The sequence below is a fragment of the Mastigoproctus giganteus genome, chromosome 12, assembly GCF_048544385.1.
Source record: "Mastigoproctus giganteus isolate SK-2022 chromosome 12, ASM4854438v1, whole genome shotgun sequence".
NCBI classification, from domain to species: Eukaryota; Metazoa; Arthropoda; class Arachnida; order Uropygi; family Thelyphonidae; genus Mastigoproctus; species Mastigoproctus giganteus.
The window spans coordinates 106,478,768-106,767,125 of NC_143586.1; the positions used below are offsets into that span (position 1 = coordinate 106,478,768).

Consider the following 288,358-nt stretch of genomic DNA (forward strand, 5'->3'; position numbering starts at 1 on the left):
CAGCAATAATTTCTACAATTTTATAAGACTCAATCATTGCATCATCATTTGCATGTATTCTTCTTAAATAAAGAAGTAAGAGTGTTACATTGCTAAAAATTCTGTTTTAAATTTTTAAAATATTCAATATGTTTACCAACTTTATCAGGATGTTTCCTTTTTAAGTGATCTAAAAGTCTTGATGGTTTCATAGCCTGATTGAAAACAAACTATTACAGATAAGACACATTGGGCTGTCCTGAGTCAAATGGACTTTCAATAAAACCATTAGCTAGATATTCATCCAGATACCGTCAACACTTTTTGTTTTCTGCACTTGACAATCTCTGATTGATGATGGGTTGAGTTAACTACAAAGAATTAAACAATAAAATATAAACTATTTTTATTTAACTCTCATAGCCCATGTTAGAGCACTGTGGATCAAAAACAAGTAAATACATGGGTTGTGTTAGGGTAGCTACGAATAGAAACAGGTGCAGGTATACTTGCGTGTACACCAATGCTAGGAGGTATTGAGGTATTGCTCAAAACATCAAAGGCAGATATTGTTGGGATATCAGAGACGTGGTGTCACACAGATATAAGGGATGCAGAACTGCAATTTGGGGAGTACAACGTCTACAGAAAGGATAGACAGGATAGGAAGGGGGGAGGGGTTATGCTATTAGTTAAGAAACACATAAAAACCAAGGAAGTGAAGCCAGTCGACATCGCCGGACAGTGCAGTGTTGAGTCAGTTTGGTGTGACATAAGCATTGGGAGATCAAAATTGAGAGTAGGAGTGTGCTATAGGCCTAATGACTCTGATGAGTATAATAAGGAACTGTACAGGGAAATAGAGTGGGCCAGTAAATCAGAGAGTCTTATAATGGGAGATTTTAATTTCCCAGATATTGACTGGAATTTGGGGGCTGGTTACTCACACACTAGCAGGGCTTTTGTGGATTTATTGGATGATTGTTTTCTACATCAGCATGTTCGGGAGGCAACTAGAGGGAGTAATACTCTTGATTTGATTATCAGCAGTGATTCTTCATGCATTAAGAATCTGCAGATAAATGAACCACTAGGTGGCAGTGATCAGTGTGCTGAAGTGGGATTTACTCAAAGAGGTAGCTACCATTAGGGGTAAAGGGAAGGGTTATTGCTTCCGTAAAGGCGACTACGATGGACTGAGACAGTATTTAAATTCTATACAGTGGGACCAACTGATGATGTTACCAACAGCAAATTCAAAATGGGAAGCATTCAAAGAACTTATCTTGGAAGCTACTAGGCTTTACATACCAACTAAGAAATATTGTTCAAGGTGTAGGCCAAAATGGATGTCAGATGAACTAATGAGGCATATGGCAGAGAAGAAAAATGCATGGGATACATACAAATTAACACATGACACAGAAGCCAATGATAGATACAAGTTGATATGCAACCAAGTTACAAAGGAGGTTAGGCAGGCGAAGGCAGATTACAAGAAATCCTTGGCAAGGGATGCAAAGAAAAACAGCAAAGAGTTCTTTACTTATGTAAACTCTAGAAGGAAAGGGATGAATCAGATTGGTCCACTTGATATTGATGGGTCAACTGTTGATGATCCTGCTCAGGTAGCTAACAAAACTAAATGAATATTTTGCATCGACATTCACACGAGGAGTTATTCAGCAAGGGGAATGCCAGAGGTGTATTCAACTCTAGCAGTAAGCTACAGAATCTTGAAATAACTGGGAGTAAAGTGGAGGAGAAACTGTTGAAGATAAACACAAGAAAGGCACCCGGGGTGGATGGGATCTATCCAGTTATATTAAAGGAGGCAGCAAAGGAAGTAAGCAAACCCTTAGCCATAATTATGAGAGCTTCCTTGGACTCAGGGGAGGTACCCATAGACTGGAAATGTGCAAATGTGACCCCAATTCACAAAGGAGGATCAAAGGCTGACACAAGTAATTATAGACCTGTGAGCTTAACTTCTGTTCCAGGAAAATTAATGGAAGCACTGGTTAAAGAAGCACTGCAGGATCATTTAGACAAGACTTCAGTTATAGCTCAGACACAGCGTGGTTTTGTTAAGGGGAAGTCTTGCCTGACCAACTTGATTGGATACTATGATGCAGTCACAAAAGAACTGGATGCAGGGAATAACTTTGATATTATATACTTGGATCTTAGAAAGGCTTTTGATACTGTTGCACATGGAAGACTGCTACACAAATTGGAGCAGTGTGACATTGGAGGCAAATTGCTGCTATGGATAAAGGGGTGGTTGAGGGGGAGAAGACAGAGTGGTAATCAATGGACACTGCTCATCGTGGACTAATGTTATTAGTGGAGTCCCTCAGGGCTCAGTGTTGGGTCCATTATTGTTTTCTGTATTTATAAATGATATTGATGATGGTATATTAAGCTTAATGTCCAAGTTTGTTTATATCAAGCTTAATGTCCAAGTGTTGTATAGGTCATATATATATATATATATATATATATATATATATATATCCTTTTCAACATATACAGAATAACTCCAATAATATTTCACTCTCTCTCATACATACTTTAAGGAGATTTCTAACAAATACAATTAACTCTTTACGAATACAATTAACAATTAACTCTTACAATTAACTTGCTGCTGTGGGTAAAGGGGTGGCTGAGGGGGAGAAGACAGAGAGTGGTAATCAATGACACTGCTCGTCGTGGACTAATGTTATTAGTGGAGTCCCTCAGGGCTCAGTATTACGTCCATTATTGTTTTCTGTATTCATAAATGATATTGATGATGGTATATCAAGCTTAATGTCGAAGTTTGCAGACTATACAAAGGTAGGTAGGGTTGTCAAGGACACTACTGACACTATGCTGCTGCAACAGGATCTGGAAAGGTTGAGCAGATGGGCTGAGAGGTGGCAAATGAAGTTTAACATTGACAAATGTAAAGTACTACACATGGGAAACAGCAACCCCAGAGCAACGTATCAACTGTGTGGTACTACACTGACAGTGGTAGAGAATGAAAGGGACCTGGGGGTGGTTGTGCAGGCAGATATGAAGTTCTCTGAGCAGTGTAGACGGGCTGCAAGAGTAGCTCATGGTGTATTGTCAATGATATATAGGAATTTTTCTAGCAGGGATAAGGAGGTGATTATTCCCTTGTATAAGGCAATGGTCAGGCCACACCTAGAGTACTGTATACAGGCCTGGAGGCCTCATTTCAAGAAGGATGTAGAGCTGCTGGAACGAGTACAGAGAAGGGCAACAAGATTAGTGAATGGAACAAAGGGGTGCTCTTACGAAGAAAGGCTTAAGTTTTGCAAATTACAGTGTCTGGAGACTAGGCACCAGCGAGGTGATCTGATAGAGGTGTATAAAGCCTTGAATGGTTTAAGCATGCTCAATCTGGTGGGATTCTTCCTCTAGCTCAGAAAAATCACCTGAGAGGGCATAAATTCAAATTGAGGAAAGACAGATGTAGGATAGACGTGTGGAAATTTGCCTTTAGTCAGCGGGTGGTTGGTTGGTGGAACAGACTTCCATCCCTTGTGGTGGAGGTTGATAGCCTAAATAAGTTTAAGGCTCAGCTGGACAGGTATTTTGAACGAACAGAGGGGTGAAGTGGAAGTGGGTTTTTTTTTTTTTTGGCTGATGCTGCATAAGCTTGCTTTCTTGCATCAAATGCCTCTACTAATGCTAATGCTAATAAACAACTTCCACAAGGAAACAATAAATCAATACTAATTGTCACTTAGAAAGTAGAAACAATAGACTGAAACATTTCCACATTCCATCCATGCCTCATATATTGACCAATGAAACAAAAGAATAAATAAATAAATTATGCTCACCATGGCACCGCCAAGGTCGCAGCTGTTGGAAAGGCACACAAATGGCAAGGATTGCGGAGACATTACCTCTGAAAGCACTTAGGCATTTAATGCCTATGAAAAACAAATGTGGTTGAATTAAATCACTCCGATTATCTTCCTTTTATCAAAATTTCTCACTCACTCCTAATATAATATACCTATATATTAAAAATCAGTTGTCTCAGGGGAAAATAAAACCCAATGAGAGAAACTAAATATTAAGTAATAAGATGTCATCGGGTAGGGTTGAACTTTGGAGGCCACAAACCATTGTAATATCCATGATTTTTTTTGCCCCTGTTAAAATTTCTGAGCGTACTTGGCTGTTGGAATAAACTTCCATTGGTGTTGTGGAGGTGGGTAGTTTGAATAAATTCAAAGAAGAAGTAGATAAACTATTATAGGGGTTGGAAAGGTGAAATAGGAACTATTGGCTTTTTTTTTTTTTTTTTTTGGCTATATAAGCTTGCATCATTTGCCATTTTATAGTAATGTAATTTTTTATCGAACACTAATAGATCCATAGAAATATCTCAGAAATAGCTCCATAGCATGACAGAAAAGCAGCAAAAAGCAAATTGATAGTGTCTAGAGTTTACTGTAATTTGGAGAAATATTTTTATTCATTCTGATGGAAAACTAAATTTCTTTTCAGGTATACAGGGGCAGACTCGCTGCATTGGCCATGGTATCTGGCAACAATCCCTTCCCCGCCTCCCTTTTTGCAGCAGCAAAACACTACAAATACTATTGTCCCTTGTGGCAATCACTGCCTATCTGCCTAGCTAAGTCCACCCCTGCAGATATACAAGATGGGATCAACAAGTTTGGGGACTGACTTTGTATCTTAAAATTATAGCATTGTAGAATTATGTCACAATACATTCAGTGACTCAGCTTACACAGTAATGTGTTAATCACACATTTATCTGCAGTCAGTATGAATTAGCAGTGTAAAATAGGTGTTTTATGTGTTCTATCACATTTTAAAAATGGGTGTTTCTAATGAACAGTGAATTAAACCCAATGCCGTTTCAAATTAGGGAAAAGTGCAACAACAACAACAACTCACGTTAAAAATAGCATTCAGAGATGTGTTTTTCAGAAGAAATTTTTCAGTGGTTTGGAAAATTTAAAGAGGTCTGAATCTGTCAAAGATGGACCTTTCTTCGTCAATCCTTTACTTCAAAACCCAATGATCCAATCACATGTGTTCTTCTGAACAAGAGTTACTGATATCTAACATTAAATTAAGATAAAGAAAGAATAAGTGACGTAAGTGTTCAGTTAACCTATAGTTAACCATAATTCAATAGCATTAATCACTCTTCTATTATATGAAATTTTTGCTAAAACTAAAGTACATATTTTGCAGGTAACTATTACTAAAAAAACTGTGATCCAAGTGGATCACAAAATGTAACTCTGTGGCATTTTGCAATCAACCAGTGAATTGGATCAGCTAATAAGTTGATCCTAAGGATTAAAAACAGGGTTTAACGTTCAGTAGCTAGTTCATTTAATCAAATTTCCTCCTGGGAGGAAATTTACTGATTTACATTTATTTATATCTCTAATTTTTTTTTTTTTTTTTTTTTTATGAAAACCCCAAACACGAAAGGTATCAAAACCTATAGTACTTCGTACCGTGCAAGGGTTGAAGGAGAAGTATGGGGGGAGGGGGGATGCCGGAAACTTTGCTCTAGAGACTAAACATGGGTTTCACCACTTCAAGCCTCCAATAAGCAAAGTGGTGGTATTTCACTGGTTGATGAAAGTCATCTACCACCTACTGAATTTTACATCACACTGTAATTGCCTTTATTTAGTTGATAACATTACATTAAGATATTACTTAGAACTTAATGGCTGGGTTGGCATTCTTCAGAATTTGTTTCCTGTTCTTTCCATGAAGGCTTCACAAACAACTTACATCAAGTTGTTTTCAGAGCTGGTATGGGCAAGGGCATGTTCCCCATGCAAAGTCAGTCTAGACTTAAAATGAATTTTAGAAAGAGAAATGACTTTCCGACAGACAAACTTATCAGTTTGTCTGTCGGAAAGTTACATAAGGCCCTACTATGTTTCAAATAGTAGGGCCTTATGTAACTTATATGGATAATCAGGTCTAGTTTTTCTTTTAAACATGCTTTGGTTTCTTCCAAGGAGATAGTAGCAAAAAGCTTACATTAAAAAAAAAATTATTGCATCTATAAGTTGTACTTGCACATCCTCTAATCTTGTAAGGGCATAGTACTCTTTATGGCTAGATAGAACAATATAAGACAGAAGCTTAACCAGCCAACTAGAGATTTTAATTCCTGGGTGGAATCTTCCATTGATGATTGGCCATACTGGAGCAATTTCTTTGTGGATTTTTAGGTTTTCAAGGGTATATGGAGTTTTTGAATTGTCAAGATTATGTTGTTTGAGTTCTGAATTATTGTGATGTTGTTTGAGTTCTTTGTTTTAGTTTCAATCATTTTTACTTTTTCTTTTTTCTCTGACTTGGTAGAATCTTTGTTTAATTCATTTATGATTAAGTCCTGAAGTAGGTTTCTGATTTTTTTGCTATAGATTTTCCTGTTCAAGATTTGTTTTTGTAATAATAATTTTTTTTCCCTTTTTTTTCTTAAATATATTAATGGCTTTTTGTTGACAATTTCTGTGTTTTGGATTCTGTTAAGGCTGTTGTATAAATTGGTAAGAAAGTGTTGAGTAATGGGATTTTTTTTTTGTGTGTATCATGATAGTTTACATATTTCTTGATAATCAACATTTGTTTTATGGTTTTGTGTTGTACAGGGGGGGGGTTAAAATTTCCATACTTAATGTGAAACAATTCAAATAGTAACATTACTGAAACTGCAAATTTCATGCAGATTCAGTAATGTCTTTTTTTAATTACAGATTCCGAGGTCAACAAATGTGTATGAATAAGGAAGGATGGACATAAGTCATCATACAGTCATCCAATATTTGTGAAATATGGGAATATGAACAAAGGCAATTCATGAGGATACAGTTACAACATTAGGGGAGGATGCCCTTTCCTATTCCATGATTAAGAAGTGGGCAGCAGAATTTAAATGAGGGAGAGAGAGCCTGGAAGATGACCCACATTGTTGAAGATCTGCAATGTTTATTACTCTAGAAGTTCTTGACAAAATGCACAATCTGGTACTGAATAATTGACAAGTGAGAGTTTGGTACATTGCCAGTGTCTTTGGGTATCTCATCTGATTTGTGTACCACATAATAACAGAGATTCTCACTATGAGAAAGGCATCAGGACAATGGGGCCCAAAGTTGTTCACAGCAGATCCAAAATGCACATGGGTTGTCAAGTCAAGGGAACACTTGCATCATTTTCAAGCAGATCCAGCAAATTTCCCCGAAAGGCCAGACAGTCACAGGGGCATATTATGCAGACCTTGTGGGACATTTGTGTGAAAACATCAAAGACAAATGCCAAGGAAAACTCAGTAAAGGAGTCTTTTTTTTCCACAAGGACAACAAACCTGCTCACAAGTCCATCATTACCATGGCTACACCGTATGAGTACAGTTTTGAAATCTTGGACCATCCCCCATATTCATCAGATCTAGTACCATCAGACTTTCACCTATTTCCTGTGCAGGGAATGATGCCCAAATAGTTTCAGAGAGAAAGGCATCTTAAAGGGTGCTTGTGCAGATGGATTTAGACATTGTTGCCTACTTTGAATAGATATATCTTTCTCTGTGTGATACCATGAATTGTATTTATTATACCAGGAACTGCCTGGTACAATAAATAAAAAAAATACCTGGCTGGCATCATTTTCCCACTGATGTTGCTGCAGCAATGTCACTTATGGTGAACATCAGTGCAGTATTATGCATTCCTGGAGGCCCAAAAGAAAACTTTCTTTGCAGCTGGAATCAGCATACTGCAGCACTGATGGCAAAATTGTATTGACTCCAAAGGGGATTATGTTAAAAAGTAACATGTTACCATGCTGTTCAAATAAACCCTTCATACTCAGGATGCAAACTTTTCAAATGTTTCTTATGGTAGATAAAGAGGTCCAATGCTTGACAGCTTATTTATGAATTTTATTACTTTCATTTAACTAAATTTTATCAATTTTTACCTGATTTTATCATGTATATGGCTATATATAATATATACATATGATTTATGAATATAAATCATTCTTTGTTCCTGCAACAATTATTACAAAAATAATTATTGCAAGAATAATTTTTAATACACTTCCCAAATGTCAGGGTCTTTTCTTTAAAATGTCAGAATGGCCTTTTGGCAATGTCATTTGTGTAAAAGCAGTGTAGTGCCTACCAGAAAGACAGATTTTGTTCGACTGTAAGACAAGACTGTAGGTTTTTCTTAGCAGTTCAAAGAGGTCCTCTGTGAAATGCAGCACAAGGAAAAGTCCTGTGCTTTCTAAATAAATGTGTTAGTGTTCTTACTACTTTTTACTCATATCAAAGGATTTCAGCCAGTCAACACACTAAGTATATTATCATTAAAGATACCAATAAATAAATATCAGTTTATTGACCATAAGAACTATTACAAGGATTGCTCAGTGTATTTACCCTTTATGCTAGAGGCCAAAAGGATAAAATGAAAGAAACAAAATACAAAAATGCTAGCATCATTTTTCCACCGATGTAACCTGTCAGTGACATCATTGTTACAGTATATGCATTCCTTTCCACCATAGGAAATAATCATTTATACAATGGGAAACAACACATATAGCATTAGGATATATTAATTAAATATAACATAAATTATGGGAATTAAGCAATTAAAACATTAATTGCTTAATTCCCAATGCTTTAGTATTTTCTTTATTTTATAGATTTCTGTATGCTTTATCACCTGTTAAAGCAATTAATTATTCAGAGTGAAGGGAAAGGGAGAGGGAAACCTATCTACATAAAGACAAGCAGGTTTTCTTGTACTTTTTCTTTGGGGAGGGTACCACCCCCAACATTATGCCAAATAGATTAGTATTAGTAGTGGAATACGATGAAAGAAAGCAAGCTTATAAAAAAAAAAACAGCCAGAAAAAAAACACAAAAAAAAAAAAAAAACACTACCCGCATCACCTGTTCGCCCTTTCAATAATTTGTCTAGTTCTTCCTTGAATTTATTCAAGCTACCCACTTCCACAACAACAAATGATGGAGGTTTGTTCCAACAATCAAACACGGTGTAAGTTGAAGACAAACCTCCACACGTTTATCATGCAACCATCTCCCCAAATTTGAATTTATTGTCGCCTCGTAGAGCTTGAATAAGAGGAAGAATGTCATCAGCATTCAGCTTGTCCAATCCATTCAAAGTCTTAAAAATCTCAACCATATCACTTTGCAAGTGCCTAGACTCCAGATGCTTCAATTTGCAGAACTCAAGCCTTCTTCGGTAAGACCACCCTTTAGTTCACTTCACCAACCTTGTTTGCCCTTCTCTACACCCATTCCAACAGATCTACATCCTTCCAAAAATGAGGCCTCCAAACCTGCATGCAGTACTTAAGATGCAGCCCAATCATTTCCTTGTACAATGGGATAATCACCTCCTAACCCCTGCTGGCAAGATTCATATATGTCATTGACAAAACCCCATCGGCTGTCCAGGCAGCCTGCATGCACTGCTCAGAAAATTTCATATCTGACTGCACAATTACGCTGAGGTCTTTTCATTACCTTGAGTTTTCCCACTACCCTGAGTGTAACTGTGTGGTACACGGTTAGTACATTAACCGGGATTACTGCTACTATATGCAGTACCTTGCATTTGTTAATGTTAAACTTCAACTGGCATTTCTCAGCCCACTTCCTAATTTTTCTAGATCTGGCTGCAGTACCATACCTTGATTACTGTTATTAACCACCATGCCAAACCTTTATATCATCTGAAAACTTAGACAATATTCCTTCATATATATAATTAATAAGAGTAGAAATACAGGGAAAAATGTAAGTTGTAATAAATCTGGACAAAGAGAAACTACATTTTATGTTAGCCCACTTTAATTTAAAAAAATTCAAACAATTTTGGACTTTTCAAATTGGGAGGAGCAATGGAGTAGTGGAACTGTTTTAAACCTTTCCACACTTCTCTCCTGTAACATGCTCTGACAAAGTGTTTGACAGATGGGTGGCAGGCTTATATCAAGTGACACTTTCCCATCAATATTTACATGAAATTTGATCTAGAGGTTTCATATTCAGAGCATAGCCAATATGCTCTGAATTTGAAAATTTTCTCAGCATGGTAAGCATGCTGAGAAAATTACTTTCTCAGCAGAGAAAGTAAGTTTCTCTTTTTTACTTTCTTTACTCTCTTATAGCAAATGTAGAGGAGAAACCTTCATGAGGGAATGATATGTGAAGCCTCTAAATATGGAATGAATGATGTTACAAAAAAAAAAAAAAAAACACCACTATTGCCACTATGAATATATTTAATTTTTGCAATGCTTATGTCCTTGTGGTAATACTGTAGATTGCCTTGTCATGCATTTCAGAATACAAAATGAACTCATGGAGGAAGACAACTGAAGAGGCTACTGATATAGGCTCTTCAATTGATGCTGCAGTTGCTGATCTCAGGCAGAGAGCGCAGGGCTCTCCACATTAGCTATTCTGGGGTTTTTTCAGCCTGCAAAACAAGACTGTAATCCAATTAGTCTGTGAACACCACATATACAGATAATACACTGCAACAATATGGATTAAGATGCTGACACACTGTAAAATGAACAACAAATCTATTTTCAACAATAAGCTACAGTTTGGTCTGCACTTTAATCTGGACAAATTAGTAGTAATGACTAGACTTTGGATTACAGTGGCAGACAAAAAACTGCATCACTAGTGAATTTTGCAAATAATGTGTTTTTCACTGCATTGCGGGTTGCAGAAATGTTCAAAATGCATTTGTGAGATGGGATATATATCTCTATGAATGAAATCCAATAAAAAAAGACTCCACCTGATATGTCTAATTGCCATAAATATCTTCCCAAAGGATAAAATGCATAATTAATAGAAATATGAGAAATCATGCAAATGGCAATCAGACAACCAAACATACATTTTATTGCATCTACATGTACAAACTGAAATAACAATTTAACATAATAGTATTATGTACTGTAAATCAGCAAAATAAGTCCTCAATATTTTGTTGTTCCTCCTCGAGCTGCAAAAAATTACAGCAACCAGTACCGGCGCTAGGCTGGACGTCGCCCACCTGCAAAGCGGAAATGGGCACTCCCAAACAAATGGCAATTTATTTATTTTTATGCAGAATATGTAAATTTGCAGCAATTATATTGACTTACCTAATTATTATTACTTAATTTGTTTACAAAAATTTAAAGAAAGAATGAAACTTCATACTAACACTTTGAAATGGCACCCACCTTGTAGTGGTGCCCGCCTGCAATGCAGGCCCTGCTTGCAACGATCTGGCATAGAGTTAATCAACTTCTGGATATATATGGTTGCCCGTTTCATGCTACCACACCCTTAACAATGCTCTCCTGTAGCCGAATCTTACTTGTTGGCTTCTTCTGAGCAATTTTAGACAACATTATATACCAGCAATTTTCAATAGGGTTCAAATCTAAACTGTTACCGAGCTAGTCCAACACTATAATACCAGTATTTCTGAGGTATGACTGCACCTTAAGGGAGAAAAACAAGGGAAAACATTGGTGTAAGTATGTTTTAAGCCTTGTGAGACAAGAAGACAAACTCATTATTAAATCTAAATAGCATAAAACTTACCAATTTTGGTGTGGCAAGATGCTAAGTCCTGTTGAAAACTGCAGTTTTGGATGTCCGTGTAGTGATCCCTAATAATGGGTTTCAGGCACTCCTCCAAGGTAACAGTGTACGTTTCTGCATTAACCATTCCGTTAATAAACTTAATTTGCCCCACCCCTTTGCTTGTTATGCATCCCAAGACAATCTGACCGGTGGCAAACTTTACAGTCAGTGTTATGCAGTCAGGCTAGTGTGCCTCTGATTTTTGTCTTCTGACATACTGCTTCCCATCCGAGCCATATAGGTTGAATTTCAATTCGTCCGAAAAGGTGGTGTCCCATTGCTCTTCTGTCCATGAAACATGCATTTTGGCCCAAGCAAGTCCTTTTCTTCCATATTTGTTGGGTCAAAAAAGGCTTCTTCTTGGGCCGATAGGCATACAGACCACATTCCGAAAGACACATTTTGGATAGTTCGTGCACTTGTTTCAATAACTTCTTGCACCTTCACGATGGTGGGACTGTTAGTAATCCTGGGTATAATCTCTATGCACAAGCACACTGTGGGTGACCACCCAGGTATGAACCAACGTAAGCAGGGGTCGAGGTGTGGCACCCACACCACATGGAGGAATGCCGCCCCTCTGTGTTATCAGGCAATACTAGGTGGTAGATGACTCTCATCAATGGGTGCAATACCAACCACTTTGCTTATTGGAGGCTTGAAGTGGTGGAACCCATGTTTAGTCTCCAGAGCTAAGTTCCGGTCAACCCTTCCCCATTTCTTCCATCATGCAGTATGACTGATGACTTTTGAGGTTATGATGAACATCGTGGAGAGATCCACTCTTCCTTACATTTTGAGGGAACAGCTCTAAAATGGTGTTTGCAGGCCAGCCACTAGTTAGTACACCGGACCGAACCTATTGGTAACTCTCTAGGAGGCTTCCGGATCAGCTAGTGTATAATCTTACTACCTCTACTCTGCCAGATAGTGACTGGAGAGAGTCTGATTAGTGTGTATGCGGGGGAGGGGGGACATTGTTGAGGCTATGTTATGTCAAGGATCTGGGTATATTCTTACCTTGTTTATGCCATATCCAAAAATTTCATTACTTCATACAGAATGCCCCCCTACTTTTTTTTTTACTATTGAATACATCATGAATTGTCAAACTAATAGAGTAAGCTTATCTGTGAAAAGATCTAAACCTCCCAAACACTTCCTAATTCTTCTCGCAAATATACGTGGTCTCAATTCTAATCTCAAAGAAGTCCATTTCCACTTGCAGTCTGCCAAATCCTATGTACTTTTTCTGACAGAATCTGTTATCGGTTGATTCAACTGCTGCTCATCTCAGTTCCCCAGATTATTCACTGTATGATTCCTTCCGCCTCAAAAGTGTACTTGTACAAAGGTGATATATGTCTGTTCCGATATTCCCTGTCAGAGATTTGGTATCTCCTCTTTTTGATCTTCTCTGGCTTAAAATCTCTCTACCCCATTGTGTCAAATTCATCTATTGTCTCTACTGTTCCCCCAACTCCACTAATCACTTGGAGCTCTTTGACTTCCTCTCTTTGCAACTTGACTTTCTCCAGTCCAACTTTCTTAACAGTGAGGTAATTTTCCATGGTGATTTTAATGTTCACAACTCCAGCTGGCTTCCGTTTTCTAGTCACACCGACCCAGCTAGTCGAGATGCTGAGGCTTTTGCAATTACTAATGATCTTGCACAGATTGTTCATTTACCTACAAGAATAGCGGACAATCCTAACCATACAGCCAACACACTTGATCTTTTACTCACAAACAGCCCTTCTAAGTACACAGTCGAAGTGACTGGTACTTTAGGCACCTCAGATCACAACTTTGTGATCGTCTCTTCTCCAATGGAGCCTTTATCTCATGGCTATTCCCAACCTCGTATTGTTTGGCATTACAAGAATGCAAAATGGGATGACCTGCGAGATTTCTTTTCTTCTTTTCCTTGGTCGGATTACTGTTTCAAAACTTCTGATGTTAACGTTTACTCAGATCGTGTCAGTGAAATTATTCTTGTAGGAATGGAATCCTTTATTCCACACTCCACTTTAAAATCTCGTCCTTTATCTAAACCTTGGTTTTCGAATAAATGTGCTAAGGCTGTTCAAGAGAAGAATGTTCCATATCGTAACTGGCTTGTTTCCAATTGTTCAGTTTCATTTTCTGCCTATAACAAAGCTCGCAACAATTTTAAAGCAGTTATTAATCAGTCCAAACTAGATTTTGAACAGGCTATGAGTAGAAAATTTGCTTCTTGCCCTAATGGTAGCCGAGCATTCTGGTCTCTTGCCAAAGCTATTGGCCGCAACTTTTCCCATCTCTGCTCCCACCTCTGTCAAAACCAGATGGTTCTGTTGTCACTTCAGCCAAGGATAAAGCTGACCTGCTAGCACATCACATTTTTCTTCCAACTCATGTATTAATGATCTTGGTAAAACACTTCCCAACCATTCCCAGCACGCTCCATTCGATGCTTCCTGTGGTCTTCTGTCAGAAGGATTTTGAAGAATCTTGATGCTTAGAAAGCTCCAATTCCTGATGGTATTTCTCCACTTGTTCTCAAAACCTGTGCTCCTGAACTTACTCCTGTTCTTGGCTGCCTTTTTCACTTTCTTATTCCAAAGGTGTTTTTCCTTCTGCTTGGAAATTTGCTCATATCCAGCCAGTTCCTAAAAAGGATGACAAATCCCTCCCATCCAATTATTGTCCCATTGCAATTATTTCTACTATTTCTAAAGCAATGGAGAAATCAATTAACCACCAACTCTTTAAACTACCTAGAAACCTTCTGTCTGATCAACGATCGCCAGTATGGATGCCGTCAGTGTCGATCCACTGTGATATTCTGGCTTATGTTATCCATTATGAACATATTCAATGGAAAAGTTTGGTGAAACACAAGCAGTTGCTCTTGACATCTCAAAGGCTTTCGATCATGTTTGGCATAAAGGTCTTCTAAACAAGCTTCCATCTTATGGTTTCCCAACTGTTTTTTGTACTTGGTTATCCAGTTTTCTGTCTGATTGCTCACTGAGGGTGATGGTAGGTGGCTCTCTGTATTATAACTTTTCCACTAATGCTGGTGTCCCCCAACATTCAGTTCTTTCCCCCACTCTTTTTTTTTTTTTTTTTGTTAGGGCATTGGCTTCTGTGACCATAATGCACTTCCCAAAATGTTTCCATTTTACTCTTATCCAAGCCCGAGGCGGGATTTGAACCTGCAACCTTTGGGTTGACAGGCAGACACTTTACTCACCTGGTTAGCCCGGTCGGCAATCTTTTCCTCTTGTATATTAATGACCTTTTTCCATTGATTGGAAATCCTATCCATAGTTTTGCCAATGACAGCACATTGCATTCCATTATCCATTTTGAGAAACCTTACCCTGCCCAATCAGCTTCAACTTCTCAAATATCCGCTACCAATCCCTTAAATGCCGATCTCCAGGTAATTCTCCAGTGGGGCAAAGACAACTTAGTTGATTTCAATCCTTCTAAAACTTAGTCCTGCTTTATATCTCGCGAAAAGGATTCTTCTGCTCCTATGCTTATCTTTGGTGACACTCCGATTTCTAGGTAAAACGATATCTCTCTTTTGGGGATTACCCTGACTTCTAATCATCTTTCTTAGCACAAGCACATTACAAATATTGCTTCCTCTGCATCTAAAAAACTTGGTTTTTTCTGTCACTCTCAGTGTTACTTTTCTTCCAAACAGCTGTTCACTCTGTACAAATCACAAATCCGCCCTACCATGGAATATTGTTCCCACATCTGGGGCAGTGCTCCCAAAACCTCTCTCAGGCTTCTAGATTCCATTCACAAGAGGGCAGTTTGGTTAATTAATGTCTCATCTCTACAGAGTCTCTCCACTCGCTCTCTTTAACATACCATTTCTGCTGCATGCCTTTTCTACAGATACTTCCATGGGCATTGTTCTTCTGAATTGGCTTCTATAATTCCCGCTCTCTCTTTCAAAACAGTCCGAACACGTGCCACCACCAGCCAACATCCATTTACTGTCCAACTTCAAACTCACAGAACCAACTTTTCATCTTCCTCATTTATTCATTCAACTGCTGTTTTCTGGAACAACCCTCCTTCATACTTATTTCCTGAAAATTAGTTTACGGAAGTTCAAGTGTAATGTCAACAAATATCTTCTTTTGTCTTCTAAACCTCCAACCTGAGCACAGTTCCAAATACTATAGGTTCTAATACCTTTCGTGTTTGGGTGTTTCATAAAAGAAAAAAAAAAAAAAAAAAAAACACCACCACCACCATCTCAAAGTCCAGTTTCAGATCAAGAGCAGTAACTTGTTGATTAAGAAGGCATAGCTATTTCAAATATTGATCTTGGGAAGGCATAGTCACTCTCTTATGGCCTGATCCAGGCCTTCTCTTCACATCACCGGTTTCACGCTTTAATTTCAGTACCCGTGATACTGTTGACTGGTGGAAGATTATTTTATTAGCGATAGCTAGCGTAGAAAGCCCTGACAGAGCAACAACTACACTTTTTTCCTTGGTGTCAACTGAATATATGGAGCTATGCTTACACCGCCACAAAACAGGATACTAATGAGCTTATATATATCCTTCCAATGCCGTATTTATAGAAATGGCTGATGCAATACCATGCAATTACTGGTTGATGCAATAGAAGCGTTATCTGATGCAATACTTTTGCTTTGCAACAAACAAAATGACTGTAATCAAACAATATCTTATACCATTCACTAGAAATGTTACTTTTTTTTTAAGATGATGTAGTTTTTTTGTCTGCCACTGTATATCCAAATGCATATTGTGGGCATTGTAGTTGTTAGTGCATATAAATGCATATATTACAAGCATAACTCAATCTTGGAACTATGTAACAAATCGCTGTATTGCAATTAAATTAGCATGGGGTAATATTTCACTGAGCATGGGAAAATTTCTCAAATCGGCAAAGGATACATTTTGTAAGATTCACATCTTACATAAAGTTGATGTTATTTTTATATATGTATATTTTTATTGTTTTAGAAAGGAAGAATATGGTAGAAGAAAATAAGTTTATTTCCAGTTGTTGAGGGGATGCTGCTGGTAGAGAGTAGGTAATATAGGTACATTAAAGTGGAAAGGAAATAAGTGCTTTGAAAATAAACAATGCCATTTTGGGAGGACAGTGATGATGCATCAAAAATGATGGATAAAAGGGGATGCCAACAAGTGTTGCCCATCAGATGGAAAAGATAAAAAAACAACCAGTAATTCCATGGAAAAAGAGTCCTGGAAAGAGAGGGTAATGTGCAAATTGAGAAAACAGTGCTAGCAAATGAAAGGAACGAAAAATAAATAAAATAAACACGTAAATACCCCACATTTTTAATGCTATTTTGCTATTCATTCTCATGCTATTGACTACATAGATAAAATGTTATCGTTAAACATGCCAAAAATTAAATCTGTATGGAATCGTGGATTACCAATCATGGAAGAGATTTTACTACAGATAGCATTATTGTGTTCTGTGTTGTTTGTGATGAGAACGTTCCATGCAAGGAAAAATTCCAGATCGACCAACATGTAAAAACAACATTGCACACTATGGCCAAGCAAAGGAAAAATTTCCAGAGCAATCACTTTTAACCAAGCCATGTACTTGGTTAAAAGAAGAGAAAAGTGGTTTTCAAAGGATTTGTGTCTTGGGCCCAGTAAGCAGCAATATCCCTTTCAATAAGTTAAACAATCGAGTTTTCAAGCAATTTCTGAAAAAATATTGTGTAAATCAAAATATTCCAGACAAATCTGCCTTGAGAAAGAATTACCTTCATGCTATTTATGACATTATTTGCAAAATTTGTCAAGATTTTAGAGAAAACTATATTTGGGTATCCGTTGATGAAATGACAGACATTTGTAGCTGCTATATTGAACATTTTATATATGGAAAATTGATGCAGAACCATTGCGTTCATATTTATTTACAAAGCCCTCAAAAAAGGTGAATTACTCTACAACAGCAATTTGTAACAATTCTTTGCAGTTATTATGGCTAGAATTGACCCATAGTGAAAGAATTCACATTTTCGTTGTGGCACTTCTTTGTACATGATAAAAGCAGCTTCTGTGTTACAAGTTTTCTATCCAAATCTGATCCATGTTACTTACTTAGCACATGGCTTACATAGGTTGGCAGAGGCAATTCAGGAGAATTGCCTCTGCCAACTATTGCCTCTATGAAATTAAAAAAACTTATTTCTATTATAAAAAAGGATTTTGTCAACAGTGCCTTCAAGAATAGCAACTTGCTTACTCTTTTTCTCCCACCTGACCCTGTTCTCGCAAGATGGAGAACATGGTTAAAAGCAGCATCGTTTTATGCTAAAAATTTTGATTCTATAAAAGAATATGTTGATTCCTTGGAAAGCAAGCATTCAGCATCTATTGTAGTGCTCCTAAGGCAGTGTTTTGTGATTCTTTGGCTAGAAAACATTTATTGTGCATTCAGACCCATTTCAGCTGGTTACTTAGTTATATAACTGAACTTGAAATGTTGGGACTTTCTTTGAGCAGTGCAACTGGGGAGATGGAAAAAGTTGAATTACAAATTTTAACTGTGCCTGGAGGCACAGGAGAAGAAATAAGAAGAAAATACAATAACATTTTAGAAAAGATGTCAGGATTTCACTTTAAGGAAAATAGATAAATTTATATATGGGAAAGGAAATGAACTACCATTTCAAGCAGAGGCTTCAAAAGCTCAGTCACTTCCATAGAAGTAGAAAGGCCATTCTCTGCGCATAAAATGATCTTGGATGATAAATGCCACAAATTTACAATAGATGACTTTGAGAAATATATTATTGTGTATTGTAACAAAAATTATTCCAGATGCGAGTTTGATAGGGAAAACTTTTTAAAAAGATGTTAAAACTTTTAACATCTTTTTTATTGGTTTTATTTTTTTAACATGTTGAATAAAAGAAACTGTGGTTCAATTAATTGTAATCAACAAGAAATAAATGTAAAAATTGCAGTGCATAGTGTTTTGGTCATATTTTAGTGTATAATCTGATGTCTAGTAATGTGACCAATGAAAAATTTTCTCATTTAAGCAAGCATTCACAACCATACAAACCTTGCTCTGTGGAATAGTTATTCAAGCTGTCAAAAGCACCAAACTTGGAGGTAACTTTAATCCAAAGCTAAGGCTTGATGACTACATTGAGATGGTGCTAAAAAAAAATTAAGCTTACTCCACAGTGATGTACACCTCTAAAATATGGGTTTCCACTATACACACACATACACATAAAGAAACATTTTTTTAAATGGAATACTGGATACACAGCTGGGTAGTGTATAAACATTGTCTATCCCCACTACATGCACAACTGAAACAGAACCAAGCACTGATTTTGACTGTAGTATTAGATTAACTGGAGGTACCTCATGCCAGTTTGCTTGGAAACATTTGAAATAAACTAGTCATTAAATCTATTTATAATTACAAATGTACAAGGGTAACTGTCAAATAGCTTTCTATTAAAGATCAGCATTTTGTGTCACATTTGAAAACAGTTTTATTTTCCAAGTTAGAAAGATATGTCATTACTTCTTACAGTCTGGCATATTTCTTCTAATATTGATGTTGTTCTTAAAGTTTCTGGGTTCACCTCTGTTCCTTGCCATATACCAGTTTCCACAGTGTTATTCTGAAGGTATCTGTTCATTTCCTGAGCCAAAAAAAAAAAAAAAAATTAGGTTATTTGTAAATCTGTAATACCAAACTAGCTTTAATTATTCTAAGATAATCATATATTTTAATTTATTTTTATTATAAATATAAGTCTGAAATATTACTGCATTTTTTGGATTTTTTTTTTTTTTTTTTAAGCACATTCTTGTAACTTACAATCTGATGCCATTTTATCATCTCTATTCTGTGGTTCTTACAGTCTCAGCATGCTGATGGTATATTCTTTTTGCTAACAATGACATTTACAATTTTCTCTAAATTCCAACTTTAGGGGAAAAACATTACACAAGTGAAGTGCACAACACATCACACTCCTATTCCAATTACCTTACATCTTATTTAGGGTACATACTTGCTGGGGACATATTTATTTGGTCATTCCACTTGCCAGGGCAAGAGGCACCAACACTTTATCCTATACATAATACATTATTTAGAGGTACAGAAAGATCACGATTTCTACAGTAAAAATACAGGCCAATTTTTCAGGGAAAAACTAGACCCTGGGGTAAGCCGTGTAGGAGGGGGAACATTTTTGTAGGGAAAAACTGGAGACCCAGAGATAAGCCCTGCTGCTTATATCTAGGGTCTTATAAAATTGGAAGAACATCACTTCCTTGGTGCTGACCAGGCTAGCCGGGTGGGTAAAGTGCCTGCCTGACAACCCAAATGTTGCGGGTTTGATTCCCGCCTTGGGCTTGGATTAGAGTAGAAAATGCAAAAACCTTAAAAGAGGTGCATTATGGCCACAGAAGACGATGCGCCAACTAACAAAAAAAAAAAAAAAAAAAAAAAAACTTCCTTGGTGGGGAGGAGAACAACCACCACGTGATCCTACTGATGAAGTATGAAACCCATAACAATACACTCAATACTTATTGTCTGGTAGAGGGTACTTAAATAAAAAATCTCAAACAGGAATGAGCATTCTCTTCTCTACAGAAGTTTTGTTAACCTTTTTATTTTTTTCCAAGGAAAAACACTGAGAATTTTGTTAATCTTTTTTCATGGAAAAACATAAAATGCAACAAAAAGGAATGAGCACTCCTCCTTACAGAAAGTTTTAAACTATCAAGGGAAAACAAAAATAAACCCACCTTGGATGTCCACTGAGGCAGATTTCACTGCATCTCATAGTCAGTGTTGAATCCAGGGGGGGTGAGTTTCATCCCCGGTGGAATAAAATTCCCCCCAGCCAAAAAATAGTAATTTTTATTTAAATATTCGTTCAAAGACCTCTGACATTGAAAGTTTCACCACATTTGTTGTTTAATTTTAATTGTAATTTTCTTTTTACTGTGCTCTTTAGGGGCCATATTATCAATTTACATGATGTTGTAATTATAAAACATGAATTTAATAAATTTATGTGAAATAAACACAAAATTTCTTCATCATCTTCTTCATCAACTAAGTTCAGTACTCGTTAGTTGGTACACAGCAAAAATAAATCACTAAAATTCAAAAGACAAAATTTTTAAAAATAATTAAATGGGCAAAATTGCTGACTGCACAAATCGTAACTAAAAGTTCCTATTTCAAGTGTCGGCATTTTCGTTTTATGGTTTTCAGGTTCCCTTTATTTTCACACAAAGGGTCTACTTGTGACTAATTCTACATTTGTATATTGCAAACAAGATGACTGGATCGCAGGCTGTGAATAGGTTTGCCTATTAACGTTCTAATTACAACAGCATCCGTCACTGTGGGACCAATTCGGTCCCACAGTGATGAATGTTGTTGTAATTAGAAAGTGTACTGCAACTTTCAGGGGAAGGGCTAAACAATGTTTGGCAGAGAGGAGAGTCTACTGCAGCCAATATTTCAATCATTGGCAGTTTTGCTTTATGGTTTTCAGATTCCTTTTATATAGAGTCTACTTGTGGCTAATCCTTCCTTTGTACTGCAAGACAGTTTGGGTTGCAGCCTATAAAGAATACATTTTATACTCTTTTTTATTATATATATATTATATATATATGTTTTTTTTGTAAAAAAATAGGTGCTGGTACTCATTTTTGCTATCAGGAAAAATTGAAAATTAAAAGGATATGAAAAGTACTCTAAAAATTTTTTTTCTGATTTGGTTACTTTATTAGTAATGTTTTTAGAATAAGAACGACAAATTAAGTATATTAACACAGTTTATTAAGCATAAATTTATTATTCAAGTATATAAAAAAATAAGTAAAATGTGAGTAAAATAAGTAAAAAATAACAAAAAGTAAAAATAATTTCATAATAAAGTTTTTGTAGACTATTCCAAATTTTTATTAAGTTCTCATCCGACACCCATGTCAGGGGTCGGCAACCTTTTTTGAGTGAAGAGCCATTTTTGATCTAATTAAAAAAGAGAGAGAGAATCTGAAGAGCTGCACCTTAGCTCAAGCTGGGAGGAGGGGGAGAAGGCAAGAGTTTTTTAAGAAATAGAATAGTGGGAAGATGTTTATTAAAAAAATATATATTTTTTGAAATAGTATTTATTAATACTGAAAAAACGTAACAAACATCCAATTAGGTACAAATTAACATGACTTTTGCTGATGAACTTCTTGAGCGAGTCTCTCAACATCATGTGAGTATGTCGTAATTAAACATGCTCACATTGTTCAGATGACGGTTTCTTGATTTATTTTTAATATAGTTCATGTTCAAAAATATTTGCTCGCAGAAATACGATGAACCAAAAACTGAGAGAAGTACAAACGTAAATATTTTCAAATTTATATATGGGTCTGGTAAGCTCTCAACATCATGCGAGTATGTCGTAATTAAACATGCTCACATTGTTCAGACGACGGTTTCTTGATTTATTTTTAATATAGTTCATGTTCAAAAATATTTGCTCGCAGAAATACGTTGAACCAAAAACTGAGAGAAGTCCAAACGCAAATATTTTCAAATTTATATATGGGTCTGGTAAGCTACTCCATGCACTGAACAAAATTTAGTCTGCATTTTAAACTCATCTATTGCCGTCCATTTGTGTACAATTGCAAGGGCAGCCTTTTGTCTCTCCAAATCCTCAATTTCAGTTTTAAGGCATTTTAGCCTTGCACTCCACATGTCCTTGATTTTTAAGTCCTCAACTTCATTTCAAATTGAGCTTCATATGAGCTGTAAAGTTAAAGAACTGCAGTTATGTGTTAAAAGAGCTGCATGTGGCTCATGAGCCACAGGTTGTCAACCCCTGTCCTATGCCGACTTCTTTTCTTCCTCTTTGTGTCGGTTGCTAAATGACATTTCTGAAGCAGCCATGAATCAACATATTTTGCTGGATTGAAGTGTGTCAGCGGTGGGATCACCTCAGCGATGCCTAGTCTCCAAACACTGTAATTTGCAAAACTTAAGCCTTTGTTCGTAAGAGCAACCCTTTGTTCATTCACTAATCTTGTTGCCCTTCTCTGTACTGGTTCCAGCAGCTCTACATCCTTCTTGAAATGAGGCCTCCAGACCTGTATACAGTAGTCAAGGTGTGGGCTGACCATTGCCTTATACAAGGGAATAATCACCTCCTTATCTCTGCTAGAAAAATTCCTGTATATCATTCACAAGACACCATGAGCTACTCTTGCAGCCCATCTGCACTGCTCAGAAAACTTCATATCTGCCTGCACAATTACCCCCAGGTCCTTTTCATTCTCTACCACTGTCAGTGTAGTACCACAGAGTTGATACTTTAATCTGGGGTTCCTGTTTCCCATATGTAGTACTTTACATTTGTCAATGTTAAACTTCATTTGCCACCTCTCAGCCCATCTGCTCAACCTTTCCAGATCGTGTTACAGCAGCATACTGTCAGTAATGTCCTTAACAACCCTGCCAATCTTTGTATTGTCTGCAAACTTGGACATCAAGCTTGATATACCATCATCAATATCATTTATAAATACAGAAAACAACAATGGACCCAACAGTGAACACTGAGGGACTCCACTAATAACATTAGTCCACGATGAGCAGTGTCCATTGATTACCAGTCTCTGTCTTCTCCCACCTCAACCATCCCTTTATTCATAGCAGCAATTTGCCTCCATTGCCACACTGCTCCAATTTGTGCAGTAGCCTGTGCAACAGTATCAAAAGCCTTTCTAAGATCGAAATATATAATATCAAAATTATTCCCTGCAAACAGTTCTTTTGTGACTGCATCATAGTATCCCATCAAATTGGTCAGGCAAGACTTTCCCTTAACAAAACCATGCTGTGTCCAAGCTATAACCGAAGCCTTGTCTAGATGATCCTGCAGTGCTTCTTTAGCCAGTGCCTCCATTAATTTTCCTGGAACAGAAGTTAAACTCACAGGACTATAATTACTTGTGTCAGCCTTTGATCCTCCTTTGTGAATTGGGTTCACATTTGCACATCTACAGTCTATGGGTACCTCGCCTGAGTCCAAAGAAGCTCTCATAATTATGGCTAAGGGTTTGCCTACTTCCTTTGCTGGCTCCTTTAATATAACTGGATAAATCCCATCCACCCCGGGTGCCTTTTTAATGTTTATCCTCAACAATTTCTCCCCCACTTTCCTCTTAGTTATTACAAAATCATCTAGCTCACTGCCAGAGTTTACTTCAACTCTGGCATTCCCCTTCCTAAGTAACTCCTCATGTGTGAATGTAGACATAAAATACTCATTTAGTTTGTTAGCCACCTGAGCAGGATCATCAACCGTTGAACCATCAATATCCAGTGGACCAATCTGATTCATCCCTTTCCTTCTAGAGTTTACATAGGTAAAGAGCTCTTTTCTGTTTTTCTTTGCATCCTTTGCCAAGGATTTCTCATAATCTGCCTTTGCCTGCCTAATCTCCTTTGTGACTTGGTTACAGACCAGCTTATATCTATCATAGGCTTCCATGTCACCCATTAATTTATATGTATCCCATGCATTTTTGTTCTCTGCCATATGTCTCATTAGTTCATCCGACATCTATTTAGGCCTAAACCTTGAACAATATTTCTTAGTTGGTATGTAAAGCCTAGTAGCTTCCAAGATAAATTCTTTGAATGCTTCCCATTTTGAATTTGCTGTTGGTAACATTATCTGTTGGTCCCACTATATAGAATTTAAATACTGTCTCAGACCATCGTAGTCGCCTTTATCCTTAAGGTAGTTACCTCTTTGAGTAAATCCACTTCAGTACACTGTGATCACTGCCAACTAGTGGTTCCTTTATCTGCAGATTCTTAATGCATGAAGAATCCCTACTGATAATCAGATCAAGAGTATTACTCCTTCTAGTTGCCTCCCGAAAATGCTGATGTATAAAACAATCATCCAATAAATCCACAATAGTCTTGCTAGTGTGTGAGTGACCAACCCACAAATTCCAGTCAATCTCTGGGAAATTAAAATCCCCAATTATAAGACTCTCTGATTTACTGGCCCACTCTATTTCCCTGTACAGTTTCTTATTATACTCATCAGAGTCATTAGGCCTATAGCACACTCCTACTCTCAATTTTGATCTTCCTATGCTTATGTCATACCAAACTAACTCGATACGGCACTGTCCAGCAATGTCAAGTGGCTTCACTTCCTTGGATTTTATGTGTTTCCTAACTAATAGCATAGCCCCTCCTCCTCCCTTCCTATCCTTTCTATCATTTCTATACACATTGTACTCCTCAAATTCCAGTTCTGCATTCCTTACATCTGTGTGACACCACGTCTCTGATATGACAACAATATGTGCCTTTGATGTTTTGAGCAATACCTCAAATTCATCAAATTTATTTACCAAACTCCTAGCATTGGTGTACATGCAAGTATACATGCACCTGTTCCTATACTGTGTTAGTTACCCTAACACAACCCATGTGTTTACTAGTAACTCAGACTCCCGTCTCGGAAGTACCCTGCATCTTGTTTTCCAGGCTGCTGCTCATTCCAATAGAAGCAGTGCAAGAATCACTTTCACCTCTGCCAGTGGCTACTGTTAATCTATTAGTCCTTGTATCCCCCCAAGCTAGCAGTGTTCTGACCCACCTAATTCTGCCTCGATAGCATCAGCAAATATTCTTGCACCCTTTCTATTTAAGTGTATCTGATCCCTGTAGAAGCAGTCTCTCCTGTTAACAAGTACAGATCAGGCTGAAAAAAATTGTACCCCTTGAGCCTTGCACAATCTTTCCAGGGCTGAATTGATCGACAAGGCTCTCATCATATAATCCCTCCTATCGTGTCTGGGCAGAATTGCAGACACTTTCAAATTCAACTCTAATTCACGGCTTTTTTTCAACAGTGACCTGTACTTGTTAAGTAATTCCGCCGGTCTCCTACTCTTAATATCATTAGCATTACATATTACAAATTACATATTATAAATGCACTGCATCCAAATGTCACACATCACCTGTTAATAAAGGTGCCAGTATGCCGTACTGCTGTGTACCGTCCCAGAAAAAAAGCACTGTATCTGTACTGTAATATTGCAATGTTGCATGAAGATAAGCTTAGAAGGCCCAAATGAGTTATCGGAAAAATTAATATACGAAGTGACTGATACATGTGCAAAGAGGAATAAGTTTATTATAACACTTGCATGTTTGATTATAATTTATGATTTTTTTTGCAAATTTTAATCTGTGATTTTCACATTATTAAACTGATTATTGTGAGTAATGTGGTTTTTGTGAGCTGACTATTAGAATATTTCCTTTTGTTTTCTCACATTCTCTTATTACAACATTTATAAATATACAGATTTTTTTGTAACATATATGTTGTATATTTTAAATAATAAACAAAATATACACATATATTACATGTACCTCCCAAAGTTTACCTCCCCACCACCAGGTGCAAACACTCTGGATTCAATACTATTCACAATCCTCTGTGGTAGGATTTGGGAGAGTTCTGATAGTTCTCTCCAACTGTGGAGCTTCATTTCAGGAAATCAATTGGATCATGAATGCTCAGCTAGCAACCAAATGATGCATCATTTGGCTTCCAGAAAGTTATGTCCCTCCTACAACATACTGGAAATGGAGAGTTTGCATATCTTACTGGCATAATTTTCTTTTTCTTTTTTCGTTTTCTTTTTTTTTTTTTTTTGGATTGTAAATTTTAAAACATTAAAAAAGGGTAGGAAATGATTAACAATGACGAACATGGCATGCACAAATTGCACAAGTGAGATACAGAGTAATAAGTTTATGAAGCTTAAAAATTAGGAATGAAGTAAAGATTCTGAAATTTTATTTATGTTTTTTATATAATTGGAGATTTCATGGAAGGGGAAACACTTTTCACTATAATAATGTAAAAACCCACAGAATTCTAGCTATCTGTATTATCGCAAATGCAATAAGATCGAGTTTACTACCTGTTTATAATTACATTGCACTAACAGAAAAAAATCAAACCAAACTATTATTTTTAGGCCACCTGAATAATTAAATTCATCTGCCATGCATTGTGTATTATGTCCGCAAATTGCGTGTGTTCTATGGTTGATTAGCCTGTTTTGCTGGAAGAAAAACCTGAGTTGTCAGGAGAAAAAACCTTGCTATCTATGCCTGAGACCGACTAACTTAGCCACGGAGTGAAAAAACCCCATTAAAGTTCCTCATGTCATCGACAGGATTCGAACCCAGTGTGGGGAGGACAGTGACAATATCACTGTGCTACCCGTGCAGACACACACTAACAGAAAAGCCCAAATTGATTATGGTAGTGACCTCCAGAAATGTGTTCCTCCACTCGTTCTATCCAGCCTCATGAAATTTCTGTTCGAACAGAAAAATGTGAGCTCCTGAAAACTGAGTCGGTCTACAATATCACCTATTATCTTGTGAATACAGTGAATGACAACAGTGTGTCTCTAACAAATACAACTACAGTAAATGGGAAATATAGCTCTCACTCATTTGGCATTCAATATTTTTAAAACTTTGTAAACTTGTATGTATTGCTGCGCAGGTTGCTACATTAAGCTTGGTGAAGAGTTTTGCATTCACCTGGTGTTACTTGCAGACGAATTCACACATGAGCCAACAAGAAAATCGCATTATACTCGCATTGTTCCCTAATATATCAGTCATGTTGGAGCAAATTCGTGTTGAAAAAATGCGCATTATATAGAACTGACTGTACATTAATTAGGAAAGATAAAAACTAATAATATATAATGAACTATGCATAAACTGTATATAGTAATTATTAAACTGGAAGTTTTGTATATATAATATTAATTTTAACATAATCATAGTTTGGTTTATTCTTTTTACCTTTCTGCCCATAACAAAACAGCCTATTTATGGTTTGAGGATGGGTTCTGGCAAGGGGTTCCTGAAACATTACCTTAATGTATAGGGATTTAGTTAATGGCAAAATAAACTATCTTACTATTCATGTAGTATAACAGTGGTCATTATAGAATTCTAGATTTCATAAATGAATACTGTTAAAATATGATGGAAAGAAGGAGTACAGCCACTCCATGATTAACGTAAGGGTTTCATTCCGCGGAACTTTATGTAAGTCGGAATTTCCCCATGCTTGTGCAGCACTCGCAACTGTGCTCGCAGAATTGATTGAATCAAAAAAGATGTTTGACGAACATGTGAATAGAATTATTTATTGCATTTATTCAATTTTATATCTCATGCACAGGAAGAATTACAAAAGCGTGCAATTTAAAAAATTTAAAAATTATAAAATCACAAAAAAAGAGAGGAGAGACACGCATAATGTCAGTAAGTTTTACCCCTCGAGCATCGTTGCCAGAATCGATGCCTTCAGCTGAGAAGTACACCTCTGCAGAGGTTGTACTTCTCAGCTGAAGTATAACCTCGGCCGCTCAACCTTACGAAAGAACATATTAATGGATGACTGGATGGTGGCTTTTTTCTTTTCATAGTAGATTTCTTTGTGGCAAGCATATCACTCACCCCTCCCCGTTAACTTTTAAGAATCGTTCGTTGTCAGGATTCAGCTTCTCAAACCTCGCCATCACTGATACAATTTCATGAAATGCTTGCCACACATTTGGTTCATCTTGAGCTTCGTCAGAATTTTCTTTTTTCACTATCACTGCCTGCAAGTCAATAAGTTCTTCATTAGATAATTCCTTGTCTTATTCCTCTATTAACTCCTCCACATCTTTGGCAACAACCTCCAACTGAAGTAGCTCTGCAACCTTTATCATTTTATCTGTAACCTCTTCATATGATTCGTCTTTTCAAATTCTTTGAAGCCTTTTATGTGCCATGAGCATATTTTCTTCCATGCTTCATTTAAACAACTTTTAGTAATTTCCGCCAGGTCTTATTAATGTTTAAGATGGCATGGTAAATATTGTAAGATTTCCAAAAGTCTCTTAATGTAAAATTTTTCTAGCCATCTACTGCAGACAATGCCTGAGAAAATGTTGTGCATAAATAGTATGCTTTTAAATTTGAAATAACACCCTGATCCATAGGTTGGATGAGTAAAATCATGTTTGGCGGTAGACATATGACTCACGTTCGAATTGAAATCATCTAGATGCGTAGGATGTCCAGGAGCATTATTGAATAGAAGCAAACCTTCAAAGGAATGTTGTTGTATTTACAATATTTTTTAACCTCGGGAATGAAGCAGCATCTAAACCAATCCTCAAAGAGAAATATTGTTATCCATGTTCTCTGATTCGATCGGAAATGCACGGGTAGGGTTGCTTTATAGATGCCCTTACATGCAGGAGGATTTCCAGAATGGTACACAAGCAGTGGTATTAATCTGCAATTTCACGCTGAATTAGCCCCAAGTAAGAGTAATTACCCCCATGGCCCTATCTTTTGAAGCCTTGAAACCTGACATTATCTTTTCCTCTTTGGCAATGTATGTTCGATCCTAAGTTTTTTTCCAATACAGAGCAGTTTCGTCAACGCCTTCATCAATAATTTTTCTAACACGTCACAAAATTTCTCTGCAGCTGCAGAATCGGCATTGGTGACTTAGCATTAGTAGAGACATATGATGCAAGAAAGCAAGCTTATGCAGCATCAATCAAAAAAAAAAACACGTTCCCATTTCACCCCTCCGTTCGTTCCAAGTACCTGTCCAGCTCAGCCTTAAATTTATTTAGGCTATCAACTTCCACAACAAAGGATGGAAGTCTGTTCCACCAACGAACCACCCACTGGCTAAAGGCAAACTTCCGCACATCTATCCTAACATCTGTCTTTTCTCAATTTGAATTTATGCCCTCTCAAATGATTATTCTGAGCAAGAGGAAGAATTCTATCAGCATTGAGCATGCTCAAACCATTCAAGGCTTTATACACCTGAATCAGGTCACCTCGCAGGTGTCTAGTCTCCAGACACTGTAATTTGCAAAATTTAAGCCTTTCTTCGTAAGAGCAACCCTTCGTTCCATTCATTAATCTTGTTGCTCTTCTCTGTACTCATTCCAACAGCTCTACATCCTTCTTAAAATGAGGCCTCCAGACCTGTATACAGTACTCAAGGTGTGGCCTGACCATTGCTTTATATAAGGGGATAATCACTTCCTTATCCCTGCTAGAAAAATTCCTGTAAAATTTCTGACTTCACAGCATACTTTAAAGTTTTGGAAACCAGCACGATCCTTGAACCTATTAAGCCACCCGTTGCTTGCCATGAACTTGGGTTGGGGTTTGCCGTACTTATCCTTTAATATCTTCATAAATACTTGTTGCTTATGTATAAATATAGTACAAATGCATCAGGAATACATAGCATATTGTTGCTTTTGCTTGAATGGCCATTGGACTCAAGAGCACTTGCTTCTGAATCTGATTTTCCATCCATATTATTATTGATAGCTGTTCCGTCTTCGACATAGCACTCGAACACTGTTGATCTTAAGTGCGCTGATCCTTTGACGTGTTCTTTTATACATGCACTGTCCTTTAAAATAGTATTTACTGTTGAAGCAGTGAGACCTAATTCCCTTGCAATAGATGACAAACTTTGTCATGCTTCGTACTTAGTCATTTTCATCTTCATTTCTAAATCAATTTTGTTCTGTTTCCTGGCACTGCCAGCACTTGCACTTTCCCTTCACCACTGTAATATGTAAATAGGAATGAAGAGAAGTTTCTGTTTATTTATTTAGGTTTTTTGTATGATTGAAGATTTCAGCGAAGGGGATCTCATTTCACCATAATACCGTAACTTAAAAACCCACACAATTCCAGTTATTGAGATTATCACAAATGCAATAAGATCAGGTTTACTACCCATTTATAATAGATTGTGCTAACAGAAAAGCCCAACAAACTGGAAAGTGCAAATTGTTTTTATTGTTTTTTGGTCGTGACCTCCAGAAACATGCTTTAGAAAAATATCACAAAGGCGTTCAAAATTGATTCTTATAACGGAACATATGATAATGAAAGTGTAGTGAAATTTCCATTTATAAATATGACCTTTTAGAGAGATAAAAGAGATAAATAGCTTTGTAATATAGCGAAATTTTCAACTTCCGAGGACTTAGAATGAATCACAAAAAAAAAAAAAAAAATCTATGTTATTGGGTTCACATTACGATATTTTCACAATACCTCCATTTATCCCTACAGATGTTCCCATATTTTTTTCAGTTTGCACCAGCCAGCAAAAATGTAAAATAAAATTGGCAATTGGCATGAGTCGAGTATTATCCAAGTTGGGGAGTTCCCGTATTTCATCTGCAAAGACCCCATCTTGCCAGGAATCACAAACCATCATTGTCAAAAACAACCATAGCATTTCAATTTCAATAACCTCTAAACCTGACAAAGGCTGAAAGGCTATAACCTTTTTAGAGGTTATTGATGCTCCTTGTGCTTTGTGGTTTCTGACAGGATGGGGCGCCCCAGCAGAATATCTTTTTTCTCATCACATTTTAATATATTTTAATTGTACTCCATCATTTATCTTTTGGAATTTTGGTTTCACAAACTCATCTTAGCAAGCTAGTATATGTTTGTATAATTCCAAAAAAAAAAAATAAAAAACATTTCTATTTTAACACACACACACACACACACACACACACACACACACACACACACACACACACACACACACAGTATATGTTTGAATTGTAATAATTAAGTATTTTGAAGGGTTTAATTACCTCTTGGACATATGTGTTGTATTTTTTGATTAGTTAACGTATTAATTTGTGTTTTACAAATAGATTAACACACACACACACACACACACACACACACACACACACACACACACACACACACACACACACACACACACTGCATCATTTATCTTTTGGTATTTTAGTTCACATTAGGACCTGAAAAGAATTCATTCTGGTTATTATTCCACATAGTTAAAGGTTTCTCTTTTCAATTCTATCATTTGCAGCTTTCTAGAAAGGTGACAATAGGCAAAACTTCATGCATATGAAAGTGGTTTTTCCACGGAGTCAATAATATCCAGACAGACCACTAGACATTTCACAAATTGCTACACAGTGGTCTTCCATGATCAGTTCCTCTGCCTGACATTCTCCTTAGTTATAGCAGTTTTTTTTTTTTGGGCCACCAGGTGTCGCTTGGTGAAGGCTAGACTTCTGTAGCTGCTGCTGCAAGCCGATAAGTTTTCATTGATTAATATTTTCATTGATTAATATTTATATTTCGTATTTTTGATTAATAGAAAACCATCATATTTTCATATTTTTCTGAACAAATTCAGAAAACTTCATATCTGACTGCACAATGGAATGTTGAGTATGTTTCGTGTGACATACACACTGGGAAAAGGAAAATGAGAAGAGAGGGAGTGCAAAAAGGCTGCAAGAGTAGCTCATGGTGTCTTACAGTGTTGCCATTTTAGCGGTTTTCCCGCTAGATTTAGCGGAATTGCTCAAGGTTTAGCGGATAAAAATATGAAATAGCGGATAGCGGATTTTTTAGCGGGAAGAGTATAAATGTTTAGCATTTTATGTATTTTGGCAATGTAACATTTATATTAAGAAATATTAAATTAATTGTTCAATTAATTAACAATAAAAATAATTCATAATTGAAATAGTAGGGATATCATATTTCATAGTTTTTTTTTTTTTATAAGGCGAAGAATCGGTTTTATATTATTCTGGATTTCCCTGAGGAGAACCCCAACAATTTTACGTAGTTACGCTCGCGGTCAAACGACCTGATCATTGGGTCATGGCTTTAAATTGTTGAATCAAATCTAAAAATGTGGAAAAAAAATTCTAATGACGCCTTTTTTTGAAACAGCGAAGGAATGGCATTGGATAATTTTTCTTCGTCGTATTTGTTTGGCTTCCAAGAAATGCGATCCGAATTACCGACATCTCTTTCAACGTTTCTAATAACCACAGAGCAATAAGTAATAAGAGTAATAAGTAATAATTATTTCTAATAACCACTGTGTAATAATATCTTAGTATAGTCAGTCCACGTATAGCACGATAGTTGTATTCCTAGAAACCCTCGTGCAATGCAAAATCGTGCGTTTAGTAAATCCACCAGCCGACAAAATCAATTCAAATATTTATAGTGCCATAAACGATGGTGCAGATCCGAAAAAGATAGTGCATTCGTGTCAAACAAGGTGGTTATCCATTGAAGTTGCTATAACAAGAATTTTAGAACAGTATATTGAATTAAAAGCCCATTTTGAAATAACTCGTTTGACCGACAAATGTTATACTGCAGAACTTCTTTATTCAATGTTCAAAGATGAAAGTAATTTAGCGTATCTTTTATTTTAAAACCTATCCTATCTGAAGTACAAAGAGTAAACAAATCTTTTGAATCAAATACTGCCGATCCTACATTATTACTACATCAAATTGGTCTTGCCTGACCAATTTGATTGGATACTATGATGTAGTCACAAAAGAACTGGATGCAGGGAATAACTTTGATATTATATATTTGGATCTTAGAAAGGCTTTTGATACTGTTGCACATGGAAGACTGCTGCACAAATTGGAGCAGTGTGGCATTGGAGGCAAATTGCTGCTATGGATAAGGGGATGGTTGAGTGACAGAAGACAGAGAGTGGTAATCAATGGACACTGCTCAACGTGGACTAATGTTATTAGTGGAGTTCCTCAAGGTTCAGTGTTGGGTCCGTTGTTGTTTTCGGTGTTTATGAATGATATTGATGATGGGATATCAAGTTTAATGTCCAAGTTTGCAGATGATACAAAGGTTGGCAGGGTCGTTAAGGACAATACTGACGCTATGCTGCTGCAACAGGATCTGGACAGGTTGAACAGATGGGCTGAGAGGTGGCAAATGAGGTTTAACATCGACAAATGTAAAGTGCTGCATATGGGAAACAGTAACCCCAGAGCAACGTATCAACTCTGCGGTACTACACTGACAGTGGTGGAGAATGAAAAGGACCTGGGGGTAATTGTGCAGGCAGATATGAAGTTCTCTGAGCAGTGCAGACGAGCTGCAAGAGTAGCTCATGGTGTCTTATCAATGATATACAGGAATTTTTCTAGCAGGGATAAGGAGGTGATTATTCCCTTGTATAAGGCAATGGTAAGGCCACATCTTGAGTACTGTATACAGGTCTGGAGGCCTCATTTCAAGAAGGATGTAGAGCTGCTGGAACGGGTACAGAGAAGGGCAACAAGATTAGTAAATGGAACAAAGGGTTGCTCTTACGAAGAAAGGCTTAAGTTTTGCAAATTACAGAGTCTGGAGACTAGGCACCGGCGAGGTGATCTGATAGAGGTGTATAAGGCTTTGAATGGTTTGAGCATGCTCAATGCCAATGGGATTCTTCATCTTTCTCAGAATAATCACCTCAGAGGGCATAAATTCAAATTGAGGAAGGACGGATGTCGGATAGATGTGCGGAAATTTGCCTTTGGCCAGCGGGTGGTTGGTTGGTGGAACCGACTTCCATCACTGGTTGTTGAAGTTGATAGCCTAAACAAATTTAAAGCTCAACTGGACAGGTATTTCGAACGAACGGAGGGGTGAAATGGGAGTGGGTTTTTTTTTTTTTTTTGTTTTTTTTGGCTGATGCTGAATAAGCTTGCTTTCTTGCATCATATGCCTCTGCTAATGCTAATGCTAATGCTAATACTACATGATTTAAACATGCTATTGTCGATGATTGCCAATCAAATGTTTTTACCAAATACACATATTGAAAAGATAGAAGAGGACATTAATAATTATTTAGACCCTAAGCCATATTTAGGTTACCAATTTGAAAGAAAAATAAATGAATTAATAATGAATAAACTTATCACAACAACAACGGATGAAATGGCAATAAGAGAGAGATGCCGTAATTTCTTGATTGATTTGTATCAACAATTAAAACAACGCCTTCCGGACAACATAAAAGAATTAGAAAAAATGTCATTAATCTCAGTTAACAATATGTTAAAGCAACAAAAAGAAACACTGATAAATTTATTACAAAATTTAAAATTGTCTGAAGTAGAAATTGAAAAAAAATGAGCAACAGTATATAAACATTACTCTCGTTAAATGGGAAAACATCAACAATACAATGAAGTTTTGGTCAGAAGTTTCGAAATATCGAGATGCAAGCGGTAAAAATCCATTTAAAGAAATTAGCGAATTTGCATTGGGTATTTTAATTTTGCCATTATCCAATGCAGATGTGGAAAGAATATTCAGCAACTTAAATCTAGTAAAAAACAAAACACGCAACAGAATGAGTGTTGGCACGGTTAATGCAATCTTATCAGTACGATACGGGCTCAAAAGAGTTGAAAAGTGTTGTAAAAATTATGTTTTACCTGAAGAAGTGCTTCGCAAAATAGGTACACAAGAAGCATATGATGAGGAGGTATTGAATTTCGAAATTAATTTAGATGTTTAGATATTGATTTTATATTAAAAACAGAAAAATAAATAACTATTTATATATACTATTTGTTTGTTTGTTTTTATTCACTACAAAGTACAAACAAATGAAAATTTAAAAAATTTGGCGGGTCAAGTGCTAAAAATAGCGGATTTTGAGTATGCGGCTAGCGGGAAATATTATTAAGAGTTGGCAACACTGGTGTCTTATCAATGATATACAGGAATTTTGCTATCATGGATAATGGGGTGATTGTACCCTTGTATAAAGCAATGGTCAGGCCACACCTTGAGTACTGTATACAGGTCTAGAGGCCTCATTTTAGGAAGGATGTAGAGCTGCTGGAATGAGTACAGAGAAAGGCAACAAGATTGGTGAGTGAATCAAAAGGTTGGTGTTACAAAGAAAGGCTTAAATTCTGAAAATTGCAGCTTTTGGAGACTAGAACATGATTTGTTCTCCCTGCCCTGAAGAAACCACTTTTCCTTATTCACACTTCAATCCATTGTAGACTAACAAAATGAATATAACTGTGGTGTTATCATTATCTGAATGACTATTACATTATTACAAACTAGCTGAAAAAAACAGAGAAACATATTTCTGCAGTTCTTCTTTAGGCAAATGTATCTTTCCTAAAAGACCCTCATACATGTTTTTTAAGAATGTTAAATCAGTTTTTGCAGAGACTAGAACTGTGTAAATACTATAAAATATTTTAATTGATATTACAGTTGTTTTTTGTTCTCTCAAAATAAAATTCATATTGTTATCAAGAACAAACAATATTTTTCATGGGAATTTAAAGTAATAACATAATATAATCAGTATTTTCAAACTTACCTTGTCTTTTTTAGCAAATCTGTCAAACATATTTTGATAAGTTTTTTTATCTTTTTCTAACTGTTCTTTGATCTTTATATTACAAAGCAGCAGCTGATTTTTAGCAGCTTTATTGCTACTGTCCAGTTTTAATAATGATAACAGGTCATCCTTAGCTAATTCATAATCATTGATGGCCATTCTCGCCTAGAATAAAACAGATGTTTTCTTTAATATATTTTAAATAATTTTAATATTATCCATATGAACTCTAGTTAGATGTAAAATTTTACAATGAACCAACATTTCCACATTTGCTTTTGTCCTCAATTCACATAAAAATATTTTCATTCTTTCTACCTGTACCATTTGTTTCCAGCTATATCATTACTATTGATTTTTAAGTGACATATTTTTTGTTGGTGTAGCGTATTCATAATAATAACATCACAGCCTAAAAAAATGGGCGAAATGTGAAATGTTTGCAGACCTGTCTAGAACAGGACATGATTTAGCCAAGGAGGATGTCTTTGTGTGCTAGGTGCAGAGACTGAAGAAAATATGATATCTGTAGGGCAGATATTAGCATTAGCATTAGCATTAGTAGAGGCATATGATGCAAGAAAGCAAGCTTATTCAGCATCAGCCAAAAAAAAAAAAAAAAAAACCACTCCCATTTCACCCCTCCGTTCGTTCAAAATACCTGTCCAGTTGAGCTTTAAATTTGTTTAGGCTATCAACTTCAACAACAAGTGATGGAAGTCGGTTCCACCAACCAACCACCCGCTGGCCAAAGGCAAATTTCCGCACATCTATCCGACATCCGTCCTTCCTCAATTTGAATTTATGCCCTCTGAGGTGATTATTCTGAGCAAGATGAAGAATCCCATTGGCATTGAGCATGCTCAAACCATTCAAAGCCTTATACACTTCTATCAGATCACCTCGCCGGTGCCTAGTCTCCAGACTCTGTAATTTGCAAAACTTAAGCCTTTCTTCGTAAGAGCAAACCTTTGTTCCATTCACTAATCTTGTTGCCCTTCTCTGTACCCGTTCCGGCAGCTCTACATCCTTCTTGAAATGAGGCCTCCAGACCTGTATACAGTACTCAAGATGTGGCCTAACCATTGCCTTATACAAGGGAATAATCACCTCCTTATCCCTGCTAGAAAAATTCCTGTATATCATTGACAAGACACCATGAGCTACTCTTGCAGCTCGTCTGCACTGCTCAGAGAACTTCATTGCCTGCACAATTACCCCCAGGTCCTTTTCATTCTCCACCACTGTCAGTGTAGTACCGCAGAGTTGATACGTTGCTCTGGGGTTACTGTTTCCCATATGTAGTACTTTACATTTGTCAATGTTAAACTTCATTTGCCACCTCTCAGCCCATCTGTTCAACCTATCCAGATCCTGTTGCAGCAGCATAGCATCAGTAGTGTCCTTAACGACCCTGCCAACCTTTGTATCATCTGCAAACTTGGACATTAAACTTGATATACCATCATGAATATCATTCATAAACACCGAAAACAACAACGGACCCAACACTGAACCTTGAGGAACTCCACTAATAACATTAGTCCACGTTGAGCAGTGTCCATTGATTACCACTCTCTGTCTTCTGCCACTCAACCATCCCCTTATCCATAGCAGCAATTTGCCTCCAATACCACACTGCTCCAATTTGTGCAGCAGTCTTCCATGTGCAACAGTATCAAAAGCCTTTCTAAGATCCAAATATATAATATCAAAGTTATTCCTTGCATCCAGTTCTTTTGTGACTACATCATAGTATCCAATCAAATTGGTCAGGCAAGACCTGCCCTTAACAAAACCATGCTGTGTCTGAGCTATAATTGAATTCTTGTCTAGATGATCCTGCAGTGCTTCTTTAACCAGTGCCTCCATTAATTTACCTGGAACAGAAGTTAAACTAATAGGTCTATAATTACTTGTGTCAGCCTTTGATCCTCCTTTGTGAATTGGGGTTACATTTGCACATCTCCAGTCTATGGGTACCTCCCCTGAGTCCAAAGAAGCTCTCATAATTATGGCTAGGGGTTTGCATACTTCCTTTGCTGCCTCCTTTAATATAACTGGATAGATCCCATCCACCCCCAGGTGCCTTTTTTATGTTTATCCTCAACAATCTCTCCTCCACTTTCCTCTCAGTTATTACAAAATCATCCAGCTCACTGCCAATGTTTACTTTACCTACATCATTCTCCTTCCTGAATAACTCCTCATGCGTGAATGTAGATGCAAAATACTTGTTTAGATTGTTAGCCACCTGAGCAGGATCCTCAACTGTTGAACCATCAATATCCAGTGGACCAATCTGATTCATTCCTTTCCTTCTCGAGTTCAAATATGTAAAGAACTCTTTTCTGTTTTTCTTTGCATCCTTTGCCAAGGATTTTTCGTAGTCTGCCTTTGCCTGCCTAATCTCCTTTGTGACTTGGTTACAGACCAACTTATATCTATCATAGGCTTCCATGTCCTCCATTAATTTGTATGTATCCCATGCATTTTTCTTCTCTGCCACATGTCTCATTAGTTCATCTGACAACCATTTAGGCCTAAACCTTGAACAATATTTCTTAGTTGGTATGTAAAGCCTGGTAGCCTCCAAGATTAGTTCCTTGAATGCTTCCCATTTTGAGTTTGCTGTTGGTAACATCATCAGTTGGTCCCACTGTATAGAATTTAAATACTGTCTCAGACCATCATAGTCGCCTTTACGAAAACAAAAACCCTTCCCTTTACCTCTGATGGTAGTTACCTCCTTGAGTAAATCCCACTTCAACACACTGTGATCACTGCCACCTAGTGGTTCATTTATCTGCAGATTCTTAATGCATGAAGAATCACTACTGATAATCAGATCAAGAGTATTGCTCCCTCTTGTTGCCTCACGAACATGCTGATGTAGAAAACAATCATCCAATAAATCCACAAAAGCCTTGCTAGTGTGCGAGTGACCAACCCACAAATTCCAGTCAATATCTGGGAAATTAAAATCCCCCATTATAAGACTCTCTGATTTACTGGCCCACTCTATTTCCCTGTACAATATCTTATTATACTCATCAGAGTCATTAGGCCTATAGCACACTCCTACTCTCAATTTTGATTTCCCTATGCTTATGTCACACCAAACTGACTCGACACTGCCCTGTCCATCGATGTTGACTGGCTTCACTTCCTTGGACTTTATGTGTTTCTTAATTAATAGCATAACCCCTCCTCCCCTCCTGTCCTGTCTATCTTTTCTATACACATTGTATTCCCCAAATTCCAGTTCCGCATTACTTATATCTGTGTGACACCACGTCTCTGATATCCCAACAATATCTGCCTTTGATGTTTTGAGCAATACCTCAAATTCATCAAATTTATTTACCAAACTCCTAGCATTGGTGTACACGCAGGTATACATGCACCTGTTTCTATTCTTAGCTACCCTAACACAACCCATGTGTTTACTTGTACCGCAATGACTACCAGCAGTCTCTGAAATATCCTGCATCTTGTTTTTCAGGCTTCTGCTCATTTCAATAGAAGCAGTGCAAGAATCACTTCCACCTCTGCCAGTGGCTACTGTTAATCTATTAGTCCTTGTATCCCCCCCAACTAGCAGTTTTCCGACCCACCTAACACTGCCTCGACAGCATCAGCAAAAATTCTTGCACCCTTTCTATTTAAGTGTATCCCATCCCTGTAGAAGCAATCTCTCCTGTTAACAAGTACAGTCCAGGCTGAAAAAAATTTTACCCCTTGAGCCTTGCACAATCCCTCCAGGGCCGAATTGATCGACAAGGCTCTCATCATATACTGCCTCCTATCGTGTCTGGGCAGAATTGCAGACACTCTCAAGTTCAACCCTAATTCACGGCTTTTTTTCAACAGTGACCTGTACTTGCTAAGTAGTTCCGCTGGTCTCCTACTCTTAATATCATTAGTGCCAACGTGTACAACTATATCACCTTTTGTGCCCTTAAAAGATGATATCCGCTCTACAACGTCATCAACCTTTGCCCCTGGCAGACATACCCTGGTCCTATTCCACCTATCCTTTTTACAAAGCATGTTCCCCGTTTCCCTGACAATAGAGTCACCAACAACTACTAGTTCCTGTGGGACCAGCGCATTCTGCCTAGGGGGCTGCCTCTGTGTTGCCTGATGACCAAGTGCAAGCTCTGGCGTTGATGTGGGCAGCTGAGAGCTTGATGGGCCCCTCAATTTATTTCCTTCGAGGGCATCCACCCTGTCCTTCAAGCTCTCATAAAGGCCCATAACAACGCTGAGTTGTCGCCTGATTTCCTTGCACTCCTTACATCGTGCACACACAAAGACATCCCCCTTGGCAGTATCATGTCCCGTACCCGACTGCTCCGCAAACATCAAGCAAACAGTGCATTTTAAAAGACTTTTAAGGTGATACTATTTTATCTTTTATATATCATCTTTTAAGGTGATACTATTTTAAGGTGGTAGCACAAAAGGTGATACTATTGTACACACACGTCAGCACTAATTACCTTAAGAGTAAGAGATCTGCAGACTTACTTAACAAGTACAGGTTAATGCTGAAAAAAAGTTGAGTTAGTTTTAAATTTTAAAGTGTCTGCAATTCTGCCCAGACACGATAGAAGGGAGTATATGGTGAGAGTCTTGTCAATCAATTCGGCTCTGGAGAGACTGTGCAAGGCTCACAGGGTAGAATTTTTTTCAGTGTGGTCTGTGCTTGATAACAGGAGAGACTGCTTCTACAGGGATGGAATACACTTAAATAGAAAGGGTGCAATAATATCTGCTGATGCTATTGAGGCAGTGTTAGGTGGGTCAGAAAACTGCTAGCTTGGGGAGGATTCACAGACTAAAAGATTAACAGTAGCCAAAGGCAGTGGCGCCTCCGTAGCCAGGTGGGAAGGAGCAGCAGTGCGTAGCACACGCTTCTTGATTAGACCGGGGTTCGAGCCCGTCACCACCAAATACAGAGGATGCGGAAAGGTCAAGGAATGACCACCGCATTTCCCTGAGCAATATGGCCTTAGTTGCTAATGCTCCTAAAAACCAAAACAACAACAACCAAAGGCAGAGGCAAAAGTGATTCTTGCACTGCTGCTATTGTAATCAGCAGCAGCCTAGAGAGCAAGTTGCTGGGGATTTCAAGAGTTGCTGGGCGTCATCATGGAACAAGTAAATACATGGGCTGTGTTAGAGTAACTAAGAGTAAGAACAAGTGCATGTATACTTGCATGTACACCAATGCTAGAAGTACAGTAAATAATTTTGATGAATTTGAAGTGCTGATCAAGGCATCAAAAGCAGATATCAGAGACATGGTGTCACACAGATATGAACAGTGCAGAATTGGAATTTGGGCAGTACAATGGTTACAGAAAGGATAGACAGAAAGGAAGGTAGGTGGGACTATGCTGCTAGTTAAGAAACACAAAATCTAAGGAAGTGCAACCAGTTGACATAGGTGGACAGTGGAATGTTGAGTATGTTTCGTGTGACATAAACACTGGAAAAGGGAAAATGAGAATAGGAGTGTGTTATAGGCCTAATGATTCTGATGAGTACAACAAGAAGTTGTGCAGAGAAATATAGTGGGCCAGGAAATCAGTCAATGTCTTGTAATGGGGGATTATCAGCAGTGATTATTCATGCATTAAGAATCTGCAGATAAAGGAACCACTAGGTGACAGTGATCACAGTGTACTGATGTGAGATTTAATTAAAGATGTAATTACCATCAAAGGTAAATGGAAGGATTTTTGCTTCCGTTAAGGTGACTGCAGTGGTCTCAGATGGTTTTAAATACTATACAGTGGGATCAACTGATGATGTCACCAAAGGTGAATTCTAAATGGGAAGCCTTCAGGGACTTAATCTTGGAGGATACTAGGCTTTTCATACCAACTAAGAAATTCTGTTCAAGGTTCAGACCTAAATTGGTGTCATGTGACTTAATGAGGTTCGTGGCAGAGAAGAAAAGTGCATGGGATGCATATAAATTCTTAGGATATGCCGATGCCTATGGTAGATATAAGCCAGTTTGTAATCAACTCACAAAGGAGGTTAGGCAGGCAAAGGCAGGTCATGAGAAATCTTTGGCAAAGGATGCAAAGAAAAACAGCAAAGAATTCTTTACTTATGTAAACTCTAGAAAGAAGGGGATGAATCAGATGGACACACTTACACAGATGGTTCGACTATTAATGATCCTGCTCAAGTACCTGATAAACTGAATGAGTATTTTGTATCTACATTCACACGATATGTTATTCAAGGAAGGGAATGCCAGACGTTTGTCAAACTCGAATAGGGAGCTAAGTGATTTTGTAATAACTAAGGCCAAAGTGGAGGAGACATTGTTGAAGTTAAACGTAAGAAAGGCACCTGGGGTGTGGGTGGGATCTATTCAGTTATATTAAAGGAGGCAGCAAAGGATATAAGCAAACACTTAGCCATAATTATGAGGGCATCCTTGGACTCAGGAGACGTCTCTACAGACTGCAGATGTGCAAATGTATCTCCAATTCACAAAGGGTAACACGATTAATTACAGACCTGTTAGTTTGACTTCTGTTCCATGGGAAATAAAGGAGTCACTGGTTAAAGAAGCATTGCAGGATTATCTAGACAAGACTGCAGTTATAATTCAGACACAGCATGGGTTTGTTGATAGGAAGTCTTGTCTGACCTTTTTGATTGGATACTATGATGTGGTCACAACAGAACTGGATGCAAAAAATAATTTTGATATCATATACTTGGATTTCAGGAAGGCTTTTGATATATTATTGCACATGGAAGACTGCTGTACAGATTGGAGCGGTATGGCATTAAGGGCAAGTTGCTGCAATGGATTAAGGGATGGTTGAATGGGGAAACAGCAGAAAGTGGTAATAAATGGACACTGCTCTATGTGGACTAATGTTATTAGTGGAGTCCCGCAGGGTTTGGTGCTAGGGCCATTGTTGTTTTGCGTATTTATCAATGATATTGATGAAGGTATATTAGGCTTAATGTCCAAGTTTGCAGATGATACAAAGGTTGGCAGGGTTGTTAATGACACTAAAGACAGTGTGCTACTGCAACCGGATCTAGAAAAGTTGGGCAGATGGGCTGAGAAGTGGCAACTGAAGTTTAACATTGACAAATGCAAAGTACTGCAATGGGTAGCAGTAACCTAAAAGAAATGTACCAACTGTGTGGTATTACACTCAAGGAGGTGGAGAATCAAAAAGACCTGGGGGTAATTGTATAGTCAGATATGAAGTTCTCTGAGCAATGCAGACAAGCTCCCAGAGCAGGTCATGGAGTTTTGTCAATAATATATAGGAATTTTGCTAGCAGAGAGAAGAAGATAAATATCCCTTTGTATAAAGCAATGGTCAGGCCATACCATGTGTACTGACAGGTCTGGAGGCCTCGTTTTAGGAAGGATATAGAGTTGTTAGAATGAATACAGAGAAAGACAACAAGAACGGTGAGAGGAACAAAAGGGTGTGCTTACAAAGAAAGGCTTAAGTTCTGCAATTTGCAGCACCTGGAGACTCGGCACCTGCGAAGTGATCTGACCAAGGTGTACAAGGCCTTGAATGGTTTGAGCAGGCTCAATGCTGACAGGATACTGCCACTTGCTCAGACTAAGAACCTGAGTGGACATAGATTCAAATTGAGGAAAGACAGTTGTAGAATAGATGTGCAGAAGTTTGCCTTTAGCCAGCGAGTAGTTGATTGCTGGAACAGACTTCCATCTGTTGTTGTGAAAATTGATAGCTTAAATAAATTTAAGGCTGAACTAGAGAAACATTTGGAATGACCGGATGTGCAAAAATAAACTGCCAGGTTTTGGGGCCAAAATCTGCCAGTCCAACCCTGTGTCTTTTTTTTTTTTTTTTTTTATGTGAACCCCAAACACGAGAGGTATTAGAACCTATAGTACTTAGTACCGTGCTTGAGTTGGAGGTTGAGAAGACGAAAGAAGATATTTGTTGACATTGGACTTGAACTTCTGTAGATTGTAATTTTCAGGAAATACGTATGAAGGAAGGTTGTTCCCGAAAACGGCAGTTGAAGGAATAAATGAGGAAGATGAAAAGTTGGTTCTGTGGGTTTGAAGTTGGACAGTAAATGGATGTTGGCTGGTGGCAGCACATGTTCGGACTGTTTTGAAAGAGAGAGCAGGAATTATAGAAGCCAATTCAGAAGAACAGTGCCCAAGGAAGTATCTGTAGAAGAGGCATGCAGCAGAAACAGTACATCTATGAGAAAGCGAGTGGAGAGACTCTGTTAGAGATGAATCATTAATTAACCTAACTGCCCTTTTCTGAATGGAATCAAGAAGCCTGAGAGAGGTTTTGGGGGCACCACCCCAGATGTGGGAACAAAATTCCATGGCAGGGCGGATTTGCGATTTATACAGAGTGAGCAGCTGTTTGGAAGAAAAGTAACGCTGAGAGCGAAAGAGAAAACCAAGTTTTCTAGATGCAAAGGAAGCAATATTTGTAATGTGCTTGTGCCAAGAGAGATTAGAAGTCAGGGTAATCCCCAAAAGAGATATATCATTTTGCCTAGAAATCGGAGTGTCACTAAAGATAAGCATAGGAGCAGAAGAATCCTTTTTGCGAGATATAAAACAAGACTGAGTTTTAGAAGGGTTGAAATCAACTAAGTTGTCTTTGCCCCACTGGAGAATTACTGAAAATCGGCATTTAAGGAATTGGTAGCAGATTTTCGAGAAGTTGAAGCTGATTGAGCAGGACAAGGTTTCTCAAAATGGAAAGTGGAATGCAATGTGCTCTCATCGGCAAAACTATGGATAGGATTTACAGTCAATGGAAGAAGGTCATTAATATACAAGAGGAAAAGAGTGGGGGAAAGAACTGAACCTTTGGGGACACCGGCATTAGTGGAGAAGTTAGAAGACAGAGAGCCATCTACCATCACCCTCAGTGAGCGATCAGAGAGAAAACTGGATAACCAATTACTAAAAACAGTTGGCAAACCATAAGATGGAAGCTTGTTTAGAAGACCTTTATGCCAAACACGATCAAAAGCCTTTGAGATGTCAAGCGCAACTACTTGTGTTTCACCGAACCTTTCCATTGAATTAGTCCATAAATGGGTAAGATAAGCCAGAATATCACCAGTGGATTGACACTGACGGAATCCATACTGGCGATCGTTGATCAGATGGAAGGTTTCTAGGTAGTTTAAGAGTTGGCAGTTAATTGATTTCTCCATTACTTTAGAAAGAGTAGAAGTAATTGCAATGGGACGATAATTGGATGGGAAGGATTTATCACCCTTTTTAGGAACTGGCTGGATATGGGCAAATTTGCAAGCAGAAGGAAAAACACCTTTGGAATAAGAAAGTGAAAAAAGGCGGCAAAGAATTGGAGTAAGTTCAGGAGCACAGGTTTTGAGAACAAGTGGAGAAATACCATCAGGACCTGGAGCTTTCTTAGCATCAAGATTCATCAAAATCCTTCTGATATCCTTTTGACGGAAGACCACAGGAGGCAGTGTGCTGGGAATGGTGGGAGGTGTTTTACCAAGATCATTAATACATGAGCTGGAAGAAAAATGGGATGCTAGCAGGTCAGCTTTATCCTTGGCTGAAGTGACAACAGAACCATCTAGTTTGGACAGAGGTGGGAGCAGAGATGGGCAAAAGTTGCGGCCAATAGCTTTGGCAAGAGACCAGAATGCTCGGCTACCATTAGAGCAAGAAACAAGTTTTCTACTCTTAGCCTGTTCAAACTCTAGTTTGGACTGATTAATAACTGCTTTACAATTGTTGTGAGCTTTGGTGTAGGCAGAAAATGACACTGAAGAATTAGAAACAAGCCAATTACGATATGCAACATTCTTCTCTTGGACAGCCTTAGCACATTTATTGGAAAACCAAGGTTTAGATAAAGGACGAGATTTTAAAGTGGAGTGTGATAAGGGATTCCATTCCTGCAAGAATAATTTCACTGACACGATCTGAGCAAACGTTGACATCAGAAGTTTTGAAACAGTAATCCGACCAAGGAAAAGAAGAAAAGAAATCTCGCAGGTTATCCCATTTTGCATTCTTGTAATGCCAAACAACACGAGGTTGGGAATAGCCATGAGATAAAGGTTCCATTGGAGAAGAGACAATCACCAAGTTGTGATCTGAAGTGCCTAAAGGACCTCTCACTTCGACCGTGTACTTAGAAGGGTTGTTTGTGAGGAAAAGATCAAGCGTATTGGCTGTATGATTAGGATTGTCCGGTATTCTTAGGTAAATGAACAATCTGTGCTAGGTCATTAGTAATTGCAAAAGCCTCAGCATCTCGACCTGCTGGGTCGGTGTGACTAGAAAATGGAAGCCAGCTGGAGTTGTGAACATTAAAATCGCCAAGGAAAATTACCTCACTGTTAGGAAAGTTGGACTGGAGAAAGTCAAGTTGCAAAGAGAGGAAGTCAAAGAGCTCCCAGTGATTAGTGGAGTTAGGAGAACGGTAGAGACAACAGATGAATTTGACACAATGAGGTAGAGAGATTTTAAGCCAGAGAAGATCAAAGAGAGGAGATTCCAAATTGCCAAGTCACTGACAGGGAATACCAGAACGGACATATGCACAAGGACCACCTTTGAGGCGAAACGAATCATACAGTGAATAATTTGGGCATCTGAGATGAATCTCAGCTATCAACCGATAGCTGAGATTCTCTCAGAAAAAATACATGGGGTTTGGCAGACTGCAAGTGGAAATGGACATTGTTGAGATTAAAATTGAGACCACGTATATTTGTGAAATGAATTAGGAAGCTTGGGAGGTTTAGGTCTTTTCGCAGATAAGCTTGCTCTATTAGTTTGACAATTCATAGTGTATTCAATAGTAAGAAAAGGTGGGTGGGACATGCAGTATGAAGTAATGAAATTTTTGGATATGGCGTACACACGGTAAGAATATACCCAGATCCTTGACATAACTCTAGGAGACTTCTGGATCAGCTAGTGTATAATCCTGCTACCTCTACTCTACTCTGCCAGATAGTGACTGGAGGGAGTCTGAGGTGTGTATGCGGGGAGCATTGTCGAGTAGGAGACTGGCGGAATTATTTAGCAAGTACAGGTCACTGTTGAAAAAAAGCCGTGAATTAGGGTTGAATTTGAAAGTGTCTGCAATTCTGCCCAGACACGATAGGAGGGAGTATATGATCAGAGCCTTGTCGATCAAGTCGGCCCTGGAGGGATTGTGCAAGGCTCAAGGGGTAGAATTTTTTTCAGCCTGGACTGTACTTGTTAACAGGAGAGATTGCTTCTACAGGGATGGGATACACTTAAATAGAAAGGGTGCAAGAATTTTTGCTGATCGTGTTGAGGCAGTGTTAGGTGTGTCGGAAAACTGCTAGTTGGGGGGATACAAGGACTAATAGATTAACAGTAGCCACTGGCAGAGGTGGAAGTGATTCTTGCACTGCTTCTATTGAAATGAGCAGAAGCCTGAAAAACAAGATGCAGGATATTTCAGAGACTGCTGGGAGTCATTGCGGTACAAGTAAACACATGGGTTGTGTTAGGGTAGCTAAGAATAGAAACAGGTGCATGTATACCTGCGTGTACACCAATGCTAGGAGTTTGGTAAATAAATTTGATGAATTTGAGGTATTGCTCAAAACATCAAAGGCAGATATTGTTGGGATATCAGAGACGTGGTGTCACACAGATATAAGTAATGCGGAACTGGAATTTGGGGAATACAATGTGTATAGAAAGGATAGACAGGACAGGAGGGGAGGGGAGGAGGGGTTATGCTATTAATTAAGAAACACAAAGTCCAAGGAAGTGAAGCCAGTCGACATCGATGGACAGGGCAGTGTCGAGTCAGTTTGGTGTGACATAAGCATAGGGAAATCAAAATTGAGAGTAGGAGTGTGCTATAGGCCTAATGACTCTGATGAGTATAATAAGATATTGTACAGGGAAATAGAGTGGGCCAGTAAATCAGAGAGTCTTATAATGGGGGATATCAATTTCCCAGATATTGACTGGAATTTGTGGGTTGGTCACTCGCACACTAGCAAGGCTTTTGTGAATTTATTGGATGATTGTTTTCTACATCAGCATGTTCGTGAGGCAACAAGAGGGAGCAATACTCTTGATCTGATTATCAGTAGTGATTCTTCATGCATTAAGAATCTGCAGATAAATAAACCACTAGGTGGCAGTGATCACAGTGTGTTGAAGTGGGATTTACTCAAGGAGGTAACTACCATCAGAGGTAAAGGGAAGGGTTTTTGTTTTCGTAAAGGCGACTATGATGGTCTGAGACAGTATTTAAATTCTATACAGTGGGACCAACTGATGATGTTACCAACAGCAAACTCAAAATGGGAAGCATTCAAGGAACTAATCTTGGAAGCTACCAGGCTTTACATACCAACTAAGAAATATTGTTCAAGGTTTAGGCCTAAATGGTTGTCAGATGAACTAATGAGACATGTGGCAGAGAAGGAAAATGCATGGGATACATACAAATTAATGGGTGACATGGAAGCCTATGGTAGATATAAGTTGGTCTGTAACCAAGTCACAAAGGAGATTAGGCAGGCAAAGGCAGACTACGAAAAATCCTTGGCAAAGGATGCAAAGAAAAACAGAAAAGAGTTCTTTACATATTTAAACTCGAGAAGGAAAGGGATGAATCAGATTGGTCCACTGGATATTGATGGTTCCAGTTGAGGATCCTGCTCAGGTGGCTAACAATCTAAACGAGTATTTTGCATCTACATTCACGCATGAGGAATTATTCAGGAAGGAGAATGATGTAGGTAAAGTAAACATTGGCAGCGAGCTGGATGATTTTGTAATAACTGAGAGGAAAGTGGAGGAGAGATTGTTGAGGATAAACATAAAAAAGGCACCTGGGGTGGATGGGATCTATCCAGTTATATTAGAGGAGGCAGCAAAGGAAGTAAGCAAACCCCTAGCCATAATTATGAGAGCTTCTTTGGACTCAGGGGAGGTACCCATAGACTGGAGATGTGCAAATGTAACCCCAATTCACAAAGGAGGATCAAAGGCTGACACAAGTAATTATAGACCTGTTAGTGTAACTTCTGTTCAGGTAAATTAATGGAGGCACTGGTTAAAGAAGCACTGCAGGATCATCTAGACAAGAATTCAGTTATAGCTCAGACGCAGCATGGTTTTGTTAAGGGCAGGTCTTGCCTGACCAATTTGATTGGATACTATGATGTAGTCACAAAAGAACTGGATGCAGGGAATAACTTTAATATTATATATTTGGATCTTAGAAAGGCTTTTGATACTGTTGCACATGGAAGACTGCTGCACAAATTGGAACAGTGTGGCATTGGAGGCAAATTGCTGCTATGGATAAGGGGATGGTTGAGTGGCAGAAGACAGAGAGTGGTAATCAATGGACACTGCTCAACGTGGACTAATGTTATTAGTGGAGTTCCTCAGGGTTCAGTGTTGGGTCCGTTGTTGTTTTCGGTGTTTATGAATGATATTGATGATTGGATATCAAGTTTAATGTCCAAGTTTGCAGATGATACAAAGGTTGGCAGAGTTGTTAAGGACACTACTGATGCTATGCTGCTGCAACAGGATCTGGAAAGGTTGAACAGATGGGCTGAGAGGTGGCAAATGAAGTTTAACATTGACAAATGTTAAGTACTACATATGGGAAACAGTAACCCCGGAGCAACGTATCAACTCTGCGGTACTACACTGACAGTGGTGGAGAATGAAAAGGACCTGGGGGTAATTGTGCAGGCAGATATGAAGTTCTCTGAGCAGTGCAGACGAGCTGCAAGAGTAGCTCATGGTGTCTTGTCAATGATATACAGGAATTTTTCTAGCAGGGATAAGGAAGTGATTATTCCCTTGTATAAGGCAATGGTTAGGCCACATCTTGAGTACTGTATACAGGTCTGGAGGCCTAATTTCAAGAAGGATGTAGAGCTGCTGGAACGGGTACAGAGAAGGGCAACAAGATTAGTGAATGGAACAAAGGGTTGCTCTTACGAAGAAAGGCTTAAGTTTTGCAAATTACAGAGTCTGGAGACTAGGCACCGGCGAGGTGATCTGATAGAGGTGTATAAGGCTTTGAATGGTTTGAGCATGCTCAATGCCAATGGGATTCTTCATCTTGCTCAGAATAATCACCTCAGAGGGCATAAATTCAAATTGAGGAAGGACGGATGTCGGATAGATGTGCGGAAATTTGCCTTTGGCCAGCGGGTGGTTGGTTGGTGGAACCGACTTCCATCACTTGTTGTTGAAGTTGATAGCCTAAACAAATTTAAAGCTCAACTGGACAGGTATTTCGAACGAACGGAGGGGTGAAATGGGAGTTTTTTTTTTTTTTTTTTTTTGGCTGATGCTGAATAAGCTTGCTTTCTTGCATCATATGCCTCTACTAATGCTAATGCTAAATAACGTGGCCTCGACAATGCTCCCCGCATACACACTACTCGGACTCCCTCCAGTCACTATCTGGCAGAGTAGAGTAGAGGTAGCAGGATTATACACTAGCTGATACAGAAGTCTCCTAGAGTTACCAATAGGTTAGGTCCAGTGTACTAACTAGCGGACCATTTTAGAGCTGTTCCCTCGAAATGTAAGGAATATTGGATCTCGCCATGATGTTCATCATAACCTCAAAAGTCATCAATCATACTGCATGATGAAAGAGATAGTGAAGGGTTGACTGGAATTTAGCTCTATAGACTAAACATGGGTTCCACCACTTCAAGCCTCCAATAAGCAAAGTGGTGGTTTTGCACCGGTTGATGAGAGTCATCTACCACGTAGTACTGCCTCGTAGTAACAAAGAGGGGCGGCGTTCATCCATGTGGTGTGGGCACCACACCTCAACCCCTGCTTACGTTGGTTCACACCTGGGTGGTCACCCACCATGTACTTGTGCATGGAGGTTATACCTAGGATTACTACCAGTTCCACCATCATGAAGGTGCAAGCAGAGGATTTGGCTGTCACAGACCGTCTGGACTTCGCCAAAATTGGGTCCAGTTGACTTGAGTGTCACCCGAATATCAGTTCCATCAGCGTTTTAGACTCCCAGGTAGCAAGTACAGCATGTCTGGCATATTTTACTTCTGTTCCGGGTAAAATAATGGAGTCACTGGTTAAAGATGCATTGCAGGATCATCTAGACAAGACTGCAGCAATAATTCAAACACAGCATGGGTTTGTTAAGGGAAAGTCTTGTCTGACAAATTTGATTGGTTATTATGATGTGGTCACAAAGGAACTGGATGCAAAAAATAATTTTGATATCATATACTTGGATTTCAGGAAAGCTTTTGACCCTGTTGCACATGGAAGACTACTGTACAAATTGGAGCAGAATGGTATTAAGGGTAAGTTGCTACAATGGATAAAAGGATGGTTAAGTGGGAGAAGACAGAGGGTGGTAATCAATGGGTGCTGCTCTTCGTGGACTAATGTTATTAGTGGAGTCTCACAGGATTCGGTGTTGGGTCCACTGTTGTTTTGTGTATTTATCAATGATATTGATGAAGGTATATCAGGCTTAATGTCGAAGTTTGCAGATGACACAAAGGTTGGCAGGGTTGTTAATGACAGTAATGGCAGTGTGCTACTGCAACAGGATCTAGATAATTTGGGCAGATGGGCTAAGAAGTGGCAACTGAAGTTCAACCTTGATAAATGCAAAGTACTGCATATGGGTAGAAGTAACCCCAGAGAAATGTACCAACTGTGTGGTACTACACTTAAGGTGGTAGAAAATGAAAAAGACCTGGGAGTAATTGTGCAGTCAGATATGAAGTTTTCTGAGCAGTGCAGACAGGCTGCTAGGGCGGGTCATGGGGTTTTGTCAATGATATATAGGAATTTTGCTAGCAGGGAAAAGGAGGTGATTGTCCCTCTGTATAAGGCAATGGTCAGGCCACGCCTTGAGTACTGCGTACAGGTCTGGAGGCCTCATTTTAGGAAGGATGTAGATTTGCTTGAGCGTGTACAGAGAAGAGCAACACGACTGGTGAGGGGAATGAAGGGATTCTCTTACCAAGAGAGGCTTAAGTTCTGCAAATTGCAGTGGCTGGAGACTAGGCACCTGCGCGGTGATCTGATTGAAGTCTATAAGGCCTTGAATGGGTTGAGCACGCTGAATTCTGATGGGATCCTTCCACTTGTTCAGATTACGAACCTACGGGGACATAAGTTCAAATTAAGAAAGGACAGATGTAGAATAGATGTGCGGAAATTTGCCTTTAGCCAGCGGGTGGTTAATTGCTGGAACAAACTTCCATCTGTCGTTGTGGAAGTTGATAGGTTAAATAAATTTAAGGAGGAACTGGACAGGCATTTGGAGGGAATGGTGTGATTTTTTTTTTTTTTTTTTTTGGCTGATGCTGCATAAGCTCATACACTTGCTTTCTTGTATCATGTGCCACTACTACTACTACTACTACTACTACCACCACCACCATATAGTGCTTTCCAAACTTTTTTTAAAGTTAATAATAATAATAACTAGGGGGCTTCACCCCCTGCTTGCTGCACTCGCTTCTTTTGATAAAAGAAAATAAAATACTTACAGAAGCTTTCGACACTATGCGTGTCTCTTCCTTGGCTACAAATACATAAATACGTTACATATGAAAATCAAGAATGGTATCACATGGTCATGCTAGACAAAAAGTGAGTGCACGAGGTTTATTGAGCATGATCACGCTAAAACAGAAGCTTGTTTTACCACAGTAAAATAAGCTTCTGTTATATATTTTAGTATTTGTTATGTATTACCACGTAACCCACATCCCTCTTCTCCCATTGGTTGAATAAATATCACTAGGAGGAAAATTATTTTAATGCATAGAAAGATAATAATAATAAGATTCTTTATTAATAAATCGTATACATTAGTGATTCCTTATATGGAAAGCCAGAGAAGTCTTACAATACACTGTCTATACAAGTGAACAAACACAGAGATACAGAGTTAAGCTACCTTGAGAAGTTACATAAAATAACGAATAAAGATTTTAAAAAAAGCAATAGTAATTAAAAAAAAGGAGTATAAGTTGAGGAGAACATAAAATCACATCGGCTAACTAGGACTGGCACTTACACAATTGTCCTTTACAAACAAGCAGGCCAAGATGTCATTGCGATATGCCTTGTCAATAGACCACAGGTCGATGTCGAGCGAATTGAGTGTCCAGAATCACATCTGGGAAATGTCTCTTGAAATTCTGTAACTTCTGGAGCCTTGAGCACAAGGAGGGGGTACTGCAGAGATGTCTTCCTGACAAATGCCAACCAACTGTGTTCCAGATGTTGATGTGATCATGCTTAGATGAAGGAATGCCTTTATTTTTAGCACATGGGCTCCGTGAACTGAGGGCGTGTATTGCAGTTTTGAGCAGAATGCAGATTGATGCTGTGTAGATCTGGTGAGACCAGTTGGCCCACTTCAGCACCCAGAATTTAAGGCCCCATAGTTTCCTGAGGCTGGTGGGTGGTATGGCAGACCAAACTTCTGTGGCATGGGAAAGCACACTACCGAAGTAAGTTGAGAGGTACTTACTGATTATTTGTTTATTGTGAGTTTTGCACAGGTCTATTTTCATTCCCCAGAAGGTTCTTAAGGCTTTGGAATACTGAGCTTGGATTTGTTGTTTATAGGTAAGGTTCGCATCAAAGATTATTCCTAGGAATTTGATGCTGTCTGTGGGAGTCAGAACATTTCCTACAAGTTCTGAAAGTAGAGCAGATGCAGTATCAGCAGAAGTCATCCGACTTGGAGTAAAGGTAAGATAGCTTGACTTCTCTAGATTAACTGACAGGCCAAAAAACTTGGCATACTTATAGAATGTATTTAGGTAGCTGTTTACACTTTCAGAGGAGGTTTGCCTTGCTTGTGAATCATGAACAGGGCATTTTCCTATCATATGTGGATGATACTGTATGCTACTTGCATGGCAAGTAGCATACAATATCATCTGCAGATTTCATGTCCAGAAAAATGGTATGAATATCTTAGTTGTTATTCCAAATATGAAGTATTTTCTGTGACAAGGACTGTCAAGTTACAGTATATCCATTAGGCATGACATTATTATTATTATTAGCCATATGGGGCAAGGAAGCCTGAGGCTTTTTCTTTTTTTTTTTTTTTGGCTGATGTCATTAACTCCAGCCAAAAACAAATTTGAGTTACCCTGTGATATTTTATGCTACTTGCCATGAGTGGCAGAGTGGCAGATATTGTTGGGATATCAGTGACATGGTGTCACACAGATAGAAGGAATGCAGAACTGGAATTTGGGGCAATGTGCACAGAAAAGATAGACAGGATAGGAAGGGAGGAGGCGTTATGCTGTTAGGTAACATCATCCAGTTGACATTGGTGGAGAGTGTAAGGTTGAGTCAGTTTGGTGTGACATAAGCACACAAAATATGAGAATAGGAGTAGGAGCGTGTTATAGGCCTAATGACTCTGATGAGTACAATGAACAACTATACAGAGAAATAGTGTGGGGAAGTAAATCAGAATGTCTTATAATGGGGTATTTTAACTTCCAAGATATCAACTGGTCACTCGCACACAAGCAAGACTTTTGTGGATTTATTAGATGATTGTTTTCTACAGCATGTTCGAGAGACAATTAGAGGGAGTAATACTCTTCATCTGATTATCAGCAGTGATTATTCATGCATTAAGAATTTGCAAATAAAGAAACCACAAAGTGGCAGTGATCACAGTGTACTGATGTAGTATTTACTTAAAGATGTAACTACCATCAAGGGTAAAGGGAAGGGTGCTTGCTTTCATAAAGGTGACTACAGTGGTCTCAGACAGTTTTTAAATTCTACAGAGTGGGACCAACTGATGATATTACCTACAGCAAATTCTAAATAGCAAGGAAGTAATCTTAGAAGCTACTAAGCTTTTTGTTCCAACTAAGAAATACAGTTCAAGTTTTAGGCCTAACTGGATATCAGATGAACTAATCAGACTTGTGGCAGAGAAAAAAAACACTGGGATGGATACAAATTATCAGGCACCACAAAAGCCTATGGTAGATATAAGTTAGTCTGTAATTAAGTCACATAGGAGGTTAGGCAACAAAGGCAGATTACGAGAAACCTTTGTCGAAGGATGTTAAGAAAAACAGCAAGGACCTCTTTACTTATATAAACTCTACAAGGAAGGGGATGAAGCAGATTGGTCCACTTGATATCAATGGTTCAACTGTTGATGATCCTGCCTAGATAGCTGACAAACTGAATGAGTATTTTGCATCTACATTCACACATGAAGAATTCTGTAGGGAAGCAAAGGACAGAAGCTTATTAACCTGTAACACAGAGCTAAATGATTTTGTAATAACTGAGAGCAAAGTGAAAGAGAAATTGTTGAAGTTAAACATAAGGAAGGCAGGGGTGGATGGGATCAATCCAGTTATATTAAAGGAGTCAGCAAAGGAAGTAAGCAAACCCTTAGCCATAATTATGAGAGTCTCCTTCGAAAAATTACAGACCTGTTAGTTTAACTTCTGTTTCGGAGAAAATAATGGAGTCACTGGTTAAAGAAGCATTGCAAGATCATGTAGCCAAGACTGCAGTAATAATTCAGACACACCATTGGTTTGATAAGGGGAAGTCTTGTCTAACCAGTCTGATTGGATACTATGATGTGGACACAAAGGAACTGGAAGCAAAAAATAATTTTGACATCATATACTTGGATTTCAGGAAAGCTTTTGATACTGTTGTATACAGAAGACTATTTGTAAAATAATAAGAGGAGTATACCTCAATATAGTACGTAGAACACTTCCGTATGATACTCTCCAGAAATAATTTCTGGAGAGTATCATACGGAAGTGTTCTATGGAAGTGAATAGACACTGCTCTACATGGACTAACATTATTAGTGGAGTCCCCCAGGTTTCAGTGCTGGGCCCATTGTTGTTTTGTGTATTTCTCAATGATACTGATGAAGGTGTATCAGACTTAATGTCCAAGTTTGCAGATGATACAAAGGTTGGCAGGGTTGTTAAAAGATAGTAATGACAGTATGCTACTGCAAAAGGGTCTAGAGAGGTTGGGCAGATGGGAAAAAAAGTATCAACTGAAGTTTGACAAATGCAAAGTACTGCTTATGGATAGCAGTAAGCCCAGAAAAATGTATCAACTGTGTGGTATACTACACTCAGGGTAGTGGACAATGAAAACACCTGGGGGTAACTGTGCAGTCAGATATGAAGTTTTCTGAATAGTGCAGACAGGCTGCCAAAGCAGGTCATGGGGACTTGTCAATGATATACAGGAATTTTACTAGTATGGATAAGGAGGTGATTATCCCTTTGTATAAGGCAATGGTTAGGCCACACCTTGATTACTACTTACAGGTCTGCAGGTTTCATTTTAGGAAGGATGTAGATGTTTGTTGTTTGGTTTTTAGGAGCATTAGCAACTAAGGCCATATTGCTCCGGGATATGCGGTGGTCATTCCCTGAATGACCTTTCCGCATCCTCCGTATTTGGTGGTGACGGGCTCGAACCCCGGTCTAATCAAGAAGCGTGTGCTACGCACGGCTGCTCCTTCCCACCTGGCTACGGAGGCGCCGGAAGGATGTAGAGTTGCGAGAGTGACTATAGAGAATTGCAACAAGATTGGTGAGGGGAAACAAAGGAGTGCTCTTACCTAGAAAGACTTAAGTTCTGCAGACTGCAGTATCTGGAGACTAGGCACCTGCGAGGTGATTTGACTGAGGTGTATAAGGCCTTGAATGGCTCGAGCAGGCTCAATGCTGATGGGGCTCTTCCTCTTGGTCAGATTATGAACCTGAGGGGGCATAAACTCAAATCAAGGAAAGACAGTTGTAGAATAGATGTGTGGGAGTTTGCCTTTAGACAGCAGGTAGTTTGCTGGAACAGGCTTCCATTTGTCACTTTGGAAGTTGATGGGTTAAGTAAAATCAGCAAAGAACTGGACAAACGTTTGGAGAAATGAATGGGTGAAATGAGAAGTGTTATTTTTATTTTATTTTATTTTTTTGGATTCACACTGTATAAGCTTGCTTTCTTGCATCCTAAGCCTCTATTAATATTGATATGACATTTAAGTTATGTATTCCACATATGCGGGAATAGATAATTTAAATCTCTATGGGAGAGATTTATCAATATCTGTTATAGGAAATACTTGCCTGTGATCTTCTAAAGAAAGCTTTCTCATTTTCTGGTTCAAGTTTCAAAGATTCATCACAGGATCTGATGGATTCCAAGTAATTTTGAAGTCTCAGATGGCACAGTGCTACATTAAGATGGCCAGCTAAAATCAACACTTTTCGCATTTTTCTTTCCTCTTCTGAAAGACCAGGTTCATTCTGAAGATAACTAACAACTTTTTTATATTGTTTCAAGGCCATCTTATATTTGCCAGCCTGAAAAGAACAGAAGGAACAAAGAACATGTAATTATCTATTTTAGACAAAAAGTTAATCACATCTGTTTTTATAAAAGCATAGTATTATCTGTATTAATATTTATCATTAACTGAAGGCTATTTAAAAAGTCCAACAAAACTTGATTTTCAGCTCCAAGTAATGGATAAGTTTTTGAAGGATTTTGCTGTTTTATTGATATAACTGCCGTATTAAATCGTACTCTATAAGTAGCTTTATAGTCCATGTCACGCTCGTTATTTTTAAATTTAGCTAGAGATTTTGGAGGGTACTACTTAATATACAGGTAAATAGGTGGCTCTAAAGTTCGAATCACTTAGGTTGGCATTAGTTGGAAAATTTTTTTATCTAATATAATTAACTTTCAAGCCTAACAGTATAGCATATAATGCAAACTTGGTAGCATTATTGCTGCATAACTGGTATATCAATAAGAACATTTGAATTTTAATTATATATAATTAATAATGTAAACTTCATAGCATAACGGGTGCACAGTGTGATTTCTGCATTAGGGGTCAATGGTCAGACCACTCAAGGTGTGACCTTATCCCCTTGTATAAGGCGATGGTCAGTCCACACCTTGAGTACTGTATACAGGTCTGGAGGCCTCATTTTAAGAAGGATGTAGCGCTGTTGGAACGAGTACAGAGAAGGGCAACAAGATTAGTGAATGAAATGAAGGTTGCTCTTACGAAGAAAGGCTTAAGTTTTGCAGATTACAGTGTCTGGAGACTAGGCACCTGTGAGGTGATCTGATTGAGGTGTATAAAGCCTTGAATGGTTTGAGCATGCTCAATGCTGATGGGATTCTTACTCTTGCTCAGAATAATCACCTGAGGGTGCACGACCTGAGAGGGCATAAATTCAAATTGAGGAAAGGCAATTGTAGGATAGATGTGCAGAAGTTTGCCTTTAGCTAGCCGGTAGTTGACTGGTGGAACAGATTTCCATCTTTTGTTGTGGAAGTTGATAGCCTAAATAAATTTAAGGCTGAGCTGGACAGGTATTTGGAATAAGCAGAGGGGTGAAATGGGAGCAGTTTTTTTTTTTTTTTTTTTTTGGCTGATGCTGCATAAGCTTGCTTTCTTGCATCATATGCCTCTACTAATGCTAATGTTAAATGCTATTTTTAATTATACTGAATTTGAACAAAAATCATCCCTCACACCAGAGCAGCAAAGCAAAGGGCTCAATCTGTGTGCCGTGGCTCTAAAACAAAAAAAAAATCCTCTTAAAGTTAGGAGGGAACACCTGATGACAGGAAGACTGTTCACCAAGAAAGAGGAAGTTAGAGGGGGCAAAGGGGTGTCCCTGTGGAAGGAACCCATCCTCCAGGCTGTCAAGAACAGAAAACGTTTTGTGGCAGTTGAGTCTACCAGATGCAATGTTTGGGTTGGGAGGTGGGGGAAGAGATATTGCATTGGTTAGGGGTAAAGTCATAGGGTTAATGTGCTCTATGTGGGGGGAGGATGAGATTGCATTGTGGATATCTTTTAAGGGAACAAAATGTGATATTGTTATACATGGTGGCACTAATGACATTACATGTAAGAGAACTGAGGACTTGACAAAAACAGAGCAATTCTGAGAAAGTTGTATGTTAGGGTTAAATTTGAAAGTTTTTACAATTCTGCCCAGAAACGATAGGAAAGAGTATATGATGCCTTGTCAATCAATTTGGCACTGGAGAGATTGTGCAAGGCTTATGGGGTGAAATTTTTCTCAGCATGGTGTGTGTGTGTGTTTGATAACAGGAGAGACTACTTTTACAGGAATGGGATACACTTAAATAGAAAGGGTGCAAGAATATTTGCTAATGCTTTCGCGGCAGTTAGGTGGGTCAGAAAACTGTTAGCTTGGGGTATACACAGACTAATAGATTAACAATAGTCATAGGCAGAAGTCTTAGTTAAAGTTAGTCTTAGTTAAAGTAAAAGTGATTTTTGCACTGCTTCTGTTGGAATGAGTAGCAAGCAGCCTTGAAAGCAATGTGCTGGGGATTTCAAGAACTGCAGGGAGCTACTAAGAGTAACAACAGGTGCGTCTATAATTGCATGTATAACAATGCTAAGAATATAGTAAATAAATTTGATGAATTTGAAGTGCTGGTCAAGACATCAATGCAGACGTTGGAATTTCAGAGATGTTTCATGGTGTCACTCAGATATAAATGTTGCAGAATTTGAATATGAGCAGTACAATATATACAGAAAGGATAGTATGGGGAGGAGGGATTACGCTCTTAGTTAAGCATATAAAATATAAGGCAGTGCATCCAATTGATATGGGTGTCCAATGCAATGTTGAGTCAATTTAGTGTGATGTGACATAAGCATTGGGACAGCAAAAATGAGAGGAGTGCATTATAAGCCTAATGACTCTGATGAGTAAAATGAACAGTTGTACAGAGAAATAGAGTGGGCCAGTAAATCAGAATGTCTTATAATGGGGGATTTTAACTTCCCAGATATTGACCAAACCATAAGGAACTTGTGGTTTGGTCACTCACACTATTACAAAGACTTTGTGGATTTATTGGATGACTGTTTTCTACAGTAGTATGTCAGAGAGGCAACAAGAGGAATAATGCTCTTGATCTGATTATCAGCAGTGATTATTCATACACTAAAAATCTGCAGATAAAAGAACCACTAGGTGGCAGTGATCACAGTGTATTGAGTTGGAATTCACTTAAAGACATAACTACTATCAGGAGTAAAGTGAAGGGTTTTTGTTTTTTTTAAGGTGACTAGAGTGGTTTCAGACATTTTTTAAATTCTGTACAGTGAGATCAACTGATGATCAGCAAATTCTAAATGGGAACCACTCAATAAATTAATCATAGAAGCTACTAGGATTTTTATACCAACTAAGAAATACTCTTCAAGGTGTAGGCCTAAATTGATGTCAGATGAACTGATGAAACTTGTGGCAGAGAAGAAAAGTGCATGGAATAAATATAAATTATCGGGGAACACAGAAGCCATGATACATATAAACTAGTCTGTAATCAATTCACAAAAGGCGATCAGGCAAGCGAAGGCAGATTTGGAGAAATCTTTGGTGAAAGATGCAAAGACTTTTTTACTATATAAACGCTAGAAAGGGTGATTTGCACTCTTTCTAGGGGATGAATCAAATCAGCCCAATTGATATCGATGGTTTGACTTTTGATGAATCTGCTCAGGTTGGTGACAAACTGAATGAGTATTTTGCATCTAAAGTCACGCACGAGGAATTCTCTGGTTTGATAAACTCCATGCTGGGAGTTTATCAAACTCTTAACAGGGAGCTAAGTGATTTTGTAATATTTGAGAGGAAAGAAATTGAAAAAAAATTGTTGAAGTTAAACATAAGAAAGGCACCTGAGGTAGATGTGTTCTACCCAATTATATTAATGGAGGCAGCAAAGGAAGTAAGCAAACCCTTAGCCATAATTATGAGAGCCTCTTTGGATTCAGGTAAGGTCCCCGTGGGCTGGAGATGTGTGAATGTATCCCGAATTCGCAAAGAGGGATCAAAGGGTGACATGAGTAATTACAAACCGGTTAGTTTGACTTCTGTTCCTTGGAAAATAATGGAATCATTGGTAAAAGATGTAAGGTAGAATCATCTAGACAAGATTGCAATTGTGATGCAGATGCAGTATGGGTTTCTTAAGGGGAAATCTTGTTTGACCAACTTGATTGGCTACTACGATGTGGTCACAAAGGAATTGGATGCAAAAACTAATTCTGATATCACATACTTGGATTTTGGGAAAGCTTTTGATACTTGCATATAAAAGACTGCTGTACAAATTGGAGAAGTGTGACATTAAGCAAGTTGCTGCTATGGATAAAAGGATCATTAAGTGGGAGAACACAGTAGAAGAGTAATGTTCCCAATGGACATTACTCTTCCTGGACCAAAGTTATTAGGGGAGCCTCCCCAGCTTTGGTATTGGGCCCATTGCTGTTTTCTATATTTATCAATGATATTGATAAAAGCATATGAGGTTTAATGTCCACATTTGCAGATGATATTAAGGTTGGCAGGATGGTTAATGCCAGTAATGACAGTTGCTATGGCAATAGGATCTAGAAATGTTAGGCACATAGGCTGAGAAATGGCAATTGAAGTTTATCATTGATAAATGCAAAGTACAATATATAGGTAGCAGTAACTCCAGAGTAACGTACCAACTGTGTGTTAGGTTAGTGGAAAATGAAGAAGATTCGGAGATAAATGTGCAGTCAGATATGAAGTTCTCTTAGCAATGCAGACAGCTCAAGGGATTTTGTCAATGATATACAGGAATTTTTCTAGCAGGGATAAGGAGGTAATTATTCTCATTACATAAGGTGGGGGGGTCCCCAAAGTGGTCAATATTGATCCCCATGGGTCAATAATAGAATCTACAGGGGTCAATAAACTTCAAGAAGTCGATTGGGGGTCGATTAATCATTTTACTCGTATTCATAAATTTCAGGCCAAGTCCAGAAACAGAAGAAATAGCCAAAATTTTAATACTATAATACAAAATATAAATTATCTATAGCCTATGTTGAGAAAATTTAGTCATTTTTGAATAACCCAAAATTATATATTTTTTTGATATTTAAATTAATTTATTTACTGATCTAATATAGTTCCCAGCGAGCCTGAATCCTGTCCCTCAGACCATGAAGGTGGGGGCATAGCATTAGCATGGTGTATTGAAGCTAGTCCCCTCAACTACCAGGATACTCCTTTCTGAATTTCCATGTCTTATAATGGGGGATTGCAGCACATGGCAAACAAGCTGGATTCCATTGATGCTAGTCTGGAACTTAGGTTGTGGGAGTTGGATCCCAGTGATGCTAATCTGGAGAACTAGCAATGTTGCTGGAAAGTCCCCTCACCATGTATAGGTGCCCATGTCAAGGGGCAACATTAAGAAATAACAGTTTCTTAAACTTATTAAAAGTCCTAATCTATCAACTGAACCCTTCTATTTCGAGAAATAGTAGAAATATTATTTTTTTAAATTAACATTAACCACAAATAAAACTCCTCTAAGCTGTGTCTCTTGGGTTCCCAACATGTCAACACTGGTTAGAGTATACCTCTCCTTTAATATCCCAGTCTAAGTGTCTTGTGTGCAATATCAAGAATAAACAAAATAATACATTTTAATATTAATTCACATTATTTAATATAAAAGTTTTACAGTTTAAGTTCGGATACAAATTCCTTTAATATGTAATAGCTTTTATAATAAAAGGAGGTAACTACTGGTATTTAAATCTAGACTACTATGACTAACATTGCATAAGAAAAGTGTTGCACTCAATAAAATATAGTTTAAATCACATATGGGCAACCTTGGGCCTGCAGGCCAGATGTGGCCTGCAACCAATACAGACAATATATTTAATATACTGTAAAGTGTAAATTCTGCTATGAAAGATAATTTTATCATTTTGTAGAAGTATAAGTGTTTGGTTAAATAAAATAAATATATGATAATGTTAATTCATATATATGCCTAAAATGAAATAAAATTAAATTAACTATTTAGGCAACATTGACTCCGTTATACTTGATGCAATTTTAACATGTATAAGTCCAAATCGTTGTTTTAGATAAGTTTACCCTCATATCATTTCCCTAGGTTATTTTCTCTTATTTCCATTAAACAGCTAACACATTTTCTACTTTTTTGCCTGACAACTCAATCAATTGGGCTGGAAAAATCTTATTTTGTTCATATTTTCGCCTTTTTTTTTTTACCTAAAATTTTTGTGGAACACAAAGGTCATTGCTCTGAACTATTTTTAAGTGTAATTAACTTAATTAAATAGTGTTACAGGAACATAATTCACTTTTGCAGATGGTAGCTTTTGGCATTTCATGTTTTCTTGCTAACTTGAAATAATTGGCAACTTGGGTAAATGAGCTACATGTTTAGACTGGCAACTGCAGTCCTGTTGACACTTGCAGTCAAAATATTTTCATTTGTAGTACATAATCCTTACTGTGTTTGTGTGTTTACTTCATAAGTTCGATCATTGATTTTTGATGAACAATAACCCTTACAATGTCTTTGTCAAACAAAAGAATGCTATCCTACAAGAGTGTTTCAAGACTGATGGGCAAATGATTATTTTTTTATTGAATCAAAAAACAAACTCGTGTGCTTAATCTGTTCTGAAACTGTGAAACTGTGAAAAGTGAATTATGTTACAGGAACATAATTCACTTTTGCAGATGGTAGCTTTTGGCATTTCATGTTTTCTTGCTAACTTGAAATAATTGGCAACTTGGGTAAATGAGCTACATGTTTAGACTGGCAACTGCAGTCCTGTTGACACTTGCAGTCAAAATATTTTCATTTGTAGTACATAATCCTTACTGTGTTTGTGTGTTTACTTCATAAGTTCGATCATTGATTTTTGATGAACAATAACCCTTACAATGTCTTTGTCAAACAAAAGAATGCTATCCTACAAGAGTGTTTCAAGACTGATGGGCAAATGATTATTTTTTTATTGAATCAAAAAACAAACTCGTGTGCTTAATCTGTTCTGAAACTGTTTCTGTCTTCAAAGAATAAAATATTAAGTGTCATTACAACACGAAACACAGCGAATATCATAAACTTTAAGGAGAAATCAGAAAGATGAAACTCGAAAAATTGATGAAATAGACCAAGAGTCTGACTATCTTTAAAAAGCAGAAATTTTCTGACAACATTTTGCATTTAAGTTATAATGTATCAGAGGAAACTGCCAAGAACTCAAAAAGTTACTCTGATGGTGAATTTGTCAAGGGGTGCTTAACCTCTGTTGTTAATATTTTGTATCCAGAGAAGAATGAAGAGTTCAATGCCATTAGCTTGTCCCGAAGAATGGTTACGGGACACATTGAGGAAATTTCTGCAGATATAGAAAAAAGCTTAGCAATGCTGGCTTCTAAATTTGAGTCTTTTTTGTTGGCTCTCAATGAAAGCACTGATATATTGGATACAGTCCAGCTGGCAATTTTTATTCATGGGATTGATAGTGCTTTTTCTATTACTGAAGAAATGTTTTGCCTTCGAAGTATGAATGATACTACCAAAGGTGATATTTTCATTGAACTTAAAGTATCCATGAAGAAATTTAACCTTTCTTTTGATAAGCTTGAAAGTGTGACAACAGATGGGGCTCCAGCAATGATTGGAAATAAGGCAGGTCTAATTTCCAAAATAAAATCAGAAATACATTTCCTCAACTTGGAAGAAAAAGATTTTACTTCTTTTCACTGTTTGATATTTGATACACCAGGAGCACTTTTGTGCTAAATCTCTTAAATCTGCAAATGTGATGAAAGTTGTGGTCTCAACCATTAATTTTATAAAATCAAAGAGGCTCAACCATCACCAGTTCAAGCTATATTCCTTGAAGAACTTGAGAATGAATACAGAACATTGGTCTATTGATATGAAGTTTTTTGGTTAAGCAAAGGAAAAATGCTTCAGCACTTTTATAACCTTAGAGAAGAAGTCTGTATCTTTATGGAGATGAAAGGCAAATCTGTTCCAGAACTAGAAAGTATTGAATGGACACTTGATCTTGAATTTCTTGTTGATATCGCGTCTCATTTAAACGAGCTAAATCAGAAAATAAGTACAAAATCAGTTATTTCATGAACTTTGTGTTCATATAAAAGCTTTTCAAACCAAACTTCAACTTTGGGAAAGACAACGTAGAGATGGTGACACTTACCACTTTCCAAGTTTAGCCAATCACAATAGTTCTGAGTATATTTCATATGTTGAAGAGTTAGTAGCCATTAACAAAGAATTCGGTGTTAGATTTCAAGATTTCAAATCAAAAGATGCAGATTTCACACTATTTTCTAATCCTTTTAATGCAGATATTTATCAGGTGAGAAAAGAGCTGCAAATGGAACTAATTGAACTTAAAAGCAGTGATCTTCTTCAACAGAAATTTCAACATGTTTCTCTATTGGAATTCTATGCCTCTTTTTCGTTAGATTGCTTTCCACAAATGATAAAATCTGCTAGAAAACAATGTCTCAATTTTTGGCAGTACCTATAAATGTGAACAGCTATTTTAAAGAATGAAATTCACCAAGTCTAAAACGAGATCAAGATTGGCAAATGCATTTAGAAAGAAACTTGAGGGTAGCAACAACTTCTATTCCCTAATCTTGAAAATTTGCAAGTATCTCACTAATTGTAAGTACATTTGTTAAATTTTTTTTTCTAATAAATTTTATTTCTATAATTACACAATTATTAAAATATATATTTTTGGAATTTGATGAATGCCGATTGGATATATGAAAATATTATTGCTTCAACTATATCATTTCTTAATTCATAATTTTTATGATTTATTTATATTAAAATAGTTTTTTTTTTAAGTTGCAATTTTATTATTTGATGTTACAAGTTACGATTAGGTAAATTTGCAATTCTTTTAGTAGTGTGGCCTGAATCAGGATGGACTTAAGTCTCGTGTGGCCCACTGAACAAAAAATTTGCCCATGCCTGGTTTAAATAATCCAGTTCAATATAGAATATTTCCAAAACACTGTTAGAGATGTTTTTGCCATTTTAAACTTTATTGTGGACCTCCACTCTATATTTCCTTAACGTTCAGAGAATGTATTCCAAACATCATTCAAAATTAGAAAAATTTGGTCGTTTACCTTCATCTTCTGTTTACATTTAATAAACGAAGTTGCATGAAGAATCTAATTTTATTTCACTTAAAATATCCTTCACAATCTAAAAGTAAAAAACTTTACTTTTAGTGTGTTCAGATGATCATGTTCTAATTTTGAATTATTAAAGGAAGTTACTTTTGGATTTATGTTCTGCTCATGCACTGAAATACTACACTAAATTGCTCACTTTTGGTACTACATATGAAAATGAAATGAAATGAAAATACAAAATGAAACTAATTCATTTTTGTATACGCTTTCAATTTCTAATTCCACACAACTGTGAAACAATCTCTAAAGTCTCTTGGAAGTTACAATCGTAAATTCTGCACAGATACTAATGAAACCTTAACGTTGTTACAGGTTTACAAATTTTCTATATATTTCAAAATATTACCATAATAATTAAACGTTTCTATATAATATTACATTAACATGGTCTTCAGTCCCTAAAGACTCATTAAAACACATTAGACTCATTAGACCTACACACATGACTATAACAATATCGATCGCTGAATACAGACATTTATCTGCAAACAAATAGTTCTTTTGCAGCAGTCCCAAATGTTAGTCCAAAAAAAATTTATAATACAAACAAAAGTAGCCACAATTTTCTAGAACTTCCTTTAATTTTTAAGATGCGACTTATATCTAAATCAAACATATTTTAAAATAACCTATAAATACACGAATTTTGCAGCTGTTCTAATACATCCAACACTTTAAAACATGCCCCCTTTTTTGTAAATAAAACTAGAAAAACAGTCTAGAACCCATCTCCTTTAAACATCAAATACAAAAGCAAAGGTGTGTAATTTACTTTGAATCAGCTATGATGAGCTACAAAAGGACAAGTCTAATGGAATAATTGTATTGCCAAGCTTGAAGTCTGAAAACTTTTCAGCATCGCATGGGTTGAAGGAGAAGTATGGGGGGAGGGGGATGCCGGAAACTTTGCTCTAGAGACTAAACATGGGTTTCACCACTTCAAGCCTCCAATAAGCAAAGTGGTGGTATTTCATTGGTTGATGAAAGTCATCTACCACCTGTTACTCCAAATGTTTGTATAGTTCAGCTTAAATTTATTTAAGCTATCAACTTCCACAACAACAGATGTAAAGCCTGTTCCAGCAATCAAATACCTGCTCGCTAAAGACAAACTTCCACACATCTATTCTACTCTCTTTCCTCAATTTGAATCCATGCCCCCTCAGGTTCGAAATCACCTTGCCGGTGCCTAGTCTCCAGACACTGCAATTTGCAGCACTTAGCCTTTCTTGGTAAGAGCACCCCTTTGTTCCCCTCACCAATCTTGCTGCAATTCTCTGTACTCACTCTTGCAAATTTACATCCTTCCTAAAATGAGGCCTCCAGACCTTAACCCAGTACTCAAGGTGTGGCCTCATCATTGCCTTATAAAGGGAGATAACCACCACCTCCTCTCTGCTAGCAAAATTCCTAGATATCATTGACAAGACTGCATGACTTGCTCTGGCAGTCATGCAGTCTGCCAGAGACCTGTCAGAGAACTTAATAACTGACTGTACAATTACCCACAGGTCTTTTCTTTCTCCACTTCCTTGAGTACTACACAGTTGCTATGTTTCTCTCAGATTACTGCTGCCCAAGTGTAGGGTTTTGCATTTGTCAATGTTAAACTTCAGTTGCCACTTCTCAGCCCATCTGCCTAACTTTTCTAGATCCAGTTGCAGTAGCATACTGTCTTAAGTGTCATTAACAACCCTGCCAACCTTTGTATCATCTGCAAACTTGGACAATAAGCCTGATATACCTTCATCAATATCATTGATATATATACAAAACAACAATGGACCCAGCACAGAACCTGAGGTTCCATGAAGAGCAGTGTCCATTTATTACCACTCTCTGTCGTCTCCCACTCAATCATCCCTTTATCCATTGTAGCAAGTTGCCCTTAATGCCATAACACTCCAATTTGTACAGCAGTCCTCAATGTGCAACAGTATCAAAAGCGTTACTTCCTGAAATCTAAGTATATGATATCAAAATTATTTTTTGCATCCAGTTCCTTTGTGACTACATCGTAGTATCCAATCAAATTGGTCATACAAGACCTGACTTAACAAGTTAACCCATGCTGTGTCCGAATTAGAATTGCGACCTTGTCTAGATGATTCTGCATTACATCTTTTACCAGTGACTCCCTTTTCCATGGAACAGAATTCAAACTAACCGGTCTGTAATTATTCGTGTCACTCTTTGATCCCCATTTGCGAATTGGGTACACATATGCACATCGCCCGTCCATGGGGACTTCCCCAGAATCTAAGGATGCTCTCATAATTATGGCTAAGAGTTTGCTTACTTCCCTCACTGCCTCCTTCACATAGATATCATCCACTCCAGATGCGTATTTTAGTTTTAACTTCAACAATTTCTCCTCCACTTTGCTCTCCGTTATTACAAAATCAATTAGCTCTCTGTTACAGTTTAGTAAACTTCTGTCATCCCCTTCCTTACAGAACACCTCACGTGTGAATGTAGATGCAAAGTACTCATTCAGTATGTCAGCTATCTGAGCAAGATCATCAACAATTGAACCATCAATATCAAGTGGACCAATCTGATTCATCCCCTCCCTTCTAGAGTTTACGTAAGTAAAGAACTCTTTGCTGTTTTTCTTCGCATCCCTTGCCAAGGATTTCTCGTAATCTGCCTTCGCCTGCCTAACCTCCTTTGTAACTTGGTTACAGATCAACTTGTATCTATCATAGGCTTCTGTGTCACGTGTTAATTTGTATGTATCCCATGCATTTTTCTTCTCTGGCGCCTCCGTAGCCAGGTGGGAAGGAGCAGCAGTGCGTAGCACATGTTTCTTGATTAGACCGGGGTTCGAGCCCATCACCACCAAATACGGAGGATGCGGAAAGGTCAGGAAATGACCACCGCATATCCCGGAGCAATATGGCCTTAGTTGCTAATGCTCCTAAAAACCAAATAACAACAACAACATTCTCTGCCATATGCCTCATTAGTTCATCTGACATCCATTTAGGCCCTAAACCTTGAACAATATTTCTTAGTTGGTATGTGAAGCCTAGTAGCTTCCAAGATAAGTTCTTTGAATGCTTCCAATTTAGAATTCACTGTTTTTAATTGTTCCATCATCAATTGATCCAACTGTACTGAATTTAAAAACTGTCTGAGATCACTGTAGTCACTTTTACAAAAGCAAAAACCCTTCCATTTGTCCTTGTTGATAGTTACATCTTTAAGTAAATTCCACATCAGTACACTGTGATCACTGTCACCTAGTGGTTCCTTTATCTGCAAATTCTTAATGCATCAATAATCACTGCTGATAATCAGATCAAGAGTATTACTTCCGCTGGTTGCCTCTCGAACATGTTGCTGTAGAAAACAATCCTCCAATAAATCCACAAAAATCTTGCTAATGTGTGAATGACCAACCCACAAGTTTCAGTTAGGCGCCTCCGTAGCCAGGTGGGAAGGAGCAGCAGTGCATAGCACACGCTTCTTGATTAGACCGGGGTTCGAGCCTGTCACCACCAAATATGGAGGATGCGGAAAAGTCAGGGAATGACCACCGCATATCCCGGAGCAATATGGCCTTAGTTGCTAATGCTCCTAAAAACCAAACAACAAACAAGTTTCAGTCAATATCTGGAAAGTTAAAATCCCCCAATTACAAGACATTCTGATTTACTGGCCCACTTTATTTCTCTGCACAACTGTTAGTTGTATTCATCAGAGTCATTAGGCCTATAACACTCCTACTCTCATTTTTGCTTTCCCAGTGCTTGTCACACCAAACTTACTCAACATTGCACTGTCCCACCAATGTCAACTGGATGCACTTCCTCAGATTTTGTGTTTCTTAACTAACAGCATAATCTCTCCCTTCCTACCGTTATGTATCCTTTCTGTACACATTTTACTCCCCAAATTCCAATTCTGCCCTGCTTATATCTGTGTGACACTGTTTCTGATATCCCAGTATATGCCTTTGATGTTTTGACTCACACTTCAAATTCATCAAATTTATTTTTAAAAAAAAGTCTGTTTGTATTTAACTGTTTATTATCTATATTTTGTGTTCTGAATTATAATAGTCATTGGTTTTTTCTCTATTATCAATATTTTGGCAGCCATTGATGGTTTTTGATGTTTTTATGACATTTATATGCATAACATAAGACTGTACCAATACTATGTTATAGAAGAGCCTGTAATATAAAGTTTTTTAGTTTGTGATGGCTACTAAACAAAAGTAGGCATCAGATACTGTTCTGCCATGTTTGCAGATATTATATATATAGGTCTGAAACAGGTGGCACATAAGTTTGTCAGCAGCACCAAGTTTTTACAATGTTTATGAAGCTTATTTGTGGATTCCTGTGGGCGATCAAGGCAAGTTGCGAGTACCTCATTTGTGAAGTGGCAGTCACAGGTAGTGGTGAGCTATAGTAGGCTCGTGAGAGCCCACTGTTATTTTTTTTTTGAAAATTTGCAAGCCCCGTTGTTGACACAATCATTTGTTTTATAAATGAAATCCTGAATTCAATTACTGAATATCCAGAGCCAGAACTATGGTGGGGAGAAGTGGGGGCTCCATCCTCGGCATTTCAATGGCACAATCAACCAGTTATGTCCTTTAAAATTGCTTCATTTTTGATTTAATTACAGTCAGATCTCTGTTTAACTAACTTCTTTATAGCAAATTTTTTTGAATTAATTTTGGTAATTACATTTAAAATAGTTTCTGCCATAACGAAGAAAATTTCCATATAACGAACGGATTATGAGAGACTTAACTTTTTACGCATTGTTCCCACCTAATGGCCTTTTAGGCAGTTAGAAAGTGCAAATTAAGGGCACCACTAACATGCAAATTGCATGTTAGTGGTGCCCGTAAAACCTATACAGCCACCTATTCCAGCTATCACCAAGAAGTCGCACTAGTCAATATGCTTTCCATAGCCAGTCAGAAGATTAAAGCATATTCTCGACACAGATAATAGCCTCTGGTCAACCTGTGTTGTGGTTCCCCTTTACTCCGGAAAGTAGTTATCTGTTTTTCGGAGAATTCAGTGATCCACACCTTTCAGTAAATTTCTCCTGTCTAAGTTTACATGGTCAGGAAGCTGAATATCCAAGTGATTCAGACAGTCTGGACAGTATTCAAAGTACTAATGACAATAGCGTCGGGGGGGGGGGGGGGGGGGGGGGTAACTAAGATATTAAATAAACTTTTTGAAGATGAAATGTTACAGATTTTGAAACTGCATCAAGACCTTCACTGTGAAGAAAATGTTCCAAAACATAATGTCATACAGGCAATAATTAAAAAAAAAAAAAAAAAAAAAAAAAAAAAAACTGTATGCATTATATCACCAATCTCCAAAAAACCAGTGCAATTTAAGGAAGATTGCTAAAAACTTGAAGTGGAAATTATAAAGGTCGGTCGTGTGCTCGGGCCACAATGGCAGCTTGTAGCTTGCAGACGACAATTGAGGTGTGGAGGAATTATCCCAATTTGTGTAAACATTTTGAATGAGAAGTTAAATATTTGGGATTATTAAACCGACTTTTAAATTTGGAATTTCTTAACAATTTAGCACTAATGATCGACATCCTACAGGAACTCTCTTACCTTTCAGAAGCTTTACATTGTTGCAGCATTACTGCAGTAACAGCAAATAAATTAATTATTCAATCTATCAATGCTATTAATAATTTGAAAAATTCTGAAGGAAATTATGAAGCTAAAATTGAGAGCATGTTGAAGTGGAAAGGATTTGAAAGAATCAAAATCGAAAGTAAGAACACATTTAAAAAATTACCTCATGACAAGTTATTAAACTGCATTGTTTTATCCTTAAAGGATCGGTTATTAATGCAACAGAGTAACTTTAAATTACATAAAGAAAATAATGTTATCATTGATGAGAGGAATTGAAAGAAATTTTAAACATATGCTACCCGGAAACGAGGACTATGAAAGAACTTTCATCTCCATGGGAGAAAAATGAATAAGAAATTTAAGTTTGCTAATAAAATACGAAATAAAAATTAATGATTTTAGAGATTTGCCGAAGACAGTTTTATCTTTAAAATCGAGTGAAATTCCCTTTTTAATTAAAAAATCCAGAAATATCCTTGAAACCACTGTGATTAGCAGTGCTGAAGCCAGGGGTGTTCCTAGGGTATATGGCGCTCAGGTGCCAATCACATTTTGATGCCCAGGTGCCAATTAAAATTTGCCGCCCTCTTTAAAATTTTCTTCATACGTGTATGTAATTCGATCATTAGTGTTTCAGGTTTTCAGGTGCCCCTTGAACGTTGACATCTGGGTTCAGTGCATCCCTTGCATCCTTGGAATGGCCTGCCCCTGGCTGAAGCTGAGTGAGCTTTCAGCTTAATGAATAATAGTGTAACAATAAAAATAACATCTTTGACAATTAAACACATTGCATAATCATAAATCTAAATGGAAAACCACTGCTTCAATTTGATCCAGATCGTTATGTCAAATCTTTCCTCCATAATCATCACTCAGCTATTGAGTAAAGACAAAGCGGAAGATCAACAACAAATATTAATAAAGCAAATTCTATATGGCAATTTTTAGAATAAGTTTTTCTTGAATATTTGTATAATAATGTTTTTTGTGTAATCTGTGATTTTTGTGTACCTTTTCTAGAATAGGTTTTCTATGTAATATTTGTTTTATATTGTTGAATGTTTTGTGATCGTTTCTATGTTATTTGTGATATGTGAAATATTTCATGTTATTTTTTATTAGCAATATTAAAATTTTATCATAAAAAAAATGTATTCATTATATTTCCCTATTTTTGTAAAAAAAAGAAGAATAAAAAAATGGCATGTATGCAGAGCACACATGGTAGATGGTTTTATGTGAAACATCCTTCGCATTTCTTTTAGGCATTTTGATTTGTATTTTTTTTATGTGAACCCCAAACACGAGAGGTATTAGAACCTATAGTACTTAGTACCATGCTTGGGTTGGAGGTTGAGAAGACGAAAGAAGATATTTGTTGACACTGGACTTGAACTTCTGTAGATTGTAATTTTCAGGAAATACGTATGAAGGAAGGTTGTTCCAGAAAACGGCAGTTGAATGAATAAATGAGGAAGATGAAAAGTTGGTTCTGTGGGTTTGAAGTTGGACACTAAATGGATGTTGGCTGGTGGCGGCACATGTTTGGACTGTTTCGAAAGAGAGAGTGGGAATTATAGAAGCCAATTAGGAAGAACAGTGCCCATGGAAATATCTATAGAAGAGGCATGCAGCAGAAACAGTGCGTCTATGAGAAAGCGAGTGGAGAGACTCTGTTAGAGATGAATCATTAATTAACCTAACTGCCCTCTTCTGAATGGAATCAAGAAGCCTGAGAGAGGTTTTGGGGCACCACCCCAGATGTGGGAACAATATTCCATGGCAGGGCAGATTTGCGATTTATACAGAGTGAGCAGCTGTTTGGAATAAAAGTAACGCAGAAAGCGAAAGAGAAAACCAAGTTTTTTAGATGAAGAGGAAACAATATTTGTAATGTGCTTGTGCCAAGAGAGATTAGAAGTCAGGGTAATCCCCAAAAGAGATATATCATTTTGCCTAGAAATCGGAGTGTCACTAAAGATAAGCATAGGAGCAGAAGAATCCTTTTTGTGAGATATAAGACAAGACTGAGTTTTAGAAGAGTTGAAATCAACTAAGTTGTCTTTGCCCCACTGGAGAATTACCTGAAGATCGGCATTTAAGGAATTGGTAGCAGATTTTCGAGACGTTGAAGCTGATTGAGCAGGACAAGGTTTCTCAAAATGGAAAGTTGAATGCAATGTGCTATCATCGGCAAAACTATGGATAGGATTTCCAGTGAATGGAAATCCTATCCATAGGGGAAAGAACTGAACCTTGGGGGACACCGGCATTAGTGGAGAAGTTAGAAGACAGACAGCCATCTACCATCACCCTCAGTGAGCGATCAGAGAGAAAACTGGATAACCAATTACTAAAAACAGTTGGCAAACCATAAGATGGAAGCTTGTTTAGAAGACCTTTATGCCAAACATGATCAAAAGCCTTTGAGATGTCAAGAGCAACTACTTGTGTTTCACCGAACCTTTCCATTGAATTAGTCCATAACTGGGTAACATAAGCCAGAATATCACCAGTGGATCGACACTGACGGAATCCATACTGGCGATCGTTGATCAGACGGAAGGTTTCTAGGTAGTTTAAGAGTTGGCGGTTAATTGATTTCTCCATTACTTTAGAAAGAGTAGAAGTAATTGCAATGGGACGATAATTGGATGGGAGGGATTTGTCACCCTTTTTAGGAACTGGCTGGATATGAGCAAATTTCCAAGCAGAAGGAAAAACACCTTTGGAATAAGAAAATGAAAAAAGGCGGCAAAGAATAGGAGTAAGTTCAGGAGCACAGGTTTTGAGAACAAGTGGAGAAATACCATCAGGACCTGGGGCTTTCTTAGCATCAAGATTCATCAAAATTCTTCTGATAGCCTTTTGACGGAAGACCATAGGAGGCATTGAATGGAGCGTGTTGGGAATGGTGGGAGGTGTTTTACCAAGATCATTAATACATGAGCTGGAAGAAAAATGGGATGCTAGCAGGTCAGCTTTATCCTTGGCTGAAGTGAAAACAGAACCATCTGGTTTGGACAGAGGTGGGAGCAGAGATGGGCAAAAGTTGCAGCTATTAGCTTTGGCAAGGGACCAGAATGCTCGGCTACCATTAGGGCAAGAGCAAGTTTTCTACTCTTGGCCTGTTCAAACTCTAGTTTGGACTGATTAATAACTGCTTTACAATTGTTGCGACCTTTGGTGTAGGCAGAAAATGAGACTGAAGAATTAGAAACAAGCCAATTACGATATGCAACATTCCTCTCTTGGCAGCCTTAGCACATTTATTGGAAAATCAATGTTTAGATAAAGGACGGAATTTTAAATATGAGTGTGGTATAAAGGATTCAATTCCTGCAAGAATAATTTCACTGACACGATCTGAGCAAACATTGACATCGGAAGTTTTGAAACAGTAATCCGACCAAGGAAAAGAAGTCTCACAGGTCATCCCATTTTGCATTCTTGTAATGCCAAACAACAAGAGGTTGGGAATAGCCATGAGATAAAGGTTCCATTGGAGAAGAGACAATCACCAAGTTGTGATCTGAAGTGCCTAAAGGAGCTCTCACTTCGACCGTGTACTTAGAAGGGTTGTTTGTGAGAAAAAGATCAAGCGTATTGGCTGTATGATTAGGATTGTCCGGTATTCTTGTAGGTAAATGAACAATCTTGCTAGGTCATTAGTAACTGCAAAAGCCTCAGTATCTCGACCTGCCGAGTCAGTATGACTAGAAAACAGAAGCCAACTGGAGTTGTGAACATTAAAATCACCAAGGAAAATTACGTCACTGTTAGGAAAGTTGGACTGGAGAAAGTCAAGTTGCAAAGAGAGGAAGTCAAAGAGCTCCAAGTGATTAGTGGAGTTGGGAGAATGGCAGAGACAACAGATGAATTTGAAACAACGAGATAGAGAGATTTTAAGCCAGAGAAGATCAAAGAGAGGAGATTCCAAATTGCCAAGTCTCTGACAGGGAATATCAGAATGGACATATGCACAAGTACCACCTTTCAGGCAAAAGGAATCATACAGCAAATAATTTGGGCATCTGAGATGAGCAGTAGTTGAATCAACCAATAACTGAGATTCTGTCAGAAAAAGTACATGGGGTTTGGCAGACTGCAAGTGGAAATGGACATCGTTGAGATTAGAAATGAGACCATGTATATTTGTGAAATGAATTAGGAAGTCCTTGGGAGGTTTAGATCTTTTCGCAGATAAGCTTGCTCTATTAGTTTGACAATTAATGGTGTATTCAATAGTAGGAAAAAGTGGGTGGGACATGCTGTATGAAGTAATGAAATTTTTGGATATGGCGTACATGTGGTAAGAATATACCCAGATCCTTGACATAACGTAGCCTCGACAATGCTCCCCGCATACACACTACTCGGACTCCCTCCAGTCACTATCTGGCAGAGTAGAGGTAGCAAGATTATACACTAGCTGATCCGGAAGCCTCCTAGAGAGTTACCAATAGGTTCGGTCCGGTGTACTAACTAGTGGCCGGCCTGCGAACACCATTTTAGAGCTGTACCCTCGAAATGTAAGGAATATTGGATCTCACCACGACGTTCATCATAATCTCAAAAGTCATCAATCATAATGTATGATGGAAGAGATAGGGAAGGGTTGACCGGAACTTAGCTCTAGAGACTAAACATGGGTTCCACCACTTCAAGCCTCCAATAAGCAAAGTGGTGGTATTTCACCGGTTGATGAGAGTCATCTACCACCTAGTACTGCCTGGTAACATAGAGGGGCAGCATTCCTCCATGTGGTGTGGGCGCCACACCTCGACCCCTGCTTATGTTGGTTCACACCTGGGTGGTCACCCACCATGTACTTGTGCATGGATGTTGTACCCAGGTACAACATCCATTACTAACAGTCCCACCATTGTGAAGGTGCAAGCAGAGGATTTTGCTGTCACAGACCGTCCAGACTTTGCCGAAATTGGGTCCACTTGACTTGAGTGTCACCGGAATATCAGTTCCATCAGCGTTTTAGACTCCCAGGTAGCAAGTACAGCTTGTCTGGCATATCTGAGAGAATGTCTGTGACAACCTCAAGGACCAAATATATATTGATTATGAAATAAAAGCGCCTTTGTAATGTAAATATTTTATTAATCATTCATAAATTTCCATAATTTCAGCTGTAAGACAAGATACAATAAATTTATGATAACTAAAGTAAGAGATGTATACTTGCGCCTGCAACATATCTAAATGTCTCTGGAAGACAGCGTCAATTCAGATACCTGATCTTGTAGTTGAAACGACATATGCAGCTGTTGGGGGCACCTAACAATGGCATTTAATGAAAATCCGAGACAAAAAAAGAAATTGACAAATACTTGTATTGTTACGATCATACTTTCATACTTGTATTGTTGTAATCATACCTACTGCAGTAGTAACTGCAGGAAGCATGATTGTGATTTCATATTATTCAAAAATTCTAAAAATTTAGAACTCGAGATATCGTACCAGTCACAAAAAATGCTCACATGTTCTAATCACACGAGTAGTGAGCAAGTCCTTAGCACAGACTAGTGGTGTGAGTGTGGGAAGTGCCCCTGGAAGATGATGTCACTTCCATGACTGATCAGATTTACTCGGCAGAAACCCCCAAGGATGTTTCACATCAAAAAGTCGGCAAAACTGCGAGCCCATTGTTAAAATATTCAGAGCTCACCACTGGTCACAGGTCAACATTAGAAGGATAGTTTTGTGGAAGTCTTAAGAGTATAGTAAGTTCTTGACTTACGCAATTAATTCGTTCCAGCGATTTCTGCACATGTTAAAAAACAGTGCAAGTTGAATAGTGCTTAAATATGATCTATTTTTAATTGTATATTTGTTTGAAAGGAAAATTTAAGCAAATCGACTTCTATTTATGAAAACGTTGTGGAAATAAAACTTTATTCAATATCCTATCAGGTACATACTCATACATAAATATAAAAACATATCTAATTTAGCTGAAAATACCCATTCTATACTAATCGTTTAATATGATTAAATGGTGGTCTTGAAGTACTTGTCCAATGATATCTGCACTCAGCTCTTTTTTTCTCATCGTAAATTAGTTTGTAGCATGCACCGCTCCAATCACTTTTTCAAACCATTCGGTGTCTGGATCCTTTGCTTTTAAGCCAGCTAGTCCTTCATTGATCATTTTAAAGCATTTTGCCATTTCTTTAGTATCAAATCGTTTTGATGGTTCAACTTCTTGTACATCCTCCGAAACATCGTCTTCATTTTTACAGTCATCAAGCTCCATTAAATCTTCATCGCTTTCTATGACTTTTCTTTTCCTTTATATGACTCTGCAACAATTCAATAAAGTAATTTTTCTCTAAATTTAATTCCAATGTTCTGGTCATTTCCACAAGATCTCTAATTACATCTTCATTTGCTTCACTTCCTGAAGCATTTTGAACAAACTGGGGGATGAGTTTCTTCCAGATGGCATTCATGGTTGATACTGTAATTTCACTACAGGCAGCATCAGTGTTTTTAACAGCTTTGTAAATGCAAAATTCTTTCCAGAACTGCTTCAATGATCTGGCATTCTGTCCTTCGGTGGCCTTTACTGCCTGTTGTTCATAGATAATACTTTTTGAATGTCTGTATTAGACCCTGATCCATGGGTTGAATGAAGGAAGTTGTATTTGCAGGCAAAAATATAACTTTTATGTTTTCGTGATAGTCACACATAGTTGTTGGGTGACCAGGTGTATTGTGAACCAGCAGTAATATCTTAAATGGTAGGTTGTTTTCTTGGCAATATTTTTTAACTTCTTGCACAAAATGATGGAGAAACCAGTCCCGAAAAATTTCTTGTATCACCCATGCTTTTCGATTGGACTTCCACACAACAGGTAACAATGCCTTTGAAATATTTTTGAAGGCCCTTGGATTTTCACTATGGTAAACTAACAGCAGTTTTATTTTGCAACCTCCAGCAGCATTTCCACCAAAAAGAAGGGTTAATCTGTCCTTTAATACCTTAAATCCTGGCATAGTTTTTTCTTCTCACAATATGTAATAACAATCTGGCATTTTTTTTTCCAATATAAACTATCTCGTCTACATTGAAGACCTGTTTTGTGGTAGGTAATCCTCATTTTTGATGATTTCTGCCAAAGTCCCCAAGACTTTGGCAGAAATAACCTAACAGCTTCACCTATAACTTTGATGTTGTGTAGTTTAGCACAGCCCTTAAATCTTTGAAACCATCCGTGGCTTGCAATGAATGTTTCACTAGCAACATTCTCACCACATTCACACTTTAGTTCTTCAAAAAGTCTGAAGGCTTTTTCTTGTATGAGCATAAGACTTATCGGCATTCGTTATTGTTTCATGTCTTCTATCCAAATCATCAACAATTTTTCCATTTCTTCTATTAATAAGCCTCTTCTTTTGGATATGATCGTAGATTGCATTGGCATGGAACTTTTTACATGCTGCATAATCCGAACTTTGTTTTATAATGGTTCTAACAGTCCATTCATTCATTTCATAAACACATGCAATGTCTACAAATTTCTTGCCGTTTTCACATTGTTTATTGATTTCCACTTTAGTCTCCATAGTTATAATGCATAGTTATAATTAGCAAAAATTGGATGACAGTGAGGGACTGGAGTCTAACCAAATCCAATGCAAAGTTCCTGGCACCTTATTTAAAAGCATGGCTTCTGCTAGATCCCAGCTGTTGGCCTTCCACAAACTGAAAGTGATGTATCACTAATGCACATTTTTACAATATTGCAGAATCTCTGTGCAGCTATTGTTTTAGTTTGATTTGTCTTTATGAAGAAATTGGTATCAGCCACATTCCAGAAGAGTGGAGCTTTTCACACACAGTTTAAGTAAAAGTTTGAAAGTAATTGCTTCATAATGGAAATATACACCCATTGATTCCTGTTGTGCATTCTGCTCATATTAAAGAAGATTAAAAGAAATGAAAATCATGTGTTAGAGAAGGTCAAGAATGGCTAGTTTAAATGGGATGTCTGTGGGGACTTCAAGATGCTGGGATTCCTTCTGGGTTTGCAAGGTGGTTTCACTAAGCTCCTCTGCTTCCAAGACATCAGGGCAGTAGATCAATTCTACAGGAGAAGAGATTGGTCCAGAAATGAGTTACAGCCTCGTACACACAATGTAGTAAAAGATCCCTTGGCTCCAAGAAAGAGTCTTGCTTCTACAATTCCAATGCTTTCTCACTTGCTTCCACACATATGAAGATCAGACTGGTCAAAAAAAACTGTTAAAGCATTGGATCCTCAAGGTAATACCATCAAGCATATACAGTCTATATTTCAAAAATTGTCTGATGCAAAAATGAAAGGTGGCATATTTATTGGTTCACAAGTTAAAGAAGATGTTGGCTTCACAGGAACTGGAAGATAAAATGACTGATGCTGAGTTAAAATTACAAAGAACTACAGTAGAACCCTGTTAATCCGGACCCCGATAATCCGGACTTTCTGTTAATTCAGACTGGATTTTCAGTCAGGGGAAAAATTCTAACTACCGAAAAAAAAAAAAAATTTCTGTTCACTGACATTTGGGAGGTGGGTTAAAATTTAAAAAAAGATAAGCAATCAATAACAAAGAACAACACATGCACAAATTGCAACTAACATGATACATGCAAGTGAGAACGGAGTAACAAGTTATGAAACTTAAAAAATAGGAATGAAGAGAACATTCCGAAAATTTTTGTTTTTGATATGATTGATGATTTCATGAAAGGGGAAACACATTTCACCATAATAATGTAAAAACCCACAGAATTACATATGTCAGTATTATCGCAAATTCAATAAGATCATGTTTACTATCTATTTATAATAGATTGCATTAACAAAAAAGCCTAATAAACAGGGGACTACTAATTGTTATTGTATTATGGTTGTGATCTTCAGAAGTCTGACCGGACCATGTGGTATGGTCGGAGACAATTGTAGGGTAATCTTGAGTGCTGGCCTATTCAGTTGACAGCTGCAGCTAGCATTGTCCATGCATACACGCGTTAATTTTGAAATGAATTTAAAAATTAAAGCAAAAAAATATTGAGGACTATTTCAAGCAAACTTCTTGAAAATAGTTATTTGTTTTGTGCTGTAATATATATATATATATTTTTTTTTTTTTTGTGTAATATAATGTTCTACATTAAAACTTTATTGCTTTGTACAGTATTTTCTTTACTTACCATGTTCTTTTAATTTTGATAATTTTTACTTTAAAATATTGTTTTATTAATTTAATATAAAACCAATTTAGTTAAAATTTTGTCATTTAGTAACTTTAAATAAAAACTGGTATGTTAAAGATAGCTTCTGGTTAATTTGGACTTTCACTAATCCGGACTGAGTGTGGTCCTGTCAAGTCCGGATTAATGGGGTTATACTGCAGTTGACAAGTTGATAGAAATTTATAGGAAAAATGGGATGCAGAACGTCAGTCAAGCTCCATTATTTGCACTCTCACCTGGGGAAAGATTCTGCCAGGACATACCAGCCAATGGAGGAGAAGTACCAAGGAAGATACTATGGATGACTATATCTGGTTCTTGGTTTGAAATGATCACACTGGCCACAAGAGACGGTCATTCAAATACACACATTTAAGAAATTTATTTATTTTTAATAAAACCAAGGAGGGGTTCTACTTTTTAATTTCTTTTTTTAGCTTGTTGTTTACCTGTATAAAATATATTCAGCATTAACTTTTTTTTTCATTTCTGAGCAAATCTTAGTTCAGCAGTGGCTAAACTAAGGTTTGCCATAGAAATAGAAATAGATTGGACAGCATTGATAAAAGGGTGGAAGAACATTGAAGCAATTGTGTGAAATGAGCAGTAACAAATTTTTTTTTCCAATGGCAAATGTTGGCTAAGGGTAAACAGTGGGCAACTTACTTTAATCCCAATCTTCACTGGACATGGTTTGTTTTTTTTCAAAGTTAAGGGAATTGGAATCATTGAGTGTACTCTATGTACTTGTGGCCTCCCGGAAGATTGGAACAATCTTTTCTATGAATGTACTGAGTATTGTGACTTGAGGGGACAGTTAATTGAAGAAGTTCCTAATCTCCACTCCCTTACTCTTGGATGTGTACAACTGTTAGTCAGTACAAAAGAAAATTTTTACACACTTCGAAATTCAAAAGAAGGAAAATCTTGTTGCAGTTGGAGGAGCAGCATGAGCCAGATACTGAATGACAGTTAAAAAGGGCTTGAAAAGGGCATTATGTGCTATATTAAAACGGAATATTATTATGGTAGACAGGGTGGATGCAGGATGAGTGGTACCATTCTGATTATAGGTGGGAGTCTACCCTGTGAACACTACAGCTTCTATAAAAACTCACGATATACCCATCAGATGCCTCTTCCACTAACAGGTGATTCAGAACAGTTGTTGAGGAGATCACTGATGCTTTTCAAGCAGACTTGTATCAGAGAAATTGAGACTCCAGTGGAGGGTTAGACCACAATGACAAGCCTATTGGATTGCATTGCATTGTAGTTGCTTCTTCAGTGGATGACCTGTGACGCTGTAGTGTTACTGTGGTTCCAGGGACTGTACGTGGAAACTGATTGAGGCATTGCCCTTTAACTGTTAAATGCTGGACCATTCAGGTTTGAGGAAAAGTTGATCTCTTCACTGTGACCACAATTCCTGGTTTGGATTTTTACTCATTTAGAATCTTCATTGTGGACCTACATGTATCAATTGGATCCTGATCATACCTTATATGTTGGGACTTTATAGTGTCAGATACCTTCATGGTACTGTATTGTGATATGGACATTACATTGAGAATGAATTGACCCTCTATGAGGGAGTCTGAGATAATTGTACGTCTACATTTTTTTAGTGGTGCAGCATTGTAAATAGGTTCTATGGTTGCCAGAAAAGCTGGCTGGGGCTGCATAGTAAAAAAAAAAAAAAAAAAAAAAAAACATTACTAGGTGGCTCTGATCTTTCTATTAATTATTAATTGGCAGGTTTTCTTAGGGTAATGCTGAAATGTCAGACACACACACAGGATAGTGAGAGTGAACTGAATCTTGTAAACAATGTGAACATCTGCACTTCTGACAAAGCATCCTCTCCAAAAGCTGTTCACAACAGATAAGTATTTCTGAAATTTTTTTACCAAGCTTGTAACAACACTTGTTGAAAATTCTTTTCTTTTGAATTGTTTTTGAATGTATTTTTAATTGAATCAGAGCCCACCATAAATGTATTCACATACATGATTAATACAACACAGAATGGTGTAAAATAAAGAAAACCACCGTGGCTACGCACACGCATTCTATCTGGCCAGAAAACTTCATATTGTTAATACTGTGACTATTTTCATAACTTTTGGATAGCACACCCAGTATATGTTAATGAATGTTGTTTCAGAAGCAGTTGAAGCCCTCAACTGCTAAATAATAAATCTACCATAAATATGAACACCTACTTACTATACATACTACAGCTATTTATTATATATTTATTTATTATATTTTATTTATTTACATAATAAATAAAACAAATTTGAAAGCATTTATTATTGAAGAATGCAAAAAGAGGATATTCACACAGATCATGGGCAGGATACTTGAGTTTCATATGATACATGCAAACATAACATCTGGGTACATTAGGATATGTAATGTGATGTCTGTGATGGTTCAACATCAGACATTCAATATGTATATCATTCGCAGCATGGATTAAGTCACAATGGTATTCAGTTTCCCTCCACACACACACACACTGTCTAACATATTAGGAGATACAGGTGGCTGCCAGACAACCGGATGAATAGAGATGAACTCATTCTTTAGCTACTGAGGTTGTCTGACCTTATCCTGCTCTATTTTTTTCTTTGAGGTTACATTAAAGGCAAAGTTTACTTCACAAAGTTACAAGATTTTGTTCAGATGAGAGTGCATGACATCAGCTGTAACCTGTGTATTCCCTGATATATTAGACAATGTGTGGAGGGAAACTGAATACCACTTGACTTAGTCTTTGCTACAAATGGTGCTACTGACATATTAAGCATATTGAACATCAGAATGCTGAACCATCACAGACATCATTTACATACCTAATGTAGCCAGATATTCTGTTCCCACATATCATATGAAACTCAAGTATACTGAGCATGAACTGTGTGAATATTCCACTTTTTGAATTTTTCAATAAAAAGTTATAAGCCTTTAAATTTATTTAATTTGTATATAGAACACCCAGTAAATTTTATACCAACTTTGAAGTAGGATGTCCCTTTTGCTCTTGCAATTTCCGCATACTCTAATTTCTCATCACTGTTCATTTCCCAGACCTCTTTAGCCTGTAATTTAAAGAAAAAGAACATAATAAAGGAACACTGTAGTTCTCTTTACATGACATAAATTTTAATCCTAACAGCTGTCAATATTTTGGTGACAGTTCATTTTTTAATGATAAGCTCTCAAAACACATGCTGATCTAGCATCAATGCTCATTATTAAGCAGGAATTCTTTGCATTAGCAATTTCTTAGTTGTGTGTGTGTGTGTGTGTGTGTGTGTGTGTGTGTGTGTGTGTGTGTGTAAATAAGTGTGTCCGGGGATATATGCGGTGGTCATTCCCTGACCTTTCCGCATCCTCCATATTTGGTGGTCACGGGCTCGAACCCTGGTCTAATCAAGAAGCATGTGCTACGCACTGCTCCTCATGCCCACCTGGCTACGGAGGTGCCGTTCTGGTCAGTGTCTATGATTTAGACACTGACCAAAATAGAATATTAAGGCACATTACAAGTAATGTAAGATTGAAAATATTTAAAACTATGTTGAGAGTGAAGTTGTCATCAACTAGAAATGAAAGTCATTTCAATTTAATGGATGCAAAGTGTGGAGAAGGAGAGAGAGAGATCTAAAATCAACCAATGGCAATGTTATCATTGCCATTCAGCGATGATAAAAAACAGACAAGACTTTCCCTTAACAAACCCATGATGTGTGTGAATTATTGCTGCAGTCTTGTCTAGATGATGATCCTGCAATGCATCTTTAACCAGTGACTCCATTATTTTACCAGTTAGTTTAACTTGGAATAGAAGTTAAACTAACTGGTCTTTACTAACTGGTAATTAGTTTAACTTGGAATAGAAGTTAAACTAACTGGTCTTTACTAACTGGTAAAATAATGGAGTCACTGGTTAAAGATGCATTGCAGGGTCATCATCTAGACAAGACTGCAGCAATAATTCACACACACACACATCATGGGTTTGTTAAGGAAAAGTCTTGTCTGACAAATTTGATTCAATACTATGATGTGGTTACAAAAGGAACTGGATGCAAAAAATGATTCTGATATCATATACCGTACTTGGATTTCAGGAAAGCTTTTGACACTGTTGCACACTGAAGACTACTGTACAAATTGTCGCAGAATGGTACTAAGGGTAACTTGCTACAATGGATAAAAGGGTGGTTGAGTGCGAGAGGGGTGGTAATCAATGGACACTGCTCTTCATGGACTAATGTTATTACTGGAGTCCCCAAAATTTGGTGTTGGACCCACTGCTGTTTTGTATATTTATCAATGATGTTGATGAAGGTATATCAGGTTTAGTGTCAAAGTTAGCAGATGATACAAAGGTTGGCAGGGTTGTTAATGACAGTAATGGCAGTTCACTACTGCAACGGGATCTAGAAAATCTTAGCAGATGGGCTGAGAAGTGGTAACTGAAGTAAGTTTAACATTTACAAATGCAAAGTACTGCATATGGATAGAAGTAACCCCAGAGGAATGTACCAACTGTGCGGTACTACACTTAGGGTGGTAGAAAATGAAAAAGACATGGGAGTAATTGTGCAGTCAGATATGAAGTTTTGTGAGCAATGCAGACAGGCTGCAAGAGCAGGTCATGGGGTTTTGTCAATGATATACAGGAATTTTGCTAGCAGGGAAAAGGAGGTGATTATCCCTTTGTATAAGGCAATGGTCAGGTCACGCCTTGAGTACTGCATACAAGTCTGGAGGCCTCATTTTAGGAAGGATGTAGATTTGCTTGAATGTGTACAGAGAAGGGCAACAAGATTGGTGAAGGGAATGAAAGGATCCTCTTACCAAATGAGACTTAAGTTCTGCAAATTGCAGTGGCTGGAGACTAGGCACCTGCAAAGTGATCTGTTATTGTTGTTATTTGGTTTTTAGGAGCATTAGCAACTAAGGCCATATTGCTCCGGGATATGCGGTGGTCATTCCCTGAATGACCTTTCTGCATCCTCCGTATTTGGTGGTGACGGGCTCGAACCCCGGTCTAATCAAGAGGCGTGTGCTACGCACTGCTGCTCCTTCCCACCTGGCTACGGAGGCACCCTGCAAAGTGATCTGGTTGAGATGTATAAGGCCTTGAACAGGTTGAGCACCCTGAATTCTGATGGGATTCATCCACTTGCTAAGATTACGAACCTAAGGGGGTATAAATTCAAATTGAGGAAAGACAGTTGTAGAATAGATTGTTGTTGTTATTTCGTTTTTAGGAGCATTAGCAACTAAGGCCATATTGCTCCGGTGCGGTGGTCATTCCCTGACCTTTCCGCATGCTCTGTATTTGGTGGTGACGGGCTCGAACCCCGGTCTAATCAAGAAGCGTGTGCTACGCACTGCTGCTCCTTCCCACCTGGCTACGGAGGCGCCTTGTAGAATAGATGTGCGGAAACTTGCCTTTAGCCCACTGGTGGCTACTGTCAATATCACTAGTACCAATGTTTACTTCATACAACTTGGCACAAATGATATTAAGAATAGGAGATCTAAGAATTTAATTAACAAGTATAGACAACGATGAGAAAAAGTTGCAAGTTAGGATTGAAAATGAAAGTGTCTGCAATCCTGCCCAGACACGATGGAGGGAGTGCATGATAAAAACCTTATCAATCAATTCAGCCCTGAAGAGACTGTGCAAGGCATGGTATGGTACACAATTTTATTGGCGCATTAGTAGCAAGGGCTATTATGCACCATGACAAGGTTATAGCAATTAAAAATTGGTAATATATATATATATTTATATAAAAAAAAATATATATATATATAATATATAAAATGTTGGGTTTTTGGTTTTGATTTTCCTTCTCTACAAGCCTATGGTATTAACACCCAGTTTTACTAATGCTTGCTTATACCAGAACCCTTTCTTTAAGATTGGGCCTTCCACACCCAGTAAGTTCAGTACTTTTAATGATTTTTTCCTACACTTTTTCTTTATACTGTCTTTTTCTATTTTTTTCCACGTTCGTAAAACTATTAGTGCAATACGAATGCTCCATCTATCCTAAATCCTATCACTATTTTCGCCTTCTTTTGAACATACCTTTTTTTTATACCTTTTTTTCCCCCTCAGTCCCAGTTCATTTTTGCACTAGGATTTTCAAATTCTTTCACCTGTTTAACCACTACTTCACTTCCACTTTCTACTATCCCTTAAACGTCTCTTAGTTTTGGCACCTTGTGGACTGTTCATTTCCACAGACACTATTTATTCTACAAACCACACATTATTTATTTATATATATATATATATATATATATATACACACACACACACACACCGAGTTCAGTCACAATATTATGTCCCCCCCCCCAATGCAGACATCACACGTCTAGTGAATCATACAGCACACATGTCAAGTTCACACACCACAAGCATATAAGGCTTGATGTTCGGTATCCGTGAACACAGTAACAGCTTCTGTCATGGGCAAAGTACGTGACCTATCAGACCTGAAAAAAGGCATGATCATCAGCTATCGGGCCAGGGGTGCCAGCATTTCCAAAACTCCACTGCAGCATGTGAGAAATGCTCACATGCTGCAGTGGTGAAAGTGTTTCAAGACTGGATGAATGGGACAGTTTTGATGACTTGGCGTGCCAATTATGGAGCCCCATGCACCATTCATCCCAGAGGTGAATGTAGGCTGAAACAGTTGGTCAGGACCAATCAGTGCACTACTGTTGCTCAACTGGCCATCCAAATGAACCATGGGGCCACCAGAAAGGTCTCCAACACGACAGTGCAGCAAACCAAGTTGTGCATTGGGCTCTGGAGCAGACGCTTGGTGACAGCACCAATTCTGACGGCCATTCATCGCAAACAACGCCATCAGTTTGCACAGCAATACCGACACTGAACCCTGGCTGAGTGGCAATGGGTGGTCTTCTCTGATGAGTCACAGTTCCTGCTCCACCGAGTAGATGGATGGTGGCGTATTAGGCATGAAACCTCCGAGAACAGACATCCAGACAGGATTGTTGGCAGATGGAAGGCTGGTGGGGGGACTGCGTTATGGTCCGGGGAATGTTTTCATGGCATGGCTTGGGTGCACTGATACCTCTGGAGGGCACCCTGAATGCAAATGGTTACCTATCGATCATTGCCAGTCAGTTACACCCATACATGTTGACCTTGTTCTCTGGGGACAATGGTATCTATCAGCAAGACAATGCACCATGCCATGTTGCCAGAATTGTCCGTGAGTGGTTTGAGGAGCACAACAAAGACTTCAAGCTACTCCCTTGGCTACCGAAAACCCTGGATCTTAACCCAATTGAAAATCTATGGGACCACCTAGATCAACACATCAGACAGATGGATCCTCCACCAAGGAACCTACAGGAACTACGGGGTGCATTGCAGTCTGCATGGTCACAGATACCTGTAACAACCTTCCGCAGACTTATTGAGTCCCTCCCACGGTGGCTGGCTGCGGTGCATGCTGTGAAAGGCACATATTCTGGATACTAGGTAGGTGGTCATAATAATGTGACTGGACCCTGTATATATATATATATATATGTTTATAAATTAATAAGTCTTAAAAAATAAGGCTCAGTCAGATGGTTAAAAGCAGTAAAATGTGTGTCATTAAAATCAGGGCACCCAATTAAAATATGTCTAATGGATAAAACCATGTCACAGGACTCACACACAGGAAGGTCATCAGCCCTCAGTAAACATGAATGTTTCAGATGACTGTGTCCTGTGCAAGTCCGACCTCCTCTTTATGATTCCTGTACAGACTAGAAGCCACGGTTCAATTAAAGGCTTTATCTGATGTAATTTATTTGTATTCTGTCTATTCCACGAATCTGCCACTGAGAGTGTATCTTTTAGTGTATTATTTGCCTGTAGTCTGTATATGGGACTAGAAGGCAGCAATTATTAGTAGGAGTTGCTGCTTTGGCTGATACTGCAGCAACTGCAGCGAAGTAAAAATGTTTGGCTTTGTGTGCTGAATAGAACTGCAGGTAGACAGACAATGGAGTGTAAGACTTCATCCAGTTTTTTAAGGAAAAGTCACATGCCGGAACATGAGTGTGCCAGAATGGAAGGGGGCTGCTTTGGTGATTGGACAACTTTGTCTCTCTTGATGTTAAGTTCTCTGAGTAGCTTTTGGAGACAAATACTGAAAGGATGATTGGCAGGCTGACAGATGTACAAATTTTCCCATCGTGGCTCAAAAACAGATGGCCACGTAGAATGGTCTGGCAGGGATTTCAGTTTTAGAGCATACATTAGAGACCATTATTGCTTATTTTGAAGCAATAATGGTGGTTCACTTGTTTCTACATGCTTTGGACAGGAGACATTTAAAATGCTCTAGTAGCAATATGGATAGGGTCCAGCCACTGACGTACACTGTTTCTGGCTGATGCACATACCTGGGAATCAATCAAATTTAGAATGCACATGATGGTAAATGCAAAGTAAGGTGCATCGGTCTGCAACCCAAGATGTAGAAGACAGAGCATGGAGAATGTTCAAACTTCTTGTGCACTTTGTACAGAGTTGACAGATTTGCTCTAAAAACTTCAACTTTTTATCAAATATGAGTCCCTAGAATTTTGCATCTATCACTACTGGAATGGCATTATGTCCAGGATGAAGACAAAAATGTACGTAAACGGTATTCTGTGGAGAGAACCTGAATCCATTAAGTGCTCAGGAATTAAGGCTATCAATGGTTTGTTGCAGTTGTCTTTCAATAAACCTTATGTTGCATGGCTGAGAAAATATGGTAAAGTCATTGACGCAGATTGCACTGTTTACAGTTGGAAGAAGTTGTTCCATGATGGAATTTACTTCGGTAGCAAAAAAAATAACACTTAACACTGATCCTAGCAGTACTCCCTCCTCTTGGCTAAATCTTTTAAGATGCCAAGCCTCGAAGCCTCCATATATACACCTTTTCCATATCAAAGAATATAGACACAAGATGTTCCTGTTTTAGGAAAGCATCTCGAATGGATGTTTGGAAACCGATCTACTCTGGACCATCTTATTAGACTGGAGTCTAATAAGATGGTCCAGAGTAGATCAGTTCCATTGGAAGCTGCACTGGATTTTGGAGAGAAGGAAATTTTAGCATTGGCATATGAGGCAAGAAAGCAAGCTTATACAGCATCAGCCAAAAAATTCCCAATTAACCCATTCATTTGCTCCAAACAATTGTCCACTTCTTCCTTGAATTTATTTTAGCTATCAACTTCCACAACTACAGATGGAAGTTTGTTCCAGCAATCAACTACCCACTGTCTAAAGGAAAATTTCCACACATCTATTCGACAACTGTCTTACCTCGATTTCAGTTATGCTCCCTCAGGTTTGTAATCTGAGCAAGAGGAAGAATCCCACCAGCATTGAGCCTGCTCAATCCTTATACACTTCAATCAGATCACCTCGCAGGTGCCTAGTCTCAAGCGGCTAGTCTCAAGAACTTAAGCCTTTCTTGGTAAGAGTTTTCTACATCATTGTTTTCGTAGAATTGTTTGTAGGTTTGTTTGTTTGTTTTTGTAGAATTGTTTTCTACATCAGCATGTTCGGGAGGCAACTAGAGGGAGTAATACTCTTGATTTGATTATCAGTAGTGATTCTTCATGCATTAAGAATCTGCAGATAAATGAACCACTTGGTGGCAGTGATCACAGTGTGCTGAAGTGGGAGTTACTCAAAGAGGTAACTACCATTAGGGGTAAAGGGAAGGGGTATTGCTTTCGTAAAGGCGACTACAATGGACTGAGACAGTATTTAAATTCTATACAGTGGGATCAACTGATGATATTGCCAACAGCAAATTCAAAATGGGAAGCATTCAAAGAACTTATCGTGGAAGCTACTAGGCTTTACATACCAACTAAGAAATATTGTTCAAGGTTTAGGCCTAAATGGTTGTCAGATGAACTAATGAGGCATATGGCAGAGAAGAAAAATGCATGGGATACATACAAATTAACACGTGACACGGATGCCTATGATAGATACAAGTTGATCTGTAACCAAGTTACAAAGGAGGTTAGGCAGGCGAAGGCAGATTACGAGAGATCCTTGGCAAGGGATGCGAAGAAAAACAGCAAAGAGTTCTTTACTTATGTAAACTCTAGAAGGAAGGGGATGAATCAGATTGGTCCACTTGAGATCGATGGGTCAACTGTTGATGACCCTGCTCGGGTAGCTAACAAACTAAATGAATATTTTGCATCGACATTCACACATGAGGAGTTATTCAGCGAGGGGAATGCCAGAGGTGTATTCAACTCTAGCAGTAAGCTAGAGAATCTTGTAATAACTGAGAGCAAAGTGGAGGAGAAATTGTTGAAGATAAACACAAGAAAGGCACCTGGGGTGGATGGGATCTATCCAGTTATATTAAAGGAGGCAGCAAAGGAGGTAAGCAAACCCTTAGCCATAATTATGAGAGCTTCCTTGGACTCAGGGGAGGTACCCATTGACTGGAGATGTGCAAATGTGACCCCAATTCACAAAGGGGGATCAAAGGCTGACACAAGTAATTATAGACCTGTGAGTTTAACTTCTGTTCCCGGAAAATTAATGGAGGCACTGGTGAAAGAAGCACTGCAGGATCATCTAGACAAGACTTCAGTTATAGCTAGGACACAGCATGGTTTTGTTAAGGGGAAGTCTTGCCTGACCAATTTGATTGGATACTATGATGCAGTCACAAAAGAACTGGATGCAGGGAATAACTTTGATATTATATACTTGGATCTTAGAAAGGCTTTTGATACTGTTGCACATGGAAGACTGCTGCACAAATTGGAGCAGTGTGGCATTGGAGGCAAGTTGCTGCTATGGATAAAGGGGTGGTTGAGGGGGAGAAGACAGAGAGTGGTAATCAATGGACACTGCTCATCGTGGACTAATGTTATTAGTGGAGTCCCTCAGGGTTCAGTATTGGGGCCTTTATTGTTTTCTGTATTTATAAATGATATTGATGATGGTATATCAGGCTTAATGTCCAAGTTTGCAGACGATACGAAGGTTGGCAGGGTTGTCAAGGACACTACTGACACTATGCTGCTGCAACAGGATTTGGAAAGGTTGAGCAGATGGGCTTCGAGGTGGCAAATGAAGTTTAACATTGACAAATGTAAAGTACTACATATGGGAAACAGCAACCCCAGAGCAACGTATCAACTCTGTGGTACTACACTGACAGTGGTAGAGAATGAAAGGGACCTGGGGGTGGTGGTGCAGGCAGATATGAAGTTCTCTGAGCAGTGCAGACGAGCTGCAAGAGTAGCTCATGGTGTATTGTCAATGATATATAGGAATTTTTCTAGCAGGGATAAGGAGGTGATTATTCCCTTGTATAAGGCAATGGTCAGGCCACACCTAGAGTACTGTATACAGGCCTGGAGGCCTCATTTCAGGAAGGATGTAGAGCTGCTGGAACGAGTACAGAGAAGGGCAACTAGATTGGTGAATGGGACAAAGGGGTTCTCTTACGAAGAAAGGCTTAAGTTTTGCAAATTACAGTGTCTGGAAACTAGGCACCAGCGGGGTGATCTGATAGAGGTGTACAAAGCCTTGAATGGTTTGAGCATGCTCAATGCTGATGGGATTCTTCCTCTAGCTCAGAAAAATCACCTGAGAGGGCATAAATTCAAATTGAGGAAAGACAGATGTAGGATAGATGTGCGGAAATTTGCCTTTAGCCAGCGGGTGGTTGGTGGGTGGAACAGACTTCCATCCCTTGTCGTGGAAGTTGATAGCCTAAATAAGTTTAAGGCTCAGCTGGACAGGTATTTCGAACGAACAGAGGGGTGAAGTGGAAGTGGTTATTTTTATTTATTTATGTTACTTTTTTTTTTTTTTTTTTTTTTTGGCTGATGCTGCATAAGCTTGCTTTCTTGCATCAAATGCCTCTACTAATGCTAATGCTAATGCTAAAAGAGAACCCCTTCATTCCCTGCACCAATCTTGTTGCCCTTCTTTGTACTTGCTCAAGCAAGTCTACATCCTTCCTAAAATGAGGACTCCAGACCTGTACGCAGTACTCAAGGCGTGATCTGACCATTGCCATATACAAAGGGATAATCACCTTTTCACTACTAGCAAAATTCCAGTATATCACTGAAAATACCCCAGGACCTGCTTTGGTAGCCTGTCTGCATGCTTCATATCTGAATGCATAAATACTCCCATTTCTTTTTCATTTTCTACAACCCTAACACACAGTTGGTATGTTTCTCTGGGGTTACTTCTACCCATATGCAGTACAGGTAGTTCTTGACTTTACGAGTTAATTCGTTCCTAGCGAGCGCTCGTAAAGCGAAAACTCGTAAAGCGGGAATTTGTTTCCCATAGACAATGTTAAAAATAGGGGTTACGTTCTCAACAATGAAATTAGTTAGCTAATTAGTTTATGTTTAAACAATGATTGATTTATTGAAAAAAATGAAAACAGCCTGCAAAATCAAGCAAATTATAATAATAGAGAAATTATTTATGACTTACAAATGTTAAAGAATGTTTATTCTTCATCATCATCGACTAAATGCACACTCGTTGATCACTCATTATTGGCTCGGCACTCATTGGTTTGTTGCACAAGGGGTCGTCTTCTTCAGAAATGTTTCAAGAGGCATTTGTTTCCAAGATAATCTTCTCTTTTAATTATAAATTTCATGATTGCATGCATAAGCATTTTTTAACGGCACACACAAATTGCAACTAACACGATCTGTGAGGAGTAACAAGTTTACGAAACTTAAAAAAAAAAAAAAAAAAGGAATGAAGAGAAGATTCCAAAAATTTATTTGTTTTTTTTTTACGATTGAAGATTTCAGTAAAGGGGAAACACATTTCAACATAATAATGTCCAAAACAACACAATTCTAGCTACCGGTATTTTCGCAAATGTAAGAAGATAGAGTTTACTACCAGTTTATAATTTCTTGCAGTAACAGAAAAGCCCACTAAACCGGAAAGTGCAAATTGTTTTTACTGTTTTATGATCATGACCTCCAGAATGTGCTTTAGAAAAATATCACAAAGGTGTTCAAAATTGATTCCTATATGGAACATATGATAACTATAAAAGTGTAGTGCATTTGATTTGAATTGGTAACTAATACAATTTTAAACCACGCTCACGGCCTTTTATATGTCCTTAAGGTCATGCTTGTGACCTTAAAAATGACATTTTAGACAGATAAATAGCTTTGTTATACAGCGAAAATTTCAACTTCCAAGATCTTGAAACGAATTACCAAAAAACAATGTGTTATTGGATTCACATTACGATATTTTAAATACGATGGTGTCTCTGGAATTGATTAATATCGTAAAGCGGGGTACACCGTATTGATTTTGTAATAACTTTGTAATAATAACACCGTATTGATTTTGTAATAACTGTAATAACTGCATTCGAAACCACACGTGGTTTCGAATGCAGTATTTATGAATGTTTAACATTCATTTTTTGCAATTATTGTACATATTTTCGATTTTGTTGATACTTAGGGAAAAAAACTCAAACTCGTAAAAGCGAGAACTGCCTGTACTTCGCATTTGCCAATGTTAAAATTCAGTTGGCACTTTTCCAACTTTTCTAGATCCTTGCAGTAGCACACTGCCATTATTTAACTTCATCAATATCATTGATAAATATACAAAACAACAGCTGGCAAAACACTGAAACCTGGGAGATTCCATTAGTAACAATTAGTCCAAAGAGAGCAACATCCATTGATTACCATTCTCTATTTTTTCCCACCAAACACCCTTTTTTCCATTGCAACAACTTGCCCATAATATCACACTGCTCCAATTTGTACAGTAGTCTTCCATGCACAATAGTATCAAAAGCTTTCCTGAAATCCAAGTATATATCAGAATTATTTTTAGCATCCAGTTCCCTAGTAACTACATCTTAGTATACAATCAAATTGGTCAAAGAAAACCTCCCCTTAACAAACCTATGTTGTGTCTGAATTATTACTGCAGTCTTGTCTAGACGATCCTGCAATACCTCTTTAACCATTGACTCCATTATTTTCCCCGGAACAGAAATTAAAAACCTAACAGGGCTGTACTCATGTCACTTTTTGTTCCCTCGTCTGTGAATTGGGAATACATTTGCACATCTCCAGTCGGTGCAGACTTCCCCCAAGTCCAAGAATGCTCTCATAATTATGGCTAAGGGTTTGCTTACCTCCTTTGCTGCCTCCTTTAATATAACTGGATAGATCCTATCCACCCCAGGTGCCTTTCTTCAACAATTTCTCCTCCACTTTGCCCTCAGTTATTACAAAATCATTAAGCTCCCCGTTAGAGTTTAAAAAGGTTTTTCTTCACTTCCTTAAAGAATTCCTCATGTGTAAATGTAGATGCAAAATACTCATTCAGTTTGTCAGCTATCTGAGCAGGATCATCAACAGTCTAACCAAAGATATTAAGTGGACCAATCTGATTCATCCCCTTCCTTCAAGAGTTTATATAAGTAAAGAAGTCCTTGCTGTTTTTCTTAGTATCCTTTGCCAAAGATTTCTCATAATCTGCCTTCATTTGCATAATCTCCTTTCTGACTTGATTATGGACTATCTTATATCTACCATAGGCATCTGTGTCACCTTATAATTTATAAGCATCCCATGAATTTTTCTTGTCTGCCGAGAGTCTCATTAGTTCATCTGACATCCATTTAGGCCTAAACCTTAAACAGTATTTTTTTTTAATTGGTATTAAAAGCCTTGTAGCTTCCGCAATTAATTTCTTGAGTGTTTCCCATTTAGAATTTACTGTTGGTAACATCATCTGTTGATCCCACTGTAAAGAATTTAAAAACTCTGAGACCACAATAGTCAAGTTTACAAAAGCAAAAACCCTTCCCTTTACCCCTAATGGTAATTATATCTCAGCATCTAGATCTCTGCATTATATTTGGTCAAGATGCCAAGGTTATGATGGACATCATGGCGAGATTCAATCTTCCTTACATTTCGAAGGTACATCTCTAAAACAGTGTTCGCAGGCCAGCTACTAGTTACTACACTAGAATGAACCTATTGGTAACTCCTAGGAGGCTTTGGGATTAAACTAGGGTATAATCGCACTGCCTCTATTCTGCTATATGGTGACTGGAGGGAGTCCGAGTAGTGTGTATGTGGGGGGGAAGCATTGTTGACACCTCATTAAGTCAAGAAGCTGGGTATATCCTTACCTTGTGTATGCCATATTAAAAATTTCATTCTTCATACCCTACATCTGTTTGCCCCCTACATTTTCTTACTACCGAAGGCACCATGAAATTAGTATTAACATTAGTAGAGCATATAATGCAAGAGAGCAAGCTTATGTAGCATCAGCCAAAAAAAAAAAAAAAAAAAAAAAAAACTCTTCCCATTTCACTCATCCATTCACTCCAAATGTTTGTCTAGTTCTGCCTTGAACTTATTTAAGTTGCTGACCTCCATTACGACAGATAGAAATTTGTTCCAACTATCAACCTGGCTAAAGGCAAATTTCTGCACATCTATTCTACAACTGTCTTTCCTCAATTTGAATAGATGCCCCCTCAGGTGAGTAATCTGAGCAAGAGGAAGAATCCCATTAGCATTGAGATTGCTCAATGCATTGCCCAACCTCAATGCGATTACCTCGCAAGTGCCTAGTCTTCAGAAGCTGCAATTTGCAGAACTTAAGCCTTTCTTGGTAACACCAACCCTTTGTTACACTCACAAATCTCACTGCCCTTCTCTGTACTTGTTTCAGCAGTTCTACATCTTTCCTAAAATGAGGCCTCCAGACCTGTATACAGTACTCAAGGTGCGGCCTGACCATTGCCTTATACAAGGGGACAATCATCTCCTTATACCTGCTAGCAAAGTTCCTGTATATATCATTGCCAAGACACCATGACACCACCTCTTGCAGCCTTTTTGCACTGTTCAGAAAACTTCATATCTGACTGCACAATTACCCCCGGATCCTTTTCATTCTCCAATACCCTGAGTGTAGTACCACCCAGTTGATACAATACTCTGGGGTTACTGCTACCATATGCAGTATTTTATGATCAATATGGCGTTATGTTGGCCCACATGTAAAATTTCAAATCAATTAGGTTGAGCGTTTCCAGAGATACAATGCTGTGACACATGGATGGGCAGACAGACAACCGAGTGACATTATAAGGGTCCTTCATTAGACTACGGATCTTAAAAATAATGAGTAAAAATAAATAACACAAGTAAAAATAATTTCATAATAAAGTTTTTGTAGAATATCCCAAATTTTTATTAAGTTCTCATCCAACACCCTATGCCGACTTGTTTTCTTCCTTAGGTTCAATTAGGTTGAGCGTTTCCAGAGATACAATGCTGTGACACATGGATGGGCAGACAGACAACCGAGTGACATTATAAGGGTCCTTCATTAGACTACGGATCTTAAAAATAATGAGTAAAAATAAATAACACAAGTAAAAATAATTTCATAATAAAGTTTTTGTAGAATATCCCAAATTTTTATTAAGTTCTCATCCAACACCCTATGCCGACTTGTTTTCTTCCTCTGTGTGTCGGTTGCTGAATGACATTTCCGAAGTAGCCATGAATCGACATATTTTTCTGGATCGAAGCGGGTCAGCAGTGGGCCTACAATTTTAAGAAACAGTAGTGAAGAAACTGTTTCTGTCATCAACGAAGCGCTGGCTGGCAATTAGATTCATTTGTGAAAATCCTCGTTCACATTCACTCGATGAAATTGGTATCGTACTCAGAGCATTCATCAAATTCTTCAATTCTTCCGAATCCTTCTTATCAATTAGGTATCCCCGAAATCCAACAATTGCATCTCTTTCATTTAACTGTAACCTAATTGACAATTTACTTTCACCAAATGCCAACAATTCATGTTTAGAAGGATTAATCGTTTTCCGTCTCTCGTCATCAGTATTGTAACTAGTCCTTAGGCGCCTCTGTAGCCAGGTGGGAAGGAGCAGCAGTGCGTAGCACACGCTTCTTGATTAGACCGGGGTTCGAACCCGTTACCACCAAATGCGGAGGATGTGGAAAGGTCAAGGGAATGACCACCACATATTCCCGGAGCAATATGGCCTTAGTTGCTAATGCTCCTAAAAACCAAATAACAAACAAACAAACAAACAAACTAGTCCTTAAATTTGAACTCTTTCCTTTCTTTTCTTTTGAAACTGTCCAAAATGTCGGTGTCATTTGGATATTCAAGTACTGTGACCATGTAAACAGAGATAGGGAAAATTTACAGAAAATGTGGATAACGCACTTCCATGAAACAACAGATGATTTGTCGGGGTAAGAGAAAAATCGCTTTTCTAATTCTCGAACAGGGCACTTACAGTTGATTCACAGAGGTGTCCAACCCTGGAAAGTGAACTAAAACAGCATTTTAAATTTTGTTAATTATCAAAAAAAATTTCTCATTAAATGTTTTGTTCAATAAATGTAATTGTGTATTGTACTTAATAAAATTTTCACATATTTTCAATTTTACTTTTACATGCTGTTGTCATATTGCTCCGGGGATATGCGGTGGTCATTCCCTGACCTTTCTGCATCCTCCGTATTTGGTGGTGGCTCACGGGCTCGAATCCCGGTCTAATCAAGAAGGGTGTGCTACGCACTGCTGCTCCTGCCCACCTGGCTACGGAGGCGCCCCTTTTACATGCAACAAGATATGGAAACTGTAACACATTAAAGAAATCTAACTGAATTTTTTTTTTAATATGGCCCCTGTACGAGAAAAGATTGGACATCACTGCAGTAGAAGATGGACCAGAGCCCCTTGATCTGCTCATTGTTGACTAGCGCGACTTCTCCATATGTGTTGTACAGGTGGTCGGATAGGTTTTACCAGGTACCCTAAGTTGTAGAATGATAATCCCTATAGCTCTCTTAATTCATGCAGCAGCACTAATTGCCTAAATTGTCAGAAGGCCAGAAATGCGAATAGTGCATAATAAGTTAATTCTCTCCTAATCCGTTCACTAGATGAAAATTTTCTTCACACAACGGAAAGTATTTTAAATGAAACTTCTAAGGGGAATTCAAAATAATTCACTATAAAAGGACTTCATTAAACAGAGGTCCGACTGAGTAATTTAGAATTATAAAAATGGTTATACAATTTTATATAGAAATTATCTTAATAATAGACAGTGAAAAATGCAAATTAATTAAATAATTTTAAGCTTATTTGTAATATTCCATAAATTTCGAGTGCACTGCTTCAAAATGTCGCACATCACTGTTAATAAAAGTGCTGGTACGCTGTACCATTTGAAATGGTATGGTGTACTGTCCCAAAAAAGCACTGCTTTTATCCATTGTAGCAACTTGCCCTTAATTCCATGCTGCTCCAATTTGTAGAGTAGTCTTGTGCCACGGTATCAAAAGCTTTCCTAAAATAGAAGTATATGATATCAAAATTATTCTTTGCATCCAATTCCTTTGTCACCACATAGTATTCAATCAATTTTGTCAGACAAGGCTTTCCCTTAACAAACCCATGCTGTGCCTGAACTATTACTGAAGCCTTGTCTAAATGATCTTGCTTTGCTTCCTTAACCAGTGACTCCATTATTTTCCTTGGAACAGAAGTCAAACTAATAGGTCTGTAATTACTCGTATCAAGCTTTGTCCCCCTTTGTGAATTGGGGGACACATTTGCAAATCTCCAGTGCATGTGGACCTCCCCAGAATCCAAGGAAGCTTTCATAAGGGTTTGCTAACTTCCTTTGCTGCCTCCTTTAATATAACTGGAGAGATCCCATCTGTCCCAGGTGCCTTTCTTATGTTTAACTTCAACAATTTCTCCTCCACTTTGCTCTCAGTATTTTCCAAAAAACATGTAGCTCCCTTTTGGAGTTTGATAAACTTCTGGCATTCCCCTCCTTGAATAACTTCTCGTGTGTCAATGTAGATGCAAAATACTCATTCAGTTTATCGGCTAGCTGAGTATGATTATCAATAGTCAAACCATCTATTTAAGTGGACCAATCTGATTCATCCCTTTCCTTCTAGAGTTTACATAAGTAAAGAACTTTTTGCTGTTTTTCTTTGCATCTTTTGCCAAAGATTTCTCGTAATCTGCCTTTGCTGGCCTATATCTGCTTATATCTGCCATAGGCTTCTGTTTCGCCTGACAATTTATATGCATCCCATGCAATTTTCTTTTCTGCCATGAGCCGCATCAATTCATCTGATATATATTTATGCCTAAACCGTAAACAGTATTTCTTGGTTACTATGAAAAGCCTAGTACCCTCCAAGATTAATTCCCCGAAGGTCTCCCCATTTAGAATTCACTGACAGTAACATCATCAGTTGATCCCGCTGTATAGAATTTAAAAACTGTCTGAGACCACTGTAGTCACCTTTAACGCATGAAGAATCATTGCTGATAATCAGATCAAGAGTATTACTTCCTCTGGTTGCCTCTCGGACATGTTGCTGAAGAAAACAGTCATCTAATAAATCCACAAAAGTCTTGCTAGTGTGCGAGTGAACAACCCACAAGTTCCAGTCAATATCTGGGAAGTTAAAATCCCCTATTATAACACAATCTGGTTTACTGGCCCACTTTATTTCTCTGCACAATTGCTCATTATACTCATAATGATTCATTAGGCCTATAACACACACCTACTCTCATTTTACCTTTCCCAGTGCTTATGTCACACCACACTGACTCAACATTACATTGTCCACCAATGTCAATTGAATGCACTTCCTTAGATATTATGTTTCTTAACTAACAGCATAACCCCTCCTCGCTTCCTGTCATGTCATGTCAGTTCTTTCTGTACATATTGTACTCCCCAAATTCTAATTCTGCACTGCTTATATCCGTGTGGTACCACGTCTCTGATATCCCAACAATATCCACTTTTGATGTCTTGAAATTCACTTCAAATTCATCAAATTTATTTACTATACTCCTACCATTGGTGTACATGCAAGTATACATACACCTATTCTTACTCTTAGTTACCCTAACATAAGCCATGTATTTACTTGTTCCATGATGACTCCCAGCACTTCTTGAAATCCCCATTACATTGCTTTCCAGGCTGCTGCTCATTCCAATAGAAGCAGTGCAAGAATCACTTTTACCTCTGTTTGTGGCTACTGTTAATCTATTAGTCTGTGAATCCCCCAAGCTAGCAGTTTTCTGACCCACCTAACACTGCCTCGAAATGTCAAACTAATAGAGCAAACTTATCTGCAAAAAGATCTAAACCTGGCAAACACTTGTTTGTTCAATTCACAAAAACATGTTGTCACAGTTCTAATCTCAATGATGTCCATTTCCACTTACAATCTGTTGAACCCCATGTTCTTTTTCTGACAGAATCTCAGTTACTGGTTGATTCAACCGCTGCTCATCTCAGTTGTCTGAATTATACAATGTATGATTCCTTTTGCTTCAAAGGAGATAATTGTGCATATGTCTGTTCTGATATTCCCTGTCAGAGACTTAGTAATTTGGAATCTCCTCTGGCTTAAAATCTCTCTACCACATTCTGTAAAATTCATCTGTTGCCTCTATATCATTCTTACAACTCTACTAATCACTTGGAAATCTTTGACTTCCTCTCTTTAAAATTCTTTCTCCACTCCAACTTTCCTAATACTGAAGTAATTTTCGTTGGCGATTTTAATATTTATAACTCCAGCTGGCTTCTGTTTTCTTGTCACATGGAACAAACCAGTCGAGATGCCAAGGCTTTTGAAATTACTAATAACCTCGCACAGATTGTTCATTTACATACCAGAATACCGGACAATCCTAACCACACAGCCAACGCACTTGATCTTTTTCTCACAAACTACCCGTCTAAGCATATGGTGGAGGTGAGTGGTCCTCTAAGAACCTCAGATCACAACTTGGTGGTGGTCCCTTCTCCAATTGAGCATTTCTCTCATGGCAATTCCCAACTGTTATTTTGTTTGGCATTACAAGAATGCAAAATGGGATGATCTGAGAGATTTCTTTTGTTCTTTTCCTTGGTTAGATTACTGTTTTAAAACTTCTGATGTGAACGATTGCTCTGATCGCATCAGCGAAATTATTCTTGAAGGGATGGAATCCTTTATTCTGCACTCCATCTTAAAACCTTGTCCTTTATCAAAACCTTGGTTTTCCAATAAATGTGCTAAGGCTGTTCAAGAGAAGAATGTTGCATATCGTAATTAGCTTGTTTAAAATTTTCTAGTATCATTTTCACCCTACACCAAAGCTCACAACAACCGTAAAGCAATTATTAATCAGTCCAAACTAGATTTCAAACAGGCTAAGAATAGAAAACTTGCTTATTGTCCAAATAGTGGCCAAGCATTCTGGTCCCTTCCCAAAGTTATTGGCTGCAACAGGCGCCTCTGTAGCCAGGTGGGAAGGGGCAGCAGTGCGTAGCACATGCTTCTTGATTAGACTGGGGTTCGAGCCCGTCACCACCAAATACAGAGGATGTGGAAAGATCAGGGAATGACCATCGCATTTCCCGGAGCAATATGGCCTTAGCTGCTAATGCTCCTAAAAACCAAAATAACATAACATCATAACAATTGGCTCCAACTTTTGCCCATCTCTGTTAAAACCAGATGGTTGTATTGCCACATCAGCCAAGGATAAAGCTGACCTGCTAGTATCCTATTTTCCTTACAAACTTGTATTTTTTTTTTTTTTTTGTTTTAGTTAGTTGTTGGCGCATTGGCTTCTATGGCCATAATGCACCTCCCAAGATTTTTGCAGTACTCTGATCCAAGCCTGAGGCAGGATTCAAACCTGCGACCATTGGGTTGCCAGGCAGGCACTTTACCCACCCGGCTAGCCGGGTCGGCTCCAACTTGTGTATTAATTAACTTGGTAAACCACCTCCCATCATTCCCAGTATGCTCCATTCAATGCCTCCTGTGGTCTTCCATCAAAAGGATTTTGACGAACCTTGATGCTAAGAAAGATCCAGGTCCTGATGGTATTTTTACACTTTTTCTCAAAACTTGCGCTCCTTAACTTACCCCTGTTCTGTGTCACCTTTTCCCCACTTTCTTATTCCAAAGGCATTTTTCCTTCTGCTGAGAAATTTGCTCACATCCAGCCAGTTCCTAAAAAGGGTGACAAATTTCTTCCATCCAATTATCATCCCATTACAATTATTTCTACTCTTCCTCAAGTAATGGAGAAATCAATTAACAGCCAACTCTTAAACTATCTAGAAACCTTCCAACTGATCAATGATTACCAGTATGGATTCAGTCAGTGTTGATCCACTGGTGATATTCTACCTTATGTTAACCATCTATGGACAAATTTAATGGAAAAATTTGATAAATCTGAAGCAGTTGTGTAACCTTCCTTTGAAATTTCAAAGGCTTTTGATTGTGTTTAGCATAAAGGTCATCTAAATAAGCTTCCATCTTATGGTTTGCCAACTGTTTTTTGTCTGTCCAATTACTGCAGGTGATTGCAGATGGCTCTCTGTCTTCTAACTTCTCCACTAATGCTGGTCTTCCCCAATGTTCAGTTCTTTCTCCCACACTTTTCCTCTTGTATAATAATAACCGTTTTCCACTGACCGGAAATCCTATCCATAGTTTTGCTGATGAAGGCACATTACATTCCACCTTCCAGTTTGAGAAACCTCGCCTCCTCAAACAGCTTCAACTTCTCTAATGACACTATCAATTCCTTAAATGCTGATCTCCATGTAATTCTCCAGTGGGGCAAAGATAACTTATTTGATATCAATACTTCTAAAACTCAGACTTCTCTTATATCTCACAAAAAGGATTTTTGTGCTCCTATGCTTATCTTTGATGACACTTTGATTTCTAGGCAAGATCATATATCTCTATTGGAGATTACCCTGACTTCTAATGTCTCTTGTCATAAGCACATTACAAATATTGCTTCCTCTGCATCAAAAATACAATTTAATTGTCAATTAAATTGTATTTTTAACTATTTTTTTTAGCATTAGCAAAGGCATTTGATGCAACAAAGCAAGCTTATGCAGCATCAGCCAAAAAAAAAAAAAAAATAATAATAATAATAAATAAATAATTAAAAAATAACCACTTCCACTTCACCCCTCTGTTCGTTCGAAATACCTGTCCAGCTGAGCCTTAAACTTATTTAGGCTATCAACTTCCACGACAAGGGATGGAAGTCTGTTCCACCAACCAACCACCCTAATAGAAGCAGTGCAAGAATCTCTTTCACCTCTGCCAGTGGCTACTGTCAATCTATTGGTCTTTGTCTCCCCCCAAGCTAGCAGTTTTCCAACCCACCTAACACTGCCTCGATAGCATCAGCAAATATTCTTGCACCCTTTCTATTTAAGTGTATCCCATCCCTGTAGAAGCAATCTCTCCTGTTAACAAGTACAGTCCAGGCTGAAAAAAATTCTACCCCTTGAGCCTTGCACAATCTTTCCAGGGCCGAATTGATCGACAAGGCTCTCATCATATACTCCCTCCTATCGTGTCTGGGCAAAATTGCAGACACTTTCAAATTCAACCCTAATTCTCGGCTTTTGTTCAACAGTGACCTGTACTTGTTAAGTAATTCTACCGGTCTCCTACTCTTAATATTATTAGTGCCAACGTACAACTATATCACCTTTTGTGCCCTTAAAAGATGATATTCGCTCTACAACGTCATCAACCTTTGCCCCTGGCAGACATACCCTGGTCCTATTCCACCTATCTTTTTTACAAAGCATGTTCCCCGTTTCCCTGACAATAGAGTCACCAACAACTACTAGTTCCTTTGGGACCAACGCATTCTGCCTTGGGGGCTGCCGCTGTGTTGACCAAGTGCAAGCTCTGGCATTGGTGTGGGCAGCTGAGAGCTTGATGGGCCCCTCACTTTTAATCCTTCGAGGGCATCCACCCTGTCCTTCACGCTCTCATATAGGCCCATAACAATGCTGAGTTGTCGCCTGATTTCCTTACACTCCTTGCATCGCGCATACACAAAGACATCCCCCATGGCAGTATCATGTCCCGTACCTGATTGCCCACAAACATCAAGCAAGTAGTGCATTTTAATAGGCTGTGATTCAGAGGACAACCCCCTCAGTTCTCCCCTGAGCCACAGCACTCCCAGCCTTTTGCTTTGCTGCTCTGGTCAGAGTCTTGATTTCGATTTAATTTCAATAAAATTTCAATTTCAGTACAAAATTAAAACCCTAAACTTATATCTCAACACAGTTATAACGCTATATTTATGTTTCAGTATCAAGTGTTATCTACGAAATCCCTTTATATAACTTCCGTATCAAGTTAAGTATTAATTATTTATTTTTTACTAATTATTTATGTTACGTAACCCAAGTCGTTATATGTATAGTTAAAAGTACAATTTAATTGACAATGAAGTTCAACAAGATTATCTGATTAATTAATACATATAACGACTAGATATATGTATAACTAAATACATATAATGACTTAGATTACAAACGTAACATAATTAATTAATACATATCTAGTCTATATATATAAATGGAACTCGTAGATAATACTCAATACTGAAAAATATATATAGCATTATAACTGTTTTGGGATACAAGTTTAGGGTTATAATTTTGTACTGAAATTGAAATTTTATTGAAATTAAATCGAAATCATGATTCAGACCAGAGCAGCAAAGCAAAAGGCTCAAGCTAATGGCAGTGCTGTGGCTCAGGGAAGAATTGAGGGGGGGGGGGGAGTTGTCCGCTGAATCACAGCCTTTTAAAATGAACTGCTTGCATGATGTTTGTGGACCAATCGGGTACGGGACATGATATTGCCACGGGGGTCTTTGTGTGTGTGCACGCGATGCAAGGAGTGTAACGAAATCAGGCGACAACTCAGCGTTGTTATGAGCCTATATGAGAGCTTGAAGGACAGGGTGGATGCCCTCGAAGGATCTAAATTGAAGGATCAATGATATACAGGAATTTTTCTAGCAGGGATAAGGAGGTGATTATTCCCTTGTATAAGGCAATGGTCAGCCCACACCTTGAATACTGTATACAGATCTGGAGGCCTCATTTCAAGAAGGATGTAGAGCTGCTGGAATGAGTACAGAGAAGGGCAACAAGATTAGTGAATGGAACAAAGGGTTGCTCTTACGAAGAAATGCTTAAGTTTTGCAAATTACAGTGTCTGGAGACTAGGCACTGGCGACGTTTTTTTTTTTTTTTTTTTTGGTAGTTGTTGGCACATCGGCTTCTGTAACCATAATGCACCTCCCAAGGCTTTTGCGGTACTTTGATCCAAGCCCGAGGCAGGATTTGAACCCACAACCTTTGGGTTGCCAGGCAGGCAACAGCAAAGTGATCTGATAGAGGTGTATAAAGCCTTGAATGATTTGAGCATGCTCAATGCTGCTGGGATTCTTCCTCTTGCTCAGAATAATCACCCGAGAGGGCATAAATTCAAATTGAGGAAAGACAGATGTAGGATAAATGTGCAGAAATTTGCCTTTAGCCAGCGGGTAGTTGGTTGGTGGAACAGAGTGGAAGTTGATAGCCTAAATAAATTTAAGGCTCAGCTGGACAGGTATTTCGAATGAACGGAGGGGTGAAGTGGAAGTGTTTTTTTGTTTTTTTTTTTAATTTGGCTGATGCTGCATAAGCTTGCTTTCTTGCATCATAAGCCTCTACTAATGCTAATATAAAATAAAAAATTAAAGACTAAGAACTGTATAAATAAAAGTGCCAAACACTGTACACAATAGGTTAAAATAAACAAAGCAAATATAAAACCTTATGAGAAGCTTTCAAAACATTGTTCCTCTTTATCATCTCAAAATAAGAAACACGATAGTAAGTCAATATATTGGCAGAAGCCTTGCACATGTGCAGACATTTTCCAGCAAGGATCATGGTTGGCAGAAGGAAAAAAAAAAGGTGAGAAACAGAGAGGGGTGGTGGGATGTAAAAGAGGAGGACATTACTTGCCAGACCCCGAAAACCTAGTGTGGCAGGAATTGCTGAGGCGATTAGGCCACCATTTTTTGTCACACTGAAAAATAATGACCTCCATAACAGGATGCATACTAGTTCCACCCCAACAATTAACGGTTGAACCCACTGCAGCTATATGGAGGACTTCCATCATACCATGAGATGAAGGTAGTCATGAATGCAGTCTAACACCTCAACACAGGAACGTGATTATAATTAAGACGTTGTTCATTCCAAAAGTGCTCTGCCATGGCCGAGCTAGTAACATCGCTCCCCCAGATAGCCCTCATGCTCCGAGATACGATCACAGTCTATGTTTAGTTTTCCCGACGTAATACATCCTACGCTCCAGGAACATCTATATATATACAAGGTGATTCCAAACTCTACCGACAAACTTTAAGGGGGTGTTCGGAGGAAGTATCTGAATATTTTGAGATAGGGAACTAATGGGAGCTGAAGCCGCCTTACTACGTAATCGGATCGGATAAAACATGCTGGTCCATATACAACTCAATAAGACATGATGATTACATGATGATTGCATTTAATTATTATAATAAACATGCTTTACAGTATTTGTTCAAAATGTCGACCATAAAGATTGTGACAAAGTGTACATTGCTGCACCATCAACTGACATACTCGCTCTAACATCCCAGGTGTTGTGCACACCTCCTTGCAGGTTGCAATAATATGAGGAACAAGGTCCATCTCAGTTTGAACAGGAGTCTCATACACCAAACATTTGATATGCTCTCATAAAAAAAAAGTCCAGCGGTGTTAGGTCAGGGTGATCTTGCTGGCCATGCGACAGGACCAACATGACCGATCCCCTGGGGTCCAAACTTTTCATTGAGGTGATTGCTAACATTGACGGCAAAGTGTGGTGGCACTCCATCATGCTGAAACCAAATATGCCTTCGGATCATCAGAGGCACAAACTCTAGGAGCTCGGGAAGGACTTCTTCCAGAAAAACTACGTACACATTACCATTCAATCTGCAGAGAAGCACATAAGGTCCTATCACATAGTCATGTACGATACCTGCCCAGATGTTAACAGCAAATGTATGCTGGTAGAACTGACACAGAACTGCATGTGGGTTTTCCTCATCCCAGATGTGGCTGTTTCAACTATTGAACATTCCCTCTCTTGGGGAGACTGCTTTGTCTGTGTACAATACATAAGCTGGAAACTGTACATCTACTGCATAGCACTGAAGAAACCAATTCGCAAACTCCATTCTGTGCGGAAAATCTTCCGGTAGGAGTGCTTGCACATTCTGAGGATGGTAAGGGTGCAACTATTGCTCATGTACAATCCTCAAAACAGTTGATTGACTTACATCTAAGGCACGTCCAACATGGCAAGTACTTGTAGAGGGGATGTCAGCAAATGTATGCAGAATAATCTCTTCCAAATAGTGTTCAAAGTGCCGCAGACAACCAGTATGAGGATGCTGTTGCAATGGATATTTCACTTCATAGTGTCATCTAGCAGATCTCCCATTGCAATAAGCTCTACCATAAACAAGGTGCATATCAGCCAGCTCTGCATATGTAAAACGTTCCATCATACCATGAGATGAAGGTAGTCATGAATGCAGTCTAACACCTCAACACAGGAATGTGATAAACAACTCTTAAAGTAACGAGCAGGGCGGTGTGTGACACAATGAAGCAACATGAAAGTAGCGGAGTGGAAAGAGGGGCGGTAGTAATGACACTGGTATAAGACAAAGTTGTATACCTTAAGGGGTATACTATTAAACAAACTCCTATTACTCAAAATCATGGCTCTGGTGACCACTGGAATCAACGGTCACCAGAATCCAAATTTTTCAACTGATAAATGTTGCCAGCACCCATTCACTTGGTTCACCTCGCAATAACCACCATACCGAGCATTCTTTATTAATTTCTGTACTAACGTTTTTCGACTGAAGAAAGGCAACTTATGCCTGAAAGCTATCGATGTATGTTTATTTTATCTGTCTTCAATTTTAATAAACCGTTCTAAGTTTTAAGAAGTGTGAAAATGGCTGAACAGTGTGTAAGAACTTTGAGAAACTGTGGAATAAATGCTAATGAAACATTAGAGGAGAGATCTAATAGACTAAGAGACCGAAATGAGACTATGACTACAAAGATGGACAGAAAACATTGAAGAAAGAGAAGATTGGAATTTTTTTTTTTTTTTTTTTTTTGGTAGTTGTTGGCGCATAGGCTTCTGTGGCCATAATGCACCTCCCAAGGTTTTTGCAGTACTTTGATCCAAGCCCGAGGCGGGAATCGAACCCGCGACCTTTGGGTTGCCAGGCAAGCACTTTACCCACCCGGCTAGCTCGGTCGGCGGAGAAGATTGGAAATGAGAAGACAGGCGAAACACTGTAGGACTTATCAAATAGAAGTGTGTGTGTGGTATGGTTGTTTATTGGCGCATTAGCTGCTATGGCTATAGTGCGCCTATTCGTAGTTATATCAGAAAATAATTAAGAATGTAGCAATTCAAATTCATTTCAGTTCTGAAAGCTATTCATAAAAGATTATACACTCTAATTTGTTTCAGAAAGCAAAAAAGTTCCTTAATATTGGCCTCCTCTCCTATGATATGATGTAGTGTTCAACAGTTCTTGAAGATTAGCCAGATTTTGAAGTGTTGAAGTACAATGTGGTTGACAGTGTGGACAGTCAATCAAAATATGTTTGACTGTTAGATATTCAGAACAGTGTGAACACTGAGGAGGATCATTGCCGGTGAGTAAATGGAGGTGAGTCAGATGGGTATGCCCTATTCTTATCTGAGCGAGTACCACTTCTTCTCACCGAACTGTCTGAGTGCACGAGTGCCATAATTTTGGGTCCTGTTTCAATTGAAAAAGTTTGTTATTTGTTTCTTTATGCCATAGCTCTCTCCACTGTGCATGGAATGCTGTTTGAATTATGATATTATAATCAGATGCTGAAATGAAGACAGAGGTTAAGTCTAAGGTTGATGGATTTTTAGCAGATATATCAGCTAATTCATTTCCTTTTATGCCTGAATGTGCTGGAATCCAGCAAAACTTCACTAGTTGTTGACGGTGATCAATTTGCAATAGCAAACTCCTGATTTTCATTAAAATATGGTGATTCTTTTGAGAGGGATTCTGCATTGCTCTAATTAAGCTGAGAGAGTCAGTGTAAACTATATATTTTGCAGATGGGTGTAGAGTCAAATTTTCTAGAGCTAATTGTATTGCATACAGTTCTGCTGAAAAGTTGCTATACTCAGGTAGAAGAGAAGCTGATATGATAGCAGAGGAAAACACTGCTGTTGCTCCAACAGTTGAAAGAGATTTGGAACCATCCGTATATACCGGCAAGAAGTCAGCACAGCTTTGAAGATGGCTAGCATGGAGTTGTTGCACATTCAGTGTCAGTAGGCGATTCTTTCCCCATTGTAGAAAATAAGTGTCACAAGTCAGTTGAGGAAAGGGGGTCCACGGAGGATGAGAGTAATTCTCTATCTGTTGCCTATTGTGGAGAGGAACATTCCAGTTCTGTGATATTTCAAGGAGCCGTAGGACAGCTGGTCGGATTTTACTTGGTTTATTTCTATAGAGATTAACTAGTGGTTGATTAAAAAGGTATGGCTGAATAGGATGCAAAGATCAAGTCTGTATTTTGGCTGCATATTTAAGTAACAACATTTTTCTGCGGAGATGTAGAGGGGGCTCATGAGCTTCAATGTATAGACTATGAGTTGGAGATGTTCTACACGCACCAATTGCAATCCGAAGTGCAGTATGTTGAATAGGATCCAGCCAGCATAGTACACTCCTTCGGGCAGAATCATAAACTGGAGCACCATAATCTAAATGGGATCTTATCAATGCTCTATATAAGAGCAGCAAAGTGTATGGTCTGCTCCCCAAGAATGGGCAGATAAAGCTCTTAGCATGTTGATCTTTTTTAGACAGGTAGTATGTAATAATTTAACATGCTCAAAGAAGTTCAGCTTACTGTCCAGTATTAGTCCCAAGAATCTGATATTGCTGGCAATCGGAATGGTGGTATTTGATATCCGAAGTTCAGGATCCGTATGCAGTTTGCGCTGATTGCAAAAGTGGATTGCAACTGTTTTCTGTTGGGAAAGACAATATCCATTGGAGCTTAGTACACTTTTGTACTTTATTAAGAGACATCTGCAATTGCCTTTCAATATATCTCATATTCTGTGAATGGCAAGAAATAGAGAGATCGTCAGCGTAAAGGTACGCCTCTACAGTATTTGGGAGTTCTTTTGTGATAGAATCAATTCTGAGGGCAAACAGGGTTGTGCTCAAAACTGACCCTTGTGGTACTCCTTCTTCTTGAAAGAATGTAGTAGAAAGGGAATTTTTATATCACACCTGGAAAAATCTACTCTTGAGGAAGTTCCTAATAAATATAGGCAGGTTGCCACGGAGACCATGATTATGGAGGTCACGGAGAATCCCATAACGCCAAGTAGTATCGAATGCCTTCTCTGTATCTATGGAAACCATAACTAGGTGTTCATTTTTAACAAAGGCATTGCAAATTTCGGATTCAGCCTTGATCATCAGATCAAAGGAGGACCTGTTTTGGCGAAAGCCATGCTGACTATTACTTAGTAGATGTTTGCTTTCAATGATCCAAGTGAGTCGACTGTGGATCATTTTTTCAAGAATTTTACCAAGGCAACTGGACAGAGATATTGGTCTGTAACTATTAGGATTGGAGGGGTCTTTTCCAGGTTTCAAAGAGGCCAGAACTGTAGCATAGTGCCAAGAAGTGGGATAAACATTTCCCAGGAAGATTCGGTTAAAGAAGGCTAGCAGCATTTGTAAGTTTTTCTCATCAAGGTGCTGTAACATAACATAATATATCTCATCTGGCCCAGCGGCACTGTTGCGTGTTGTTCTGATGGCTTGCATAAGTTCACAGTATTGGAGCGGCTGGTTATATGGAAGTAGCAGTGAAGTTCGAAAGTTGATGTGTCTCTGTTCTGTGGTGGTCTTAGTTTTCTGAAATTCCGGAGTGTAAGGCATTTGCTATATCCAGAGGAGCAGAGACGTCTAGACTATTGCAGGAGAGAATTGGGGAAGGAACAGTTGGAAACTTCCCGGAAAGCTGCCTAATTTTCTTCCATATTAATCGTGGGTTCGTGTTTCTATTGATAGTCGATGCAAACCGAGTCCAAGAATCTTTCTTGGCTTGTCTTTGAATGAGACGAGCTTTTGCCTTTAGTTTCTTGTAGTTAATAAGATTAACTGTAATTGGAGTTCAATGAAATAAATTCGATGCTTTATTTTGTTCTTTCTTCGCTTTTGTGCATTCCTCATTCCACCAACAGTTGAAATGGCGTTGAGTCTTGGAATTTGATATTGGAATTGAGCTTTTAGCTGCAAATAAAAGGCAGGAAGTGATATAATCGGTAACTTCATCTATGGGATGTAGTTGTATAATTTTTTTGTCCAGTGTGATTGCTGACTGACATTTGTCCCAATTAGCTTTAGAGAATTTCCATTTCCTGCAGGGTTCATCTAATGGTGGTTGTGTAGTCATCAGATTACAAACAATTGGGAAATCATCGCTGCCCATGGGATTATCCAGAGCGGACCATTGCATGACTGAAAACAGTATCGGGGAGCAAATCGATCAATGGCAGAAGTCTGTCCATTAGGTAACTATACATGGGTGTGCGAACCACTGTTAAGAAGAGTGAGGTTTTGTTTTTCCAGTAAAGTTTCAATCAGTCGGCCGCATCTGTCTAATTTAGATGATCCCCATAAAGGGTGGTGGCCATTGAAATCCCCTAGCAGGCAGATAGGGGAGGGTAGCTGTAATAAAAGTTCCTTAAGATCATTATAAGAGTAAGTATGATTTGGTGGGAGATAAACTGAGACTAGAGTTAAAGCAGTCTGAGTAATCAGACGCACAGCGACAGGTTCGATTTGGGTTTGGAGAGTGATTTGCCTAGCTGGAATCCTTGTGTTAATTAAAATAGCTACACCACCACGAGCAGAATTGGATGTATTCCGATCTAGTCGATAGACTGAGTAGTTTTTTATGGAGATGGAAATTTGAGGAGTTAAGTAGGTTTCTTGCAGGCAGAAACCAACTGGAGAGTAGCGGTTAATTAAGTAATGAATGTCGTCGATGTTGCCACGAAAGCCTCTGCAATTCCATTGCAAGATGTTAGGCATTACTTGAATTTAGAAGAAGAAGCTGTACCTGACGTGGCTGTCTTATGGCTTTCTGGCTTTTGTTTGTCTCTTTTTGGAAATGTAGGGCGACCTGTGTCCATATCTTCTTCTTCTACAAATATTTCCAGAATCGGATCTTCCTGTTTGGATGAATACTCTGAATGCATCGATGTGTCCTGAATAATCTTTTTTGAAGATGAACTAGGATTATTTGATGTAGTAGCAATCACTGGTGGAGGAGGAGATTTTACTGGAACCTTAAGAGGCATATTACTTGCTTGGTCTGAGTGCTTCTGGGTGGATTCTTGCTGAGAGAGGACAGCTTGAGCCCAATCGGAGATTGATATGTTATGTGGAATGGTAACATCAGTTTGTGTGGCTATTGTCTGATATTTTTTGCGATACTGGCATAGGTGTGGTTATGTATACTGGGTGCAATTAATTTTCTTGCTTCCTGATAACTAACTTTATTTTCAACTTTATATTTCACAATTTGTTTCTCTGTTTTCCATCTCTCACATGTCTTAGAGTAGGCCAGATGGTTGCCTTTGCAGTTGAGACAGATCATTTCTTTCACCAAACAATCACTTTGAATGTGATCAGAGGATCCACAGTTGGGACAAACTGGGTTGCTTCTGCATGTCGTTTGAGAGTGGCCATACTTTTGGCATTTATAACATCTCAACGAATTGGGTATGACAGGACGAGTGCGGCAAAGAAGATATCCTGCTTTTACAGATGAGGGCAGATTTGGACTGTTAAAGGTGAGAATTATATTTCTGGTAGGTATGAGTATATTGTCTCTTTTGACCATAATTCTTTTTACAGCAATTACATTTTGTTCCTTAAGCTCTTCTTTAATTTCTTCCTCCGTCACATTCATCAGGTCCCAACTAGATATTACACCCTTTGATGTATTTAGGGTTGCATGTGGAGTTACGTTAACTGGAATACCAGCAGAATTTGCGATTTTTAGTAGTTTTTCAGAATGCCTGTGGTTTAGAGTTTCAACAAGTAAGTCCCCTGATTGCAGTCTCTTAACCGTCTTGGGAGACCCTGCAATACTTTCCAGATGTTTTTGGATTAGAAAAGGGGATAGCTTACTGAGAGGCTGTTCTGATAGTGAGTGAATTATTAAAAATGCTGGTAAGTCTGTCACCAAGGGATTGGTTTTCAACCTCTTTGCTTGTGATGAATCATGTTTATGTTCGGTATCTGGCCGACAGCTTGTCAAATCTATAGAGGGAAACATTTTTTTCCATGTTGGCTCCTCTTAGCCCCTGGCAGATGAACTTTTCTGACAAGGTTACTGGCCCCGCCACGGGGAGGCAGGAGCAGTGCCTGGTGTGACCAAGCGAAGTTAGTAGGGGTTAGTCTATTAAATATGAAAAAAGAAAGGTTACTTTCCTTTCTTGCTCTTGATCAGTACTTTTGAAAAAAGAGCTGCTATTAAATAATAGGATTTATTAAGGAGAAGAACGTAAAAGAGAACTAGAATTCACCTTTTGAGAATCGCAGTGAAAGCACAGAGAAATCACTCAGTCACAATCGCTTGGCACCCGGGGCCATCAAATAGAAGTACCGGATGCAAATAATCAACAAGCTGTAGTTAATGTGGAAGAGCATGACATAGGAAATAAGTGTTATAACTGTGAGTATTGCGCAAGATATTGGGGACATGAGTTAAACACATCGAATAAATACACTAAATGCTGTCATGATGAAAGGTTTCACTCGACCCACTGTCTGAGACACCTACTCTATTACGAGAGCTGCTTACAATTTTGTCTGTATGCTACAGAGAAATAACTACAGAGAACATATACAAGAGTACAACTCAGCAATGCCGTTTGCATCAATGGGCACAGAGATTAAATCACTGCCTGGAAATGGTCCATACTGTTTTAGAATACACAGCCAGATTTACCATTTGGTCTCACCACTATATCCAAACGAGGCAAATAAGCCAGGATATGGACAACTTTATATTTTCGATTCTGCTGAAGCAACAACAAAATGGCTTGAAAAACAATCAAACCGAAGGTGTGTGGCTGAAGTAATACAACAATTGAATGATATGGTTAAGAGACAATATAATGCACCTACATCCAAAATGGAAGTTGCTGCAATATTTGTTGGAGAAGACAGGGAACCACCTGCAAATAGAGGCATATGCATATATCCCACAGGTGACTGCTGTAGAATTATATCACTGCTAAACAAGAATGGTGAAGACTGAAGGATCTAGATTAAACTATTTATGCATAATCAGAAAGATGCTGTATGTTATGCTGGATACATCTAGTTATACACTAAACCACGTTGGCATGATGTAATAAAGGGATCATTGGTTAAATTTAGAAAGCACTGGTTGCAATTTTCTACCAGGGAGTTGCACACAGCCAATATGGTACTGATGCAATATGTGGCAAGACATGCTGACACACCTGAATATCGGGGATATAGACTGTGGCAATGCATCCATCATCCCAACCAGAATGGGAATCAGATTCATCATATAACTAAAACTTATCTAGAACATAAGAGGGGTATATGCACATCTGCTAAATCCGATGTAATCCTAAGAATCTCAGCCTCTACTCTCTATCAACAACATTAGTAAAATGTGACCAAGCACGGTTAAACAATGCTCTAATCACACTAGAAAGATAAAGATGTCCTGGAACATGCACTGACTTATGTTTGGTAAATTTCTCTGACACATGGGCTTCCTATAGACTGAAGTGACCAAACGGTGATTGTTAAAGCAAACCAAGATATCAAAAAATGGAAGAGCACCATTGACTTCCAATTTCATAGTAAATGAAATATATGGTGATAAAGAGTTGAGATAGCAAAGGATTCTGATTGAAGTGTCTAACTCCTTAAATGGATTGATTAAACTCAATCCCGATGAAATCACTCTTCTTTCTCAGACTACACACACAAGGGGGCATAAATTCGAATTGAGGAGGGATGGTTGCAGATTAGATGTATGGAAATTTGCTTTCAGCCAGAGGGTGGTTGATTGTTGGGACAAACTTTGATCTAGTTTTAGATGATGGACAAGTGAAATGGAAATGTTTGCTTTTTATTTTTTCCTTTGCTTTATTGTATCATTCACCACTGCTAAAAATAATAACAAATTCTCACTACATGCAATGAGATCTCCCCTCAAATAGTACTGTTCTCTTTGCATAGCAAAAACATTTGGATTATCGTGCAAACGTTTTGCCATTATGCATCATCGTTGTGGCCATAGTACACATATTGAATATATAATTTGCAATAGTGCCCTATGGTTCCAGACTTATGGGACAACCTGTATTAGAAAAAAAGATAAGTCATCAAAAATAATTTTTCCTTTGTTGTAGAAATTTAAAACTACAGTAGACTCTTGATTATCTGGGGACAGTTTAACAGGGAAAGAAAAAAACTTGTATATAAATTAATCAAGCAAAGTAATTTGTTGCCATTTTGGAAAGATATTATTATTATTATTAGCCATATAATTAGCCATCAGGTGCAAGGAAGCCAAAAAAAATTCCCGAGTTACCGTAAGAGAGAGAGAGAGAGAGAGAAGTAGAAAGGAATAACCAAGAAGAGAAGAATGATGATATCCAGCTCAGGACCCTGATTGTGTGCCAAGCCCATACTCACCAGATATGAGTCTCTGATAGTACTGGATGTAATTTATGAAATTTCAATATCACAGACATCGATCAAATGCACAATATTATAAAAACCTTTTTGAAAAATATTACACGTAGTTGCAAAATACGAAGAAGTTCTTAGTGAAGAGACTAATAATGATGTATTATATGATTTAAGATTGACTGAAAGTGTTAAAATTTTAGATGAAGAAGCAGTTGTTGAGTGGTTTAATTCAGATAAAAGTTTAATCTGCCATGAAATGTTATGTGATGATATCAAAATAGTATGTAGGGTTATTGAATGAAGAAGAGCCAAATAGAGACAAAGACTCAGAATGCTGAAGAAAATCTTCTGCCAACAAATAAAATCTTGCATAGTACTGCTTTGTCTTAAGTGGAGGCTTTGACTGATTAGATAGAGCAAGAAGACATTCTTCTTGCTGATAAGATGATGTTACATAATTTACATTATGCCATTTGTAAGAAGGTCAGTGATGCAAAGAAACAAAAACTTCTTTATACGTTCCTTTTCAAGAACATATGATATATGCAAGTATACATTTTTTTTTTTTTTTTTTTATATATATACAGTACGCTCCCGTATCCATGGAGGATACGTTCCAAGACCTACCTCGGATGGCTGAAACCGCGGATATAAGCGAACACCTGCTGACCCCATATATAACGTGATTTTCTTGTACATACATGCATATAATAAAGTTTAATTAATAAATTAAACACAATAAGACATTACCAACATTAAATACGGTAATAATAAAGTAGCAGAATCTTGATTTACTGGGAAGCAGATTAACCGGGACACTTCAAGACTCCAAAAAAAAAAAAAAAAAAAAAAAATCATAAAACTGAAGTAATAACTAGAATAGGTATAAACAGATATTTTGCAAGTCGTAAATAAGTGACAAGAACCGGCATTATAAATCATCATTGGAAGATTAGTGTAACTATTATCTTGTAACCCCCGCTGTCTTCACATCTACTGCTCAAAACAAAAAAAAAAAAAAAAAAAAGAGAGACCAAATGTTTAGTTTGATTTAGTGCGTCGATTGTTGTGTTCTGTTGCACCGCAAAAGGACAAATTTTGTTTTGTGATTCATGTAAATGATGTCGGAATTTTATTTATTTTTTGTTTAGAAATCGCAAAATGATGGGCTAACGCAAGAGTTGTGCTTTCAAATTACACAAAAACTTGAAATTATTCAAAAGTTTGAAAATTGTGCATCCGTTAAATCTCTCAAGGAAATAATAATTGATATTTCTGTATAATGTTGGTGACCAAATAATACGTGACATTGTAAAAAATAAAGGGAAGCTATTTGATTTAAAATCGACATCATAAAAAATAAAGGGAAGCATCATATTGGACACGTGGGTAGAATGTGTTAAGTTTTTTCGTTTTTTTTTCTGTGGTTAACCGCGGGTAACTGAATCAGCAGATACAGAGGTCACAACTGTATTATTGTATATACTGTACATACTGTTCATAAATCCAATTTTTTGCTTATTTTGCAGATTATATGGGGAAATTAATTTCCCGACCATTCTGGTTATTTGGGAGTCCACTGTAGATAGTTTGCATTTCTATAAGAAGATAAAAAAAAAAAAAAGAAAAAAAAAAGGAAAAAAAAAATTTTTGATAATTTCATAACATTTGATAAAAGTACATAAATATTAGTAAGTTAACCTTTTAGCATTAGCAAAGGCACATGATGCAAGAAAGCTAGCTTATAGATAGCATTAGCCAAAAAAAAAAAAAAAAAAAATCTAATTTCACCCATCCTCTTTGAATGCTTCCCATTTTGAATTTGCTGCTGGTAACATCACCAGTTGGTCCCACCATATAGAATTTAAACACTGTCTCAGACCTCCGTAGTTGCCTTTACGAAAGCAAAAACCCTTCCCTTTACCCCTGATGGTAGTTATCTCTGAGTAAATCCGACTTCAGCACACTGTGATCACTACTACCACCTCTAAGAATCACTACCGATAATCAGATCAAGAGTATTACTCCCTCTAGTTGCCTCCTGAACATGCTACTGTAGAAAACAATCATCCAATAAATCCACAAAAGCCTTGCTAGTGTGTGAATGAACACCAACGAATTCCAATCAATATCTGGGAAATTAAAATCTCCCATTATAAGACTCTCTGATTTACTGGCCCACTCTATTTCCATGTACAGTTGTTTATTATACTCATCAGAGTCATTAGGCCTATAACACACTCCTACTCTCAATTTTGATTTCCCAGTGCTTCTGTCACAAAAAACTGACTCGATGCTGCACTTATCTAGCCATGTCAACTGGCAGGTTCTTCCTTAGATTTTGTGTTTCCTAACTAATAGCATAACCCATCCTCCCTTCTTATCCTGTCTATCCTTCCTGTACATATTGTGCTCGCCACCACATTCCATTTCTGAATTCCTTATATCTGTGTGACACCACGTCTGATATCCCAACAATATCTGCTTTTGATGTTTTGACCAACACCTCAAATTCATCAAATTTATTTACCAAACTCCTAGCATTGGTGTACAAGCAAGTATACATGCACCTGTTCCTATTCTTAGCTACGCTAACACAGCCCATGTGTTTACTTGTACTACAATGACTCCCAGCAGTCTCTGAAATCCCCTGCATCTTTTTTTCCAGACTGCTGCTCATTCCAATAGAAGCAGTGCAAGAATCACTTTCACCTCTCCCCCCCAAGCTAGCAGTTTTCCGACTCTCCTAACACTGCCTCGATAGCATCAGCAAATATTCCTGCACCCTTTCTATTTAAGTGGATGTCTCTTCTGTTAACAAGTACAGACCAGGCTGAGAAAAATTCTGCCCCTTGAGCCTTGCACAATCTCTCCAGTGCCAAATTGATCAACAAGGCTCTCATCATATACTCCCTCCTATCGTGTCTGGGCAGAATTGCAGACACTTTCAAATTCAATCCTAACTCACAACTTTTTTTCAGGATTGACTTGTACTTGTTAAGTAATTCCGCCGGTCTCCTACTCTTAATATCATTAGTGTCAACCTTTGCCTCTGGTCCTGTTCCGCCTATCCTTTTTGCATAATATGTTCCCCGTTTCCCTGACAATAGAGTCACTAACAACTACTATTTCCTGTGGGGACAGTGCATTCTGCCTTGGGGGTTGCTGCTGTGTTGATGGGCCCCTCAATTTAGATCCAACGAGGGCATCCACCCTGTCCTTCAAGCTCTCATATAGACACAATGCTGAGTAGTTTTTCGCCTGACATCATGCATACACAAAGACATTCCCCTTGGCAATATCATGTTCCCTCCCTTATTGCTTCACAAATATCAAACAAGCAGTACATTTTAAAAGGCTGTGATTCAGAAGACAACTGCCCCCTCAGTTCTCCCCTGAACCACAGCATTCCCATTACCTTGAGCCTTTTGCTTTGCTGCTCTGGTCTGAGTCATGTCGATTCAATTTCAATACAAAATTATAACCCTAAACTTATATCCCAATGCAGTTATATCACTATATATATATATATATATATATATATATATATATTTTTTTTTTTTTCAGTATCAAGTATTATCTCCGAGTTTCATTATATAACTTCCATATCTCCTATCAAGTTATATGTATTAATTAATAATGTTACGTTTGTAAAATCTAAGTCGTTTGTATTTAGTTAAAAAAGTACAATTTAATTGACAATGAAGTTTAACAAGATTAATAAATTTTACTGTTTAATTGATAATATTATACTGTATATGCTAACAGATTTCTAATACCATTCTATATGTTTCACTATCTAGTTTTACCTTTTAAACCTTACACTATTTAGTTTGGGATATACGCTGTATCGTATAACAATGGCGGCAAAGTATGACTGGTAAATCTACGGACACTAAGTATAATTAACTTTCAAAATCGCGCTATCGAAATTAAAAATAAACCAAGGAGCTTGACTCGGTCTATAAGCTACTTATAGAAAATAATTTAATATAACAATTAAGTCAATAAAACAACTAAATTGCATTTCTAAACAACTAAAACAAACACTTGTAAAATATGCGGATTGGATACCTTTACCAATACTAAGTAATAACCTAACAAAATCTCTATCGAAGTTCAAATTAAACTAAGTATCGTAACTAGGAATATAAAGCTTTTCTAGAAAATAAATTAATATGCCAATTTAAGTCAATAAAACAGCAAAAATTTAAGAAAACTTCTATATTAGCAGGGAGCCGTAAAAACTTCGCCTACACAAGACTACTCTCGTTCCCTTTTTGAATTCAAAGAATATTTTTTCATTTCATCAAAAATAAAAAAAATAATACACTTTGCAATAAACAGTTAACAATTATCAACTGAAATCTATTAGTATATAGCAAAAAGTTTTAAAATGAACACTGTTTTTTAATTGCTATACTATGCAATATAGTAAATATGTTTGCCAGGGGCAAAGGTTGATGACGTTGTAGAGCAATTATCTTTTAAGGGCACAGAGGCTGATATTGTCGTAAACGTTGGCACTAATGATATTAAGAGTAGGAGACCGGCGGAATTACTTAACAAGTACAGGTCACTGTTGAAAAAAAACCATGAGTTAGGGCTGAATTTGAAAGTGTCTGCAATTCTGCCATTACACAATAGGAGGGAGTATATGATGAGAGCCTTGGTGATCACTTCGGCACTGGAGAGATTGTGCAAGGCTCAAGGGGTAGAATTTTTCTCAGCCTGGTCTGTGATTGTTACCAGGAGAGACTGCTTCTATAGGGATGGGATACACTTAAATAGAAAGGGTGCAAGAATATTTGCTGATGCTATCAAGGCAGAGTTAGGTGGGTCGGAAAACTGCTAGCTTTGGGGGGGATACATGGACTAATAGATTAATAGAAGCCGCTGGCAGAGGTGAAAGTGATTCTTGCACTGCTTCTATTGAAATGCAATTGAGCAGCAGCCTGGAAAGCAAGGCAAAGGAGATTTCCAGGACTGCTGGGAGTCATAGTGGAAAAGTAAATACATGGGCTGTGTTAGGGTAGCTAAGAGTAGAAACAGATGCATGTACACCAATGCTAGGAGTATAATTAATAAATTTGATGAGCTTGAAGTGCTAGTCAAGACATTAAATGCAGATATTGTTGGGATATCAGAAACGTGGCATCACAGAGACATAAGCAGTGCAGAAGTGGAATTTGGAGAGCACAATGTGTACAGAAAGGATAGACAGGACAGGAAGTGAGGAGGGGTTATGCTGTTAGTTAAGAAACACAAAATCTAAGGAGGTGCATCCAATTGATGTTGGTGGACAATGTTGAGTCTGTTTGGTGTGACATAAGCACTGGGAAAGAAAAAATGAGAGTAGGTGTGTGTTATAGGCCTAACGAAACTGATGAATATAATGAGCAATTGTGCAGAGAAATAGAGTGGGCCACAAAATCAGAGTGTCTTATCATGGGGGATTTTAATTTCCGAGACATTAACTGGAATTTGTGGGTTGATCACTCACACACTAGCAAGGCTTTTGTGGATTTATTGGATGATTGTTTTCTACAGCAGCAGCAGCATGTTCGGGAGGCAACGAGAGGGAGTAATACTCTTGATCTGATTATCAGTAGTGATCCTTCATACACTAAGAATCTGCAGATAAAGGAACCACTAGGTGGCAGTGATCACAGTGTGCTGAAGTGGGATTTACTCAAAGAGGTAATTACCATCAGGGGTAAAGGGAAGGGTTTTTTCTTTCGTAAAGTTGAATATGGTGGTCTGAGACAGTGTTTAAATTCTATACGGTGGGATCAACTGATGATGTTACCAACAGCAAATTCAAAATGGGAAGCATTTAAAGAATTAATCTTGGAAGCTACTAGGCTTTTCATACCAACAAAGAAATATTGTTCAAGGTTTAGGCCTAAAAGGATGTCAGATGAACTAATTAGACATGTAGTAGAGAAGAAAAATGCATGGGATACATATAAATTAACAAGTGATACAGAAACCTATGATAGATATAAACTGCTCTGTAACCATATCACAAAGGAGGTTAGGCAGGAAAAAGCAGATTACGAGAAATCTTTGGCAAAGGATGCAAAGAAAAACAGCAAAGAGTTCTTTACTTATGTAAACTCTAGAAGGAAGCGGGTGAATCAGAATGGTCCACCTGATATCGATGGTTCAACTGTTGACGATCCTGCTCAGGTAGCTAACAAACTAAATGAATATTTTGCATCTACATTAACACATGAGGAGTTATTCAGGGCGGGTAATGCCAGAGGTGTATTAAACTCCATCAGTAATCTAGATAATCTTGTAATAAATGAGAGTAAAGTGGACGAGAAATTGTTGAAGATAAACATAAGAAATGCACCTAGGGTGGATGGAATCTATCCAGTTATATTAAAGGAGGCAGCAAAGGAAGTAACCAAACCCTTAGCCATAATTTAGAGATTCAGGGGAGGTGCCCATGGACTGGAGATGTGCAAATGTGACCTCAATCTGCAAAGGGAGACACAGGTAATTACAGACCTGTTAGTTTAACTTCTATTCCAGGGAAATTAATAGAGGCATTGGTTAAAGAAGCATTGCTGGATCATCTAGACAAGACTTCAGTTATAGCTCGGACACAGCATGGGTTTGTTAAGGGGAAGTCTTGTCTGACCAATTTGAGTGGATACTATGATGTAGTCACAAAGGAACTGGATGCAAAGAATAATTTTGATATCATATATTTGGATCTTAGAAAGGCTTTTGATACTGTTGCACATGGAAGACTGCTGCACAAATTGGAGCAGTGTGGCATTGGAGGCAAATTGCTTCCATGGATAAAGGAATGGTTGAGTGGGAGAAGACATATAGTGGTAATCAATGGACACTGCTCTTTATGGACTATTATTAGTGGAGTCCCCCCAGGGTTCAGTGTTGGGTCCATTGTTGTTTTCTGTATTCATCAATGATATTGATGATGATATATCAGGCTTAAAGTCAAAGTTTGCAGACGATAGTCGGCAGGGTTGGTAATGACACTAATGACAGTATGCTTGCTGCAACAAGATCTAGAAAAGTTGAGCAGATGGGCTGAGAGGTGGCAACTGAAGTTTAACATTGACAAATGTGAAGTACTGTATATGGGAAGAAATAACCCCAGAATAACGTATCAACTGTGTGGTACTACACTGACAGTGGTAGAGAGTGAAAAGGACCTGGGGGTAATTGTGCAGGCAGATATGAAGTTTTCTGAGCAGTGCAGACAGTCTGCAAGAGTAGCTCATGGTGTCTTGTCAATGATATACAGGAATGTTTCTATCAGGAATAAGGAGGTGATTATCCCCCTTGTATAAGGCAATGGTCAGGCCACACCTTGGGTACTATATACAGGTCTGGAAGCCTCATTTTAAGAAGGATGTAGAGCTTTTGGAACAAGTACAGAGATGGGCAACAAGATTAGTGGACAGAACAAAGGGTTGCTCTTACGAAGAAAGGCTTAAGTTTTGCAAATTACAGTGTCTGGAGACTAGGCATCTGCGAGGTGATCTGATTGAGGTGTATAAAGCCTTGAATAGTTTGAGCATGCTCGATGCTGATGGGATTCTTCCTCTTGCTCAGAATAATCGCCTGAGAGGGCATAAATTCAAATTGAGGAAAGACAGTTTGAGGATAGATGTATGGAAATTTGCGTTTTGTCAGCGTGTGGTTGATTGCTGGAACAGACTTCTATCTGTCATTGTAGAAGTTGATAGCTTAAACAGATTCAAGGCAGAACTAGACAAACATTTGGAGTGAGTAGATGGCTGAAATGAGAAGGGTGTGTGTGTGTTTTTTTTTTTTTTTGTTTTTTTTTGGCTGATGCTATATAAGCTTGCTTTCTTTCAATATGTGCCCTTGCTCATGCTAAATCACTGAATATGAAAAATGTTACAGGCCATCAAATGACTTTATTTCTGCAAGAATATGCATTTAAAAGCTAATCTCTTTATCAATCTATATAAATGTAAATACCATGTAACTTTTCTTCAAAAAATAAGAATGTATTCTGCTTTTTAACAAAAATATTTTTTAGTTGAGAACTTGATACTTACCTGATGAATATGTATTAACTAATATTATTTCATACTTCTTGGGTAAAAGAAACTGACCTTTTCAAAATCAATTAGTGTAACATCATATTCAAGATCTGCATCTGAAGGGATATTAAACTCTGGTCTACCTTCAATTCCAAAAGCATATTTTGACTTCATTTTAAGTAGAGATTTTTCTCCTTTTTTGAATTTTAACAGAGAAATTTCCACTCCTTCAGCAACATCAAACTGACCACCCTCTCCAATTGGAAACAATACATTTCGTTCTTCGAATACAGAACCATTATGCTTTCCAACAAGATGAACTGAAAGTTAAACATACATATTATTTTGTAAATTATCAATAATTTCAATGTTTCCAAAACAAAATGTTTATAAATATTATTTGGAAAATGCACATATTACTCAAATATGTGATCCTGGAGTAACATATGCAAACAGTATTATTATTAGCCATATAATGCAAGGAAGCCTGAGGCTTATGCTGCACCAGCCAAAAAAAAAAAAATTTCTGAATTACCCTAAGAGAGAGAGAGAGAGAGAGAGAGAGAGAGAGAGAGAGAGAGAGAGAGAGAGAGAGAGAGAGAGAGAGAGACAGAAGTAGAAGGGAATCACCAAGGAAAAGAAGAATGGTAATATCCAGCTGAGGACCCTGGGTGTGCCAAGCCCATACTCACCAGATGTGAGTCCCCGGGGTTGTACTGTACATTGCTTTGTTAGCTGTTACAGTGAAAAACTATATACAATAAAACACTTACAGTTAAGTTGTAACCTCTTCTGGCCTTGGTTGTCCAGAATATAAATGGAAATTTGTGTCTTAGCAAAGTTGATTCTTTCTCATTTTTCTCAGTTATTTATAGCTGATATGTTTGCACCTATCTTGAGTGTAAAAACAAAAAAAAATCATAAAGCACATGCAACAGCTATGCAACATTCTCCATTCTCCATGCAACAACACATGGAGAATGACAAAGAGCCAAAAACATGCAAGCACAGTATGAGCAAATATAATTCATAGTGTAACCTTAGGTCTCCTACAGAAATCTTTTATATTTTTGATTTCATTTTGTAATCATCACTATTTTGTATGAATAAACTATTTCAAAAATATTGCATCAATTATTTCTGAAGAAAAAGTGAGAACTCCTGGAACCCTTTGAATGTGGACGTCAAGCTGTCACACAGTAGACCACCTTCAAGTAATAAGAATTCTGTTAATGATCTGCTGATACACTGCTTCAAGATAAACAGTTTTAAACTGGATCATTACTGGGTTCACTTTCAGGAATGACCATCCCAGGAAGATAAGTGTCCCCACAATGCCCATACCACTCTGGTACTGATGAGAGAACAACCAAACATTAGAATATACTTTCAGTGCAACTCTAAACTGATGAACATCCTTAAAGCTGGACCTCTGATTTTTTGCCCTGTCCACACTACCTAGTATACTGTTTACCAGATTATCTGCAAGTGCAGTAGGTCATATTTTGGTCAATCCTAATGGAGGATGTTTTTACATCTGGGGATTGACAGTCCCACAATACCAGAAAAGAAAAGGTACCGTCTCTGTGATGGCATGGAGACTACATTGCCTACAGTGGTGTAGAATTCTATGCCAGAAGCATAGCAGTAGATATATCTTAGCAGTAGATCAAAACCTAAAAAGGACACAGTTACTGCTATGGATGAAGGGATGGTTGAATGGGAGAAGACAGAGTGGTTATTGATGGACACTGCTCTTTGTGGACTAATGTGATTAGTGAAGTCCCGCAGGGTTTAGTGTTGGTCCATTGTTGTTTTCTGTATTTATTAATGATATTGATATCATTAATAAATACAGAAGTACTTTCTGTATATACAAAAATATATATACAGAATGTCCGATACAGTATATTAGACTTAATGCCTAAGTTTGCAGATGATGCAAAGGTTAGCAGAGTAGTTAATGACAGTAATGAAGGTATGCTGCTTCAACAAGTTCTAGAAAACTAAGGCAGGTGGACCGAGAAATGACAGTTTAAGTTTAATATTGGAAAATGCAAGGTACTGCATATGGGTAGCAGTAATTCTAGAGTAACATATCTATTATATGGTATTAGAATAATGGTAGTGGAAAATGAAAAGAAAATATCCCCAGGGGCTCATATCTGGTGAGTATGGGCTTGGCACTCCCAGTGTAGCACTTCAAGATCTTCAAGTTTCCTGAGCTGGATATCATCATTCTTCGCTTTTTTGGTGATTCCTCTCTCCCTCTCAGGGTAACTCAGAAAATTTTTTTATCTGGTATTGCATGAGCCTGAGGCTTCCTTGTACCATATGGCTAATAATAAAAAAAAAAAAAAAAAAAATTGAGGGTAATGTGCAGTGCACATTACCCTCAACATGAGTTCTCTGAGCAGTGCAGACAGGTAGCCAGGACAGATCAGGGAGTTTTGTCAATGATATACAGGAATTTTACTAGAAGGGATAGGGAGGTAATTATCCCATTGTATAACGCAATGGTCAAGCCATATCTTTGAGTACTGCTTACAGGTCTGGAAGCCTTATTTTAGGAAAGATGTAGAGCAGCTGCAGCAGGTACAGAAGAGGGCAATAAGATTAGTGAGGGAAACAAAAGGGTACTCTCACCAAGAAAGGCTTCAGTTCTGCAAATTGCAGTCTGGAGACTAAGCACCTGTGAGGTGATGGTGGCTTTGAATGGATTAAGCAGCTCAATGCTGATGGGATCTTCGTCTTGCTCAGACTATACACAGGGGCATAAATTCAAATGGAGGAAGGAGGATAGATGCAACTATCCTAGCATAGGGTGGAAGTTTGCCTTTAGCCAGCAGGTGGTTAATTGGTGGAATAAACTTCATTCTGATGTTGTGGAAGTGGACAGCTTGAATAAATTCAAGGAAGAACTAGACAAACTGTTGGAAGGAATGGATAGGTGAAATGAGAAGGGTAGGGTTTTTTTTTTTTTTTTTTGGCTGTATTTTTTAAGCTGGCATTCTTGCCACTATTAATACTTACTACATTCTCAATGAATTCTTCAAAAAAATGTTGACCTTTTATATCGTAGTAGTAGCAGTAGCATGTGATGCAAGAAAGCAAATGTATGAGCTTATGCAGCATCAGCCAAAAAAAAAAAAAATCACACCATTCCCTCCAAATGCCTGTCCAGTTCCTCCTTAAATTTATTTAACTTATCAACTTCCACAACGACAGATAGAAGTTTGTTCCAGCAATTACCACCCGCTGGCTAAAGGCAAATTTCTGCACATCTATTCTACATCTGTCTTTTCTTAATTTGAATTTATGTCCCCTTAGATTCGTAATCTGAACAAGTGGAAGGATCCCATCGGAATTCAGCGTGCTCAACCCATTCAAGGCCTTATACACCTCAATCAGTTCACCGCAAAGGTGCCTAGTCTCCAGCCACTGCAATTTGTGAACTTAAGCCTCTCTTGGTAAGAGGATCCCTTCATTCCCCTCACCAATCTTGTTGCCCTTCTCTGTACACGCTCAAGCAAATCTACATCCTTCCTAAAATGAGGCCTCCAGACCTGTACGCAGTACTCAAGGCGTGGCCTGACCATTGCCTTATACAGAGGGACAATCACCCGCTTTTCCCCGCTAGCAAAATTCCTATATATCATTGAGAAAACCCCATGACCTACCCTGGCAGCCTGTCTGCATTGCTCAGAAAACTTCATATCTGACTGCACAATTACTCCCAGGTCTTTTTCGTTTTCTACCACCTTAAGTGTAGTACCACACAGTTGGTACGTTTTTCTGGGGTTACTTCTACCCATATGCAGTACTTTGCATTTGTCAAGGTTAAACTTCAGTTGCCACTTCTTAGCCCATCTGCCCAAATTATCTAGATCCTGTTGCAGTAGCACACTGCCATTACTGTCATTAACAACCCTGCCAACTTTTGTATCATCTGCAAACTTCGACACTAAGCCTGATATACCTTCATCAATATCATTGATAAATATACAAAACAACAGAGGACCCAACACCGAACCCTGCGGGAGTCCGCTAATAACATTAGTCCACGAAGAGCAGCACCCATTAATTACCACCCTCTGTCTTCTCCCACTCAACCATCCTTTTATCCATTGTAGCAACTTACCCTTAATACCATTCTGCTCCAATTTGTACAATAGTCTTCCATGCGCAACAGTGTCAAACGTTTTCCTGAAATCCAAATATATGATATCAAAATTATTTTTTGCATCCAGTTTCTTTGTAACCACGTCCTTTCCTCTCCCTCCTTATTATATTGCCTTTACCTGTTCAATGTTAATAAATTTCATCCAAAAACAACCCACTCACATTGGATTGGGGAAATGCTTAATATTTGGTCTCTATAAATATAAAAGAGCAGCAAATAAATTCATAACTATTTTTTTATAGTTTTTACGTAAACTTACAATAAAAAAATCATTATAGCAGGAAATTAATGATACTCACCAATTTTGTTTATAATGCCTCAAAACTTGTTAATGCAAAATATATATAATTATATCTGAATAAATCAGAATATTAGTAAAATGGCATCGTTTTAAGTTATATCTCATATTGTGAATACCTTCACAACGAGTTGCCATGATATTGCACTACTTCGAATAAGTAACGCTTCACCTAAGGAGAAGACTAATGTTACTTATTCTCAGATGGATACCACCATCCAGACAGCACCATTTTGAAATATGGTATGGGATAAAGTTCTCGGTTATCCTCATACTATCCCTATTAGACTTAGAAAAGAGATAAAGATGTAGGAAGGTGATAGTAAGAGAGGAAGGAAATGCCGTAGAAGGAAGAAAGGGACAGTTGCTCCTTCAACTCACACTCAAAGCTCATATATTCTTCGAATAGGCAACGCTTCCCCAGTAGAGAAGACTGTTGTTACTTATTTAAGGAAACTCAGCTCCTTCGACTCGCACACAAAGCTCATATATTCCTCGAATAGGCAACGCTTCCCCAGTAGAGAAGATTGTTGTTACCTATTCAAGGAAACTCAGTGGCCAACAGGCCCCCCAGACGGCACTGTTTCAGGCTATTTGGCCCTTCTTTGGTGGGTGGGTAAGTACCCAAGTCACCGTTTCAGGGCTATTTTGTATTTGTGTGGGATAATAACTTGACTATCCAGTTAGCATTAGCATTACAGTTAGACCTCTGTTTAACAAACTTCTTTATAGCGAATTTTTTTGAATTCCCCTTGGTAATTACATTTAAGATAGTTTCCATAGAATGAACGGATTACAAGAGAACTTTGTATGCATTGTTCTCACCTCTGGCCTTTAAGAAATTTAGGTAATTAGACAGCACAAATTAAGGGTGAAAGGGATTACCATTCCACAATGTTAGTAGGGTTCATAAAACCTATGGAGCCACATTCCGAGAAGTTACATTAGTTTTCCATATCCAGTCAGAGGATTAAGAAGATTCCCAACACGAATAATAGCCTCTGGTCAACCTGTGTTGTGATTCCCCTTTACTCCAACAAGAAGTCATATGGTTTTCAGAGAAGTGAGTGATCCACACGTTTCAATAAATTTATGTTTACATGGTCACAGTAGCTGAATATTCAATATTTTGCACAGTATTCAAAGAACTGTGACAGTAGCAACGTCAGGGGGGGAAGATGAGGCAACTAAGAATTTAAGTAACCTTTCCAAAGATGAAATGTTGGCAGATTTGGAAACCATGTTGAGGTTTTCACTGTGAGGAAAATGTTCCAAAATATAATGGCATACAGGCAGGGGCACATTTACATATAAGCTAAACAAGCTACAGCTTAGGGCTTTGCATTACATGGGCCTCGCTCCATCTTAAAAAAATCCTTTTTTAATATTGTCACAGGTGAACTGTAAGAGAGTAGGGCCTCATACATGTTACAGCTTAGGGCTGCATGATGTTTAAATCTGGCCCTGCATACAGGCAATAATTAAAAAAAAAACTCTATGCATTATATCACCAATCTTCAAATAACCAGCACAAATTAAGGATTATTGCTAAAGAACTTGATGTGGCAGAACTTCCCAGAAAAAGGGCTAAGGTAAAGAAAGCCAACATGAGAAGCATGCAAAAGTTCGATGAAATTCACCGGCAAAAGCACCCTGCCACAACGGCACTTGTACCGTTGCTCGCTCAGCAAACAGACTGTGGGTGTCATCAGTCTGGAGCAGAAGTTGAATCCCATGGGAGCTTGAAACTCTCCCGAAGCGGAGGGGGGGGGGGTAACCTGACCTTTTTTTTTAGAATCACTAATTGAATCATGAACAGAGTCATACTGAAAGTTCTAGCATCGTAAAAAATGTTCGTAACGTAGTTTCACTGGTAAACTTTTTCTTTTTTTCTTTCTTCTTTGTGGCCTTTTTTTTCTTTATCCACTAGTCCACCAGTGATTCTAAAGAAAAAAGGTCAAGTTACCCCCTCCACTTCGGGAGGGTCTCAATCTCCCATGGGACTCAACCTCCACTCCTGACCAATAACACCCACTGTATGATTACTGAGCGAGCAACAACACAAATGCCGCCACGGCAAAGCACCTCCACCGGTAAATCTATTGAACCCCTGTGTGCTTCTCATGTGGGCTTTCTTTACCTTCACCGAAAAAAGTTTGGGAAAGATATGGGGAAATAGTTATGAAGAGGATGGAAAAATGTTTTGCAATTTAGATAACAATCTCAGAAGGTGGTGGGGGATAAACCCATAACTCAGGTAATCATAAATGAAAAGAATGAAGTAAAACAGAAGAGAAGGATATTTTAGAAGTATGGAGTAAATACTCTGATAGTTTGCTAAGTAAATGAGCTGAAGATATTACTGAAAAAGAAGAAAAGAATGAAATTGAGAAATTTTGGATGATATCTCTATTATTGAGGTAGAAAAGATATTAGCATTAGCATTAGTAGAGGCATTTGATGCAAGAAAGCAAGCTTATGCAGCATCAGCCAAAAAAAAAAAAAAAAAACACCCACTTCCACTTCACCCCTCTGTTCTTTCAAAATACCTGTCCAGCTGAGCCTTAAACTTATTTAGGCTATCAACCTCCACCACAAGGGATGGAAGTCTGTTCCACCAACCAACCACCCGCTGGCTAAAGGCAAATTTCCGCACGTCTATCCTACATCTGTCTTTCCTCAATTTGAATTTATGCCCTCTCAGGTGATTTTTCTGAGCTAGAGGAAGCATCCCATCAGCATTGAGCATGCTCAAACCATCAAGGCTTTATACACCTCTATCAGATCACCTCGCTGGTGCCTAGTCTCCAGACACTGTAATTTGCAAAACTTAAGCCTTTCTTCGTAAGAGCACCCCTTTGTTCCATTCACTAATCTTGTTGCCCTTCTCTGTACTCGTTCCAGCAGCTCTACATCCTTCTTGAAATGAGGCCTCCAGACCTGTATACAGTACTCTAGGTGTGGCCTGACCATCGCCTTATACAATGGAATAATCACCTCCTTAATCACCTGCTGGAAAAATTCCTGTATATCATTGACAATACTCCATGAGCTACTCTTGCAGCCCGTCTGCACTGCTCAGAGAACTTCATATCTGCCTGCACAACCACCCCCAAGTCCCTTTCATTCTCTACCACTGTCAGTGTAGTACCACAGAGTTGATACGTTGCTCTGGGGTTGCTGTTTCCCATGTGTAGTACTTTACATTTGTCAATGTTAAACTTCATTTGCCACCTCTCAGCCCATCTGCTCAACCTTTCCAGATCCTGTTGCAGCAGCATAGTGTCAGTAGTGTCCTTGACAACCCTGCCAACCTTTGTATCGTCTGCAAACTTGGACATTAAGCCCGATATACCATCATCAATATCATTTATAAATACAGAAAACAATAATGGACCCAACACTGAGCCCTGAGGGACTCCACTAATAACATCAGTCCACGATGAGCAGTGTCCATTGATTACCACTCTCTGTCTTCTCCCCCTCAACCACCCCTTTATCCATAGCAGCAATTTGCCTCCAATATCACACTGCTCCAATTTGTGTAGCAGTCTTCCATGTGCAACAGTATCAAAAGCCTTTCTAAGATCCAAGTATATAATATCAAAGTTATTCCCTGCATCCAGTTCTTTTGTGACTGCATCATAGTATCCAATCAAGTTGGTCAGGCAAGACCTCCCCTTAACAAAACCATGCTGTGTCTGAGCTATAACTGAAGTCTTGTCTAAATGATCCTGCAGTGCTTCTTTAACCAGTGCCTCCATTAATTTTCCTGGAACAGAAGTTAAGCTCACAGGTCTATAATTACTTGTGTCAGCCTTTGATCCTCCTTTGTGAATTGGGGTCACATTTGCACATTTCCAGTCTATGGGTACCTCCCCTGAGTCCAAGGAAGCTCTCATAATTATGGCTAAGGGTTTGCTTACTTCCTTTGCTGCCTCCTTTAATATAACTGGATAGATCCCATCCACCCCGGGTGCCTTTCTTGTGTTTATCTTCAACAGTTTCTCCTCCACTTTACTCCCAGTTATTTCAAGATTCTGTAGCTTACTGCTAGAGTTGAATACACCTCTGGCATTCCCCTCGCTGAATAACTCCTCATGTGTGAATGTCGATGCAAAATATTCATTTAGTTTGTTAGCTACCTGAGCAGGATCATCAACACTTGACCCATCAATATCAAGTGGACCAATCTGATTCATCCCCTTCCTTCTAGAGTTTACATAAGTAAAGAACTCTTTGCTGTTTTTCTTTGCATCCCTTGCCAAGGATTTCTCGTAATCTGCCTTCGCCTGCCTAACCTCCTTTGTAACTTGGTTGCATATCAACTTGTATCTATCATAGGCTTCTCTGTCATGTGTTAATTTGTATGTATCCCATGCATTTTTCTTCTCTGCCATATGCCTCATTAGTTCATCTGACATCCATTTTGGCCTAAACCTTGAACAATATTTCTTAGTTGGTATGTAAAGCCTAGTAGCTTCCAAGATAAGTTCTTTGAATGCTTCCCATTTTGAATTTGCTGTTGGTAACATCATCAGTTGGTCCCACTGTATAGAATTTAAATACTGTCTCAGTCCATCGTAGTCGCCTTTACGGAAGCAATAACCCTTCCCTTTACCCCTAATGGTAGTTACCTCTTTGAGTAAATCCCACTTCAGCACACTGTGATCACTGCCACTTAGTGGTTCATTTATCTGCAGATTCTTAATGCATGAAGAATCACTGCTGATAATCAAATCAAGAGTATTACTCCCTCTAGTTGCCTCCCGAACATGCTGATGTAGAAAACAATCATCCAATAAATCCACAAAAGTCCTGCTAGTGTGTGAGTAACCAGCCCCCAAATTCCAGTGAATATCTGGGAAATTAAAATCTCCCATTATAAGACACTCTGATTTACTGGCCCACTCTATTTCCCTGTACAGTTCCTTATTATACTCATCAGAGTCATTAGGCCTATAGCACACTCCTACTCTCAATTTTGATCTCCCAATGTTTATGTCACACCAAACTGACTCCACACTGCACTGTCCAGCGATGTCGACTGGCTTCACTTCCTTGGTTTTTATGTGTTTCTTAACTAATAGCATAACCCCTCCTCCCTTCCTATCCTGTCTATCCTTTCTGTAGACGTTGTACTCCCCAAATTGCAGTTCTGCATCCCTTATATCTGTGTGACACCAAGTCTCTGATATCCCAATAATATCTGCCTTCGATGTTTTGAGCAATACCTCAAATTCATCAAATTTATTTACTAAACTCCTAGCATTGGTGTACACGCAAGTATACCTGCACCTGTTTCTATTCTTAGCTACCCTAACACAACCCATGTGTTTACTTGTACCGCAATGGCTCCCAGCAGTCTCTGAAATACCATGCATCTTGTTTTTCAGGCTTCTGCTCATTCTAATAGAAGCAGTGCAAGAATCTCTTTCACCTCTGCCAGTGGCTACTGTCAATCTACTGGTCTTTGTCTCCCCCCAAGCTAGCAGTTTTCCGACCCACCTAACACTGCCTCGATAGCATCAGCAAATATTCTTGCACCCTTTCTATTTAAGTGTATCCCATCCCTGTAGAAGCAATCTCTCCTGTTAACAAGTACAGTCCAGGCTGAAAAAAATTCTACCCCTTGAGCCTTGCACAATCTTTCCAGGGCCGAATTGATCGACAAGGCTCTCATCATATACTCCCTCCTATCGTGTCTGGGCAGAATTGCAGACACTTTCAAATTCAACCCTAATTCGCGGCTTTTGTTCAACAGTGACCTGTACTTGTTAAGTAATTCTGCCGGTCTCCTACTCTTAATTGTCTCTAGTTGTCCCTATTAGACTTAGAAAAGCAAAAAGGTAGAGGGAAAGTAATAGTAGGAGTGGAAGAGGAAAAGAAACGGTGTAGAAGAATGAAAGGGACAGTAACTTCTTCAACTCACACCACTCAAACTCCTAGAATAGGCAATGCTTCCCCAGTGGAGAAGGCTGTTGTTACCTATTCTTGGAAACTCCGGACATCATCAGGCTCCCCTGGTGCCGTTTCAGGGCTATTTGGCCCTTCTTCGGTGGGTGGGTAGGTACCCAAGTGATGCAATGATGGCAAAACAGTTATGACGTATAACTCCACAATATGAGAGATGCCTGATGGTGTATCATGTATTTAGACTCTAAAGTGTTTAGGGCATAAGCCTCAAGCTATGGGAGAGTCTAGACTATGTATAAATATAGTGCACGCGCATCAGAGATACATAGCTATATCTGAATAAATCAGAATATTAGTAAAACGGCATTGTTTTAAGTTATATCTCATATTGTGGAGTTATAGTTCATAACTGTTTTTCCAACATTGCATCACTCGGGTACCTACCCACTCGCTGAAGAAGGTCCAAATAGCCCTGAAATGGTGCCTTCTGGGTGGTGGTATCCATCTGAGAATAAGTAACATTAGTCTTCTCCTTAGGTGAAGCGTTACTTATTCGAAATAATGCAATATCATAGCAACTCATTGTGAAGGTATTCACAATATGACATATAACTTAAAATGATGCCGTTTTACTAATATTCTGATTTATTGAGATATAGCTATGTATTTCTGATGCACTTGCACTATATTTATACATAGTCTAGACTCTCCCATAGCTTGAGGCTTATGCCCTAAAAGCTTTAGAGTGCAAAATATATATTATTTTGAAATGACCAATTCTGAAAATTTTTAACATTGCATAAACCAATTCTACTGTAATTTTTTTAAAAATTAATATAAAATAAAAAATTTATAACAGTAAAGCATATCCACAAGAAATTTTAATACACATCTATGTACAGGTAAACACAAATTATCTTACCAGTAACAGTTCCTCCATCATTTGGTGACGTTCCTTCTCCTTTCTCAAGAACCTTTCTCAGAATTCCACCATCTTTGGCAGGTGACAGATCTTCAAGTTTCCAGTCTAACAATTCAATTTCAAAAAATAATGTTGAACAAGGTGGGATTTTTGGAGGATGACCAAGATCCCCATATGCATAGTTGGGAGTACAAATAAACATGGCTATTTCTCCTTTTTTCATAGTAGCTACTCCTAAATCCCAGCCTTTGATCACCAAGCCTAAAAAAAAGCATTTTTACAAATAAACATAAGATTAAAATTAAAATTAAAATATCCCTAATAAAATTAAAATATCCCTAACTAATCCCAATAAGTGACTCTATACAAGAATATAAATAAATGGATTTATTTAGTATATAAATATAAATACATAACAAATAAATAAATTTAATTCATCCAGTAAAAGCAGTAGCTAAGTATATTTAATGACAGTAGCTTTTGAGATAACGAATCTCTTCACTGGCTGAGAAGTACATATATACATGAATATATAAATTTTTTTTTTTTTTTTTTGTCCATGCCTTTTTCCCATTATATATTTTTTACTGTTTTGGCATGAAATTTTTATGGCTGGATGCCCTTCCTGACGCCAACCCTCACCCTTTATCCGGGCTGGAGACATGCGGTGGTCATTCCATGACCTTCTGCATCCTCTGTATTTGGCGGTCACGGGCTCGAACCCCGGTCTAATCAGGAAGTGTGTGCTACGCACTGCTGCTCCTGCCCACCTGGCTATGGAGGTGCCTTACATGAATATATAAATATAACATAAAAAATGTTAGAAAAAGAATGAGCAGTGCATGCTCATGTTGAGTGAAAGGGCATGCACACAGATGCACGAATGCTGAATCACTTACTACGTAGAATTAGGTGATTGTTGTTGGTACAGGGTCCATATATGGGCTGACTGCCAGCATTTGTCATGTTGTAATGCTACAGACTCCAAAATTGGGTGTAGTCATACACCTCTAACCACAGACGGTGACAGCAGTGATGGGGTTGGTCAACCACCTGACTGTCGCAACTGGGATTGAGGTTATGTTGCATCGACCAAAAATGCTCTGTGACTGCACAGTGTGTAGAGTCACTTTGGCGAATGGCTCTATCATGTTCTGTGACGTGGTCCTTGAGCCTCCTCCCACATATCAGCTACCACAATTGTGGCATGTGATCCGGTATATCACAAGCCACAGTCCTCTTCTATTTTATAAATGCATACATATAAATAAATGGAAAAATGTACATAGCTTTTACAAAACAAAACTTTAGTTTTAACTGTGTATTCAAATTGACTAAGAATAAAGTAATCCAAAAGGTGGTAGCACATATCTCAATGTGATTAATATTACATACTTAGATATGGCAAAATTACAGTTAAGTACTTGCGTTGAGATGTATGAAGAAATAGACATGCTAGTAGACCTAATAATAAAGCAGCTAGGATGGTGCACAAAAATGAATTTCAGAATCAACTTCAATCAAAATGTATGGTACAAATAGTAGGTTTAAGTCCTGTTTAACTGACAGTAACCACAGCGCACAGGCCAATTGGGTGTGAAATGGTTACCTACAAAGAATTTGTGAAAGTGGCCTTTGACAAATTTCTGCAGTCTACAAAGAAAAATCAGTGATGTATGAATGTCACATGCAACTCTTAGGATACATTAATAAATGAACGTTGTTTTAAGGATTCCAATGGCCAAATGAACTTACTGAGATGCCCTTGCATAACAGATGGTAATATGCTATTTTCAGTTCCAGAATCAATGATAAATACTAAAATGAGCATAGTGTTTACTATCAACCAGGGGCATTCATTATCACAACAGCATTGTGACCAGATTCATCAATGAACTGAAATCATTTTGTCATCATTCCAGGAACCAAAGTTTCAAAACAATAATTTCAATAGGAGAGCACAACATCCCACATGGCAAGATTGATCCTGGATTTGTTATGGTACCACTTTAGGAGGCATCTAATTTTAAAAAGAACTTATTAGTATTAGTTGTTGTTGTTGTTATTTGGTTTTTAGGAGCATTAGCAACTAAGGCCATATTGCTCCGGGGATGTGCGGTGGTCATTCCCTGACCTTTCCGCATCCTCCATATTTGATGGTGACGGGCTCGAACCCCGGTCTAATCAAGAAGCGTGTGCTACACACTGGTGCTCCTTCCCACCTGGCTACGGAGGCACCTATATTAGCATTAGTAGTGACAAATGAAAGAAGAAACCAAGCTTATATAGGATAAGCCAAAAAAAACTTCCCAAATAATCTGTCCATGCCCTCCAATAATTTATCTAGTTCTTTTGATTTATTCAAACTACCCACTTCCACAGCAAAGAAGTTTATTCCAACACTCAATCACCCAATGGCTGAAGGAAAACTACTGTATATCTATCCTGCAACCAACCTTCCTCAATTTGAATGGATTACTCCAAATAAAGCTTTCTCAATCCATTCAAAGCCTTAAACACCTCAATCAGATCACCTGGCAGGTTCCTAGTTTTCATATGTTGCAGAACTGAAGCCCTTTTTTGGTAAGACATTCCTTTTATTCCCTTCATCAATTTCGTTGCCCTTCTCTGCACCTGTCCCAGAAGTTCTACATTTTTTCTAAAATGAGGCCTCCAGACCTGTATGCAGTACTCAAGATGAAGCTTAACCATTGTCTTGTACAATGGGATAATAAATAAATAATCTTTATTGTGAAAAGAGAAACCATATGAATCCCTTTATAGTATCAGAATACCAAGGGTTAGCAATTTTATTGAGCCACTAAAAATGACAATAGGATGACAATACACAATGGGATGATATGTAAATAAAATATGAGCAAAAAAAAAAAAAAAAACACATCACATATAAGGAAAAATAAGACTAAATGCAAACATGTAAATATCCTCAGACAAGCTGTAACTTTATCACAGAGAGAGAGGTCCCTATGGTAAGGAGAATGTTCTATCTGTACTTTTTCATCAATTTGTGCATGTCAGCATCATCAATTTTGCTAAGAGCGTCTCAAGCATTCGGTTGGGAAAGAATCACAGAAGGGATCGGGTTAAAAACTATCGCATGTTGTTCAACACAGTTGAACAAGATATTAAAGTTTTAACTCTCTCTCTCTCTCTCTCTCTCTCTCTCTCATAACTGTGAGATTTATCACCCTATATTTCTGAGAACTGTTTATATTTACCATGTAGCGTAAGTGTGCGTGGTATCCCTGAAGTACTCTAACTCAAATTAAACTGGCAGTCATAATAATAATTTCTTTACAAACCTGGATTAATTATGAAAATAAATAATTTAATAGTCAGATTACTTCACTATCCAATTGCTATCTATAAGAAAAGCTAATGTAAATTAATAAGTAAGCTCTTCTCATCTAATTATATAAAAATTAATTAGAATGGGTACAGTTATCTTGTACTTGTATAATATTCTTTACATATTAGCATTAGTTGAGGCATATGATGCAAGAAAGCAAGCTTATATAGCATCAGCCAAAAAAAAAACGTTCCTATTTCACTCATCCATTCACTCAAAATGTTTGTCTAGGTCTGCCTTGAACTTATTTAAGTTGTTGGCCTCCGCTACAACAGATGGAAGTTTGTTCCAACTATCAACCACCCACTGGCTAAAGGTAAATTTCCACACATCTATTCTACAACTGTCTTTCCTCAATTTGAATTTATGTCTCCACAGGTGAGTAATCTGGGCAAGAGGTAGAATCCCATCAGCAATGGGCTTGCTCAAACCATTCAAGGCCTTAAAAACCTCAATTAGTTCACCTTGCCAGTGCCTAAGTCTCCAGATGCTGCAATTTGCATAACTTAAGCCTTTCTTGATAACAGCAACCCTTTGTTCCACTCACCAATCTCATTGTCCTTCTATGTACTCATGCAGCAGCGCTACATTATCTTAAAATGAGCCCTCCAGACCTGTATGCAGTACTCAAGGTGTGGCCTGACCATTGCCTTATACATGGGGACAACACCTCCTTATCCCTGCTAGAAAAATTTCTGTATATCATTGACAAGACACATTGAGCTACTCTTGCAGTCTGTCTGCACTGCTCAGAAAACTTCATATCTGACTGCACGATTACCCCCAAGTCCTTTTCATTCTCCACTACCCTGAGTGTAATACCACACAGTTGGTCGTTACTCTGTGGTTACTGCTACTCATAAGCAGTACTTTACATTTGTCAATGTTAAACTTCAGTTGCCACCTCTCAAGCCGAGCTCCTCAACTTTTCCAGAGCCTGTTGCATTAGTGAACTATCATTACTGTCATTAACAACCCTGCCAACCTTCATATCATCTGCAAACTTGGACATTAACCCTGATATACCTTCATCAATATCATTGATGAATACAGAAAACAACAATGGATCCAACACCGAATCCTAAGGGACTCCACTAATAATATTCGTCCACAATGTCGTTGTTGTGGTGTTTTCTGGTGCAAGGGCAACTTAGGCCATATTGCACCTCCCAAATCAATTGACTTTACATACAGGAACTGCTTGTACAGCAGTTAGAAACGATCATACATTTGAATTTGTTTTAAATAGAGAAATAATTCAGAGAGATTTGCTTCTTTACCTATGATGCTATTGAGAGACAGAGGTTGTTGCAGATCTGAGATGAAACTAAAAGCCATTTGTCGGGCGTTGTTAAACAAGCGACATTCGAGAAGTATATGTTTTACTGTAAGTGGTTGTGAGCAGTTTGCACACCGAAGAGGATCATTCCCTGTAAGCAGATATAGATGGGGGAGGTGAGTGTGACCTATTCGGATTCTGGCTAAGATTACTTCTTCTTTTCTATTTTTACGAAGGCTAGAAGTCCATAATTGTGGTTCAGGTTTTATTTGAAATAGCTTGTTATTTGTTTACATTTTCCACAGAAAGGTCCATTGTTCCATGCATGGTCTCTGTATTTTGTGTCTATAATCAGGATATGGGACTAGATCATTTGTTGAGGCTATATTGAAAGGATGCTTTGCAGCATCATCTGCACATTCATTTCCTGGAATACCACTGTGGCCAAGGATCCAAGAAAAGATAACAGTTTGTTGATGCTCGTGAAGCTGCATCAGCTTATGTCTTATGAGTTTTAATAAAAGACTGTTAGGTGAGGAAATGCCTTTCAAAGCTAAAATAGCACTTTGTGAATCAGTATATATTATACTTTTATTTATTAACAGCAGTGAGATATTTTTCAGAGCAAGCATAATGGCATGAAATCAGTGGTATAACTGCTACATTCGACTGGAAGTGAAAATGAGATAGTTGAATTAGGGAAGACAGCAGCTGCACCCACTTGATTGTCAGACTTTGAACTATCAGTATAGATCTTGGTGAATTCGAGGTACTTTTGTGTGTGAGCATAATGTAGTTGTTGGATGTTAATCTTTGCTATGGAACTTTTACCCCATTGCTCAAGGTATTCATGAGAAGAAAGTGTGAAGGTAGACCGCGGGGAAGCTGGATCTTTTGATTCTCTGAGGATATTATCAAATTGGATGTTCCAGCTTTCTGCTAGAATCTGCAGTCTGATACTAGCAGGCTGAATTGTTCTGGGTTTATTTGTATAGTGGGTTTTTCATAGAGGATCATGCAGGAGGACCAAACAGGATGAGTAGGCAGGCTTTTAATTTTAGCTGAGTAATTCATCAGCAACTTTTTTCTTCTGATGCTAAGTGGAGGTTCGTGAGCCTCAACATAGACTTTGAACTAGTGATGTTCTGTATGCACCTAGGGCTATCCTAAGAGACGAATGTTGGATGGGCACAAGATGCGCTAAGGTGCTTTCCCTAGCTGAGTCATAAACATATAAGTGACTTATATAAGTGGAGCAGAGTATAGCAATCTGCACCCCAAGATGTACTGGAGATTACCCGGAGTATATTCATTTTCTTTGAGCAAGTGGTTCTTAGATATTTTATGTACTCCTAGAAATTTAATTTCTTATCAAAAATTAGCCCTAGGAGACGAATACTGTTTACGATTGGTATAGGGTGATTGGCCAAGTGCAACTCAGGTTCAGGATGCATTCTGTGCTTTGTGCAGAAATGTATGGCTGTAGATTTGTGGCTTGATAGTCTGTATCCATTTTGTGCCATCCATAATTCAATGTTGTTTATGGATATTTGTAGACACCTCTCGATACAGTTCATATTCTGGGAATGGCAGGATATGGTAAGGTCATCCGCATAGAGATACGAGCCAACGGTGTTTGGAATGCAGTTTGTGATATTGTTTATTCGTAGTGAGAACAGAGTGTCACTAAGAACAGAGCCCTGTGGGACTCCTTCTTCTTGTATATATGTTTGAGATAAAACCTGCCGGTACTTAACTTGGAAAGACCTGTGTCGAAGAAAGCTTTGAATAAAATATGGTAAGTGCCCTCTCATATGAATAGGATGGAGATTTCTTAGGATGCCGTATCGCCATGTGATATCAAAAGCCTTCTCTATATCAAGGCATATCATGACGAGATGTTGATTTCTAATGAATGCATTTCTTATGATTGATTCAGATTTTTCATGAGGTCTAGGGAAGATCTATTCTTTCGAAAACCAAACTGATTATGTTTCGGGATTCAAGATACCATGTGAGACGATGGTGAACCATTTTTTCCAGTCTTACTCAAGCAGCTGGTAAGAAAAACTGGTCTATAATTGTGTGGAATCGAGTGATCTTTTCCAGGTTTCGGTATAGCTATTATATAACAATGTTGCCAGGAGGTCGGGAATATATGTTCTGAGAATATCCGATTGTAAAGTTTAAGCAATAAAGATAGTGATTTCTGATTGAGATGTTGAAGTTCAGTTTCCTTTTCTCAGTTTCGGCTTTGGAAAGACTGTTGATATGTGCTTGAGGCAGATAATTCACAGAACACAGTTCCTAAGACATTGGCAATCTCTCCAGTAGAGGAGATCTCCTTCCCATTCCAGTTAATAATAGGAGAAGGTGATACATGATATTTTCAACTTAACTTCTTTATTTTTTCCCAGATTATTCGGGTATCAGTATCTTTGTTGACTGAGGAGGTGAATTTTACCCACAAATCTTTTTTGGCCTTTCGCCGGATGAAACGAGCTTTGGCTATCAGTCTCTTGAAGTTAATAAGGTTGGCAGTGGTGGGATATTTGTGGAAGGTATTCCATGCTGCATTTTTTTCCTTTTTTGCTTTATTGCAATCACCATTCCACCAGTGACTGATATGCCGATGGTTTCTTATTTGAGACTGTGGGATGGCGGCTGTTGCAGCTGTTGGTATCTGCTTTTTAATATATACAGTGGCAGCATCAATAGCAGAAGACAATGATATCCTCATCAAAAGATACATAATTGGTAAATTTTGTCCAGTTTGCTTTGGAAAATTTCCATTGAGTTTTTGTTTGTGTTTGTTTGGAATGGGTGGTTTGAATGCTAAAAATCAGCAGAAAATGATCGCTGTTTAGAGGATTGTCGTGTACTGTCCACTTTATGGTTGGGAACAGAATCGGAGAGCAGATTGAGAGATCGATAGCAGTGCTTGACCCAGTAGGAAAATGGATGTAGGTGGGTAAGCTAGTGTTCAATAGTGTCAGATTCTCTCTATCAAGTAGCATTTCAATAAGTTCACCACGTCCATCTGAGACCAGTGAACAGACAGATCGGAGATGGTAACTGAGAAATAAGGTTTTCCAGATCCTGAAATGTGCATGGATGGTTTGGCAGAAGATATATCGAGACCACTGTCAATGTGATACCGATAACTATACGTGTAGCAACAACTTCTAATGGTGTTTTCAAAGGAATGTGCCTGGAAGGGACTCATGATTCCACAAGTACAGCTACTCCTCCATGAAGGCTGTTAGTTTCAGATCGATCTTTTCTGAAGATGGTATAATTTTTGACTGAAACGGAGATTTTTGGTGTTAAATTCGTTTCTTGTAGGCACATAGCAGGTTTGAAATGGTGAATTAATTCATAGATATTGTCAATACTGCTGTGAAAACCTTTGCAATTCCACTGTATGATTTGTTCCATTATTTAGTTAGTTCTGTGGGTGGAAGTTGAGTCTGTCTGTTTTTTGTGGGTGGCTTGTTTATATCTTTCTAGTTTTGATTTTTCTTTTCTTGAAAAATTAGGGCATTCTGAGTCATTGCTTTCTTCCATACTGCCATATGCACATATTTCAAGCAGATATTGGTTAGATATGTCATCTGTGTCCATGCTTGATAGATGAGATTGCTTTGCCTCAACAGGATCTGATTTCTGAAAATTATCCACTGCTTGACAACGGGGAGGTCTCTCGGATGGAACTGTTAGTGGTGTATTACTGCATTGTATGTTCGACCGAGAGGACTAACTGAGCCCAGTTGGAGATCGATGTGTCTGGAGGAATGGTCACTTCCATCTGACATGCTACTGATTGGTGACTGTGAGTAGCAGAAGCATAGGTGTGTTTTGGCATACTTAATTTTACTTGTTTTCTTGCCTCTTGATAGGAAACCTTATTTTCAATTTCATATTTTTGTATTTTTTCCCCAACTTCCAGAGGTCGCAGTCTTTGGAATAAGCGGGATGGTTGCCTTTGCAATTTGGACACTGTGGAGTTGTTGCCCTACATTCTGTTTGTGTATGAGTTTTACACCCACAGTTTGCACAAGTTGCATCTCCACGGCATGCTGTCTGGGAATGGCCAAATTTCTGGCATTTAAAACATCTTAGAGGGTTCAGGATATAGGGCCGAATGCAACAGTTTAAATATACTGCCTTGACTGAAGACAGGTTTGGAGAACTGAAAGTTAAAATTATACTCCAGGTAGGGACTAAATTGCTATCTTTTCGGATCATGATCCTTTTTGCTTGAGTGACGTTTTGTTCTTTAAGTTCTTGAACTATTTCATCTTCGGGGACGTTCAGTAAATCCCATTCAGTGATCACTCCCTTTGAAGAATTGAGGGTGGTGTGATTTGAACTGGGATTCCACTCAAGGATGTCAAACGTAGTAGTAGCTCAGAGTGTGTAGAATTGGTGGTCTCTATTAACAAATCTCCGTATTGAAGACATTTCACCATTTTTGGTGAACCTGCAGCATGTTCGGGGCATCTCTGAATGATGAAGGGGGAGAGCTTGCTGACAGGTTGCACTGACAGAGAATGTATAATCAGGAAGGCTGGTAATTCCTGTCTGCCAGTGTCTTTTTTCATTCTCTTTGAGATAAAGAAGTCATGGTCAGTGTCGTGTGTGTCATTTAGTTGAGAGCTCTTCAGCTCTAAGTGTGGAAATTCACTTGTTTCCATCTCTGCTCCTTTTAGCCCTGGAGGGTTCTCTTATCCCCCGCGTTACTGGCCCCGCCACGTGGAGGCAGGAGTGGTGCCACCAGTGACCAAGCAGCTGTTTAAATTAGTAGAGTTTGTTAGTAATAAATATAAAGACTAAGAAAAGAAAGGTGGATTTCCTTTCTTGGTTCTTACTTTTGATCTCTAAAGTGCAGAACCACTTCAAGTAAACAAAAGAATCAGCACACTAGAAAGAAACAAAGCTATAACACTTTAGAGAGCACTATTATCGCAGTAAGAAAAATCGCTTGGCACTCGGGGCCATTAGTCCACGAAGAACAGTGTCCATTGATCACCAATCTCTGTCTTCTTCCACTCAACCATACTTTTATCCATTGTAGCAACTTGCCCTTAATGCCATACTGCTCCAATTCGTACAGCAGTCTTCCATGTTATTATTATTAGCCATATGGTGCAAGGAAGCCTGAGGCTTATGCTGCACCAGACAAAAAAAATTTCTGAGTTACCCTGAGAGAGAGAAAAGTAGAAGGAAATCACCAAGAAAGAGAAGAATGATGATATCCAGCTGAGGACCCTGGGTGTGCCAAGCCCATACTCACCAGAATTGAGCCACTGGGGCTGTGTATGTGCAACAGTATCAAAAGCTTTCCTGAAATCCAAGTATATGATATCAAAATTAATTTTTGCATCCATTTCCTTTGTAACCACATCAGAGTATCCAATCAAATTTGTCAGACAAGACTTAGTCTTTAACAAACTCATGCTGTGTCTGAATTATTACTGCAGCCTTGTCTCGTTGATCAAGCATTGCTTCCTTAACTAATGACTCCATTATTTTCCCCTGGAACAGAAGTTAAACTAACAGGTCTGTAATTACTTGTGTCACCCTTTGATCCCACTTTATGAACTAGGGACACATTTGCACATCTCCAGTCCATGGGGTCTCCCCTGAATCCCAGAAAATTTTCATATTTATGGTTTGCTTACTTCCTTTAATATAACTGGATAGATCCCATCCACCCCAGGTGCCTTTCTTATGTTCAACTTCAACAATGTCTCCTCCATTTTACTCTTAGTTATTCCAAAATCATTTAGTTCCCTGCCAGAGTTTAAGTTTCTGGCCTCCGCTTCCCTAAGGACTTCCTCATTTGTGAATATAGATTCAAAATACTCTTTCTGTTTATCAGCTACCTCAGCAGTTTCATCAACAGTCGAACCATCAATGTGAAGTGGACAAATCTGATCCACCTCCTTCCTTCTAGAGTTTACATAAGTAAAGTAGTCTTCACTGTTTTTCTTTGCATCCTTTGCCAAAGATTTCTCATAATCTGCCATTGCTTGCCTAACGTCTTTTATGATTTGATTACAGCCTACCACAGGATTCAGCATCTCCTGATAATTTATATGCATCCCATGCATTTTTCTTCTCTGCCACGAGTCTCATCAATTCATCTGACATCTGTTTAGGCCTAAACCTTGAACAGTATTTCTTAGTTGGTATGAAAAGCCTAAGATTAATTTCTTAGATGCTTCCCATTTACAATTTGCTGTTGGTAACATCATCACCACTGTACACCGTTTAAAAAATCTGAGACCACTGTAGTCACCTTTATGAAAGAAAAAATCATCTCTTTACTCCTGACGGTAGTTACATCTTTAAGTAAATTCCACATAAGTACACTATTACTGCCACCTAATGGTTCCTTTATCTGCAGATTCTTAATGCATGAAGAATCACCACTGATAATCAGATAAAAAGTATTACTGCCTCTGGTTGCCTCTCGAACATGCTGTTGTAGAAAACAATCATCCAATAAATCCACAAAGTCTCGATAGTGTGTAAGTGACCAACCCACAAGTTACAAACTATATCTGGGAAGTTAAAATCCCCCATTATAAGACAATCTGATTTACTGGTCCACTATTTCTCTGTACAGTTGTTCGTTGTACTCATCGGAGTCATTAGGCCTATAGCACACTCGTACTCTCCACTTGGTTTTTCCAGTGCTTATGTCACACCAAACTAATTCAACACTGCACTGTATACCCATGTCAACTAGATGCACTTCCTTAGATTTTGTGTGTGCCTTAACTAACAGCATCTCCCCTTCTATCCTGTCTGTATGCATTGCACTCCCCAATTCCAATTCTGCATTCCTTATCTCTGCATGACAACATGTCTTTGATATCCAAACAACATCAGTCTTTGTTGTCTTCACCAGCACCTCAAATTAATCAAATTTATTTACTATACTCCCAGCATTGGTGTACATGCAAGTATTCATTCATCTGTTCTTGCTCTTAGTTATCCTAACACATCCCATGTATTTACATGTTCTACGATGACTCCCAGGAGTCCTTGAAATCCCCAATACCTCGCTTTCCAGGTGTCTGCTCATTCCAACAGAAGCAGTGCAAGAATCACTTTCACCTCTGCCTGAGGCTACTGTTAATCTATTATTATGTGAATCCCCCCCCCAAGCTAGCAGTTATCCAACCCACCTAACCCTGCCTCGATAGCATCAGAAAATATTCTTGCATCCTTTCTATTTAATAGTATCCCATCCCTGTAGAAACCTCACTCATGTTAATAAGCACAGATCACGCTGAGTAAAATTCTATACCACAAGCCTGAGCCTTGCACAATCTCTCTCGGGCCAAATTGATTGATAAGGCATATTACATACACAAAACCAAAATTTCTTGGATATCTGCCATCACTTTCTTAAATGTTTATCAATCTTGCTCTATAATGAGGGAAAAATGGATAGTGTAGTCAATCAGTCCTTTTCAAATACAATTCTGTATCATTCCTTGCAAAAATACATTTTATTTTGAGACAATATTAGCCTGGAATAACCTTACCCTTAAATCCATGTCACAAACATATCATATTTATGTTTTCTTAGCATCCTAGGTTTCCTTTTTCACCCCTAGTGTTACTTTCTTTTGAACAGCTATTAATCTTGTATAAATCCAAAATATGCTCAACTATAGTCTAATTTTGCATATTTGGAGAAGCACTCTAACACCGCTCATAAATTCAACTTATATTGCAAAATTCACTATTTCTTTTGAACTTTTTCACTTTCTTTTGCATGCCTTTCTAAAGGTAAATTCCTGTGGATTTTATATCAGAAACATCTATAATTCTGACATTTTTACTAAGATGCATTTAGGGCTAAAGCCTCAAGCTGCAAGCAAATTTAGACTATGTATATATTAAGTGCAACAGCATCATTAATACACAGCCATTTCTGAATAAACAGAATATTTATAAAGTGGCATCGTTTTAGGTTATATATCATATTGTGAATACCTTCACAACAAGTTGCCATGACATTGCACTACTTCAAATAAGTAACGCTTCACCTATGGAGAAGACTAATGTTACTTATTCTCGAGAGAATAAGTAACACTTAATATATACATAGTCTAAATTTGCTCGCAGCTTGAGGCTTTAGCCCTAAATGCATCTTAGTTTAAATACATCATACACCATCAGGCATCTCTCATATTGTGGAGTTATACTTCATAACTGTTTTTCCATCATTGCATCACTCGGGTACCTACCCACCCACCGAAGAAGGGCCAAATAGCCCCGAAACAGCACCAGGGGGAGCCTGATGATGTCCGGAGTTTCCATGAATAGGTAACAACAGTCTTCTCCACTGGAGAAGCGTTGCCTATTCAAGGAGTTTGAGTTTTTGAGTGGTGTGAGTTGAAGGAGTTACTGTCCCTTTCATTCTTCTACACTGTTTCTTTTCCTCTTGCACTCCTACTATTACATTCCCTCTACCTTTCTGCTTTTCTAAATCTAATAGGGACAAGTGGATTGTCGAGTTATTATCCCACACATATAAAAATATGCCCTGAAACGGTGCCGTCTGGGGGGCCTGATGTCCAGTGAGTTTCCTCGAATAGGTAACAACAATCTTCTCTACTAGGGAAGTGTTGCCTATTCAAAGAATATATGAGCTTTCAGTGTGAGTTGAAGGAGCAACTGTCCCTTTCTTCCTTCTATGGCATTTCCTTCCTTTACCTCTCCTACTATCACCTTCCTATATCTTTATCTCTTTTCTAAGTCTAATAGGGATAGTATGAGGATAATCGAGAACTTTATCCCATACCATATTTCAAAACGGTGCCGTCTGGGTGGTGTGGTACCTATCTGAGAATAAGTAACATTAGTCTTCTCCTTAGGTGAAGCATTACTTATTCGAAGTAGTGCAATATCATGGCAACTCATTGTGAAGGTATTCACAATATGAGATATAACTTAAAATGATGCCGCTTTATAAATATTCTGTTTATTCAGAAATGGCTGTGTATTAATGATGCTATTGCACTTAATATATACATGTTCTGACATTTTTATAAACTAGTTTATTTAATAGTGCAATACCACATTAACACATGGTGAAGATGCTTCTGCAATAAGAGATGAGGGCACTTAGTAGCAAACTTCGTTTTCTCAATGCTACATAAGAAAAGTCAACTTTGGTCATTTACAATAATATTTTTTATAGCCCTCATAGCACCAGCTTTTGCCATTCAGTTAAATTAATTTTATTTTTATGCAATGTTTTTCATCTCATATATTGTGGATACTTCTTGTTTATTTTATTAGGTTGGTAAGGTTTTCACATTGCCTACCTACTCACTGATGAGACCCCAAACAGAGTTGAAACTTGAGTGAGTTTGAGTGGGCATGCAACTCTGAGATGAACTGAGGTTGTGAGTTTGTAGTAGCCTCTTCTGTTTGGCTTGGGTGGTTCATGTCTGTCTGTCTTTTCTATCAACTTTTTGCTTTTGTCTAATGTCCGTCAGAGGCCTTTTTTGAGATTTGCAGTTCTTTTTATTTTAAAATTAAAATGAGCCCATGGCAAACACTTTAAATAAAATAGCAATATGCTTCTCCATTTGAGCAGTGCAATACTACTAACTCAGAGGTGTCTTGGAAATACAAGAGTGGTGCACTTAGTAGGAAGCTTAATTTGCTCAATACTATGTAAGAAAAAAAGCTTTGGCCAGCACTTACTATAAGCTAGAATAAATATAAAATTATTGAAATGAAAAATTTATAATTCCTCCGAGCGGTTTAATACTAGAACATACATACAAAGAATGGTTAATATACAAAAGAGCTTTCGGCTGAGTAGACAGCCTTCTTCAGTTAAACAGAAAATATATATTAATATATTTTCTGTTTAACTGAAAATATATTAATATATATTCGGCTGAGTAGACAGCCTTCTTCAGTTAAACATAAAATATATATTAATATATTTTCTGTTTAACTGAAGAAGGCTGTCTACTCAGCCGAAAGCTCTTTTGTATATTAAGCATTCTTTGTATGTATGTTCTAGTATTAAACCGCTCTGATATTTTCTGTTTTTTTATTTCAATAATATGAATCCGGAGCGCATAGGCCTCTTTCACCATAAATATAAATACAACCAGTTGCCATTATATTTCACCTTCATGTTGAAAGAACTAAATTATCTTATTCCCTCTTCTGCTATTTTTTCCATTTACAAAAAAAAAAAAAAAAAACACGCCACAGATTTCAACAAAATTACTTTTGGGTTGGTGGGTGCAAGCAAAATTCTCCAGGATTCGGGTTATCAGCAGGGGGGGGGGGGAGATATATACACATTCACGCAGCATTAATGAACTTTTAGCAAAGAAAGCTGCTAGATGTAAGAGGCACAAAACTAAACACTAATAAAATGTACACTTTCACTAACCTTTTCCTAAAGCAAATTCTAAGCATTTTTCTCGCTTTCTGCTGCTATCAAAGACTGCTCCTGTCGGTAACCAGCCTGTGTAGTGTACGAAAACTTTATCACCAAAACCAGGCAGAGCTTCTCCTTCTCCTGTTTTCATAATTTCCTTCAACACGCCCCTATTTTTTTCGGGAGTTATATCAATTGCGTTTTCACCTATTATTGTTTCGCTAACGGAATGGGTTTCCATTACTGTTTCTCGATTGTGGTCTATCGTTTCAACAAATGTCTCATTCATTTCGGTCTTTAAGACTCCATCCGAATCAGGATTGTTGTTTAATTCTTTTTCGATCTTAGTCATATTATGAAAACAAAAATCAGTTGAAAGACCAACTTAAAAATAATAAAAATTACGGAAATATGTTTGCAAGTATTAAGTAATTACACGCTCAATTATATGAATTAAAATTCTTATAACAAATGTACTTGTAGCTAACACACGGTTGAACACAAAAATTAAACTACCCTCCAGCTGATATCAACACAAGAACAAACCCACAAAAGTTTTGTGACTGGCCATAGAGTAGAGCGCACTCTATAGTTTCATCTTTTCACATCAACAACAAAGTTGTAAATAAAATGATTTCCTTCAGAGGAAATCTATTTTTATCGGGGCGACAAATCGCTATATATATTTTATACATCCTTTATAAACACATGGAAGTATTTAGAAAAAAGACGATTGTGTACTTCTAGGAAGAAAGGTTCAGCTCTTAGTAAGATAAACCCCAGGGGCTCACATCTAGTGAGTATGGGCTTGGCACACCCAGGGTGCTGAGCTGGATATCATCATTCTTCTTTTTCTTGGTGATTCCCTTTTACTTCTCTCTTTCTCTCTGAGTAATTCAGAATTTTTTTTTTTTTTTTTTTCTTTTGGCTAGTGCAGCATAAGCTTCAGGCTTCCTTGAACCATATGGCTAATAATAATAATAATAATAATAATAATAATAATAATAATAATAATAATAATAATAATAATAATAGTGTAGTTATAACATTGAGCCACAAGATCAATGGAACGAAGTCCACCCGCGCCTCCTTCCACTTCCAGCCCTGTTAATGGCAGCAACTTGTGAGACACCACTCAATATCAGGAATGAGGAGAGAAACCTAGATTGCCAACCAACGCTGTAATAACAACGCTGTATTTTTGCAACTGGTGAAGAATAATAAATACTGTATGCAGCACCTCCATAGTTACAGAATGCCTGTTGTGCCCCGAACTTTGTTTGCTTCGACATTGTTCCGAAAATAATCTGACTTGTAAGTTACTGCAAGTGCATCATTTCCACACGTCTTCTGGAAATTAAGCACATCTCATATTATGAATACCTTCACAACGAGTTTTTATTGTTATTATTATCAGCCATAAGGTGCACGGAAGCCTGAGGCTTATGCTGCACCAGTCAAAAAATATTTTCTGAGTTACCCAGAGAGAGAGAGAGAGAGAGAGAGAATGTCAGAAGTGAAAGGAGTCACCAAGAAATAGAAGAATGATGATATCCAGCTCAGCACCAAGCCCATACTCACCAGATGTGAACCCCTGGAGTTACCATGATATTGCACTACCTCGAATAAGTAACGCAGCGTTTCTCAAACTGTGTTCCCCGAGATGTGAACAAGTGTTCAGTGAAAAATCGTAATTAATAATTTAAAAAAATAAAATAAATAAATTTTGCATATCTGTAGGGTACACCACTTTGTATCATTATAATATTTAACATTTTTTTTTTTTCGGTTATTAATATACTGGCATACACTAACAATCAAACAGACCGCGGAACACTTTATTTTGGCGGGTTTTTGCATAGAGAAGTGTGCGTAGAGGTAATGACATCTATGAAAAAGTAGCAATGAAGTGATCTAATATGCCATTCGTATGCGATTTAGCCTGAGTACACGGGGTTGAAGGAGAGAGAAAAGCAAACCGATACCATAACTAAACTCACTTCCTTGTATACATTTTTTTGATAATTATCAGTATTCCGAAATATTAAATGACCATGGATTTGTGGTTGAAAAAAGGAACTTTAAAACGAGAAGCAAGTGCTTCTAAGTATTGCAACTGTGGTTGATGAAAACAAACACAATTTTGTCACACTTCAAAGTGCGGATAAACAATCGCAGCCTTTTGTTCCCCAAAAAATCTGAAGTGGAAAAACAAGTACAAACTAATGAAAGACCAAAACGAAAGTATGAAGACAGTTATTTGAATTTCGGCTTTACATGAGTTGGAAATAAAGGTGCGCAGTGCGTCGTATGTAATAAAATATTAGCAAACAATTCTTTCGCTCCCGCTAAACTTGTGTTTCGTAAGTATTCCGTAAATATATTGTGAGATGAAAAGTGTTCCGTGACTTAAGAAGTTTGGGAAACGCTGGTATACACCATGAATTGCCAGACTAATAGAGCAAACTTATCTGCAAAAAGACCTAAACCTCCCAAACACTTCCTCATTCATTTCACAAATATACGTGGTCTCAGTTCTAATCACAATGATGTCCATTTCCACTTACAAAAAAAAAAAAATTATGACATTAGGATCCCCTGTAAATGATTACATCTACCCATATATTTATTTTATCTGTAAATTGCGTGTGTCCTCTGGTCGATTTGCTGGACGAAAAAAACCGTTTCTGGGGGGGGGGGGGAACGCTATCTACGCCTGAGACCGACTAACTCGGCCGCGGATTCGAACCTGGGCCTTTACAACCCAGTGTGGGGAGGACGGTGACAATACCACTGTGCTACCGCGCAGCCCATTTCTACTTACATTTTTTCATTCATTCATTTATAAATTACACACAATATACATCAAAAGATTATATATATGATCTTTATTGTAAGGTTCCGTACATCAAAGTATATACATCATTTATATACAATATATATTTACATATAATTAGATGCTCTGTACATATCATTAAACACTCGTGTGTGTGTGTGTGTGTGTGTGTGTGTGTGTGTGTGTGTGTGTGTGTGTGTGTGTGTGTGTGTGTGTGTGTGTGTGTGTGTGTGTGTGTGTGTGTGTGTGTGTGTGTACACACAATTATTTACAAATTATATACAAAAAAGATATATATACAATTTTACATATATACATATATAAGATACTATATTACATATGAATAGGGGGCTGTCAGCGGCCGCTGACCGCCTCCAAGCACAAGGAGCCGCGCCTGGGTCTACTATCACCTTTAGTGCCTTGTGCACAAATCTCGCACCCACCGGAGATAGTGCAATATCGGTGGGTGCCAACAATCCCGCCCCCCTGGGTGCCCAAACCTGGAAACCAGCAAAAAAAAAAAAAAAAACTAGTGGAAAAATATCCAAGCCAATTTACATTTGTTCAAGATACTAGAATTTTAACTCTAAATCCTAGAAATACAATTAAATTTACATATCTTACAATAAATCATTCTATTTATATTTAATGGGATAAAAACGTATATACATATATATATATTATCAACTTCTCATCTGCCAGCTTTCTATTCGATTTTGTATTTGAGTTCTTAGTTCAAGTCTTTTCTTAAAGACCAATTCTGCAAAGGTCTGGAAAGTCTCAAAGTTTGTTTTGTTATAAACTAGTATTTCTACATTCTCCTCAGCTAGACCTGGAACCTGATTAAGTAGCAATACTCGATGGTCTGTATACTGTGCAAAATTATACTGTGTGAAAGATTGTGCAAGGCTCAAGGGGTAGAATTTTTTTCAGCCTGGACTGTACTTGTTAATAGGAGAGATTGCTTCTACAGGGATGGGATACACTTAAATAGAAAGGGTGCAAGAATATTTGCTGATGCTATCGAGGCAGTATTAGGTGGGTCGGAAAACTGCTAGTTTGGGGGGATACAAAGACTAATAGTTTAACAGTAACCGCAGGCAGAGGTGAAGGCGATTCTTGCACAACTTCTATTAGAATAAGAAGCGACCTGGAGCGAGGGGTGTTGGGGGTTTCAGGGACGGATGGCAGTCATCATGGAATAGTTGGGTATATGGGATGTGTTAGGGTAACCAGGAATAGGCATAGGAGCATGTATGCTTGCATGTATACCAATGCTAGAAGTATAGTAAATAAATTTGATGAATTTGAAGTGTTGGTCAAGACATCAAAGGCGGATATTGTTGGGATAGCAGAGACGTGGTGTCACAAAGATATAAGGAATGCAGAACTGGAATTTGGGGAGTACAATGTGTACAGAAAGGATAGACAGGACAGAAAGGGAGGGGGTGTTATGCTGTTAATTAAGAAAAACATAAAATCAAAGGAAGTGCACCCAGTTAATATAGATGAACAGTGCTCTGTTGAGTCAGTTTGGTGCGAGATAAGCACTGCGAAAGGAAAAATAAGGGTAGGAGTGTGTTATAGGCCTAATGACTTGAATGAGTACAATGAACAATTGTACAGAGAAATAGAGTGGGCCAGTAAATCTGAATGTCTTATAATGGGGGATTTTAACTTCCCAGATATTGACTGGAACTTGTGGGTTGGTCACTCACACACCAGTCAGACTTTTGTGGATTTATTGGATGATTGTTTTCTGCAGCAGCATGTTCGAGAGGCAACCAGAGAAAGTAACACTCTTGATCTGGTTATCAGCAGTGATCATTCGTGTATTAAGAATTTGCAGATAAAGGAACCACTAGGTGGCAGTGATCACAGTGTGCTGAAGTGGGATTTACTCAAAGAGGTAACTACCGTCAGGGGTAAAGGAAAGGGTTTTTGCTTCCGTAAAGGGGAGTTCAGTGGTCTCAGACAGTTTTTAAATTCTGTACAGTGGGATCAACTGACGATGTTACCAACAGTAAATTCTAAGTGGGAAGCATTCAAGGAATTAATCGTGGAAGCTACTAGACTTTATATACCGATTAAGAAATATCGTTCAAGGTTTAGGCCTAAATGGTTATCAAATGAACTAATGAGACTCGTGACAGAGAAGAAAAATGCATGGGATGCATATAAATTATCAGGTGACGCAGAAGCCTGTGGCAGATATAAGCTAGTCTGTAATCAGGTCACAAAGGAGGTTCGGCAGGCGAAGGCGGATTACGAGAAATCTTTGGCAAAGGATGCTAAGAAAAACAGCAAGGATTTCTTTACTTATATAAACTCTAAAAGGAAGGGGATGAATATGATTGGTCCACTTGACATCGATGGTTCGACTGTTGATGATCCTGCTCAGATAGCAAACAAACTGAATGAGTATTTTGCATCTACATTCACACGTGAGGAATTATTACAGTTTGAAAATGGAAGAAGGTTATCAAATTGTAGCAGTGTGCTTAATGATTTTGTAATAACTGAGAGCAAAGTGGAGGAGAAATTGTTGAAGTTAAACATAAGAAAGGCACCTGGGGTGGATGGGATCTATCCAGTTATTTTAAAGGAGGCGGCAAAGCAACTAAGCAAACCCTTAGCCATAATTATGAGAGCATCCTTGGACTCAGGGGAGGTTCCCACGGACTGGAGATGTGCAAATGTGTCCCCAATTCACAAAGGTGGATCGAAGGGTGACACGAGTAATTACAGACCAGTTAGTTTAACTTCTGTTCCGGGTAAAATAATGGAGTCACTGGTTAAAGATGCATTGCAGGATCATCTAGACAAGACTGCAGCAATAATTCAAACACAGCATGGGTTTGTTAAGGGAAAGTCTTGTCTGACAAATTTGATTGGTTATTATGATGTGGTCACAAAGGAACTGGATGCGAAAAATTATTTTGATATCATATACTTGGATTTCAGGAAAGCTTTTGACACTGTTGCGCATGAAAGACTACTGTACAAATTGGAGCAGAATGGTATTAAGGGTAAGTTGCTACAATGGATAAAAGGATGGTTAAGTGGGAGAAGACAGAGGGTGGTAATCAATGGGTGCTGCTCTTCATGGACTAATGTTATTAGTGGAGTCCCACAGGGTTCGGTGTTGGGTCCACTGTTGTTTTGTGTATTTATCAATGATATTGATGAAGGTATATCAGGCTTAATGTCGAAGTTTGCAGATGACACAAAGGTTGGCAGGGTTGTTAATGACAGTAATGGCAGTGTGCTACTGCAACAGGATCTAGATAATTTGGGCAGATGGGCTAAGAAGTGGCAACTGAAGTTCAACCTTGACAAATGCAAAGTACTGCATATGGGTAGAAGTAACCCCAGAGAAACGTACCAACTGTGTGGTACTACACTTAAGGTGGTAGAAAATGAAAAAGACCTGGGAGTAATTGTGCAGTCAGATATGAAGTTTTCTGAGCAATGCAGACAGGCTGCTAGGGGAGGTCATGGGGTTTTGTCAATGATATATAGGAATTTTGCTAGCAGGGAAAAGGAGGTGATTGTCCCTCTGTATAAGGCAATGGTCAGGCCACGCCTTGAGTACTGCGTACAGGTCTGGAGGCCTCATTTTGGGAAGGATGTAGATTTGCTTGAGCGTGTACAGAGAAGAGCAACACGATTGGTGAGGGGAATGAAGGGATTCTCTTACCAAGAGAGGCTTAAGTTCTGCAAATTGCAGTGGCTGGAGACTAGGCACCTGCGCGGTGATCTGATTGAGGTCTATAAGGCCTTGAATGGGTTGAGCACGCTGAATTCTGATGGGATCCTTCCACTTGTTCAGATTACGAACCTCGGGGACATAAGTTCAAATTAAGAAAGGACAGATGTAGAATAGATGTGCGGAAATTTGCCTTTAGCCAGCGGGTGGTTAATTGCTGGAACAAACTTCCATCTGTCGTTGTGGAAGTTGATAGGTTAAATAAATTTAAGGAGGAACTGGACAGGCATTTGGAGGGAATGGCGTGATGATTTTTTTTTTTTTTTTTTTTTTTTGGCTGATGCTGCATAAGCTCCTACACTTGCTTTCTTGCATCATGTGCCACTACTACTACTACTACTACTACTACTACTACTACTACTACTGCGGCCAAAATAGTAAAACATGGATCCAGTCCTCCACTTGACTACAGGTGCAAAAAGGTTCCGGCTCCAAACCTCTGCCGAAAAGTTTGGCCCTCAAACGTCCATGGCCTGTTAACAAATACGTCGTAAACATGCTTGATGCAAACTATGAAACAGAAGGTTGAATAACAAAAGAGGGCGCTGACTCTCTTTAAAAATTACAGCTGTGAATTACAGGCTCCGAAAAAGCGATAAGTGTTAGCCATTTTATTTACCTAATTGTAATTTTATATTGAACTTTATAAGAAGCCATATAATTTTAGATATGCTGGTTATTTTGATTTTTAATTTAGATAACACTTTTTGCAGATTACTACTTAATATAGGAGCGGATGGGATCAATCCAGTTATATTAAAGGAGGCAGCAAAGAAAGTAAGCAAACCGTTTAGCCATAATTATGAGAGCTTCCTTAGACTCAGGGGAGGTACCCACACGCTGGAGGTGTGCAAATGTAACGCCAATTCACAAAGGAGGATCAAAGGCTGACACAAGTAATTACAGACCTGTGAGTTTAACTTCTGTTCCAGGAAAATTAATGGAAGCACTGGTTAAAGAAGCACTGCAGGATCATCTTGACAAGAATTCAGATATAGCTCAGACACAGCATGGTTTTTTTAAGGGAAGGTCTTGCCTGACCAATTTGATTGGATACTATGATGTTGTCACAAAAGAATTGGATGCAGGGAATAACTTTGATATTATATATTTGGATCTTACAAAGGCTTTTGATACTGTTGCACATGGAAGACTGCTGCACAAATTGGAGCAGTGTGGCATTGGTGGCAAATTGTTGCTATGGATAAAGGGATGGTTGAGTGGCAGAAGACAGAGAGTGGTAATTAATGGACACTGCTCATCGTGGACTAATGTTATCAGTGGAGTCCCTCAGGGTTCAATGTTGGGTCCATTATTGTTCTCTGTGATTATAAATGATATTGATGATTATATATCGAGCTTAATGTCCAAGTTTGCAGACGATACAAAGGTTGGCAGTGTTGTTAAGGACGCTACTGACGCTCTGCTGCTGCAACAGGATCTGGAAAGTTGAGCAGATGGGCTCAGAGGTGGCAAATGAAGTTCAAAATTGACAAATGTAAAGTACTACATATGGGAAACAGCAACCCCAGAGCAACGTATCAACTCTGTTGGTACTACACTGACAGTGGTAGAGAATGAAAACGACCTTTTCATTCTCAAAAAGTAGAGAATGAAAAGGACCTGGGGGTAATAGTGCAGGCAGACATGAAGTTATCTGAGCAGTGCAGACGGGCTGCTAGAGTAGCTCATGGTGTCTTGTCAATGATATACAGGAATTTTTCTAGCAGGGATAGAAACGCCTTGAGTACTGTATACAGGTCTGGAGGCCTCATTTCAAGAAGGATGTAGAGCTGCTAGAACGAGTACAGAGAAGGGCAACAAGGTTAGTGAAAGGAACGAAGGGTTGCTCTTACGAAGAAAGGCTTAAGTTTTGCAAATTACAGTGTCTGGAGACTAGGCACCGGCGAGGTGATCTGATAGAGGGGTATAAAGCCTTGAATGGTTTGAGCATGCACAATGCTGATGGTATACTGCCTCTTGCTCAGAATAATCACCTGATAGGGCATAAATTCAAATTGAGGAAAGACAGATGTAGGATAGATGTGCGGAAATTTGCCTTTAGCCAGCGGGTAGTTGATTGATGGAACAGACTTCCATCCCTTGTTGTGGAAGTTGATAGCCTAAATAAATTTAAGGCTCAGCTGGATAGGTATTTCGAACGAAAGGAGGGATGAAGTGGAAGGGTTTCTTATTTTTTTTTTTTGGCTGATGCTGCATAAGCTTGCTTTCTTGCATCATATGCCTCTACTAATGTTTAATGCTAATTCCAATGGGTAAAACCGTTGTTTCGTTCGAATATTGCAGCTATTGATTTTGTATAGAGTGGCAGGGAATTCAAATTTTTAATTGTGGTAACTAGGTAGCTCTAACGGAAAATTATGTAGCGTTATTCGCATCCCTGCATTTAGGATTTTATTAGATAGCGTAGTATTGACAATTAATTAATTAAATTTATTGATCTTATTCATTTAAAATATCATACCACAGACTACAGCAGAAAAGCATCGGGGACAAAGTGGCAGGAGTGCTGTGACTCGGGGGAGAACTGAGGGAAGCGATTCTCCAACCCATCACAGCCTAAAAAAAATGTGCAACTTGTGAAATATTTGCCGAAATCTCTAGAACGGAACACGATCTAGCCAAGGAGGATGTCTTTGTGTATGCCAGGTGCAGAGAGTGTCTAGAAATTAGGCGTCAACTCAGCGTTCTGATGGGCGTCTATGAGAGCTTGAGGTGTAGGGTAGATGGCTCGAAGAAATTAATATGAGGGGCCCGTCAAGCTCTCAGCTGCCCATCTCAACGCCAGAGCTCACTCCTGGGCATCAGGCAACACAGCAGCAATCTCCCAGGCAGAATGCGCTGATCACACAGGAGTTAGTTATGGCGGATATTATTGGTATAACAGAAACATGGTGTCACACAGGTATAAGGAATGCAGATCTGCAATTTGGGGAGTACAATGTGTACAGAAAGGATAGGGAGGAGGGGTTATGCTGTAAATTAAAAAAAATATAAAATCAAAAGGAGTGCATCAAAAGAAGAAGAAGGGGATACAAGTACTAATAGATTAACAGTAGCCACTGGCAGAGGTGAAAGTGATTCTTGCACTGCTTCTATTGGAATGAGCCGCAGCCTGGAAAATAAGATGCAGGATATTTCAGAGACTGCTGGGAATCATTGGGGTACAAATAAACACATAGGTTGTGTTAGGGTAGCTAAGAAAAAGAACAGGTGCATGTATACTTGCGTGTACACCAATGCTAGGAGTTAAGTAAATAAATTTGATGAATTTGAGGTATTGCTCAAAACAACAAAGGCAGATATTGTGGGGATTTCAGAGACGTGGTGTCACACAGACATAAGGAATGCTGAACTGAAATTTGGGGAGTACAATGTCTACAGAAAGGATAGACAGGATAAGAAGGGAGGAGGGGTTATGCTATTAGTTAAGAAATACAAAAAATCCAAGGAAGTGAAGCCAGTCGACATTGCTGGACAGTGCAGTGTCGAGTCAGTTTGGTGTGACATAAGCATTGGGAGATCAACATTGAGAGTAGGAGTGTGCTATAGGCTGTAAAATAGCTTTATTTTACCTCTTGGACTTCTTTAATAAGTAATCTGGGTAACGCCAATACTTTGCCACGGCCTGTATAAGTAAAACGTCCTCCCTCCCCAACGGAGAAGGTTGCGTCGCTGCCCCCTGTGGTGTGCAGGTGACGCCGCGCGAGTGAAACAGTATCGCCCCGTCATGTGCCGCCCGCTAGTGGAGAGTGGTCATCTTTCCCCAGGCAGCATGCTGACGCATGTTTACAAAAAAGAGAAAGGGAGATGTGACACTCTGCAGAGAGAAAAGTTGCCCCTGTAAGAGTCATACTACTGATGCCGACTGAATCACGTATCAGCGGAATGTTTGGTAGTGGGGAGACTAAAAAGGGGAGAGGTGAATGTCACATAAACTTCTCCAAAGCAGCCCTGCACGAATATGCAAGCCCCTTCATAAATATCGTCCTTGGGTGAGTCAGGTCCTAAAAGTGTCAAGCAAAAACCCTTTTTGCCTGGCCATCCAAATGAACACCTGCATCTGAGAGGGGAAAGCAGAAAGGGGACAAACTTATATATAGAGATTGAGAACAAAGCAGAGTTTTCTAGGAGTCCAGGGAGTGGTCCAGTTGGTTGTTCAGAGAGCTGCGAGTTGCTGCCCAGTTGCTGTCTAGTAGTCGTGGTCCAGTGGTCGTAGTCTAGTTGATTGGAGAGAAGTAAGAAGAGAGAGGCAGAGAGCGCTATTTTCCCAATTAGAAGTGAGACGAGATGATGCCAGAGATAATGAAGTCCTCGCTCCGACGTGGCTCGGAACTGTGTGGTAAGTTCATTCTATCTTACCAATAGAATTGCACATGATAGAAGGCTATATTACTCTATACATTAAAAGTCATATTATACCCACCTTTCTTCTCAATAAAGTAAGCTTTAAGATGTATTTTAATGTGATGGTAACAGTAAAGTAACATTGTCCAGTGATACTATATTGCTTTTATATTATTACCTTGGCTACTTACTTAACACGAAGATAGGAGAACATCTATGTCATCATTTAAAGGAAAGGAATCGTTGTCCGCCTAACTAGATGAAGATACACAGACTTAATGTACCAACCAAATTTCCCTTAAACTAAATTAACCATTATCTTGATACTAGACACTATTATATTGAGTTTATTGTACATTTATATGTAATGTTGTAGTTTAATAAACCATGTTTGTTTGCTAACTTTGCCTCATGACATTCTCTGGTTACACACAGACCACGGAATCCGAATTAAGAAAGAACCTTTATTTGCGGCCACTCTCGAGGCTCTGTTAATTCAATAGAGAATCAGGGTGGAGAACACAACGCCCTCCGATGTTGCCAATTTTATTCCACGAATAAGATTGAAGAACACGTGAGGTTTATGTCCTAATTCAAACTGGTAGACGAGCACATTAAAACCCGACTCTCTGGACATTCATTTTAGTGTTGAGCATGCTTGAAAGGTGTATGGATATTGATGAAAGTTACACAGCATGCCCGCGCTATAACGGAGAGAAAAGGCGGCGTTACACTGGCGCTAATCGCGACCAGGATTGGATGTGTCATTTCGGGATGAAAAATTGTTTTATGAGTACTTATTGGTAACTAGGATTGCTGTAGACTGAAGTGTGAAACAGCAGTAGAACGAACGAAAATAAAGAAGAAGAAATAGAAGAAAATTACTACTGTAGAAGAGAAGGCACTAGTACCGTGGATGTGTTTGCAGAGAATGGTAGAGGCATTTTGTTTTTCAGCACATCAGCACAAGTAATACGGTCGTCTTCAGGAACACCCACATTCAACAACAGTTAGCAACTAGTAACTAGTATTATTTTTACGTCTAAGAGAGAAGGGAAAACCAATATAATAAATAGTTGCTATATGTTGTAACACTTTTGTTTAGGATTATTGATTACTAACGTTATATAATTCTGTTTTCAGCAACGTAAAGGTAGGTCACACTATTTTGGAAAACGGGATCCCACAGTACATAGATAGGCTTACCCCAACATTTTATCTGAAAACTAATAGGGTCATCTAATTTCACTTACACAGGAATAAGTTTAAAATGGAGGGACAGTCCCCACAAACCACACAGGTCGGAATAGATCCTTCAGCTCCATTATGCGTAACAGAACAGACTCAGTCTCCTCCCGATGCAGCTAGGCTGCAGTTGGCTAATATTGCAGGTTACTTGGGTCTTGTTCCAGTTTTTTCAGGCAGCCCTGATGAAGGCCCATCTGTTCAATATTTTTTCGAAATGCTCGAAAGCGTAGGGGAATTAGCTCTTTGGGGAAATTCTGAACTTTTGGCAGTCTGTAAAGCTAAGTTTCGCTCTCTTGCAGCAGAATTCTTAGCACAGTCGTTAGAATTACGTAGAGGAAAAGATTATACCGTGTTCAAGAATGCAATCTTAGCCCAGTTCGAAAAAACGGAACCAATAGTGACATGCTTGAGTCAATTCTCAAATGCTGTTCAGGGGCCCACCGAAAATGTGGCGAATTTTAGCGCCCGCGTCAGAAATTTGGCACAACTAGCGTTTAAAACCCAAAGTGAGTCGCCTGAGGCATTATCAATTTTAGACCAGGCTATGTTGGCTCAATTTCTCAGGGGGGTATCAAATAAAATTAGAAGGATGGTGCTCTCTCAAAATCCGTTAACTTTCTCACAGGCGATAAACATAGTGAAGCGTGAGGAAACAAATGACCTCATATCGGATTCAAAACATAGATCCGTTAACACTCTTTGTGGGCAAACTAATAGTGATGGAGAAATGCTCAATCAACAAGTAAGCTATTTTAAAGAATTTTTAAAGCCGTTACAAGAACAGATACGAGACCTACAACAATCGTTATATACTCTATCAGTAAATAATGTTATGCAAAATAAATTAGAAACGCAAGGCACTACAAACAATGGAAATAATTTATATCAAAAATGGAGCACTGGAGCTTATGCATCTTCCCCTCGTGCGACCGCGAAGCGTTCCCTGTAAGGCAATTACAGTCGAACAGGGCGTTGCCAAGAGACGCTAGCGATACTCGCTGTCACAGGCGCTACGGAGAGCCGAGTTATGCCGGGAAGCAAGCATACTGTGATCAAGCTAATACTACAGAAGGCAGGGGCCGTTGTTCTGATCGATGCGGCTGTCGGTGCAACTCTTACCCGACGCCAGATTGTTCTCCTCCTCGGTGCGCGAGGTATACCGCGCGCGAGTACACTACCTTACCAAAAAATGGGACACCCCATGCTAACAGTCAGGGTTATAATTTTAACAGGAATAGAGACAAAATAGCCAATAGAACGTATTATAGTAATCGAAATAAGGGTAATATGAACTCATATAACAGGGAAAGAAGGGAAATAAATAAAAGTGGGCGTATGTTTGAACAAACTCAACCTAAAGCTGTTTTGGGAAGGCAAATAAATCAAGTTAATTACAAAACAGATAGGGAGAGATATATGTGACAAAGATCAGTTCCTGCACCAAATAGAAAGAGTTTATCATATTATAGAACTACCTCATTGCAACAAAATGTAAACGGAGTCGCTAAATCGTATGCCCGTAGTAAAAACGTACAACAAGGGGTATATATATTAGATGATGATTCCAAATTGCCAGTGATTAGTGGGTTTATTCAAGGTGTTTCGGCTAAATTTCTAGTAGACACAGGAGCTAGCATAATGCTTATGAATACAAATTTATATAATAAAATTAAGCATGATAAGTCATTAAATTCGAGAACACCAGACCTAACAATAACCGGAGTTTCTGGCTATATTGTTCCAATTCATACTGAGGTTACAGCGAATTTTACGTTAGGTGATGCTACTTTCCAAGAAAGTGTTTTAGTAGCTTCAGGTAATTTTAAGGGACGTTATAATTTGATATTAGGACTAAATGTCTTAAGACGTTTTTCATTTACCATAGATCTAGGTAAGGGAATTATACACTCTGCCCCATTGAACATTTGTTTAAGGGAAGAGGGTAGCGAGGAAAAAGGCGTAAGAGACCAGTATTTGAATTTAAAACCGTCGGTAGCTAAATTAACGGGTAAACATTTGATCCCCGCCTCATCAGAAAAAGTAGTAACGGCTGTTTGTAACCAACTCGCTGCTTTTGCCGAACAGTTGGTTTTGACAGAACCTAACTCTAACTTAAGTCGTGACGACCTGGCAGGTAAATGCTCAATAGACAGATTAGGTCCAGATGGCAGAGTGTCAGTTCTTGTTGCCAATCTGACAGACGAACCGCTCCATCTTCCAAAAGGGATGAATATTGCTAGTCTTGAGGGTGTTAGGGATAATACAGTTGTTTTTACAGGTGAGAAAGCTAATGAGAAAGCTACATCTCCCGTGACTTTGCAAGACTTTGACCTCGATCACTTGACAGATGATCAAAGGCATAAACTGTCTGATTTGTTATACGAATATAGAGATATCTTCGCCAAGTCCCCAGCTCAGCTAGGAAATTCGAAGGTGCTAAAACATAGGATTAGATTGACTGATAATATACCGGTGAAGCAGACAGCCTATAGAGTTCCATATTTGCTAAAAGATGAAGTTCAAAGGCAGGTAAATGAACTGTTGGAGTCCAACATCATACAACCAAGCCATTCCCCATACGCAGTGCCTATAGTTCTAGTCAAAAAGCCTGATTCGACTTATAAGATGTGTGTTGACTTTCGAAAATTAAATTCTAAAATTCTTTCTGAAAATTATTCTCTCCCTAATGTTAGTGAGGTACTTCAACATCTCAGACAAGCGCGTTATTTTACTTCACTCGATTTGAGAAGTGGATTCCACCAAATCGAAGTGCACCCAGCTGATCGTCACAAAACCGCCTTCACTACTGGTGAATCTTTATATGAATTTTCTCGAATGCCGCATGGGTTAAAGAATGGATTTACGTCGCTTTTGAAAGCCTTATCATTAGTGCTTCATGGACTCGGAAAAGAATCGATTTTCGCTTACCTTGAACATATAATTATTGCATCGCCCAACCTTAATGAGCATCTCTTGAAGCTGCGAAAGGTTTTCCAGCGTATGAGAGAATACGACCTTAAGCTAAAACCTAAGAAATGTGAGTTCCTAAAAGAACAATTAAAATACCTTGGGCATTTAATCAATTCTGAAGGTATTCGCCCTGATCCAGACCAGGTGGCTGCCGTTCGAGATGCATGTTCCCCGTGGAACGCAAAACAAGTGCGATCTTTTCTAGGAATGGCAGGGTTTTACAGGAAATTTATTCCTAATTTTTCGGAGATTGCGAGACCTCTAACAAATTTGACGAAGAAAGGAACACCATTCGTCTGGAACAGCTCAACGCAGCTGGCTTTCGATCAGTTAAAGGCTGTTTTGACTACACCACCTTTGCTAGTCTATCCTGACTTTTCCCGACCTTTCGTGGTATCTGCTGATGCATCTTCATATTGTGTCGCAGCATGCTTAGAAGTACAGATAGATGAGAATTCTAGACAGCCAGAAGCTTATGCGTCCAGATTGTTAAAAAAGTCAGAATTGAACTATAGTACTACAGAGAAAGAAGCCTTGGCTATAATCTTTGCTGTCATGCAATTAAGGCCTTATTTGGTGTCAAATCATTTTACATTAATAACGGATCATCAACCATTGAGCTTTTTGCTTAATCTAAAGAATCCTTCCCCCCGCTTAGCGAGATGGAGTATGATGTTGCAAGAATACGATTTTCAAATTATCTACCGTCCTGGCAAAGCGCATTCAAATGCAGACTTTCTTTCTAGACCGGTTTTAGAGGAAGATGAGACACAAAAATGGAATAGGAAACCAAGAAATACGAAGGTAGTCGCTCCATTATCAACAGAGGCAAATCAGGAATCAGTGATTTTTCCTCAAAATCAAACCAGAACTTTGATCAAAACTCTACAGAGAGAAGATCCGATTTTGCGGAAATTAATTGAAGCGCTAGAAGGAACACTCCAGGCATCAACAAGAGTGCCAGATTCCTTTTATATGAGTAATGATGGATTATTATACCACTATACTCTGTCTGGCTCTGGAAACACCCGAGAAGACCCAAATGAACAGTTAGTCGTTCCAGAAGGTCTGAAGGGGGAAATTTTAAAACCATGCCATGACGATTTACTTTCTGGAGGCCATTTAGGGTTACAGAAGACACTAGAAAAATTAAAAGGGACTTTTTCTGGTCAGGCATGTACGCAGACATCCGGAATTATATTGAATCATGCCCATCTTGTTTGGAACGTAGGGGTTATAATCCTAAAGCTAAAGCGGCTCTGATGAGAGTCCCAGTCGAAAACGCCCCTTGGGTGAGGGTGTCTTTAGATATTTTGGGACCTCTCCCAATGACACTGAAAGGAAACAAGTATTTGCTGTTAGCAGTCGACAATTTTACTCGTTATGCCGAAGTGGTCCCACTCCAGACTCAAAAAGCGGATGAAGTTGCTACAGCCTTTATTAATAATGTAATCGCTAGGCATGGAATTCCTAAGTACATTCTTACAGACCAAGGCACAAATTTCATGTCCTCGTTGGTACAAGTGTGTGAAAAGTTGAACATTCATCAAATTCATACATCTCGATATCATCCTCAAACAAATGCCAAAGTCGAACGTCTAAACCGCACCTTAGCAAATATTTTGTCACATGTCATAAATGAGGCTCAATCAGACTGGGACGAAATGACACCACTGGCGATAGCTGTGTACCATGCAGCAACCCATAGTGCTACTCAGGAATCGCCTAACTTTTTAATTTATGGTAGAGACTTGCTGTTGCCTTCTCATTTATGGCATGCGAAAGAAAAACAGTCTTATACATCCTTGGAAAATTATTCTGAAAGGTTGTGTGCGCATCTTAGAAGAACCTATGAGATTGTGTCCCAACATCTGGAAGAGGCAGTGCAAAAACAAGAAGAACGAAGAGCTACAGTAGCTGTAGACAAGAATATTCGTGAGGGAAGTCTTGTCTATCTTTTTACTCCTAAGATAAAGGTAGGCACAACAAAGAAACTGGCTCGATTGAGTACAGGTCCTTACCGTGTAACCAACCAAACTTCGGCAGTAAATTTTGAGATTCAGAATCTGTTCAACCCAAGAGACAAGCAACTAGTGCATGTGGATCGATTGACAAAGGTAGTTGATCGAAAAGTTTTCCCTGAACTGAGAGTTGAAGAGACTGTAGAAGCTGAAGATAATGAACCAGTGGAAGAGACTTGTACAGAGACAGTGCCTAAGGAAACTTGGATATTTGATGAACCTGTTGTGGAAGCTTGTGATTTAATCCCACCAATAGATCCTAGGCCGGCCATAACAAGACCAGTTCGGCCTACAACTGTGCCAGTATCCATTCCCTTAAGGAATCTCCCAAGTAGGAATAAAAATATTCTGGCTGATAAATCAGTTGAAGCTACCCAAGTGCCAACACAGACGCATGGTTACAACTTGCGTAGCCGAAATCGAGTGACTCATACTCCGCATGTAGTGACTATCACTCCCCCACCACTAAATGAAGTGTTAGTTCCCGAATCAGTTCCCAGTGAAAGAGAGGAAACAGAACAGGGTAATCCCATTCTCGAAGTAGAGATGCCGAGTGATGAAGCTCAAGAGCAAAATCTTGTAGACCTTAGTAGTCCTGAACAAAATGAACCACCAGGTGGTGCCGAAAGGACATTACAGTGGATGCTTGGACCACTTGCGTCAAGGGTTGATTCACAGGACAGTGAAAAGAGTTTTAATTGGTCAAACCTCCTCAGAGATGCTTGGAGAGATTGAAAAAAATAATATAAATTAAATAATTAAAAATAATAGAATTATTTCAGTTTTTGACTAATGAGAAGAGTACGCTAGAATGATTGCTTTTCTCTCTATCCCCTAGATTTGAGATTGAGGTCTGGAACAGGTACTACGACCAGCCTGAGATTTCTGTTGAGATGGTTGAACTTAGGAATATTTCTGCGATTTTGTAAAGCTGAAGTCGAACTGTGCCAAGTGAAACATGGAGCATATGTTTGTGAAATGACTAAACCCTCCTTGTCTTTGCGTAAATTAATTCCACAGAATAGTTGCTCTATTACCAATTGTGGAAATTGCCTTAAACAGTGGGTATCCAGAATTCTTCTTAAAAATGGTTCTTTGATCCCACCAGGGCACTTTATATTGAAACAGTCATTAAAAGAAAATGGCACTTCTGCCATTTACAAATGTCAGAAAGGAGAAGAGAGTTGCGAATGTAGCAAAGAGCCCTGTAAAGGTAGTATCGAATACTGTTTCGAAACCGAATGTAATCAACAAGCATCATGCATATGTCAAAGACAAGCGGCTGAAACATATTGGCTAGCAGAATACGGTGAGCAAACTGTTAGAAATCCACCAATTGTCTCTTACAGAATGTGTTTGACATCGCAAATGCAGAATTCGGATCGGATTAGACATGGAAGACATATGTTAGCTGACGAACAAGCAAATTTCCAAGAGCAAGGATTGGAAGTTATGTTTACCGACCCAGTTTTCACCACCTTAGAGAAAGGTACCTTGATTATCAGGAAGTTTGGGAACGAACGGACGTATGTAATAGATAAGGAACCTTTGCAGGCAGAAGTACCAAGGGAGTTCTTGTTAGTTCCAGGACCATTAAAGTTTCTTTTTGTATCCCAACAAGGTAAAGTGGTACAAGGTACGATACATTTGACAGGAAGGGATGAATGTAAGAGAATGAATTGCATTTTTTGTTGGGAGGTGATAAAGAGCCGACACTGTTTTCCACCTTTTGTTACTTATACAGTATACATAATACTGGGTATCATGGCAGTAATAATCATCTGGTATTTAAATCTGGTCATCAAATCAATAGTACAAACAGTCAAGGGATTTTTCGTACTGGTTAGTGTTATGTGGAGAATGTTTAGAACTGCTTGGCGCCTCACGAGCCTGGCAGGCCTTTCTGCAGGCGCAGTGGTTAGGACAACCACGGGAAGAATGCAGCAGTATTTAGGAGAACATGTTCCCATAGAACCCAGACCACTTGTAAGAGTCACACCCTTACAGATTCTCTTATACTTGTCAACACTTGTGCTTGTAATTGATTCAACCTGTACTAATCATCAGATTTTACATGCGAAGATAAAGGAATGTCAAGCGGACATCTCTCAACCATGCAAAATCTCTACGAAAGTCCGTGTGACTCTATTAAATTTGGAATACAAACAATGTATGTGGTTTGTTTCCGACACTGATCAAACCCTCTTTCAATTACAGTTGACTTTTAAACAAGTACAGTGCCACTGGCAAACGAAACGGATGTATTACACTTTTCCTACTGAATTGCATCTGATTAGTCAAGTGGCCTGCCCGCAAAATGCTTACTGCGCTTGGGGCCACCATTGTGTGCCTGACTATATTTTTGAGGCGTTGACTAAGGAATCCTTGAGTTGGCCAGGGATTACAAATTGCATTGCAGGAGATAGTGGTTCGAATTGTTTCATTATCGATAGCCAGCCCTGTTTACACTATCGAGTTTGGCTAGTTCCCGACTTCACACGTGTGTATGAAGTCCGAAAGATTGAAGGAGTTACTTGTAGATACATAGTGGAAGTTCAATCACACGCTAATGCAACTGTTGAGACGTTGTCATTAAAAAATTTCGCTATCACACAAAATAACATTGAAATTCAAGTTCTAGGAGCATTTGATCAACCCACCGACATTCTCGAACACCATTTAATTCTGAGAGTTGGTGAGAGTACTGAAGCGTACCTAGACCAAGCAGCTTTGGTATCTCGACCAAAATACGGAGAGATTGGTGACGTACAAGCGAATTATAGTGTGTCAAAACATTTTATTTTTGATGACAGAATGATACAGTGTCAATACTATGAAGAGAAAGTCCGTTGTCAAAAAAGCGAGTCTTATTTAGAACAAATGGTAGCCAGCAAAATAAATAAGCTCCCCAAAACGCAAGTTTCTCATCAGCTGGAAGTTGAGCCTTCTGGTAGGCTCACATCAAAAATGCTGCAATCAGCTCCATTAACATTAGACTTGTCGTTTCTCGGATTCGAATTTTACTTGGAAACACGCACAGTTTGTCCAAAGTTTGTTGACGAGGTTACCAAACCGATTGGATGTTTTACATGTGATACACTGGCTACACTTACTTTTCAAGCATTTTCGACATGTCTTTCTGGAACAGTTTCTGTAAACTTTCAAAGCATATTAGTGGCCACAAGATCAGTTAAGTCAACTCAAGAAACTAGTACATACACTATTCAATTCAAGACAGATATTAAATGTCATAATGAGAACTTGTGCCTAGTCGCACGAACCATTACAGCTTGTAAGGACATAGAATTCTGTTTAGAAGACCCAGCATTACAAGTAAACCACCCAAACTTTTCACAAGTTTCACACATAGCAAGTTACGCATCAGGACTGTCGCCATGGACAGTGTGGTTCCACCAATTAATGGATGGAGGCCTCATTTCTTGGATTAAAATACCGATTATACTCCTTTCTATGGCCTTATTAGGATCATTTATTGTCTCGACATGCTTAGCTTGTTTTCGCAAATAATAATAAATAATAAGGATAATATTAGTTAAAAAATTAAAATTCTATGTGTGAAGAGGAATGAAAGAGGATTAAAAATGTGAACAGTAAATGGATAGTATGAATGTGAAGAGTAAATGACAGCAAATGTCCTCCTGCTTGATTCCAACATAAGAGGTGAACAGAAGTATAAATGAAGCAAATTTTTGTCTAAAAGGTAGGAGTGAGAAGAGTAAATGAAAAAAAAAAGAGATTAATTTAGCACCTATTTCTCTTTGTTTCTTCCCACTCAGTTTCAGCATTAACCAAATTATGGGTGTATGTGTTGAGTTGCCTGAGGACCTTCCTCGGCACTCATTTGGATTGGTTTTGGAGGGATGCAGCACCCTCTCGGAGTACCTGCCAAGACCATACCAGGGCACAGCTGGTATTGACGCCGAAGAAACTTGCCAGGCACTGCCGAAGACATGAGGCGGCAAGAATGCGTGTGGTCAAAAGGAAACGTGACGACGACAGCTCCTTAGAAGGTCGCCTTCCCCGTCACACCCCGGAGCAGCACGCTGAAGATGTTAGACCGACGTTTATCAAGCTTACCCCATCCCAGATTGTCACTACGAGTCGCCCTTTCAAGACGCTCAAAGTGCCTTTTAAAGATTGGGCATTTTTGGACGCTCGTTTTACGCGAGATATTCAGGAGTCAGGGCCAGTTGAAGAACTTGCCTTCATTACAGCAGATGGTCAGGATTGTGCTTTCCTTCTCCAGCCAGGAACCCTCTTTTCCCCGGAGTTTGATTCTCAGCTAATTCAACTCCTAAGAAGCTACCCAGTGATTCTCACAGATGGTTCGGAAAAGGCACGGCTTCTCCGTGAATCGCTTGTTTTCAAGACCGTCCTGAACATCAAAGACTTCTCCTGCCCTGCTCAAGACTGCCTCCCTGAGGTTCGAAACCACCAATTTAGATGTCCTTGGGGTCACCAAGAAAAGTTTTGCGCAGTCCACCCTCGGTCGGTGTCCTCACTCAGTGGGCAGAATCCGAGGGCCTAATCCAGTTGCGGAGTGAGACCAGCTCAACTGAATGGTGGGAGTGATCTTCTCTAGACTGATGAAAAGAAGTATCCCAGGAGGATCTCTTATTGATTGAAAAAAGGGGAGAAAGCCTCTCTCCAAACAGAGTTATTGACTATAACCATATCCTATTGTAACTAACATGTATTTTTAGCTATTTGATAACCAATATCTTACTGCTAATACTGCTTAAATTTAATTGTTGACCAGCTATATATGAAATGGTCTTATATATATATTATAAAAAAAAAAAAAAAAAGAAATAATCATATGTATGCAAAAATTATTTTTTTTTGATAGATAAGTAGGTTTTAAGATAATTGTCTATGTTATTAATTGTATGGATAATTGGCAGCATTGTAGCACCTGTCAATATCAACTATGCACTTTCTAAAATCATTACTTTATAAATGGGTCAAGTATGTTACCTATTTCTTTTATAATATAACCTTCATAAGCATTTATTGTGTGTTTTGCTTTCAAACCTTGAGAATATATCTGAAGGGATTTTTAATCAATATGATATTTAATCAATAATTTAGTTAATCAAAATATATAACTTTTCAAGTTATTAGATAGTAGTACATATATAATGGATTGTTCTTAGATATTGGTTGTAACGTGTAGTGTGTTTAATATCAAATATACATATGTGTTTGACAAATTATATTAGAAATAAGGGCAGATACTAATGTTGTGTTCCTTTGTTTCATGTTGTATCACCACTTTGTATGACAACGAATGACAAGAGTCACAAACCAGCTATGTCTCCAGCATACCAGGAGAAGAAACTTTCAAAGAACTTCCGTTCCAGTGTTAAACAGTTTCAACCAGACTATGCTAATCCTGAAACAACGGTCACTAACAGAAGAAGGTGATGCAGTGAACATGTTAATGTATAAATAGTGAATTCAAGAGACATTCATACGTACATCTAAGAACATTTGGACTCCCAAAAACATGTGAACATTTATTGTGTTAATTATTTATGTGAAAACAATATAACGGTATTGGTTTGATACTAATTATTCTTAGATAACCATCTTAATACATAACAAGTTATTATAAATTGATTTTAGATATTACTTAGATTAGAAAGGGTAACCAAATTATGTAAGAGAAGAAATGTGTGTTTTTTTTTACCCTAGTCCAAGAACTCCATGCTCGATTCGACGAGTAAGTACACCCCTTTAAAATTTTGAGCACGAGAAAATTAACTTTTCACGTGCGCAAAATCTTCTGGTGGGGTAAAGGTGTGTAAAATAGCTTTATTTTACCTCTTGGACTTCTTTAATAAGTAATCTGGGTAACGCCAATACTTTGCCACGGCCTGTATAAGTAAAACTTCCTCCCTCCCCAACGGAGAAAGTTGCGTCGCTGCCCCCTGTGGTGTGCAGGTGACGCCGCGCGAGTGAAACAGTATCGCCCCGTCATGTGCCGCCCGCTAGCGGAGAGTGGTCATCTTTCCCCAGGCAGCATGCTGACGCATGTTTACAAAAAAGAGAAAGTGAGATGTGACAGTCTGCAGAGAGAAAAGTTGCCCCTGTAAGAGTCATACTACTGATGCCGACTGAATCACGTATCAGCGGAATGTTTGGTAGTGGGGAGACTAAAAAGGGGAGAGGTGAATGTCACATAAACTTCTCCAAAGCAGCCCTGCACGAATATGCAAGCCCCTTCATAAATATCGTCCTTGGGTGAGTCAGGTCCTAAAAGTGTCAAGCAAAAACCCTTTTTGCCTGGCCATCCAAATGAACACCTGCATCTGAGAGGGAAAAGCAGAAAGGGGACAAACTTATATATAGAGATTGAGAACAAAGCAGAGTTTTCTAGGAGTCCAGGGAGTGGTCCAGTTGGTTGGTCAGAGAGCTGCGAGTTGCTGCCCAGTTGCTGTCTAGTAGTCGTGGTCCAGTGGTCGTAGTCTAGTTGATTGGAGAGAAGTAAGAAGAGAGAGGCAGAGAGCGCTATTTTCCCAATTAGAAGTGAGACGAGATGATGCCAGAGATAATGAAGTCCTCGCTCCGACGTGGCTCGGAACTGTGTGGTAAGTTCATTCTATCTTACCAATAGAATTGCACATGATAGAAGGCTATATTACTCTATACATTAAAAGTCATATTATACCCACCTTTCTTCTCAATAAAGTAAGCTTTAAGATGTATTTTGATGTGATGGTAACAGTAAAGTAACATTGTCCAGTGATACTATATTGCTTTTATATTATTACCTTGGCTACTTACTTAACACGAAGATAGGAGAACATCTATGTCATCATTTAAAGGAAAGGAATCGTTGTTCGCCTAACTAGATGAAGATACACAGACTTAATGTACCAACCAAATTTCCCTTAAACTAAATTAACCATTATCTTGATACTAGACACTATTATATTGAGTTTATTGTACATTTATATGTAATGTTGTTATGTAATGTTGTAGTTTAATAAACCATGTTTGTTTGCTAACTTTGCCTCATGACATTCTCTGGTTACGCACAGACCACGGAATCCGAATTAAGAAAGAACCTTTATTTGCGGCCACTCTCGAGGCTCTGTTAATTCAATAGAGAATCAGGGTGGAGAACACAACGCCCTCCGATGTTGCCAATTTTATTCCACGAATAAGATTGAAGAACACGTGAGGTTTATGTCCTAATTCAAACTGGTAGACGAGCACATTAAAACCCGACTCTCTGGACATTCATTTTAGTGTTGAGCATGCTTGAAAGGTGTATGGATATTGATGAAAGTTACACAGCATGCCCGCGCTATAACGGAGAGAAAAGGCGGCGTTACAAGGCCTAATGACTCTGATGAGTATAATAAGAAACTGTACGGGGAAATAGAGTGGGCCAGTAAATCAGAGAGTCTTATAATGGGGAATTTTAATTTCCCAGATATTGACTGGAATTTGGGGGCTGGTCACTCGCACACTAGCAAGGCTTTTGTGGAATTATTGAATGATTGTTTTCTACATCAGCATGTTCGGGAGGCAACTAGAGGGAGTAATACTCTTGATTTGATTATCAGTAGTGATTCTTCATGCATTAAGGATCTGCAGGTAAATGAACCACTAGGTCGCAGTGAGCACAGTGTGCTGAAGTGGGATTTACCACAAAGAGGTAACTACCATTAGGGGTAAAGGGAAGGGTTATTGCTTTCGTAAAGGCGACTACGATAGACTGAGACAGTATTTAAATTCTATACAGTGGGACCAACTGATGATGTTACCAACAGCAAATTCAAAATGGGAAGCATTAAAAGAACTTATCTTGGAAGCTACTAGGCTTTACATACCAACTAAGAAATATTGTTCAAGGTTTAGGCCTAAGTGGATGTCAGATGAACTAATGAGACATATGGCAGAGAACAAAAATGCATGGGATACATAAATTAACACTTGATACAAACGCTTATGATAGATATAAGTTGATCTGTAAGCAAGTTACAAAGGAGGTTAGGCAGGTGAAGGCAGATTACGAGAAATCTTTGGCAAGGGATGCAAAGAAAAACAGCAAAGAGTTCTTTACTTATGTAAACTCTAGAAGGAAGGGGATGAATCAGATTGGTCCACTTGATATCGATGGGTCAACTGTTGGTGATCCTGCTCAGGTAGCTAACAAACTGTATGAATATTTTGCATTGACATTCACACATGAGGAGTTATTCAGCGAGGGGAATGCCAGAGGTGTAACTGAGAGTAAAGTGGAGGAGAAATTGTTGAAGATAAATACAAGAAAGACACCTGGGGTGGATGGGATCTATCCAGTTATATTAAAGGAGGCAGCAAAGGAAGTAAGCAAATCCTTAGCCATAAATATGAGAGCTTCCGTTGACTCAGGGGAAGTACCCATGGACTGAAGATGTGCAAATGTGACCTCTATTCACAAAGGAGGATCAAAGGGCGACACAAATAATTATAGACCTGTTAGTTTAACTTCTGTTCCTGGAAAATTAATGGAGGCACTGGTTAAAGAAGCACTGCAGGATCATCTAGACAAGACTTCAGTTATAGCTCAGACACAGCATGGTTTTGTTAAGGGGAAGTCTTGCCTGACCAATTTGATTGGATACTATGATGCAGTCACAAAAGAACTGGATGCAGCGAATAACTTTGATATTATATACTTGGATCTTAGAAAGGCTTTTGATACTGTTGCACATGGAAGACTGCTGCACAAATTGGAGCAGAGTGGCATTGGAGGCAAATTGCGGCTATGGATAAAGGGTGGTTGAGGGGGAGAAGAGAAGACAGAGAGTGGTAATCAATGGACACTGCTCATTGTGGACTAATGTTATTAGTTGAGTCCCTCAGGGTTCAGTATTGGGTCCCTTAATGTTTTCTGTATTTATAAATGATATTGATGATGGTATATCAAGCTTAATGTCCAAGTTTGCAGACGATATGAAGGTTGGCAGGGTTGTCAAACACACTATGCTACTGAAACAGGATCTGGAAAGATTGAGCAGATGGGCTGAGAGGTGGCAAATGAAGTTTAACATTGACAAATGTAAAATACTGCATATGGGAAACAGCAACCCCAGAGCAATGTATCAACTCTGTGGTACTACACTGACAGACTTAGAAAATGAAAGGGACCTGGGGGTGGTTGTGCAAGCAGATATGAAATTTTCTGAGCAGTGCAGACGGGCTGTAAGAGTAGCTCATGGAGTATTGTCAATGGCATACAGGAATTTTTCTAGCAGGGATAAGGAGGTGATTATTCCCTTGTATAAGGCAATGGTCAGACGACACCTAGACTACTGTATACAGGTCTGGAGGCCTCATTTCAAGAAGGATGTAGAGATGCTGGAACGATTACAGAGAAGGGCAACAAGATTAGTGAATGGAACAAAGGGGTGCTCTTACGAAGAAAGGATTAAGTTTTACAAATTACAGTGTCTGGGGACTAGGCTCCAGCGAGGTGATCTGATAGAGGTGTATAAAGCCTTGAATGGTTTCAGCATGCTCAATGCTGATGGGATTCTTCCTCTTGCTCAGAATAATCACCTGAGAGGGCATAAATTCAAATTGAGAAAAGACAGATGTAGGATAGACGTGAGGAAATTTGCCTTTAGCAAGCGGGTGGTTGGTTGGTGGAATAGACTTCCACCCCTTGCCGTGGAAGTTGATAGCCTAAATAAGTTGTAAGCTCAGCTGGACAGGTATTTCGAACGAACAGAGGGGTGAAGTGGAAGTGGTTATTTTTTATTTATTATTTATTATTTTTTTTTGGCTGATGCTGCATAAGCTTGCTTTCTTGCATCAAATGCCTCTACTAATGCTAATGTCAACAACACTGCACTGTTGAGTCAGTTTTGTGACTACGCACTGCTAAAGCAAAAATAAGAGTAGGAGTGTTATAAGCCTAATGACTCGAATGAGTACAATGAACAAATCTACAGAGAAATAGAGTGGGCTAGTAAATCAGAATGTCTTATAATGGGGGATTTTAACTTCCCAGATATAGACTGGAACTTATGGGTTGGTTACTCGCAGACTAGTAAGAGTATTGTGGATTTATTGGATTATTGTTTTCTGCAGCAGCATGTCCGAGAGGCAACCAGAGAGGGTAATACTCCTCTCTGGAGGGTAATACTTCCTGCTGACGAGGCAACTAGTGACGGTCGTGTTCAAAGCCGCTAAGTGGATTTTTCTTATTTATTGATTTGAAATTATTGTTTTTCTAAAACTTTTGATTTAAATTTAGTAGTATAACATTATTTTGTGATTTTTTGATTAATTTGGTGTATTTATTCTTTACTCGGCCTTGTAAAAGTATCGGTAAGGGTTTCCACGTGTTCGTAACTACCGTTACCGTTAGTAACTTTCCCGCCATTGTGATACCGTACTAGATAGCGTTAGTTGAACTTCGTTAGCAGTTAAATTGTACGTTTAAATAAATGCATATATCGACTTAGATTATAAACGTAATATAATTAATAACACAACATAATTAATTAATAAATTAATAGAATCATGACTCAGACCAGAGCAGCAAAGCAAAAGACTCAAGCTAATGGAAGTGCTGTGGCTCAGAGCAGAACTGAGGGGGGCAGTTGTCCTCTGACTCACAGCCTTATAAAATGCACTGTTTGCTTGATGTTTGCAGAGCAATCGGGTACGGGACATGATACTGCCAAGGGGGATGTCTTTGTGTGTGCGCGATGCAAGGAGTGTATCGATATCAGGCAACAACTCGGCGTTCTTGTGGGCCTATATGAGAGCTTGAAGGACAGGGTGGATGCCCTCGAAGAAACTAAATTGAGGGGCCCATCAAGCTCTCAGCTGCCCACATCAACGCCAGAGCTTGCACTTGGGCATCGCGTGACACAGAGACAACCCCTAAGGCAGAATGCACTGGTCCCGAAGGAACTAGTAGTTGTTGGTGACTCTATTGTCAGGGAAACGGGGAACATGCTTTGTAAAAAAGATAGGTGGAACAGGACCAGGGTATGTCTGCCAGGGGCAAAGGTTGATGACGTTGTAGAGCGAATATCATCTTTTAAGGGCACAAAAGGTGATATAGTTGTACACGTTGGCACTAATAATATTAAGAGTAGGAGACCGGCAGAATTACTTAACAAGTACAGGTCACTGTTGAACAAAAGCCGAGAATTAGGGTTGAATTTGAAAGTGTCTGCAATTCTGCCCAGACACGATAGGAGGGAGTATATGATGAGAGCCTTGTCGATCAATTCGGCCCTGGAAAGATTGTGCAAGGCTCAAGGAGTAGAATTTTTTTCAGCCTGGACTGTACTTGTTAACAGGAGAGATTGCTTCTACAGGGATGGGATACACTTAAATAGAAAGGGTGCAAGAATATTTGCTGATGCTATCGAGGCAGTGTTAGGTGGGTCGGAAAACTGCTAGCTTGGGGGGAGACAAAGACCAATAGATTGACAGTAACCACTGGCAGAGGTGAAAGAGATTCTTGCACTGCTTCTATTAGAATGAGCAGAAGCCTGAAAAACAAGATGCATGGTATTTTAGAGACTGCTGGGAGCCATTGCGGTACAAGTAAACACATGGGTTGTGTTAGGGTAGCCAAGAATAGAAACAGGTGCAGGTATACTTGCGTGTACACCAATGCTAGGAGTTTAGTAAATAAATTTGATGAATTTGAGGTATTGCTCAAAACATCGAAGGCAGATATTGTTGGGATATCAGAGACATGGTGTCACATAGATATAAGGGATGCAGAACTGCAATTTGGGGAGTACAACGTCTACAAAAAGGATAGACAGGATAGGAAGGGAGGAGGGGTTATGTTATTAGTTAAGAAACACATAAAAACCAAGGAAGTGAAGCCAGTCGACATCGCTGGACAGTGCAGTGTGGAGTCAGTTTGGTGTGACATAAACATTGGGAGATCAAAATTGAGAGTAGGAGTGTGCTATAGGCCTAATGACTCTGATGAGTATAATAAGGAACTGTACAGGGAAATAGAGTCAGCCAGTAATCAGAGTGTCTTATAATGGGAGATTTTAATTTCCCAGATATTGACTGGAATTTGGGGGCTGGTTACTCACACACTAGCAGGACTTTTGTAGATTTATTGGATGACTGTTTTCTTCATCAGCATGTTCGGGAGGCAACTAGAGGGAGTAATACTCTTGATTTGATTACCAGCAGTGATTCTTCATGCATTAAGAATCTGCAGATAAATGAACCACTAGGTGGCAGTGATCACAGTGTGCTGAAGTGGGATTTACTCAAAGAGGTAACTACCATTAGGGGTAAAGGGAAGGGTTATTGCTTCCGTAAAGGCGACTACGATGGACTGAGACAGTATTTAAATTCTATACAGTGGGACCAACTGATGATGTTACCAACAGCAAATTCAAAATGGGAAGCATTCAAAGAACTTATCTTGGAAGCTACTAGGCTTTACATACCAACTAAGAAATATTGTTCAAGGTGTAGGCCAAAATGGATGTCAGATGAACTAATGAGGCATATGGCAGAGAAGAAAAATGCATGGGATACATACAAATTAACACATGACACAGAAGCCTATGATAGATACAAGTTGATATGCAACCAAGTTACAAAGGAGGTTAGGCAGGCGAAGGCAGATTACGAGAAATCCTTGGCAAGGGATGCAAAGAAAAACAGCAAACAGTTCTTTACTTATGTAAACTCTAGAAGGAAGGGGATGAATCAGATTGGTCCACTTGATATTGATGGGTCAACTGTTGATGATCCTGCTCAGGTAGCTAACAAACTAAATGAATATTTTGCATCGACATTCACACATGAGGAGTTATTCAGCGAGGGGAATGCCAGAGGTGTATTCAACTCTAGCAGTAAGCTACAGAATCTTGAAATAACTGGGAGTAAAGTGGAGGAGAAACTGTTGAAGATAAACACAAGAAAGGCACCCGGGGTGGATGGGATCTATCCAGTTATATTAAAGGAGGCAGCAAAGGAAGTAAGCAAACCCTTAGCCATAATTATGAGAGCTTCTTTGGACTCAGGGGAGGTACCCATAGACTGGAAATGTGCAAATGTAACCCCAATTCACAAAGGAGGATCAAAGGCTGACACAAGTAATTATAGACCTGTGAGCTTAACTTCTGTTCCAGGAAAATTAATGGAGGCACTGGTTAAAGAAGCACTGCAGGATCATTTAGACAAGACTTCAGTTATAGCTCAGACACAGCATGGTTTTGTTAAGGGGAAGTCTTGCCTGACCAACTTGATTGGATACTATGATGCAGTCACAAAAGAACTGGATGCACGGAATAACTTTGATATTATATACAGTCTGTCCTCGTATAGCACGATAGTTGCGTTCCTAGAAACTCTCGTGCAATGCAAAATCGTGCAATATAAACAACAGGCCCTATGGGAAAAGTAGGGTTAGGTGCCGACCACCCAAGATTGAACACACATTTGGAACCAAAACATTACCAAACACAATAAATAATCGGGTAATTTTAATCGTTATAAAATACGTAAGTATTTTATAACGATTAAAATACGTAATAAAAATAATATATTATAATAAAGTATTTTTTAATACTAAAAATATTTTTTACGAATAAAATACGTATTTTATTCGTAAAAAATTTATTATATTAAATAAAATAGTCGTAATAAAATACTTACGTATTTTATAATACGTAAGTATAAATTATAATATGTAAGTCGTAATAAAATATTGCTAATGCTTTTGCTTCTATCGGAAGCAAACTTGGTTTTTGTTTGATTTTCTATCCAAACAGATAGAAAATCGAAAAACAGATAGAAAAGACAGCCGTTCCATCTCTTCCAATTCTGTGTCTTAGTCTAATGGATTTTAATTACACTTTGAGTTGTTCCTGCTATGAAAGTTGTTTTTATTTTCGCTGCATTCTTTGTAATTCTCGGCGTTGCCTCATTTAGGTCTGTAGCACGTGCAATATCACATGGTCTTTAATTTCGCTCAAAGCGTTTCACAATTTCGTATTTTTTCTCTATCGACAGAAGAGGACTGGCCATAAGCCTTACGGGGGAAACAACGGTGGGCTGGAGGCCGGTTTGATTTTGGCCATAAACCATAGTATGAGGCCACTATAAATTTTCCCGGGTAAGAATTTTTGACTCAGTCCGCCTCTGTTTATCGATATTGCTTTTCTTTTTCTCTCTCTGAATCTGCAGTGTCTTCGCCAGGACGCTTCCTTTTCACACCTTTTAAGTATTTTACTCATTTTTAAGGAATAAAGCACAATTACAAAACGAGGAGGCACTCTTGATACACATAAACAAAGCTGCGCGCGTATAGCAACTGAATAAACAACACCGTAAAGGCCGAGATACACTATTAACACCCCACATTTTACTAAAGCACATTTCTGGGGGGTACTACCATAAAACAATAAAAACAATTTCCAGTTGCATTTCTGCTAATGAAATCTGTTATAAACTGTAGTAAACTCGATCTAATTGCATTTGCGATAATACCAATAGCTGGAATTGTGTTGGTTTTTACGTTATTATGGTGAAATGTGTTTCCCCTTCACTGATATAAAACACATAAATATATTTTTTCAGACTCTTCTTCATTGCTATCGTGTTGCGTTCAGTTGGGGTGATTCCCCATTCGACTGCCATTTCTTGTAAACACAAAGGCGGATCGTGTATAAGCGAATTCGGTTCGTGTTATATAAGATAACGTTCCCCTATTTATAAATCGTGTATGATCGAATTCGTGTAATGCAAACACGTGCTATACGAGGACCGATTGTACTTGGTTCTTAGAAAGGCTTTTGATACTGTTGCACATGGAAGACTGCTACACAAATTGGAGCAGTGTGACATTGGAGGCAAATTGCTGCTATGGATAAAGGGGTGGTTGAGGGGGAGAAGACAGAGAGTGGTAATCAATGGACACTGCTCATCGTGGAGTGATGTTATTAGTGGAGTCCCTCAGGGCTCAGTGTTGGGTCCATTATTGTTTTCTGTATTTATAAATGATATTGATGATGGTATATCGGGCTTAATGTCCAAGTTTGCAGACGATACAAAGGTTGGCAGGGTTGTCAAGGACACTATGCTGCTGCAACAGGATCTGGAAAGGTTGAGCAGATGGGCTGAGAGGTGGCAAATGAAGTTTAACATTGATAAATGTAAAGTACTACACATGGGAAACAGCAACCCCAGAGCAACGTATCAACTCTGTGGTACTACACTGACAGTGGTAGAGAATGAAAGGGACTTGGGGGTGGTTGTGCAGGCAGATATGAAGTTCTCTGAGCAGTGCAGACGGGCTGCAAGAGTAGCTCATGGAGTATTGTCAATGATATACAGGAATTTTTCCAGCAGGGATAAGGTGATTATTCCATTGTATAAGGCGATGGTCAGGCCACACCTAGAGTACTGTATACAGGTCTGGAGACCTCATTTCAAGAAGGATGTAGAGCTGCTGGAACGAGTACAGAGAAGGGCAACAAGATTAGTGAATGGAACAAAGGGGTGCTCTTACGAAGAAAGGCTTAAGTTTTGCAAATTACAGTGTCTGGAGACTAGGCACCAGCGAGGTGATCTGATAGAGGTGTATAAAGCCTTGAATGGTTTAAGCATGCTCAATGCTGATGGGATTCTTCCTCTAGCTCAGAAAAATCACCTGAGAGGGCATAAATTCAAATTGAGGAAAGACAGATGTAGGATAGATGTGCGGAAATTTGCCTTTAGCCAGCGGGTGGTTGGTTGGTGGAACAGACTTCCATCCCTTGTGGTGGAGGTTGATAGCTTAAATAAGTTTAAGGCTCAGCTGGACAGGTATTTTGAACGAACAGAGGGGTGAAATGGAAGTGGGGTTTTTTTTTTTTTTTTTTTTTTGGCTGATGCTGCATAAGCTTGCTTTCTTGCATCAAATGCCTCTACTAATGCTAATGCTAATGCTAAGTTGTAAGCTCAGCTGGACAGGTATTTCGAACGAACAGAGGGGTGAAGTGGAAGTGGTTATTTTTTATTTATTATTTATTATTTTTTTTTGGCTGATGCTGCATAAGCTTGCTTTCTTGCATCAAATGCCTCTACTAATGCTAATGTCAACAACACTGCACTGTTGAGTCAGTTTTGTGTGACATACGCACTGTTAAAGCAAAAATAAGAGTAGGAGTGTTATAAGCCTAATGACTCGAATGAGTACAATGAACAAATCTACAGAGAAATAGAGTGGGCTAGTAAATCAGAATGTCTTATAATGGGGGATTTTAACTTCCCAGATATAGACTGGAACTTATGGGTTGGTTACTCGCACACTAGTAAGACTATTGTGGATTTATTGGATTATTGTTTTCTGCAGCAGCATGTCCGAGAGGCAACCAGAGAGGGTAATACTCTTGATCAGTTTATCAGCAGTGATCATTCTTGTATTAAGAATTTGCAGATAAAGGAACTACAGTATTAGGTGGCAGTGATCACAGTGTACTGATGTGCGATTTACTTAAAGATATAATTACCATCAGGAGTAAAGGAAGGGGTTTATGCTCCGTAAAGGTGACTACAGTGGTCTCAGACAGTTTTAAAATTCTCTACAGTGGGACCAATTGATGCTGTTACCAACAGCAAATTCTAAGTGGGAGCTTTCAAGGAATTAATAGTGGACGCTACTAAACGGTTTATACCTATTAAGAAATATTGTTCAAGATTTAGGCCTAAATGATTGTCAAATGAACTAAAGAGACTTGTGGCTGAGAAGAAAAATGAATGGGATGCATATAAATTATCAGGCGACACAGAAGCCTATGATAATTATAAGCTAGTCTGTAATTAAGTCACAAAGGAGGTTAGGCAGGCGAAGGCAGATTACGAGAAATCTTTTGAAAAGGATGCTAAGAAAAACAGCAAGGATTTCTTTACTTATATAAACTCTAAAAGGAAGGGGATGAATCTGATTGGTCCACTTGATATCTATGGTTTAACTATTGATGATCCTGCTCAGATAGCAAACAAACTGAATGAGTATTTTGCATCTACATTCATTGTTATTGTTATTTTGGTTTTTAGAAGCATTAGCAACTAAGGCCATATTGCTCTGGGATATGCGGTGGTCATTCCCTGACCTTTCCGTTATTGTTATTTTGGTTTTTAGAAGCATTAGCAACTAAGGCCATATTGCTCTGGGATATGCGGTGGTCATTCCCTGACCTTTCCGCATCCTCCATATTTGGTGTGACGGGCTCGAACCCCGGTCTAATCAAGAAGCTTGGGCTACGCACTGCTGCTGCTCCTTCCCAGCTGGCTAAGGAGGCGCCATCTACATTCACACGTGAGGAATTATTAAAGTTTGAAAATGCCACAAGGTTATCAAATTGTAACAGCGTTTTTAATGATTTTGTAATAACTGAGAACAAAGTGGAGGGGAAATTGTTGAAGATAAACATAAGAAAGGCACCTGGGGTGGATGGGATCACCCAGTTATATTAAAGGAGACGGCAAAGGAAGTAAGCAAACCCTTAGCCATAATTATGAGAGCATCCTTGGACTCAGTCGAGGTCCCCACGGACTGGAGATGTGCAAATGTCCCCAATTCACAAAGGGGTTCGAAGAATAATGCGAATAATTACAAACCAGTTAGTTTAACTTCTGTTCCTGGTAAAATAATGGATCCAACTGTTTAAAGATGCATTGCAGAATCATCTAGACAAGACTGCAGCAATAATTCAGACACAGGATGGGTTTGTTATGGGTAAGTCTTGTCTGACAAATTTGATTGATTACAAAGGAACTGGATGCAAAAAATAATTTTGATATCCCATACTGTACTTGGATTTCAGGAAAGCTTTTGACACTGTTGCGCATGAAGACTACTGTACAAATTGGAGCAGAATGGTATTAAGGGCTAGCTGCTACAGTGGATAAAAGGATGTTTGAGTGGGAGAAGACAGAAGGTGATCAATGGGTGCTGCTCTTCGTGGACTAATGTTATTACTGCAGTCCCATATGATTCGGTGTTGGTTCCACTGTTGTTTTGTTTATTTATCTATGATATTGATGAAGGTATATCAGGCTTAGTATCGAAGTTTGCAGATGATACAAAGGTCGGCACGGTTGTTAATGACAGTAATGGCAGTGTGTTACTGCAACAGGATCTAGAAAATTTGGGAAGTGGGCTGAGAAGTTTAACATTGAAAAATGCAAAGTACTGCATATGGGAGAAGCAACCCCAGAGAAACATACCAACTGTGTAGTACTACACTTAAGGTGATGGAAAATGAAAGACCTGGGAGTAATTGTGGAGTCAGATGTGAAGTTTTCTGAGCAATGCAGACAGGCTGCCAGGGCAGGTCATGGGGTTGTCATTGATATACAGGAATTTTGCTAGCAAGGAAAACGTGATCGTCGCTCTGTATAAGGCAGTGGTCACGCCACCCCTTGAGTACTGCGTGCAGGTCTGGAGGCCTCATTTTAGGATGGATGTAGATTTGCTTGAGCGTGTACAGAGAAGGGCAACAAGATTGGCGAGGGGAATGAAGGGATCCTCTTACCAGGAGAGGCTTAAGTTGTGCAAATTGCAGCAGCTGGAGACTAGGCACCTGCGAGGTGAATAAGGCCTTGAATGCGTTGAATGCTGAAGCGATTCTTCCAGTTGTTCAGATTACGAACCTAAGGGGACATAAATTGAAATTGAGGAAGGACATATGTAGAATAGATGTGCGGAAATTTGCCTTTAGCCAGCGGGTGGTTAATTGCTGGAACAAATCAACTTCCATCTGTTGTTGTGGAAGTTGATAGGTTACATAATAAATGTAAGGAGGAACTGGACAAACATTTAGAGGGGATTGTTTTGTAACTTTTTTTGGCTGATTTTTGCATCACATGCCACGACTACTACTAGAAGCAAACTCAACATTTTCAATATACTTCTTTGTGACTTAACCATGCACAGACTCTACTACTTTGCCATATACTATCTACTTCACTCCATAACCTTTTCCATTGTCTTCAAGTTACTAACTGGGTCTGTTGTAATTCCCATAACAGATACCTGCAGTCCTTTATGTTTATAAATCATGCCACGTTATAAGATAAATAAATCTAAAAGCAGTTCTTCTCAAAGAGTTGGTGGGCATTGTTTGATGCTGTTCTTTGAATTGATAGCTTATTTTTGATTTTGGCCTTAACAATGTTCTGGTGTTCAATTCCACTTACAGTCTGCCCAAGCCCATGTACTTTTTCCGGCAGAATGTGTTATTGGTTGATTCAACCACTGTTCATCTCAGTTGTTTGAATTATTCGCTGTATGATTCCTTTCACGTCAAAGGTGGTACTTGTGCATGTCCTATCTGATACAGTAATTTTTAGTATTTTAGTATTTTTTTTTAGTATTTAGTATCCTCTTTTCCATTTTCTCTGGCTTAAAAGCTCTCTACCACTTTCTGTCAAATTCATCTGTTGCCTCTCTTCTCCCAACTCCACTATTCACTTGGAACTCTTGACTTCCTCTCTTTGAAACTCGACTTTCTCCAGTTCAACTTTCTTAACACCAAGGTAATTTTCCTTGGCGATTTTAATGTTCACAACTCCAGCTGGCTTCCGTTTCTAGTCATGAGGACACAGTTGATCGAGATAAGGCTTTTGCAATTACTAATGACCTCGCACAGCTTGTTCATTTACCAACCAGAACACCAGACAGTCCTAACCAAACAGCCATGCTTGATCTTTTTTCTCACAAACAACCCGTTTAAGTACACGGTCAAGGTGAGTGGTCCTCTAAGATCACTTCTAACATCACCTAAGATCACAATTTGGTGATGGTCTCTTCTCCAATGGAGTCTTCTCTCATGGCAATTGCCAAACTTGTGCTGTTTGGCCAAACCTGTCAACTGACGAGTAGAAACAATGTTGATTGCTGTTAATGAGGACAGCCATCTAACTGGATGATAATCAAAAACTCTGGATACATACGGATACGGGTGGAAAAAAAATAATCAAATTAAACAGATCTTTGCCTGCTACTCTTCTATTAAATTACATACTTGTTTTTTTTTTTTTTTCATGTACGTAAGGCCATTTTATACGTGTCCCATTTTGATCTTGTAGATACTAATATACATGTACAGTATAATACAACTTGCCGGATTATAACCCTCAACAATAACCTTGATGATATATGAATAAAAATTAATATGTAGCTAAGTTATATAGGAACTATCATTTGTGGAGGTATACCCCTTCTTATACTGTACAAGTTAGGTTAAGATTTGTCGCTAGTATAGAATTACAAAAAGAAATTAAAATACTAACAATGCTTATTTTCATTTTATTATATGATGAGAGCCTTGTCGATCAATTCGGCCCTGGAAAGATTGTGCAAGGCTCAAGGGGTAGAATTTTTTTCAGCCTGGACTGTACTTGTTAACAGGAGAGATTGCTTCTACAGGGATGGGATACACTTAAATAGAAAGGGTGCAAGAATATTTGCTGATGCTATCGAGGCAGTGTTAGGTGGGTCGGAAAACTGCTAGCTTGGGGGGAAGACAAAGACCAATAGATTGACAGTAGCCACTGGCAGAGGTGAAAGAGATTCTTGCACTGCTTCTATTAGAATGAGCAGAAGCCTGAAAAACAAGATGCATGGTATTTCAGAGACTGCTGGGAGCCATTGTGGCACAAGTAAACACATGGGTTGTGTTAGGGTAGCTAAGAATAGAAACAGGTGCAGGTATACTTGCGTGTACACCAATGCTAGGAGTTTAGTAAATAAATTTGATGAATTTGAGGTATTGCTCAAAACATCGAAGGCAGATATTGTTGGGATATCAGAGACGTGGTGTCACACAGATATAAGGGATGCGGAACTGCAATTTGGGGAGTACAACGTCTACAGAAAGGATAGACAGGATAGGAAGGGGGGAGGTGTTATTGGGAGATCAAAATTGAGAGTAGGAGTGTGCTATAGGCCTAATGACTCTGATGAGTATAATAAGGAACTGTACAGGGAAATAGAGTGGGCCAGTAAATCAGAGTGTCTTATAATGGGAGATTTTAATTTCCCAGATATTGACTGGAATTTGGGGGCTGGATACTCACACACTAGCAGGGCTTTTGTGGATTTATTGGATGATTGTTTTCTACATCAGCATGTTCGGGAGGCAACTAGAGGGAGTAATACTCTTGATTTGATTATCAGCAGTGATTCTTCATGCATTAAGAATCTGCAGATAAATGAACCACTAGGTGGCAGTGATCACAGTGTGCTGAAGTGGGATTTACTCAAAGAGGTAACTACCATTAGGGGTAAAGGGAAGGGTTATTGCTTCCGTAAAGGCGACTACGATGGACTGAGACAGTATTTAAATTCTATACAGTGGGACCAACTGATGATGTTACCAACAGCAAATTCAAAATGGGAAGCATTCAAAGAACTTATCTTGGAAGCTACTAGGCTTTACATACCAACTAAGAAATATTGTTCAAGGTTTAGGCCAAAATGGATGTCAGATGAACTAATGAGGCATATGGCAGAGAAGAAAAATGCATGGGATACTTACAAATTAACACATGACACAGAAGCCTATGATAGATACAAGTTGATATGCAACCAAGTTACAAAGGAGGTTAGGCAGGCGAAGGCAGATTACGAGAAATCCTTGGCAAGGGATGCAAAGAAAAACAGCAAAGAGTTCTTTACTTATGTAAACTCTAGAAGGAAAGGGATGAATCAGATTGGTCCACTTGATATTGATGGGTCAAGTGTTGATGATCCTGCTCAGGTGGCTAACAAACTAAATGAATATTTTGCATCGACATTCACACATGAGGAGTTATTCAGCGAGGGGAATGCCAGAGGTGTATTCAACTCTAGCAGTAAGTTACGGAATTTTGAAATAACTGGGAGTAAAGTGGAGGAGAAACTGTTGAAGATAAACACAAGAAAGGCACCCGGGGTGGATGGGATCTATCCAGTTATATTAAAGGAGGCAGCAAAGGAAGTAAGCAAACCCTTAGCCATAATTATGAGAGCTTCCTTGGACTCAGGGGAGGTACCCATAGACTGGAATTGTGCAAATGTGACCCCAATTCACAAAGGAGGATCAAAGGCTGACACAAGTAATTATAGACCTGTGAGCTTAACTTCTGTTCCAGGAAAATTAATGGAGGCACTGGTTAAAGACGCACTGCAGGATCATTTAGACAAGACTTCAGTTATAGCTCAGACACAGCATGGTTTTGTTAAGGGGAAGTCTTGCCTGACCAACTTGATTGGATACTATGATGCAGTCACAAAAGAACTGGATGCAGGGAATAACTTTGATATTATATACTTGGATCTTAGAAAGGCTTTTGATACTGTTGCACATGCAAGACTGCTACACAAATTGGAGCAGTCTGACATTGGAGGCAAATTGCTGCTATGGATAAAGGGGTGGTTGAGGGGGAGAAGACAGAGAGTGGTAATTAATGGACACTGCTCATCGTGGACTGATGTTATTAGTGGAGTCCCTCAGGGCTCAGTGTTGGGTCCATTATTGTTTTCTGTATTTATAAATGATATTGATGATGGTATATCGTGATTAATGTCCAAGTTTGCAGACGATACAAAGGTTGGCAGGGTTGTCAAGGACACTACTGACACTATGCTTCTGCAACAGGATCTGGAAAGGTTGAGCAGATGGGCTGAGAGGTGGCAAATGAAGTTTAACATTGACAAATGTAAAGTACTACACATGGGAAACAGCAACCCCAGAGCAACGTATCAACTCTATGGTACAACACTGACAGTGGTAGAGAATGAAAGGGACTTGGGGGTGGTTGTGCAGGCAGATATGAAGTTCTCTGAGCAGTGCAGACGGGCTGCAAGAGTAGCTCATGGAGTATTGTCAATGATATACAGGAATTTTTCCAGCAGGGATAAGGAGGTTATTATTCCATTGTATAAGGCGATGGTCAGGCCACACCTAGAGTACTGTATACAGGTCTGGAGGCCTCATTTCAAGAAGGATGTAGAGCTGCTGGAACGAGTACAGAGAAGGGCAACAAGATTAGTGAATGGAACAAAGGGGTGCTCTTACGAAGAAAGGCTTAAGTTTTGCAAATTACAGTGTCTGGAGACTAGGCACCAGCGAGGTGATCTGATAGAGGTGTATAAAGCCTTGAATGGTTTAAGCATGCTCAATGCTGATGGGATTCTTCCTCTAGCTCAGAATAATCACCTGAGAGGGCATAAATTCAAATTGAGGAAAGACAGATGTAGGATAGACGTGCGGAAATTTGCCTTTAGCCAGCGGGTGGTTGGTTGGTGGAACAGACTTCCATCCCTTGTGGTGGAGGTTGATAGCCTAAATAAGTTTAAGGCTCAGCTGGACAGGTATTTTGAACGAACAGAGGGGTGAAGTGGAAGTGGTTTTTTTTTTTGGCTGATGCTGCATAAGCTTGCTTTCTTGCATCAAATGCCTCTACTAATGCTAATTATTACTGCTGTTTCTGGGGTGGAAAAAAAATAATCAAATTAAACAGATCTTTGCCTGCTACTCTTCTATTAAATTACATACTTGTTTTTTTTTTTTTTTTCATGTACGTAAGGCCATTTTATACGTGTCCCATTTTGATCTTGTAGATACTAATATACATGTACAGTATAATACAACTCGCCGGATTATAACCCTCAACAAACTTTCACTGTATTGTTTACAGCATTTTACGAATTGTAAGTTAAATGAGGTGGAAAAACACACAATGAATAATAATATACAGTATTTATTCAAAAGTAATTTTTTCTAATACCTGTAAATAGCACTGTATAGCCCCGAAATTTCCGAGCGACACTAACATAATTGGTTCCTCCCACCAATTAACAAATTTAAATGTGAAAATTGGAAGAATATTTTCCACAGGTTAGCAAAATAAAAATAAATTTACGCTTACATTTACATACATAGCTTAATTACTAATTGATGTCTCTGTTCACTGACAGTTTTGGGGGGAGGTTGTAAAATTTAAGACAGTAAAAAAAATTATTGACCAATAAAGAACACGACACGCAAGTGAGATACAGAGTTACAAATTTACGAAACTTAAAAATAGGAATGAAGACAAGATTCCGAAAATTTGTTTTTTGTATGATTGAAGATTTCACTGAATGGAAACCACATTTCACAATAACGTAAAAAGCTACACAATTCCAGCTGTCGGTATTATCACAAATGCAACACGATCGGGGTTTATTACCAGTTTATAATAGACTGCACTAACAAAAAAAACCGAATAAACTGGAAGCTGCAAATTGTTTTATGGTAGCAACCTCCAGAAATGTGCTTTAGAAAAATATCATGAAGGCATTCAAAATTGATTCTTATAAACATTCAGTAAGTGAAAGCGTAGTGCATTTTAAAAGTGATTTTTCTTATTGACATAAATTTATATAAAACTAATACAATTTCCATTATAAAAGTGACCTTTCAGAGAGATAAACAGCTTAGTTTTATAGCGAAAATTTCAACTTCTGCAGTGTTGGAACGAATTACCAAAAAGCAATGTTATTGAATTCACATTAAAATATTTCCACGATACGATGGTGCCTCTGGAACGGATTAATATCATAAAGCGGGGGTTCACTGTACACTGTTCGGCTGATTTTGGTACTTCGTGCACATGGTTCAAAACCGTTGATATACTTTCGATATACAGTATTTTTTTTTTATTAATTTTGAGAAATTAATAAAAAATACTGTTTTGCTTTGTACACAAGTCGTTTTTACGTAGTAGAGGGGTGCCTGTATAAAACTTACAGATTTTTAAGTACTTCTAGTACCGCAAGATCAACAATAAAAGACATCCAAGCAAGAAGATAAACTGATTTATTCTGAAACTTTTTATGATGAATAATAATGAAAATATTACTCTGTGTGCTCGTGGAGTCACAAATTTAATGTTTTCATTGGTATAATTATTCTGTGAGGAAACCACTCAACAGAAACAGTTTGCCACCTGAAAAATCATAAGGAAAATTGGCCTGAAAATAAAATATTAAAAAGATTACAAAAGCATTTCACTGAAGTTGGAGCTTTTCAAAAGGAACACAAAGATATTTCAGAATATACATTTTTATTAATAAGCTGCATTATTTATGTACATAAATATTATACACATCATAATTCATATAACAATACTATGCTTTTCAAAGCACATTATCGTTCCAAATCTTGTGAATCAGAATTATAAAAGCACAGATTTAAAAGCTGAAGGCAGTATTCTCTCTCTTCTCGATGCTCCTCCTTGCCAGCTAGAGATCTTACCTTTTCCTCCAAAACTGATTTCAGACAAAGTTCTGGTCGACAGCATTCTTTTCGAGACAGTTCATGGTGCGAAACCAATGACAGCAGGGCGCTAAGCAAGTGCTCATGACTAGAATCATGCTCACTCTGAATCAGGGCTGCCAGCTGTTCCACAAATCCCATCTTAAATGCAGTGTCTGTAAAATAAAATGTGCTAATTCATTTAATATGTACAGAATGAATTTTTTGCAGAGTAGCACAATTGAAACAAAGAATGAAATTACAAATTCTAATAAAATGATGAAATCTTTACAGTATTTTGGCTTAAATTATTGGCACTTGTATTTTATTTCTAGCAAGTGCATAATTAAATTAAAAAAAATTATATTTCAGAATTTAATTTAACATTAAGAATCACATTACTGATTGCCAAAACAGATGTCATATAGAAAACACCACACTGAGCACTGGATACAAGATATTTGGTTTACTCACACAGAATTGTTTACTGAAATAGTATTGCTGCAGTACTTTACCTGGATGTGTATTTGATTGTGTAATAAAATTTCAAGAAAAAAATTTCTATTGAAAGATGTGCTATAAATTTATAATTGTCAAATTGAAAAAAATTTTGCAACTACTTTCGTTTGTAGGTATTAAAAAAAGTGCATGCTACTCAAAATGACAGTGAATTCTTTTTTAAAGAGCAGATGAATTATACATTCCTTCTTATTTACATCCAGTAATGGATTTTCAAGGAAATTTATTTATTTGGTAGTTATGTTATAAGCTTTTTAAAACTGCAGTCATGACAAAACAGAATTAGTATTAGCTATATAGTGCAAGGAAGCTCCAGGTTTTTGCTGCATTAACAAAATAAAAATAAACTAACCATGTATTTCTTTCCTTGTGTAATTATAACTATCCTTGTTTAAATTTAAAATCTTAAATGATTTGACTTATATTATTAGCATTAGTAGAGGCATTTGATGCAAGAAAGCAAGCTTATGCAGCATCAGCCAAAAAAAAAAAAAAAAAAACCACTTCCACTTCACCCCTCTGTTCGTTCAAAATACCTGTCCAGCTGAGCCTTAAACTTATTGAGGCTATCAACCTCCACCACAAGGGATGGAAGTCTGTTCCACCAACCACCCACCCGCTGGCTAAAGGCAAATTTCCGCACGTCTATCCTACATCTGTCTTTCCTCAATTTGAATTTATGCCCTCTCAGGTGATTTTTCTGAGCTAGAGGAAGAATCCCATCAGCATTGAGCATGCTTAAACCATTCAAGGCTTTATACACCTCTATCAGATCACCTCGCTGGTGCCTAGTCTCCAGACACTGTAATTTGCAAAACTTAAGCCTTTCTTCGTAAGAGCACCCCTTTGTTCCATTCACTAATCTTGTTGCCCTTCTCTGTACTCGTTCCAGCAGCTCTACATCCTTCTTGAAATGAGGCCTCCAGACCTGTATACAGTACTCTAGGTGTGGCCTGACCATTGCCTTATACAATGGAATAATCACCTCCTTATCCCTGCTGGAAAAATTCCTGTATGCCATTGACAATACTCCATGAGCTACTCTTGCAGCCCGTCTGCACTGCTCAGAGAACTTCATATCTGCCTGCACAACCACCCCCAAGTCCCTTTCATTCTCTACCACTGTCAGTGTAGTACCACAGAGTTGATACGTTGCTCTGGGGTTGCTGTTTCCCATGTGTAGTACTTTACATTTGTCAATGTTAAACTTCATTTGCCACCTCTCAGCCTATCTGCTCAACCTTTCCAGATCCTCTTGCAGCAGCATAGTGTCAGTAGTGTCCTTGACAACCCTGCCAACCTTTGTATCATCTGCAAACTTGGACATTAAGCTTGATATACTATCATCAATATCATTTATAAATACAGAAAACAATAATGGACCCAGCCCTGAGGGACTCCACTAATAACATTAGTCCACGATGAGCAGTGTCCATTGATTACCACTCTCTGTCTTCTCCCCCTCAACCACCCCTTTATCCATAGCAGCAATTTGCCTCCAATGTCACACTGCTCCAATTTGTGTAGCAGTCTTCCATGTGCAACAGTATCAAAAGCCTTTCTAAGATCCAAGTATATAATATCAAAGTTATTCCCTGCATCCAGTTCTTTTGTGACTGCATCATAGTATCCAATCAAGTTGGTCAGGCAAGACTTCCCCTTAACAAAACCATGCTGTGTCTGAGCTATAACTGAAGTCTTGTCTAAATGATCCTGCAGTGCTTCTTTAACCAGTGCCTCCATTAATTTTCCTGGAACAGAAGTTAAGCTCACAGGTCTATAATTACTTGTGTCAGCCTTTGATCCTCCTTTGTGAATTGGGGTCACATTTGCACATTTCCAGTCTATGGGTACCTCCCCTGAGTCCAAGGAAGCTCTCATAATTATGGCTAAGGGTTTGCTTACTTCCTTTAATATAACTGGATAGATCCCATCCACCCCGGGTGCCTTTCTTGTGTTTATCTTGAACAGTTTCTCCTCCACTTTACTCCCAGTTATTTCAAGATTCTGTAGCTTACTGTTAGAGTTGAATACACCTCTGGCATTCCCCTTGCTGAATAACTCCTCATGTGTGAATGTTGATGCAAAATATTCATTTAGTTTGTTAGCTACCTGAGCAGGATCATCAACAGTTGACCCATCAATATCAAGTGGACCAATCTGATTCATCCCCTTCCTTCTAGAGTTTACATAAGTAAAGAACTCTTTGCTGTTTTTCTTTGCATCCCTTGCCAAGGATTTCTCGTAATCTGCCTTCGCCTGCCTAACCTCCTTTGTAACTTGGTTGCATATCAACTTGTATCTATCATAGGCTTCTGTGTCATGTGTTAATTTGTAAGTATCCCATGCATTTTTCTTCTCTGCCATATGCCTCATTAGTTCATCTGACATCCATTTTGGCCTAAACCTTGAACAATATTTCTTAGTTGGTATGTAAAGCTTAGTAGCTTCCAAGATAAGTTCTTTGAATGCTTCCCATTTTGAATTTGCTGTTGGTAACATCAGTTGGTCCCACTGTATAGAATTTAAATACTGTCTCAGTCCGTCATAGTCGCCTTTACGGAAGCAATAACCCTTCCCTTTACCCCTAATGGTAGTTACCTCTTTGAGTAAATCCCACTTCAGCACACTGTGATCACTGCCACCTAGTGGTTCATTTATCTGCAGATTCTTAATGCATGAAGAATCACTGCTGATAATCAAATCAAGAGTATTACTCCCTCTAGTTGCCTCCCGAACATGCTGATGTAGAAAACAATCATCCAATAAATCCACAAAAGCCCTGCTAGTGTGTGAGTAACCAGCCCCCAAATTCCAGTCAATATCTGGGAAATTAAAATCTCCCATTATAAGACTCTCTGATTTACTGGCGCACTCTATTTCCCTGTACAGTTCCTTATTATACTCATCAGAGTCATTAGGCCTATAGCACACTCCTACTCTCAATTTTGATCTCCCAATGATTATGTCACACCAAACTGACTCAACACTGCACTGTCCGGCGATGTCGACTGGCTTCACTTCCTTGGTTTTTATGTGTTTCTTAACTAATAGCATAACCCCTCCCCCCTTCCTATCCTGTCTATCCTTTCTGTAGACATTGTACTCCCCAAATTGCAGTTCTGCATCCCTTATATCTGTGTGACACCACGTCTCTGATATCCCAACAATATCTGCCTTTGATGTTTTGAGCAATACCTCAAATTCATCAAATTTATTTACTAAACTCCTAGCATTGGTGTACATGCAAGTATACCTGCACCTGTTTCTATTCTTAGCTACCCTAACACAACCCATGTGTTTACTTGTACCGCAATGGCTCCCAGCAGTCTCTGAAATACCATGCATCTTGTTTTTCAGGCTTCTGCTCATTCTAATAGAAGCAGTGCAAGAATCTCTTTCACCTCTGCCAGTGGCTACTGTCAATCTATTGGTCTTTGTCTCCCCCCAAGCTAGCAGTTTTCCGACCCACCTAACACTGCCTCGATTCTATATAGTATATTATTCATATAGTATATGAATATAGGAAATATAGGAATATAGGAAGTATAGGAAATATAGTATATTATTCATATACTATATTTCCTGGCAGATAATATGCACTATGGTATAAGACACAACCATGATTTGGGGGGGGGGGTGAACAATTTTGATCATATCACATCACTTCTGATTCTTTTTAAACAAGAGCATTTCATTACACATGACTTTTTATAATACCATGCACACAAAAGTGAACCTAAAATATTTTAATTATCTCAAAATTCATAAAAAATATTATTCATATTCTTTAAAGAACAATAAGAATATGGGACAATAAAATAAAACAAAGTTTTTATTCATCTTCAAAATCCAGAAATCCATCACTGCTGTCATCCTCATTATGATGATCATCACACTCCTTATTCTTATGGTTGCTGCTGCTGGCTGATAGTGAACTGTCATTTTCATAAAACAGAATATCATCTTCTGCCACCCAAGGCATTACTGATGCCACACTTCTTAACTGTCTTTACTGTATCCCAAAATTTATTTACCCACTGATACACCTCAGAAATTGTTAGTCTTTTCATACAACCAGTAGGTGTTAAAAGTTGTGTTGTGGTGTCTTCATCCATTTAGTCCATTCTTCTTCTTTCATGCAAGCTTTTTTTTTTTTTTGGCCTAAAAGAAACAGCTAGTTTTGGCCAGTAAATCCCTTTGGAACTACCCTGATTGATGTCTTTTGAGGTTATGATGATGATCACCATTGCAAGATCCAAACTTCCTTACATTTCGAGGGTACAGCTCTAAAACGGTGTTCGCAGGCCTGCTGCTAGTTAGTACACTGGACCAAACCAAGCACGGTACTAAGTACTATAGGTTCTAATACCTCTCGTGTTTGGGGTTCACATAAAAAAAAAAAAAACCTATTGGTAACTCTCTAGGAGGCTTTTAAACAAGCATCCATCTTATGGAAGCTTGTTTAGAAGACCTTCTTCGATTGACAAGAAATCCTACCCATAGTTTTGCTGATGAAGTACGTTGCATTCCACTTTCCAGTTTGAGAAACCTCGCCCTACTCAATCAGCTTCAACTTCTCCAATATCTGCTACCAATTCCTTAAATGCCAATCTCCAGGTAATTCTCTAGTGGGGCAAAGACAACTCAGTTGATTTCAATCCTTCTAAAACTCAATCCTGTCTTATATCTCGCAAAATGAATTCTTCTGTTCCTATGTTTATCTTTGGTGACAATCAGATTTCTAGGCACAAGCACATTACAAATATTGTTTCCTCCACATCTAAAAAACTTGGTTCTCTTTCGCTCTCAGCATTACTTTTCTTCCAAACAACTCTTTACTCTGTACAAATCACAAATCTGCCCTACCATGATCTGGTTCCCACATCTGGGGCGGTGCCCTCAAAGCCTCTCTCAGGCTTCTAGATTCCATTCACAAGAGGGCAGTTACGTTAATTAATAACTCATCTTTAACAGTCTCTCCACTCACTGTCTTATAGACGTACTGTTTCTGCTGTATGCCTTTTTTATAGATACTTCCATGGGCACTGTTCTTCTGAATTAGCTTCTATAATTCCCACCCTCTCTTTCAAAACAATCCAAAGACATGCCACCGCCAGCCAACATCCATTTACTGTTCAACTTCAAACTCACAGAACCAACTTTTCATCTTCCTCGTATATTCATTCAACTGCCATTTTCTGGAACAACCTTCCTTCTAGAAAATTAGTCTACAGAAGTGCAAGTCTAATGTCAACAAATATCTTTTTTCATCTTCTCAACCTCCAACCCATGTGCGGTACTAAGTACTATTGGTTCTAATACCTTTTGTGTTTGGGGTTTTCATAAAAAAAAAAAAAAATAATAAGTTTTTGACTTTTCCACTCTCCTTTTTGTGGCCTCTGTTTTATGTGCAAAAATTGTCCTATACCAATAGGGTTGGATTCTTGAGAAGAATTTTTTCTAGCCATAGTTAACTCATCCATCCATCCACCCCCAGAATGAACATGAATAAAAACTCTGCCAAAGGAAAAAATTCTTGACGAAATTCTTGTTCCACCAGTACAAGCCAAAACAGCACTATAGTGTGTTTTTTCATGGCTTGATGTCTTCACAGTTACTGATTTTGTACCTTTAACATGATACATCCACACTTCAATTTGAGGGTACATCAAATGTTAAAAGGTACTTCATCCATATTACTAAACCCCAGGGCTGTACTTACATTTCTTGAGGCCTGAGGTGCTAAGCTCTTGAGGGGCCCCCCCTTTAAAGATACCAGAGTCTAAAAAAAAATATATATAATCAGAAAAGAAAAAAAAAAAACCCCAATTATTTTTACCGAATCTGTTTAAACACAAATGTAATACTGTGAAATATAAAGAAGAGTACTGAACTAAACTCTGTGTCGCAACAGCTCGTGAGGGTATGATGACCAGCCACACAGCTTTGGTGGGTCATCATGTGGTCAGCGAATCAACTTCCATCACTGTGTTTCGTGACCAGCGTCCGCTGCCATTTCACATCATGATGCTGGGAAAACATAAATTTGAGCTCCCACCAGAATCAAACCCCAGGCCACCTGCACCATCAGAACTAAGCTATGGGACAGCCCAACAACAATAAAGTATAATACACAAATAAGTATGCTAAATTAGTGTAATTACTAATTTTATTACAAAACAGTATCAAAAATTGTATTACAAAAATATTATAAAAACATTCACATCTTGTTTGTCAGCAGGGAATAATAGCAGGTACACTATAAACTAGCAATGCAATAGCTAAATTATGAGTTCATACAATTTATTTGTATAAATATTTTTTCCTTGACTTCTTTACCTTGGCAAAAATATCTATTAAATCATTGTAATTAATGCTATTTACTGGTTCAGATTCAATAAATAAAAATGACAAATTGCTCATTTTATCTTGAATTAAATATTCCTCAAATAGTTTTTTACTCATTTGAGAACAGAAAATGGCCGTTCCTGCTTGAGTTATTAAAAATATTTTTAATATTGTTTCAACATTAGCAAATGTAAATCTTAGTCCATTATTAATGATATTCATTCATATTGTTGCCAATATTTTCTCCTTTAATAAACAGTAAAAATTGGATAAATTCATCTTTAAACTTTTTTGAGCCAATGTCATTTTTATATATACAGTACAAGTGACCCCCACTTAACGTTGATCATTCGTTCCGGAAAAACAGAGCGCTAAGTGAATCCGTGCTAAGCGAGCCCCACTTTCCCATAAGGTAACATATGTATTTGTGAGCTGCGGTCGGTGACATAGGATATTCCCTAATCAATAATAAACGGTAGTGAAAAGATGCACAAACTTCGGTCAAAATATTTAATATTCAAATATTTGTACATATAAAATATTCTGCATTACATACGTATAATTATGTGGTAACTACTTGAGTATCAAAAGTAAACTTAAAATTCCAATTAAAATAATGAATTTAATTGATTTAATTTAATGGATGAATTCAATCATGAAAAATGTGTGGATTTTGAGTTGAACTTTGGCCCTCTTCCAAATAAACTAAAAGGGGTATTAATTTTAAATGGCCCGCAGCGTTACCACCCAACAATAAAGTCAACCGATCCTTCGCCGCTTTGAAACTTGGCATGTTTTTATTTCTTTCAATATGAAACTTCTTTTAGGCATTCGTTTCCACAAAAGTCCTGCTTCATCTATGTTAAAAACTTGTTGAAAAGTATAACACACAATACCCCTCTTCAATAATTTTAACAAGTTCGTTTTTGAAAGTTTCGGCTCCTTGATCTGCACTAGCGGCTTCTCCCTGGATTTTAAATCTATTCTACCAGCCCTTACCAGTTTTAAATGGTTCCACATTTTTTTTTTTTTTTTTTTTAGGCGAGTTTTCTTCAGATCATCATATTGGCTAATCTCTTTCTCTCTCTCTTTTTTTTTTTATTTTTTTTATTTTTAATATTTAACTTAACTGAATTCTGCATTGGAATATTATCTTTGATAAAATTAAAGTCTTTCCATTTCAATCCTAATAGCCAGCCTAGTCCTAGTTGCTTGCAGTGGAACAGCTATCTTTCCCGCTGCTAAAATTAATTCTTTATTTTTTTATAATTGTTCTTACAGTTAAAGTTGCAAGTCCTAAATTATGGCACACATCCGCTTGTTGTTGACCAGAATCGATTCACTTCAAAATGTCTAATTTAATTTTCAAATTCAGTCTTTTTCTTACATTTATAGTCTTCGTACTGCACCCAGACGTTGCTTTTTCATTCCTATCGGTCATTATTAGCTCTTCGAAAATGTAACTATGTTGGTTGCATTAATTATGATACAATGTTCAAGTAAACTGTCCGTTACGCACAATGTCTAATACTGTACTGAGTGATGACTAGACTTCGGATAAATGCATATAACGCAAATATTACAAGCAATATACTTGATCATTTTTTAAAATGTTGATCTCGGAACTACGAAACAAGTGACTGTACTGCAATTAAATTAGCGTGCGAGAAAATTTCACCGAGCGTGGGAAAATTTCGCAAATCGGCATGGGAAACGTTTTAATTCTGTTTTGCTATTCATTTTCAAGCTATCGACTCCATCAAATGAAATGATTTTGTTACATATGCCAAAAATGCAATCTGTAAAAGAGCGTTATAGTGATCTGCGACAGCGTTATAGTCAGATACGGATTATAATATAAGAACAGCGTTATAACGGGGGCCTGCTGTACTTATTAATTTATCGATATTAGTGGTGAATTCAGTTTCATCTAAATTAAGATTTATAAATATTTTAAAAGCTTCTAAAATGTTGGTGTGTATTTCTGTTCGGCTATTTATTTCAGTAATTAATCTATCACAAACAACATTGAATGTATTGATAATAAACATTTATTTCCCCTCTATAATTACTTCATTATCTCTTGTTTCATCATCGCACAGTTTTTCTTTTTTTTTATCGTTGTATTCACCAGTTAATAATTTACCTTCTCTTTCAATAATATTAAAATCGTTTCTAATATGCAAAAAAATATATCCATGTAATGATTTCAAAAGATCAGAACCATGCAGTAAATTTATTGCAGATCTTGTAACGATTTACATGTTTTATTAATGTATTTAATATTTTATCCTAGAGGACAGTAAGTAATGCAGTTTCATATTCATTTGTTGATAAATTAATTAAGGCTTCTTTTATTAATTTATAACCATTCCAAAGAGCTCAGACAGCATCAGCCCTAGCAGACCATCTTGTATCGCTTAAATTTTTCAGTGTTAGTAAATTTATTCCTAAATATTGATTTAAAACATTCCATCTTCTTGGGGAAGCAGAAAAAAAAATTATATACAATTTGTATAAAGTTGAAATAATGTGCCGCTTTAGAACAAGATTCAGCTGCATTAGTTCCAATTAAATTTAGAGAGTGGCTAGTATACAGTACATAAAATGCAGTAGACCTGTTACTTCAATCTGGCTTGGACTCCTGACTACTTTCCAACCATATCTGAAGCATTGTCGTAACTTTATCCTCTGCAGTTTGTAATATCAATGATAAATCTCCTAATCTTTTTAAAATAGTTTTTTCTATATATTCAGCATTGTGATGTTCTATATCTACAGGAAGGAAACCTAAAAATCATTCTTTGAGGATACCATTTTGTTATATGTATCTCATAATAAACACTAATTGATCAAAGTGGTTAACGTCAGGGGTTGAATCAACAATAATAGAAAAATATTTTGCTTCTTGAATTTCAGAAACCGTCACCTTTTCAATCTTTTCTGCCATCAATTGTATAAATCCATCACAGGTTTTATGTGAAAGGTAATTGGTTTTTCCGGGTCCACAATTAGCTAGCATACATCTCTATGTGATTTCTTAAAAAATTATCAAATTTACTCAAATATTCTAGGCAATTTAAATAATTACCACTACATTCCGTATAAATTTTGTTGTTACTATCCCTAAATCCTAAACAAGTTTATGCAAAAGCTGAACAATAGCAATAATTCTTTTTAAAATATCTTACCAATAATTTTTTTTCAGACTGATTTTTTCATTAGTTCTGTGTCAATACGACCCAAAATTGAATGTCTCTTAAAATAAACATAGAATATATAGCACAGAGTAGCAAGATACTCTATTGTACATAGCATTAATGTGATATCTGATGAAAGAGACCATTCACCACTTCCAATTGTCACAGACATTGTGAGAAATATTTTCACAACTGTTTCAACATTTGGATATGTCGATCTAAGTCCATCATTAATAACATTACACATATACTCAATATTTGAAACATTTTCTTCTTTGGCATAGTTGCTGCTATTATGATTAATGCCTTTTGAATATTTTTAAATATTAATATATCATCGTTTTAATTACTGCTTCATTTAATTTGTTGTTTTTTGACAATTTCAGATTTTTAAATCAAATGAGATTATAGTAACAGCTTAAAAGTAATATAACTGATAATGATATTGATTCAATTTAAAAAAAATCAACATTTCAATCAATTCATAAGCCCTCGAAGAAATTAATGAGGGCCCATCAAGCTCTCAGCTGCCCAACTCAATGCCAGGGCTCACTCCTGTGCATCAGGCAACACAGTGGCAATCTCCAAGGCAGAATGCACTGGTCCAACAGGAACTAGTTATTGTCAAGGGGACGGGGAATACATTATGCAAAAAGGATAGGTGGAACAGGACCAGGGTATGTCTGCCAGGGGCAAAAGTTGATGACGTTGAAGGGCAAATATCTTTTAACGGCACAAAAGGTGATAATGTTGTACAGTTGGCACTAATGACCTTAAGAGTAAGAGATCTGCAGATTAATTTAACAAGTACAGGTCAGTGCTGGAAAAAAATCGCGAGTTAGTGTTAAATTTGAAAGTATCTGCAATTCTGCCCAGACACAATAGGAGGGAGTATATGATGAGAGCCTTATCAATCAATTCGGCCCTGGAGAGACTGCTTCAACAGGCAATTTAAATAAGTATACGGTACATAAACAGAAATGGGATACACTTAAACAGAAAGGATGCAAAAATATTTGCTGATGCTATCAAGGCAATGTTAGGTGGGTTGGAAAACTGCTAGATTGGGGGGATTCCCAGACTAAAAGATTAACAGTAGCTGCAGGCAGAGGCGGAAGTGATTCTTGCACTGCTTCTATTGTAATGAGCAGCAACCTAGAGCAAGCTGCTGGGGACTTCAAGAGCTGCTGGGAGTCATCATGGAACAAGTAAATACATGGGCTGTGTTAGGGTAACTAAAAGTAAGAGCAAGTGCTTGTATGCTAATGCTAGAAGAATAGTAAATAAAATTGATGAATTTGAAGTACTGATCAAGACATCAAAGGCAAATATTGTTGGGATATCAGAGACATGAAAATTGGAATTTAGGGAGTACAGTGTGTATAGAAAGGAGAGACGGGGTAGGAAGGGAGGAGGGGTTATGCTGTACACAAAATCTAAGGAAGTGCATCCAGTTGACACGGGTGGACAGTGCAATGTTAAGTCTGTTGGTGTGACATAAACACTGGGAAAGGGAAAATGAGAGTAGGAGTAAGTTATAGGTCTAATGACTCTGATGAGTACAATTAACAGTTGTGCAGAGAAATAGAATGGGGTAGGTAAATCAGAATGTCTAGTAACGGGAGATTTTAACCTTCCAGATGTTCACTCGAACTTGGGGGTTGGTTACGTGCATGATAGCAAAACGTTTGTGGATTTATTGGAAGATTGTTTTCTACAGCAACATGTTCGAGGGGCAACCAGAGGGAGTAATACCCTTGATCTGATTATCAGCAGTGATTATTCATGCATTAAGAATTTGCAGATAAAGGAACCACTAGACAACAGTGATCACAGTGTATTGATGTGGGATTTACTTAAAGATATAACTAGCATCCAGGGTAAAGGGAAGGGTTTTTGTTTTCATAAAGGTGCCTACAGTGGTCTCAGACAGATTTTAAATTCCATACAGTGGGATCAACTCATGATGTTATCAACGGTAAATTCTAAATGGGAAGCCTTCAGGGACTTAATCTTGGTGGCTACTATGTTTTTCATACCAACTAAGAAATACTGTTCAAGGTTCAGGCCTAAATGGATGGCAGATGAATTAGAGGCTCGTGGCAGAGAAGAAAAATGGATGGGATGCATATAAATTATCAGGCGACACAGAAGCCTATGGCAGATATAAGCTAGTCTGTAATCAAGTTACAAAGGAGGTTATGCAGTCGAAGGCAGATTACAAGAAATCTTTGGCAAAGGACTCAAACAAAAACAGCAAAGAGTTTTTTACTTATGTAAACTCTAGAAGGAAGGAGATGAATATGAATGGTCCACTTGATATCGATGGTTCAACTGTTGATGCTCCTTCTCAGGTAGCTGATAAACTGAATAAGTATTTTGCATCTACATTCACACATGAGGAGTTATTCATGGAAGGGAATGCCAAAAGTTTATCAAATTCTAACAGGGAGCTAAGTGATTTTGTAATAACCGAGAGCTAAGTGATTTTGTAATAACCGAGAGCTAAGTGATTTGTAATAACCGAGAGCAAAGTGGAGAAGAAACTGTTGAAGTTAAACATACAAAAGGCACCTGGGGTGGATGGAATCTATCCAGTTATAATGAAGGAGGTAGCAAGGTAAGTAAGCAAACCCTTAGCCATAATTATGGGAGCATCCTTAGAGTCAGCTGGTGATGTGCAAATTTATCCCCAATTCACAAAGGGTGACACAAATAATTATATACCTGGTATTTTTAACTTCTGTTCCAGTGAAAATAATGGAGTCGCTGGTTAAAGAGGTGATAAAGGATTACCTAGACAAGACAGCAGTAGCTAAGACAGTAGTAGCTCAGACACAGCATGGGTTTGTTAAGGCTAAGTCTTGTCTGACCAATTTGATTGGATACTATGATGTGGTCACAAAGGAACTGGATGCAAAAAATAATTTTGATATCATAAACTTAGATTTCAAGAAAGCTTTTAATACTGTTGCACATGGAAGATTGCTGTAAAAAACTGGAGTGGTATGGCATTAAGTGCAAGTTACTGCAATGGATAAAGGGATGGTTGAGTGGGAGATGGCAGAGAGTGGTAATAAATGGACATTGCTCTACGTGGACTAATGTTATTAGCGGAGTCCCCAGGGTTCGGTGCTGGACCCATTGTTGTTTTGTGTATTTATGAATGATATCGATGAAGGTATATCAAGCTTAATGTCAAAGTTTGCAGATGATACAAAGGTTGGCAGGGTTGTTAATGACAGTATTATACTACTGCAATAGGATCTAGAAAAGTTACGCAGATGGATTGAGAGGCGGCAACTGAAGTTTAACATTGACAAATGCAAAGTACTCCATATGGGTAGCAGTAACCCAAGAGAAACGTACCAACTGTGTGGTACTACACTCAGGGAGGTGGAGAATGAAAAAGACCTGGGGGTAATTGTTCAGTCAGATATGAAGTTCTCTGAGCAGTGCAGACAGAGCCGCCAGAGCAGGTCATGGATGTCAATGATATATAAAAATTTTGCTAGGAGAGACAAGGAGGTGATTATACCTTTGTATAAGGCAATGGTCAGGCCATACCTTGAGTACTGTATACAGGTCTGGAGGCCTCATTTTAGGAAGGATGTAGAGTTGCTAGAATGAGTACAGAGAAGGGCAACAATATTTGGTGAGAGAAACAAAGGGGTGTGTTTACGAAGAAAGGCTTAATTCCTGCAAGTTGCAGTATCTGGAGACTAGGCACCTGCGAGGTGATCTGATCAAAGTGCATAAGGCCTTGAATGGTTTGAGCAGGCTTAATGCTCACGGGATACTTCCGCTTGCTCAGATTAAGAACCTGAGGGGGCATAGATTCAAATTATGGAAAGACAGTTGTAGAATAGATGTGTGGAAGTTTGCCTTTAGCCTGCAGGTAATTGATTGCTGGAACAGACTTCTATCTGTTGTTGTGGAAGTTGATAGTTTAAATAAATTTAAGGCTGAACTAGACAAACATTTGGAGTGACTGGATGGGTGAAATGGGAAAGTTTTTTTTTTTTTTTTTTTTGCTGATGCTGTATGAGCTTACTTTCTTGGATCATACACTTTAACTAATGCTAATATTTTAAGAGTGAGAAAATAAAAAACTTTCAATAAGGGAAGTATGCCACAGTCAAAACAGATAATGAAACATTACATAGATATATTTAAATTTTCTGTTATAAACAGAATCAAAATTTATTAAATTACAACACTACTTTCAGAGAGATAGATATGCTACATTTACTTCAGTGTGTGTGTGTGCGCGCGTGCCTATGTATCGCATTTTTAACTTGGCACATCAACAATTAAACCAAATGTTACAATTTTCAGGTTTCAGCTTATACAGATTCTCAAATCCATGGGGTCCGATTAAAATAGTTTCTGTAGAACAAACAGATTGAGAGACCTGCGTACACATCGTTTGCACCTCTGGCCTTCAGGGAATACAGCTGCTGCTGTAGAAAGAACAAATTAAGACCTAGAAGGATTAACATTCCACAATTTAGTGGTGTTCGTAACACATTTACAACCACCTCTCCCATATACTGTACCGAGAAGTCACGATGGTCAACTGATTTCTTGTGTTCATAGCCAGTGGAAAAGATTAAGGCATATTCCCGACACAGATAATACGCCATGGTTAACCTGTTCTACTGTTGCAGCCTATTAGAGAATTAGGAGAAAGTGATTTTCGTTTTATTATATCTCATATTGTGAATACCTTCATGAGTTGCCTAGGTATTGCACTACTTTGAATAAGTAATGCTTCTCTGGTAGAGAAGACTACCCAGACAGCACCGTTTCGAAGCTGGTTGGCTTCATCATCAGCAGGTGGGCAGGTGTTGCAATAGCGACAACCCAGTTATGAAGTATAATTCCACAATATGAGAGATGCTTGATGGTGCGCATGGTTTAATCTAATCTAAATATATTTCTTGAGTAATACTCTTTGACATTTAGTCAAGAAATTTATTTAGATTAAACAATGCACACCATCAAGCATCTCTCATATTGCGGAGTTATACTTCATAACTGGGTTGTCACTATTGCAACAGGGTACCTGCCCACCTGCCGATGATGAAGCCAACTAGCTTCGAAACGGTGCCATCTGAGAATAAGTAACAGTAGTCTTCTCTATAGAGAAGTGTTACTTATTTGAAGTAGTGCAATACCTAGGCAACTCGTTGTAGAGGTATTCACAACATGAGATATAATAAAACAATGCATGCATACTACCTGGGTAGTAGAAATGATGGAGATGCATTTCCCATGCTTAAACAGCATTTTCATAATATGCATTGATAAAAATAAATTTGAAAATGGGGAGGGGCAAGTATTGACAATTTATGGCTTTTAGAACCTATCCCCGACTTTTACATGAAAATGAGCATTCTACAGCACACATTTCTGCTATGCACTATTTTTTCAGAACGTGTCGTGTTATAGTAGGACGTGCTTTTTATAATAAAATCCATTTTAATGAAAATATTTTTTTTAGTCTCAGACCTCTCTTATTAATTAATTCATTGTAAATGTCACTTAAGCAAAATTAGTTCTGATGCAAAAATTCAGTACATCAAATTGAAGTCCACTTACGCACAAAATGTATTGGTTTACAAAGCAAGAAAAATCTGAGCGAAAATCATGAATCATTAATGGAGGAATGAAATAAACTAGTTTTGTTTCATCAGACATGCAAAATCTCATTACTCAGAACAGTGTTGAGTACACCCTGTTGTAAATAATATGGCTAAAAGAAGTTAAGAATAAAAAAAAAAAAAAAAAAAAAAAAAATGGAAAAAGTAGTTACTTTAAGCCATTTCTTTATGAACACTGAAATAAGCAGTCCTTTACCTGGCAAAAAAAACCAAAAGTTATAAAACCTTTCTGTAAGGCTGACCTACATCACAAACTAGAAACTTGGCATCCACATGAAACTTTATGAACTTCCTTTAATAGGAAGTTCATAAATTTCATGTGAATTCCAAAGGTGGAAGCCATTCTTGTTTTTTCTATCTACTGACAAAAGTTTTGTGTAATCAGAAAGCAATTCTGTATTTCATTTCATTTGTTTCTTGCAATAGTTTTAAAAATACATATTTTACACTTGCCTTCCAATAAAAGACAACTTAATTTTATTCTTGTAAAACTGCCATTAATTAAATGTAAAAAAAAAAAATGGGAGAAATATCCTGTAATTTATTTAGTATTTAAGCAACCTCAATGACCAATGAGTGTGTTTATTCTCCTAGATTACTTAATTTAAATTACAAACAAATTAAAATTAAATAACAGATTACAATAAATACTGAACAGCATGAAGCAAATGATTACCTCTGAAAGAAGAATGCTCACTGCATAAGCTTGAAAGCAGAAAAGCAGATTTAACTCTTAGTTTCTCTACAGGGCGTTGTATTGCCCTTAGTAAAGAAGAGATACCGTCTTCATTTTCCAAACATCTTTGAACATCCGCATTATGCCGACTCATACCTAAAAAAAGAACAAGAAAAGCATTATGTAAATAACTAATTAATCATTTTTCATGTAAAGCTTTTCTAACAGTACTGCTATCTTGAAGATCAGCCAAAATTTAAGGGATAAATACCATAAAATGTCTGAAAATTAAGATTTATTTTATATTAAAGCATATACATAAAATTCATTGTATTTTTAAGCAAATAAGAAACAGTGGCAGACAATACCAATCATGTGATTCCTAACAAATTTTCAAGAACAAACACACTTAAAATCAATACGATCTTGTGTGTGCATCCAAATTTGAATCGATATCAAATCATATGCATATAAAAATAAGCCTACATTCTGATAGTGCATTTTATATATAAGATGCACTATTTTATAGGCATATTTGTCTATTTAATAATAACACAGTAGACACATACTGCTTACTCATAGCAACATAGCTAGAAATTAAGATGAAAGTCAATGTAGCTGACAAAATTAACGACATTGCTGAGAGAATATCAAATAAGAACAGGTGCGATACTTCAGAGATTTTCCTGTGAAGTTTTTGTTATGAATCTAAAGAATAAGAACAAATTGTTATATTGAACAATACAAAAGAAACACTCATGATAATCAGCAGTTATGACAAATTTGAGCAACTAAAAACAAAATGGTAGAACTCACATGAGGAGTGTGCATGTTGAATGGTCTCTGGTTGGGCTTGATTTATACCTGGTAACTTTTACAAATTTGAATTGATATAACTTTTTAATTACAGATTCACCTTTCTACTGGGATGAACTAGAATATTGTTCTGAACATTTTCTTACAAATTATTAATAATAATTCATGGATGTCATCCATTTTTCAGTGAATTTTATTGGAAAAATCACATATCATTATGAAATGCAGTAAACCTATTTCAAAGTTCATTTATATGTTTATATATAACTTCAGTTATATATAAACATATATATAACTGAAGTTGTATATATGTTCTAAAATCCTGGCTGACACTTGATGAGTGTCAGCTAGTGGTTTGTTTTCCTAAAAAAAAAAAAAAAAAAAAATCCATGGTATGGTTAATTACTTGCCTACTTGAAGTTTAGGGTTAAAATTCCATTGTAGCTTGCCAGAAAGTTTTTTCCCATCTGAGAACCTGTGTCACTTTCAAAGAATGTCAACATGGCTGGATATCAATCATTATGCTGAAAAATACTTCAAATCTTCATTCATACTTTCTTCTTCAAATGTCAGCTGTCTAATTCAGCAAAGTCATGAAGACTTATATGTATAGTATGAGATTCTAACAGCTATTTCTACTTCTCTGAAAGAATAATAAGGTTTACTATTTCACAGTGTATTTTTGTGCTTCAAACCCCCTCAGAGTTATACAACGTATCAGAATAAGGTTTTTAACCAAGCCTTGTTTTTTTTTTAAGTAAACACTTAGTTCCAAGAAGAACGAACCGTCAAAGTATGATGGTTGCTCCAAAACTAATGCCTTGGTTTTGCCTTTTTTTCCTAATGCCTTTTTTTCCTGGACTGCAAGTATGTCAATTTAAACTGTATGTCATGTATTTCAAGTCTTACGTATTTACATTTATTTTTCCACATATTCACCACAACTTTGTACACATTTTGAATCAAAGCCTGCACCTCCCTCTTGTAAGAGTCACTGTCAACCTCCAAGAGCTGCTTGATAGCAGCAATGACACATCATCTGTGAAGTGTTCCATGCCAAAGCCATCCTTCATAGAGCCAAACAGATAAGCCCAATCTGGCAAAGTCAAATGTGTTAGAACAGTCCACCCAAATTTTGCAATGGTCTCCCTTGTCAGAATGCTAGTATGGTGTCTGGCATTGTCATGCTGAAGAAGACACTGAAGAAAGGAAAAGAAATTTTCTTTTCTTCTCTGTGCTCATTCTTACAATTTGTCCCTTCAGCTTCTTGTGTCTTCATGTAGTAAGCAAAACTGATCATGCATCCCCATTGCAGGAAATCCACAAACAAGATAATTCCTTATTTTTTTTCTCCCACTTAAAACATGATTTTACGTGAATGCATGAGCCTTGAATTTCCCATAAATGGTCTTCACGTGTCACTGAATCTCAGTAAGTGCAATGCAATTTTTAATTCTTTTTTCAAATTGCATTCAATGTTTGGTCCGTGCAATGGTACAAGCACTAAATTTTTTTTTTTTTTTTTTTAATTTTTTATTCTCAGAAAAAAAAGGACAAGGAGATGTATCAGAACATAAAATGCCATTCAGTTTTATTATTAATTCCACTACCCAACATGATTTTTACCTCCAGCAAATCAATGGTTGTTTCTGGTCAAGTTTCATGTATAGAATTTAAAACCAATCATAAAAATTTTCTATCACGTCTCAGTTTTAAGATATAGATGATAACTGGATTCTGTACAAAGATATCATTTTTTGATTTATCATTAATGTTAAAACAATAATATCATTACTGTTTGAAATACAATTTCAAACAGTAATGATATATCTTTTTAAACTTGTTAACTTTTGGTTGGTTTTGTTTATTGGACTAAAAGTTAAGCAAGTATGTACATCATTACTGTTCTCGCAATATAGTATATTTTGATTTTGATGCACTTTTCCAGACAAGTCAGCATTTTTATTAATTTTATTACACCATTCAACTGTTCAATATATAGTGTATGATAAAGAAGGTGAATTCTATGCAACAAGAATTCACCTTCTGTTCAAATTTACCAATTGCTTTTACTGTTTATAGGTTAATGCATTGTTAAAATGGAGAAGACAAAGCACAGAACTTGCATCAATCACCTAAACGACTTCTGCTATGTTTGTGGACACTTAACCCCAAAAACTCAGAGGAAGAAAATATACAATGTCACAAAAGTTGCATATTCATTGTACTTCAGCTGCAAGGTTAATGACCAAAAAAAATTGGGCTCCACATATCTGTTGTATTACTTGTACAATGAACTTAAGGCTGTGGTTATATGGCAAACTGAGAGCATTACCTTTTGTCATCCCTACAGTGTGGCGTGAGTCCAAGAATCATTTCGACGACTGCTATTTTTGCATGACAAAAATAAAAGATATTTCCAAAAAGAGTAAGCACTGCATCAAATATCCAAATATACCATCAGCAATTAGGCCAGTGCCACACAGTAAAGAACTGTCAGTACCCGTGGCACCAAAATCTTGGGGTATTGGAAGTAGTGATGAAGGTACAGAAGAAATTGTTTTACCAGATGTTGCGGAACCACATACTTCACATGATTTGGAATATGAGCCAGAAAAAGAAAAGGCCCCACACTACACTGAACAAAAAAGAATTAAGCAACTTGATCAGAGACTTGGGCTTACCCAAAGAGAAGGCTGAATTACTCAGATCCAGACTACAACAGTGAAACTTACTCACCAAAGGTACAAACATTACAATATACTATAAGCAAAATGAAGAGTTTAAGATATTTTGCAATGGAAAACAACATGTGTTTGCAAAGACATCGTTGGTCTTATGCATGAACTCAACATTTATCACAATACCTCTGAATGGCATTTGTTCATTGATGTGTCAAAGCTAAGTTTGAAAGCAGTTTTGCTTCATAATGGAAATACTTTATCATCGATTTCTCTTGTTCATGCTGTTGGCCTGAAAGAAACTTACAATGCCTATGGTTGGAATATTTGTGGTGATCTCAAAGTGATCGGACTGCTTATTGGGTTGCAAGGTGGTTTCACTAAATACTGTTGTTTCCTGTGTTTGTGGGATAGTCGTGCAACAGCCAAACACTACCACAGTCACACAGTCATACAACACTGGGATAAGGAAGATGAATATATTCCGGGCAAAAGCAACGTAAAGTATGTTCCATTGATTGAGCCACAAAAGGTTTTTCTTCCCCCTTTACACATTAAGCTTGGATTGATTAAGAATTTCACTAAGGCACTGGATAAAGAAAGCAGAGGATTTGCACATTTACTGAAAATGTTTCCAAATTTATCTCACGCAAAGCTGAAGGAGGGAATTTTCATAGGTCTTCAAATAAGAAAGCTCCTAAAAAATTAAGATCTTTCAAGGCTGTAGTACACAGATTCCTCAGAAAGAGAAAAGAAGAGAACTATGAGCAACTGGTGACAAACTTGCTGAAATGTTAAAAGAACATGGGGTGCCGAATGTCACTGAAAATGCATTTCCTTCATTCCCATCTGGATTTCTTTCCTGAAAACTTAGCAGATGTCAGTGATGAACAAGGATAGTGCTTTCACCAGGACATATCTGCAATGGAAAAACGATACCAAGGTCGTTGGACTCTGCCACGATGGGAGATTACTGTTGATTCCTTAAACGGGAAAGCAATCTGGAGTATAAAAGGAAATCACTGAGCGGGAAACATGTCTAAGTAACATATACTGTGTGTAATAATTACAACCATGTATGCTGATATTGTATAAAAACAAGGAATTTAAAAAATGCATATATCTTTTGATGTAGATATGACAGAAGTAAAAAATTGATATTTTCATAATCAGGACATTAATTTTGTTCGGAATAACCAACTTTTGTTCCAGAGGTATGACGAAAAAAAATTGTCGGGTAGTGTTCTCTGCCAAGTTTATTTCAAAATTACACTGCATCATAATGCAGAAAAGCATTCTTATTATAACAAGTGGTGAAGTGCTCATAAAACAGAAGGTTAGGCGTGACCACCTGCAGCCGTGAAGCACTCCTATACTTTGCTAACAGGAAAGTTTATTTTTTCTTTTACTAGAGACTTCCTGTGTTCTGGTCATTTTATTTCCAAGTTATTATTTAAGTAAAATAATTGAACCCTGAAAAAAAATAACGCATAACAAATATACATATACAGAATGTATAGTAAATTGTGTATGAACACTTAACTGGCTGAATGAAAAATGCTCTGAGAAAAATAAGATGAAAATACTCTGGGACATTTCTGGATTAAGGGTACCACTTCCATAATATAACATACAAAATTTTTATGATGTCACTTCTTGTCCTTGGCAGAACCTCTCTGTAGGCCAATAATGTTAACCCAATCGAAATCTGCAATAGGACCAGGTATAGTATTCATAACTGCTATATTTCAAAATGACTGTAGGCAATTTATTTTACAGAATACTGTAAAGTGAAATGCCTAGAGTCATTTTCTGTGGAACAAAACACTATCTTCAAACCATGGCTTTTATTATAAACAAAAAAGATAGGGTGGGGCAAACACTTTTACATGCACACACAATAAGTGCTCAAATACATGAGCAAATTGCATAACCTGCCAGTTAGAGGCATGGCTGCCAATACTGACTTCAACATATTGCAACATATCTCTGTCAACAGTTAAGAAGACTGCATGTAATCTTTCAACAAGTTTCTACAAATTATTGAGTGTTGAAACATATATTAGCTGCTTCGAACTTCCTGAAGAGTATAAAATCCAGAGAATTAAGACCAACAGACCTTGGCAGCCAAGTCAGTGCAACCATGCCCTATCCAGTAATTGGACAACATGAAGTAATGTGGGCAGGTACAACGTAATGTTGAAACTAGAGGCTCAACAAATCATCAATGTCTTCTGGCAGCATAAGCGATGTGTAAGCATTACAGATCAAGCAGGAATAAACATTTTAAGTTAAGATGTTATCTGAGCAGTAGCTCATATACCCCAAGTAAAATCTGCATGTATACTCGTTTTCCTGTTTGCCGGATGAAAAAATCAGTTTCTGGGAGGCAGAACCACACAAACCTTGCCAGAGACTCACTAACTCTTTATTCACACGTGAAAAAAAAACTACAAAAATTATTCATATCATCGATTGGATTCGAATAGGCCTTTTCTATCCTGTGTGGGAGGTTATGACCACTGTGCCCACAAGGGTGGGTTACGTCTATTAGCAGATGGGCAGAGGTCATATCATATACTTTCCCAAGAACAGGGTGTAACATAAAACCTTTATGCACTATACAGCAAAGCCTCGATTAGAACAGTACAAAGTTCGATTTAGTACGAAATATAAAATGATACCAGACCTTACTTAATATAAGTCAAAATTTGGTCAGTATGAGCTTTTATTCCAAATTGTGCTAAAAATTACACGTGGGTTATCAATGACTTGCACTGCATCACATCGTCAGTTCCCCTCTGTCTATTTTTGTGTGAAAACATGCTGCAACTTGTTATCCTATATACATATACAGTACTGTATTATATTTTAAATTTTGATAAACTGCCCTTAGCAAATATGGACAAATGGAAGAATACTTGTAGTGCAAATAATGCAAGTGCAAAAAAGAGGAGGCTTGTTATTACATTAGAACAAAAATTTGATGTAATAAAAGAACATGCACGTGGCAATAGCAATTCTAAAATAGGCTGAGATGTTGGAATGCCTGAATCTACAGTACGTAATTTTATAAAATACGCAGATGAAATAAAAAAGAAAGGTAAAGTTGCCTCAACTTTTTGCGGCTTGCAAACAACTACTACCAGGAATAGAAGTATTATAAAGATAGAAATGGAACATCTCTTATCTGTATGGGTAGAAGACTGCAACCAAAAATGTATTACTCTTAGCAAAGCAGCAATTCAAACAAAAGCTTTGAGTCTCTTTATGGTAGTGAAAGAAAACACACTAGCAAGGCTTTTGTGGATTTATTGGAAGATTGTTTTCTACAGCAGCATGTTTGGGAAGCAACTAGAGGGAGTAATACTCTTGATCTGATTATCAGTAATGATTCTTCACGCATTAAGAATCTGTAGATAAAGAAACCACTAGGTGGCAGTGATCAGAGTGTGCTGAAGTGGGATTTACTCAGAGGTAACTATAGCCAGGCCTCGCATAACACGAGTTTCATTAACACGTTTTCCAGCTACTGCAATTTGAAAAAATTATACCACTTTTTACTTTATGCGATGCAAATTTACAGTTAACACGATCTCTTTTTTATGGTATTTGAAAAAGATTCGAATCGCATGCTAGGTGTCTGACGGCCAATGAACAAGCATTTGCCTGCCTCAGTGAGTTCCACCAACCATCGGAAATAGACGTGTTACTTGTTTGTCTCTAGCTAATAAAGTCACGTGCAGACGTATTTAAAAATTCTAATTTTCTAACCCTGTTAATTATGGATAAAAGGAAGAGTGAAAAACAATGGGACTGCAATAAAAAAAACAAATGAAAAGTTATTGCTTTAACTGAAAAACTTGAAGTTATTAAAAAACATGAAAGTGGTGCAAACCATGCAAAAATTGTAAGAGATCTAGGATACAGGTGTCTACCGTATGAACTATCTTGAGCCGTAAGGATGAATATAAAGAGAAAGGTAAAGTTTCATCAACTTCTTTTGTTTTACAAAATACCAGAAACAGAACTCCAATAATGATTGAAATGGAAAGTCTTTTATCAATTTGGATAGAAGATTGCAATCAAAAAAGAATTCCATTATCTAAGGACAATATTCAGAGCAAAGCTATTAACATTTTTACTAAGCTCAAAGAAACAAAATATCAAGGGGAGACTGATGAAACGTTTGTTGCTAGTTCAGGGTGGTTTGAACACTTCAAAAATCAAGCAGGACTGCATAATGTTAAAGTAACAGGGGAAGCTGCTAATGCTGATGAAGATGATGCAACCAAATTTCCTGCAGAATTGCAAAAAATCATTCAGGATGGTGAATATGACAAATCGGCAAATATTTAATGTAGATGAAACGGGCCTATTTTGGAAACGGATGCCAACTAAAACTTGTTTGGCTGAAAACGAAGCATCACAACCTGGGTATAAAGTCTCAAAGGATCGACTAACACTTTTATTAGGAGGTAATGCTGAAGGTGATTTTAAATTGAAGCCTATGCTTGTGTACCGTACACAAAATCCCAAGGCTTTAAAAGGATACAGACATCAAACTTTTCCAGTCATTTTGCATTCAAATAAAAAAGCATGGATGACCAAAGCCTTATTTGAAGAATGGTTTATGTCTTATTTCTGTCCAACAGTTGAAGCCTATTGCAAGAAAAATATCTTACTTTTAAAGCTCTGCTGCTTTTAGTTAATGCACCTGGATATCCTTCTGCACTTGGTGACTTAAATGAAACTGTGAAAAAGTTGTTTTCTTTACCGGTGAATACGACTTTGTTATTGCAACCCATGGACCAAGGAACAATTACAACTTTCAAGGCTTACTATCTCCATAGAACATTTGCACAGGCACTTGAAGCTACAACAGGAGACAGTGCAATTTCTGTACCAGAATTTTGGAAAAAATATAACATACGAGTGGCTACTGAAAACATTCATGCAGCATGGGAAGTAGTGACAACCACCAATATGAGAGCAGTTTGGAAGCATCTTTTACCCCATTATGCAAATGATTTTACTGGCTTCAAAGATGCAGTTCAAAAGTTATTGAAGACATAAGTAATATTGGTAATGACCTTGGTTTTAAAGGCTTGGATATGGCTAACATTCGAGAATCACTGAATTCGCATTCAGAACAGCTAAATGACAGCAATCTCTTTCAAATAGAGGAACAGCATGCGCACGAAGAAGCTGAAGAAAAAGAGTGTGAGCCAGATGAAAATGTTACTGCAAAGGAGAGATAATGGTAAAAGAACTAGGTGAAATCTTTCGTATCACACAGAACTTTGTAAAAGTTCTCTGTGATACGAAACTTTGAATATTTTGCAAAAGGTAATGGATGTCAATCCTAACATCGAAAGAAGCATGTTACTTTGCTAGGGCCTAGAGAAGCTTGTTGTTGGCGATCGGAAATTATATGATGAAAAAAAGAAAAAAGAAAGCCTAAACTGTTCAAATGACTGAGTTCAAATATTTCCGTAGCAAATTTCCGTTAGTTTCTTCATTATATATTTTGTGCAATAAACATTTAATTCTATAATTTTTATTATCTTTTATATGGTATGCAATTAAAAAGTTATTTAAAATTCTTTATGGCCATTCCTGAAAGTCATGGACCAATTATAATTTTTCCTATTGATTATTATATTCTATTAACGTGTTTCTGTTTTGAATGAGGCACCTGTGGGACAAATTAATCGCGTTAATCAAGGCCAGTCTGTACCATCAGGGGTAAAGGGAAGGGTTTTGCTTTCGTAAAGGTGACTACGGAGGTCTGAGACAGTATTTAAATTCTATACGGTCGGACCAACTGATGATGTTAACAACAGCAAATTGAAAATAGAAAGCATTCAAAGAATTAATCTTGGAAGCTACTAGGCTTTTCATATCAATTAAGAAATACTGTTCAAGATTTAGGCCTAAATGGATGTCAAATGAACTAATTAGACATGTAGTAGAGAAGAAAAATGCATGGGATACATATAAATTAACAGGTGATACAGAAACCTATGACAGACATAAACTGGTCTGTAACCAAGTAACAAAAGAGATTAGGCAGGCAAAGGCAGATTACACAAAATCTTTGGCAAAGGATGCAGAGAAAAACAGCAAAGAGTTCTTTACTTATGTAAACTCTAGAAGGAAGGGGATGAATCAGACTGGTCCATTTGATATCGATGGTTCAACAGTTGATGATCCTGCTCAGATAGCTAACAAACTAAATCAATATATTGCATCTAGATTCACATGAGGAGTTATTCAGGGAGGGGAATGCTAGAGGTGTATTGAACTCTGGCAGTAAGCTAGATGATCTTGTAATAATTGAGAGTAAAGTGGAGGAGAAATTGTTGAAGATAAACATAAGAAAGGCACCTGGGATGGATGGAATCTATCCAGTTATATTAAAGTAGGCAGCAAAGGAAGTAAGCATATTCTTAGCCATAATTACGAGAGCTTCTTTGGACTCAGGGGAGGTACCCATGGATTGGAGATGTGCAAATGTGATCTCAATCCACAAAGGAGGATCAAAGGGCAACACAAGTAATTACAGACCTGTTAGTTTAACTTCTGTTCCAGGGAAATTAATGGAGGCACTGGTTAAAGAAGCATTGCAGGATTATCTAGACAAGATTTCTGTTATAGCTCGGACAGAGCATGAGTTTGTTAAGGGGAATTCTTATCTGACCAATTTGATTCGATGCTATGATGTGGTCACAAAGAAACTGGATGCAGGGAATAACTTTGATATCATATATATTTGGAGCTTAGAAGGGCTTTTGATACTGTTGCACATGGAAGACTGATGCACAAATTGGAGCAGTGCGGCATGGGAGGCAAATTGCTGCTATGGATAAAGGAATGGTTGAGTGGAGTGGTAATCAATGGAGTTTCTTTGTGGACTAATGTTATTAGTGGGGTCCTCCAGGATTCAGCATTGGGTCCATTGTTGTTTTCTGTATTTATTAATGATATTGATGATGGTATATCAGGCTTAACGTCCAAGTTTGCAGGCAATACAAAGGTCGGCAGGGTTGTTAATGACACTAATTGACAGTACACTACTCCAACAGGATCTAGAAAAGTTGAGCAGGTGGGCTCAAATGTGTCAACTGAAGTTTAATATTGACAAATGTAAAGTACAGCATATGGGAAGCAGCAAACCCACAGTAACGTATCAACTGTGTGGTACTACACTCACAGTGGCTTTTTTTTTTTTTTTTTTTTTTGTTAGTTGTTGGGGCATCGGCTTCTGTGGCCATAATGCATCTCCCAAAGTTTTTGCATTTTACTCTGATCCAAGCCCGAGGCGGGATTCAAACCTGCGACCTTTGGGTTGCCAGGCAGGCACTTTACCCACCTGGCTAGCCCGGTTGGCACTCACAGTGGAAGAGAATGAAAAGGAACTGGGGGTAATTGTGCAGGCAGATATGAAGTTTTCTGAGCAGTGCAAATGGTCTGCAAGAGTAGCTCATGCAGTATTGTCAATGATATACAGGAATATGGAGGTGATTATCCCCTTATATCAGGCAATGGTCAGACCATACCTTGAGTACTGTATACATGTCTGGTGGCCTCATTTTAAGAAGGATGTAGAGCTGTTGGAATGAGTACAGAGAGGGGCAACAAGATTAGTGAATGGAACAAAGGGTTGCTCTTACAAAGAAAGGATTAAGTTTTGCAAATTATAGTGTCTGGAGATTAGGCACCTGCGAGGTGACCTGATTGAGGTGTATAAAGCCTTGAATGGTTTGAGCATTCTCAATGCTGATGGGATTTTTCCACTTGCTCAGAATCATCACCCAAGAGGGCATAAATTCAAATTGAGGAAAGGCAGTTGTAGGATAGATGTGCAGAAGTTTGCCTTTAAGGTCATTCCATGTCGTGGCCCCTGCTCGACCATCTTCAATTATGTTGAAACTGAAATTTTGCACATCTTCATTTGAAACCTGTTTAAATATGGTCGTTTATACAGGTTTCAAATGAAGATGTGCAAAATTTCAGTTCAAAGTATAGTATGCTTGAGGCACCAGCACCTTTTTGTGGAGGTCACTTGTGTTATGAGGAATAAATCACAAAAAATTTCAAAGTTTTAAGTGTTATTGTTGCACAATGGTGAGAGGTAATGCTCTGAAACTTGGTATACCTAGTTAACTTTTGGCAGAGAATGCAAAACTTTTGGTGTCCAGGCTCAAAAACCTTCATATTTTTTACAATGCGGTCTAGAACTGGCACCAAACATTTGTCGCAACATATGTAAGCAAGACTTTTGAAAGTCATAACTTTGAAATAAAAACCTTTGGTACCTTCTTCTTTGGACATTCCATTTACCAACTGCATGAATTCAGCCTAACTAAATATGAGCTCTTATATTTGTTTTCTGGCTGAAATATTTTCCTTCAAAGATTGACTCAAAATTTTACCTATCTTTAGGGGCAAATATCTTAATGTGGGACACCTTCAATTCTCTCGTTTTTGCCACTGGAAAGAGCAGAATTTCAGCTACAAGGATCACGGTTTATCTGTTTTGTGTCTTTGCACTTAAGGCCTTAAAATTAAGCCTAAAAATCAAGTAGGTTTATGTGCTGTATTGTTATTTTGTGATATCTTTTTTGTTGCACAACACTTCCTTAATCCTGCCTAATATTTAGAATAATCTAGAAATAGAGTATATTCTAGAATTCCAAAAAACTGATGAACATTCTAGAACTCTGGAATATTCTAGAATCATACAAAAAAAAGTATAAATAGCTGATATTTGAACCATGCTGTTATTAATGTGTTTTATCTTCATGATGAACAGTTTGTTTATTTTGTTTCTCTATTTTTTATTGTTTGACTGTAATAAACTTAATTAAGTTTTCATTCAGCACGAAAGCCACTGAATCAGAAGATTTTGCTGGAGATAAGCTGGACTCATGCACCATCAGTCATATGGATAATTCTAAATGTCATGCGGTATTTTATACACACAAAACTGGGTTAAAATTATTTAAAGAATTTGAATTTGAAGAACAGCTGATAGGTTGATGTTGTGGATTAAAACTGGGTGAAGAAGACACAATGTCTACATCATGAAGCTTTGCTTTTGACAAAATTAATTTTTGCAGCATTCATGTTACATTTCCTTTCCAGAAGAAAAATCATATGGTGAAAAAAAGTTTACATCCAATTGATTTGTCAATGGCAGACTACTTGAAAGACTTAACAACGGTAGACATAAAACCAGGCCAGAAGCTATGCCCATCATGCCGAAAAAAGTCTAACAGCCGAAAAGCAGCAACAGGAACATCAACGTCCTCTGGAGCAGACCATGATGACAAAATGCATGTGACTGAAAGCTTGAACACAGGTTTGATGGCTATTGGTATTTCTCATTTGAAATTTCAGCAAATGGCTAAGATAGACTTACAAGGCTATGTCAAAATGAAAGCAAGTCAAGTACAAGATGTAATTTCCAGTAAAATTGCATCTATTGGTGGCTTGGATCCAAATGACATCATGGAGCCAAGTGCATCAGTGTGGAAATTGCTTAGATTACAATGAGCTGCTGAAAGAATTGAAAGAAAAGTTGATGGTATCAAGTCATTCAAAAATACTTCAAATATTAACAGTTAGTTGGTCCATAAAGAAAACAATGGAAGAGTTGTCTCAGAAAGAATGGTCAAGAAAGCTAGAAAACTTAAAGCAGAAGAAGGAATCATTGCCATACCTGGAAAAAAGCTTTCTGAGCAAGTCAAGTAAAAGGTGATGGAATTTTTTGAAGATGACAAATTTAGTCAGATATGCCCTGGAAAGAAAGATTACGTTTCCATTAGAAATGCAGATGGAATAAAAATGCAAATGCGATTACTACTCAGCAACTTGAAGAAAATGTTTATAACTTATTGAGATAGAAATGGATCTGACATTGGATTTTCTAAATTTTGTGAACTTTGACCCAAGTGGTGTCACAGTTGGTGCACCAGGAACACTTTCTGTATATGTATGCACAATCCATCAAAATGTCAAGTTAATGCTAGCAGCAAGTCCCGTTGAATGTGATTACAAGATTCTCGCTGGTAAAACAGTCTGTGATTTGGAGTCAAAAGATTGTATGCTTTATCGGTGTGAAAAACGTCCAGGAATAGATGAATTTAAAAAGTTTCCAGAGAATATTTTTGAAAACAATGAACCAGAAGATATTATCGAATTCAAGCAATGGATACACACTGACAGAGATACACTGGACACAAAGCAATTAACAACAGAAGATTTTATTGAAGAGTTGAGTACAAAGATATTTAACCTTTCCTGTCATCACTACAGCACTAAATATCAAAGCTACCATTTGAAATCAACAAAGGAAAGCCTAATGACAGGAGAATTGGTCATCTTGAAGGATTTTGCAGAAAATTATTCATTTGTTGTGCAAGATGCTGTTCAAGGGTTCCACTGGGAGAATAGCCAGGCTACATTACATCCATTTGTCATTTATTACAAGGATGTTGAATTCAGAATATAAGTTTCTGCATAATCGGTGACTGTCTTTGATGTTTGTTTGTTTGTTTTGTTGGTTTTTAGGAGCATTAGCAACTAAGGCCATATTGCTCCGGGATATGCGGTGGTCATTCCTTGACCTTTCCGCATCCTCCGTATTTGGTGGTGACGGGCTCGAACCCCGGTCTAATCAAGAAGCGTGTGCTGCGCACTGCTGCTCCTTCCCACCTGGCTACGGAGGCGCCGACTGTCTTTGACATGACACAATTGCAGTGCATGTTTTTTTAACCAACTTAATTGAATATTTGAAGAGTTTCATGACAGAAATCAGGCACATTTACTACTTCAGTGATGGTTCTGCAGCTCAATACAAGAATTTTATTAACTTGTGTCATCATCAGAAGGATTCTGATACCAGTGTTGAATGGAATTTCTTTGGCACTAGGCATGGTAAGACACCATGTGATGGAACTGGTGGAGCAATAAAACGATTGGCAGCACGTGCAAGTCTCCAACGCCCAATTGAAAACAAAATCCTGACACCAAGAAAGATGTTTGAATTTTGTGACACACATGGACTGGAATAAAATTATGTTTTGTTTCTAAAGAGGAAATTGATCTTTTAAGTAAGGCCATTTCAAGAGAAAAGATTCATAAACGGTCATACTATTGCTGGAACAAGAGAAAATCATCACTTTATTCCTATTGATGTAAGACAGATTTGTGTTTACAGAGTATGAAATGACACAGCATCATCATTTGTAGCTCGTGTAGATCAGACTAGTTAAACCAATATTCAATATGTGCCAATTGCTAATTTACAACCTATATTATAACAAGTTGTAATAAAACTTCATAAATACAGGCAATTTGCCTGTATTTATGACATTTATGCCTACATTTATGACAATAATTGATGGATTGGAAATATTTGTGAAATTTCATTTGAAGAACATGATGTATTGGTAAATTTCATGCATCCTCATGGAGCAACTTGCTCATTTCACTGGCCTGCTAGACAAGATGTCTGTTGGATTCCTGAACAACAAATTATTGCCAATCTTCCAGCTCCAAAAACAACAGCAATGGGATGATAATATAGCTTGCCTGAAGTAGTAATATCAACCATCAATGAAAAATTCCAATCCATTACAAAGCAGTGATTTAATATCTTCACACTCACTCGCTTATTTCAAATTGTATTGTGTTTTAAAAAAATTTTGTTGCAGTTATAACTTCTTTCAAGTTTAGAAACCAATAGAACATCATCTTTATGCTTGGAATCCTGAATAAAGACCACTTTTCACACTTGGGAACTTGCACTAAAGAAACCCATGCAATTTCTTTTCTTGCCATTTGCACCTCCATTGTAAAAAATACAGATATTTTTGTGCACTGGCAATATATCCTTTCTCCTTAAATCAAAGGGCAGAATAATTGCAGAAAATTTCACTCCTGTAAATGCAATAGTTCTGTCCTTGTTGAGATGTGAAACTTCACCATCAAATAAGTATGCAAATATTATGTGGAAAATATAAAATGTTTAAGGCTATTTTTTAGGGCTTAATTAGCAAGACACAAAACTGAAAAACCTGGATTCGTGTTGCTTAAAACCTGCTCTTTCCGGTGGTGGCAAAAACAAGAGAATTGAAGGTGTCCCATATTAAGATATTTCCCCCTAAAGATAGGTCAAATTTTGAGTCCATCTTTGAAGGAATAAATAAATAAATAAATTTTCTGTTTATACTCCGGGATGACCAAAAGGCCAGAGGAATTCACAAGATAGAGAGAATACAAGAAACAGCACCATATTTAGCAGTCATGGGCTTGAACCCCAGTCAATCAAGGCACGTGTACTTATGCACCCACGCGCTTGACCACTCAGCTATGGTGGCCTGAAAATGTCTCAGCCAGCAAACAAATATAAGAGCTCATATTTAGTTAGGCTGAATTTATGCAGATGTTAAATGGAATGCTCACAGAAGAAGGTACCAAAGGTTTTTATTTCAAAATTATAACTTTCAAAATTCTTGCTTAAATTTGTTGCGACAAATTTTTGGTGTCAATTTTAGAATGCATTGTAAAAAATGTGAGGGTTTTTGAGCCTGGACACCAAACGTTTTGCATTATCTGCCAAAAGTTAACTAGGTATACCAAGTTTCAGAGCACTACCTCTCAATGTTGTGCAACAGTAACACAAAACTATGAAATTTTTTGGTGATTTGCTCTGCATAACACAAGTGACCTCCACAAAAAAGGTGCTGGTGCCTCAAAAGCATACTATATTTTGAACTGAATTTTTGCACAGCTTCTTTGGAAACCTGTTTAAACATCTACACCAAGTTTCAACAAAACTGAAGATGGTCAAGCAGGGACCATATTCAAAATTAGGCCACTTGACATGGAATCACCTTTTTTGCCAGCGGGTGGTTGATTTCCAGAACAAACTTCCATCTGTTATTGTAGAAGATGATAGCCTAAATAGATTCAAGGCAGAACTAGACAGACATTTGGAGGGAGTGGATGAGTGAAATGAGAAGGGTGCTTTTTTTTTTTTTTTTTTCTTTTTTTTTTTGGCTGATGCTTTCTTGGCTGATACTTTCTAATGCTAATGCTAAATGAAGTTTATGCAGAAACAGAAGAAACATTCATTGCAAGCAATGGCTGGTTTGATAGTTTTAAAATTCTAATTCAATTGCATAATGTTAAAATTACTAGTGAGTCTGGCAGTGCAGATAAAGAAGCTGTAGCTAAATATCCTGATATTTTGAAGAAAATAATGGTGGACACAGACCAACAGATTTTTAATATAGATGAAACTGAATTATTTTGGAAAAGAATGCCTTCCAGAACTTATTTTCCAAAAAAGAAAAAGGTCAACCTGGATATAAAGTGGCTAAGGATCGTTTAACACTTTTATTGGAAGGCAATGCAGAAAGAGATTTCAAATTGAAACTAATGCTCGTTTATTGTTCATCGTATCCTCGCACTCTTAGAGGCTACAATCAGCGATCGCTTCCAGTTTTTTCCGTTCAAATAAGAAAGCATGGGTAACCAAAGCTCTTTTGGAAGACTGGTTTTAACATATTTTTGCCCAGCTGTTGAAAATTATTGCAAGAATAATAATATTGCTTTTAAAGCATTACTGATTTTAGATAATGCCCCTGGTCATCAGACCACACTTGGTACATTGTGTGAGAATGTAAAAGTCATTTTTTTTACCAGGAAATACAACATCATTATCACAGCCCATGGACCAAGAAAATAATTGCAATATTCAAAGCCACCTAAGAGTTTTTGCACAGGGAATTGCTCAAACAACAGACAACAATGTAATTTCTTTAACTGACTTCTGGAAAAAATATAACATCAAAGATGCAATTGAAAATATTCCCATGCCTGGGAAGAAATGATTGCAAGCAATATGCGTGCAGTGTGGAACCCATTTTGCTTCATTGTGCAAATAATTTTGATCGCTTTCCCTCTCAAGTGCAAGCTGTTGTTGAAGAAATAACAGACATCGGAAGACGGCTTTGTTTAGATGAACTGGACACTACAAATGTCATTGATTTGCTTGAATCACACTCAGAAGAAATGACTGAGGGAGACCTTAATTTAGATTAATAGCATGCGTTTGAAGAAGCCGACAATGCTGATGAAGAAGTAGACAATGTGAAAATGAAGGAGTTTACCATCAAAGAATACGAAAAAATATTTCAAATTCTGGAAGCTTTAAAACAACAAGTTATGGATGCTTACCCAAACGTCAACCGAAGCATGCAAGTCCGCCAAGATATGGTTAAAGTTTTCAACTACAAGCACATGTATGAAGACTTAAAGAGAGACAGTTCAGACAAGCCTGCTAAAATATTTTAATAAAATGTAATAGTGCTTTCTTTGCTTAGTTTATAATATGTAAACTTGAATCAGAAATATTTTTATTATCCTTTGGTAATACTGTACAGTATATACATTGATAAACAGATAAAAAAATTGTGCTTAAAAATTTTTATTGCATATTTTCATTGGGGTAGGAACAATTATCATACTTTGTGTTATAAAGAGGATGAGCTGAGAGGTGGCATCTGAAGTTTAACATTGACAAATGTAAAGTACTGCATATGGGTAGCAGTAACCCCAGAGTAACATATCAACTTGGTGGTACTACACTCAGGAGAGTGCCTTCTTTATCGTCACCATACTTCTGCCTTTCATCCCAGTCTTCAGCCCCCCCCCCACTCTACCTATATGCCAACATACACCCCACACTGCAAAATCTAACTACATCCAAATTAAATCGCATTCTCAATATTTTTTTTTTTTTTTTTTTTTAAGCCCTAGCCACTGAAATTTCAGGAAAGTAGGTGGCAGGGCCTGCCAGAGTAAAACATAGAGCTACTGTGTACCTGGTCTGCCTCCACGGGGCTTAGTGTGGGCAATGGTGAGTCCCATTAGGGGCCCAATGACTAAATGAACAACGGTACACAACACTACACCTCCCAAAGTCCACACACTTTTAAATCTCTGTCCTCAACAGTGTACTGTTTCACATGAGAAAGTATATTATGCGGAGATGGGGGAACCCCTGGTGCCGTTAGACATGAACACATTATACACAGGGTAGTGGAGAATGAAAAGGACCTGGGGGTAATTGTGCAGGCAGATATGAAGTTCTCTGAGCAGTACAGACGGGCTGTAAGAGTAGCTCATGGTGTCTTGTCAACGATATACAAAAATATTGCTAGCAGAGATAAGGAGGTGATTGTCCCCTTGTATAAGGCAATGGTCAGGCCACACCTTGAGTACTGTATACAGGAGGCCTCATTTTAAGAAAGATGTAGAGCTGCTGGAACGAGTACAGAGAAGGGCAATTAGATTGGTGAGTGGAATAAAGAGTTGGTGTTACCAAGAAAGGCTTAAGTTCTGCAAATTGCAGCTTCTAGAGACTAGGCACCTGTGAGGTGATCTAAATGAGGTGTATATGGTTTGAGCAAGCTCAATGCTAATGGGATTCTTCCACTTGCTCATATTACTCGCCCGAGGGGACAAATTCAAATTGAGGAAAGATAACTGTACAATATATGTACAGAAATTAGCCTTTAGCCAGTGGGTGGTTGATATTTGAAACAAACTTACATTTGTAGTAGTGGAGGTCAACAACTTAAATAAGCTCAAGGCAGAACTGGACAAATTTTTTTTTTTTTTTTTTTTTGGCTGATGGTACATAAGCTTGCTTTCTTGCATCATATTCCTCTACTAATGCTAATAATAGCTTCAAATAGCATGAATTCATTTAATATGATGGTTTTGCAGGCTTCGTTATTTGTACTAATTGAGGCTTTGCTGTACCTTGTAGGAAATAGCCCTTAATTTCAAATGCTAGAATATTTGTTCTATTTTTCTTCAAGCATTCAGCCTGTTAGGCTTTCATACCCAATTTACTGTATATTTTATATATATATATATACTACTAGATGTATCTTGCGTAACATATGCCATCAGCATCATATGTTATTAAAGGTTATTAATTAAATATCAACACATTTTATTTAATTATTTATAAATTTCATTATAAACAGAATTAAAAATTTCATTCTTCTCAGATAAAACATCTAACAAGTCCACTGATCTAACTCTTGAGAGACCAACATATAGTTACCCGTGACTGAATACAGGTTTCAGAAGGTGGTGGTGGTAGTAGTAGTAGTAGTAGTAGTAGTGGCATGTGATGCAAGAAAGCAAGTGTATGAGCTTATGCAGCATCAGCCAAAAAAAAAAAAATATATATTACAGCATTCCCTCCAAATGCCTGTCCAGTTACTCCTTAAATTTATTCAACCTATCAACTTCCACAACGACAGATGGAAGTTTGTTCCAGCAATTAACCACCCGCTGGCTAAAGGCAAATTTCCACACATCTATTCTACATCTGTCTTTTCTTAATTTGAATTCATGCCCCCTTAGGTTCGTAATCTGAACAAGTGGAAGGATCCCATCAGAATTCAGCATGCTCAACCCATTCAAGGCCTTATATACCTCAATCAGATCACCGCGCAGGTGCCTAGTCTCCAGCCACTGCAATTTGCAGAACTTAAGCCTCTCTTGGTAAGAGGATCCCTTCATTCCCCTCACCAATCTTGTTGCCCTTCTCTGTACACGCTCAAGTAAATCTTTGCATTTGTCAAGAGTTAAACTTCAGTTGCCACTTCTTAGCCCATCTGCCCAAATTATCTAGATCCTGTTGCAGTAGCACACTGCCATTACCGTCATTAACAACCCTGCCAACCTTTGTATCATCTGCAAACTTTGACATTAAGCCTGATATACCTTCATCAACATCACTGATAAATATACAAAACAACAGTGGACCTAACACCGAACCCTCTGGGAATCCACTAATAACATTAGTCCAAGAAGAGCAGCACCCATTGATTACCACCCTCTGTCTTTCCCACTTAACCATCCTTTTATCCATTGTAGCAACTTACCCTTAATACCATTCTGCTCCAATTTGTACAATAGTCTTCCATGTGCAACAGTGTCAAAAGCTTTCCTGAAATCCAAATATATGATATCAAAATTATTTTTTGCATCCAGTTCCTTTGTAACCACATCATAATATCCTATCAAATTTGTCAGACAAGACTTTCCCTTAACAAACCCATGCTGTGTCCGAATTATTGCTGCAGTCTTGTCTAGATGATCCTGCAATGCATCTTTAACCAGTGACTCCATTATTTTACCCGGGACAGAAGTTAAACTAACTGGTCTGTAATTACTCGTGTCACCCTTCGATCCCCCTTTGTGAATTGGGGATACATTTGCACATCTCCAGTCCGTGGGAACCTCCACTGAGTCCAAGGACACTCTCATAATTATGGCTAAGGGTTTGCTCAGTCGCTTTGCCGCCTCCTTTAATAGACCTGGATAGATCCCATCCACCCCAGGTGCTTTTCTTATGTCTAACTTCAACAATTTCTCCTCCACTTTGCTTTCAGTTATTCCAAAATCATTAAGTATCCTGCTACAATTTGATAACCTTCTGCCATTTTCAAACCTTAATAATTCCTCACGTGTGAATGTAGATGCAAAATACTCATTCAGTTTGTTTGCTATCTGAGCAGGGTCATCAACAGTCGAACCATCGATGTCAAATGGACCAATCAGATTCATCCCCTTCCTTTTAGAGTTTATATAAGTAAAGAAATCCTTGCTGTTTTTCTCAGCATCTTTTGCCAAGGATTTCTCGTAATCTGCCTTCGCCTGCCTAACCTCCTTTGTCACCTGATTACAGACTAGCTTATATCTGCCATAGACTTCTGAGTCGCTTGATAATTTATATGCATCCCATGCATTTTTCTGCTCTATTACGAGTCTCATTAGTTCATTAGATAACCATTTAGGCCTAAACCTTGAACAATATTTCTTAATAGGTATGAAACTTTTAGTAGCTTCCACGATTAATTCCTTGAATGCTTCCCACTTAGAATTTACTGTTGGTAACATCGTCAGTTTATCCCACTGTACAGAATTTAAAAACTGTCGGAGACCACTGTACTCACCTTTACGGAAGCAAAAACCCTTTCCTTTACCCCTGATTTTAATTAAATCTTTAAGTAAATCCCACATCAGTACACTGTGATCACTGCCACCTAGTGGTTCCTTTATCTGCAAATTCTTAATACACGAATGATCACTGCTAATAACCAGATCAAGAGTTACTTTCTCTGGTTGCCTCTCGAACATGCTGCTGCAGAAAACAATCATCCAATAAATCCGCAAAAGTCTGACTAGTGTGTGAGTGACCAAGCCACAAGTTCCAGTCAATATCTGGGAAGTTAAAATCCCCCATTATAAGACATTCCGATTTACTAGCCCACTCTATTTCTCTGTACAATTGTTCATTGTACTCATTCGAGTCATTGGGCCTATAACTCACTCCTACTCTTATTTTTGCTTTCGCAGTGCTTATGTCACACCAAACTGACCAAAACAGTGCACTGTTCATCTATATCAAGTGGATGCCCTTCTTTTGATTTTATTGTTTTTCTTAATTAACAGCATAACACCTCCTCCCTTTCTATCCTGTCTATCCTTTCTGTACACATTGTACTCCCCAAATTCCAGTTCAGCATTCCTTATATCTGTGTGATACCACGTCTCTGCTATCCCAACAATATCCGCCTTTGATGTCTTGACCAACACTTCAAATTCATCAAATTTATTTACTACACTTCTAGCATTGGTATACATGCAAGCATACATGCTCCTACTCTTAGTTACCCTAACACATCCCATATACCCACCTATTTCAGGATGACTGCCATCCGTCACTGAAAACCCCAACACCCCACGTTCCAGGTCGCTACTTATTCTAATAGAAGTTGTGCAAGAATCACCTTCACCTCTGCCTATGGCTACTGTTAAACTATTAGTCCTTGTATCCCCCCCAAGCTAGCAGTTTTCTGATCCACCTAACACTGCCTCAATAGCATCAGCAAATATTCTTGGACCGTTTCTATTTAAGTGTATCCCATCCCTACAGAAGCAGTCTCTCCTGTTAACAAGTACAGTCCAGGCTGAAAAAAATTCTACTCCTTGAGCCTTGCACATTCTTTCCAGTGCCGAACTGATCGACAAGGCTCTCATCATATACTCCCTTCTATCGTGTCTGGGCAGAATTGCAGACACTTTCAAATTCAACCCTAATTCTCGGCTTTTGTTCAACAGTGACCTGTACTTGTTAAGTAATTCTGCCGGTCTCCTACTCCTAATATCATTAGTGCCAACGTGTACAACTATATCATCACCTTTTGTGCCCTTCAAAGATGATATCCACTCTACAACATCATCAACCTTTGCCCCTGGCAGACATACCCTGGTCCTGTTCCACCTATCCTTTTTACAAAGCATGTTTCCCTGACAATAGTCACCAACAACTACTAGTTCCTGTGGGACCAGCGCATTCTGCCTTGGGGGTTGCCGCTGTGTTGCGTGATGACCAAGTGCAAGCTCTGGCGTTGATGTGGGCAGCTGAGAGCCTGATGGGCCCCTCAATTTAGATCTTTCGAGGGCATCCACCCTGTCCTTCAAACTCTCATAATAGGCCCATAACAATGCTGAGTTGTCGCCTGATTTCCTTACACTCCTTACATCGCGCGCACACACACACACACAAAAACATCCCCCATGGCAATGTCATGTTCCGTTCCAGAGAGTTCCGCAAACATTTCACAAGTTGCACATTTTTTTAGGCTGTGATGCGTTGGAGAATCGCCCCCCTCAGTTTTCCCCCGAGTCACAGCACTCCTGCAACTTTGTGCCCATTGCTTTGCTGCTCTAGTTTGGGGCATGATACTTTAAATTAATAAAATCAATAAATCAAATTAATTAAATGTCAATACTACGCTATCTAATAGAAACAGTGAAGCGTTATACTCTATAAATTATACGTTAGAGCTACCTAACTACATCAATTAAAAATTTGAATTCCCTACCACTATATACAAAAACAATGGCTGAAAGATTCGAACGAAATAATAGTTTTACGTATATTAAGTATTACGTATATCTACAAAAACTGTTTATCTAAATTAAAATAAAAATAACCAGCGTAACTATAACTATAAGACTACGTATTAAGTACAATACAAAATAACAATTATTAGCATTAGTAGAGGCATATATGATGCAAGAAAGCAAGCTTATTCAGCATCAGCCAAAAAAAAAAAAAAAAAAAAAACCCCACTCCCATTTCACCCCTCCGTTCGTTCGAAATACCTGTCCAGTTGAGCCTGAAATTTGTTTAGGCTATCAACTTCAACAACAAGTGATGGAAATCGGTTCCACCAACCAACCACCCGCTGGCCAAAGGCAAATTTCCGCACATCTATCCGACATCCGTCCTTCCTCAATTTGAATTTATGCCCTCTGAGGTGATTATTCTGAGCAAGATGAAGAATCCCATTGGCATTGAGCATGCTCAAACCATTCAAAGCCTTATACACCTCTATCAGATCACCTCGCCGGTGCCTAGTCTCCAGACTCTGTAATTTGCAAAACTTAAGCCTTTCTTCGTAAGAGCAACCCTTTGTTCCATTCACTAATCTTGTTGCCCTTCTCTGTATCCGTTCCAGCAGCTCTACATCCTTCTTGAAATGAGGCCTCCAGACCTGTATACAGTACTCAAGATGTGGCCTAACCATTGCCTTATACAAGGGAATAATCACCTCCTTATCCCTGCTAGAAAAATTCCTGTATATCACTGACAAGACACCATGAGCTACTCTTGCAGCTAGTCTGCACTGCTCAGAGAACTTCATATCTGCCTGCACAATTACCCCCAGGTCCTTTTCATTCTCCACCACTGTCAGTGTAGTACCGCAGAGTTGATACGTTGCTCTGGGGTTACTTTTTCCCATATGTAGTACTTTACATTTGTCAATGTTAAACTTCATTTGCCACCTCTCAGCCCATCTGTTCAACCTTTCCAGATCCTGTTGCAGCAGCATAGCGTCAGTAGTGTCCTTAACAACCCTGCCAACCTTTGTATCATCTGCAAACTTGGACATTAAACTTGATATCCCATCATCAATATCATTCATAAACACCGAAAACAACAATGGACCCAACACTGAACCCTGAGGAACTTCACTAATAACATTAGTCCACGTTGAGCAGTGTCCATTGATTACCACTCTCTGTTTTCTGCCACTCAACCATCCCCTTATCCATAGCAGCAATTTGCCTCCAATGCCACACTGCTCCAATTTGTGCAGCAGTCTTCCATGTGCAACAGTATCAAAAGCCTTTCTAAGATCCAAATATATAATATCAAAGTTATTCCCTGCATCCAGTTCTTTTGTGACTACATCATAGTATCCAATCAAATTGGTCAAGCAAGACCTGCCCTTAACAAAACCATGCTGCGTCTGAGCTATAACTGAATTCTTGTCTAGATGATCCTGCAGTGCTTCTTTAACCAGTGCCTCCATTAACTTACCTGGAACAGAAGTTAAACTAACAGGTCTATAATTACTTGTGTCAGCCTTTGATCCTCCTTTGTGAATTGGGGTTACATTTGCACATCTCCAGTCTATGGGTACCTCCCCTGAGTCCAAAGAAGCTCTCATAATTATGGCTAGGGGTTTGCTTACTTCCTTTGCTGCCTCCTTTAATATAACTGGATAGATCCCATCCACCCCAGGTGCCTTTTTTATGTTTATCCTCAACAATCTCTCCTCCACTTTCCTCTCAGTTATTACAAAATCATCCAGCTCACTGCCAATGTTTACTTTACCTACATCATTCTCCTTCCTGAATAACTCCTCATGCGTGAATGTAGATGCAAAATACTCGTTTAGATTGTTAGCCACCTGAGCAGGATCCTCAACTGTTGAACCATCAATATCCAGTGGGCCAATCTGATTCATCCCTTTCCTTCTCGAGTTTAAATATGTAAAGTACTCTTTTCTGTTTTTCTTTGCATCCTTTGCCAAGGATTTTTCGTAGTCTGCCTTTGCCTGCCTAATCTCCTTTGTGACTTGGTTACAGACCAACTTATATCTATCATAGGCTTCCATGTCACCCATTAATTTGTATGTATCCCATGCATTTTTCTTCTCTGACACATGCCTCATTAGTTCATCTGACAACCATTTAGGCCTAAACCTTGAACAATATTTCTTAGTTGGTATGTAAAGCCTGGTAGCCTCCACGATTAGTTCCTTGAATGCTTCCCATTTTGAGTTCGCTGTTGGTAACATCATCAGTTGGTCCCACTGTATAGAATTTAAATACTGTCTCAGACCATCATAGTCGCCTTTACGAAAACAAAAACCCTTCCCTTTACCTCTGATGGTAGTTACCTCCTTGAGTAAATCCCACTTCAACACACTGTGATCACTGCCACCTAGTGGTTCATTTATCTGCAGATTCTTAATGCATGAAGAATCACTACTGATAATCAGATCAAGAGTATTGCTCCCTCTTGTTGCCTCACGAACATGCTGATGTAGAAAACAATCATCCAATAAATCCACAAAAGCCCTGCTAGTGTGCGAGTGACCAACCCACAAATTCCAGTCAATATCTGGGAAATTAAAATCCCCCATTATAAGACTCTCTGATTTACTGGCCCACTCTATTTCCCTGTACAATATCTTATTATACTCATCAGAGTCATTAGGCCTATAGCACACTCCTACTCTCAATTTTGATTTCCCTATGCTTATGTCACACCAAACTGACTCGACACTGCCCTGTCCATCGATGTCGACTGGCTTCACTTCCTTGGACCTTATGTGTTTCTTAATTAATAGCATAACCCCTCCTCCCCTCCTGTCCTGTCTATCCTTTCTATACACATTGTATTCCCCAAATTCCAGTTCCGTATTACTTATATCTGTGTGACACCACGTCTCTGATATCCCAACAATATCTGCCTTTGATGTTTTGAGCAATACCTCAAATTCATCAAATTTATTTACCAAACTCCTAGCAGTAGGAGTTTTATGTAAATAAAAAGGCAAACACATAGTTTTTTTCGGAGCCTGCAACTGACAGCTGTAATTTTTAGAGAGAGTCAGCACCCTCCCCAAAGGTATAAGCATATTCTTTCAAAAGTCTGTCCCTGTGACTTGTTGACAGTTATTGAAAATGCCTTCTTTTGAATTTGAAAGGCATATTTGTATCAGATGGAATAAGAGGTATTCACGGTATGAGAACAGTATCTAAGTTCAATCCATCTATTATACGAGCCTCTACGATGTGTCTTGGTAGACGCGTAATTATCAATCTTGTTCCATTGCAGAGTCCCCTTGATGGTATAAGATTCCATAGTAGCATGATTACGGCACCTACTTTCAGTTTTAGCTCGTGAGAAGGCATTCCTGTTGGTATTAAGCTGTTGAGAAATTCTTCAGGGTATGCCAGATGCTCACTTGGTTCATCACTTGCTACAGTATCCACACTTTTGTAAACAGTCACTTCTCCAGGAATATGGTCTAACACTTTGTTGTTCAGTTCCAAATAATCCTCATTTGTAACACTTAGTATTGCTCTGCTTTTGAGTTGCTGAGCTGTAACAGTGTTGAAGTTAATGTCACCATAGAGTTAATCTACTGGGTCTTGTGAGTTTGAAAAACAGGCTGTAGGCAAACTTATAGTTGTACCACTTCTTCCATTGTCTACTTCTAATAGCAAGTCTGAAAATTTCTTCTCGCTTGCTATTGTTTGCATATTACGTGTAAGTTTCAGTACATGGAATTGGATCCATAGCCTATGTTTCTTTATGCAACTGGCAACTGTTAGAGATCTTGAGCCTCATAGTATCACACGTAGGACTTTTTTTTTTTTTTTTTATGAAAACCCCAAACACGAAAGGTATCAAAACCTATAGTACTTAGTACCATGCATGGGTTGAAGGAGAAGTATGGGGGGGGGGGATGCCGGAAACTTTGCCCTAGAGACTAAACATGGGTTTCACCACTTCAAGCAAAGTGGTGGTATTTCACCGGTTGATGAAAGTCATCTACCACCTAGAGGACTTGCCTGAAGTCTCTGTCTTGTTTAATTCTGTCAGACTGCGCAGTCTGACTACTGCTTGAAAGGCGTGAATGTGAGTCATTGGTGCTTCATCACCATCAGTTTTGAATGTAGAAGTGCCTTAACTTCCTCTGTGTTCGGCTTTAAACTGCATGTTGAAGTTACATTCAGAAGCAGAGGAATCTTTAACGTAGAGTGATCAGTTCTGCCTCCTGCTAACAGAGTTGCTGCAATTCCTGTAGACGCAACAGGAGTAGCACTATCTCCTTTGCCTCGTATGGTTTGTAGTATAGTTGAGTAAAGAAATGTTTTTCAGTTCCAGCTGGACCATCTAAAAAAAAAAAAAAAAAAAAGTTATGATTAGTGTTCGACTTATTGTATATGGCATCAAGAATAATGTCAAATGCCATTTTTTGTCCATTGTTTAATTTTTCTGTATTTGCAATTGCTTTGGCTTGTTCTTCCAAAACGTCAAATGATTGCCAATGCAGAGGTGCTGTCATAATTTCAACAGCTGGCAGATGCATTTTTCGAAGGCTCAGACCATAATTTTTCAACATTTCGTTTATTTCTGCAAGAGCATAGAGACGTCCAGTTCCTTCAGAATAATGTCTTATGAAATCTTCACTCACGCCCTGCTTATGTCTTTCCCATAGTTCAGGTACATCTTCAGGTTCTCCAAATCCACATATCACTGCAAACAATAACCGTATATAACTTGGTGTACATGCCTTGATTGCCTTGGAAAGTTTGTCGTGCCATATCCTGTATCCTTTCAGAAGTCTATGTTCTCTGCAAGTTTGCTGAAATGTTTCAGAGTTTTCCACTGAATGTTCGCAAATGCTCAAAACTTGTAACTCTTGTAAGAAGCATGCGTAGATATTAGTGTTCGCTGTCTTGAACACTTACAACAAGCATATGTCTAATAACACCATCTCCACCTCTTTACCTACATTTCCATTTGCCTGATGTCTCAAATACGTGGTACTTTGGTATCTCTGAATAATTTAATAGTGTTGCTTGCACATATGTTCTGTTTTATTCAAACCATGCCTCAAGCATGGTCTTGGTAGACATTGTCCGCTGCGAGGCCTCCTCTTTTCTGCCCTCTTGGAAGATCACTTGGAAGATCAGGTAGGTGCACTGCCAATCTTATAATGGAATGTGACTTCTCCAACGTTGGAAACTCAATTAAATGCCACATTGCTTCAGGTGCACTAACGTACCATCCATCTAATAAAGTCTGAATCTCATCAAAGACCAAACTACCATCGGTACCTTCCCTCTGTAATCGTACAGATGCCACATCGTGATCTTTATAAACGTATTTATAGAGGTACTTTACACTTTTCACAGAGGCACACACTTCCACATTAATGTGGGCATTGAATTTCTTCAACAACCATGGATTATAAGGTCCATCTACTGTCCAACGATATATACTTTCCTACTTTAACAGCAGGTCCCTCTCTTCTCTTATATATCGGATAGCAGTTAACATTCTCTCTTGTGTTGTATCTATGAATTCTTTTGAAAATTCATTACTGCATACACCTTTCATGCACGGAGATTGTGCATTGAGTGCGCCGCAGGGACCACGTAGCATGCACTTTGTGACAAATTCAAACAACCTTGGATTTTTTTTAAGCATAGTACCTCTGCACTTACGACTCTGTCAATGTCATCCTTTGTGTGTATTTTAGAATCTATAGACAGAGTGAGGAGTATGTGCGCATGTGGTAGTCCACGTTTCTGGAACTCTATCACGTAGATGAAGGCTATCACAGTACCAAAAAGATTCTGCTTGAGGAGGTCATCAAGCAGTTCTGCAAGTTTTATTCTGAACACTTGCATAGTTATGTCTGGTCTGTGTTCGGGTCATTGCTTCCCTTCCATTGCATTCACAATCTCAGGCCAGGCAGGATTGTAAGTAAATATAACGAATAGATCACGTCTCTCAAACTTTCGTACAATTGCCATCACATCTTGATAGTTTTGCTGCATGTACCTTGGAAAGTCGAAGGCAAAATTATCATATTCCCTGCTGTCAAGTTTTGATTCTGAGCTCTTGCTTCAACTGTATCCAATAGTCCATGGTACAACAATAGTCCAACATTTCCATGGTACTTGTAGATCTTTCTGATTATGGTGTAGTTTTATCTAGATCCTTCAGTCTTCGCATATGTCTACAATGTATTGCTGGAATAATTTCCCACTGCTATGAATTAGGCTAAAACCAGATCTCAACGCAAGTCTATAGCAAAGAATTGTAACTATGTTACTTTAATACGTTTTGCAATTCTCTCTTCTGCATGTTGTAGTTCTTCGTGCCAACCACCCTCTCTGCACGAGAATAGCAATGGATACACCAGAAGGTCTCCATTCTTGTTTAGCGGTGATATAATTCTCCAGCAGTCACCTGTGGGATATATGCATATGTCTCTATCTGCAGGTGGTTCCCCGTCTTCTCCAAAAAATATTGCAGCAACCGCCATTTTGGATGTAGGTGCATTATATTGTCTCTTATCTAAGCCTGGGTCTTCTGTAAATGGCATGCGCAAATTCATTGTTGGATTGGCCTGGGTTATTTTATGCATTTGTTTATATGACTCAGCAAGTGGGTTAACTTGTTGCAGCATCTCATCCAATGGTTGCATTACTTCGGCCATACACCCTTGGTTTAATTGTTTTTCAAGCTGTTTTGTTGTCGCTTCAGCAGAATTGAAAATATAAAGTTGTCCATATCCTGGCTTATTTGTCTCGTTTGGATATAGCAGTGATACCAAATGGTAAATCTGGCCATGTATTCTAAAACGGTATGGACCGTTTCCAGGCAGTGATTGGGCTCATTGATATGAACGGCATTGCTGAGTTGTACTCTCGTATATGTTCTCTGTAGTTATTTGCTTCACATGTATTCCCATAAGCAGCTCTCATAATAGAGTAGGTGTCTCACACAGTGGGTCAAGTGAAACCTTTCATCATGACAGCATTTAGCATATTTATTTGATGTTAGCATTAGCATTAGTAGAGGCATATGATGCAAGAAAGCAAGCTTATTCAGCATCAGCCAAAAAAAAAAAAAAAAAACAACCACTACTCCCATTTCACCCCTCCATTTATTCGAAATACCTGTCCAGCTGAGCCTTAAATTTGTTTAGGCTATCAACTTCAACAACAAGCGATGGAAGTCTATTCCACAAACCAACTGCCCGCTGGCTAAAGGCAAATTTCCGCACATCTATCCGACATCCGTCCTTCCTCAATTTGAATTTATGCCCTCTCAGGTGATTATTCTGAGCAAGAGGAAGAATCCCATCGGCATTGAGCATGCTCAAGCCATTCAAAGCCTTATACACCTCTATCAGATCACCTCGCCGATGCCTAGTCTCCAGGCTCTGTAATTTGCAAAACTTAAGCCTTTCTTCGTAAGAGCAACCCTTTGTTCCATTCACTAATCTTGTTGCCCTTCTCTGTACTCGTTCCAGCAGCTCTACATCCTTCTTGAAATGAGGCCTCCAGACCTGTATACAGTACTCAAGGTGTGGCCTGACCAATGCCTTATACAAGGGAATGTGTTTAACTCATGTCCCCCAATATCTTGCATTGCAATACTCACAGTTGTAACACATATTTCCTATGTCATGCTCTTCCACATTAACTACAGCTTGTTGATTATTTGCATCTGGCACTTCGATTTGATAAGTCCTACGATGTTTCACCTGTTTTCTAATTTCCAATCTTGCTTCTCTTTCTGTCCATCTTCGTAGTCAGAGTCTCGTAGTCTATCAGATCTCTCCTCTAATGTTTCATCAGCATTTATTCCACGGTTTCTCAAAGTTCTTACACACTGTTCAGCCATTTTTACACTTCATAAAACCTAAATTGATTATGTTAATAAGTTCAGCTTTTTTTCTGAGTAAAGACAGATAAAATAAACGGTCAAAATAGCAGTTATCTTTCAGGCATAGCTTGCCTTTCTTCAGTCGAAAAATGTTAGTACAAAAATTAATAAAGGATGCCCAGTATAGTGGTCATGCGAGGTGAACTGCGTGAACAGGTGCTGGCAACAAACCTAAGCGTTTTATATATATAGATGTATATACAGGGTCATCGAAAATTGGGTTCCGTGATTTCCCTTTAAATTATCTTCGGAAATACTCGATCGATTGCTGTGATCGTAGCAGCAAACAGTGCGGTAACTCACTAAGTTCTATTTAACACCTCAACAATGACTTTGGCTGTGCAGCCACTCAATCTCATTTAACACAGCACTAGCAAATTCAGTACATCTGGGATGGTCTTCAGGTTTGATTTCGGTTTGTTTTGTTTGTTTTATTTTGGTTTTTAGGAGCATTAGCAACTAAGGCCATATTGCTCCGGGATATGCGGTGGTCATTTCCTGACCTTTCCGCATCCTCCGTATTTGGTTGTGACGGGCTCGAACCCCGGTCTAATCAAGAAGCGTGTACTATGCACTGCTGCTCCTTTTCACCTGGCTATGGAGGCGCCGTTTGATTTTGTGTTTGATTTGAATCTTGTATGCATGCAGTCGCATTCGTTTAAGAAGCACATTCTGAATGGAGGTCTTTGGAATGCCAAGCTCCAGGCTGTGATGAGAGATGGATTTCTTTGGACTACGTAAGCAAGACTGTCTCAAGTGCTGCACATTCTCTTCAGACGTTGGTGGTCGGCCTGGAGATTTCTACACTGATTAAACCAACGTATGTTTGTTTAATCAGTTTAAGAGGACTTAGAGGGAAACAAGTATTCTGTGTGTTATCAGACGTTCAGTCAAAAACACTGTTGGATCCAATATCTTTCTATTACAGAAGATTTAGAAGTCTGGTTGGCCTGCCTCCCTAAAATCCACTCATGCACACCATCTCGATGGTAAGCCCTGTGCACTCTACACGTTCGTTGTCACCTAAGTGGCACTTAGGTGACAACGAACGTGTAGAGTGGTTCTCTTCAAGACACCTGGTCGGCATTAAGAGGAAAAGACCAAACTCTCCAGCATACGACAGCATGACGAAACAAATGGCCCTCAGTCCCCAGCGGCTTTCACTCCCCCTCTTACGGCAGCAAGAGGTTCAGAGTGCAAGCAGAGGGTGCGAAGAATCTCTGGGTACGACCAGGCTGCCATGCACGGAAACTGAACTTGGCCTGTTACAATGTAAGATCGCTCATCGGTGAAGACAGGATATTAGAGCTGGAAAAGGAACTAGAAAATGTGAATTGGAATATCATCGGTTTGGCTGACCAGGTGTCTTGAAGAGAACCACTCTACACGTTCACCACTGTACACCAATAGAAACAGTGAAATGAGAGAAGATGGAGTTGGGTTTCTGGTCCATAAAGATTTAAAAAACAACATTTTGGAATTCAAAAGTACCTCACCAAGGGTGTCAAGACTAATACATCACAATCTGGATAATTTTGATCTTCTATACTGTACCAGCAGTATGGGATGGGCTCTTTTTTTATTTCAGAATGATGAAGAATCATGCCATACTCCACAGCCTGTAGCAACTTGATTTGTGCTTTCCTGTCATAAAGTGGTTTGGTGTCTACCAATGAGGATACAGTGTGTAATTAGGGCCAAAGCTGGACACTCTCGTTATTAAATACTGTAACAATGAAAGGTTCCTTGAAACATACAGGTGTCTGGTTACTTTTGGCAATATGGTGTATATATTTCTCACTAACTGCAAAAGTCCAAATGCATCATTTACTTCCCCAGGAGTTACGATCAAAGCTCTCAAAGAATTTACAATCGAAGGTCGGCAACGTTGTTAATGACACTAATGACAGTATCTGCTGCAACAGGATGTAGAAAAGTTGAGTAGATGGGTTGAGGTGGCAACTGAAGTTTAACATTGACAAATGTAGAGTACTGCATATGGGAAGCAGTACTCTACAGTACTCTACTCTACACTAGAGTAATGTATCAACTGTGTGGTACTACACTGACAGAGGTAGAGTGAAAAGGACCTGGGGGTAATTGTGCAGGCAGATATGAAGTTTTCTGAGCAGTGCAGACACTATGGGCTACTCTGCAAGAGTAGCCCATGGTGTCTTGTCAATGATATACAGGAATTTTTTAGCAGGGATAAGGAGGTGATTATCCCCTTGTATAAGGCAATGGTCAGGCCACACCTTGAGTACTGTATACAGGTCTGGAGGCCTCATTTTAAGAAGGATGTAGAGCTGCTGGAAGGAGTACAGAGAAGGGCAACAAGATTAGTGAATGGAACAAAGGGTTTCCCTTACGAAGAAAGGCTTAGGTTTTGCAAATTACAGTGTCTGGAGACTAGGCACCTGCGAGGTGATCAGATTGAGGTGTATAAAGCCTTGAATGGTTTGAGCATGCTCAATGCTGATGGGATTTTTCCTCTTGCCCAGAATAATTGCCTGAGAGGGTATAAATTCAAATTAAGGAAAGACAGTTGTAGGATAGATGTGCAGAAGTTTGCCTTTAGCCAGCGAGTGGATGAGTGAAATGAGAAGGGGGTGTTTTTTTTTTTTTTTTTGGCTGATGCTATATAAGTTTGCTTTCTTGCATCATGTGCCCCATGCTAATGCTAATCATACTCTCCACTACTAGAGAATTCACTCAAACTAATCATAAGACTGCAGGGATCAAGAAAGGTCTGTAATCCCAAATATATTACTGCCACAACCACTATTTTTGTATTCAATCTCTTCTTGTGGCATAACCTAAATAACATTCGCATTGTATATTCTACTTTCTAGATGTCCAGCTGGATTATTTTCATTGCCAAAGGAGCAGAGCAGTTAGTTTATGTAATCTCACTGCACTTCAAACCTTAGAGGATTCCATAATTGACCCGGGCATTCAGGAAGCAACAAGCAGTACAGGGATGCTACAAAAGATGTTCTTTTAAAAAAAGACTTCACAGTTTCTTGCAATCAAGGAAAGCCTTTCAAGAGTTGAAAGAAAGAACATTGACTCTCTTCATGATGCAAGGTAAACAAATTTTTTATTAAAAAGCGGAGGGGCTTTTTTTTTTTACTTCATCAGTGCCCATGAATGATGTAATCATGTGCAGCAGTTTTCAAAAGCTAACATAAAGCTGAAAACCATCATGAAATACCTCAACTTGCAATCTCTTCTGCAAGACATGCAGAAATTTGAGAAGAGCTAATAAAATCATTCTCTCTTTCCCCCATAAAATCCACAAGTGTGGATCTGATACTTTCAGATTCACTTTTGTCTAAAAATAGCTGATACTTCAATGATTTTTGAATTCTTTTAATTTAATCATAATCCACCTTTAATAAAAATGAGGTGCCAGGTAGCCATGCTAGAGAAGAAAAGGAAGTGTCCAGAAAGCTTTTCCTCAGTTCAATTTCCTCTTCACTAATTAAATGCATCGAAAGTATATATTTTCAGATCTTCCAAATCAAATCTTTGCTAAGAAACCGGGTCACCCTTATTATGCTATGTAAAATGGATCTGCAATCATGTATCTTAAACTAGAACTAAAAACATATTACACTGCTGGAATTCAAACCAAGCTGTGCACCATGCATTCCTAGAATTTATTCAATATAAACTGCACAACTAATATTACAGCTATCAGTATATCCTGAGATCGCAAATTTCTATCACAAATGCTCACCAAGAGAACTCTGTACTTTGAAGGAAATAAAACAATACAGTAGCAGTACATAAGCCACAATATGCTTCTCTGGTGCTCTTCCTTGCAATTGTTTTGCTGAACCTAATTTCCTGAGGTCACTGCAAATGCCAATGACATCATCTGTGCCATGCTCTGTTACAAATTATTAAGCCTCCTTCCAACCAAATTAAGTCCAAGTACTTAATCTTTGCAACACACAGGGGCTGTTAATGCCATCATCATCACTAACATCATTGGAGCATCAACACTAATATCATGGGTGCATCAATGGTCACACCACTGATGCTCCCATGCCCATAGGAAAATAAAATTCAAAGGAATAATCAGAGATTACAGTTTATCATTTAAAGTTAAAATCCAGTATGTAAACTCCATAGCAATGAAAGAATTTGGGGGACTAAGACAAACTCCTAACAAGGAGATAAATATGAAGCATGCCAAGTCCTCTTTGGTGGTGTGCAGTGTTATACAGCAGAAATTCAAACAAATGCTCCACAAAATTCTAAGGGAGCCATAAAGGTTAGATGTTTTGAGTGCTGAAATGGGCAAACAGATGATTGAGCCTACCTTAAACTACTTCTAAAATCTTTTTATGCAAAAATGTCATCTACACACCTAAAGTTCACAGAATACAAATTATCAAGGGCAAAGGTTTGCTCACACTATGCTCTATCCAACACAATCACATCAACTCTTGGGAAATGTTCAACTGGAGAATGCCACCAGGAGAACAAGAGAATTCCAAAACTATGTTCTAATCTCAACAGACTTATTCCAGCCGGAGATAAAAGTCCCTCTTCTAGGGACTTTTATCTCTGGCTGGCAAACCAAAACTACAGAGTTGAAATCCTAATAAAGTTATTGAAATTTACTGTGCACCATATGTACCAAATGTTTGTTCAATGCCTCCTAGATCTAGTAATTTAGTATGGAGTGTGACATATGTCTCAATGTCATTTATTCTCTGAACAGCTATACTAGGAACCACTCTCCCTTTCTCTTACACTAAATAAAGAATACAATGTTACATACTGATATAAAGAAGGGAAAAAAGAAATATATATTTTTAATATAATCAGAAAAAAATAAAATAGTATCTTACATGAAACAGCATAAAGTGCCTTCACAGACACTACTTCATCAGAATCATTTTCTAAACAATGTAATAACATGGGAAGAAGTCCAAATTCTAGTGCTGCATTTTGACAATAAGGATTATTCTGAGCCAATTCAGCAATAAGTTCTGAAGTTTTTGCTCTGACCCCAGCATTGGGTGCTAAGAGCAATGGCTGAAGCACTTCAAATCCACCAATCTTATGGAAATCTAGAATACAAAAATTAATTGCATTATTATAAAAGTTGAAATTAACTTCCTTTAGCTAAAAAAATGGCAATATATAAAGCTGTTTCACTATATAACTGATATTTAAATAAACATGCAATCATCCAGCAGTGAAAAAAAAAAAAAAAAAAGGAAAAAAAAGAAAAAGAAACAGTTTATAGTATGATCTTTACATAACATGAGTTACTTCCATTTTTGTCAGAAACCAGCAACTTGCATTACCAGATCTCAGCATTGTTCTGACAGATTCTCTAAACTGGTACTGACAGACTCAGTCTTTAAGGATTCTACATGGTGATAAGCATATAATCAATAAATAATAATTTTTAATAATCTCTCTAAGCTTAATGCAAAACATATGAAGTATGGGGTTCAATAACGGCTGTTCAAAAATGGTGGAGAACTCAACAAGGAAGGAATGTAATACTGAATAATTCTAAGATCCTCAAATGTCATAAAAATTAATAACAATAGATCTACAACTGACAGAGAATGCAGATCCATTTCTGTGTCAGATAAGACAATTAAGGTGGTATAAAATGATTTTTCCACAAAGTTCTAAGAAATAAATTAGAATATGCGTGCAAAATTAGGCTGATGTTTTGAAAGTAGCACAACTTTGAAATTTTCAACTTCTGGGCAAATACGTTTGTTAAGGCAACTATGTAAAATCTACCCTGTGCAACTATTAATATTTACGATTTTTCAATTTTGTAAAGCAGAGAAAATAATTTGACATAGTGCCTGAAAATGATTTGCAAAGAGCATTCTGTTTTGTTTTTTTTTGTGTGGACACTGCACATGTGAGTTTGATTATTTAATAATTAAAAAAATTTTTTTTTTTTGTAATGCAATGCCTGTTGCATACACCTAAGTTTAATATTTATCTGTATTTTTAAAAGTGGCTCATTAAAATATATTATTTGTTGCTTATTTCTATGCGAATGCTTATCGCCCTTTCCTATCCTAGCTTAATGATACATTTATGTGCATGGTGTAATTTTTACTCCACACATGCCAAAATCTCAACTTTTCATATATATATGTATGTATATATATATATATATATCCTGCCATAGGATCAGACATGCTGACCTTAAGCTTGGGATCACCAAAATCATGCTGGACACCTCTGACCTCATACAGGGGTAAGAGATGTCCAGCACAATATGGGTTAAAATAAGGACCATTTAGGAGTCTGCCAGACATTACTAGCAACCATACAATCTACAGGCAGCAGAAAGAGTCAATCCCATTCCTAAGTAGCAGCATGATGTGGCATGACTTATGACAGAATTTCTGATCCGTGCATTTTACAATATACAGGGTGTCTCAAAAATACACGGCATAACTTCAGGAATGAGTTCCTCATATGTAGACAATAAAAATATTTTATATCAACATAGTTCCGAAAATGCTTGGTTTCCGAGCTTTGAAGGTCTGTCTATGACAGTTAACTGTTCACATCATCTTATAGTAATTGTTCAAAATGTCCACCTTCTGCCCGAATACAGGCCCGACATCTCATGGACTCGTGGCCAGCACCTCCGTAGCCAGGTGGGCAGGAGCAGGAGTGCGTAGCATACGCTTCTTGATTAGACCAGTGTTCGAGCCCGTGACCACCAAATACGGAGGATGCGGAAAGGTCAAGGAATGATTACCGCATATCCCCGGAGCAATATGGCCTTAGTTGCTAATGCTCCTAAAAACCAAATAACAAACAAACAACAACAACAACAACATGGACTCGTGTAGACGATGCCAAATTACTGGCGTATTTTGTATTGTCTCACAACCTGCCACAATTCGATTGCGGAGAGTTTCCGCATCAGTTACCGGAGTCGAATACACCAATGACTTTAAATGGCCCCACAAGAAGAACTCTAGTGGGTTTAAATCAGTTGAGCGTGGAGGCCAGGCAGTTGGTCCACCTCTACCTATCCACCAACCAGGAAACCTTGATTCAGGTAATTGTGGGCTAGGTGGCTGAAATGTGCGGGAGCATCATCATGCATGAAGTTTGCTTGTTGAAGTCAGGCATGTTGTTTTCCAGAAAGTTTCTGTACGTCTGCCCAGTGAGTTTGTTTGGAAGTACATGGGACCCAAATAACTTATCACCAAAAACACCCGCCCAGATGTTGAGGCTGAACCACTGTTGGTGATATGATGGAAGAATTGCACGTGGGTTTTCCTCATGCCCGTACATGCTGATTGTGAAAGTTTCGGATTCCATCTTGTGTGAACTGTGCTTCATCTGTATCACTAAGGCAGGAAAGTGAGGAGTTGTACCACACTGTTATAAGAACCACTGGCAGAACATTACTCGTGCAGGGTAATCTGCTGGTGACAAGGCCTGTACCCGTTGCAGATGGTAAGGATACAGTTAAGGATAAGGTGTTCTTGCAACACTCTCCAAATAATCGAATGCTGAACAGCCAGTTGCATTGCTATTCTGCATGTGCCGATTCCAGGAATGGCTTGCACAACATCCAAAATCTCCTCTTCTACTTCAGGAGTCGTAGATGTTGGTTGTCCTCTGTCGGTAGCACAAGGTGCAAAGGTCCCAATGTTCACTGGATGCAAAAAATAATTTTGATATCATATATTTGGATTTCAGGAAAGTTTTTGACACTGTTGCACATGGAAGACTATTGTACAAATTGGAGCAGAATGGTATTAAGGGTAAGTTGCTACAATGGATAAAAGGATGGTTAAGTGGGAGAAGACAGAGGGTGGTAATCAATGGGTGCTGCTCTTCTTGGACTAATGTTATTAGTGGAGTCCCACAGTTCGGTGTTAGGTCCACAGTTGTTTTGTATATTTATCAATGATATTGATGAAGGTATATCAGGCTTAATGTCGAAGTTTGCAGATGATACAAAAGTTGGCAGGGTTGTTAATGACAGTAATGGCAGTGTGCTACTGCAACAGGATCTAGATAATTTGGGCAGATGGGCTAAGAAGTGGCAACTGAAGTTTAACCTTGACAAATGCAAAGTACTGTATATGGGTAGAAGTAACCCCAGAGAAACATACCAACTGTGTGGTACTACACTTAAGGTGGTAGAAAATGAAAAAGACCTGGGAGTAATTGTGCAGTCAGATATGAAGTTTTCTGAGCAATGCAGACAGGCTGCCAGGGCAGGTCATGGGGTTTTGTCAATGATATATAGTAATTTTGCTAGCAGGGAGAAGGAGGTGATCGTCCCTCTGTATAAGGCAATGGTCAGGCCACGCCTTGAGTACTGCATACAGGTCTGGAGGCCTCATTTTAGGAAGGATGTAGATTTACTTGAGCGTGTACAGAGAAGGGCAACAAGATTGGTGAAGAGAATGAAGGGATCCTTTTACCAAGAGAGGCTTAAGTTCTGCAAATTGCAGTGGCTGGAGACTAGGCACCTGCACGGTGATCTGACTGAGGTGTATAAGGCCTTGAATGGGTTGAGCAGGCTGAATTCTGATGGGATTCTTTCACTTGTTCAGATTACGAACCTAAGGGGGCATAAATTCAAATTAAGAAAAGACAGATGTAGAAAAGATGTGCGGAAATTTGCCTTTAGCCAGCAGGTGGTTAATTGCTGGAACAAACTTCCATCTGTCGTTGTGGAAGTTGATAGCTTGAATAAATTTAAGGAGGAACTGGACAGGCATTTGGAGGGAATGGTGTGATTTTTTTTTTTTTTTTTTTTTTGGCAGATGCTGCATAAGCTCATACACTTGCTTTCTTGCATCACATGCCACTACTATTGCCGTCTGCCAAACCGTACATAAAGTGCATATCCGCTTGCTCCTGATTTGAGTCGGAATGGAAAACCACCAGATTCTGTCAGTACCTTGTGATGAAGGAAATCACCTGCGGAAGATAAGATATTCTGGTTAATAACTCGGGAACCAGGCATTTCCGGAACTATGTTGATATAAAATATTTTTATTGTCTACATATGAGGAACTCATTCCTGAAGTTATGCCATGTATTTTTGAGACACCCTGTTTAATGAATCTAGAAAGACATCTTTCTGGATTCAAAGTATGTTTCAATGTTTCAAAATATTGTTTATCCTAAAGTCACATGCTGCACAAATGGTCTTTATGCAGGATGGCACTCTGCCACACTTCAGTATTTGTGTGAAAATGGACTTCACGTTAATTTATCTAATACCTGGACTCGCACGGAGTAATCCACAAGGAACCTCGAATGGATCCTGATGGGTTTCTTTTCTTCTTTTGTAAGCAGGATCAAAAAAGTTTACCAAAGAAAACTTTGGTAAACTTTTTTCAACAGGTTGATGAACTGGAAGTTATAAGGGAGTGACTGGCTGTGTTCCTATGGGTTCTTAAGTATTCCTTTCTTTTACATTAAGTGGAAAATGTAGCAATCAGCTTAAGAAAGGCACCACCAGCATTACAACAACCTATGTTGAGATTTCAACAGTGTAAAGTAAATGGTATAAAATTGTCTAATGAAACGTTGCTGGCTTAAATCTTTTATGTCAATAACTTTTTAATGATAGGTAATAATTTTCCGATCCACACATTATTGTCATAATTGGTGGATCAGAAATATTTGTGAAATTTCATTTGAAGAATATGATGTATTTGTAAATTTCATGCATCCTCATGGAGCAGCTTGCTCATTTCACTGGCCTGCTATACAAGATGTTTGCTGGATTCCTGAACAACAAATTATTGCCAATCTTCCAGCTCCAAAAACAACAGCAATGGGATGATAATATAGCTTGCCTGAAGTAATAATATCAACCATCAAGGAAAAATTCCACTGAATTACGAACCAGTGATTCAACATCTTCACACTCACTCGCTTATTTCAAATTGTATTGTGTTTTAAATAAATTTTGTTGCAGTTATAACTTCTTTCAACCTTAGAAACCAATAGAACATCATCTTTATGCTTGGAATCCTGAATAAAGACCACTTTTCAGACTTGGGAACTTGCACAAAAGAAACCCATGCAATTTCTTTTCTTGCCATTTGCACCCTCATTATAAAAAATACAGATCTTTTTATGCATTGGCAATATATCCTTTCTCTTTAAACCAAAGGGCAGAGTAATTACAGAAAATTTCACTCTTTTAAATGCAATAGTGCTGTCCTTATTGAGATGTGAAACTTCATCATCAAATAAGTATGCAAATATTATGTGGAAAATATAAAATGTTTAAAGCCATTTTTTAGGGCTTAAGTAGCAAGACAACTGAAAAACCATGATTCTTGTTGCTTAAAATCTGTCTTTCCAATGGTGAAAAAAACGAGAGAATTGAAGGTGTCTCATATTAAGGTATTTGCCTCCCCTAAAGATAGGTCAAATTTTGAGTCTATCTTTGAAGAAAATATCTCAGCCAGCAAACAAGTATAAGAGCTCATATTTAGTTAGGCTGAATTCATGCAGATGTTAAATGGAATGCTCACAGAAGAAGGTACCAAAGGTTCTTATTTCAAAGTTATGACTTTCAAAAGTCTTGCTTACATTTGTCGTGACAAATTTTTGGTGCCAGTTTAAGACCGCATTGCAAAAAATGTGAAGGATTTTGGGCCTAGACACCAAATGTTTTGCATTCTCTGCCAAAAGTTAACTAGGTATACCAAGTTTCAGAGCACTATCTCTCAATGTTGTTCAAGAGTAACACTTAAACTTTGAAATTTTTTTGTGATTTGTTCCGCATAACACAAGTGACCTCCACAAAAAAGGTGCTGGTGCCTCAATCATAAGATATTTTGAATTGAATTTTTGCACAGCTTCTTTGGAAACTCGTTTAAACATCTACACCAAGTTTCAACAAAATTGAAGATGGTCAAGCAGGGACGATCTTCAAAATTAGGCCACTTGACATGGAATCACCCTATATGAAAAACATAAGAAAATCCATGAATGCATGGACAAGTTTTTTTTAATTTTTCAGAGTACACTCAGCCCTAGAGTGACTACAAATATAAGAAATAATTTGCATGGTTGCCAACAGGTTTAGAAAAATGCTGGATTTGGGAGTTGGAACGGTATCAACCTGTTCAATTTTTCATTAACTTAAAATGCTTACACAAAGTTAGTTACAGTTCTTATTTTAATAATCATCAGCTATTAACTGGCAGAAAATATAGCATCAATAGCTCACAGATTTATTTGCAATTTTTATTACAGGCAGGATTAGCATTTTTTTTTATTTATTTATTTTTTATTTTTACATTACACACCATACCATTAGCATTGTCAGCAGATCCAATGTGCTCCATAAGTTCATCCAGAGCTGACTGTAGATTAGGAAAAGTTTCTTCATTAGCTGTTCCCTTTGCCAAGGTATCAGTACCATCCTTCAATACACTTAAGCATCTCAACATTTGCTCAACAGTAGATGAAGTCATGCTGTCCAAAACTGTTTGCAACCATTCTCTTCTCTGTAAAAACAAAAATTAATGAGCTACTTATCAATATTTTTTCATCTGAAAATGAAAATTACATTCACCTAAATTAATCTTTCAAAAAACACTGTAAATGTTTTAAAATGTTATGTAAACATGTAAAATGCTGTAGCTGCAGTCCTGAGTACATGGATGAGGATGTGCACAATGCAAGACTGGGCTTGTATGAGCCCAGTAAAAGCACACAGTCTATTATTAACCTGTATATCAGCTGCAATAAAACAAGTTACGATGAAGTTATAAACTCCTCTTCATACAGAGTATAAACAGAAATTTATTTATAAGAAGTCATGCATTTCACAATGTCCAGTGTTGGAGAGAAAAATGTGCACGCACTGGGGGGGGGGTGAAATTTCCAAAACATTTTTGGCATATGCACATAGCGCAATAAAAAAAAATAAAAAATACTATACTCCAACCTTTTGTACTCTTTGTAGAAACAGGTACTTTAGGAAGCTCTTAACTGATAATAACTACTGTGATTTCTCTAATTAAATTAATATTAAAAGCATAATCACCACAGGAAAATAGTACAGAACAGCAAATAAGTGGTTTATCTGGTTTATTAATTTACTTTAAATTCAATAAAAAAAAATGAGATAGTTACAGAGTAGTTCAGATTTTTATCATCTCTACCATGCTATTTTATAAATGTTTGGTTAAAATGTTCTTGCATTTGAATGACCTGAATCAACTGAAATACTGTTCAGATTATTTTTATAATCTGAACGGTATTTCAAAACCTCTAACCTCTTAACTATCAAAATAAGTTGAGGTTAGAGGTTTTGCAGCTCCTGCAAAACGAAAAGTTTTTAATTATACTTAGCCACTATAATTATTGACTTAATTGTTAGATTAAATTATTTTCTATAAGTAGCTTATAGACCTAGTCAAGCTCAGTGGTTTATTTTGAATTTAGATAGCGCAATTTGGAAAGTAAATAATACACTGTGTCCGTAGATTAACCATTCGTAACTTGCTGCCATTGTTATAAGATACGTGTGCTAGCGTAAGGTTTAATGGAAAACTAGATAGCGAGTATAGTAGTATCAATTAATCAGTAAAATTTATTAATCTTATTAAATTTTGTTGTCAATTGAACTGTACTTTTTTAACTAAATAAATATAGCGACCTAGTTATTACAAACATAACATCATAAATTAATACATATAAGTTGACAGGGGATAGGAAAGCAAAGCAAAAGGTTCAAGCTAATGAAAGTGCTGTGGCTCAGAGCAGAACTGAGGGGGGGCAGTTGTCCTCTGACTCAGCCTTATAAAATGCACTGTTTGCTTGATGTTTGCAGAGCAATCGGGTATGGGACATGATACTGCCAAGGGGGGTGTCTTTGTGTGTGCGCGATGCAAGGAGTGTATCGATATCGGGCAAAAACTCAGCGTTCTTGTGGGCCTATATGAGAGCTTGAAGGACAGGGTGGATGCCCTCGAAGAAACTAAATTGAGGGGCCCATCAAGCTCTCAGCTGCCCACATCAACGCCAGAGCTTGCACTTGGGCATCGCGTGACACAGAGACAACCCCCAAGGCAGAATGCGCTGGTCCCACAGAAACTAGTAGTTGTTGGTGACTCTATTGTCAGGGAAACGGGGAACATGCTTTGTAAAAAAGATAGGTGGAACAGGACCAGGGTATGTCTGCCAGGGGCAAAGGTTGATGACGTTGTAGAGCGAATATCATCTTTTAAGGGCACAAAAGGTGATATAGTTGTACACGTTGGCACTAATAATATTAAGAGTAGGAGATCGGCAGAATTACTTAACAAGTACAGGTCACTGTTGAACAAAAGCCGAGAATTAGGGTTGAATTTGAAAGTGTCTGCAATTCTGCCCAGACACGATAGGAGGGAGTATATGATGAGAGCCTTGTCGATCAATTCGGCCCTGGAAAGATTGTGCAAGGCTCAAGGGGTAGAATTTTTTTCAGCCTGGACTGTACTTGTTAACAGGAGAGATTGCTTCTACAGGGATGGGATACACTTAAAAAGAAAGGGTGCAAGAATATTTGCTGATGCTATCGAGGCAGTGTTAGGTGGGTCGGAAAACTGCTAGCTTGGGGGGAGACAAAGACCAATAGATTGACAGTAGCCACTGGCAGAGGTGAAAGAGATTCTTGCACTGCTTCTATTAGAATGAGCAGAAGCCTGAAAAACAAGATGCATGGTATTTCAGAGAATGCTGGGAGCCATTGCGGTACAAGTAAACACATGGGTTGTGTTAGGGTAGCAAAGAATAGAAACAGGTGCAGGTATACTTGCATGTACACCAATGCTAGGAGTTTAGTAAATAAATTTGATGAATTTGAGGTATTTCTCAAAACATCAAAGGCAGATATTGTTGGGATATCAGAGACGTGGTGTCACACAGATATAAGGGATGCAGAACTGCAATTTGGGGAGTACAACGTCTACAGAAAGGATAGACAGGATAGGAAGGGGGGAGGGGTTATGCTATTAGTTAAGAAACACATAAAAACCAAGGAAGTGAAGCCAGCCGACATCGCCGGACAGTGCAGTGTTGAGTCAGTTTTGTGTGACATAAGCATTGGGAGATCAAAATTTAGAGTAGGAGTATGTTATAGGCCTAATGACTCTGATGAGTATAATAAGGAACTGTACAGGGAAATAGAGTGGGCCAGTAAATCAGAGAGTCTTATAATGGGAGATTTTAATTTCCCAGATATTGACTGGAATTTGGGGGCTGGTTACTCACACACTAGCAGGGCTTTTGTGGATTTATTGGATGATTGTTTTCTACATCAGCATGTTCGGGAGGCAACTAGAGGGAGTAATACTCTTGATTTGATTATCAGCAGTGATTCTTCATGCATTAAGAATCTGCAGATAAATGAACCACTAGGTGGCAGTGATCACAGTGTGCTGAAGTGGGATTTACTCAAAGAGGTAACTACCATTAGGGGTAAAGGGAAGGGTTATTGCTTCCGTAAAGGCGACTACGATGGACTGAGACAGTATTTAAATTCTATACAGTGGGACCAACTGATGATGTTACCAACAGCAAATTCAAAATGGGAAGCATTCAAAGAACTTATCTTGGAAGCTACTAGGCTTTACATACCAACTAAGAAATATTGTTCAAGGTTTAGGCCAAAATGGATGTCAGATGAACTAATGAGGCATATGGCAGAGAAGAAAAATGCATGGGATACTTACAAATTAACACATGACACAGAAGCCTATGATAGATACAAGTTGATATGCAACCAAGTTACAAAGGAGGTTAGGCAGGCGAAGGCAGATTACGAGAAATCCTTGGCAAGGGATGCAAAGAAAAACAGCAAAGAGTTCTTTACTTATGTAAACTCTAGAAGGAAGGGGATGAATCAGATTGGTCCACTTGATATTGATGGGTCAACTGTTGATGATCCTGCTCAGGTAGCTAAAAACTAAATGAATATTTTGCATCGACATTCACACATGAGGAGTTATTCAGCAAGGGGAATGCCAGAGGTGTATTCAACTCTAGCAGTAAGCTACAGAATCTTGAAATAACTGGGAGTAAAGTGGAGGAGAAACTGTTGAAGATAAACACAAGAAAGGCACCCGGGCTGGATGGGATCTATCCAGTTATATTAAAGGAGGCAGCAAAGGAAGTAAGCAAACCCTTAGCCATAATTATGAGAGCTTCCTTGGACTCAGGGTAGGTGCCCATAGACTGGAAATGTGCAAATGTGACCCCAATTCACAAAGGAGGATCAAAGGCTGACACAAGTAATTATAGACCTGTGAGCTTAACTTCTGTTCCAGGAAAATTAATGGAGGCACTGGTTAAAGAAGCACTGCAGGATCATTTAGACAAGACTTCAGTTATAGCTCAGACACAGCATGGTTTTGTTAAGGGGAAGTCTTGCCTGACCAACTTGATTGGATACTATGATGCAGACACAAAAGAACTGGATGCAGGGAATAACTTTGATATTATATACTTGGATCTTCGAAAGGCTTTTGATACTGTTGCACATGGAAGACTGCTACACAAATTGGAGCAGTGTGACATTGGAGGCAAATTGCTACTATGGATAAAGGGGTGGTTGAGGGGGAGAAGACAGAGTGGTAATCAATGGACACTGCTCATCGTGGACTAATGTTATTAGTGGAGTCCCTCAGGGCTCAGTGTTGGGTCCATTATTGTTTTCTGTATTTATAAATGATATTGATGATGGTATATCAAGCTTAATGTCCAAGTTTGCAGATGATACAAAGGTTGGCAGGGTTGTCAAGGACACTACTGACACTATGCTGCTGCAACAGGATCTGGAAAGGTTGAGCAGATGGGCTGAGAGGTGGCAAATGAAGTTTAACATTGACAAATGTAAAGTACTACACATGGGAAACAGCAACCCCAGAGCAACGTATCAACTCTGTGGTACTACACTGACAGTGGCAGAGAATGAAAGGGACTTGGAGGTGGTTGTGCAGGCAGATATGAAGTTCTCTGAGCAGTGCAGACGGGTTGCAAGAGTAGCTCATGGAGTATTGTCAATGATATACAGGAATTTTTCCAGCAGGGATAAGGCAATGGTCAGGCCACACCTAGAGTACTGTATACAGGTCTGGAGGCCTCATTTCAAGAAGGATGTAGAGCTGCTGGAACGAGTACAGAGAAGGGCAACTAGATTAGTGAATGGAACAAAGGGGTGCTCTTACGAAGAAAGGCTTAAGTTTTGCAAATTTCAGTGTCTGGAGACTAGGCACCAGCGAGGTGATCTGATAGAGGTGTATAAAGCTTGAATGGTTTAAGCATGCTCAATGCTGATGGGATTCTTCCTCTAGCTCAGAAAAATCACCTGAGAGGGCATAAATTCAAATTGAGGAAAGACAGATGTAGGATAGACGTGCGGAAATTTGCCTTTAGCCAGCGGGTGGTTGGTTGGTGGAACAGAATTCCATCCCTTGTGGTGGAGGTTGATAGCCTAAATAAGTTTAAGGCTCAGCTGGACAGGTATTTTGAACGAACAGAGGGGTGAAGTGGAAGTGAGTTTTTTTTTTTTTTTTTGGCTGATGCTGCATAAGCTTGCTTTCTTGCATCAAATGCCTCTACTAATGCTAATGCTAAGAAAGTCATATAACATAACTCGGAGATAATATTCAATACCGAAATACATATATATAGTGTTATAACAGCATTGGGATATAGGTTTAGCGTTATATTTTGTATTGGAATTTTATTGAACTTGAATAGAAATCATGGTTGGTTGGTTGAGTTTTATTGGCGCATTAGCAACTAAGGCTATAATGCGCCAAAACCTGGTCATAAAAAAGAAAAACTTTCAGTGGCCTAATGAATTAGGTCACTAAAAATCATGACTCAGACCAGAGCAGCAAAGCAAAAGGCTCAAACTAGTGGAAGTGCTGTGGCTCAGGGGAGAACTGATGGGGGAGTTTGTGCTCTGAATCACAGTCTATTGAAATGCACTGTTTGTTTGATGTTTTGGAGCAATCAGGAATGGGACATTATATTGCCAAGGGGAATGTCTTTGTGTGTGCACGATGTAAGGAGTGCAAGGAAATCAGGCGCCAACTTGGCACTTTTATGGGCTTATATGAGAGCTTGAAGGACAGGTGGATGCCATCAAAGGATTTAAATTGAGGGACCCATCAAGCTCTCAGCTGCCCACATCAATGCCAGAGCTTGCACTCTTGAACATCATGCAACGCAGCAGCAACCCCCCAAGACAAAATGCGCTGGTCCCAAAGGAACTAGTTGTTGTAGGTGACTCTATTGTCAGGGAAATGGGAAACATAATGTGCAAAAAGAATAGATGGAAGGACCAGGGTATGTCTGCCAGGGGCAAAGGTTGATGATGTAGGGCAGATATCATCCTTAAAGGGCACAAAGGGTGATATTGTTGTACACTTTGGCACTAATGATATTAAGAGTAGGAGACCGGCAGAATTACTTAACAAGTACAAGACAATGATGAAAAAAAGCTGTGAGTTAGGGTTGAATTTGAAGGTGTCTGCAATTATGTCCAGACACGATAGGAGGAAGTATATGATGAGAGCCTTGTTGATCAATTTGGCCCTGGAGAGATTGTGCAAGGCTCAAGGGGCAGAATTTTTCTCAGCCTGGCCTGTACTTGTTAACAGGAGAGACTGCTTCTACAGGGATGGGATACACTTAAATAGAAAGGCTGCAAGAATATTTGCTGATGCTATCATGGCAGAGTTAGGTGGGTCGGAAAACTGCTAGTTTGGGGGGGATACACGGACTAATAGATTAACAGTAGCCGCTGGCAGAGGTAAAAGTGATTCTTGCACTACTTCTATTGAAATGCAATTGAGCAGCAGCCTGGAAAGCAAGGCAATGGGAATTTCCAGGACTGCTGGTAGTCACAGAGGAACAAATAAATACATGGACTGTGTTATGGTAACTAGAGTAGAAACAGTTGCATATATACTTGCATGTACGCCAATGCTAGGAGTATAGTTAATAAATTCCGTGAGCTTGAAGTGCTAGTCAAGACATCAAAGGCAGATATCATTGGGATATCGGAGACATGGTGTCACACAGACATAACCAGTGCAGAACTGAAATTTGGGGAGTACAATGTGTACAGAAAGGATAGACAGAACAGGAAGGGAGGAAGGGTTATACTGTTAGTTAAGAAACACAAAGTCTAAGGAAGTGCATCCAGATGATGTGGGTGGACAATGCAATGTTGAGTCTGTTTGGTGTGACAAAGCACTGGGAAAGGAAAAATGAGAGTAGGTGTGTGTTATAGGCCTAATGAATCTGATGAGTATAATGAACAATTGTGCAGAGAAATAGAGTGGGCCAGTAAATTAGAGTGTCTTATAATTGGGGATTTTAATTTCCCGGATATTGACTGGAATTTTTGGGTTGGTAACTCACACACTAGCAAGGCTTTTGTGGATTTATTGGATATTGTTTTCGACAGCAACATGTTCGGGAGGCAACTAGAGGGAGTAATACTCGATCTTATTATCAGTAGTGATTCTTCATGCATCAAGAATCTGAAGATGAAGGAACCAATAGGTGGCAGTAATCACAGTGTGCTGAAGTGGGATTTACTCAAATAGGTAACTACCATCAAGGGTAGAGGGAAGGGTTTTTGGTTTCGTAAAGGTGACTATGGTGGTCTGAGACAGTATTTAAATTCTATACGTTGGAACCAACTGATGATGTTACCAACAGCAAATTCAGAATGGGAAGCATTCAAAGAATTAATCTTGGAAGCTACCAGGGTTTTCATACCAACAAAGAAATATTGTCCAAGATTTAGGCCTAAATGGATGTCAGATGAACTAATTAAGCATGTGACAAAGAAGAAAAATGCATGGGATACATATAAGTTAACACGTGACACAGAAGCCTATAATAGATATAAGCTGGTGTGTAACCAAGTTTCAAAGGAGGTTAGGCAGACGAAGGTAGATTACGAGAAATCTTTGGCAAAGGATGCAAAGAAAAACAGCAAATAGTTCTTTACTTACGTAAACACAAGAATGAGGGGGATGAATCACACATTGTCTGCTTGATATCAATAGTTTTTCTGTTGAAGATCCTGCTCACGTTGCTGAAAAATTCAATAGGCATTTTGCATCTACATTCATACATGAGGAATTCTTTAGTGAAGTAGATACTAGAAGTTTATCAAACTGTAACAGGGAGTGTTATGATTTTGTAATAAAGTGGAAGAGAAATTGTCAAAGTTAAATAAAAAAAAAGGCACCTGGATTGTATTTGTACATGGCCATGGTTATGCAGCATCTTGGGTATTATATACAGATTTGAAGGGCTCATTTAGGAAGGATATAGATGTGCTAGAATGGGTGCAGAGAAGGCCAAAGAGACTGGTGAGGGGAACAAAGGGGTGAGCTTACCAAGAAAGGCTCTAATTCTGGAAATTGCAGTTCTAGAGACAATCCCCGGTGAAGTGATCTGAGTGAGGTGTTTAAGGCTTTGAATAGCTTAAGCAAAATCACTGCTGGAGGGATTCTTCCTCTTGCTCAGCCTATGCACAAGGGGACATATTCAAATTGAGGAAGGATGGTTGCAGAATAGATGTGCAGAAGTTTGCCTGCAGCCAACAGGTGGTTGATAGCTGTAACAAGCTTACATTTGTTGTGGAAGTGGACAGTTTGAATAAATTCAAGAAAGAACTAAACAGATTACTGGAAGGGATGGATAGGGGATCTATGATTTATTTATTTGTTTTTTAACAGCTAATGCTGTATAAGCTTGCTTTCTTGCATTATTTGCCACTAATTTTTCTGGGTCTCCTTATTACCTCTAGGGCTGTCATTTTTTTTTTTTTTTTTCAGTTTTTTTGTTAGTTGTTGGCGCATCGGCTTCTATGGCCATAATGCAACTCCCAAAGTTATTTCATTTTCTACTCTGATCCAAGCCCGAGGCGGGATTCGAACCCGCAACCTTTGGGTTGCCAGGCAGACACTTTACCCAACCGGCTAGCCCGGTTGGCTTTTCTTCAGTGTTTCTAGGAAAATAATTTTTTTTTACTTCTTTTCAAATTATTATTATAGTTAACCCTCGTATAACATGGTTATTAGGTTCCAATAAAATGTTGTGTTGTGCGCAACAGTGTTATATGGGACTAAGAAAGAGTACAAAAAGGGATGTTACGTTCAAAAAGCTAACAAAAATACACTATTTTGTTAACAAAATGTTAACAAAAATACACCATTCTAGACTTCATATATCTTCTATTCTCTTTAAAAAATCAGTAATCTGGGTTTGTTTGCTTTTGCTTGATAAATCTTTGTGAATTTCATCATATGGAACTAAGCATTTTTGAAGCTCCCTTTTTAACTTTGGGTTCCTTTCAATCAAGAATCTGCATTCAAAAAATAAAACTTTATGCCTTCCCATATGCTTTTTAGTGTAAAATTTGGAAGTTTAGAATTTTCATCTGTGCTATCATCATCTGACTTCAGTTATAGATTGGACACGGCATGATTTTGTTAAGGGGAAGTCTTGTCTGACCAATTTGATTGGATACTATGATATGGTCACAAAGGAACTGGATGCAGGGAATAACAAAAGACTGATTGGATGGAGCAACCTTGCCCGTCGTTCTTAATCATCCACTCCCTTACTAGTCAGCCCATGAATAAATTGTCTCCGTTTGTCATACAAAAACATCTGGAGGGTATTGCAGGATCTCCCAAGACGGTGAAGAGACTGCAATCAGGAGACTTACTAGTAGAACCACCAACCACAGACATTCCGAGAAGTTGTTACAACTTACAAGCTTTGCTGGCATTCCAGTTAAAATATCTCCACACACAACCCTGACCTGTTCCAGACCTGTACGTAGTACTCTAGATGTGGCCTAACCATAGCCTTATAGAATGGGATAATGACCTCCTTATGTCTAAAGGGAAGCAATTTCTGCATATCTTTCACAAAATCCCACAAACTATCCTGGCAGCCTATCTTCATCTAAGGGTGTGATATCCAGTTGGGACTTACTGAACGTCACCGAGGAAGAAATAACCCAAGAACTGCAGGGACAGAATGTACTTGAAGCAAAAAGAATAATGACTAAAAAAGATAATAAACTGACACCTACAAGAAATATTATTCTCACCTTCAATACACCTAACTTACCCTCCTCTGTAAAAGCAGGTTATTTACTTTGCCGCATCCGACCTTACATTCCAAACCCTTTAAGGTGTTACAAATGACAAAAGTATGGCCATTCACAAACTGTATGCAGAGGAGTTCCTGTCTGCCCTAATTGTGGATCCTCAGATCACATACAAAGTAACTGTACAGCTAAAAAAATGACCTGCCCAAATTGCAAAGGTGACCATCCTGCATATTCGAAGACATGTGAAAAGTGGAAAACCGAGAAAAAAATAGTAAAATACAAGGTTGAGAACAAAGTAAGTTACCCAGAAGCGAGAAAATTAGTTGCTCCTACTATAACCAAAAATATGACCTATGCCAATGCTGTAAAAAAATTTCAGACAGTCTCCACTCAAACTGATGTAACAGTTCCCACTAACAAATCAATTTCTGACTGGGCTAGAAATGTTCTTTCTAAGCAACAATCCAAGTTCTCTGACCAGGCAAATAATACTCCTCTGACAATACCAGTGGCATCTCCTGCTCCAGTCATAGATACCATATGTCATAGTTCAAACACAAATGTAGTGAAAAATTTTCAAGATACAACCATGGACACAGATGGCACATCCATACAGGAAGATCCCCTTCTAGAAATCCATGCAGAAGAAGAAATGGACACAGGTCGGCCCGTTTTCTCCAAAAAAGATAAATCTAAATTAGAACGTCATAAGCCAGTAACCTTCAAAAAGCAGTCAGATACATCTCCATCAATCAAACACAAATAATGCCTTGTATTTTACAATGGAATTGCAGAGGCTTTCGTTGCAACACAGATGATATCTGTGATCTAATTAACCGATATTCTCCAGTTGCCCTTTGTCTTCAGGAAACTTACCTAACCTCGCAAATTTCTCCTTCAATAAAGAGCTATTGTCTTTATCGAAGAGATCGTAATACAGCAAATGCTGCCCATGGTGGTGTAGCAATCCTAATAAATTCAAAGATCCCAACTAAACATATTCCATTTCAAACTGAAATAGAAGCTGTTGCTGTTCATATAACTCTCCATATTTCAATAAAACTTGTCTCAATATACCTACCACCAAACCATACTTACTGTTTAAAAGATCTTGAAGATCTCCTCATACAAATAACTCCACCTCTCTGTATTTTAGGGGATTTTAATGGACACCACCCCTTATGGGGCGATCCTAAACTAGACACACGTGGTCGACTCGTTGAAAGCTTTCTAGAGTCACAAAACCTCACCTTACTCAATACTGGTGCGCACACTCACATTTAACTCCCAACTGGACACACCTCAGCAATAGATCTCTCAATTTGTTCTCCAATACTCCTCCCAACCATAGTGGTATGTTTTAAATGATCCTATGGGCAGTGACCACCTTCCAATCATATGCAATTTTTTAATATCACAGTCTCCTTCAAACAAACTCCGCAGGAAATGGAAATTTGTTCGTGCAAACTGGGCAAAATTTCGATCATCAATCTCTCTTAACGAGGAAAAAATCCAGCTCCAGAATATTGATAATGTAACAGATTACATCACATCACATCTCCTAAAAGTGGCCAAGGACACAATTCCATTATCAAATCCACCCCCCCCCCGGTCGCAAGCATTATAATTACTGGTGGAATGACGAATGCACAAAAGCAAAGAAAGCAAAAATCAAAGCCTGGAATTTATTTCGGCAATGTCCAACCACAAACAATCTCATTAATTATAAGAAGCTAAGAGCAAAAGCACGATTTGTACAAAGGCAAGCCAAGAAAGAATCCTGGACCCGTTTTTCATCGACCTTTGACAGAAACACTGATCCGAAAACTATATGGAAAAAAATTAGACAGTTATCTGGTAAGGTTCCTACTATACCTTCTCCAATCCTCTCCTGGAAAGGGCAAGATCTATCCAGTTCCTTAGATATTGCTAATGCTTTGGGCAATACTTTTGCTGAAATATCAGCGGTAGAGAAAAGCATGCATAAAATTTCAAACCGCACGTACTCTTCCATATAACAAACCTCTGCAACACTCTGAACTTCTGCATGCCATTAGAACAGCCCACAATGATGCTGCCGGGCCAGATGGGATTTATTATGTCATGCTTCAACATCTTGATGACAAAGCTTTAAGCCTGCTTCTGGTTTTTTACAATCGTATATTTTTAGAAAATGTTTTTCCAACTTCTTGGCATCACTCTACTGTTTTGGCATTCCTAAAACCTGGGAAAGATCCAACTAACCCCTATAGCTCTAGACCGATCTCTCTATCAAGCTGCCTGAGCAAAATCCTTGAAAAAATTGTCCACAGAAGACTCGTATGGATCATTGAGTCACAACATCTAATGAGCCATAGCCAATATGGCTTTCGTAAAAATAGGTCGTGCTTAGATCTTATGGTCAAGGCTGAATTCGCCATTCGAAATGCCTTTGTTAAACGTGAACATCTTGTAATGGTTTCAATAGATATCGAGAAGGCTTTTGACACTACCTGGCGGCATGGCATACTTAGTGATCTTTACTCTCTTGGTCTGCGAGGCAACCTTCCTATATTTGTACAGAACTTCCTGCGTACTAGATCGTTTCAAGTTCAGTACCAACATGCCCTCTCCAAAACGTTTACACAGGAAGAAGGAGTACCACAAGGATCAGTACTGAGTGCCACTTTGTTTGCTCTTAGAATAGATTCCATCACCAATCAGCTTCCAAATACAGTTGAGACCTACCTTTATGCAGATGATCTTTCCATCTCCTGCCATTCCCAAAACATGAGGTCTATTGAACGGCAGCTCCAGATATCACTTAATAAAATACAACAGTGGGCCAGCCTCAATGGCTATCGACTCTCGCAGCAGAAAACAGTTGCCATCCATTTTTGTAGACAGCGCAAACTTCATCCGGATCCTGAACTTCAAATTTATAATATCTCCATCCCGGTCACTAATAGCATCAGATTTCTAGGATTAACACTTGATAATAAGTTAAATTTTATAGACCACATAAAAAATGTACGTACTTCCTGTCTAAAAAAGTTAAATATACTCAGAGCTTTATCCTCCCAAACATGGGGCGCAGATCGTACATCTTTGCTTCGGCTATATCCGGCATTAATCAGATCCCGTCTTGATTATGGAGCTCCCATCTATGATTCAGCCAGACTGAGTGCATTGCGCTGGCTTGATCCAATTCAACACAGTGCCTTGAGACTTTCACTCGGTGCTTTCAGAACATCACCAGCACATAGTCTCTATATTGATGCCCATGAACCCCCACTAACTTTACGTAGGAAAACACTGTTACTGAACTATGCTGTCAAGATACAAAGCTGTGCCATGCATCCGACTCAGTCATACCTGTTCAATCCACCATTAGAAAACCTTTTCAGAAATAAACCAAGCATAGTAAAGCCAGCTGGTCCTCGCCTTCTTGAACTGATGCAAATTTGGAATGTTTCCATTCTTTCCGTACAACAGGTAACAACTTGTACTCAACCACCATGGGTTCCACCTCCTATACCGACCTGTGACACTTACCTCTCTCAATGGGGAAAGAACACTTTACAAACATCAAATATCAAACAACTTCACGAAGCTCACACTCAAAGATATCTTGACTTTTCTCCAATTTATACAGACGGCTCTAAATCTAATTCAAACATTGGAGCAGCTGCAGTGTTTCCAAATACAGTTATTTCAGCATCCTTGCCATCTGAATTCTTCTCAGCTGAATTATATGCTATCAAACTAGCTTTACAGAATCTCTCTTCTGACTGTGCTTTAAAATATGTTATTTACACTGATTCCCTCAGCTCAATCTTGGCTTTATGTAACTCCTTAAATAAAGTACACCCTGTTCTAGACGAAATAAAAAGCATATTACTAAAAATTGAAGAACGCCATCAACTGGTCACCTTCTGCTGGATTCCAGCTCATTCTGGCATTTTGGGCAATGAACTGGCTGATAAAGCTGCAAAAAATCCAACTAGCTTCGACTTAACTGATATCCCTGTTCCACCATCAGACTATGCATTAACCATTCAGGCTGCATGCCTGTCAAAATGGACAGCAATATGGCACTCTCAAATTAATAATAAACTATTTCAATTTAAACATGATCCAAAAATTTGGCGCTCTAGTGTCCGCACATCAAGACGAGAAGAGGTAGTCCTTTCAAGGGTAAGAATAGGACATACTTACCTGACCCACCTTTATTTACTCACAGGGAATGACCCGCCACAGTGTCCACTTTGTAATATAAATCTGAGTATTAAACACATTCTCATTGACTGCCCTTACTATGAACAAGACAGAACTTCAACCCTGCTATCACTGGTTAATCTTCGTAGACCAATAACTTTAGAGAATCTCATTGGAGATGACGCAGATATTTCAGAATTTTTCAACTTCTTAAAGCAAACTGGACTTTTTAATCAATTCTGAATTTATGAAACTTTTTCATTTCTTTTTATTATAAATGAATAGGCACATTATAGCCAAAGTAGCTTATGCGCCATCAAACCTCCATATCAACAAAAAAAAAAACAACACGTGCTGCAACTGGTCAGCATCTTTTTCAACTTCAGTTTTCTGGAACAACCTTCTTTCATAAATATTTCCTGAAAATTACAATCTGCAGAAATTCAAGTCTAATATTAACAAGTATCTATTTTTGTTTTCTCAACCTTTGGTGCATGCTTGGGGTTTTCATTACAAAAAAAAAAACTACCTCTGAAATAGGACTGTCTGGGTAGTGGCACTCAACTGAGATTAAGCAACAATATTCCATTTTATTTGGGAAGCATTGCACATTCAAAGTAAAGTGGTAGACTCATTGTGATTGAATTTACAATATGACATGTTCTAATATGATGCTTTTGCAAATTTTGTTTGCTTATATTTTTGTAGCTATGTAAATTGATGCTTTGCACTATTTACTGTTTTATACAACTATAGTTAAATGACTCTTTATAAAACTTTTATAAAATAGCACTTTTAAATGCAGTAATATGGAAAGAAAAAAAACTAACAAACTTTCCTTACGATTTTAAATTTGATAAAATAGTATTAACCACCTGTCCATCCCCTCTAACAGTTTGTGTACTTTTTTCCATAAATTTTATCAAATTAACCCCTGTACAACAACAAAAGATATCAGCTTGTTCCAACAACCAATTACCTGCTGGATGAAGATAAATTTCTGCACATCTATCCTCTCACTTATCTCATTGCTCTTCCCTGCACTTGTTAAAACTGATCCATGTCCTTCCTAAAATGAGGCTTCCAGACCTGTACGTAGTACTCTAGATGTGGCCTAACCATAGCCTTATAGAATGGGATAATGACCTCCTTATGTCTACTGGGAAGCAATTTCTGCATATCTTTCACAAAATCCCACAAACTATCCTGGCAGCCTATCTTGCACTGGTCAGAGACCTTATGCACAGTTACCCATCGGTCTTTTTTGTTCTCCACTTCCCTGAGTATACATTGGTGTACATAATTTTTTGTCAATATTAAACTTCAATTACCACTTCTCAGCTCATCTGCCTAATTTGTCTAGATATCTTGTTACAGCATACCCTGATTACTGTGTTTAACTACCCTGCCAACCTTCATATCGTCTGACAACTTAAGTGTGATATGCTTTTGCCGATAAACCTTAATAAATATAGAAAATAACAATGAGCCCAGGACTGAACCATGGGGGGAGTCAATGCTAGGCTCATCTTTGTTTTCTATAATTATACTCTACTAATAACTTCAAACTATAGGAAATTTTGGAATTGGCGAAAGAAACGAAAAAGAGGTGAATAACTTGAGGAATTTGCACAAAATCTTGAGGAATGTCAGTAGTGAACACTTTTTTCAAGAAAAAGATAGCAGAAAGTGGACATGGAGGAGGCCAAATGGATTAACAGCTAATGAAATCGACTTCATCCTCACTAACAGAAGATATATCATGCATGATGTTACCGTCCTGAACAAGGTAAATGTTGGAAGTGAACACAGAATTGTAAGATGCACACTTGATATAGATGTAAGAAAAGAAAGAAAAAAAACTGACTCGAATAAATAATACAAAGGTTTCTGAGATAACAGAAGATGAGAAAAAGCAGTACGTACTGGTACTTAAATACAAGTTTGAGCTTCTGAAGACCTTTTTCAGGACGAAGATATTGATGAGGAATACAACAATTTTTTTTCTGAAAGTGATAAAGCCCGAGAAACCTATAAGTAAAAAGAAATCAAAAGAAAAAAAATTAGTCAAGAAATACTTGTCATGATGAACCAAAAATGACAAATAGAGCAAGATAAACACTGACAAGGATAAAATTTAGTATACTGGGTTAGGGTCCTTGAGGTTGTCACAGACATTCTCTCAGATATGCCAGACAAGCTGTACTTGTTACCTGGGAGTCTAAAACGCTGATGGAACTGATATTCGGGTGACACTCAAGTCAAGTGGACCCAATTTCGGCGAAGTCCGGACGGCCTGTGACAGCCAAATCCTCTGCTTGCACCTTTTCGATGGTGGGACTGTTAGTAATCCTGGGTATAACACCCAGGCACAAGTACATGGTGGGTGACCACCCAGATGTGAACCAACGTAAGCAGGGGTCGAGGTGTGGCGCCCACACCACATAGAGGAACGCCGCCCCTCTATGTTACCAGGCAGTACTAGATGGAAGATGACTCTCATCAACCGGTGAAATACCACCACTTTGCTTATTGGAGGCTTGAAGTGGTGGAACCCATGTTTAGTCTCTAGAGCTAAGTTCCGGTCAACCCTTCCCTATCTCTTCCATCATGCAGTATGATTGATGACTTTTGAGGTTATGATGAACGTCGTGGCGAGATCCAATATTCCTTACATTTCGAGGGTACAGCTCTAAAACGGTTTTCGCAGGTCAGCCGCTAGTTAGTACACCAGACCGGACCTATTGGTAACTCTCTAGGAGGCTTACGGATCAGCTAGTGTATAATCTTGCTACCTCTACTCTGCCAGATAGTGACTGGAGGGAGTCCGAGTAGTGTGTATGCGGGGAGCATTGTCGAGGCCACGTTATGTCAAGGATCTGGGTATATTCTTACCACATGTACGCCATATCCAAAAATTTCATTACTTCATACAGCATGTCCCACCAACTTTTTCTTACTATTGAATACACCATGAATTGTCAAACTAATAGAGCAAGCTTATCTGCGAAAAGATCTAAACCTCCCAAGGACTTGCTAATTCATTTCACAAATATACGTGGTCTCAATTCTAATCTCAACGATGTCCATTTCCACTTGCAGTCTGCCAAACCTCATGTACTTTTTCTGACAGAATCTCAGTTATCGGTTGATTCAACTACCGCTCATCTCAGATGCCCAAATTATTCGCTGTATGATTCCTTTCGCCTCAAAGGTGGTACTTGTGCATATGTCCGTTCTGATATTCCCTGTCAGAGACTTGGTAATTTGGAATCTCCTCTCTTTGATCTTCTCTGGCTTAAAATCTCTCTACCTCATTGTGTCAAATTCATCTGTTATCTCTACCGTTCTCCCAACTCGACTAATCACTTGGAGCTCTTTGACTTCCTCTCTTTGCAACTTCACTTTCTCCAGTCCAACTCTCCTAACAGTGAGGAGATTTTTATTGGTGATTTTCTTTGGTGATTTTAATGTTCACAACCCTAGCTGGCTTCCGTTTTCTAGTCACACCGACCCAGCAGGTCAAGATGCTGAGGCTTTTGCAATTACTAATGACCTAGCACAGATTGTTCATTTACCTACAAGAATACCGGGCAATCCTAATCATACAGCCAATACGCTTGATCTTTTTCTCACAAACAACCCTTCTAAGTACATGGTCGAAGTGAGAGCTCCTTTAGGCACTTCAGATCACAACTTGGTGATTGTCTCTTCTCCAATGGAACCTTTATCTCATGGCTATTCCCAACCTCGTGTTGTTTGCCATTACAAGAATGCAAAATGGGATGACCTGCGAGACTTCTTTTCCTTGGTCAGATTACTGTTTCAAAAGTTCTGATGTCAACGTTTGCTTAGATCGTGTCAGCGAAATTATTCTTGCAGGAATGGAATCCTTTATCCCACACTCCACTTTAAAATCTCGTCCTTTATCTAAACCTTGGTTTTCCAATAAATGTGCTAAGGCTGTTCAAGAGAAGAATGTTGCATATCGTAATTGGCTTGTCTCTAATTCTTCAGTTTCATTTTCTGCCTACACCAAAGCTCGCAACAATTGTAAAGCAGTTATTAATCAGTCCAAACTAGAGTTTGAACAGGCTAAGAGTAGAAAACCTGTTTCTTGCCCTAATGGTAGCCGAGCATTCTGGTCTCTTGCCAAAGCTATTGGCCGCAACTTTTGCCCATCTCTGCTCCCACCTCTGTCCAAACCAGATGGTTCTGTTGTCACTTCAGCCAAGGATAAAGCTGACCTGCTAGCATCCCATTTTTCTTCCAGCTCATGTATTAATGATCTTGGTAAAACACCTCCCACCATTCCCAACACACTCCATTCAATGCCTCCTGTGGTCTTCCGTCAAAAGGATATCAGAAGGATTTTGATGAATCTCGATGCTAAGAAAGCTCCAGGTCCTGATGGTATTTCTCCACTTGTTCTCAAAACCTGTGCTCCTGAACTTACTCCTATTCTTTGCTGCCTTTTTTTCACTTTCTTATTCTAAAGGTGTTTTTCCTTCTGCTTGGAAATTTGCTCATATCCAGCCAGTTCCTAAAAAGGGTGACAAATCCCTCCCATCCAATTATCGTCCCATTGCAATTACTTCTACTCTTTCTAAAGTAATGGAGAAATCAATTACCGCCAACTCTTAAACTACCTAGAAACCTTCCGTCTGATCAACGATCACCAGTATGGATTCCGTCAATGTCGATCCACTGGTGATATTCTGGCTTATGTTACCCATTTGTGGACTAATTCAATGGAAAGGTTCGGTGAAACACAAGTAGTTGCTCTTGACATCTCAAAGGCTTTTGATCGTGTTTGGCATAAAGGTCTTCTAAACAAGCTTCCATCTTATGGTTTGCCAACTGTTTTTAGTAATTGGTTATCCAGTTTTCTCTCTGATCGCTCACTGAGGGTGATGGTTGATGGCTCTCTGTCTTCTAACTTCTCCACTAATGCAGGTGTCCCCCAAGGTTCAGTTCTTCCCCCCACTCTTTTCCTCTTGTATATCAATGACCTTCTTCCATTGACTGGAAATCCTATCCATAGTTTTGCCGATGATAGCACATTGCATTCAACTTTCCATTTTGAGAAACCTTGTCCTGTTCAATCAGCTTCAACTTCTCGAAAATCTGCTACCAATTCCTTAAATGCCGATCTTCAGGTAATTCTCCAGTGGGGCAAAGACAACTTAGTTGATTTCAACCCTTCTAAAACTCAGTCTTGTCTTATATCTCGCAAAAAGGATTCTTCTGCTCCTATGCTTATCTTTAGTGACACTCCAATTTCTAGGCAAAAGGATATATCTCTTTTGGGGATTACCCTGACTTCTAATCTCTCTTGGCACAAGCACATTACAAATATTGCTTCCTTTGCATCTAAAAAACTTGGTTTTCTCTTTCGCTCTCGGCGTTACTTTTCTTCCAAACAGCTGCTCACTCTGTATAAATCGCAAATCCGCCCTGCCATGGAATATTGTTCCCACATCTGGGGTTGCGCCCCCAAAACCTCTCTCAGGCTTCTTGATTCCATTCAGAAGAGGGCAGTTAGGTTAATTAATGATTCATCTCTAACAGAGTCTCTCCACTCGCTGTCTCATAGACGCACTGTTTCTGCTGCATGCCTCTTCTACAGATACTTCCATGGGCACTGTTCTTCTGAATTGGCTTCTATAATTCCCGCTCTCTCTGTCAAAACAGTCCGAACACGTGCCGCCACCAGCCAACATCCATTTACTGTCCAACTTCAAACCCACAGAACCAACTTTTCATCTTCCTCATTTATTCATTCAACTGCTGTTTTCTGGAACAACCTTCCTTCATACGTATTTCCTGAAAATTACAATCTACAGAAGTTCAAGTCCAATGTCAACAAATATCTTCTTTCGTCTTCTCAATCTCCAACCCAAGCACGGTACTAAGTACTATAGGTTCTAATACCTCTTGTGTTTGGGGTTCACATAAAAAAAAAAAAAAAACTTTGATATCATATATTTGGATCTTAGAAAGGCTTTTGATACTGTTGCACAAATAGGAGCAGTGTGGCATTGGAAGCAAATTGCTGCTATGGATAAAGGGATGGTTGAGTGGGAGAAGACAGACAGTGGTAATCAATGGACACTGCTCTTTGTGGACTAATGTTATTAGTGGAGTCCCTCGGGGTTCGTGTTGGGTACATTGTTGTTTTCTATATTTATAAATGATTTTGATAATGGTATATCAGGCTTAATTATTATTATTATTATTATTATTAGCCATATGGTGCAAGGAAGCCCGAGGCTTATGCTGCACCAGCCAAAAAAAAAAAAAAATTTCTGAGTTACCCTGAGAGAGAGAGAGAGACAGACAGAAGGAAATCACCAAGAAAGAGAAGAATGATGATATCCAGCTCAGGACCCTGGGTGTGCCAAGCCCATACTCACCAGATGTGAGTCCCTGGGGTTAAATGACCAAGTTTGCAGACAATATGAAAGTTGGCAGGATTGTTAAGGACACTAATGACAGTACGCTGCTGCAACAGGATCTAGAAAAGTTGAGCAGATCGGCTGAGAGATGGCAAATGAAGTTTAGCATTGACAAATGTTAAGTACTACATATGGGAAGCAGCAACCCCAGAGTGACGTATCAACTCTGTGGTACTACAGCAGTGGTTTTTAACAGGGGTGCCACGTAATTTGGGTTTAAGTTACTTAAACTTATTATTATTTACTTTATATGTTTATTTCATTATAAAAACGGTATACGGTATCTTTTTAATTTTGTGGTAATCTATAATTGATGTTTACTTACTACCTGTATATAAAGAATAAAATTATATACTGTGTTTGTGTGTGTGTGTGTATATATATATATATATATATATATATATATATATTTTGTGTTTTTATTATTTTAGTTAGTGTCTAATTGATTGTTTTTAATTTGTCTCTTGCTATGTTAATGTCATTGCCATGGGCAATTGGACTATTATACGTGCTTGATATATTTTAGTTTGATTGCTTAGATTACTTAAATTTTGGTGTCTATTTTCTATAGGGTATTAAGGTGTATCCTGAACAGGAGATTTAGTTAGCGTTTTTAGTCTAACCTATTCCTAGGGGTCTGTGGTGGTGTTCAAATTATATAATAACTAATGAAGTTAGTTATAATTATAATTAACTAACTTTAATTAATAGTATTAATCAATACTAACTAACATTCCCTTACCTGGTCATCTATCCGCTACTTCATCTGGGGCTTTGAGCGGATCGATAGCCAGTTTTAAAGGAATGTCTCATAATTACCCGTTTCTGTTAACTCCTCATCAGTTTTGCCTTATTAGTGAGATTATTTTGCTCTTTTAGATTATTTAATTCATTGAATAGGGATAGTTTTATGTCAATTTGTCTTTCAGTTTAATTTTAATTTTTGAAAATTTTTTTTTATACTTAACTTGGGATTCGGCAAACTGGTAGAGGAGAAACAAAGCCCAACGGGTAATTATCGGAATAATCGAGTGGAGCTATACTTATCTGTCCGGTGGTGGTCTTTCAGTAAATGAGGGGTTAGCCCTGTTCATTGTTTGTTTTATCACTGGTTTGGTTTTGAGTGCGCAGTCGCGTCTATTGTTGCTTGATATTGTTGTAGGGTGATATTTTTGCAAGTCATCCGATGAGTGGGTTGATTCCTACGTCAGCCGGGGTGGGGCTGCATACGGGGTGGGGGGGGTTTCCGTTTTAACTCCGTGGTGAAAATTAATTTGAAAATAACGTGATTGGGTTGTATTTTATTTACAAGCATTATTTTTTGTTATTTACATGAGTTGGTTTGCTATCCCTTTGGACTAGGGCCGGTATAGCTTTTCTAAGGCATAACAGTCCGTTTTGTCCTCGGGGATAGCTATTTACATATTTACAGCCTCCTGTAAAGTGAATGTTACCTTGCGTCTCATTACACACAAATTAATTTTTTATTTTTATGGGTGGGTTAATATAGGAAGCCGGATTTTAGTGCGGTCAGAGGACGAGCCTCCTCTGAGCGTAAGAAATCCGGACCTTAATTTAGGTATTTTTGATATTGCTTTGTGATTTAGATGTTTGATTTTTGTTATTAATAAGTGTGGCCGCTTTTATGTGGTGTTTGCTATAATTGTAGGGTATATTGTTTTTTGTGAGTGTTTTTATCAGTTTGTTAATTGCTTCTGTTGTGTTTTCTGCATTACTGCATATTTTTATTATTCTGGTTGTTTGGTTTCTAATTGTGTTTCTGTATATGTGTTTTGCAATGTTGCTATCCCAGTGGATGAGCTTTATAGCTGGGAAGTTGAAGTGGTCTCTTTTGTCATAATGTTTAGTTTCGATTTTGTTATTGTTGATAGTGATCTGGCTGTCGAGGTAATATGCTTGTAAGTTGCTGTTTTGGTTGGTCCGTTCTATGCTGAGGTTGGTGGGGTATATTACTTGGGCTAGTGTTTCAAATCCGTCGTGGTTGATGACTAGGACATCATCGATATATCTAAATATGTTGATTGCTTCTGTTATGTTATTTTTAAAGTGGTGTAAGTATAAGTTGGCAATCGCACTGGAGCAGCACGATCCCATGGCTATTCCTCTGGTCTGTAAGTAGATTCTGTTTCCCATCAATCATTACGTAGTTATTTTTGACGTTGAGATTGACTAAATCGTTCCAGTATTGTTTGTTACAATTTAAACTATTTTGGTGGTTTTTGAAAGTAGACTGAAAGGACTTTAATTAAATTGTCATGTGATATGCTGGTGAATAGGTTTTGGAAGTCATAGGGGTATAGGCTTCTTATCTTATTGCTTTTGTTTTGGATGTAGTCTAGGTATGTTTTGTTGCTGGTGATTATTTTGGTGCTAGTTATTTCATTGAATATAATTTTAAGTTTGTCTTTCAATAGGTTACTGGAAACTTTTGTATAACTGGTTTTACCTGCTGTTATGAACCTTTTGCAGGTGGGTATTTTGTGGAATTTTGGGATCCAGTAAATGAATGGGTATTTTGTGATTTCTATTTTCAGTTTTAGTTTTTTGTGTAGTGCTATCATCTTCTTATTGATGCTGTTAGGTGTGGATACTATTTGTTTAAATGTTTCACTGTTGTCCATTTCTTCTTTAATAGTTTCTATGTAAAACTTTTTGCATATTATGCTAAAGTTGTTGCTAGCCTTGTCTGTGTTCGTTATAACGAATTTCTTCTGCAGTTCTTTCGTCTTGTGTTTAATGACTTTCAAATTGTATTGTTTGACTTGATTCTTTATTGTTAAGACCCCTTGGATTTTATTCATGATTTTTTTTCTTGGTAATGTTTATCCATATTTGGAATGCCTCTATGGGTGTGTTAAATTTGTGTGCAGTTTTGAATGCGAATTGCAGTAAATCCTTGTATATGGATTTATGTGTGCTGAATAAATTGGTTGGGCTATTAGGTCTGAATTTTGTTCCTTTTTCCATTATTTCTTTAAGTGTTTGATCCTCTATAATGCTGAGGTCGCCTGTTATGATGTGTTTGTGATGTGGATCTATGTATTTTCTATATTTGCTATCATTGCAGTGGCAAATAGGTTAGACTAAAAACGCTAACTAAATCTCCTGTTCAGGATACACCTTAATACCCTATAGAAAATAGATACCAAAATTTAAGTAATCTAAGCAATCAAACTATAAATATATATATATATATATATATATATATATATATATATATATATATATTGATAAAATTGAGTAGGGGTGCCGCAAAATAAAATAAATTACTTAGAGGTGCCATTATTAAAAAAAAGGTTGAAAACCACTGTACTACACTGACAGTGGTAGAGAATGAAAAGGACCTGGGGTAATTGTACATGCAGATATGAAGTTTTCTAAGCAGTGCAGACGGTCTGCAAGAGTAGCTTATGGTGTCTTGTCAATGATATATAGGAATTTTTCTAGCAGGGATAAGGAGGTGATTATTCCCTTGTATAAGGTAATGGTCAGGCCACACCTTGAGTAGTGTATACAGGTCTGGAGGGCCCCATTTTAAGAAGGATGTAGAGCTGTTGGAACGAGTACAGAGAAGGGCAACAAGATTAGTGAATGGAATGAAGGGTTGCTCTTACGAAGAAAGGCTTAAATTCTGCAAATTGCAACATCTGGAGACTAGGTCCCTGCAAGGTGATCTGATTGAGCTATATAAAGCCTTGAATCGTTTGAGCATGCTCAATGCTGATGGGATTCTTCCTCTTGCTCAGAATAATCACCTGAGAGAGCATAAATTCAAATTGAGGAAAGACAGTTGTAGCATAGATGTGCGGAATTTGCCTTTAGCCAGCGAGTAGTTGATTGGTGGAACAGACTTCCAACTTTTGCAGTGGAAGTTAATAGCCTAAACAATTTTAAGGCTGAGCTGGACAGGTAATTGGAACGAATGGAGGGGTGAAATGGGAGAGTTTTTTTTTTTGTTTTTGGTTGATGCTGCACAAGCTTGCTTTCTTGCATCGTATGCCTCTATTGATGCTAATGCTTTTTTCAGCGATAAAGCTATGATTGTGGTACAGTCCACAACTGAGAAATGTTTCCATGCCTCCATTATGTCAATAAATCCGGAATCAATTTTTCTGCAAAATCCATTGTAACAATTTTCTGATGTAATGAGTTTTAAAGGTGGATATAATGCCTTTATCTACCGGCTGAATTAAAGAAGTTGTATTAACCCAGTACAACTGTGGCAGTAGGAACAAAACTTCAATGTTTGGATGACAAATCTTTTGGATAGCCTAGAGTGCTATCCATTAGTAATAAAACTTTGAAATCTAGATTTTTCCACAAGTTCAATACCACAGAACATAACATGGGAATGTCCCAAAAAATAAAATATAGGGATTTCTCAATATATTTTTTTTGACTAGCGAGTGAACAGTAGGGATTCAAAATGAGTGGAAATGTTGAAAAATTAGATCCAACATAATAGCAAGGTTTTTCCTACACAAAAGCTCAAAAATACCCTGTTATGCGAGGTTTACTGAAATTCTCTAACCGTGTTAGAGCAAATCCGTGTTATATAAGTACCAGGTTGTGTGCGGATTGGTGCAATTTATCAATCATGTTAGAGCAAAACCGTGTTGTAGAAGTATCATGTTATATGGGGGTTGCCTTAGTTATTTTATTTTTTTTGATATTAAGAGAATCTTATTTTTCCAACAATAAAGAAAGAACAAAAATTTTTGGTTTTTTTCATTACTCTTTAAGTAGATGCTTAAAACACAGTTACTTAGCAGCTTTACATATGACCATTAGTCATCCATTTTCAGGAAAAATAAATAAAATAAAGAAAAACAGCCCAAATTAAGTACAGAATCCAATGATTTGAAACAGAAATGCTGCTTAAATTTAAATAAACTCTTCTAATAGTAGTAGTAGCCATATAGTGCAAGGAAACCTGAGGCTTATGCTGCACCAGCTAAAAAAAAAAAATTCCGAGTTACCCTGAGAGAGGGAGGGAGAGAGAGAGAGAGAGAGAGAGAGAGAGAGAGAGAGAGAGAGAGAGAGAGAGAGAGAGAGAGTAGAAGGGAATCACCAAGAAGAGAATGATGATGATATCCAGCTCAGGACCCTGGGTATGCCAAGCCAATACTTACCGGATGTGAGCCCCTGGGGTTAAATTTTACTGGAAATCTGAAAACTCACAATCAACTGAATCTCTATTTTGAAAATGCTTTATTCCTTTGAAGTGGTTATTGAAAATGCCAGTAACTGTTAATCATTAGAATAAGATACCTATATGAGTAGCTGAGGCCCACATCTTACGGAAATTGTTTCCCTCCTCTCATAGGTACCTGGCCAGGTACTTATGAGAGGAGAGAGTTTTTTAAGCAGATGGTCTCTGGCTTTCTTGAAGTATACAGACAATAAACTTTATATCATTCTGAACCCCTATAAAGAAACATTTATTAATGGTTCCATAAAAGGAATCTACAGCACTGAAAATTATATGCAAAGAAACTGTGATAAAACTAAGTACTATCCTGCTGAAAATAATCTAGAGAGTGGGCATGGAATTTCTGCACAACATTTACAGATGATTCGGATCTATTACAGTATCATTAAATATTAAGTTCAGCAATTTCACAGGAAAAAATAGCCAACTGCAATGTGAGGTTTTTCATTTCCCAAACAGATGTTAGGTGCTAGATGACTTTCATCAACCGGTGAAATACCACCACTTTGCTTATTGGAGGCTTGAAGTGTCGAAACCCATGTTTAGTCTCTAGAGCAAAGTTTCCGGCATCCCCCTCCCCATACTTCTCCTTCAACCCATGCACGGTACTAAGTACTATAGGTTTTGATACCTTTCGTGTTTGGGGTTTTCATTAAAAAAAAAAAAAAAAAAGCTGTAACAGCTTGTAGGCTTAGTGTGAAATTTCCTTCATCAGATCAAATTATTCTGTCCTGTTACAACAGTAAATCAGTGACAGAAATGCACCCTTCTAACGAAATCATCCTTATTAGGATCACGGAAAAGCAATGTATATATTGATTAACAGTAGTTAGATTGATCACCAAATTCACATACATTATTATTCTGAATGAAGTCAACAACTTAACTTTTTTTCTCTAGAAAACAGATACAGTGGATGCTGCTTATTGCGGTCACTTCACGAATTAGCTTCAATGATAACAATAACTGATGAAACAAGGCTTAGGTATTAGTATTAGTAATGGCCGCATGGTGCAAGAAAGCCTATGGCTTATGCTGCACCAGCCAAAAAATAAAATAAAATAAAATATAAACCCAGAATAAAACAATGATAAAAAAATAAAAAATAAATAAAATAAAATAAATAAATAATAATAATTAATAAAAAAAAAGGAAATTAAACCTATCATCCTACTCGCTTCCCTCACCCAAAGGTACTATCCAGATGACCTTTGAATTTCCCCAAACTGTTAGCCTCTACCACCCATGTAGGCAACTTATTCCAGTAATTTATAACTCGCTAGCTAAAATAAAACTTCCTGCAGTCCAATCTAAACATTTCCCTCAGTAACTTGATTTTATGTCCCATAGTTCTAGAATCATTTATAATCTTGAAAATTTCGCCCTCATTCATTTTACTGATGCCTCTCGGGGCCTTAAACACCTCAATCAAATCTCCTCTAAAGTGCCTAGTTTCCAAACTCTGCAACCCACATATTCAAAGTCTTTCTTCATAAGGACGCCCTTTTGCTGATCTCACCAGGCGAGTTACCCGTCTTTGCACCCTTTCAAGAAGCTCGATGTCTTTCTTCAGGTGCGGTCTCCATACTCGAACACAGTATTCCAAGTGTGGTCTAACATAAGCCTTATAGAATGGGATTATCATGTCCCTATCTCTACTTGCAAAAGTTCGATAGATCATCGATAGGACACCATGGGCCTTCCTTGCAACCTGTTTACAATGCTCAGAGAATTTCATGTCTGACCATATCGTAACACCCAAGTCCCTTTCCCCCAGTACTGGATTTAGTTGAACTCCACCAAGTGAATAAGTTATTTTGGGATTACTGTTCCCAGGTGTAATACCTTACATTTTGTTGGATTAAAGCATAGCTGCCATTTTTCTGCCATTCCTGTAGTCTATCTAGATATCTCTGAAGAAGCTCAGCTTGACAGTGATCATTAACTACTCTACCAATTTTAACATCACCTGCAAATTTAGACATCACACCCTCTATCCCTTCATCGATGTTGTTTATGAAAATTAAAAACAACAGTGGTCCTAATACTGATCCTTGAGGAACCCCACTTCTTACATCAACCCAATCTGAGGAATAGCCATTTATCACAACCCTCTGCCTCCTGCCCTGAAACCATCCTGCTATCCATCTAAGGATTTTCCCAGTGATTCCAACCTGTTCCAGCTTATAAAGCAACCGTTCATGTGGGACTGAGTCAAAAGCTTTGCTGAAATCTAAATAAACAATGTCGAAATTATTCCCTATATCCAGCTCGTGAGTGACCCTTACAAAATAGCGAACCAGATTTGTTAAACATGATTTTCCCTTTACAAAACCATGCTGAGTATCCTTGAGAATTTCAATTCTATCTAAATGATCCTGAATTCCACCCTTGATCATTGCCTCCATGATTTTCCCTACAACTGAAGTCAGACTGACAGGTTGATAATTTCCCACTTCACTCTTAGAGCCACCCTTATTTTTTTATTTTTTTTTTTATGAAAACCCCAAACATGAAAGGTATCAAAACCTATAGTACTTAGTACCGTGCATGGGTTGAAGGAGAAGTATGGGGGGGGGGATGCGGAAACTTTGCTCTAGAGACTAAACATGGGTTTCACCACTTCAAGCCTCCAATAAGCAAAGTGGTGGTATTTCACCGGTTGATGAAAGTCATCTACCACCTTAAAATGTGTGGGAGATACATTGGCACTTTTCCAATCCAACAGAATCTCCCCAAAGTCTAGTGATGCTCGCATAATTAGCCTCAACGGTTCAATGCATTCACTTACCGCCCCCCCCCCCTTAAGATTATAGGGTCATCATCATCAGCCATTTTCAATCCACTGCAGGATGAAGGCCTCTCCAGCAACTTTCCAGTTCCTTCTGTTTTGTGCACTGGCCATCCATTTACTACCCACAAACTCATGAATTTCATCTATCCATCTCCGCCTTTGTCTTCCAGGTTTTCTTCTAGCTCCTCTTGGGTACCATTCTGTTATTTTCTTAGTCCATCTGCCATCATGTCTTCAAGCTATATGTCCTGTCCAAGACCATTTTAGTTCTTTAGTTTTGATAAGAATGTCCTTTACTTGAGTTTGCTGCCTAATCCATGTGTTTCTCTTCTTATCTGACAGTCTGATTTCCAATATAATTCGTTCCATTCTTCACTGTGTAGTTCCCAGCTTCTATTCCATTCTTTTGGTGAGTGCCCAAGTTTCACTTCCATAAGTCATGGTGGGGAGTATACATTGGTTCATTATTTTACGTTTCAGACAAACTGGGATATTGCTCTTCAGTATGTGACTATATTTCTTGAATGTTACCCATCCAAAATTTATTCTTATCTTGACTTCCAGCCATTTATCATTATTACAGCTAATAAACTTGTCCAAGATAAGTATATGACTCCACCTTTTCAATTACTGCTCCTTCAATCATTATGTCCCTTTCTGTGGTATACTTGTTCATCATTACTTTTGTTTTAGCCATATTCATCTTTAGGCTAAAATCCTTACTAACTGTGCATAACTGATTAAGATTTTCCTCTAATTCTTTGGGATCGTGGCTTATGACCACAATGTCATCTGCAAATCGTAAATGGTTTAGGTACTCTCCGTTCACATTGACTCCTTTCTGCGACCAGTCTAATCTTCTGAAAGCTTCCTCAAGGGCAGCACAGTAAACAGCTTCGGAGATATTGTGTCTGCTTGTTGAACTCCTTTCTTGATTTTAAATTTCCTACTGTCCTTGTCTAGTCTAATAAAGGAGGTAGCATTCTCATATATTTTCTTCAAAATCATAATATGTGGGGTATCTATGCCTTGTCTTTCCAGTGCCCGAAACATTGCCTTATGCTGTATGGAGTCAAATCCTTTTTCATAATCCACAAATGCCAGGCATAATGGTGTTTTATATTCATTTGCTTTCTCCATTACCTGTGATATTACATTAAGGTGATCCATAGTTGAGAATAGGTTAGGTTGAGAATAGGAGAATCACCCAAAAGAGCAAGCCAGCTTGCTCTTTTGGGTGATTCTCATCAAGTATTCTTTCTAATCTGTTAGCAATGACCCTTGTGAACAATTTGTAGATGTGGGATAACAAGCTAATTGGTCTATAATTTCTGATTTATCTCCTTTCTTATGCAGCAAAACTATGATTGCATTATTCCACTGCTTAGGCATCACACCTTTTCTAATGCACTTTGTGAAGAGCCTTGCCAGTTTTTGTGTTATGTCTCTTACTCCCAATTTTAACAACTCTACAGTAACTTCATCTTCCCCCGGGGTTTTCTGATTCTTCATTTTCTTCAATGCATGTTATACCTCATCAGGAAGAATATCTGGTATGTCGTATGTGTTGCTAATTTGCAACCCATCTTCCCCACTGCTGGCATCATTCCCTCGCTCGTTGTATAATTCTCTATAGTAGTCTTCTGCTATTTGAATTATGCCTTCTCGGCTGTTTATAAGTATACCATCGCTATTCTTCAGTTTCAGTATCATTTGTCTTTTACTGCTCCTGGCTGCAGATTTAAATCCTTTGTTTTCCTTTAATGCTTGTTCTACTTTTCTTTTGTTAAATCTTCTTATGTCCTCTCTGAGTCTCTTTCTAATGGCTTTGCATAACTCAGTATACTCAATTTTTTCCTTGTCAGTGTTTATCTTGCTCTTCATTTTTCGCCTTCGGTTCATCATAACAAGTGTTTCTTGACTAATTTTTTCTTCTTTGGATTTCTTTTTTCCTATAGGTTTCTTGGGCTTTTTCACTTTCAGAAAGTTGTAATATTCCTCGTCGATATCTTGGTCTTGAGCAGTCTGCAGAAGCTCAAACTTGTTCTTAAGTTCCAGTACATACTGCTTTTTCTCCTCTTCTGTTATCTCAAAGACCTTTGTATTATTTACTCAAGTCAGTTTTTTCCTTTCCTTTCCTACATCTATATCAAGTGTACATCTTACCATTCTATGATCACTTCCAACATTTACCTTATTCAGGACAGTAACATCAGTCACAATATATCTTCTGTTAATGAGGATGAAGTCGATTTCATTAGTTGTTAATCCATTTGGACTCTTCCATCTCCATTTTCTGTTCACCCTTTTCTTGGAAAAAGTGTTCATTACTGACAATCCTTGAGATTCTGCAAATTCCACAAGTCTTTAGCCTCTTTCATTTCTTTCACCAATTCCAAAATTTCCTATAATTCCCCTTTCTGCACTGTTTTGTCTTTTTCCAACCTTAGCATTGAAGTCCCCCATAATAATAGTGTAGTGGGTTTTCTGCTCATCTAGAAGACTCTCAATTTCGGTGTACATTTCTTCAACCACTTCATCATCATGGCTCGATGTTGGTGCATAAATCATCATAACCTTTAGCTTGTACCGCTTAGAAATCTTGAGTATTAGTCTTGACACCCTTGGTGATATACTTTTGAATTCCAAAATGTTGTTTTTTAAATCTTTATGGACCAGAAACCCAACTCCACCTTCACTCCTTTCACTGTTTCCAGTGGTGTACAGCAAATTTCATCTTGATAAACTTATAAGTGATTCATTTCTTCTTCTTGTTTCCGCCAAACCGATGATATTCCAATTCACATTTTCTAATTCCTTTTCCAGTTCTAATATCCTGTCTTCACTGATGAGTGATCTTACGTTGTAACAGACCAAGTTCAGTTTAAATGCATGGCAGCCTGGTCATACCCAGAGATTTTCTTAGCACCCTCTGCTTCCACTCTGAACCTCTTGCTGCCGTAAGGGGGGGGGGGTTGAAAGCTGCTGGGGACTGAGGGCCATTTGTTTTGTCGTGCTGTCATATGTTGGAGGGTTTGGTCTTTTCCTCTTCATGGTGACCAGGCGTCTTGAAGAGAACCACTCTACACGTTCGTTGCCACCTAAGTGACGTACAGGCCAACTGGACCTTTCCGAAATCTTCTGTAATAGAAAGATATTGGATCCATCAGTGTTTTAGACTGAGTGTCTGATAACACACAGGATACCTGTTCCCCTCTAAGCCCCGATTATAGGGTATATTCCATCAACTCCAGGAGCCTTACTGGCCTGTAGGCTCAAAAGTTTTTTCATTAAATAATCTTGCGAAATTTCAATATCATTAATTACACATTTTTCAACTTCGCTAACACAATTTCCCATTGCCACAAAAGGTTTTTCATTTGTAAATATCGATGCAAAATAACTGTTGAGTTCATCTGCAAAGGCAGCTGGTGTATTTAATACTATCCCCTTTCCCTTACGTAAAGGTCCGATCTGGTTTGTCCTGCTCTTCTTGGCATTTATATATATGTGATGCAACTGTTCAGCATTGTTTATCGATGTACATAAAAAGGTGGAAGTGAACAGAAAGGAAACATGAAAAACAAGCAATATAAAATAATTTAATTTGACTGTTCAGTATTTCTTTGGAGAAAGTCATTAATAAAAATAAAACTATCATAATGTTTGTGGAAATCCATACAAACCATTAAAAACTAAGAAAACATTAAAATCAAGAATCAAAGAAGGGTTAATATTCTATTCTAAAACAGTCAGATTGGCAGCACAGATATATTACAGATACAGTACTTTCTTTCACAGAGTAACAATACCTCCAAACTATACAAACTGTACTAAGCAACAGCAGCAGCCAGACAAGCAACATATTTTAGTTCAAGAACAAATTGGGATGTTTCGCAATCACTTCCACTGCACACATGTAAACTGCAATAAGGCAAAAAAAAAAAAAAAAAAAAAAAAGCAATAGCATAAACTGAAGCAATGATTATATAATAAACTTAGCTTTTTCTATGTATTCACATACATCTGATAGGGACTTTACATTACATGAACTGATGACATTACATGAATGACATGTAATGAATAACATTATTCATGATTCAAAAGTTTGTCAAATTACCATGATGTCTTTTATATTTTATCTGTGGGGAAAAAAAAAAAAAGAAAAAGCAGAAAATTTACATTCAATTTTGAAAAATTGTAGGTTTGGAGAAACTATATTGTAGCAATTGTAAATTATAACAATTCAATTAACTGAAAAATTATTTCACTATTCACAAATCTCTACAGCTGAATATTGTTTATCCCAGTCCCACTAATCATTCACAACCCAAACACTTACTGTCACAGATGTAGTTCATATGAGAGTGTCCTTGGACTCAAGGGAGGTCCCAATGGACTGGAGATGTGCAAATGTATCACCAATTCACAAATGGAGATCAAAAGATTACACAAGTAACTATAGAACTGTTAGTTTAACTTGTGTTCCTGGAAAATTAATGGAGGCACTGGTTAAAGAAGCATTGCAGGATCATCCAGAAAAGACTGCAGTAATACTTAAGACACAGCATGGGTTTGTTAAAGGGAGGTCTTGTCTGATCAATTTGATTGGATCTATGATGTGGTCACAAAGGAACTGAATGGCAAAAATAATTTTGATATCATAAGTATACTTGGATTTCAGAAGAGCTTTTGATACTGTTGCACATGGAAGACTGCTGTACAAATTGGAGAGGTACGGCATTAAGGGTAAGTTGCTACAATGGATAAAGGGATGGCTGAGTGGGAGACGACAGAGAGTGGTAATCAATGGACACTGCTTGTCGTGAACAAATGTTATTATTGGAGTTTCCCAAGGTTCGGTGTGTTGGGCCCATTGTTGTTTTCTATATTTATCAATATCATTGATAAATATCATTGATAAATGATATCATTGATATCATTGATGTCCAAGTTTGCAGACGATACAAAGGTTGGCAAGGTTGTTAACGACAGTAAAGACAGTATGGTACTCCAACTGGATCTAGATAAGTTGGGCAAATGGGCTGAGAAGTGGCAACTGAAGTTTAACATTGACAAATGAAAAGTACTGCATGTGGGTAGCAATAACCAAAGAGAAACGTACCAACTGTGTGGTACTATACTCAGGGAAGTGGAAAGTGAAAAACACCTGGGGGTAATTGTGCAGTCAAATATGAAGTTCGCTGAGCAGTGCAGATGGGCTGGCAGGGCAGGTCATGGAATCTTGTCAATGATATATAGGAATTTTGCTAGCAGGGACAGGGAAGTGATTATCCCATTATACAAGCCAATGGTCAGGCCACACCTTGAGCACTGTATACAGGTCTGGAGGCCTTATTTTAGGAAGGATGTAGAGTTGCTAGAATGAGTACAGAGAAGGGCAACAAGATTGGTAAGAGGAACAAAGGGGTGAGCTTATGAAGAAAGGCTAAGTTCTGCAAGTTGTAGCATATGGAGACTGAGCACATGCGAGGTGATCTGTTCGACATGTATAAGGCCTTGAATGGTTTCAGCAGGCTCAATGCTGACAGGATACTTCCGATTGCTCAGATTAAGAACCTGAGGGGGCCTAGATTCAAATTGAGGAAAGACAGTTGTAGAATAGATGTGTGAAAATTTGCCTTTAGCCAGTGGGTGGTTGATTGGTGGAATAGACTTCCATCTTTTGTTGTGGAAGTTGATAGCCTAAATAAATTTAAGGCTGAGCTGGACAGGCATTTGGAACGAATGGAGGAGTGAAGGGGAAGGTTTTTTTTTTTTTTTGGCTGATGCTGCATAAGCTTGCTTTCTTGCGTCATATGCCAATGCTAAGGGCACCTCCATAGCCAGGTGGGAAGGAGCAGCGGTGCGTAGCACATGCTTCTGATTAGACCGGGGTTCAAGCCCGTCACCACCAAATACAGAGGATGCGGAAAGGTCAGGGAATGACCACCGCATATTCCCGGAACAATATGGCCTTAGTTGCTACTGCTCCTAAAAACCAAATAACAGCCACTGCTAATGCTAATTTTGAAACCTAATTCCAACTGTTTAAACATAACTCTGACAAAAAATTATTATTATCCTTCTTTTGAAGATAAACAACCTCTTTATACAGATTCACTATCTGACCTTAAAGCACTACATTCTACAACAGCTGAATAATCTGTGAAATACAGTTACAAATTAACACTGACAATTTTGGATACCTGAAGTTGGGAGCTACAAAGTGAAAATTTGTATTGCAGATTTTCAATAAACATGTCTTTATTAGCCTTGTTTTCTTAGCTACAAAAAGAAATTTATCCCTTCTTAAAGATACTACATTGATTTAATTAGAATATTTTAATATTGTGGTGCACATTGAATGTAAAAACACATCTAAAGGGGCAGATTAAAAAACTGTCACAAAGAAGTTTTGACTGAAAATCATGAAAATGCTTTTTTAAATAATTTACAGAATGGTTAGATAAGTGGGACCTCTACAATCTAATATCACTATAGGTTTTTAACAAGCTGGGTTCACACAGCTTTGAAGCAC

The 288,358-nt window shown here is 38.2% G+C and overlaps 2 protein-coding genes across 3 annotated transcripts in view; both read right to left on the reverse strand.

Annotated features, from left to right (window-relative positions):
* Positions 1–19,256: 19,256 nt before the first annotated feature.
* LOC150077323 (peptidyl-prolyl cis-trans isomerase FKBP4-like) lies at positions 19,257–152,051 on the reverse strand. Its single transcript, XM_090386981.1, has 7 exons — positions 151,635–152,051; positions 136,539–136,799; positions 125,292–125,539; positions 84,260–84,343; positions 57,328–57,564; positions 36,106–36,291; positions 19,257–19,422 (listed from the first exon to the last, which is right to left on the reverse strand). Exons 1-7 carry the CDS (start codon positions 151,972–151,974, stop codon positions 19,282–19,284), a joined length of 1,497 nt encoding a protein of 498 aa, XP_090243107.1. The 5' UTR covers positions 151,975–152,051; the 3' UTR covers positions 19,257–19,281.
* A 41,949-nt stretch (positions 152,052–194,000) lies between these two features.
* The window catches only part of LOC150077324 (hsp70-binding protein 1-like), a 112,869-nt gene continuing 18,511 nt past the window's right edge, over positions 194,001–288,358 (reverse strand). For both annotated transcript variants that reach the window (XM_090385634.1, XM_090385633.1), the window contains exons 2-5: positions 253,302–253,497; positions 246,850–247,071; positions 210,545–210,700; positions 194,001–194,308 (exon numbers count right to left, since the gene is read on the reverse strand). In XM_090385634.1, the coding sequence (XP_090241760.1) occupies positions 194,025–194,308; positions 210,545–210,700; positions 246,850–247,071; positions 253,302–253,464 (825 nt within the window). In that variant the 5' untranslated portion in view covers positions 253,465–253,497 and the 3' untranslated portion in view covers positions 194,001–194,024. The remainder of the gene's footprint in view (positions 194,309–210,544; positions 210,701–246,849; positions 247,072–253,301; positions 253,498–288,358) is intronic.

Bases quoted from the DNA above. Each gene is read 5' to 3' on its own strand.
- LOC150077323 (XM_090386981.1), bottom strand. From the start codon at position 151,974: ATGACTAAGATCGAAAAAGAATTAAACAACAATCCTGATTCGGATGGA. The intron at 84,344-125,291 runs GTCAGTTTCTTT...TTTAAATTACAG, and splicing joins CACTAATTGATTTTGAAAAG to GCTAAAGAGGTCTGGGAAAT. The intron at 19,423-36,105 runs GTAAGTTTGAAA...TTTTTGGCTCAG, and splicing joins GATTTGCTAAAAAAGACAAG to GAAATGAACAGATACCTTCA.